Source organism: Symphodus melops, assembly GCF_947650265.1.
Source record: "Symphodus melops genome assembly, chromosome: 6".
In the NCBI taxonomy this organism is placed as follows: domain Eukaryota; kingdom Metazoa; phylum Chordata; class Actinopteri; order Labriformes; family Labridae; genus Symphodus; species Symphodus melops.
The window spans coordinates 24,512,901-24,801,258 of NC_136696.1; the positions used below are offsets into that span (position 1 = coordinate 24,512,901).

Here is a 288,358-nt window from a genome sequence, read left to right on the forward strand (position 1 = left end):
TCAATGCTATGATCAGAGTATCATTTGGAAAGATTATCCCCACTGTAAAAAGAAAACACAAAGTCGTATAAATAAATGTTGCACAATGAAGGTTTACAAGTTTACAGTTCTCTGTTTTATGCTTGGTATGTAGCGTTAAATAAAAACAGGGAAATGTGTTTTACTATTGCGAAACACCAATCCAGCTAAGAAACACTTTTTGATGAGCAACAGAAAGTGGGAACCGTGCCCTGCAGTCCTTGTTTTGCCCAGATTCACTCAGGCTTAGTGACTCACCAGAAGCCAAATATGGAAAGAATTCCCTGGAGTCGGCACAACCCCGGTCTCGGTTAAACCCTCTGTTGTTCGGTTTGGCCTTGTTTGTGGCGATTGGGGATTGTCCGGTAAAACACTGTTATTCTTCACCTACTGGCTCTGCTGGAAATGCCGTGACGGGCCGGACATATCTGGCATAGCTTCCTGCAAGAGGCTTTGTCAATGAGATTAGAAGAACACTGGAGAGAATCACAACACGAAGCGAGGAGGTTTTTCTGTCACACCGGAGGATCACACGCCCACATCCTGCCATCCTGTGAGGGACCAGATTTCTGTTTGTGTCCTCATTCTGAAAGTTTGATAGCTGTTTCAGAAATGTTGCATCTGCTCTTATATCTTGAATAAATCTCATTACATCCCCATATGAAGATTTATCCTCAAGATGTCAAGAAAAGGTCTTAAGGCGTTTTTTTATACCCTGCTTTAAGAGACAAATTTAAGCTGCGTGAGTCTATAATTTCATGTCAACATGGATCAAATGAGCACATGTTTGTTAGCTGGCAGTGTGTGGACATATAAAGGCGTTAAGTTGTTAAACACTAATATAGCTGCGAAGAGCAAACTCAAGCTAATTCACCTTAAGAACTGAGTGTAGACAAAAACAGAGAGATTTTGTGACCTTCAGGTCCAGATGTTATGTCATTTTCAGTCCATTATTATAGATTTCTGTTTATTTGGGTGCTTACCCTTGACTCTGGCTTCTCGACCCTGCGCTTGGTGTTTCCCTCCTTGTGTGTTGGCCCTGCCCTGATTGAACCCACCTGCGTGTCCCCTGATTGTTTGTGTATTTAATCCTTGTGTATTTAATCCCTGTGTTTTTCTCCCCCGTGTTGCCGTGTTACCTCAGCCTGGTATGCCTTTGTGATTGGATTTTCTGTATTAAATCAGACTGAATAAACACCTGCCTGATTTTGTCGCTGAATGCACCAAACAGCTCAAAGCTAATGCTAAATATCCGCTGTGTGTGTAGAGAAAACCAAGTAGCATAATTGGCCATAATATGTTAAGATTTTTCTGTGTGTTTATGTGTAGACAGGGCTGTGTGTTTTGGGCTTGTAATGTCACACTGTGCGCCGGTTTCTCCTCCGTTTGACGTCACTGACATCAACTGAGCCAGTTCAAAAGTTACTCTCAAGGTCAAGGTTTTTTTCTCTCTCACTGGGTAAAAAATTCGTCTTGTACTTTCCCAAGTCAACAGGAAAAAAAACAACTAATGCACCATCAAATCATTTTGAATGTTTCTTTTTATATATTTGAACACAAGTTTGTTCTTTAAAGGTATTGTTTTTGTGCACGTGTAACATTGTGGTCATTTTTTGGCTTACCATAATATGAAGCTAATGTTAGTAAGTAAGTAAGTAAGTAAGTAAGTAAATTTTATTTATATAGCACTTTTCGCAGGCAGGGGCCACAAAGTGCTTCACAAACAGGGTTAAAACATCACAAGCAATATACAGACATTACAAAGATCATAGCAGCCCTAAAAGAGGCTAATTAAAAGCCTGGACAAATAAAAACGTCTTCAGTTGACTCTTGAAAGTGTCAACTGAATCAATTGAGCGCAAGGATGATGGAAGTTCATTCCAGAGGCTCGGAGCAACGACCTGGAACAACCGGTCACCTCTAGTGCGAAAATGAACTCGAGGGACCTTCATCAGGTTCTGATCCATAGACCTCAGCGCTCGCACAGGGGCGTAAGGCTGGATCAGCTCACTAAGGTAAGAGGGAGCCTGACCATGTAGGGCTCTGAAGGCCAGAACCAGGATTTTAAACCTGAACCTAAAGGACACTGGCAGCCAGTGAAGGTCTTTCAGAATAGGGGATATGTGGGTCCTCCTATTTGTGCTGCAGAATTTTGAACTAATTGCAGTCTAGAGAGCTCTTTCTTGTTAAGACAAGAAAACAAACTGTAGCTAAATAGATCTGCCTCAAGAGCACAGAGAAACTAGAACAAGTTAGCAATCCTTTTACACAGCCCCACTATAAGTAAAATTAACATTAGATTGTCAAAGAATTAAATCTCGTAAACCAAAACAACGATTGCAGATTTAGATTTTTGATTTTATGTATTTCCTCTGTGAGCATGTTTTTCCTTCATAGTTTGCCTGTATTGGTAAAAAGTATGAAAAACGATTTACAGGTTTCCACTGATTTTAGGTCACAAAATCCAAGACCAAACATTGGCCTGAGTGTCTGAAGGACACTGAGAGACTTGTCCCACAGCTACTCCAGTGTTTTCTCTCTTTGTGTTTTGTGTCGCTATTATGCTGAAATTTGAATCGTCTCCTCCGGCATCAGTCATGTTTGCCCTGCTTCTCTTTAGCCATTCACTCTCTTTACAGCAGAGACCTGAATAGTGAATTGTTGCAGAGACTGTTGTGCTCCTTGTCAGCTCCTCCGATGACTTTTTGAAATGAAATCATCACTTTACTCACAAGAGCTCTTTCTCTGAATGTCAAGCCTTTGAATCTTGGTGGTTTCATATTCCTGATGAAGCCAAATGTTCGGCATTAGCAACTCATCAGGCTTCTTATCATCCATGTCTGAATTAACTCCTTTGTCACGAGTGTAAACAAACATTGTATGTCTCGTCTTGTTGTCAAGTGTCAGTCATCTCAAGTAAAAAGAAATGTTGAAAACTGTCCATCTGACTGAAATAAGTCTCTTTTTTTAGAGACAGACTTTACAAAACAGTTTTCATTTCATTTACGGCGATAAAAAAAAAAAAAATGTATTACAGTTACATCAGTATTTGTAAATTCAAAATGCTACAGATGACAGATTTTTTTCGTTTCTTTTTCAGAACACATAATTTGTTATTTACTGTCAGGACCTAAAGACAATTCCAACAAAAAACTTAAAAAGTGTATCTGGAGAAAATGACCTAACCTGCCTTTGAAGTGTGGAAAATACATTAGTTTTACCCACCGCTGCAAATTATTTGGAGAAACGCTACATTGTTTTTAGTCACCCTATCAATGCTAAAATTAGGTTTAATCTTAATAATTTAGCAAATTGGGTTTTCTGACATGTTGTGTTTTCAACCAACTACTACTGTAGTTGGCCTGCGGTTGAGAGTTATTGCACTTGTGGTGAAAACAAACCTTTACCAATACCTGTTAGAAGGTCTAAAAATCTGTTTGTAAGAATTGGATAGTAACCCTGACATATTTTTGACTTCACTGTGGAAAGATAGCTGGAGGCTGGTGGTGGTTTCTGCAGAATTCTTGCTGTTTACACATTTGTGATGTATTGTAACCAGGGGACAAGGATTTCAAGATCCTGCTTATTTTCCTTTTCAACGTTTTTTTTGTGTGTTCTGTGGAACGGGATCTACTCGTGCAGAGAGAACAAGAAAGAACAGTCTCTATAGAAATATCTGAGGTTGAACGGCCTAAACCAAGATCAAGTTCAAAACAACAACACGTCCACAAAGATAAGGAAACACAAACATGCAGCGTACAAGCAAGAAGGGGAAGCAGTTTGACAAGAGTAGTATAAATATACAATATGAGTAGCAGCGTGGGAAAGGTCCTTGTGGGAACTGGGCCTTGCTTTTTGTCAATGAGTTTCAGAGAAGCCCGGCTCTGACTCCAGTACAACCAACTTTTTGGTTCCCACCCAAACGTGTAGCTGAGCAGTGTCCCATCCACTTCTTCATTGTTCTCCAGTTTCCTCTCTGGTTTCTTTTCCCTTCCTATGATGTTTGCAGAGTTTGCCATGTTTCGTCTGAACGTGGCCCAGGCTGCGGTGACACTCTGGTTCCCACGATCCCTTGCCCTTCCTCCAGAGTTACTGCTTGCTCACGGCTCTGAACAGGAAGACAGTTCAACAAGGCCACGGAGAGTGTGCGCTAATTTCGGCAGAATATGTTGGGTTTCTATTGTCTTAAATGGGAATTACGTGAAAGACCATGCGTCTTTAACTTATGAGACATACAGCAGAGGAACTTATAAGGATGGAAAAATGGGGAAAAATCTCAACGACCAGTGAGAAGTCAGAGGTCATTGGCCTGAGAATTCTGTTGGCTCACAAAAATATAAACAAGATAGGAAAGAACATAAACAAAAAGTTTATTATTTCTATTTTTATTGAAAACTGTCATTGTGATCCTGATAGCACTTTGAGCATTTAGCTCAAAACATGCTAGCAGCTCTGTACATCCTCACAGCACTTCTAGCTTCCCATCGTCAGGTTCAAATGTTTCATTTGTTCAACAACAAAATTTGTGATATAACATAAAGCTCTACAAGGAGCCTTGTCAGCCTCAGCCTTCACTTTGTCTACTTATTAGCAAATGTTAGCATTAATAGAATTATACCTGATTTACATGCACATGCTGTTGGTAAACGTCCATTAGCATAGCTACAAGTACAAAGCATTAAATACAGTTCCACAAACAAGCATAGCTTTCAACTCAGAGGGAAAAAGAGTCATAATTAAGCCACTCACTGCTGGAAAATGGTGTTAAGTAAGTTTGTATTAATTGTTTCTGAACTCTTCTTAATTTAATGTGTACACTGCTTTTCCCTTCAGTATCTTAAGATTTAGTATGGTTAAGGTACTTTAATAACTTGTGTGTGCTTGCATGCATTTGATCTACAGCATAACGGATATGGAGAAAACCAAACTTTCCTTAACTATATGTTTTCCCTGTTTCAACTTTTCTTTAATTGTCCTGAAGCTTTTTAACTCCATCTTAACCTTATCTTCTCCTCATCGTCTCGTCATCGCAGCCTGAGGATTAAAATGACAGCGTAGTTAATAAGTAAAATCACAGGGGATATTAGATTTCGGCCTGCTCTCACAGACCAGGTGGCCTTCATGCTCTGTTCATTCAGTGCAGGGTACTCTGCTAATTAAAGTCACTCCCCTCCTGCCAGACTGGACGCATATTTTCGGGGGCATGATAAAGCCATAAAACCATGTCATGGCAACACTGTTAAGTGTATTGCTGCAGACTGTAAAAGTGCTGCTGCATTCCTACTCGCCTCATGTAGCTGGGTGACAGTGGCGGCTCTGGGTTATGCCGACTAGCTAATGGAGAAGGTTGTGTAAGAATTTTAAACATTTATCGTGCTGTAGTTCTTCATGCTGTTGACCTGGAGCCAGATTTTCAAAAATAGTTTTATATGTTTTAAAAGAAATGAGAAAATAACGCATGCATGAAAGCTCTAATCCAATATTTATGGCCACGCATATAGGAGGACAGACAGTGTTTTAACTTGCTATATTTACACTAAAAGTCGCCTCCCCTGTGGTCAATGTACAGGATGATGGGAGGAAATGGGACAGCAGGACTTGTATAATAAAAGTGCATAGCTGAAGACCAAGATGGGCATCTTTTGGAGACAGTAGCTCTGTTGAAACTAGAGGCATAGAGAGTCTGATATGAAGCCCACTGAGAGATTACCCAATTACACACTTCCTGCAGATTGTGATTCCAGCCAGGAAATAACAATAATCCTACAGCTCGAGTAATGCCACTGTTCTACAACACCACTGAATGAGAGCAAACAGATAAGTGGAAGTAACCACTAAAGTCTATTGTAGTGGTAACAGCGATGGCCTAAAAGGGAAATAAAAAAGTGCTGCTAACTTTGATGTTTACAAGAACACTTGTCAACTTTTAGTGGTTCAAAGTTACTTTGTAAAGTACTCAAAGGTACGAAGGCCATGTTAAAATCGATAATAACGTTTCTGTGTTAAAATGTTGGTGTCACTATTCAACTGTCGACCTTTGCTCCATGTCAATCCCCACTCAAACACTCCCAGGATCGTATAGGTGATCGCCTATAGGTGATGTCCCGTGTCCCATGTCCCTCCCATGGCATAGTCACAGCAGCCTTTTGCTTCATCCCCCTCTCTCTCCTACCAACATCTTCTCTCTCTCTTCAAATGTCCTATCTCATAAAGGCGAAATGAAACCATGACACCCCCTCTCGGTTCAAAAAACAACCACGAGGACAGGGTGTCGAGATTATTTTAAGTTCATTTTTTTGAGAAATTGGAGCTGCATGCCAATGGGATCCATTATCCCCTTCAAAGTCAGCCCTGGAGACAGCACACTGTGATCTGATCTGTAAAACAGCATCCATGATGTGACTTTCAAAAGAACATGCAAACATTCAAATTATCTGAAGAACAAAAGAAGAACAGCTTCTTCTTCCTGTGGACGCCTACACACTCAGCTCCATTGTTGACAAAGACCTCGCCCACAACAATCATTGTCATCATCATAACTTCCACTGACGATTTGGCAAAGGGGGATCGACTGTATCTAAACTCACAATTGTGGTTTTTTTCCCACACATTACAAGAATTCGGACTGGACTTGTTGTTTTTGTATGGAGTACATGTAAACAAAAAAAGTGAAATGATAGGAGTGTGACTCTGTGTTGAGATAACCTTGAAGAGTTGAAAAATGTCCTGCACACTTCCACACACAATCACACGTGCACACTCCCACACACACATGAAAGCGGATAGTCAACGCCACAAAACAAATGTCTTCTTCTTTTTCTTTTCTTCCCTTCACTTTGTGTCAGACATACAGTAAACCTGTAAGCAGGAAACCTGAAGAGGGCTGTTTTCTGAAGTTAGTGACCCAGTTCTGATGTTTCTCTTCTTTGTAACACATATGGTGATTTTTTTTTTTTTTTTTTACATCCAATGTATGCAAGGAGATATGATTGTTTTTATTTTTTAGCACAGAAAGATTTTTTTCCAAAATCTGAGCCAATCTGGACCATGCACCAACAGGCTGCACTGTGAGATCATACCTTACATGTATTTACTTTTCATTTCATGTCAAACCTTTGTTTATTCTTGAAAGAACGTTGAGGTGTCCAACATGTTGACGGTACTTCCATAATTTATGAATTTAGTTCAGTGGGACTCCAACACTTTGGACGTGTGAGAAGAAAAAGCAAACACAAAAACACAAACTCATACTTGAGTGCTACAGAGTAAAATTTGTTGGGAATGTTTCTCTAAACTTCACATACTGAAATAGCATGCACATGGATGAGACTAAGGCTTCCTCATAAAACTATTTTATTTGATTGAGCGTAACCTTTATAAGTACAGTAAATTGAATATCCTTCAGGCCAGATATTTTTCTCTTTGGCCCTTTTGTTCAAATCCTAACATCTGGTAATAACAGAAGAACATTCCTTAAGCAAAAAATGCTTGCTCTTATCCCCTGCTAGGCTCCAGCTGAATATTTCATCGTCAAAGCAGAGGTAGGGTGTACAGTGCTGTTCACACGATCTACCTTTTGTCTGTGGAGTGAGGAGCTCCGTGGACAAAACAAAATAGCAGGTCAGGGGGGTGTCGGTCTCAAACAGCATGGAGGCGACAGGTTGAAACACGAGACATGTTTTGCTTTTCAGCCGTCATCTCATGAGCGACTCTGTGACGCTGATCAGAGGGACAGTTTGTCCTAGAAAACTAAGATGCTCAGTGTTCACTTGAGCTTCAAATAGGCTCAGATTGCTGCAGCCACTAGCTGCTGCTAAATGTCTACAGCAAACTGCTGAACCAATAATTGGCTCTGTGCTTAAAAAAAAACACTGACTTGAACAAATGACAAAATGACTGCCATTTTTTAAGTTGTGTGAATGTAGAATTTCAAAGATTATCGTTTCAAACTTCCAGGTTACTGAGAAAATCAAATCATATGTTGGAATAAACAACAAATTGAACAAAGAAAATTCGATTTATACGTTGCCATTGTTAAATGTGTGAAAGCTTGTCATGTGTGAACATCAGCTCTCCATCAGCGTTTTCGACAGAAAGCAGTACAAATAGGTCAGTAGGGAAACAGCATCAGCACATTTCTTGGCATTATAAATAAGCAGGCCAAGAATGTGACCCAGGCCTCAGTATTTGTTTGCAGGCTCAGTGTGATAGAAATGAAAATCATCTCTCTCCTGGAGCAGAAGTAGGCCATTCGTCTACATCTCCCATTCATGTGTGAAATGTTAATGAGTTTGTTTAATACTGATGAATTAGAGCTGAATCACGTTTTTGTAAGACCATGCTCTCCTCAGAACCCTTCAGTCAGTCTATAACTATATAACCTATGATAAGTCGAACATGAAGCCTCACTAACATATACGTGTCTTTACAATATTGTTTCTTTCATTTGATTCTATTTTATTGTTTATAATATTATTTTGAAACATAGTTTAGAATAACACCGATATCCAGTGGATTAGGAAGATTAAATTAATCTAAAAAAATAATTGTTACTTTATGCAGGAAATGTAATTTATTTTAGGTTTTTATTTTTAAAAAATGCTGTTTGGAAGCTAAGCTTTACACGTGCCTTGAGCTCTTTGAGCTGCTGTTCCCAAAGCCCTTTCATGGAAGACATTCAGAAAGCATGTTAAAGCTCTGTTTGGTGTTTTCAGGTAATAGTTTTAATGACCACAGTAACTGTTCATTAAGCTGTAGTCAGCGTCCTACGTAAGCACAAGTGAGCAACCATGACGTCAGCCAAAACAGATATGACATTCACAAAAACTGAACAAAATAGACTGACCTCATGTTAGTCTAAAACCTAATGTAATATAACCAAAAAATTAAAAAATTAAAAAATACGAAACGTGGTTTGGGAATTTTGGCTATGTAACAAAGTTACAAAGTTACTTTGTCCGCAGCGGACAAAGCACGTGTTCAGGATTTCCACAATGTTCAACCTTTCAAAGCCTGATTAAACAGCTCAGATTTTACCAAACAAAATACACTAACCCTCACGTGCGCTCGGTTACAGGCATCCATCAATGGCAGAGGCACCGCTCATACTTATGTCAAACCTAAAAACAAGCCGCCGTCTAGTGACGTTGCTGCCTTATGAACTTAGTTACACAGTTTGTCCTAAAGGTACGATCCAAAATGTCGACTGAAACAACACCACAGCACAGTTTTCTTATAGTTACTGTTGGTTGGCCCCCGAAGAGAAGTAAGAGGTTAAATGCCTAGAAAGCAAGAGGATTAAGAGTAAGACAGAGCAAAGCGGGGATCACTTCGTCCCCCTCATTACGCCTCTGCGACATTCATGGAGAAGGCGAAACGTCCCAGGGGAGTAAATATCGCGGCTTAAAACGGCAGTCCAAATAGGGATGATGATCTCTGAGCTTAGTTACGGCACTTTTTTGTAACGCAGTATGAAAAGAGCTCGTACCAGAGTATCAAAGCTCTTTGTGAGATTTTGAATGAATATGTCCTCTGCATGACCTTTTCTCTCGAATAATCCAATCTCAAAATCCTCTAGTGTCTGATTTGTTTGTTTCGTTAAATTCTCATCCAACCTCATCTTCTCACTGCATCTTTAATCCTGGAAGTTAACCTGATCTTAACGTTTCGTGAGCAGATCACAAGCTGGAGACAAATTAGGAAAGGTCTGCTCAATCTCTGAATATACTTGTTCAGGATGAATTCCATTTTCAGTTCATATTTTAGAAGAAACAACATTTTAAATCACTCACTCTTGCCACTGTTGTCAACTTTAGACGACAGTGTCTCCCAGTCTGGGTTTCACTCACCGTTACATCAGGAGTGTACTGTTTCATGGTGGCTGGCAGGTGGCATGACCCCCATGTCCCCTGTTCACCCAGGCAAGCTAGCCTGCCAACATTTGTGCTGTGATGTGCCAAGATCAAGTAGCTGGGCTGCTATCTTGTTACTAATCGCATAATCTGTTTGGCATAGGGGCTCTTTTCCATTACTCCTTACATAACTGTTCGGACTCAAGCTAAGAATCAGGGCTCAAAGCGGACAACTGCCAAGGGCGGAAAGACAGTTTAAGAGGAGGAACAGGACTCTGTGATCACTTCCAAGAAGGAGCATTACGTTTGTTTTTGAAAATCTCTTTTCATAATTCATGTTGACCCCTACACAGTATTTTGCTACAACGGGTCAGAGATTACAACCAACAATTGAGCAGGACTCTGAAATCCTTTATGGCTGAAGTACAAAGCCAGTTAAAGTCAAATACTGTGGCTGTGGCTCAGTGGGTAGAGTCGTCGCCTCTTAAAAAGGAAGGTTGAGGGTCCGGTCCCCAGCTCCTGCGAGCAATGTGTCCTTGGGCAAGAAATTTAACCCAGAATTGCTCCCCCTGTCAGGGTGTATGCGGGTCGTTGCTCCTGTGGTCGACCGCTTGATGCGCTCATTGCCCCACGGCGACACACATGCCTTTTGTCCCTGTTGGAATCAGGAGGCAAGGTATAATATGAGAAGTTTCTGCAGCGACCCAAGATGGCGGCTATTATAATGAAAGTTTCTTGCCTTTATATATATATATATATATATATGCTACATGTAATTGGACATTTTTACAACAAACGAAGAATCACATCTGCTCATCTCGACTCCACATGGAAATCTAACGAAGGGGCTTACAGGAAAAAGTCTGATATAAGTTTGAGGTTAATACCGTAGCTGTTTGCATTCACACAGGCAACTCAACCCGAAAAGTGTTAGGGTGTTTCATGACTTTCGTGCATGGGAGAAAACACCATTTAACTGGCTATCAAACTGAGGTCTGTTTGCAGAACACATCAGTGAGGCAACTGGAGAGCTAATCCCTGAGTATAAAGAAAAGAACAGTGGGTCAAGCTCAGGGGAAAAGGAAATTCTCAATCAGTAGCATGTTATTTAAGGATACCAAACAATACAATCTCTAAACATACGTCACTAAAGACAGTAAATGTCTGTAGATTGGAGAAAAAAACCACAATACAATAAAATGACAAATACCAACTCAACTCAACTTTATTTATTTTTATTTTACACACAACACAGTTGATCCAAAGTGCTGAGTATGTTACATTACTGTCTCTGTTCATCTGCTGTTATCACCAACATAGCAGAAATGCCTTTACTTGTTCTGCACCTATTACTTCAAGTTGTTTGTTTTATTATTCAGCTATTATAGGAAGGGAACCCAATGTTGTTGTTATTCTGGCACTTACTCTCTGCTGTGCCGATAGAACAAAATAAAATATTACCGAATCCTTTGGTTCCTCATCTTTCTTGATTTGAACTATTAGTGACAAACCTTTGACTTGCTCTTGTCCATCATTGTGTTGGTATTATTGATAACACTGACTGTGGATTTTCTCTTTGTTGGAAAAATGAATTGTCTGGTTTTCATAACAACATGACCAAAAAAAAAAAAGACTACACATTATTTATTTGTTGATCCTTTTAGACAAATAAGAAAAGCCACATTTAGTCAGCTCCAAACATAAACTCATAGCAGAAAGGAAACTGAGACGCTTATAAAAAAAAATAAAAAATAAAAAAAAAGAAAGTTTCGAAAACTCTCAATTTAATTTATTTATTTGGGCGCTGCCCTAGCTCTACGTATCTTGTTTATGTTTATGTATGGAGGATTTTGTCCATATATTTCACTAAAGATAAAGACGCATCAAAGAAGAAAAAGTTTGTTTACTTCATCACAGTTTAACTTCCTGGTGTAGAGTTTACCCATGATGCTTTGCTGCAGCTCTATATAAACCCCGTGTTGCAGCTGCAGCAGCACAGTCTCTCTTCTGCAGAGCGGCGTGAAAGTAGAGCAGTTCATTCCTCTCTCTTCCGGAGAAAGTCGCTCGTGAAAGACTTTGCAGCGACAAGGTTTTCACCTTGACTTACGAATGGTGAACTTTTCCGTTGAGTTTTTACTGAATAGTAATTGTTTTAGTTGTCAAAAAGGAGCTAAAGACCCGTGTTTCCTCGAAGCTATCATGCTGAACACCGAGGAGAGGTAGGAGGATGCTCATTTTGTTCCGCAAACATTGAAAATAAATAGTTGATATGTGGATGACAGTTGAACAGCTGCTTGTTTCAGCAGGTGTAAAGCTACCTGGTAAAGACTGAGAAGCTTGTTGGCATAGTTTCAATTTACTTCTTCTTGTTTAGCTCATAGTAAATGTCAGTAAATAATGAATATTTGCGGACAAGACGGAAGTTACAGTCACTTTATTTCACTGTCTGCATGTAGAGTTGGATGCTGCAGACACTGAAAATACAAACTTAAAATGATAGTAAATGTACACAGGAGTAAAGCTTGCGGCTGGGTGTGAAGTCTTGCACAATAAGCAGGAAACCTGAAGGCTATTAATTTTCTTCCCGGAACGTTTCCCTTACTTTTTTTCATCCCTGTAAAAAATCTGGCTGAATTTACACTTTGACTGTTTTTTTTTTTTGTTTTTGTTTTTTTTAATGTTCTGGCAGTTTATACATTTAAATGTCGCATATCAGCGGGATAAATTCATCAATCATATCATTAATAGGCTAAACTTATTCTGGGTTTCTGTCATCTACTTCTTTTTTTTATTTTTTTTTACTATTGATGAATGTGTTATTATTTTACCAAATAATAAAAAAACAATGGCCGAAAGTTTACACTGTTAAGAGTCACAACTGTCAGAAACTTAAATTAAATGAGATTTTAACATTATTTGAATGATCTTCAAACAGAGGAAAGTTCATTTACGGTTATGGAGAAGGCCTAGGTGATTATGAAATGGCTGTTTTGATTAAGTGTTAGAAAATTGTATATTATTGTTTTAGCCATAAAGAAATAAATAAAAGGATTACTGGAGGAAAAAAAAAAACTCATTAGAAATAGGGCAGCAATGAGAAGGAGAAAGTTGATTGGGAGAAAAACTACACAAGACTCTTTCGTTAGCTAAAAATCCAGCATTATCATTAGTAGCAGCTCTCCTTACATTTCTATTTAGCGTTGGCTTTTTGTCTGCTACTGTACATGTTGTACTGAATGAGATGGCATCATACCATAATCCTGATTGCTCCAGAATTTGACCGTTTTCAGTTTCCAAACAGAATCACCCAATGACTTCTGCTGCTGATGTGTTTTTAAGTTGTACTCATGTTCCTCCTATTGCATCAGCACAGGAGTACTATGGGGAGATCTGGTGTTGTTGTCATATTATTATGTCTTGCATCAGGTGGTGTAGACCTAGAATAATATTGTTATGAGCACTTGCAAAGATGCATCGTTGTGTACGTGAGGTTTGTGGTTGTGACTCGCAGAGAGAGCGAGAGAGAGCTCCGCTGATGCCGTGTGCCAGAGCAGGGACTATATTAGCTCTCTGACTGTTATGGCTCTGTCAGCTGAAGGCATCAACTGGCCTACATTAGCCTTCTTACATAAGCAAACCCCTCCTCCCTTCCTGGTGCACTTCTCAAGCATCAATGAAAACTGTCGGTGTGTGTGAGAGAGGAGTGCAGGAGTGAATTCAGTCAGACTGAGCACCTCACGGTTTGCTGGGAAACTGTAGATTAGAGTGCAGGTGAATTTTCTGTAACGAAACCAAAACAATAACTGTGTCAAACGGCTTCAGCTGGCATGCCGAGTTGTCACCTCAGTTATTAAAGGTGACTTCAGGCGAGTCTGCAGGCACTTACTGTACCAGTCCTCAGAGGAAGGGACACTGTGTGCTGCATATTACATTTTAATTGTCCTCACATGATGAATATGATGACAATGAATAAGTAGCAAAGGCTGGGCGCAAGTCAGTGACCCATTTTCTGTAACAAAACCAAAACACTGTCAAAAAACTGCTTTAGCTGGCATGCTGAGTTGTCACCTCAGTTATTAAAGGTGACTTCAGGCGTGGCGCCATTCCTCAGAGGAACACTGTCTGCTGCATATGAAATCATAATAGTCATAATATGATGAAAATGACTACATATCAAAGGCTGGACGCCTTGAATTACAGTGTGGCAGACGATTAAATGCGGTGAACCAACGCTAGAACGCCACCACAGATGGTCGTGTGCCCGACTCGGCCTCTCTGCTGTCTGATGAATAGTTTGATCTCATTCCCCCTGTCATTGTTTTTAAAACAGGTAACAGACATGTTGGCTCAAAAGCAGCGTTTAGAAGACTCTTGAGTCTTCTAAACGCTGTGGCTTTTCTGTTGGGACTCATTCCTCTGTTAGTCATACTGTTATTTATCGTTCCCACAGACTTACTTAACTGTGCCTGTCTCTACAAGGCCGAATTGAACCAACGTGTACTTTCAAATGAACGACTGTAGACTAACCGCAGTTTGTTGGTTTCAGTTTTCATGTTACTACGACTTTATCGTAGAAGAATGCAACTCTCCCAAAGTGTTCCTCCAACGTTCTGACTTCTTTACCCTCCATCTCTTCATTCAAACATTCATTTAACCTTCATTTGAGCCTTGAATATCTTTGAGGTTTCCTCATGTAAGTGGTTTGCTGGCAAATTTGTCACGACCCTGAAATGTCCAGGGGAAAAAGAGTGTTAATCTATCTGTGTCTGAACATGGATTTTCCTGGAAAAACGCAGAATTTTCCTGCAACTTTTTCTTTATGATTGGTGCACAACATGTTTTTTTTTAAGACAACAGAGAGTGCTGGTGTTTGTAGTTCTACTGGTTCAGCTGGAAAGTTACAACAGCTGTTGGCTCGATTGGAAAACAAAACATCCGTATTACATTTTGTGTCAGAGGATGAACTCTATGACTGTTTTTTGTGATCAACTGTCTTTTACTCGTGCCCCACTATGAGGGGGTCATTAGTTTTCTTTATAGGAATGTCTCAACTATTTCATGAATTGTAAAAAAAAATGTTGGTTCCTCTCTGGAGGATTTGGACAAACTTAAAAGATAAATGAACGAAATTCACCTAATGTAGAAGAAATGAAGTTTATCCTCTGTCTACAATGAGTCAGAGTCCCGAGTCCCGCTGGCTGTGTTGTTGTTGGAGTCATGTTTACGTTGACACCGGGACGGCCGACTCCTCCCATGGCATATAAAAGCTGTTATAGTGACGGACTCGAGAAAAGAAGAATAACGTGCTGGCTTCTGATTTGAACGTCGCTTAAGTGTATTTAGATCACCGTCATTCTGTTTCAGTTCAAATGTGATGTGAGGCTACGAGCTAACTAAACATTAGCCTGCTAGCACAACCATCCCAATCACATTTAAGTACACACAGTAACATGCTACATGGCTAAACAATTCTGGGGGGGAGTCATCAAGTGAAATAAAAAATGTGAACATATGGAAATGATTCATGCTATTCTGTTGATGTGTGTTTTTTTAAATCGCTCAAAGTTATTTATAAAATAATCTGTTGACTCTTATCTGCATGAAGGCCTCTAGCATCAACTGAAATCTTCATGTGTTCTCCGTGTGATTGGTCAGTTTGCCTTCATGTACTCTGCTGAGCCAATATTGAGCCTGTTAACAAACAAAATGAGCGTTTGCACTGTGCCAACACTGTGTTGTAGACCGGTTCGGTTGTCCTCTTTGTGTCTGACGAGCTCAGCACTTCCACAGTTTGATTATGGATTTAACAGAGCTCCAACACTAAGTGTTTAACGCACGTGTCCCTTTCCTGTTTCTGTCTCGGCATCTTTTTCCGACTTGCTGCTCTGCCAAACATCCAGGGTTCACAAGAGGTCTGCTGTTCATTTCCTGCATAGCGCAACCTGATGTCTACAACTTCAAACATTTCACAACAGTTTTTCTTAAAGAGCGTCTAATAAGCTTATTTCTGTTTATAACCTGTCGTTAAACTGAAGGCTTTTTCCATGGTAAAGCCGATGATTATAGTGTTGGAAGTAGGTTTGTCTTTCAGTCTTCTTGGACAGCCGACCACAGCTCTTCCTGTTTTGGATGAGTATGTGTGTTTCTTGGCGGACGACCAAACCCTGCTTCAGCAGCGAGGGCTCAACCCCGACCGCGCATCCCCCGAAAACAATCCACCTGAATCAGTTCTCAAAACAACTCCCGACTAAGGAAGGGCAAACTGGAAGTGGAAGCGTCCATCCTTAGAAAGACACAAAAAAAACAAAACGCATTTGTCTCGCGCTCACCCGTCCTTGCAGGATGGGGCCGTGACGCACTTGGCATCTTTGAGCCTCCTTGCATCACACTATAATTAAATCCTTGTCAGCATATTAATACAGCCCAGACTTGTCAGAGTGCTTGGTGTTCATGTCAGTGCTCGAGTCTGACCCGCCCATCAAGACAAGCTTTTTTTAAAAATCCATAACCTATATTCTGTTTTAGCACTTGACCTATTGGGGGGGGGCTTAAAGGTCGCAACTCTCCAGCTAAAATGGCATCATGGGACGAGGGGGGGGGGAGCTGCTTGGAGTGTGGCTGAAATGTCAGAGGACTAAGTGTTGCCTTTCAAAACAAGCTGGCATTTGGTCAAGGACGGGCTCTTGTGTCTGCCTCTGAAAGGGAAGATGGAAAAAGAGAAGCAGGTCTTGACATCTTGGCGAGCGCGTTTATCTCTTCCTCCGTCTGCATCCTACCTGTTGTCCCCGATACCGTCTGTATCGAGCTTGTTTACGGGGGGATAAATCAACAGAAGTTCTTGGCTCTCAGACTGTTTTAATGAGCGTGTGTTCCTCGCTCTTTCGAAGCTTTAATAACCCGAGAGTTAACTGGTAACTTATTCCCGACGAACACTGCCTCTATTTTATTTAATCAGGTAATCAACCCGTTGAGCTCAAGCTTGCTCTCACATGGGTGACCTGGTCAAGAGGGCACCAGCACACGTCATATATACATGTATATGTTCCATGACTCCTCTTACTCAAAGATTAGACAAGCTGAGAGAATAAATGATGTTCAGCTAGAGCAGGACACGAGTCTTTACTTCTTATAGGAGCAAGAAAAAAAAAAGGTATCACTCGCTGACGAAACAGGGAGAAGGTGCGTGTGGTTGCTGCTGGGACATGAACACACATAATGAGCTTTGTTTTCCATTGCACAGTCTCTTGGCTGGAGACGCAGATCTGGTTGTCCAGGCTACCTGCAGAGAAGCTGTGGCACATGACTGATGATGATACATAGCTCACAAACAGGTCTGTCTCGCTGGTTCGGCTTCAGATTGTGAGCGGTTGTGAGGTGTCAGTGTTTTAAGGAACAAAGTGAGGGAAGCTGTTGAGGTTATGTACTCATGTAAAAGGCTCAGATCTTTCCGGAGAACAATCCCCAGCGCTCGTGTTCGGGCCCGTCCGGCCTTCGTCGGCCGGCTGCCATCACGTCTGGTCTGCGACGCTCGACTGTAACTCAAAACGTTTAAGATGCGTGTTCCCGAAAGCCTTCCAGGCTATTTGCGGAGGTGTTTACAGATCATGTGCTTGTTTATGATGCATGCCTTCCACCTCACGCACAACACGTCAGGGACTCTGTGAACGCTGTCGCAGCAGGATCGCCGTAAACAAACATTCTGTGATGGATTTTCAGCACGGACTATTCAATTAAACATTATTTAAATCTAGCTTCTTATTTTTTTTGTGTACATGGTTTCCACATCACATGCTCCTTCTTTATGTCACATGATGTGAGTTTGTTTGAATAGGCAGCAGTGTGTCCATATTATACATTTGCAAAACCAATTCTTTAAAGAGGACGTATTATCCCCCTGTGCTCTAAATCTGTGCTGTGCTTTGGTCAGAGGAGGTTTGTGACCCTGTAGAAACCAGCTCTGTCACAACGTTTTGGTGTGTGTGTCTCTTTAAATGAAATGACCACCCCTGAGTTTTCCAGGTAGACGTCACTGTTCTTTAGCAAGAATTAAAATGGCGGACCTGTGTAAACGTTTTGCTCGAGGCTGGCAGTGGAGTTGATGGGTGAAGATACCAGGGGAAGGGAAGTTTTGTTTTGTTTTTTTTAATTTTTTAATTTAATTTTTTTAATTTATTTTATTTTTTTAACCAGAATCCCACTGTGATGTCACAAGGAGATCAAATTTCAAAAAAAATTCTCTGTGTTGTAAGACTTATGCAGACCACAAACAAAGGACTGGATGCATTTATTTCACATTTTGTGGGTCGATGGAGCTTACCCAAACAAATGTTAAAAAACAGTCACAGTGGATTTCTCATAACATGTCCCCTTTAAATGAAACTGTGTTTAGTTCTAGTTAAACTCATCTTATACTCTTCTTTTCTTAGTGCGCCGCTGTGTTGATGCTATTGATCAGTTCTTATGTGCATGCTTGATACAGAAAAATAAACCAAGTCCATTGCCACAAAGCACATCTGACCGTGGTAACGTCACAGGGTTCATGTCTTTAGTTTAAAATGTTCTGCTGCAGCTGCAACAGAGGCTTTCACCTCTCATAATCAGAGCGTTTCCTGCACTAGCTGTTTTTATAGAGTTCAATGGAGGAAAATGAGCCTGGATAGGTCACTTCAGTGACTCTTTAAACAATGGATCGTCTATTAAATAGCTTAAGTTGCAGCCAACACCAACACTGTCCAAACAGTTTAGTTTGACAAGCTTGGCAGCGGGCATTTCAGGAAATCACAGTCCACACACTTTAGATTAGAGTCCTCTGTACTTCATACAACAGCAAGGAGTAAAAACGTCTCTGATAGACCTGATGATGTCTTCATTCCCCCCCCCCCCCCCGTAAGTTGCTGCAGATTGTGAGCGTTTGATTTGGAGGAAAGAGAGCTTAAAAAGCTTCTTTTTATTCAAGTCACATTGTTTTTTAGAAGATTGTTTAGAAAGTGAGACAGAATGTAAAATGATTGTAAAACTGTTCTAAAGTTGTGTTTGTGTTTCTGTCCTTGCCCCTCCAGTTCCTGGTTAGCGGGGTCTCGGCTGACCAGCTCCATCCCTCAGTCCCCAGGGCCTCTGTGGTGCTCCTGATGCCCCTCACCCACTACTGAAGATCCCGGGTGGGCGAGGGACGGTCAGGGATCACTCGCTCGGAGTGCTACTACACAAGGTAAGGGACTTCCTTTTTTTTAATTTTTTTTTAATTTTTTTTAAAGAAGCCGAATACTGACAAAACGACATCCCCAGCATATTGAAACCCACCTTATAGAAAGTACTGGTTTCCTGTTGGAGAGTGAAAACAGCCCACAGAGTCGAGTGGATGTTCATGCAAATATCATGCAAAAAAAAAAAAAAAATCTGCCCGAACTCCTGCAGATGTGATCTGTTCCTCTTTTAAACTGGGGCTTTAACATGTTATTAAAAGATATGCAGCATGTTTGTCCCAGATTGTTGTGTGTTGTGATGTCTCACTAAAGGTAATAATTGTGTAATGTGCTTCGCTCTGAGTCGTCTGACTTGTCCCTTCATTTATAAAGCTTAAAAAACCTTTAATCCATTCTCCGCACTCATCCTGTGCACCTGCTCTGGATTTGATGCATGAATTAATTAATTAATTCAGCACATTCCTCATTTAAATAAATATAAAGTAACAAGTTAGTTTGTTCATGCAGCGCTTCAAGAACACCAGACAGACCATCACAAACTACAATAATACAGTTTTGTGTGTGTGTGTGTGTGTGTGTAACCTGTCTGTGTGTGTGTGTGTGTGTGGACTTGTGCACGTGTGTCGAGTTATACCCCGGACATGTGACCGACTGTCCCCAGGGATTAGAGATTTAGGATCAGACGGATCAGTCCTAACTGTCATATTGACGTCCTCATCTGTCCTCGGCGTCGGCGTAACGTAGCTGCTTCCTCAGATGTGGGAACAAAGTTTGGCATACATTCACCGTGACAGTTTAGAAACTGTTGAAAGCACATGGAAACAGAGTGAAGTTTGTTTCTTCTCGCCTGCTTCAGTAGTAGCACATGTTTCTTTGAGATCAAGTGCAGCCACCGTATCCTGATGATTAGAAATCGTTACATCCATGAAGTGCTGCAGGGAGCCCAGTGAAGCAGCAAACAGAGAGGCTACACATTTATAATGTGGCCATCACCGCTGTTGACACAGAACTCGTGCTAAGCTGTCACATGCCCTCAGCACGAAATCATATGTTTGACAAATATCTGTCGAGAAATATTACATCAAGTTAATCAAGACAGAAGTTAGGCCACATAGCCAGTGTTATCTGCTGCAGACACCAGCCTCTGTGCTTCTACTTCTCCAAGACACTCAGAAGACTTTAACCACTTCCTCTTTGACCCATTTCACTTCTGCAAAAAGCTTTCAGTTGTTGCCTTTAATTTTTAAAAGGGCCCAGTGCTGCACTGGGTTTAGAAGAAGAAAATAAACGCATTAAAGTTTGAACCCGTAAACACTCTCTTCAAACACTTTACAGCAAAACAGCAATTAGTCGTGAATCTGCTTCTTTAAAATAGTTTTCTGATGATGGAGAAGTGTGTCTGTGTCGGGATGTGGAGAAAGAGACACAACTTGTATTAATAATTCAAACTCTTTCAGCCGTATTTTCGAAAGGGAAGGCGGACGAAAAGACAACCACTGGAAAAAAAACACCAAGACTTCCTAAAGAAATACTCAACAGCAGAACGTTTAAAAGAGGAAAAAAAAGCAGCCACACAAAAAGGCGCACTGATTTTAAAAGGTCAAAAAAAATTGATGGATGATAAACTACATTTCAGCCTGAGCGAGCTTTTTAAAAAAAAGATCTGTTAAATCAATCCTGTCATGTAGCTGTAGATCAAATGAGTTGCTCTTTAAACTGAATAGTCGCTCCTTTCTGTCTTTGCTTTGATTCAGGATGAAAAGTTAACGGTGACGCAGGGCGCCCCAGGGAGTGGAAACCCCTCTCTCCTCCGCTTCCACTACCAGCTAAGCGAGCGCCGCTCGGCCTTCTGGGATACAGCCCTATCAGGAGACAGCATTTTCCTGGAGATCCCCACCGGCTCGCTCATGGAGGGGAGCAAAGAAGGGTAAGACCCTTAACTTTATTTTCTGTTTGTAAACACATGAAGACAGATGCTCGTGGTATTTGTCCTGACACTGAATGTTGAAATGAAGACTTATTCATACAAGATGCTGCCGTGAGTTCACGGTCAAGTCTGTGCAAGGGGAGATTTTCAAATAGTCAACTATCAGGTTTTTAAACTCTGATAACTAAGCAACACAAATATAAATCTGTACTTTAAATCTCGGCTTATTTTCTGTCTGAACTTCCCAAAAAAAAACTGAGATTGTATCATTTCAAACGCGTCGAATCAAAGTATCGACCTTAGTTGAGAAAACTGAATACTCCGTTTCCAGAGCATCCTTTCAAAAACACCTCATGAAAGATTTATTAACCGGGTGGGTTTTTGTGTTTCATAACTCATGAAGCTCCGACTTCAACTCCTCTTACTACCTGAACTGTGTCCAAACAGAAATCCCCCCGTCCTCCGGAGAAACAGTGAAAGTGTGCATACCAACGTGTGTGTGCGCTAAATCCAAATAGATGTTGATAAGTTTCTGTCGTTGTGTCTGGAATCGATGTCATGCACAGAGCTCAATCTATTGTACAGGCAGCCAGCGCTGCAGCTGCTGTTCTTATGTAAAGTTGCAGCTCTTATGTAAAGGGGAAAAAAAAAAAAGTGTGCGTCATCACCTCTCTGCTCACTGGCTGACTCTCTCTCTCTCTCTCTTGCTCGTCCTCAGGCTAACGGCTCTGCTGGAGTTCACAGAGGAGAAGCTCAAAGTTAACTACGTGTTCCTGTGGTTCCATAAAAACAGAGAGGATCGATGTAAGTTCACCTTGGAGATGGTATCTCTTTTTTTCCTCAATCTTTTTATACTGATTTCATAACATGTTGTTGTGCAGCCAATCAATAGTACTGATTTATTTCCAAATATAGAGTGTTATGATGACTGGATGAGGCAGCTTTGTGGCCCCGGGGCCAAACGTTGTTCTGTTGACTGAACAGGCCTCTGCATGTGTTTAAGCACGAAGGCTGGGAGCGTCAGTTAACAGCTCTCTAAAAAGTTAAATGCGTCTAACAACACCTTTTTTAGCCTCACAGTTCAACATGTTGATCTTTCTCGTCTCTGCACAAACACAAATATTGAAAATTAAAATGTGGAGTTTCGTGAGAACTGCAGTCCTGAAAACCATCCTGCCTCTCTCGTTTCAGTGTGCATCATCAAGACGTTCCACTACATGGGCTTCGAGATGGTGAAGCCGGGAAACCCCATGGTACCTGCCCGGTCCGATCTTGCCTTCATGGTTTACTCTCTGGAGAACAGCAGCTCAGACGAGGAGTGACTGCCGCCAGGCCTCCTGACACCTCCCTCTCCCACCCTGACCCCCCCCCCCCCCCCCCCCCCCTTCCTCCCTCCCGCTCCAATAGACGCACACCTTCTGCCTCGACTCTCGCTCTGACAAAAACCCAGAAATCCCTCATCACTGACTGGGAGGTGTCACCTTGTTTCTTTTTTTTAAACAGACTTGTGGTTTAAGAGGGAGATATGAAGCGGTCGGATTTCCATATAATGCAAACCCCCCCCCCCCCACCACCACCTCCCACCTCCCACCTTTCTCGTCCCGGATGATAGCTGCAGATGGGAAGCGGTGTAGCTTCAACTGAGTCACCACATGAATCTTGTTTTATTTTATTTTCCTGCTTACTGATTGGTCTCTTTGTTACATTCTTTGTTTGTGCTGCCATCGACAAGACAAACAACCAGGAAGCATATCTCTTCTCTGACAGCTTCGAACTTTTATCAGAAAAGACTTTTTACTGGTTTGTAAAAACATGCTAGCAGTGCTGGTAGAGGTTTAAAAACTAAAGGTAAAGGGGGTTGTGGTTAGAATGACGTGTTGCTTCATGATATAGATAACGGGTGAAAACCTAAAAGCTTATCTAAACGTGTCTTTGCAGTCCTTCCTGATGTACATTAAGACATCATTCCAGCACATGTCAAACACTCTGCTGTTTTTCTTTTGTTTTTTTGCTCTTATCTGCCCAAACACCCATATCCAGCCTCTCCATTTGTGTCACAGCTTGAAAACAGCAGCCTGTATGTTGAATGTCTCAAGAAGGAAGCTGCAAAAAAAATGCTGAGTCAAACATCCTCTGTATCCCTCCTCTTCCTTCTCTGAGTAAGAATCATCCCGTCAAGCTGAAGATGTGAGTTACTGACGAGCTGGAAGAGGATAGCCTCGCTTGTTTTTTTGTTTTTTTTATTTTGCACAGTAACGAATGCTTACAGTGAATATTTTTAAAGAATCATAAGCTGCATAATTGTTGTTGTGAGATGATCTGATTGAAAGAGGAACTCCCCTTGTTGTTTCTTTTCTTTAAAATGTTAAAATGATGTCATTTTGATGATGGTGAAGCTTCAGCCCAACTTTGGACCTTTCATGTATGAAATTCAAACCAAGCTGGGGATCTTTCTGTGCAAAACAAGTGACTGATAGCTGAAGCCTTTGAAGGTTGTTAAACAGAATTAAAGGTTGTTCAAATGGTGTTTTATTGGCATCTTTTTAACTATTGGAATACAAAAATGATTTAGTCACTTACATAATCAGCCAGATTTGAACCAATCTGTCTTTTTCTTGCTATAGTCGGGTCGTTTGATCTGACACAGTGTCCTTGCTTGTCCCATAAAATACAAATGTTATTTTTAGAAAAAAATTGAGCTGTTTTGTATCATAGATAGATGAAATTCACGACTGCTATCTTGATTTTGAAAAAAAAAAAAAAAAAGAAGGATGAAGTTGAGAGGAAACGGTCTGGATTTGAAACAGTCAAATTTCTTTCTTCAGATGTAAATCAGATCTGAACAGTGCAAACTTCTGTTTAACAACCTTCTGGGTTTTTCCAAAGATCACTGAAACACCCTGTGACTGGAATAATGGTTCCACACGAGAGGCACAAACTGGGCTTTGTGAGGCTTCATTCAGCCCTGTAGAGTCATCAGTTTTATTCCCCCACGTCAGCTGAAAGCTCAATTAAAATCGGGGGCTTTTTGTGCCTAAAGAGGAGAGTGCAATGTTAATAAAAAAAGTTAAACTCCTAAGTCTTATTGAAGAATGTCTCCCAGTGTCCATATTTCACCCTGTGCTGATTCAGAACCTGTATGTGAGGAAACTCGACAGAGGGGTACAGCAGCAACAAACAGCCGCAGCTTTTCAGGTTATTGCCATATATGCAAAACGCGGGAGGAATCTTGTGCAGGTTTTATTTTTGGTTTTGTCGTTTTTAGAGCTATAACCAAAACGCCAAAGAATCAATGTCTGTAAACATTTTAAAGTCATTTATGCTTTTTTTTTTTTTCTTTTTTTTTTTGGAATTCAGCTGATTGAATCCCTAGTTTGGTATGTAAAGCAATATAAACCTACATTCCCCATGCCAGCCGTACTACCTGTTGCACCTCAGACAAACATGATAGTCGACTGTTCCATGTTGGTGTTGGGATGGGGTGGGTGCCGCCTTCTTCTTCTTCTGCATGTGTTCAGAACATACGAGTCTTCATTGCTACTGATTGAGCCCTGACTATGAGCTGTTAGGAAATGTCAATATATGAACTTTTTTCTCAGAGGTCTATTTTTATGTATGTATATTTCTCTAATGTTTACTGTGATAGTTTTAGGGATCTATTTTTTTGTTCTTAGTGACAATAGTGTTAGAGAACAGTCAATGACAATCCACACTTGTATACTTTGGAAATTTTTGTCTCAAGGGGAAAACAATAAAACTTGTTATCTAAACAGATGCTTTTTTGTTTGTTTTTTTGTTTTTGATAGATGATGGTTCAGAGGATGCACGTGTGCCTGTGTCATGTTTTTTTTTTTTTTTTTTTTAAATCTTTTAGATTATTATTATAGTAAACAAAGGTAAGAAAAGTGAGAAACCAAACTCGTGGCCTTGAAATAACTAAAGTTATACAAACAGACAAAATTAACATTGACAGGAGATAAGAAAAAATGGAATAGAGAAGTGCTAATATGTTTTTAGGAAATGAAAGTGATTTTTTTTATTTTTTTTATTTTTTTTGAAGGAACAGTAGTTGTGATGAGTTTTGTTTCAGCCGATCGCTGACTCAGCTGCTAATCTCCAACCAGCTCAGCTCAGAGCTCAGTACAGCTCACCTTGGCCTCACTCCAGGGACTGACTGAAACCTCCACAGTCAGTTGATCTAGAGATCTATTTCCAGTGTCCAGGCCAGCATGGACTCAGCTGGGCTATATCTGTGTCCCTAATAAAGCCTCCTTTAAAACCTCTGTTTTTTCCCTTCTGGAGAAAAAAGCTGCCAGAGTTCAGAGCGCTGACCTGCAGTTTTGTTGGCTTCAAGGTACAAAACTACAAAACACTGAATAACAGACACTAAACAGACTTTTATAAGACAACTTTATAGAAAAAACTTCTGCAGCAAGATCAAAAGGTCGTCATTGAGTTTTTAAAAACATGAACATTGTGTTTACACGAAGAGCTTCTGAGAGTTTGTGGATCCATTTCTATCCAGTGTCATATTTTAAATCCCACACTGTTTTCATTCTGTGATTCTTCTTCTCGACCTTTTCTGCTCAACATTATCATGAACAGTTAAATAGTGTTCACCTGGCAGCAGAACTGTGTAACCTGTTTGTAAAGAATTTCAGTGATTAAAACACGTCCTCTCCATTAAGGTAGTGCCGGTAGAGTGTGTGTGTGTGTGTGTGTGTGTGTGTGTGTGTGTGTGTGTGTGTGTGTGTGTGTGTGTGTGTGTGTGTGTGTGTGTGTGTGTGTGTGTGTGTGTGTGTGTGTGTGTGTGTGTGTGTGTGTGTGTGTGTGTGTGTGTGTGTGTGTGTGTGTGTGTGTGTGTGTGTGTGTGTGTGTGTGTGTGTGTGTGTGTGTGTGTGTGTGTGTGTGTGTGTGTGTGTGTGTGTGTGTGTGTGTGTGTGTGTGTGTGTGTGTGTGTGTGTGTGTGTGTGTGTGTGTGTGTGTGTGTGTGTGTGTGTGTGTGTGTGTGTGTGTGTGTGTGTGTGTGTGTGTGTGTGTGTGTGTGTGTGTTCAATGTGAATTCAGGAATTCAAGTTGTGTCTCTAATCCTCCTGACTGAAAGTCAGATAGTCCCCTCCTGGTCTTAATCTTACATTAATGTTACATAAACTCACCTCAGATTGAGGCTGATCTGCACTCACAGCACGATATTTCTCAGAACCTGCACATCTCTGTCCTGCCGTCTCAGTGTCCAGCGTCTGATGAGCAGAGTTAAAACCAGCCAGTCAATGGCTAATCCGCTTTTAAGAGACTTACTGTGCAGGAGTCCGAGGATCAGCGCTCCAGTGGAAACCTACTTTTCTCTCTTTCTGCTATTATCTCATCACGTCCCCACTAAACTAACGCTGAACACTAATCCATTACGTAGCTGTTCTGGAGCGCTCCGACACATTACATGATCTTTAGTAGAACATGGAGATGTTCTCATTTCCCATTTAAGAGCTCTTTAAAAGACCTTTTGTCCACGCTTTGTTACAAGCTACAGGAGTTCATTCTTGACCTCGGAAGCAGCTTTTTATAAAATAATCTCACTTTATGAGATACTATTCAGGTGCTTTCATGCTTATTACATCCTCGTCAGGAGATTGAGTATAACAATGATTGTTGCTGCTTTTAAGGACGTTTTAGACTAAAGGTGTGTCCTCGTCTTTAAAAGTCAAACTCGTCTGAAATCAACCAATCGTAATGAAGTTCTCTGACAGCTCTTTAAGACAAACATGTTTATCATTGCGTAACATAAGTGTCCTGTTTTATAACAGTATGAAGTAATACACGATTCATGCATAATACATAAAGACCATCTGCTCTTCGCTGAACCAGATTGAGCTCACACATTAGGGCCATAACGCCATATTGATTTCAACTGTTAATCCACAGAAATGTAATGGACTGGACTTGTCATAACTCCGAAACCTTTCTCATCTCATTATGTTTAAATTCATGTTTTCACCTTGAACAAAGTCAAGTGCTTTAAGCTTTAAAATAAAGACAACCGCACTGAAACAGAAAAACAGCTAATAAGAAATCAAGTGGTGGTCAACTGTATTTATTTTCAGGAACAAGCATACAAACTCAGTGTTTTTTTTACCATCTCACAAACAAGCTCACATTCATTCTCAAACACAAAACTCAAACAGTTGAAGGTCAGCGTCTCTACTTGTCCTTCTCTTTCTGCTCCTTGTCTTTCTTGTCTTTCTCGGCTTTGGCCTCCTCGGCTTCGTGCTTCTTGATCAGCTCCTCGACCTCCTTCTGCTTCAGCACTTTTATGCAGGTCTTGCCGTTTTCGCGGGTCAGGGTGGCGATTTCCACTGAAACACACAAAGACAGTCAGCCTCCGGTAAATCAGCTGCTGCAGAATTTTTAACTTGCAACTACTTTTAAAAGGCTTTGTATGCTTCATTTATATATACGGCAGAAGAGGACTGTTGGTGTAAGATATGGCGGCTGCTTGAACATGTTGGAACAGAGGAGTTCATCCTCTCCGCCTATTCCCTCTTTGTGACATCACAAAGGGCAGTAACCCCTCCCACTGCTAGGTGTTTGTTCTGCCTTTTGAGTCTTCCTTCTTGCCGTAAACAGGGATATGGTGCAAGAAAGCAGAACCACAGAACATACAAAAGGGGCGTGGCCAGACCCAACTCATTTAAAGCTACAGACACATAAACAGCCTGTTTTGAGCAGGGCTGAAATAGAGGGGTTTATTGGCATGATCAAATACAGGATCAGAGAGGACTTAGAGCAAGACACTTCACAGACGTGTTGGGAAGCTCTGAGATTTATTTAAACTGATTGAAAATAAGGATTATATGTGACTTTTAAGACAACATCCAATACAGGTGTTGTGTGTTTAAGTAGTTGAATGAATGCCTCTCAGTTGATTGAAGTATTCATGAGTGTTTGGCACAATAATTATGTATTATTTCCCAAATATTTCAAGGAAAACTTGTTCACCAAAAGCTGCCTGTTCTCATGTTGAGCGGGTAAAGAGCTATACAACTGTTTCATGCTGAGTCAGGACCACGTCCATGTGAGCAACATCTGCTCTCCTTGGAGCTGAGCTTTCTGTCTCCACTACGTTAAGCAGCTAGTCTCTATCTTTGAACGTCTTCCTTTTTCTGAGCAGGCAGTGACGCATGGATTTAAATCTGTGTTGTTTGTTCTTGCAGTTTAGCTGCCTCATGCTCCTCCAAACTGTGCTGGAAGAGCTGGAAGCTGTTAAATTGCTTTTTAGAGGCGAGGGAACCTTCAGAATCTGACGTTTCTCTGTGAGGTTTGTCTCTATGAGCCAGCTGCTTAAGTTCTCACACAGCAGAAATTCTAACAGATTTTTTTTGGGGGGGGGCTTGGGATGTCCGTCTTGTCTGTTGACTGCAAAAAAAAAAAACAACTTGGGGAAAAAAAACATTCTTGATCTCAAAGGAGATGGAAAGTGTGATTATAGAAGGAAGAATAATAGATGAAAAGTTTGAAAATGTTTAGTATCTGACTGAAATCAACACCTTTCTCTGCAGACAGCTTGCTGACGTCCATGGTTTTGTTGAGAACTTTGACGGCCAGGGCGAGAGCTGTGGAAAGCGTCATCTCTCCCTCCTTGAAGTCCTGCTTCAGCATGGACACGGCGGCCTATCGGGGTGCAATGTAAACAAAGAGACAAAGTTCAAACCATTCGGATTGTGACAAAGTCCTGAAAACACTGTCCTCCTTGTCAGTCGTGCAGAATCGTATCTGATCGCTTTTGTGAGGAGTGCATTTACGCCTCGATTTATCCACGTCTCTTGGGAGTCTGAGCTGAGCCCCTGAACGGCTCACGATGTGGGAAAGCACATGCTCACCGTTAGGACCAGGTGTGTGTTACCTCACTAGAGACCCGAAAAGTAAAAGCACATGCACTCAGGGTACTGTGTGGTTCCCTGGACAAAGAGCTCACACAATGCTCCGAAGCTGCTCTGGTAGTTACCCACAATTCTTTGTGTGCAGCCCTCTTGAGATCCACTCAGATTAGCAGAGCCATCATGATTCAGGACTTACACAATTAGTCGCCTCAAGAGTCAGCACTATGTAGGGCACAGCTTATGTTTTAACTGTGAGCCTGCGCTTCCTTTTGTAACTGCCGTGTTTTAAATGCACCTGCGCCCCCTGGTGTCAGTCTTTGGAACAGCAGGTTTTTATATCGGCACATCTGCACCGTGTTCAGGTCAACATATGAAGACTTTGGAATCCCTTTGAGACTCACAGCGCTGTTATTCCCGATGCAGGTGGCCTTCCAGCCTCCGTAGTTTCCACTGGGGTCGCTCTGGTAGAGCTGGAAGCCGTAGTGTTTATCCCAGCCCATGTAGAGCAGAGACACTCCAAACGGACGCTTTCCTGTGAGAACACACACAGACACACACTCCATGTCTGATTTGTCATAAAGTTCATACGATGTCAGACAGTCTTAGTTGACATTGTAGAGCGACTTTAAAGAGCATTTAGCATTAGGCAAACCCCTTTTCAGTTAAATGTATATTAGCTGTATTCTGAGTTAAATCCACTGAAGAGTAATTACATAAGCACTAAAGATTGAGATGCTATAATACATACATTTTTTTTAGTCAAAGTCTTAATAAGACGCTCAAAGAAAAATGTTGCTGTTCATTAAGCTCTCACTACTGTGAGCGGAAGTGATGCTACCTTATGATACCTCTGTATCCTCTCAATTCTGGAAATATGACAGCAGCAGGATAATCTGCACACGGCTCTTAAAGCCTTCTAGTTCATTCCCCATGAAATGCTTGTCTTAGTCCAAACACAAGTACAGAAACTAGCCGTCCTCGGTTAGCTATGGGAAAACGGTGAAACGACACTTTAAACACATGAGTACATTTTGAGCTGTCGATACAAAGACAAATAAAAAGCTTAAAGCCGGGCAAAATAGTTACAAAATAAATGAATTAAAAGGCAAAACGTATCCTTTTTTATAGATTATTATAGCTCGATGATCTTAAAACGTGTCTCATAGTGGTAGATTAAAAACGCAGAGTTGTGTTATGCTTGTTGGTACCTCCAAACTGGGTGTAGGCCTGTTTGATGTCACATAGAGCTGTGACCAGCTGCTCACAGGGGATTGGCTCCTGGTACTGTAGCAGATACCTGGAACAGCAACACAGATCAACAACTTTGTACTTGTATTTATATTTTCTCTTACTTGGATCATTTGTCTGCAGGAGACTTGATGAGACTGAGCTCACCTTTGCGCTATGAGCCTCAGCTCATTGGTCAGTACGTTTGCATCTGATGTGATTCCTGCCACACTGCACGCCATGTCCCTGCGAGGAAACAGGAGCATTTAGGATAGGATAACAACTGTTGATTGTCTCAGAACACACATAATTACTTCTAATTGTTTCAGGCAAAAATCAAAATGTTAAAAAAATGTAATGTAACCATTGAATGTTTGGACACTATCTAGGAAGTCCTTGACAATGCAATTACAGTAGTTACTTACTCATTCAGCTTGTATATTTTCTCAGAGAAGAACACTTCATCCAGCAGCTTGTGGATGTTCCTCCTCTCAGCGGCCAGCAGCACTCCATCATTAGCTAAAATTCCCAGGCAGGTGCCGGCGTGACCGATGGCTTCCATGGCATACTCCACCTGATACAGACGCCCTGCAAATGAAACAGAAACAGTGCTTAATATAAAGTATGAAGCATTTAAAGGCAACACATTTTTAAGCACCTTGACGCCTAAAACAGAGGGTCTCAAACTTTTCAAATCTGTTTTCGTGCCCTGGGACTCCACACTATAGGAGCCACTGGTCTAGAGCAGTTTGAAATGGTTTAGTTGGAAACATTATTCCAAGATTGAATCTGAACTAAAAGAGAAAACAAAGTGGCAGAAAACCCCCCCGTCATATTATTCAACCGGCCTTGTGAACGTAAACATCATTCAGAAAATTCTTCCTACCTTCAGGTGAGAAGATGGTCGTTCGTGAATCATATCGACGAGACTGAAAGGAGAAAGAAAACAGATTAAATCTAACTCATAACGAAGAGTTTTAACAAAAGGACTCGATGAAAACTGTTTTTACATGCGTATTATATCTGTGACTAGAACACGTAGTAAAGGACTTAGACTGCACAACAACATGTGAAAGCATAAACATACACTTATAGTAATGAATTGACCTACGGACAGGATTTGTTTTTAATTCAATTCAATTAAAAAAAACCTTCATTTGTCCCAGGGGGGCAATTCAAATCAACATTTCATCTCTGAGATAACTCACCATTTTGGAAACTTCAGTCAAAACCTGTGGGATTAAAAACAAACATGAAGTTCAGCTGACAGGCTTTAAAAAGACAAACAGGTTTGTTTTATCTGCTCGGATTGTGAAAGTGAAAGAGAGAAAACACCTCATCCAAAAGCTAGGAAGGTGAACCAGCTGGTGAAAGTTCTTTATACTGACTGTTTTTAGTAATATTTTATAACTGCTTCATGTCAGTCTCTTCATGTTTTCTGTTTTTTACATTGACGAAGATGAATCGACAGAATCTCACAGCCCGCTCGGTTTCAAGCTTTAACACGTCACTTCTCTGTTTTATGTATTTCTCACACATGCGATTTGAATATGAAAACAGATCATTTTAAACAATACATCGATTTAGGCTTTATTCGAGGAGAATAATATGCTTACCGCTTTTAGAGAGAGCTTTTTCTGTGAGGCGCGTGTCGATGGCGTCACATCAACGCTACGTCTTACGTCATTTAGCCACGCCTCTTTGTTGACGCTTTAATTTTTTTGGTGGGGGGATCTTTTTATTTCTTAACAAAAGCAACAATGACAAGTCATTAGTCGGTTTAATGCCAGAAGGTACACAATAATTACAAATTAAAATAAAAGGCTGTAAGGGAAAGGAGACGTGAAAATAGCTGGCACGTCTTCAACAAATTATATCGATTTTTTATTTGTTTCCTTAATTTTAAAAAGTCACCAACAGTAGCAGTCAGTGGTCTAATAAGAGGTGTGTAGACAAAGGACAAAGGTTTTTTTGGGACGCTTACAGCATGCTACAATTTTCTTTTAGCTTAGACTTCTCTCAACAATTATTATCAGCCAGTGCGCATATTTTAATAATCCTATTCTGTATTCGCGCAGCACGAAACATCACAACCAACAGCAATATGACCAGGTAATAAATGATTCTGTAGTCATTTAACTTAATATATCTGATGAAATGTATTCAACGTCCTTGATTGTGTGGCAAGTAAAGTAACTTTCAAACAAAAACGTTTAATATAATATCTGATTATTTTGGTTGCTCCTGAATGGAGAATCTTTGGAGGATCATTTGAATTGCAGTTTTCAGAGAAGGAAACAGATCCTCAGTAGCATTAGCTTGTATGGGTATTGATTTTAGATTAGGCTGAAATTTACATTGTGTAAAAATATTACTTCTGGGCAGTTTTAGTCGTATTTAGATTAAAAACAAAACAGCCAAATGGTGAGAGGACTGACTGACTGACTGACTGACTATCTATCTATCTGGGCTTTAACAATATTCTTAAATAGGTATAAACATAAAGACTTAAAGAGATAAAGACAGCCTAAGCTTGGATCGATGAATTATTATAAATTAACATAACTGATGTGCTAACGGGATACTTTAAGCGCATTTGCATGAAGCTTTGTATCATTAGAAACATGGTAGTAGTGTTGAATGGTCGTGAATCCGACCCTCATTTTGCCCTGAGACGAGAAAAATACGTTTTTCTTTGCCTGGAAGTTTTCTTCATGTGATGCAATATGGCGCTTTTTGCAGCATCACCTAGTGTCTAGAATTTGTTTGTTTTGTTTGCTCAGTCATAAAATCAATCAATTTATGAAGAAGACCCTCTTCCCCATACTACATAGTGGACTTCTAGGACATAAAATGTAATATTACAATGAAAAATAGCTGTGTGTTTCATAACTACATTTTCAGTATTAATGCAAAAACTGTTGATATTCACTCATATGTTCCGATATTGACAGCAACAAAGCTAGTCCGTCTCTATCATCTCAGATGTTTTATTGTTTGGTAAGGGTCAGTTATTTAAAAGACATTTAAGAAATTGCATTTATTGCTTACTGTACATCGTTTAAAGCAGACTCTAAGCTATGTCTGTTTACTCCTCAAAACCTTTTGAGCTGGAATCTTTGGTTTATTTGTTGTTTCAATTTGACAGTAGCAGCATTAATGTTGACATTGTCCTGACAAGAAACACTAACTTTATTCCAATCGTTTATCAGTTTGTATTGCCTGTTTTGTATATCATATTAAAGCACATTTTAGGCAGTTGTGTGTAGTCTACAGAATAATGAAGTGGCATTCTTAGTTGCACTGATATTATAAATCTTTAAAATGCAGAATTTAGTTCTTTTATTATCTATAGTGTATCTATTGTAAAGTGTGATAAATTGAAGTAACATGAAAGTTCTTTACAGTCGCCGTGACATCTGGCCTCGCCGCCGGCCCTCCATCGTGGCTGTGGGAGGCAGGCGGGTTCAACGAAGGTCGCCCCCCCCCAAAAAAACAGAGGGGTATCATCATTATTGCCATGATCATCCCTCGACTGGTTGACATCTTTTATCCAAGACAAATGCTCGATATATTTGTGGTGTCTCTGCTGCCAGCTCTTTACCGTGACATCTATTTAATATTCTTGTTTAAATTTGGTTAATTTGTTTGTGTGCTTTATTTTAATCTACTCAAAGGTTATTCTTTAGCAACTGATTTGAGTTATATTAACTCAACGTTTAACAAGGTTAGATGTAATTAATAATGTGTGCAATCTGCTGCCTCAATTTTATTGAGTAGTTAATGTGCATCTCTTTTTACAATGTAGCCTATAGCCTTTCTTTTTAGTCAGTCCGTGATAGACTGTTGCAGTGTAAATTCCCATCAAACACAATCACACCATTGTTTCTTTATATTTTTGATGGTTTACTGATAAAGAATGCAACATCAATGCTACATAATTTGCATCTATGATAATATAATATTAAGTTAAAAAAAAAAAAAAAAGATCTGTGCCTCAAGTTTAAAGCTTTAAAGTCTAATGCTTGTTTTTTTTTTAAACGAACATTTATGTTCCCGGCCCCCTATGGCCCGCTGATAGCGACAGGCGTGTTTCTGTGGTTATGTTTTTGTGTGTGTGTGTGTGTGTGTGTGTGTGTGTGTGTGTGTGTGTAATTTATCACTCTTACCACCAGAGGTCCCTCTCACCTTGAATGTGTCAACTTTCAGGCGCACCTGTTGGGTTTCTATCTTCTCACTCTGTTATCACTGACCTGACATGAGTCAGTTTTAGTGTGGAAGTCTTCTCATCACAAGGGACAGCATCAGGTCAACCTTCCCCCTCAGTGAGGCCAGCAGGCGCTTGGGGATCCTGGAACTTAATCTTCTCATCTTCACATCTTATATAAATGTTATGTTCAACAATATTTGTTCTCAAATGATTTTCCGGGAAAACTTCTGAATTACAGATAGATCTCAACTGAACCTGAGTCTGAGATCATGGTCTACCAGGTCACAAGGAAGGTAAGTATTGCTCATCCAGCACACTTCTATCATGAAGTAGAAGGACCAGCACTTTCTGTCCTGGGTTGAAGGTTCTCTGCCCGGCTGATTCGATGTACCACGACTTGTGTTGCGGCTGGGCCGGGTTTAGCTCTGTTTGACACTTCCTGGTTGAGAAATAGGAGTGCTGACAACACTGTGCAGCAACAGGTGACTAACAAGATATATGATATGTAACAATGAATAAAATATTTTAATGTAAATAAAGTTAATGTGTGTTTTTTTCTTTTGGTTGAAAATACAATGTTTGAAGTCATTTGTCAATGAGTAATTCTTAAGTTTTATCAGAAGTTATTCACATAAAGGACTCATTGCTAGTCATGCTAAGCTAACGATTAACACATGCCTCTCAAATTGTCAAAAAGTCAAGTCTCGAGTCATCAAAGTAGAATCTGAGTCCCAAAAACTGAGTGTCTGAACTATTCTAATATAGGCTTGACTTCTCCATTGAAGCACATCAGTTATTCATAATTAATCGCTCCAAGCTTAGTCTGTCTTTAACTCTGAGTCTCAATGTTTATACTGTACCTATTTAAGGATATGATATTGTTAAATCCTCGTGCCATATAATCGTCACATTAAAAATAAAAAAAATGAAAGTTTGAGAAATCACGTGACATGAATCAGGCAAAGCATCAGTGTAGAACAAACCTCTTTGTTTCTGGTCTGAGTTTTTCCTCACATAAAAACAGACGAGGATTGCGGCAGCTTACTTTGAGATTATCAAAAATAATCACATCCTCACATTGTTCTCTGAGGATTGGCGCAGGGAACTACAGAGCTGCAGCTGCAACACCTCAATAAACAACCCATAACACTAGGCTGTTTATTCAGAGTCGAGGAGTATATTGTGTTTTGATTCGTTTTGTTCGACGGCGTGTCCGCTGTGAAGCTGGCTCGCAGATCCTCTTGGATATTTCTGAAGACAGAGTTTATAGCTGCTTCACCATATTTATCTTTAAAAGGTTGTGACACAGGTCTCGCATTGTTCTCAAGTTTTAACATTGGACGTGAAAACAAAATCTCAAAGTTCTCAGGGGTAATCTCTTGAAGCAAATCCAGGCTACCCGCAGGATTACTGCCGAGTGATTGATGTGAAATATTCAATCTCCACTGGCATCAAACTGTTTGATTTCAGTAAAGTGGGTTGAAGTCGTAAAATCAGTATTTAGCTGCCAGAGCTGGAGCTTTACTACAAAGGGATTTTTATTGGCCTCAGTAAAACTTATATAGAGAATATAGAGAAATATAGAAGGATGTAAAGATAAGCCATCTTTCACAACAGGGGATGGTATCGATCTATAAATAAACAAAATAGTTAAGCTACTGTTTTGTATGTTGAAAATTAAGCAGCCTTTTATTTAGCTGCTTTACCATCAATCAGTATATAAACTCAACCAAACCGAATTTATCATGTTCATTAATCTATCTATATAATTCACTTGATAATTTCTTTATATTTATCAACGGTTTTTCCCCCTATATGCTTATTCAAATCACCTGAGACTGAATGGCTAGCTAACATAATTAAAATAACCCTCGGTAAACACGGTAGCATACTCATGAAGTACCTCCGATATTTACAAGACATCTTACAGTGACAAAGTAAGCTAGCAAACTTGTTAGCATATCACGCACATCAGTAACTCAACATTGAGTATATCAGGTTAGAAAACCTTTTTTCTATACTTTGTATACATGTGGATTTTCTTTTTTTTTGGTTTTAATTGGTCACTTTGTCACCAGACACTTAAATAAGAAACAAAAAGTTCTCCAATGACTCATTGCTGGGACAGGTAATAATCAGTGCGTCATCCCCGGTGAGATTCTCACGTCTCACACCTGATGAAGACTGTTTCCATTAGGCTACCATACAAAGTGTAAAATATAATTTGATTAAGTCGTCCTTCCGGACCTGCCAGAGCGTGTAATGCCAATCATTCATTACTGTTTGCAATATCACGTCTTTGTGATACTGTCTTCCACTAAAGCAAGAGGAATCAGTAACTAATTAGCATGACATGATAGCAAATCTATCCTGTTGAGTGCGAGCCTTTAAGCTAACTCAGTGACACTATACCAGACAGTGGATTTATTGTTAATATTTTATTTGCATCAATATCCAGATCCTTTTATGATGATATTCCTTATGAATGGTTTGATTAGCTTCAATAATGACATAGTGCCTAAAATTAACTGAGTACAATCCCTTTGGGACATTTAAAGGTAACTGACATTATGGAACGGTAGCCTCATACAGTGAAAACCCTTTAGTGCCTTTAGGCTAATTTTCCCTTACTCCAGGAGCAAAAACACGGGCTAACATAACACAGAAGGTTTTTTCTTACCATTGTAACTTTTGCTGCTTATAAAAGAGCTCATGATGGATTACACCAAGTCTTTGTGATGTAGAAATAAGTTACGTTTTTACCTGTTTTATTGTAAACATAATGAGTATGATCTTTTTACCTGCTCTTTTTTTATGTACTTCACTTTACTTTTTAGCAAGCTATCCAGCTGGGAATCACAAACAGCAAATGCTAAACGATCATACAGAATACTATTCAAGCAACACACTACGTAATACTAATCCAGGACAGTATCTGTTTGTCATTGTGTAGTAATGGTTTCCACCTTACTAAGAAAACTTTAGGCAATAACAACACCAATCGTAACATGTTGGTTCTATTTTTAGTTTCATTAGTCACAATGTTTGCCCAGCATCCTTATTATGTATAACGAGGAAACTGTGATACAAAGCAAAATTAGCTCTAAATGTTGAAATAGTGGGATATGTGAATCATAATTCATTTGAAATGAGACAGGTAACACGCAGTGTGTTATCTCAGGTGGGCTTGAGGCAGTTTGAAAGTTTCTCAATCCGGAGGATGAATGTTCCCATTTCCAAATAAAGGTATTTAATGTTGACGTGTTGATTGATGACCAAGTTGCTGTGTGTTTATGGTTGAATGATTTTAGCGGTGAATGTTGAAATGTTCGAACACCCACATGCACCTTAAACTCACCTGAACTATGGGTATTTTAAAATATGTTATGAAATGAGATGACATCCTTGGCCAATAACATTTGCCTTTGTATTTAACCTGCAGTTAGAAAACTTGTAGTAGTAATGAGTTGAGACAAGTTTAAAACTGAAGACCAAAAGTAGTAACAATAAGTCTCTTTAACAATATACGGTGATATTAATCTGCAGATATTACTCATTATATAGCCTCTTGTTACTTAACAAATTTAATTAATTTACATGAATCCCTGTAAACAACTTCATTCTCAATTTGCAGCTGTTATACAATCTTTGTAATTAACAAGGAGTAACACAATTAAAGAGAACCAATAGTGTCCAGCATTGCACAGAGAAATAGGCTATAAGGTTGTTTATTCACCTTGTTTTTATAAAAAGAAGGTTTTGATAATTGCACAAATAAATGATACCAAAATAAATAATACAGATTAGAAAATGAAATACATGAAAATAAATTGATGAACAAATATGTAACGTAACAGAGATAGTTTCTGAAACAAATACATGGCTGAACATACATTATGACAAATGACAGCTAATAGCTGCTCACATCATGGCCATGGTCAGTTGACCCAATACAACAGTGGGTATCCACCTACCTGTAAGTATGTGCCGCCACAGGCTGAGGGCTTATCTGGGGCTATTCGTAAATTTGACAGTACATTTATCCCAGGTGATATGGACCGACCAATTTTTTCTTTTTTCTTTTTTTTTTTACACGTGCTCTTATCTTACAGAAGAAAATGTCCAAATGTCACACAAAAATGCTAAGAGGCCCCTTTGTTGCCACTTTCATGTTTTTCATCCCTTCTCAGTTTTCTGGTTGACAGAGGAGTCGTGTCTCCCTTCTGGCTACACTCTCCACCATTTCAACCTTTTCCACTCCATTGTCTCCATCAGCCCATGTGAAGCTCCTGTCATTTTGGACACCAACACTGGCCTGAGTGTGCGAGTGAGGGCCCCTCGACACAGAGTTTGATTCCAGCTTTGAAGGCCGAAGGGAGGATTTCCTTTTCAAAATGTCTGGCTGGTAAATATGTCACCAGGCTGGAAACCGATCCTGTGAAAAACAGGTGGGATGTTTTAAAAGTCGCCACGAGGGTGTCTGCTATCCGTGTCTCTCGTCGCACACACTTGAAGATACACAGTGCCAATCTCCAGCAGAGCAGAGGTATTGTCTGTCAAGAGAAATCAGCCCTGGAGCACCTTATCTGAGATCTGTAAAAATCTTCCCTAATTCGATTTACTAAAGATTCACTGTGTGTGTTGTTTCTGGACTTAAAAAAAGATGTATTTCACCCAACACCCCAGAGGTGATAACAAAAATAAAACGGCACTGACCTTCCAACTGGCAGATCTGTTTTGACAAGGAGGTGCTGTGTGTAAGACGAGTATTGACTCAGAGGCACCTGGCTGTCAACACACGCCTCAAAGAGGGAAGAACCTGTTACTCACTTATATCATTAAGTGACAGATTTACAGCCCACTCATTCGTTTCTAAATTCACAGTGAATACTCACGTGATAAAATACATTCCCACACTTCAACTGAATGTTTGACACTTAGTTTTATAGTTTTTTTGTAACTGATAAATGAAGACAATGCTTGTAACAGTAACAGAAAGAGTATGCATGAATGAAGGTGTGAATGAATCTTTATTTTCAATATCTGGGGATCATAAATATCAAAACAAAATCAGTACCAATCCGTGATGCTGCCGTGATGTGTTCTTTTATTTGCCCGACGTAGGAAAGGTAATGAAGATGACAAAATGTCTCTTACGTCCATGAATACTGACTCCAAAATTCACAGCAATCCTCTGCATAGTTGTCAAATTGTTTCACTTGGGGGTCAGGGGTCTGTTCTAAATTTCACGACTGTAGCTCTTGGCATCCTGTCAAATGGACCAAAGTTGTGGCTACAGCCAAAAAAAGAAAGATATCTTCAACTTTCCTCTATAAAAACACAAGAGATGTAAGAGATGTAGCAAAGCAAGTCCATGGGTGAAATCAAACCCTCCAGGAATTATATCAGACTGTTTAAACTTAATTACATCTCTTGGTTACGACCTTTAACAGCAGTAATTCCACACAAGCAATTTTGTGCCGTTTGGAGTCCTGTACAATATTTTGAACCATCAGAGTACAAAGCAACATGTTTGTCCTCATGAACTGTTGAAAGTCTTTGTTTCAACACGTCAGTGGTTGTTATAGTGTTCTGACCTGTCTTGTGCCCAGGCAAAGCTAGATGGTAAATGAACTTGATCTTGTATATCCCTTCTCTAGATTTCTGACTGGTCAAAGAGCTTTTATAACAAGGTCACACCTACACATTCACATACTGATGGCAGAGGCAGCTATTTTAGCCGCCCCTGCCATCAGTATGTGAATGTGTTCATCAGAAGTAACTAATCCCCTTTATTCACATTCATGCACCATAGACGAAGCAGCAGGAGAAACTTGTACTTAAGTGTCTTGCTCAAGGACTCATCGGACATGTGGCTGCAGGAGCTGGGGATCGAGTATGAGAGACAACCGACTCTACCAACATCAGCCACAGCCGCCCCACCCAACTAAGACAACTGTACGAGACATACTGTATTCTTAATATGCTCCACACTGATTAACATTAAATAAACAGATGGACTAAATGGATAAGGAACACATTGAGACATATCTAGGTATAATAGCCTCTTTACAAGTATTCATTCAAGCTGATGTTTATGTACAGTATGGTATTCTTGTTCATGAAATAATTCTGAGAGCTACAACTAATTTATTTGAATAAAAATAGTGTTGGAGATAAAATAGCATTCACTTGTGAAAAAAGGTGCCCTTAGTTCCACTTTTATTCTCACATTTACACCCTGAATATGAATTAAAATTGAAGGAACACAGTGTTTCAGTTTTACCTAATGCATCTTTCAGTGTGTGTGCGTGCGTGCGCGCGCGCGCGCGCGTGTTTTGAGTAGGGGGTGTCCACATGTTTTGGCCACACCCCACACTCATGTCATGTGCCTGAGTGACACTGCCTGCAAATCAAAAGTATATTCTTAAAAAAATAAATAAAAAAGCCCCCATAAAAAATCAGAACTTTACCCAGCTGCCAGATCTTCACATGAAAACAATTAATAACATAATTTCACAGGAGGGTCCTCCCATCATCCCACCCACCTATATCACTGCTGTATAGCTCCCACCCTACGGCCCCGCGTTGACGCGCAATGCGAGTGCACGCGCGGTACGAGTGGCAGACGAGAGAGAAAAAGGAGAGCGAGCACAGCAGAGCAGATAGGAGCTGTGGGAAGAAGGAGACGTGACGGGAGGACTCAAAACAGAAGCTCTCAGGACTACGACAGAACACGGAGAGGAAAGTGGATCATATTTGCTGCGCATTTGGAGATTTTCGCGGCGGGATACGTGGTGCCGACTGTTACGTGCGCCAGCGTTTCCCTGCAGTAAAAGCAGCCGGAGTTTTGTGGACAGGAGCTGCACGGTTTGGCTGCTCTTCCTCGTCCGAAAGGAGGGTTTACGGCGCAGCACACTGAAGGCACAGAGAAGGAGGTAAGCCCCATTTTCACACATTAGGTTTACATTGTATTTAGCTGTCAGTGAACACACCAACACGGCTCAGAGTGAATGTCAAACCTCCGTGCTGCGGGTTGCTCGCTGTCTGTCAAATTAACATCAGCTGCAGTCTCCTGGTCTCCATTCAAATTCAACATCAGACCAAGCAACATGCCATATTATGACAGAACTAGATCGACATGGTCTAAAATACCCTCCAGCATCCCTGAACGCACTCAGGGCTCCAGGCTTGAAGGCTCCCAGGCCCCCCTCCCCTCTCCTCTCCTTCCTAACCTCTCTCCCCTCCATCGCCTCCTCCACCACCGACACTGCTGCTGCTGCCGCCGCCGCCTCTGATGAATGTCACGCTTTTTCTTACATAATGCAAAAAATGTGCAGTTACAGATGATGCCTGTTTGTGCTGGACGCCACATCTGGGCTGTAGCGTGCGTAAAGTGTGCGTGCGTGCGTGTTTGTGACAGTGTAGCAGAAGCTGCTAAACGTGACGCACTAAATGGATGAGACGCATCCACAGCGGTGATGCTTGGGTTTACTGTCGCAGAGGAAGGTTGAATCTCCAGGTGGTGGTGTAAAAGCGGCAGGGTTTTGCTTTTTGAGTCATATGTCGACCCTTCTGTACGTTTTGGAGGGTTGTGACATTTTTCGGGATGAGTGAGACTTCTTAGATCACTCTGATGCTGCCTGATGGGGCAGACTGGGGCTTTTTTCCCCACACAGCTGGACACAGGATGTTCAGCTGCTGTCTGGTTTAACAGTGGTGGTTTTTTTCAGTGGATTATTGTGAATATAGTTCTCTGTGGGGTATAAATGTTACTGTAGGATCTCCCGTTGATCACAACAATCCACCACAGACAAACAAACCACATGGAAAAAAAGGAATATAGAAGTGAAACTATAGTCCAGGGTGATTAATTGCTACGGTCTACGTCAAATCAGCATTTTAGATGCAGTCTATGCATTTAAACACGGTAACGAACGACTGAGGTAAAATAGAGCTTTAAATGCAAACTCAGCTGATGGCAGATTGTGAAATGTGAAGATTTGTCACATATTGGGATTTTTGTATGGATAAGGATTGTAAATCTGACATCATCACCCAGTTTAAATCCAAAACCCTGCATCAAACAGTGTATAGGGTTGTTATCCAAGCCTCTGTTGGAGCTGAAATGAGGTTGTTTCCAGCTTGTAAACAAGTTAAAACAGGCCTGCTTCACCTCAGACAGACCAGACCAGACCAGACCAGACCAGACCAGCAGTGCCCCCAAGGTCTGTGTCCACGAGTCCAACAGCTTCAAGAGGTGACCCACCCTCCTCCACCTCCGCCTCCGCGTCCTCTCCAGCTCTGAAGTGTTTAGCAACAACACTGAGGAGCCATGTGTGGACAGGTCAAGCCAGTGGCAATTTTTATTCAAATAAAAGCTACAGGGGAAGGACATAAAGCAATTATTGCAGGTGCATTATTTTTAAAGACAGGACAATGAGTTGTCCTCACTTCCTGTGGATCAGCAGTCGACCTGTCCTCCCCCGACACTGCTGCTGAAGTCAAGAGAATTCCCTCATTGCGTTGTCAACTTTGCTGACATTAACATTTCATTCGGCTTATTACGTAAGTGGCAAAGCTCTTGAGAGCAGGCCTGAAAACATTGCTTTGACAGCTCCAGCTGCCCAGCGAATGCACTTGTGGTGAACGCAGCGGAGCCGCTCCAAAGCTTCTCAGAAAGGCCTTGTTTTTAGATCTTTGACGGATGAAGACATCAAGGCGGAAGAAAAATTTTGGAGAATCGAGTCCCATTCTGGAGCAGTGCTTGTACACACTAATGACAAAACAAATACATTTGTACCTTTAGCATTAGTGACTCCCCTGTTGTTAATAAACTTCAACTGTATCCAGAAAGACAGGAATTATTGGAGAGAGATACTACAAAAGAGTGTTTACAAGTTAGCTCCCCTGTGCACTAGCTAGTTTTCAGAACTATAGGCTAATACTTAATGCTATACAATATGTTTTTTCTAGCCACTTAACTTGCTGTAAACTTGCCTAGTACTGGTGATAAAGAGGGGGTTTTCTCTATTACATTTCCTTGCTGTAGCCAGCTTTCAAAGGCATCGAGGCTAATTAATGCTATGGAAGATGTGTTTTTGTTCCTATTTGTCCCTGACTACACTAACACATGCTAAAAAAGAGCCTTTTTCAGAGTTTGCTGTGTTAGCTAGATTTCCAAATAGAAGCTAGCCGATCCTAGAAAAGAGTTGTTTACTTGCTCTCTACCTGGTTGTGGAGTTCACTTCAGATGTTGACCAACATCCTTTATGCTAAACACAATGTGTTTGTTAGAACTTAGTCAGACTTGTTTGATGTAATAGCCTCAGTTGCAATAGCCTGTCTCCTAGAAATTATGTTTTTATGGCACTAAATTGTTTCCCCAATGATGTTGTGGTGACAAATATAATCATAATTCATGTGACACTGGAGTCAATACACTGGGATGGATGGTGGGTGTACAAACAATAGTCGTCCTGGGTCACATCCTGCAAACGGCTGTTTGTGGTCAGGTGCTTTGGTGCTTTGGTTTAGCTTAGGAAAAAAAAATCATGGTTGCAGTTAAATGTTCCTGATTGTGTTTTTGTCTCTAGGACACAGGGGATTTTCTGTGTCCATGATCACCATTTTTTCCTTAGAAATGAAATATAGGCTCTAAGTTAAAATGAGTGAATTGTGACTTATATGTCTCTAGAAACACAACCTGAACACGTTTACCTATAAACATATCAGCATTAGATGTATGTGATAAATATTATAATGAACGTAGTATGGAGTAGAAAACATATTTAAGAGTTTAGATGAGATGACTGTTGAGGATTATTGATTTGTCCCAGATGCAGAAAATTGAGGTTATACTTGAAGTCAAACTGTACATCAAATATTGCCTTGTTGTTTGTTTGCCACTGTCTTATACAACCTCATCACTATATCCACCACGAGCTGTGGTGGTGATGTCTGCATTAGATCATAGTTAAGCTCATCAGCAGATATTAATCTACTGTAAATTCCCGACAACATTTCAGGCCACTAGCCCACTGACCTGCATTTGTTTTGTTTTTTCCGCCTGACTTGAAAGCTTTGAAAAGAAAAACAGTTTTTGTTTTGTAAAGCTTGTGTCACTGGATCCAAGCGTCCCTGCTCGAGTAGTCAGATCATGATCTGGTCTGTGGCTGCAACGCTCAAGGCTTTATGTAAAACAATACCATGAGGTCATTGATTCACATACCATGTCAGTCTAAACGCATCTCTAACCAGGTGTATTTATAGAGCCTTCCACAATGGTGGTGAGCTGGTGGTGGTGTGTGTGTGTGTCTGTTAGGCATCTTAAATAGCACGTGTCTTTGTCCTGACACAGAGAAGAGGACTGCAGAGAATGTACGACAGTGAAGGTGTCCCGTTTCAATAGTTGTAACTTGTATTATTAAGAGAAATTTACAGTTTTCCCTGTAGATTTTTTTTCTTTCTGTAAATCCATTCTGTTTGTAAAAATGCACTGATCCAGATATCCGTCTGATCCTGACTCTCATAGCTGGATCAGATACCATGACAATGGGGGCCATCATGGGCGTGTCTGTGTTGTTCAATTCTATCATGAATAATAACGCCTAACCCCAACCTCTCCACACAGAATGGTTGACTTCGAGGCTGGTTCTCGCCCAGGGATCACGGCTGTAGCCATGTTCATTGTTTCCCTCTCTCCGTCAGAGCGGCATCATTATTTGAAGTTTCATTACTATATTGCAATATGAACACGACTTTTCAAGTTATTGTTGTCCTCTCTGTAGCTGCTTTAACTATAGTTACACATTTCTCAGAATGCTCTCTAGCTTCTCCCTCTGGCTCAGCACGGTCTGGCTACGTTGAGCCGTGGGCTTTTTAAGTGTGCTTTCGGCGAGGTGAAGTGTTGTGGAGTGAGAGAAGAAAAAAGCCTCATATGCCTAAAATAGAAAGAGCCCGTCATGGGGCTGCAATGCATTTTAGACAATCGAGGCCACGATTGTTTTTGTAATTAGCATGTCTTCCTGTTTTTTTTTTCTTTTTCGTATGTGTCGGTTTTGAGTCATACATCAGTGCAGAATAGTAAGTTTTCATTTGCTCTGTTTTTTTGTTGGAGATCAAAATGTGACATTCAAAATAATCAAGCTCTCAAAATCTTGTTTTTAACTTGACACATCTGGTGATAGTTTACGAATGAAAAAACAAACAGTTAATCATTGTGACTTTTTAAAGTTTTTACTGTTTATCCAAAGACTCATATATCCTGTTCTTCTGAAGCTTCATTATAATGATGAAATGTGTGTGTGTGTGTGTGTGTGTATATATATATATATACACACACACGTTTATATATATATATAAACATTTGAAACCCACATGAGGCACACATTACACTCCTTTATTTCAATGAGCGACAGTTTTATTTTGACTAAATCAGAAATTCATCATCCTGCCACAGGACACAATCCCCACACAACTAATTGTTTATTAATCAGCAGCTGAAAATGGTCCCCAACACATCCACCAATTTACTCCTGTGTGCTTAAGACTGAATATATCCCGTAGCTGAAAGTAACTCAGCCAAGTTCCTAGCTTGTTTTTAAAGATTACGTTCCTTATAAGGAAATACTCTCAATGAATAAAACATAAAATAACATCAGCATGCTCCTTTAACTCTACTGTAGCTGCAGAGCAAGAAGCTTGGCATGTCATTATATATAAGTATAAGTAATGTAAGTTCACTTTATGAATAAGAAATGTAAACCCACAAACAACATCACTGCACCAGATGGGCAAAATGGAACCATCCTCTTTCTGTGTTTTAGGGATGTTGTTTGTGTGTGTCACTGTTTCTTATTTTGTCTGCTTCATTCTGAGTTGACATGCCTTCAACTGCTCATAACACACACACATGCATGCATTATTAAAAAAAACAATAACAACATCATTTCAACATCTGAAAAGGGTCCTGCATATTTCTTGAATGTCGCACACGTTCAGTGGGAGTGTGGCTGCTGACACATTTCTGCTGTTTATGCTGACAGTCGACACCACTTGTGACCTGCTAACCTCATGATGCTAACACGATGGCAGAAAGTGATTTTCAGTGTTACGCTGTGATAGACAGTCTTCAGCACCCATCAAATTGACCACAGCTTGAATTAGACGAGGATCATGTCATGCACGTCTATTTGCTCTTACTGAAAGAACTCAAGCGTGCGCAGGTTAATTCACAGACACATTCTCGTGAGGTTTAACATATTTTTAAAGAGATGGAAAAAAAGAAAATTGTGCAGAACAAGAAAAGCCAGCTGTCCCACGATATTAATGTCAATTGCACTTTTTTATCACCTCCTTCAAAGACGCTCCTGTAGAATAATATGTGATTGTTTGCAAGTTAGCAGAAGTCCTTTTGATTCCTACATGGCTCGGTTCTTAGCGGGGATCTGCTGTTTGTTATTCTTCCAGCTGTTCAAAGCTGGGCAGCTCTGTGAATTTCTACATCTATTATCGCAGCTCACATCTTTCTGTATTATTCATTGAACCTTGCACTAAAAAGCTGCTGCACCTTACAGCATAAACACCCTGTAAAGAAATTATTTCTCATTATGCATGCAGTGAATATCTTGGTTTTTGTTGTGGAAGTTTTCTATGACATGGAGAGTTGCAGTACTTGATGTTGCGTCCTGCAGCAGGCAGCAGCTGGTGCGGCCACAGATCAGTCCTCCTGGCACTGCCCGGGGCAAAGAGCAGCCAGCAGCACGGCCCGCAACGCTCCTCTCCGTCCTGCTTGGCTGATCACAGACAGAGTGACTGGAAGAGAGAGTATGACAGGAATGATTAGGAGAGGGAGAGCAGGCATTAGTACATGTTGAGGGATCCCCTTTAAATCAAACAGCCAACAGGCTCACTGCAGATTAAAGCTGTGCTTCTAGTTTTTTTTTTTAAACCACTCCTCACTTCTGTATAAAGTGTATCTGTGAGATGTTGATGAAATGTGCCTCTGGATTTTATAGTTTACATTATTTCTCAGTTATTATGTGGAACTCAATGAAGTACAGGTGCAGGTCAAAGGTTCAGTCAGTCAATAAGCCTAACTACATTAAAACAGCAGAGCTAGATTATCATACATACCACAATCTGAAGTTTATTTTATGGAGAATGCAGCTGAACAAATCAGTCTATGTGTGTATATATATATATATATATATATATATATATATATATATATATATATATATATTGGCTTACAGTGTTTTGTTTGATATCATTTTACATTTTCTTGTAATGTTGCCATGTTTCCAGGTTTAAGCAATTACCTTGATGAGCCCTTTTTGTTGTCATCCCTTTTTAGGACTGACAACAAAAAGGACTTAAATAAGACCAGAGCTTTAGGAAACTGGATCTGTTTTTATCTCCGTCTCCTCGTCAACTTCTGGGTGGTTTAGTGTTCAGAAAGCCCATCCACATGATCCACATGACCCCTGTCCGAGCTTTAAGCTGACAGTCATCTGCCTGTGTCTTTGATCACGTCCCTGAATCCCAAAAAGGCTGCGAGGTCACAGCTGACCCTGCACTTATAGAGGCCTACAGACTGAGGCGATGAAATGGGATTTCTCTGGAGGTGTGATTGAAAAAAAATACATCAGATTGATCACTTTATTTGCCAACTCTACTCTTTCTGGGGAGATTTGTTTTGAATTCTGGTGTAAGCATTAGAGGAGTGAAGCTATAAGGCAGAGTGTTAATGTCTCTCTGAGGATCCAATAAGCTCTTTATGATTGTAGTATGTGCTCGCTAAGAAATGTAAAACACGATGGACAAAGGGCAGAGACGAGGTTTGTGTTGTGATCAGTCAGTAAAAGAAAGTAAGTCTCCCATTGGATAATAAACGATCATTTAGAAGCTTTGACTTCTGCATACCTGTTGTCTCCATCTTTGTTGTCTTGAGCCAGAAGTGAAAATATTTGTGCGACATGGTCCTACTGGAGAGCAGCAAGGAGTGAGCAAATACTAAGTTATCAAAGTTCTACAGTTTTACATGCTGAACAGTAGTCTGTTTATGAGACTAAAGGAGCTACGACGGCATGTTTAGCAGACCGACCTCTCGTAGCTTAACATCTCCCGTTCAAGAGCTAGCATCATGTGAGAGCATTAAAAAGGTACTTTGGCCCCTCGTCAACAATCCTGCCTTCCATGTCTCATTCATCACTGATGAAAACTAGACTTGTAAATTGAGAATGCGAGCTAATAAGTGCTGTAATTGTGTTAGCCTGGGTGACAGCTAGCAGCTCTTTATGGCTACTCAAAGCAACCACACCTCTAATCGAGAATGAATGAATAAATTAGAATTTGAGACCTGAAGTGTTTTTGTACAAACCTATAATTATGCTGTTTATTTAGACATTTTAAAATAGCAGCTAATGGGGATCGACTCACTTTTCTGAATCTGCCTCAAGTGGTCATATGAGGAACTGCAGTTTTGGGCACTCCTGGAGGTTACTGCTTTGCCATGACCTTCCACATAAAGTGCCTCAGTGAATGCAGGTGGTCAATATTAGCTCTCAGTCTGTTTTTTCAGCTCTGTGCTGCTGCTGACACATGCATTGCTGCTCTCTCTGTGTAAGCAGCAGATTGATGGGGCTGCCGCTCAGATTGACAGATCTAGGCTCAGTCAGCCACTCTCCTCTAAAGCCAGCCAGACTCCACTGGTGAAAAAAAAAAAACGCCTGAGAGGGTAAATCAGGAGTAAGAAAAACTAATGCCCTCTGCAATTAGCAACGTGTCATTTTGGGGTTCAGAGGCAGCCGATAATGTCACATCTCAGTCTCAGTCTGTGGTGCAGATCTTAAACGTTTTTGACGGCGTGCTGCACATTCACGAGGCTGCGTTTCCCAGCGCTTGTGTCATATCCCTCTTAAAGCTGAATTACAGTATTTAATAACTGCTTGGTTCATATTTGTGCCGTCTGAGCTGTCAGTTAGTTTGTGCAAGCAGCGTCTGGTTTCAGTCACAGCGGACGGGCTGTGGGTTTGGAGCCAAATTGACGCCCTGCTGGAGAGCGCTGGCAGCCGACACACACGCCAGAGGAATTTAAATACATGCACAATACAACAGGCAGGCAGGACGAGCGTGTGACCCACTGTCTGTCGCTGATTTGTTGCAATATGCTGTTGGCACTGTGTGTTTGTGTGTGTTTGTGTGTGTGTGTGTGTGTGTGTGTGTGTGTGTGTGTGTGACACAGTCAGAGACAGTGTTGGCCAAAGCAGAACAAAGCCGTCTGAGACCAGGAGGACTTGGGTGTGGCTTTTAGTTTGATGAAGCACCAAATGAAGTCTGATCTCTTCGCTGTCCTTCGCAGTCTTCTCCTGCACTACATTGTTCAATTTGTAGGTGGATCAAATCTCAATTCTTCTTTTTTCAATATTTATTTTTGGGCTTTTTTGCCTTTTTTGTAGAGATCGGACAGAGTCAGAAATCAGGGAGAGAGAGAGAGAGAGAGAGAGAGAGAGTGGAATGACGTGCAAGAAAGGAGCCACAGGTCGGATTTGAACCCGGGAGGACTTTAGCGTCCGTACATTGGGAGTGCGCTATCACTATGCTCCAAACGCCGAAAACCTCAGTTCTTTAACAGTGCTGACTGTAGTGTGTCTGATGTTGTCTTTTTTAGCTTTGTCGTGTCTCAGTGAAATTCTTTTTTTATTTTGATGTTTTCCTGAATTTAGTCCCACATTTGGTTGTCATTTACTTTTTTAATTCTAAGTGGGGCTGAAAGAAATTGTAAAATGTAGCACTTACTCAAATAACATAAAATCAGATACTTTTTAAAATAATCCTTTTATTGTTTGTGACTGTTTTTTCAACAAAAATGCTCAACATTTGGTTGCAGTTTCATGGTTTTGAAGATTCCCCGTTAACATGAGTCACAGAAAAGTGAAACAAAAACAAAGTCCGCTCCAGAACATGTCACATTTATAAAGATGCTCCTCTGACTCGGGGATCCTTAAAGTTAGATTTTTTTATCTGCTTGTTCAGGTCGTATAATTTGAAACCTTGAGTTTATTCAATGGTCGTAAACATAAAGGACAGTTTCTTTGGTTGGAGACGTACTTCCAGCCTTTAAAGGCATCAACACACATTGCTTTGATAACCATACTGACGTCGTTGAATCTGTGTGAAGAGATGTCTGACTCTCTGTGTTCGTGTTCGTTGTATTTCCTTTTGTTCCCTTTCTGTTCTCCGTCTGTGTTCTTCTCTCTCTAAAAGCTTCGTCATTCTGCCAAGGTTGTCTGAAAGTTGCTCTGTCCTGCAGTCTGTCCTACTCTGGTGCAGAAGTCTAAACTGGGACGCTACAATACAGATTTAGCAGTTGGAAGGAGGCGGATCACTGGCTCAAAGTCACATGACGTGTCGAACGGACACTGCAGGTCCGGGTATCAGAGACGTGATGTCGCGTCTCGTTGTCTGTTTCGCTTCCTGTCCTGTGAAGAAGACGATGTGAGCTGTTATTATGACGACATTAAGAAAGATATTTAACTTTGTTTAAAATTCTCGAGATGACCGAGTGGATTCTTATTTGCAACGTTTTTGTATCTCATTGGATGTGGTTGTGTAGGAAGTGACATCAGACGAGCAATGACGATGCGGTTCGGACCCTGAACATGAAGTCGTACGTCATCAAACAGTTGTCATCTTCTTTGAGCTGTTAGCGTCGTCAGGCTGTGTTCACATCATTTTTGGCTTTTCCTCTTCGATGCTTCATTTATTATTTCGTCCTATTAAAGCCTCTCGAATGGGAGTTTGCTGCCTTCTTTTTTGTTGAATATTTAATATACTGTATATATAATATTTAATTGAACATCACCTGGATGAATAAACGTTGCACATCTCCCCCCCCACATCTTATTTTATTGACTAAATAAGTAGCATCCTGATTTAGCAAATAAGCTCCAGATTGATTAGTGTTAAAGATGAAGGAGCCCTGAGGCGCTCAGCGCATCATTATTGAGACCTTTTAGGATCTTCATTCCAGGATTTCTGTCTGACAATCTTTTTAACTGTTCAAAAAGGAGCTGTTGAAGTCAGCGGTGCTATTTTCCTTATGTATGACATTCTCCGTGGTTTTGCTGCCTTTACAGATTGCGTCTCGGAGCCACATCCTCTCGGCTCCGTGTCTGCTTGGAAAATAAACTATGTCAAATTTAAAAAAAAAAAACATGGCAGTAACAAGCAACAGAGCTGTGTTGGCAGCTGACAGTCAACAGACTGTTGTCATAGAAACAGGATGGATGCGCAGCGCTTTTTTTTTTTCTCAGCGCACAAATGGTTAATGCCATTGCTTTAGCGCTTTAATGCACAGTAAAGACGCTATGAAGGACACGCGTCATTTAAATACTCAACAAAAAAGGACTCCTAGCACCCACGATCGATGATCTTTTTTTTATGTTAATTTATGTTTTTGCAAACTGTAGATGATTATTATTTAAAGGAGCTCATATGACAAGTTGTAAGCTGATCATTTAATTGGCATAAAACATTTGTTAAACTATTTAAAGATAATGAGCATGATCAATTTCTCTAAACTGTGTATGTTTGTGTTCAGGGGCTAATCGTCGAGTAAAATTAGCTTTTTAAAAATTTTTATAGACATTTTGAGGACCAAAGTAAAAAGTGGATTCAAGCTCGATAGGATCTTCGGTGTGCCCTCGAGCAGCTGAGCATCCCTCAGAAGAAGTCTTTAAACTCTCCTCAGATACTCGTTACACATTTTCTGCTGTTTGGTAACATCGTCTCAGCTATTCTGTCTCCCGCCCCGCTGCTCTTCATCATCATTATACAAATAGGGAGCCCTCACAAACAGGATTTCTTGAGGGAATCAAAGCAGGGCTCTAAGTCCTCCCTCCTCTACTTCAGATCATTCATTAATTCACACTCTTTACTGGCTGCGAAGCCTCTTCAGCCTCCCCTGACAGGAGGCGGTTGCTAGGAGCCAGACTCTCTCTCTCTCTCGCTCTCTCTGTCGCTCTGCAATAAGAGCCGGACGATAACAATGAGGGTCACTCCTGATGAGCTACACTGAGATGTTTTTCTGTTTTTTTAATCAACTCTGAAGCGGGTTAGAAAGGTAAGGCAGACTCTTGTTGAATCATTGTTATTTTATTTTATTCTGCTCAGGTGTGGTCGTGTCTTTGGCGTACTCTGTTACTACCTCAGTGTTGTTTTTCTCTTTCTAATGGTCTTTAATTGATGGCTGTCTTTGTTGACACATGAAGAGATCAGTCCGGTGCAGTAGCACAAGATGAATCTTCGTAGAAGGATTTTTTTACAATCTGGCTTCATAGGAAGTTTAAAACATGGTTGAAGTTGTATTTCTTCCTGCTTGTCTACCGTCCAAACAACATGGCAGATATTTTAATGGTAGATATTCAGTTATTAAAGGTACTTTATTGTAAAACAAAAATGTAGAATTTGAAATTGTGTTTGTGACAAATTCAACCTCTTTGTTTATGTCACTGGTTCTCAACTGGTGGCAGCTTTCTGTGCACCCGGAGAGCTTTATCAGCATGTTTGTTTTGTTCCATTTCCTCTTCCAGTCGCTCGTTTTCTACTGTCTCAGGTCCAGAATGCAAAGATTTTCATGAAACAAATCTCAATGGTTTAAAAAAAATCACAACATTTGGGTCGTGATTGATCAAGAAGGAGTTGTTGATTGGTCCTGAGGCTCCAGCTCCTGTTGGATGAAGAAAAAAAGCAATTACTCGTTCTCATTCTCAGCTTTGAGGTAATTAACGGAGTGAATAAATGGCAGATTAATTGGTAATAAAAATAAATGTTGGCTGAAGCCCCAAAGCGATCACGTGGGCACAGAGCAGCCAGGATGATTTAATAATAAAATAAATAACCATCGAAGCTCTGAAATAAAATGTGTAAACAAACAGCGTCATAAAGGAGCAGTTCAGAGTTTTTGCAGTGCACCTTCGAATGATTCATTAGGAGCTACAGTTGTTGCCATGGAGACATGCTGAGTGTTTGTGTGTGTGTGTGTGTGTGTCTCCGTCAGGGAGTCACATCCTCTGTACAGATGTTGTGTTAATGAAAAGCTCTCCGTTTGCTCCACGCCACAGAAGCTCTGTGGAATAATAAAGCAGGAACAATGATGAGAGCTGCTCATGGAAAATGAGACGCCGAATGGAGCTCTCTGATTGGTCGGTGGTGAACGAAGGAAGGTGCATGATTGGCTTGTTGATTCAGAGTAGCTGAGATGTGGTTGGCTGTTGTCACAGAGCTGAAAAGCCTCACCAGGGAAAGTGTGTGTGAGAGAGGGTATGTGTTTGTGGGAATGGAGGGGTTGTGTATGGGTGACAGTTAAAGGGAGTGTGTGTGTGTGTGTGTGTGTGTGTGTGTGTGTGTCTGTGTGTGTCTGTGTGTGTGTAAGTGTGTAAAAAATTGTTTAGGTCAAGGTGAGCACAGTGGCGTTTAAAATATTCCGAGCAGGGTGTGAAAGCACGCCCGTTGTGGCTACAAAGGTGTGAAAGAAGACACACACACACACACACACACACACACACACACACTGATAAACACAACATCTGACCACGTTAGTTCATCAGAAGAGATAGGATCAGACTTTGCCGTCCCCTCTGAAATCATAAAGTGATCGACCGCTCATGAATATTTTCTGTCTGGCTCGATGTTCAAACAAAGCAGTCCGGGTAAGCAATTAAAAAAAACGGAACAATTTAGGATAATGATTAATGCACTGCTTTATTTAGCATTTAACATAAGATGTCATATTAAGAGAATTTCCTATGCGTTGTTCGTTGTTTAAATAAAGATAATTTCTGCACTAAAATGAGGATTGTGTCCTGACTCTATGGAGCATTAAATTATCTGATGACAGAGTGTCTTTATTTAAATGTTCAAACGACATCAAAACATATCAGTGAAGTAAATCCTCCTTTTTAGAAAAGATCCAAATGGATCAAATGTAGTCCTTTTATTTCATTTTTGTTTTTTTTTATATTGCGCAGGTGTATGTGTGACCTTTCTTTTGTTCATTTGTGTGTGTGTGTGTGTGTGTGTGTGTGTGCGCTTATATGAAATGCAATCTCATTAGTGCATCTGTAGGCTTGTGAAAATGAGCGACAACCTCCATCGTGCCCTTTTAATCTCCTTTGTCTCCCTCATCACCTCCCCACTATGACCCCCGCCCCCCCACAAAAAAAACAACAAAAAAACCCCCATAAAAACATGCACGACACAAAATCATTGAAATGGATTTGTTTATTTATTTATTTATTTTCAAATTGTGTCGTGTAGTTGATTTCTCCAGCACCATCAGCACACCTTTAGTCTCTTAAAAGCCCCAAAATCATACGAGAAAAAACCAAATGGCTGATTAGGTTTTCCTCTTTGTCAGACTTTGAGTGCAGAATCTCAACATCACACAAATGTTTGTGTTTTATTGGCTCCTTTGTTGGCAGACAGACATTTTTCTTTTCACTATCGGATCCTTAATTAAGGTCTGTATTCATTGCACTTGGGACTCCGTAAAGCCCTGTGCAGATCACTGAAGGAAATTTAAATCTCCCACATCTTCAGCGTGTCTCCGCCTGACTGACAGTAGATTAGGTGGTCGAGATGCAGGAGAGAGAGAGAGAGAGAGAGAGAGCAGAGCAGAGCAGAGCAGAACAGCTGCCGCCAGAGAGAAAACAATCAGCCAGTCGCACACTGGCCTGTAAGTGGATTTGGTGGCTGGAGGGAGGGAGGAGGGGGAGGGGAGACGACGTCTGTGCTTCATGCCTAGATCGCCTTGTGGACCCCGTGTGTGTGTGTGTGTGTGTGTGTGTGTGTGCGAGCATGATTATGTGCCTTTTGTTTTCTAGAACAGCGTGTGTATGTTGCCAGTTCTGTGTGTGGATTTGGTCGTGCCAGCAATGTGTTCCACGTGTGTGTGTGTGTGTGTGTGTGTGTGTGTGTGTGTGTGTGTGTGTGTGTGTGTGTGTGTGTGTGTGTGTGTGTGTGTGTGTGTGTGTGTGTGTGTGTGTGTGTGTGTGTGTGTGTGTGTGTGTGTGTGTGTGTGTGTGTGTGTGTGTGTGTGTGTGTGTGTGTGTGTGTGTGTGTGTGTGTGTGTGTGTGTGTGTGTGTGTGTGTGTGTGTGTGTGTGTGTGTGTGTGTGTGTGTGTGTGTGTGTGTGTGAAGATGAAATTTTAATGATCCATGTGCAGAAACTGGGTCGTTCCACCGACAAATTAATACGATACGGTAAAAAACAAAATACATTTTTTTTTTTTTTTTATCAGAAAAATGTCATCCATTTTCAGATTCAGCAGTTTGTTAAAAGAGAGTGTGGGCGAGTAATGACACTAATACTAGGATGCACTAATGTGCCATTACATTTGGTTAACCCAGCTGAAATTGTCGGATCTTTTTAGAGTTTTGGGTGTTGTTGAAATGTGATCAACATGCTTCTGCTCTTAAGTCCAGTCTATCGTTGATTTAAAGGGGCAGTTCTGCGGTCGCATACCTGTACACACGAGCCGTCATGTCGCTCCCGAACCTTTTGTTGGATTTTTGTTTGTTTTTGTGTTTTCATGATCTTAACTTTGCCCTGCTTAACATCATGATTGACTCGTGTACATTTTTTCTCAGTGTGAATCGTTTCTTTGCTCTTTCTCTTGTCTTTTTTCTCATGGGATCAATAAAGGATTATCTCATCCTACCTTATCTTAAGTCAGGGTTACAGAGTGACTGACTAGATATTAGTGCAGAAAATATTGTCAGGCTCTATTTCCTCTCTGTGGCTGCGATCAAGCAGCGAGCAGCAACTGTAAACTGTCGGGGTCTTTTGCACACACAGATCTGTTGTTCTGACGTTTCATCACATTTTCATCAGTCGTAGCTGCTGCAGCACACAGTGACACACACTGTGGCCGGATTCTTCTTTGTTGTTCGAGTGTGTGTGTGTGTGTATTTGCTAAACACAGAGAGGGCTTGTGGTCGGTCTTTAAAGGAAATGCAGAGAGCATGGAGTCACTCCACTTTCATTTGAGACAGTAAATCCACTTAGGTAAAGAAAACGCTCACGGACATCAAAGCTTATGGAGACATTCAAATGTTTTCTTGTCTTACTTTGTTTCTCAGTTGAGAGAAGTCCAGCTATTATATTATACTTTATAACTGTCAACCTGCTGTTTACATAACTCACTGCTTCTAAGCATGCATGCCAATTTAAACCTTCACTGGTCATTTTAACCCGCCACTTACTGCAAATCATTTCTTCACTGTCCTGCTGAGCTCACTCCATTATGTATAGCCCTCTGTATATATCCTGTTCTACTATTTTTGGAATTGTATTTATGTTACTATTTTATTCGTTTTTTGAGTTTTTTTGATTCTATACTGCTGCAACGCCCGAATATCCCCATTGGGGATCAATAAAGTAATATCCTATCCTATCTTAACCCCCACCCTCTTCAGGAGGGAATGTGTGAAAGAGGGCCTTTATAATGTATTTAACGTTCATGTCTGATAGTCTAATGACCTTTTCTCCAGCCGTGGCTTGTTCTCTATGAGCGCGCCGTTTCAGTGAGAGCGCCTTCCCGGTAAAGCAGACTTCCTCTCCATTACAGCTTCTCATCCAAACGTGATTTATTGATGAGGGTGTGATCGTCTTTCTTGTTCCCGGAGCGGATTCACACACGTCTTTTGTATAATTCATCAGTGCGTGGTCATGTGTGTAAAAATTCACCGAATCCGGCTATGTGTGTGTCTTTGTGTATCATTTCATTTTGCCTTTGAATGATGATGAAGCGTGTGTGTGTGTGTGTGTGTGTGTGTGTGTGTGTGACTGTCAGACCAACCCTGTATTTTTTTTAAAATGTGCCCTGAGGCTCGTCCTCGTGGGAGACACGTTGGTCTAATGGCTGCATTCTTGGGACTAAATGGAGTGTACCTAATCCACATCATTGATATCCCCACACACACACACACACACGCACACACATACACGCACACAGACACACACACACACACACTGGAACAGCCTCATGTCTTCCCTCAGGGCAGGGAGCAGACTGGCGGCTAAAGACACACCCTCAGTCGTCTATACAGAGCATCCTTCTTTTAAACATCACCCTGAGTGTTTGTGTGTCTGAATGCTACCGTCCAGATCAGACGTCACCGTCGGCCCTGACGTCTTATTCCTGCCTTTAAAAGGTATTTGAGGATCTCTGACATCATCCAGCGGGATTTGGCAAGCACAGCGCTGCTATTTGACGCCACTTTCCCTCTGTTTTTTCCCCCGAGCTGACCGAACACAGTCCTTTGGTCTGCAGACGACACAGGGGTTTTAAAAACATCCTCTGAGCTGTGTGGAGGGTCAGCCTGAGTCTGGAGTCTGGAGTCCAGACGCCGAGAGACACAGAGTGTAGATTTACTGCTGTGTTTCCTTTTTGTAATCCTGCTGGATTCAGCCCCTCTGTATGATGGTCATATCCAATCTGTGCAGGATTGGCCTGTGAGGGCAGAGCGGGGGTCTGAGTCAGGGATGTTGCTATGGTTACCTCAGGACCAGGGATAATCATTGGGGCCAGGCATCATGTTAAGAGAAAACGGGAGATTTTTTTTCCTACTTGTTTTCTATTGTTAAAATCGATCGAAAAAAACCCTCCAACCTGTCCATTATATTTTGAGCAATTTAGAACATTTACCCCCTGACCCTCGGCCTACATCCCACATGTCCCTCCCTATCTCGAGCTTTCATTGATGAAGGATTGGATTTATGGAGGATTAGGCATATCTGACAGTTTAATCTATTATATTTAATATATATATGTCACAATCTCATTGTGGAGCATTGAATGAGTTGGCTTTGATGTTTTCTGCAGAGCCGATTTTAGTCTGATAGATTCCAACAGATCTGTGCTGTGACGCTGCTGGGGCTTTGAGTGAGCCACTGTACCTGCACTACTCTTCTTGTTGAGGTTGGACCTGATTGATGACTCTGTTCGGAGTCATCTTTGTGTCCCATGTTCGCCCTCCAGGTGTCAACGCAGAACGCCAGCTCTGAAGCACAGCAGCATTTTTTTTCAATGATAGGAGGCAGTGGAGCGTTCAGTGCCAGGGGTCCGCTCCTGATAACGCCATCAGCTGGCCGCCGACAGAAGATGAGAATGATGCGCCACTCTTTACTGAGCTCCCTGAAACTATTGTTGTTCAGGATATACAGGTCATTACATTCATTTCAAGCACTGAATGTTTCCAAAATGACAGAGTAAAGGACAGTGGATTGATCCTCAAACAGGCTTGGACACTTTAAGAGCACAACAGCATCGGCCCAAATAATGTGTCAATAAGTCAATACACAGAAATCAATCAGCACCAGCTTAGATAGTTGGTCCAGTTTATAAATGGGTATATATACAGTGTATTGCTTTTCTATAATTAACTTCTTATTGCCTCAAACATGTCAACGTAGAAAGAACAACTTGTGCTTTAGGAACTTGAAGCTAAACATTTCTAATTATTGAACGACATTAATTGATCATTAATTGAGAAGTAATCTCATGTTAATGGAAAGGGCTGCTACTGATGATTTTACTTTCACTTTTTGTGTAAGTTGTTTTTCGATGGTACTAACACTAACGGGGTTAACAAACTTTGGGGACGAGAGAATCTCATGATCACTGTGCGCTCGAGTGTTGCTACGACGATGAAGTGCCAGTTTTGCCTTTTTATTGGAGGGAACGGCGGTGGAAATGTTGGGAGGAGAGAGGGGGGTGGATGATGAGGCCACATTCAGAACCACAGGGAGCATGCGACATAACCGCTAGGCTTTCCGACACCTCATAAAGCCTCGCTCCATGTTTCTCCTTCAAGTAAGACTCCTTTAAAACCGGCCTGTGTGCTTAAATGATAGGTTTGAACCAGTCATGCAGCCTGCAGAGCCCCGTCATTACCTGCCCATACACAGCAGCTTCTGCACGTGACGTTTGTCTCCTCAGCTTGTTTTTTTTTTTTGTCTTCCTCTGTCTGTCTGACCTGCTCGGAGCAACACGGCAGCAGAGACAACAATCCATCCTGTCAAGAGGGCATGTAGCTAATTAAGTCTGTCCCTCAGGTTTTCGCTCGGGTTTCTCATGAGCCGGGGTTCCAGGAGTGTTTGGCCAGAAAAAGTGAGAAAAGAGGATGTGCTGTGTCCGTCTTTCCAAACAGAACATCACGCGAAATGATTCACGCAGAGAGGAGGCGAGCAGAACGTTCGGAGCGCTGTGGCTCAAAACTGAGAGGTGGAAGTGAAAGTCGTGTTGTGTTTCACCAGAATGAAAAAGGGAACCTTGAAGCGTCTTCCTCTTTCCCTAATTGGAGACTCATTTCCTTTTTGGATTTCAGGGCAGGAGGGGAGGTGCCTTATTTTCGGGCAAATGAAAACTGAGAAGCAAGATAAAGCTCAACTGTTGAAAGAGAGAAGAGAAACCGAGGGATCCAATGATGTGAGAGGCTGCCAATGAATGTACGCAGCAGCATTGTTATTGTGTCCAGCCTGGTTATATTCGCTCAATCTCGAGGCCTGGTCCGTACAGTAGGTGTGGTCGAGACAAACAATGCAGGCTTTTCCTCCGAAAACAAATCAAAACGTCACACTGACATTTCTTGGAAACTGTGGCACTAGTTAGCCATGTACAGTAAACGGTTTCTCTAAATGAAACACCTCCTTTTCTCTTGTCAAACATGCTGTCTTGTGCACAGGGTCAAAGGTCAAGCCTGAGACGTTTTCCACCTCAGCATTGAGGCGCAGTGTTTACAGGCCTGTAAACAGAGCCTGTCAGAGCTCTGACATCTGGTCCAGCCACATTCTTCTTATTTTTGTCCAGTGATCTCAGGTTTTTTGGACGCCCCCCCCCCCCCCCCCCCTCTTTTACAAACATGAACTCTGCCTGAGGTTGGATTAAGGCCCAGACAATAATAATACTAAACATGGGGCTTAGAAATTCCTGCAGTCTCTCAGTGAATGCTTGGGATGGATCTCTCATTGAGCAGATTTCACCTGGGAACTGATTTTAATTATGTCTCTTCAGTCTCCACATTTTACATCAGCCTTAAGTGGATCGACTCCATTAAGGCTGAATCTGGTCAGTGGTTTGCTAAGTAGGCCGTCCTTGAGAAGATCGTAGACCTTCGTCTTTGCTCTTCCTCTGTCTGTCCTTGCTGACGACTTCGAACTTAATGGTTCCTCTTCCCATCACTCGAATGACGACATTTCTGAAACACCAGTGTAAGTACGGTTGGCATCATGACTCATTGTGACAGAAGCCCCCCCCCGACACCCCCCCGACACCCCCCCTCCCCAAACTTCTTGTCTGTTCTCATATGAAAAATGTGTGCTATATCTAATAATAATAATAATTTCAAGCCACCCATAGGTCACCTTAATAATCTGTAATACTGTAATACTAATGAAGTTATAATCAAAGAGAATAAAAGCCTGAGAAAAAAAACAAAACAGATTTAGATTCCTTGGCTTCTGCAGAGCTGCTGTCAGAGGCCGAGCACCAAATGTGGGCACAAACATGCCATTTAACATCCCCTCTGCTGATAGTCAAAAACCGTCTGACCTGAAAAACATGCCTTTTGTTGTACTTGTAGCACCCTTGTTTTGCTGCTCCTCACTTTTTCTTGCTGTGTAATGTGTCAGGACACTTCTTTAATGTCAAAATGTAGTCGTTGTCTGCAAAAGCTGTACCTGTCTCTTTGTAATTTACAGACACACATTCAAACTTCGTCACAATAGTGACCTGTTTTGTCTGTCCACATTATGCATGGCCACCTGTAAGAACAAAGCAGAAGTGGCAGGCCTGCAGGGAGGAAGTTTTTGGAGTCGGCAGTCGCTGTACCTGTCAAGCTGCTCGATCCACGTCTCTCTGTCTGACACAGAAACTTTAGCAAAACAGCCTCCAGAAAACATGTCGTGTAGTGCGCCAGGCTTTGCATCTGCATGGACGAGCGTAATCCCCCGCTCTCCATGCAAAAACATGCACACATCCTGCCGGTCGTGACATGTTTGCTTCTTCCTGGTCCAGCGCTGTGAGGGCCATTATTAGGGCCAGACTTGCTTTGCTTTGATCTTCCCAAAATGCAGCGGACTCACCAATCATTACAGCACAGAAATAATGCAGAGAGTGCCGTCGGTCTGCACGCACCGCTCGGCCCTGAGCGACGAGAAGTAATTGGAAAGCAATGAAAGCGAGTGAAAAATCTGCGTCAAACTGTGGGTTAAAAAAAAAGAGGATTACTTTCTGTGTGGGCATTTAATTGGTCCTGACATTTTTCATGTCAGACCTTTTCATGTACAGTTATAACCAGACAAGCAGATTAGAGCAATTTATGCTGGAGAAAGTATGCTTCATTGTACTGTAAATCCTGAATGCATGGTGGTTGGAGATTTAGGTCAAATAATCTAACCCTTTCTCTTCACATATGGAGCTCTGCAGCAGAAATATAAATCAGAGTTTATCTTGATATTGATTGGTTGAAAATGAAAAATGTGGACCTCTAATGCACGAAAACAGAGATGTGGATATTGATCGTTGTCCTGCAGAGACAAATCCTCGCACAGATCTGCAGGAACGGATGGGGATACTGTGGCGGAAAGTGAAGGATCAATGAGGGTGATGGAGTCATTAGTGACACCGTGACCTGCTGAGGTTTTGATTGTTTTGTACAGCAGTGTGTCTCAAAGGTAGGACTGTTGATGTCGGGACAGCTGATGGCACGTCCGTGGTTCTTTCTGTTGACATTTTCAGGTTTACCTCGCTCTGCGTCTTCAAGTGTGTCTGTTGTTCCTGCCCGCCCGATGAGCTCCCACTCTTGTCATTTTCCACGCTTCTGCGGTGTCCAGTAGTTACTCAGCAATAGCTCGCCTTCGTATGATCAGCTGACCGCACCTTCAGAGCCAAAGCTGTGGGTAGATCCTCTCTTTTTCTGGAGCGAAGCTGCTTAAAAGCAAACACACTGTGGGGTGTTTCTGTTGGCCTCGCTCCGACTGTAGAAGAGCAAAGTTAGGTTTGACTTTTTCCTTGGCTCAGACTCGCATCCTATTTCACAGCAACAGAAAGTAATGAGCACACGTTTTAAGTGCTGCTCATATGAAGATGCATATTTTTTTAATTATTAAAAAAAAGTTAGTCCTGAAAATAACTGCAAAACAAAGGTGCTCAGCTATGATTTCGACGTACTTACTTCAAGGTTAGTGTTTAACATTAACACTTTCGTTGATGAAATTTAGAGTCAAGAAAGATTCAACAAGCTGCACAGAAAACACAGGAGTCCCACATGGAGAGGATCCTATTCCTTCACTTCATGAATTCAATTACTCCGTAATCATAAATACAAAGACGATACGAGGATGTATTTTAGTTTTACGTTTTAAGATTTGTGGTTGCACTTTTGGACAAAGAGAGTCCGTGGTGAGAAACCAGTCGAGCTGCTTTAGTCACTGTGTTCTGAACAACATGGCTTCTTCACTCCATCAATAACTGTGATTTGGTTTTTTATGTGCAGCAACACTGATGCTAAGAAGGTGATACAGTGCTGCAGCTTAATGATTCAACATGCAGATGATCTGTGCTTCTTCTTTAAGAGTGATTTATCGCCCTCGTCCCATTAAAATGTAGATGTGACCTTTGTTTGATGTACAAATCAATAAGTGAGTTTTTTAACTTAAACTCCAGATGTGCTATCTATATCAATAAGTCACACGTTGTTTGGGTGTTAACATTAAATCAGATAATGCTCATGTAAAAAAAACCAACAACTGCCTGATAATAACAGACTCAGTCAGTCTGAGCCTCAGTTCGTGGTTGGTTACATTAAACATGAGGCAGAGAGACTGCAGGACACACCCAGCAGGAGAGGTCGACATTTTCTCTCTGCACACTCGCTCCGATCAATAAGTGCTCGCTGTTCATCACTTATAGAGTCATCAGGTCCCACAGGGGGTTTGTTAGCCGCACGCGGAGACAGGATAGAGTCAGAGAAAACTGGTTCACTCGAACATGTTGGCTGTTTACGTGATGCTGTGTATAAATGTGGAATTCATAGCAAAGACTTCAAATGGAGAGTAAATACGTCTACATTTTTGTTGTATTCAGCGGTGATAAGGTTTAGTATAACAGAGGTAGCATTGACATTTTGACAAGAGGTCATCATTTTTAATATAAAAACAAACAAAAATACAAAAAGGGGATAAAAACATTAAAAAGAAGAACAAGCTTTATATTTGTTAAATCAGGTCATTAGTTGTGCTTAACGGTCAACAGTTTAGCATCTTTTTTTAAATGCGTCTGTTTTGTTAAGGATTTGTCCGTTCTCCTTTCATGTGGAAAAACACAACTCATGCTGATTTCATTGCAGCTGGACCTGCAACTTGTTAAGCAGCTTAAAAGTATGACTTGATACAGAACAGATACAAAGGAGGGATGCTGTAAAAAAATAATTTGTTGATGTAAAGCAGTCCGAGGTTGTCAAATCCAGAGATAAGAAACAAAAAGCTTCTTCCGTTTACGACTGTAAGGCTGAAAAAGACGGCAGCACACACCAAAGAGAAACACAATAATATCACATTCACATGATGCTAGATTTAAAAGGCACTAATTGAATTCAGTTAGCCATGTAACCATGGCAACAGAGATGCTGAAATGATGTCTGATTGTTGTGGAAGGAGGAGGAGGTCTTTAATCAATACAGCTCCCAACTGCACAGTGGTCTTTTTCTGACAGTGAAGCTCCGTGTGTGTGTGTGTGTGTGTGTGTGTGTGTGTGTGTGTGTGTGTGTGTGTGTGTGTGTGTGTGTGTGTGTGTGTGTGTGTGTGTGTGTGTGTGTGTGTGTGTGTGTGTGTGTGTGTGTGTGTGTGTGTGTGTGTGTGTGTGTGTGTGTGTGTGTGTGTGTGTGTGTGTGTGTGTGTGTGTGTGTGTGTGTGTGTGTGTGTGTGTGTGTGTGTGTGTGTGTGTGTGTGTGTGTGTGTGTGTGTGTGTGTGTGTGTGTGTGTGTGTGTGTGTGTGTGTGTGTGTGTGTGTGTGTGTACCTACCAGTGCCAGGAGGAGGGTGGTGCAGGTCGAGGTGATGTCATCGTCCATTGGGTAAAGTGAGAGTGTAGACGCACACACACACACACACACACACACGCATCACTCACACACACACGCATCACTCACACACACACACACACACACACACACACGCTGTATTGGCCTTTTAAAGGGGCAGTGTGGTTGTGCGTTATGTGTGTGGTTGGGATGTAAAGACATCAAGAAACCACACACATGAAGTTTAAACTGCTCCCCCTCTTCTCTTCTTCTGCTTCCTTTTCCTCACGTTTATTTCCTTCTTCTATTTCTCTCCTTTCCTACTTTCCTCCCTCCCTGTCTTCTCCTTTCCCTTTTGTTTTATTTCTTCCAGCTTTTGTTTCTTTTCTATTCCCTTCTTCATGATCTCCATGTTTTCAAATGTCCTCACTTTCCTCTTGTATCTCATTGTTTCCTTATCTCATATTTTCTCTCACCTTCTCTTCTTACCTTCATAGTTTCCTTATCTCCTGTTTTCTACCACCATTTCTCATCTTCTTGTTTTCAAATCTCAACTCCTGTTCGTAACCTTGTTTTCATCTTTCCTCATACTCTCCCATCCTCTCTTACCTCCTTGTTTCCTCTTTTGGTGTCTTCTCTTATCTCCTCGGTTCCTTTTCTTAAATGTTTTTCCAATTTTCTCTTTACTCTTTGTTCCTTATTCAATTCAATCCCAAAAACGTTACTTGTCCCCGGAGGGAATTCAAAGGCACACATTTCCTTTTTCGTCTAATCTGATTTTTTTTTTTCTCTTTTAATCTAATAATTCCTCCTTTCTTCATGTTGTTGTTTCCTCTTTGGCTCTCTTCTCTCATCTCCTTGTATCCTTGTCTCCTTTGTTCCCTCCTCTTTTCTCCTTAATGCATTTTCCTCCCTGTCCTCATCTTATCCTTGTCATGTCCTTCAGTATTTTATAATGTCTTTTTAAACCATGAAATGACGAATGAGAGAAGACACCCGAGCTACAGAAGGGATGTTTTTGTAGCGAGCTGCATCCAAACATACTGTCGAGGGTATCAATAAAGTTTCACATTTTTATTTCAGATTCCAACTTGATGTTGATTTGTAACCAGTGTAATCATTTCATGATGTGATGTTCGTTTTGTACAACTTTTTTTTTTTTCTGTGGTCCAGAGGTTTAGCATTTAGCATCTTTGTCAGTGTAGAAATGTCTTGTATATGGATTTTACACACACACACACACACACACACACACACACACACACACACACACACACACAGTTCTGCTCTGAATGACTCGGCACTCTGTCTCGACGTGCAGAGTTTCTGGCAGATGTTTGTGTCTGTGTGGGCTCAGTTCCTGTGAGCACTGCTGATCGGCTGGAATTCAGGAAATCATACACACACATGCACACAGACACACACACACACACACACACACACACACACACAAGGCATTTACTATTTTAAGTTTTTTTAATACTTGAACTTTCCAGGGAAAGTAGCATGAACAGATTTTCTGTTTTCCAGTAACACTCAGTGTGTCACAGTCACACTCGGTCAGTTCAGAAGACGCTCAGTCTGAAGTGTGACGGGTTCACCGTGCCTCATACAAAACCACATCTTCAAGCCATGGCTGAGAGTGAAAGTGAGTCTGGTTCCTGTTTCAAAGGGAAAACACTTTTGTAGTCATATAGACTGATATCGGAGGAAATATCTGAGAAGTGAAGATAATGGTTAGACTTTCATAAAATCCCTCTTCAAAACACCCTCTACATAAGCACAGTCATATTTTGCATTTGGAGCCGAAGTCTGCGTTGTCGGTCTTTTGAGGTCAGGGGGACAATTGGTTCTAACGGTGGTGATTTAGTCTCCGTTGGGGCCCGAGGCAAAAAAAGAAAAAAAAATATTGTTGGTTTCCAACCAACGTTCAGCAAGGCAACGAGACTGAGCGCTGTCAGATGGAAGCACAGTTTCAGGCAGGTTTCTGTCATTGCATTCTCTGCCACTGCTTTGGGGCCCTCTACTGGTCTGGGGCCCCACGTAGGTGCCTGCCTTTGGCTTTTAACAAGCAGCACCACTGGGTAGTAACGTCCGTCTCGGCAGCAAAGATCCCTCAGTGTGTCACAGTGTGGATGAACTTTCACACAGAAACAAATGAGAGAAAAGTCCAGTTTGACAGTTGGACTCCCACACTTTCCAAATACCAGCTGCATGCAAATCCCCCCCCCCCCCCCCCACACACACACACACACACACTGTGGACGAGATGTGTGAGCTCAAGGTGTGGCAGTTGTCTGATCGGATGCTTCTGGGAGTGTGTAGGTGTGTAACTGTGTAACTACTGTAGTAGCAGCAGCAGCAGCCAGCGGTGAGCCGTACACCACAGGGAGTTTAAATATGCCTGTAATCCCTGAATGATCCTCTCTGATGACTGATCAGGGGAGGGAGTGTGTGTGGAGGTAGAAAAGAATTACTGTGAGTTAACCATGTCGTTCCCATTCTGCAAATTCAATTACTGTCAGTCATTTTCAGTACAAAGACGTAAACCTGTCTGAAGTGTGTAGATCGAGTGACTTTGTGGTAAAGTGTGTCCAGGAATGCTGCGCTTTGACTTTCTTGCTGTTAAACTGGTGACTGTGGGAGACGAGCGGGTGTTACTTTGCAGACCTGCACGCCTTGTTGAGCTTCTCGTCTGTATTAAACATCTTGGATGTGTGCCTGTCGCTGGAAGCTCTCTCGACACTTTTTATGTGAGCTTTATGACTCTGTCTCCTCTAATGCGTTTGTTCAAGACGCGCAGTTATTCAATGCATATGTTGCTGCACAGCTGTTGTAAAATATCACTTTTGTTATTCTCTTTGGGAGCCAAAGATCAGCTGGACGTTTATTGGTTTCAAGGATGAGAGACCATTCCTCTTCATTGATGCAAATAGCAAAGGAAGAAGGCCGAAGGCTTTTTTTTTTTTACTGTAGTGGAAAAAGTCACGAGACATAAAATGCAAAAATAAATCACCAGGTTGTTAGAGTCTCTGTTTAAACAAAAAATGGATCCAGGAACATTTAGGTTGCAGAAACTGGATTCTTTTTGCACTCTCCTGTTTGTTTCCACTGGTGTCGTATAGACTTCATGCATCCAATCGTTGAGTCGTTCCTGTACTGATACCAGTATCTGTGCTGGCCGCTGATAGGTAAATTCTGTTTTTCAAAATGTATAACACAGACTTTACATGTCAAGGGATTTACAGACAGCTGTGACATAGGTGACAGAGGTGTACAAGGTTTTCCAGTTTTTCCCTCGGCAAATCGTGACCTGATCGTAGTTCTCATGGATGTGGACGTTAATGAAGTAGAGTTTAGTGAGAAATACTTAACTCTACAAGCTGCGTTGTGTTAGCTCAACTTTGAAACACTACAGGCTTACGATACAGAATATAACGTCGGACAGCTTCAGGAGCCTTTTAGTGACGTCATCACTCATCACTGACAATCAGCAACCTCTGAGCCGTCTTTTAATACCAGAGTTCAAAAACCTTTTTTAGAGCTGCTCTTGAAGCCTTTTTAGAGGACTTTGGTCGCTCTTAATAATTAATGATGTGCGTTTGTCTGAAGGCTCAGCACTGCTTTGTCATGTGGTTATATTTGGGGATTGCACTGTTAGATGGATAAACAAAGACATGAAAGAAATGTCATCTTCAGTTGTGTTCATTTGTAATAATGAATTCAACAGTCATGACAAGATTTTTCATGACTCCTCTCTCTAGACTGAACTTCCTTCCTCTGACACGCTTTTTAAATATTCATGTCTATTCTGAAGGAGCTCTGTTTCCTAACGTTAGCGGTTCCTCTTCACCTGAGACTGAGCGATGGCCGTGTAAGGCGTTGACCTGGAGTTAAACCGGTCCAGCAGTCGAGTGACTGGCACGCTCTCATTGAGACGTCCACTATTCTCTCAGTCTCTCTGCATTTTACAGCACAAACAGATTCCTCCAACACGTCAGCAACTTATCTCAACACGCTGTCAGCACGTCACGTTCAACCGTGTCAAAACAAGACGTAAAAGACAATTAGCTCCCTCTTCTTCACCTTTTTTTTTTTTTTTTTTTTTTTGTTTCGACAGAATTCTCCTTCGCCTCATCTCGTCTCATCTCCTTCTTTCCTCTCTGTGCCTGACTTTGATCATTTTCAAGCCTCATCCGTCACCACCGAATCCCCCTCATGCATGTTTTTCTTGCTCTAAATGCTGAACAAACCAACATAAAGGTCATGTTTATCCATTGTGTGTAATAGCCATCCAGTTCCAGCTGAATGACCTCGATGCGTGCAGCTGTTCGAGGAAATGCCAGAAAAGTTTTTCCCGTCTTCCCAAAAAAAATCGTTCTCATCCAGTTTTGTTGCGCCGCACATGTGATCAGCTGGAATGTAACCTTGGCTCCTCGCTCTGACCTTTAACCACTAAACACCATCCATCAGCTCCCGCCCCTTTGTCCATCAGACCTCTCAGCCACTCCTGACGTCTCCTGCTGTCCACTTTGATGGGTCATAACGTCTCAGCAGACAGGCCACTGAAATCAGGCTAAAAGGTTAATGTTCTCCAAACACTTCCAGTGATGTCCTGCTCTTCTCCAGCGAAGGGGGTCTTGCTTTAACTTATGATAGGTGGGCGGTGGGGAGGGGGGGCAAAACAATACAAGCAAATGGAGAATTCATCTTACTGTATAGCCAGCTTGGGGGGGAAATCATCACCAAGAGTAGGGATTTAAAAGCCCTCCTATCCCTTAAACTGCTAATCCTTAATATCCTTTATTTGGTGACATCTGGGTTGTTTTTCAGTGGGATTTCCCACAGATCATTTGTGCGCCGGAGAGGATTATACTGTACTTTCTTTTTGTTTTTTAAATTAAAGTCAAGAATTTAAGAAAAAAGTGTCTGGAGAAAAAAAACGCAGCGTCCAGCTTATGTTTTCTGAGCGCTCCGCCTTTTTTTTGTGCGGCCGGTCCGAGCGCTCAAGATTAAAATCGCTCAACTTTTTTTTAGAAAGGCGCTGTTGATGTCACCGACACTCTGGAAATGGGGCCTTCGACTGTTAGTTCCTATATCAACTCTTGATATTTTCATGCACTTTTCACTCACAGCGGGAAATGATGTGTGTTGGAGATTGGAGGTGCTCTCACAACTACATTATTGGCTTGTTTAAGGTGAGCGAAGAGGGCGGCTGTGTGTGCTGAAGGAGGAGGTCCTCACTGCGATGTTTCCACAAGACTTGCACAACAGTGGAAAACAAAATACGGACAACTAAAACCAGCAGTCAAGAGTATAAATCAGAAAAATACAACGCTACCTCGCTGACAGTGAGCGTCTCAGGCTGTTACACACATCACACGTCTATCTGCAGTCTGGACCAATAGAAGCCTTCAGATGTTGTGTGTTCATTTGTTTTGTCTTTTACTTGTAAGAGTGCAGCCGACATTCAACAAAAGAACACCAGCGGACAGCACAAAGAGACTACTTCCTGTATATTTGCATTTCTGCATAATATACATGAACCTCTGACCTTTACCTATTTGAAAAGCTCATTAGTGTCCCAGTGAGTGGCTGTATCAGTCCCAGAGGACATGCTGTGTACTCTGTCTCATCTCTCTCTCTCTCTCTCTCTCTCTCTCTCTCTCTCTCTCTCTCTCTCTCTCTCTCTCTCCCTCTCCCTCCTCTGCCTTTTATCCCTCACAGTTCACCGCTTTGTTTCTCACAGACACCCAGCTGTCTCTTTCCTCCCTCTCTCTCTCTCTCTCTCTCTCTCTCGTCTGTCTGCTGGAGGTGGGCTGCTGCAGACTGCTGTAGGTGGTCAGGATCTCTCCAGACAGGCAGGAGGGAGAGAGAGGAGGCTCTGTCTGGGGCGCTCTAAAGGACAACTGGCTGGCTCATCCTCCACATTTTTCTCTTTTTTTCTTTAATCTATCAAGCAAATGCACTTAGCTGAGAGCAAAAATGTTTAAAATCAAACCAATATTAAATTTCGTAAAGCCTCAAAGGGCTTTGGAGAGATGTTTTTAATCATACTAACAACACAGTTAAGTCAGTAAAGGTTTTCACTAATAGTTGTTGAAGGATTTTTTATGTCCTACCTTTGGACAGTAAAAGGCCTCCCCAGTAAGGAGAGCTTCATACAGTATTTATACCAGTTTTCATCTCGATGTTGAATATCCAAAAACAACAGAAAACCAGCAAAGAAAAAGGGGACAAAGTGCGCTGACATGGAAAAGTAAGATGAATAAAGAGGGTTACAGCACACAGCGACTTTCTGGGATTAAGCCTTCTCGGTGGTGGTCTTGGTTTTGACCTACATTCAAACTGATTTCTTGTTCTTACATTTTTGGGTCGTGATCTCTCCTCCAGTGGCTTCACACTCAGGGATAGTGATGATTCATCTGTCCGGTGAACGACGTCAAAAAAAAAGTGTTGGCATCTGTTTTACTTCACAAACGTTATTAATGAAACAGAATAATAATGTAAAAAAAATTATGTTAACCCTTTATATAAAGTGTATTACCCTTTTAAATCAGTATGTATTACTTCATACTTGAAATTATGTTTAGAAGACTCTTGTAGTACACCTCTTTTTCTGTCTTTTAAAAAAACAGAGAGAGAGAGAGAGAGAGAGGTACTGTGTTCAGTATCAACAGGGAAGTGGTGAATTACACCATTGTGCTCTCATTACAGCCACTTTTGTGTGGAAGGTGGCAGCTGTTAATCTTGGCGCGCGGCTAGAGCCTTTGGATTATCACATGAGTATGCATGCACACACACACACACACACACACACACACACACACACACACACACACACACACACACACACACACACACACACACACACACACACACACACACACACACACACACACACACACACACAGAGACACCCTCACGCAGGGTTTGTGGCTCTGATAAGCTGGCAGGTAGCCTTTAACTTCATGAAGCAGCTACTGTTCCTCATTGTTTTGAATGTCTATCAGTTCTTGTCTCGCTCTCTTTGACTCGTCTCATGCTCTTCCTTTGTGGTGTTTGTGATAGTGGTTCCCTTTACGACACAGCACAGAAAGCCTATTGAGTCGCTCCACTCTGTCAGATGAAATCGCCATGACTCTACTGACCCTGTTGGGACTCGGTGTACTGGAAATGCCCGAGGCTCTGAGGACATGAACTGATGTTTGAAATGATGTCTTGTTGCTTTGCTTCCATATTTAACCTCCTCCATCTCCTCTCTTTCCTCCCCCAGTTGGGATGTCCTGAGTCAGTTCTGTGGGCCCAGAGAGCGGTGTGCAGATGGGACCTGCTGCGCCACCATGAGTTTACAAGATGGCGGCTGCAGCTACGCCAGCAGCGCCAACATGGCCACCGCTTGTGGCAGCATGCGGCGGCGCCTGGAGGACCAGGACTTCAGCCTGCGCGTCTATCCAGGAGCCCTGGCTGAGGGCACCATCTACTGCCCCGTCAACGCACGCAAAAACACCACAGCCGCTGAGGCCATCGAGTTCCTCATCCAGCGGTTATGCCTGGAGCGGACCAAATGCTACGTGCTAGCTGAGGTGAAGGAGTTTGGCGGGGAAGAATGGATCCTGAACCCCAACGACTGCCCCGTTCAGCGGATGTTGCTGTGGCCTCGCACTGCCCTGGAGAATCGCTCTGGCCTGGGCAGCGGCGAGGACTACCGCTTCCTCCTGCGGGAGAAGAACCTGGATGGATCTATTCATTATGGCGGCAGCCTACAGATGTGGCTGCGGGTGACTGAGGAGCGGCGGCGCATGGTGGAACGGGGTTTCCTCCCTCAGCCTGCAGGGAGTGACCCGCCGTCGGACCTCTGCGCTCTCCCGGAGCTTACAGAGCGCGCCCTATTGGAAAGCCTTCGCGCACGCTTCCGCCAGGAGAAGATCTACACTTACATTGGGAGTATTCTTATTGTGATTAACCCTTTCCAGTTCCTGCCAATCTACAATCCGAAATACGTCAAATTGTACGACAACCACACACTCGGGAAGCTGGAGCCTCACATTTACGCTGTGGCAGATGTGGCTTATCATGCTATGCTGCAGCGGCGGACGAACCAGTGCATAGTCATCTCTGGTGAGAGTGGGTCAGGGAAGACCCAGAGCACCAACTTCCTCATTCATCACCTGACTGCGCTCAGCCAGAAGGGATTCGCCAGCGGAGTGGAGCAGATCATCCTGGGAGCGGGGCCCGTGCTGGAGGTAAGGAAGTCACCTGACAAAATCCTGCTGTGTTGAACTAAAGTTCCTTCCTCAAAGTCTTGTATCTGTTCTTTAAGTTCTGTAGGTGGCTTGGAGTCGAAACAGTCAACTTAAATGACATTTTGTCATGTAAAAAGATCAGATTTCAATTTCCATTATTTCCGCCACTTACAAATCTTTGGTGACATGAATCGGAGGGATAATTGTTGATGATTCTTTTTCTGTGTTTTTTGTCGGCTGTTTGTGCTTTGAGTAAATGTACCTGATTTTTAAGACGACCTTCATAGAATCAGTTTTCCCTCTTTTACTGAAGGAACTTTCCCAGAAACCCAGAGACACTTTTTCTGACATCTAGCGATAGTTTCCTCCAGAGTAACTCCTGTATGAATTTACTTTCTGGTCTGTTGTTTCTCCTTTTTAAAAAGGTATAGGTGATGTGTTAATTTACCCTGAGACTTGGGCAGGTTACAAGTTCATTCTGAGGTGAAAGTTTGGTGATAGAGACGATGCCTACATGAGGAAGGTACAGAGTAATTACAACCCTATTTTGAAAATCATCAAATTCTTTTTTATTTTTATTTACATGTTATAGAAAATTAAAAAGTTTTTAGATTAAGTTTGTAAATGTCAACATTTATTTTATCGGTCAAGTGTTGAACCATAAGATGAAAGGTACTGCAGGAAAGTTAAGACTCATTCTATATGTAGTCAAGTAAAGACCTAGAAACACGTCACCATGAGAACAAGACGGGTTGCTGTGAAGCTATAATGACTCCTTGTGTCATGAATTTCATATTGTATGAAAAAGATCCTGTTCCTGTGGTCCCTGCTGTATGAAGCTAGGATTGTTTAGATACACTTGTCGGCTCAAAGAAAGCTGGAGGAGTCTCATATGGAGTGACTTAAAAACCCCAGCTGTAGAAAGGAAGTGACAAAAGCCCACTGAAATCTGCCGAGGAGTCAGCAGGTTACATCTCTGGTGCTGGAATGTCAGCTCATGAAACGAGGCATGAAAAGGATTAAAGACATATCTTTCGGAGACTGGAATCCCTCGACGTACAGAGAAAACCTATATTTAGCCCCAGCTTTAGCACATATGACTCTTATGTGTATTATTTGACCCAGAAACTGGGTTTTCTGCATTGCCCACTCTCTGTGTTGATGGAAAAAGAAAAGAAAACCTAATGGAATGTCACCTAATCCGCCTTGGATTATAGATCAATAAAGGATTATGGATTATGGAATTTCATTGGGAATTTCATGTTTTGGGAAGGTCTCCTGAAGGGCAACATGTGCTCTGCAGACTTATAGAAATGACTCAGTGAGCTCTGTGCCTCCCCATGGTTTGTTGTTTTCTGGCAGCCATTTTGTTTTGCACGCACACAGCTTCCTGTCAGGACGTATGGGGATGTCATGTCAACACACAGCTGTGCTTGTTGACACCATGTGCGCCCCATGTGGAGGCCTGTACAGTAAAACAGGGCTGTTGTACGGTCAGGTGGATATCTGTGCCATACATCCTAAACATCTCCTTTAAAACAACAAGGAATGTAAAACACATGTCAGAATTGATGAATGGTATTTCGCTGCTGTTAAACCTGGCCGTGTGTTCGGCTGCACATCTCTGCAGGTAATGATTTGACTGTGGTGACTGAATACCTGTCAGAGCTCAGGTGCCCGAGGCGACAGCGCTGGGCGGACTGTAAATGCTTGTTTTTGATAATAACACGGATAGAGGAACGTTTCTCTCGGAGGAACTGGATAGTGTGCTGTGGTGTTGGTGGCTTTGTGTGCTGTGTGTGCGAGCATGACCGTGTCCCGTGTTATCACTTCCCCATCAATCACCTGTCTGAGCGAGGTGTGAGAAACGAGGCGCTAGTTTGAATGTCACAGAGACAAACACGCAAAGGACACGAGGACTCCATCTCTCGGCTCTACTTTTGCTTTTTGTGTTGTTTCTTTCTTGTGATCTTCTTGATAATTTTCCTATTTTAGTGAACGAGCAAGTTTTTTATGGATAGCTTCATGCAAGAAACAAAGAATAGATTGTAAATGCCTATTAGCCTTCATTATTACATGACTACCTTTGCTAATATGTTATATCTATCTTTTGAAGCTGTTCAAATTCATAAAGGAACAGTTTGACATTTTATGATGATTGATTATTGATTACCTTAGAGCTAAAATTCGATTTAGATGAGAAGAGGAATACTAATGTCTAAACCTCTTAACATAAGGTAGCAGCTAGCTAGCCAGCCTGACAACATCAGAAAAAAAGCTAGCTTTGCTCTTTGTAAAGAAAAGTTGTTTCAGCATTATAATAATGATCATAATAATTTGCTGAATTTGTACAAGAAGACGTTGTATTAATTTCACACTAAATAACAGTTATAGCTCCTATAGCCAAGAAGAAAACCTGTCTAACTGTCATTTTTGCTTGGCTCAAACAAACAAGACATAACTTGATAATCAATGTTAGAAGAAGAATCAGAGTAAGGAGGCTGCACCAGTTCCAGGAGTCAGTCCAACTCAAAGGTGTGTCGGTAAGGACACAAGAACACAGATCTGGAGTTTCTTTACCGGTTTCAACTTTTTTTACACACACAGTCAAAACAGGATTAGTGAGGTAACAGATTGACGACAGTCAGAGAAGGGGGGGGATTTCCCACAAGAGCAGGTAGAGAAGAGGGATTTTCTAGAGGTGCTTGTGGGTGAATGTTGTGACCTTTTAAGAAATATTTGCCCTTTCCCCACATGTTTCTTATGCTAAGCTAATTTAACAGTAATCAACACTAAAAAAACGTGTGTTAATCTTCTGGCAAAAAAACCCAAGTAACACTTTATTTTAACGTAATACATGCATGATACACTAAATAAAAACACTCAAACTAACAACATTTCCCCCTTTTATTTCTCCAAACAGTATGATGTGTAGTCTGACCTTAAGAACAATGTAACTACAGATGCCAAAGCCACTAAGTCACACAATGAACTTGTCACTCACACAAATAGTTCACACGTCATGTCACTAACAGTTTTCCTGTGTTGGAGCTTTTCCAATGACAGCTGAACATGATGTCCATATTGAAGCACTGTTTGCATGACCAACAGCTGGATGGAGGGACATAATGTGCAGCTGTGAATGCTTCAGGGCCTGACGTGTTTCTTTTGAGAAGCAACTCTCTGGCGCTAAAAGTTTGCTGCCAGCCAAGAAACGAGGCATCTGAGTTCAGCCCACTGAATATTTTGGTTCCCTCAAGTTGTAATGCCAATTACAGAATGATTTACTTCGGTCAGATGTTGCCACTGCTTCACTGACGCTTTGTGAAAGTTTTGACTGGCTGCCTGAGGGCGAGTCAGGTTGAAAATATGAGCTCAGCAAGCCTAATAAGAAGGATTGTAAATGCATAAAGAAGTATTACAATTCTGGCAATTCTGTTGCTTTCTTGATGTGTTGAATAGTTTTTTCTTCCTGCAAAAAAGACGTAAGATGCAAACATGATTCCTCTTAATGCATCCCAACTCCAAAAATATTAACATGACATCAGATTCTGTATTTTTATGCAGAATATTTACCTTTTTCATTTACTGTTTCCACATAGTCTGAATCTGGCTTTTTCCCTACTGTTCTTTGACATTCAGTACATTTTGGTTCATTATAACACAAATGCAGTAGCCCACTTTAAATTGATCCACTTGGAACAATTCATATGCCACACATGACATGCAAATGGTTGAAAAGATTATACCTCGAACCAAAGACAAACATGTCAATATTAGACAAACAGAAAAAAATGGTCACTTTTGCAAAGGTGTTTTAAAATCCAGGGCAGTTTGTGATAGCTGTTGGCTTTAAAACTGTATTTATGACGACAAGCCAAGGACAGCAGACGTCCAGACTTGGACATCAGCAGGATGAAAGACAGTCTGAAGTCCAAAGGAAAACATTTCTCAGGATGAGCTATGTCTCTCTGGCAGGGGTTCATGTGGTTGGACGTTGATTTGAGAACTTTTGTGGAAGTGCCTGTAGACTGAGATAAGTCATTCTTGTTGGATTCACTTAAGAAGCTTACTGCTGACTGCATGAATGGGTGGAGGGAGGGGAACCTGCAGCCCTGTAAAATGTCGCTTTTTAAACCTCACTCTTAAATATTTCAAATCAATTTTATTAATTCTTTTGATTGACATATGAACATGATTTTTGAGCGCTCCACAGGGTGTGCTTTAAATCAAAATCCCAAAGGGGGGGGGGGGGGGTTGCATTCCTCCATTTTTCCCCTTATGAGTAAAATGGAAAAGTTTGATGCAGCCTCTGTTTCTCTCCCGCTGCTTCTTCACCCCTGCCTCACTCGACCTCTGGCTCCCGGTTCAGTCCTCTTGTGGGTGTTCCAGCTGTGCAGAGTGGCAATCAGCACGCAGCTTCACATCGTGTTACGGTGAAGTGCAAGGTCAACAGCATAAGAGAGAGGAGGCTATTTTAGTCCTCCTTGGAGTCTGTATGGAGGCCTGCTCAACAAAAAGCACGAGAAAATACCTCCACACTTCACCTAACTTAGCTAACCTGCTCAGAGCAGAATATGTAAAGACACTTGAGCTCAGACGCTTGTGGAGTTGTTTTATAGATCAAAAGAGACAACATCTTGTACCCATATTGGCAAATCAAGTCTGTCCTGCACAAAACTTCACACACACACACACACACACACACACACACCCTTCAACTACGAACTTGTGACTTCCCTCTTTTCCCCTCCACTGAAAGAAAACTGCTGTGTGCTGCTGTGACTGACTTTGCTCTCCTCCCAAGGACACAGTAGCATGTGTGTGCATGTGTGCTCTGCTGCTCTGCAGTGTGTCTGAATACTCCGCAGTGTGTGTGGCTTTGAAGGAGCAGCCCAACAGCCTCCTTGTTCATTCATTATTTTGCAGCACTCGGCTGCATTGAGAGCTTTATATTCTTGATTGACGCCCCTCAGTTCTCGATCGGGGACATCAGCAGCAGCAGCAGGGATCGGTCATATGACCTTTAGGCTACAGTGTGGGCTTTGTGACTGCTGTGTGACGCTTCTCAGAAACACAGCGGTGCAGCCACACGGTCAGCATGACATCATGCCGGCGGGATCATCTGCCAGCTCTCTATGCTCTGATGATCGCACGCTGGAATCATTTCTTGTCATGAAGAAGTCTTTAATATCACACCGCAGATGGTCAGTTGCTGCAGCAGTGTGTAATCCAAGCTGCGTTCAGAGGCAGGCGTCTGTGCAGATGTGACTGTACAGTAGGACAGCGCTGACGGGAAGATAGCTGGCAGACTGATGGGAAGGACTCGGCTTCTGTGGTTGCACATGATTGGTTCTCTGGTGGTTTACTGTGCTTTCAGACAAAGTTGCTCTTTTTTTTTTTGTCCCTGACTTTAACAATTAAACCTCTCGTTTCAGAGATTCAAGTACACTGAGGGGAAATGAGACTATTTTTCGAGTGTGTTTGCTGGTTGAAGAACAGACAAACAGAAATATTATAGTGCTGATGGACCCTAAAAGTTAAGCCTGGTTCACACGGCAGGATAATTACGCCGATTTTGGCTCCGATTCTCTCCTTCCGATAATCTTAAGGACGCCCCGATCATCATACAATAATCTTATAAGATCATCCTGCCGTGTGTGGTGTGTTCAGCCCGCTCTCATCTGGTCGGAAGAATGTCGGGACCGCTCCGATCTCAAATCGGAGATATTCAACATGTTGGATTGTTTTGGCCCGATCTCTCATCATCTGTGGTGTTTCCCCCGAGGAGAAAACTAGCACAAGCCTGTTGACTGTGACGCATAGCCAATCAGAAAGCGAGGTGACGTAGTAGCGAAAACACCGGTAGCAAAACAACAACTACTCACCTCCATATCAACATGTAGCAAGTACAGTTCATGCTCCCGTTGTCTCCACTCCTTTGACCGACGCCTCTTTTTAAAACGTGTTTTTCAGATAAAAACGGCACAAATGATTCCTGTTACATCCTCTTCGTCCGTTTGTTGACTCTGGAATCACGTTTGATCTCGAGAGGTTTTGCGAGATTTCCCGTCTGATCGGGGGACGTTCGCGAGTGAAATCGGTTGGTGCGTGGTGTGTTGATGTTGCCGTGTGGCCGCACACCACACACTGTACGACCAAAACTGTAAAACCTCCGATTATTTATCGCCATGTGTGTGGTCTCTCAAGTTTGGGAAATCGGCCAACAATTTTATAATCCTGCCGTGTGAACCGGCCTTTACCTGTCTATTTTCCAGTGATTAGAATACTGGTGAAATTGTTTATTTTTCTTATTGTTTTGTGAGAACCTCCAAGTATTGTTTTTGTGTTGCCATAGCGTTCTCAACTATGGAGCTCTGTTGTTGTGCAAACACGAGTGTTAGAAACATCAATGGTCTCATTCATTTTTCATTATCATGAGAATTGGCTCCATAGATTGTAGATTTATTTCAGTAGACCCGGCACGCGCAGTCCAGAATCATTCAGCATAGAATAACTACTCTGAGGATCTTAAGACAAGGAAACATGAAGACATTGTTTTTTTGTTCGACTTTATTCACACCACAATTCTGGACTGAATGTTCAGCGTGAATGTTCCTTGACGCCATGTTGGATGTTTCGGTAAAGAAGGGGAGGATATGTCTGGGAAGACAATACACATTTACAGACTTTCACTCGAAGCTATAAATCTGAACAAAACTTTGGCAGGTTCCTATAGAATATCCTGCTGTGCACGAGAAACATCCATTATTTACCTCCAGATAATATACTGCACACATGCAATGAACGGTTCTAAATCAAGATCATTTTGAAAGGTCGTGCAGCTGCTGATGGACACATTAGCTGCAGCTGGCTGCCAAAGACTTTCCAACTCTGAACCTGGCAACTAGCCTGCAGTGTGATGCTGGCATATGTCCCAGTAATTGCTTCAAAAACACGCACATTTTTAACAATTTTCATTTCTTTAATAATGTGTTCATTGTTGATGTTAGTCCATTTTCTGTGTGTTAGTGGTTGTAATTTGAGCAGTAATGGCAAAGCTCTGGCCTGCTTTAGAAAGGACTGTAGCTGAACTGTGCACTTGCATGAGAAGCGTACATCCGCTCCTCAAATCCTCCTCAAGTCCGTCTGAGTCTCCGAGACTGACCCCAGCTGTGTGGTGCTGTATCAGGAGGCTCCTGTGGGGCCGCATGGGGCCACATTACAGCCTGTCTTTGTTCCGATGGTGTGGCCAAAACCTGCCTGCCTGCTGCATTAGTAGCCATCAGGAACCACCCCCCACCACATCCCTACTTCTCTCTTCACCAGATGGTTCCAATCCAGATGTCCCCCCCCCCTGCTCTTAACCCCTTAGGGACAGATCCTGTCTCCCGTGGCTGATAGATGGCTCCAGGTAGTGCCTTGCCCCACTGGTTTTAGGAGTGTGTGTGTTCAAAGGTCTGTGTATCGTTAAGTGAGTTGGATGCTGCATAGGACCCTGATTCTGCACCACAGACCCTGAAATTGTAGATAACTACACACCTCAAAGCTTTTAAATCCCATGTAGTCTGAGATTAAAGCTGAATACTGCATCCTTTTTTCTTCAATGTCTGTGTGTTGAATGGGAGCTGCTTTTCTTGTGCGTTTCTGAGCCTGTGTCTGTTTGGTGCAAACGTGTGCAGAGAAGAAGCTCCTGTCAAAACGCGTTAGCAGTCAGCCCTACCTGCAACAGGGGGAATAGGAGACTTGCACCCACGACTGACTGTGTCCTTGCTCTTTAAATCACAATGAGACATCCAAAAGCTCTCTGCCGTCACAGCAGGTCCCTGAAGAAGGAGCACAGGCGGATTTTATTGCACAGCACTTTACACTGTTGGTCTGTGCATGAGGGAGCGCCTCCCTCAGTGAATGGTTACATCATTCACTTTTTGCAGCGGCTACACACATGGTTGTTTGAGGACAAGAAAAACTTGTCTGAAGTGGATTTAGTAAACCATAAGAATTTTTCCAATACAGATAGAAAAAAATGGGATGTTAGTATCATAGCATGCCCCAGCCAATGCACCGATCTGATACCATTATTAAATGTCTTATTTCTTCCACACAGCATTATTACACAACTTGAAAACTCTGCCATTAAAGGCAGGTTTTATGTAGTTAAATCATGTTTTCTGTGGGATTGCTGGATGACTCCTGTATAAACAAATGTTGTTCATAAAAGCATATTATGATTGTAAAAAGGTTCAAATATTGAATGTCATTGTCTGTTTCATAGCGCTAAAGAATAAACACTTTCAGGTAGTTGAGATGTTAGCAAGCAGCGCAGTGCTAGCTTCGCTCGTAAAGTCAAAGCTCGCTAAATGTCAGCAGCAAGTGTTTTTAACTGACAAATTAAAAGCTGAATTTTCAAAGTAAGTTCAACCAAACACAAAAACAGCAGAGAATCAGGGTTTATTGAAAGTTGGATTTTCGTAAACCTACTAGGCATGCTGCAGCTAACGTTAGCTCAGCTTGTTCCTAGCTTTGGTTGCTTCAGTGTACTGAACCTGGTTGTTTAATAATGATAGACATTGTATTACATCTGTGCATGATTTGTTGTTAATTTAACTGTACAATTATATTAAAGAGGTTCCGAGAAATGACTAATACTCAAGTCTATTGGAATAAGTATCATATAAACAGGACTCAGACGGAGGGAGTCTAATGTTGAAGAGGTATTATGGGTTAAAACATCCCACTCCTGTTTTCTCTCATTACCCCCTTTACATTGTGTTTCCAGAGTTCCTTTAAATCCCAGCTTTTCTCAATCAGCAGAGACAGAATGTGTCCCACTTTCGTTACATGAGGCTTAACAATGGCCGCTGCCTTCACCTCTGCGAGTCCTGTGCTGGCTAGCTATCGTGGCTGAGTGTTGGCTAATCACATAGCCCACCTCAGCCCCCCTATGTTCCTGTTAGCACTTCAGTCTCTATAATCCGTATCCTCTGGGCAGTGAACGCTCTTCAATAAGCACCAGAACATCTGTTCACTGGATTATCCCCATCTCCCCCTCACCGGGCCTTTCTCTGGAGCGTTCTTGCTTTCCTCTCTCAGGAAGCTCGGTACAGTGTGCATTTATCCCCGCAGACAGCTGGACACAGTGTGCTAAAAAGGCTGTGGTTGTATCGTTGACCTGGAGAGGGTTCAACATGGTGTCAGAAGCCAAAGTTTCTCCCCAGTGCAGCCTGTCTGTCTTAAATTCTTAATCTGTCACTTATTTAGGGTCAAATATGATTAATTTATTGCTCTGCAATGTTTTAAATGGTTCTCTCGTTTCTAAAAAGCTGTCTTTGAGCATGAAGTGAAGACATAGACTCATGTCCATCAGAGTTGCACAAAGACATTTGATTATACTGAATTCTAGTATGAAATTACAGTGGAGGATTATATAGTAGAGAGAATGGGGAGGAAGCAACTCAGGAGCTAAACCATGGCAGCCATTGAACTTAGTTTTTGTGTCCGTCATGCCCCTGTTCTCAACAGTTCTATTACAATATACAAGATGATGTCAGAGTCATAGCATCACTTACAATTTCTACATCTACTCCAGTTATTTAAAAGCATGTTGTTGCAAGTGTTGAATACTCGCGTTGTAAAATCAGCATTAAAATCAGCAAAATACTTTACAGTGCTTCTAAAAAAAATGGCGCTCAATTACTTACACAACATTCTTCGACAGTGTACTAAATTTTAATTAAACATTTTTGCTTGTCCAACCAAAATGAGAAAAACATGTTTTAACCTTAGACTAACATTTTGTTCCTATGGTTTCAACAAGGTCTACATATCATTTAAAAGAAGTCTGTTGTTTTAAGCCTTTAGTCAAAATATGGGAAATGGACCTGAGCTTGTGTAACACTTTTTTAGTCCTCTCAGAGAGCTTTAGCGCCACGGGTCACACCTACACATTCACACAGTAATGGCAGAGGATGCTAAGTGTCCATCAGTATCAACTCATCCCATCTATACACATTTATACACCGCTGACAGAGCAGTAGGAGTAACTTGGGGCTAAGTATCTTGCTCGAGGACACATAGGACATGTGGTTGCAGGAGCTGGAGATCAAATCCCTGACCTTACATTTGAGAGATGACCGACTCTAACACTGAGCCACAGCCGCCCTTAAAATAGCCTGTCTGTGATTACAGTCTGTCATAGTATCATACTATAAATTGTTTTCCTGTTGTGCTTTCTGATATATTTGCCTTTAATTTAATGTCAGTTCCATTTGATTTTCTCATGGTATGATTGATTGTTGTACCTGAAAACAAATGCAATATTTCTCTTTAGTCCATTTTAAATCACATTGGAGACCGTCATCACACCGTATTACTGATGTTGACTTGTCATTATCAGCCCGTGTGAATCGTCCATGTCTAAGTAAGCTGCAGTCAATTTTCATGATGACCAACCTTACAGCTGAACAAAAGCATGAAAAGTGTTTCTTTTCTGGCATTAATTATTGGTTCAGTTTAAAAATAACGGTGCTTTAATAATGCTTTTGGTGGTGATGTGTATCTCTTCTCTGTGAGTGTGAGAAGCTGTCACATTTCATCCATTCCTCATTTTTCTTTTTGTGCTGACTCCACTCCACGACTCCACCCACCAGATTTAGAGAATGGCTCGTCGTGACAGGAAATTGATCGTCTAAATGGGCCTGATTGAATCTGAGTCGTGCTCACAGAGTTTCACAGCTATCAGTGACGGATGAGATTGCAGACATTAGAAGGCGTAGTCGGACACGAGGCCATCTGGGAAGATTGGAGCAATCCAGCTAACTAGATCTGTGTTACCGATCTTGTCTATTTAAGCTGTTAACTGGTTGTCATCAATCAAAATTAATGTAATAAAGCTGAATTAATCCAAAGAGAAAGGGTCGTCTGCAGTAATTCGTCATCTTGTTTTTTAAGAATTGCATTTGTGTTCCTAGAAAGTTCCCACTGTTTAAATTTCCATCTGTTTTCTTTTTTTCCTAATTTGGTCTCAAACACAAAAACCAGCAGCATGTTTCTCATTACCTTTTCCCTCTATAGTCTGTGGTCGTGATTCACCCTTTGAAAAGTTATTTTAAGTTTCCTACCGAAACAAATTCAGTTTTGTTTGTTAGTTTCTGGGGAAGCTTTGCCTCAGACTAATTTAAGGCCTCGGAGCAGCATACGGTGCTACAAAGACAGTTTTAAGAAAATGATTTGAAGTGGATTTTAAAACAAATCTTTCTGAAAATATTCTCCTCAAACTTAAATTACAGAGCACTAAAAGGAAGCTGTTGAATTTTTAATCCTTAAATAATTAAAAAACAAAACAAAGACACCTCTTTCTATCATCAGTGTCCCTGAGATTTTGATCTGATTGGGTCTTTTTCCTCAGTGAGAAGAAGTTGAAGACACAACATGCCCTCATACCTTTAAGACTCTAAGTGACACCTGGACCCAACATCCTAAAACCTGATTGGCTATTACTCTGTCAGACACGAATTAAAACCATTGGACTGTGTTACAGCAGGTGCGAGTGACTTTCTTTTTATCTCGTAGTGGCACATTTCCTTTTAAGTATTTTAAATTGGGACTTATGACATAAATCACTTTTAGGTACTGATAGATCCCAAGTTTCTCCCTCTGCTTTGTCAACTTTGTCCATGTGTATAAATGGGATTAGTTTAAACTGATGACACTTTGCTTAGCAGCCTCTGCCATCAGGGTGTGAACGGGTAGGTGTAAAAGAACTTTGAGGAATCAGAAGACAAGAAAAGCACTTTACAAACTATAGTCCATTCACCATTACTCAACCTACAAGTTAGAAAGTAGCTCACATTCATAATAAAAACAACAAAACTTATTCTGTAGCTACAGAACACAAAGCTGGTTTCGTTAATGAAAGACGTGTGTAAAACCATCCATCCATTCTCAAAGTTATCATTAACCTTTTTTTGCTTCCCGTCCTAATTACCTTCGTAACTAGAGGTTAGTGCTGAGCGCTAAACAATAAGATAACGATGCACAAAGCTGCCTGCACAGATGACGGTCGTATTTTTGAAATAAAGTGCTGAGTATTGACACAGCCTGTATACAAAATAGCATCTGCAGGTTGCTGCGGTGCATAATTGCAATCATTGCTGTGCTTTTAGTGAAACTGCACTTTCAGCACAATGGGATCTGGTTCAGCTGTCGTACAAGTTGAGTTATATTTTTGTTTTTGGATAAACATGATGTCGTCAGCAGCGGTCTGTTTGCAGCCATCCCTGGTTTGCTGATGTCTTTGTTTGTGAAGATCTTTGGCCGTCTGTTTGTGTTCGGATCACTGAAAAGAGCTCCAGACAACAGAAGTCCTAATCACCGTCTTTGTACTTCTTCGCCAAACATAATGTTACACATGAAGCGTCATCCGTCAGGTTTCAACAGGTTTTCGAATGCACTCGCACAAAGCAGACCCCCACCCTCGCTCAGCCCCTCAGCATCCATGTGTAGTACTGTCACGTTCAGCCTCTGCGTTGAAAGCAGGGCAGTGTGTTGTGGGTAAATGAATGGTGCAGATGTGCTTGTGTGAAAGCGGTTTTGTGAATGAAAAAGGGGAGCGGGAGTGTGTGGGGGAGGTTTGAACAGGTTCTCAGACAGAGCCTTACAGGTGATGCTTTGGTTGGGTTTTTGTCTTTTGTATTGTACACACACCTGTTTGTGTGTGTTGGGCTTCATCTAGCTCTCTGGATACAAAGCTGCACTGTGTGTTCATGTACGCAGCACCCCTTCTTCTTCTTCTTCTTGCTCTTTTCTGCAGCATATTCATCATGTCCTTTGAAGTCTCTGTGTTTTCTCTTTGTCGTACTTCTGCTTTCATTAATCAATTATAGCTTTTCCTCTTTTTTTAAATATCTCCCGAGTCTCTTTTTGGTATTTTTGGCACACATGCATCCAGCAGCAAAATGAGACGCATGATTGACTTTAAGTTAACAAAATGAGACGCACGACAATTACTACCATTACTCCACACAAGTCGGATGTTTTTGTGTTCATCACATTCATAGGTCTCATCGTTGTTGAATTTTGTCCAAGTGGCAATCTGTGGTCTTAAAAACTTCAACTGCAAACCCCCCCCCCCAAAAAAAAAGTAATCTGTAGTTCTTTGAGTATCCAGTTGTTACTGGAGACAAAAACCAAGAAAAGCCAATTTGGACGCCCCACATTAACATGGGACCCAATGATAAACAGTTTAAGTTTAAAATTGTACAGGACTTAAAGGTTTTGTTTTTGTTTTTTTGGCTCCTTCAAAAGGCAAAATGTAGAAAACTTGTTGATGTGTTCTGGTGCTGTGGCTGGAATGATATTATTCTCACTGCGCCCTGTTTGATCAGGTCTGATCTATAGCCCGTACTCCTCCGCTGCAATGACCTGGTTTTCCCCATGGGGATCATTAATGTTTCATCTAATCTAATAGAGCATATAAGAGGGCAGATGACGGATGCTGCTGCTGCTGGTGCCGTAGACTCTGGTAATGTGGTGGTTTTGTTCATTGTGCAGCCATGCAGCTTCAGGAGTGTGCACATTAAATCACAGGAAAAGTTGTGCGGTCCATTCTGGTGAATAGATCAATGAGCTCAATTAGCTTTGTGTAGTCTGGAGAAAGATAATTAGAAAACTGGACTATAACTTTTTTTCAAAGATTTAATGTAGTTAGTTTAGGCTTTCATGCCTTTAATCAGGTCGGACTTTAAAACAAGGCAGTGAGAACCTTTGGATTAGACTGTTGATTTTCTGGTTTGGGCAGGTAAAGATAATCTGAGGCGAGATAATAAAATCTCCATAAGTCTGCAGATTAAAGAGATAATTCTCCAGAAATGAACCTGTCAACAGAATAGGAGCAGCAGGGCGGGGTTGGAGCTTAAAGAAGCCAATCCTGACTCCAAATAACCTCTTAGCAAACATCCGAGATGGAAAAAGAGACGGACAGTGGAAAAAGGAACAGGCCGCATGATGCACTCTCATTTCTGCTCGCTGCTGTAAAGTTGATTCAGCGTCACTTTGAAGTCAGAAACCTGGCCCAGTGTGTGTTTTGACCTTTTTGTTTTTTTTCCGTAAGGAGAAACTCGAACTTACCTGCTCTTTCTTCCATGTTCCAGAAGATTATCACAAATATGTGAATATAATACAAAAGAGAAAGTGGATTTGCTCTGCAGGTACACGGCGTACAACAAAGCAATGGGTGTCAAACTCACATTCGGTAGTGGGACTGTTTGTTCAAGTGAGACTGAAGAATTAGTTCTGTCAAATTCAATACAACCCAACGCAACTCAACTTCAACTTAGCAGCGATTGGTTTCACCTTTAAGGGGGCAGAAGAGAACAAGTGGATATACAGACTACGAGGGGATTTATTAAGGTTTTGATTTTCTTTGTATATTTAGTAAAATGCGCCATCCTGTTGAGTTGTTTGTTGAAAACTAAACCCCAGTTTTACTGTTTTATTATTAAAAAAAAAGAATGGGTTGCATGTGTCTGATGCTGAAGCACACTGCATGGATTCACCACCTCTGTGAATGTTGAAGGAAGAAGTAGGTCATTGGACTCTCGAATGAATACTTTCACTCTGTTTCACGGCCTCTCTATGTGCATGCATGTGCATGTACATGTATTTGCAGGAAAATGTAATCAACATGTTAGAACAGTAAAGAATAATGTGTCAAATTATAAACTCTCCGTCTGTAATGTAACAGCACTGATGTTACATCTGCTGTATCACTGCAGCCATTCGCTGTGTCTCTCCCCTGATACGCAGCCCTGCAGAGAGAAGATAAAAGCGCTCTGTTGCAGCGACCAGCCTCCCTGCCTTCATCTCCTCTCCGTCCCACCTACCCCCCCTCCACAGCACCGATGGCACATGGAGGGGGTGGGACAAAAAAAAAAAAAGCAAGGGGGAAGATGAGAGAGGAGGACGAGGGGAGGATGTGGGGGATGAGAGAAGAAGGATGAAATCGTCGCTTAAATAATACAGAGCGAGAGAGTCATTTTTCAAGCAGGCGGGCTCCCCCGTGTCCCAGTTTCTGCGGTTTAGTGAAATCGAGATGAAGCGGTTGTTGCCGACAGATTTGTCTCATCCTGAAAGCCATCTCCTCTCCAAAGTCTTCAGAAGTAAAGCAATGCAGCAGAAATGCACTTCTCCCAGCGTATTGACTCGAACCACCCCTTCAGCGACTTTGTAAACAAGCAGCATCAAGATGTGTGTCTGAGTGCCCTGAGAGCTCCGACTTCCGTAAAGACCCTTTTAAGGTGTTTAATAGGTCAGGTCTGCACCGTTTATTGCTTCCTCTCCACTTACAAAAAAAAACAACTACTCCTGCTTCATCTAAAGCTCTGCAGCTGTCTGTGGACCAGGATCAAGGAGGATGAGTGTCCTTTTAATGTCCCGTCATGCTCAGTGAGCAGGGTGTACAGGAACGTGCATGGCTGCCATTTAAGGTCATCTTAGAGCGTGTGAGGTTCAGCTGATGCTTACATTTATCCTCACACGTCCTTTCTCCACATTTTGAACCGTGACACTCACGTCTATATGATCTCAAGTGGACTGAACTGTGACATCAACAGCTGTGTTTGTTCAAAGTTTTCCGAGGCGAGGATAAGATGTGACAAAAAAAAAAAAAAAAGAGTTAATAGTTATTAGAGAAAGTGACTCTTTGTTTCCCTCTGAGACGAAATCGTCGTTTTGCGCTCGTGTAGATTGCGATGTGTAGAGAAGGAGGCACGGGCCTGTTCACACGCTCGAAAAATGCTCTTCAACATGCACCTTATCACATTCATGCCTGGTAACTGTGCAGAGATAGACATGGTTGATGAGATGCTGATATGACTGCTGCATCATCACAGTTTTTTAACAGCCGTGTGGATGAAGCTGAAGTTTCTCTAAACATTGATTGACAGTTGAAACAATTCAAACAAAAAAAAGATAGAATTGAAAAAAGACAAAATAGTCGTATTCAAAAAGGAGTAGGGTAACATGGGTTAACCTCGTGTTTGTTCTCTGCTCTGTGACTCAAAGTGTGTGTCTGCATTCGTCTTCTGGATTACATGCAGCGATCGCTCCAGTGGCCCGTTGAACTGTTCATGTCGCATTTTTGCGGCATCACTGGCTGCTGCCTGATGGTAAAAATAGATCGCGCCGCTTGTGTCGCAGAGTGAAGCATCGTCCGGGAGTCTGACACACGTCAGTTCAGAGGAGGAGGAGATAAGATAATAAAGCTTCAAAGTAGAGAGAGAGGAAGAAGTGAAGGCGGCCAAAAGAGGCAGAAAAAGAAAAGGAGGGACGGAGCGGCTTAATAAGAGGAAAACTTGAGAGGTGAAGATAGCAGAAGAAAGAATGAATGGTGGCTCAGTTTCCAGCTCGTTTTCAGACGGACAAAGAGTAAATGGAGCAATCTCGAAGTAGGACAGTGTCTCTCTTCTACTGCCCTCACCTCCATGCAATGCCCCCCCCCCCACCCCCCCTCCCGACAGGCAGAGATAAGGCGGGAGGAAATGCCATGCTCCTTTTTATTGAATTAGTTTGCCAAGTCCACTGTTTGTACAGAGCACTAATTGAACATCCTCTCGCTTCCTTCTCCTGGCACTTTGGTAACACAAAACCCCGTCCATGAGCGGAGAGATGAGACGGGACGATAAATCCACAAGAGCTGCCCTTTAACCTGCCGCTCTCTCAGTTCTAACCAGCGAGGTGACTCTCAGGTAAACCTGGACGTATTTATTTGTACTTGTGGATGATGTGAATTATGGTTTGGTCTCGAACATGGCCAAAGGTAGTGGGAACATTTGACCAACATATCTATGAATGTGACATGTTTTACTCCTTAATTTAAAAAGCATCTGAAGAGGGAGTCGGCTCCTCTCCAGAAACATTTGACCTAAATATGGAGCGCTGCAGGGCTTAAAGCTGCTGTGTCTCATGTCTAGTAAAATTGTCTTTGCAGCCACACGAGCTGCTTGGTTTTGTTATTTCTAACGTTCCTGGTGTCCACACTTCCTCGCCGCTGAGGTGGAGGTCGGAGCAGAGCGTGCATGAATGAGGACGCCGGTGGTTGTGGGGACGACACAGTCTGATGGTGGTCACTAGGCATTTTTTTTTATTTTTATAAAATCTATTCAAAAACGGGAACAATTGAAACTGGATGCGTTCTCGTCCATGATCAAAAACACCACGCCACACACTACCAACAAACATGTCTGTCTTTCACAGCAGACCTAAGATGTTGAGTCAGACATTAAACAATCTGATGCAACAGATTTCTTGCACAAGGAGCTTCAAAGTTATATATATTTTTTCATCCAGTCTGGGGTTGAAACCAGCAAACCAGCCATCCATGAACTGGATGGTTCCCATTAACGGAACATATTTTAACCACACCTGCAAGTACAAACTGTATGTTTGACCTTGAACCGAAAACTGAATTTATTATTTCCTTATCAGTCCTTTCTTAACCCACTTGGTGTTTCCCAGCCTGCTCCCTTATTTTAGAATGATCTTAAACATCAACTCCATGTTTTTTCTGGCTGCACATCAAGCTTGCTCTCCTCACTCAAACATATTAGTTCATGTCAGCAGCAGGCGGGGTGAGAAATGATTCTCAAAGAAATGGTATATGAAGAACATGGAGGCCCTACTAACTTCCTGTTAGATGCCCCAAACGTTCATCCAGCATCCATACGTGTCTTTTAAAACGAGCTCGGAGAGAAGAAGCTAATCGCTCTGCTGTTGGACGTCTGCAGACACAAATGAATGAAATTCAACCAGATATGCTGGAGTCATGTGATTTTGTGGTGAGAGCCTGATGTGAGCCCCTTGTTCTGGAAATGACGCTTCAGCCCACAGCCAAAGATAGAAAATGACTCTGCTCTTCTGTCTGCTGCAGAATTCTCTCCCTTTCATCATTTCTGACCTTTCAGACACAAACGTCCGCTCATGATTGATGAGCTACTCTCTGCCACTCTGTCTCTGTCTGCAGCAAACGCTCCTGCTGTGGCAGTTATGGTGCTTTTGCAAAAGTGCTTTATCATGTCGTGAATCATTTCACAGCGTTTTGTCCCTAAGTACCCTGCTAACACGTCCCTCTAAAAAACACTGCATTCAGTGAGACACCTTGTTGTGGACGTTTTTTTTTAAAGATGTCGCTTTTTAAGAGTATTTGTAAAACACAAACAAAGTCATGTGAGGAAAATTTCTTGACCTGACCTGAGAGACGGATCAAATTAATACCAATGGGATTTGTTTTGACAGATTTGAGGAGAACCAGGCCTTTTTAAATGGTTTGTCTTTATTGGTTAAACACGTTGGCGATCCTTCCATTGGACCAGAAGGTGTTTAAAAACAGTAATTCTTATTTTAACACGTTCTGTAGCGACGTCTGCAGTGCAAAGCTTTATGCTACCAGCACTTTGTCATCAAGCTAACAAGTATCATCAAGTACTCAATGATGTGGACAAAGTTTGGTAGTTTTCGATTGAATTACTTTGTTAGGTGCTGAAGGAAAGTAACAAGGTTTGAGTCAGGGTCATTATTTATTATTTGTTGAATAATTTAAGTCCACACTGCTGTTTTTTGTGCATGCCTGCTGTTTAATATTTATGCTCCTCTTACCTCATATCCATCCGACTACCATAAATATATGCTCCTTCCGTCTCATATCTAAGCTTCTACTATTAAACATCATGTTTCTAAACACAACTCACTTTCCCTTCACCATAATTGGCTGTGATTAATCGCGACATATTAACTCCTGTCCCGGAATATTTAAAACGGTTATGCAGCAGTTTTCATGAAAAGCTATCAATGCAATAATGTGTTACTTTAATTGGGCTTTCTTGATTGTAGTAGTTTTGTTTTCACAGTAATACACAGCAGCAGGCTCATGCTCTGTTTTAGCGCCGGGCTCAGCCCCGAGCTGTCCTGTGAAACAATCCTTCTTGTTGTTCTTTAAACGTCTAAAGTGCATGCAGTTCAATGTGACACATGAATTTTACATGTGACAAGTCTTCAGTTGTATATTTTATATTATAATGAGTAGTGCATGCAGACTGCACTGCTGACGAAGTAATAAAGAGGAGCAAGGAGCCGGCTGCAGCCTGTGGAGCTGAGTTAATGAAGTGAGTTTAAGAGTGGCGAGGCGGAGGAAAGAACCGATGAGAGGGAGGAAACGCCGCAGGTTGTAACCAGTGTTGGCTTCCCCTGCAAAAGCCCCCCAGTAAACAAAGCACTAGCACGAGCAAACAAGAAGCACACGGACAAGAAGTCTGAAGCATACTGCAGGGTTTCTCTTCATTGAATGCAGTGCAAAAAGTGCGTTTGTAAGCATGAGAACATTAAAATGTCTCAAGATGTTTTTCTTTTCTGTTGATGTAAACAAGTTCTTAAACTTTCTGTAAAATGACACGAAAACACATGAAATCATTTAGCCTATGAATGCAAACTCACGTGTTGTAATATTCTCCTTTTTACAAATGCACAGAGTCTCATACACACATGGAAACACAGGCATTAGTTTAACACATACACACACAAAGTCACGCCCTACACAACAACATCCAAACATGAACACACTGCAAAGACAAACACACACTTCAGACACTACAAACACACACGCTCCTCCCACCCAAATCCCTGAATTAATCATCTCTCACTGCTACAAACACCCACACACAACAACCACACACACATTAACGCACACTCTCTCTCTCTCACACACACACACACACACACACACACACACACACATAGAGGTCCAGCTCTCTCGAGGGATTAACACTTCAACACACTCAGTCGTGGGATTTTCCCACACAGCCTCACAGGCTGAGTTACATTTTCTGTCAGTCACACAGCGCTGCGTTACGGGCTCACCGCCAGCTACCAGCACACTCCCACAAACACTCGGGAATTGCCAAACACTGCAAAGCTGCGGTGCATTAGAGCGCTGGATCGAAGTGAAGGTGGTTTGGGGTCGATTAGTCGTCTCAATGTTTGTTGAAAGGTGTATATTTTTCTTTGGGGGCTGTTTTTTTTTTTTACAAGATGATTTGTTGCAGAGGTTGAAAAGCCGATTGCTAACAGCCAGGCAGAGGCACAAAAACATGAAGCTCGGGTATTTATGAAAGCCGGCTTGACTGATATAGACAATAGTAATTCACACATACACACACGTTCTGCTGCAAGTTGGTTTGATGCTGGTTTTGAAAAATAAAACTTATCACACAGACCTGTATCGGTGTGTCTCTCTGTAGGTTTGAATCCAGCTGTTTGAGCAGCAGTTTTTAATATTTGCACAAATAAAAGCCAGAAATAAAACAGCAAATAGTTGTCATGAATACCGTTATCAGCTTATTTACTGAAGAATAAGTCCAACATTTTTAAAAATGTGCTTCCTCGCACTGACTTAATAATTTATGTATGCTGTGAAGACCCTATTGGCTGCTAAACTAGGTAGCTACTTCCTGTATCCATTAGCTGCCTTTTCAACACACTGTCTCTGTATGGATGTGGACATGTGCCATGTGAGACATGGAAACCAAAATGTCTCTGTGACCTGCGCTGACATTTTGCACTGGTGACGTTATTTGGAGCCAAGACCTGAGCTGAAAGAATCGCTGAACAAAAAAACATCCATTAAAACTCACAGATAAAACAGCACAGATCCCTCGGAGGAGGCTGGGTGTATGGCCAACACTGAAGCAAGTCAGTTAAAGAAGCTGCAAAGTCTATGGCTTTATTAGGAGGGGGCTTTTTTTTTTCATCCATCTGTTAAACCAGTCGATGGTTCAGCATTACAGATAAATGTTTATCTCTACATGACGACGTCACACTCACCGTTTTGTATGTGTGCTGAGTTTCTTTCCAATTTGTCTTACAATTGTTGCAGGTTCATCCTGTTTATTCTGTGTCAGCGGCAGCCATCTTGCTTGTTTCAAAAATGTGCCAATGACACTACCTGTTTGGTTTTGATTGGTTCGACCTGAATAAGGCTTTAATCCATTTAAAGGGAAACCACAGCATCAACCAGAGTAACATCATAGCATTATTTTAGGATCTATGCTATATGTCTTAATATTAACCTAAATGGCTCCAGCTAAGTATCTAGCATACAGACAGTGACGTCTCTGAGTGTCAAACTATAGAAGAAGATCTATGCTAAATTCATTGAAGTTTCGAGCAAAACACATTTGTGTTAATCACTTGGCCTACGCTTCTGTAAATCTCGTTTGCAAATTGTGTGAATGAAAACGTCTCTCTCAACCTCTTCTTCCTGTTCTCGTCATTTTCCACCTCTGCATATTCCTTCTGTTCTCTTTTCCACCTTTTCGCTAACTTTGTTTGTCTTCTCTCCTCTACTTATTCCACCTCCACATGCCTCCCATATTTCTCTCTTCTTGTCCTCTCCTTTTTCCTCTCTCTTTCCCTCCCTTCTCCATCTCTCCACCACCTCGTCACTGGCGGTGGTAGAGGGCTTGTTGTCAGTCCTCTTGCTGTGGAAGGAGGCTTTTATTGGGCCTCTGTGTTCAGCTCTTCCTGAGGCCAATGGGATCCAGATGTGGCCCCGGCACTCCAGTGACAGCAACCATTTATGGAGAAAGAGAGAGAATGTGCTTCTGCTAATGTGTGTGCTTGGAGGGAGTGTGAGAAAGATGTGAGTTGTCTTCTTATCTCACTCCCTTCAACATGTGTGCAGATGTGTTTGTGGAAAAGCATAAAATACATTGAAGCATATGACGTACACAGAAAAACAGACAAGTTCACAAGTTTAAAATCAAAGTTACAAATGTAGACTTTTAGGGACCTTGTATCTGAGGACATGTTTGACATTCCTCATGTCTTCAAAGAGGCTGTTTGGGGTTTAAGTTGGTTTTATGGTTTCAAGAAATCAGGTTCAGCAGGGCGTCTTAATGCTCTGTGGTCTAGACGCATACAAATTCTCACATTTGGGACCTAAAGTACTTGCCACCCCTGTCTGCCTGTGTTTATTGGACAATAAAGACCGAAACAAAAAGTTAAAATCCAACTGAAACTTGAGACGTGCCATACTTTTCTGTCAGGAAATGAATGCTTTGATTTTGTTCAAACTTTTCCATTTAAAACTTTCAGTCAACATGCAAGTTCATGCATGTTTGTAATTACTAATATTAATGATGAACGTGACTGATTGACGGAATGAGGTTAAAGAGACGTAAATAAGAAGTTTGCATGTAACGTAATAGTTTTGCTCTCTTATAATCAATTTACAATGGACACTAACAGCTAAGCCTACGCAGTGAAAATAGCCTAAGTCAAATAACATTACCAACGGTAAAATCCTTCAGTCATGCTAATACCTCCCCTGGAGAAAACTGGAATGCATAACATTAGCAAACATTTTTTTTTCCTCTTTCCTTTTTTATGTCCCTGTATGTGTTTGTGGGGGTTTTTGTTGTTGAGCTGCTCTGCAGTGGTGTGTCCTTTCTTGTTTGTGTCAGTATGTGCGTGTATGTGTGTGAAAGGACTCGATGAAAGGATGACCCGGACAAGCCACAACAGACTAAGCTTAAGAGCTGCACATTCATGCCGGCACTTCCTGCATATGTACTGAAACATTGTTCCGCAGACTGCTATAAAGCTCCCTTTCGCCTTTTTATGGATGTTTCTGAAGTTACAGTATGCATAGAAACTATGCTGTCTTTGTCCTGTATGTTCTCTGTGGAAAGTGACGGTATTTCCCCCCGTAGCCAAGACACATTTCTACTTCTTTGTTTTCTACTGTTCTTTGTCTTATAAGCTTACATGGGGATTATTTGGTAATTTCCCATACTTTATATTTTTCTGATGTAATCCTAAACACTTCAATGTACTTTATTAATGCCTTTGGTGCAGAGTTTCTTACCATTGTAGAAATGCCCAGTTGTAGTGAAATCAAGTCACGTATAACCACATAGATTCAGAGAAGCCTTTTACATTTAACAGCCGTATCTGTTCGACTTCAATGCAGATCTTCACTCCAATGTCAACTGGTTTTTAAACCTCCTTGTGGTCAAATTGGACAATAAATACCGGGCTGTTTTACTCAACTAGATGATGACCAAGGTTTTTTCACGTTAAACACCATTCATTAGACTGTGACGTTGGCTGCATGCACTCACCACATGAAACAATCCTCCGTCTCAAGAGTGTGTCATCTAATAGCAAAACTATTAGCCAATAACTACACCCATGTGGAGAGCCATGTTGGTTCTTCAGAGAACTACAACCAAAGCAAGAGGACTCTGTAATAGATCAACATTAAATCAATAATTCTTTCTGTAAACAGTAGATTAGACATGAGAGATTAAACAAACCAGATATAATGTATTTATTGAAACAATAGATATTTTAAGTTAACTGTTTCTCCCTGTTTACAGGCTTTATTAAAAGCTGAGCTTCTGAACATTTTATGAAACAAGTAAAATCAGCATATTTTATAAATATCTAACCTTGGGCTTGAATTTGTTGAGTGCTGAAAACAACAGTTTTATTTGCATGTGAAGTGAGAAATTGTTACATTTGAAAGAGAGATTTGACTATGTGAAACTATCGATGTGGCTCGTAAACAACAGGAGACAATACATGGAAATCATTACATGTAAAGTGACTGTACTGAATGTTCAGGAGGTTTATGAGGTACATGTTAGAAGGTAACATTCACACAGGAAATAAGGTAATGGTCTTTTACAAAAGCCTGGAGGAAGGTGGGAAGTGCTTGATGAGCCTACGCACTCAATGTGTGCGTGCGTGCGTGCGTGCGTGTGTGTGTGTGTGTGTGTGTGTGTACTTTTACAACTGTCTTAATGGGCTCCTTCGTTTGATACGTTTGAAGCGAGGACCTTTTTGTAAAAAGAGGACATTTCGGTCAGTTCAAAGGCTCGGTTCGTTTTGATGTTTCAGACTGCTTCAAGTTCAGAATGAGGATTATGTAAAGGTTGGGGTGAAGAGGTGAGGGATCTGTTAAGCCGCCACATTATAAAAAGTACAAACATATGCTCAGGCCAATATAAGTTGAATATTTTCTTGAATTCTTGCATATTTTCAGCCAGTATCAAATTCTTTTTTTCTGCGTCATCCACGCTAACTCACTTCCTCTCTACACATGCTTGCTGTTACAAAGAGGCCCCTTCAGTATGACCTGTCACGTTACGTAACTACTCTCCTCCTCTGTCCTCACCCCCTATTCTCCTTCCCTTTATTTTCCTTTTTATTCCTAGAAATGAGGGCTTGTCTCGTGTCTGAAGTAAAGCCAGGAAAACAAACAGAGAAAGAGAGGAGAGAGAAAAGGAGAGGAGAGACAAAGAAGGTAGACGGAGAAAAAGGTTGAACAAAGAAGAACACATTTAAAAAACAGTCAAGGTGTTTGAGTTCCCAGATTGAATCCCTCACGTTGCCTTGGTTATTGTGCCTGTGTGTGTGTGTGTGTGTGTGTGTGTGTGTGTGTGTGTGTGTGTGTGTGTGTGTGTGTGTGTGTGTGTGTGTGTGTGTGTGTGTGTGTGTGTGAGGAATCCTCATTTTATGTGACAATCTGTTGATACAAATGCAGTTTTGTTCAGATTGTTCACATTTCCTACCATTTCTACATCTAGCTGAACATGGTAAGCAGGCCTGTGGTAATCTTCTCTTAGTGGAGTTCTTTGTGATCTATACTTGAGAACCACATTACGTCTTCACAACTTATTTTATTTTTCTTACTAGCGGACCTCCTAACAGGAGAAATAACACTCAGTGCACACATACAACGGCATCAATTTGATCTTTGACAACTTGTTATGGGCGTTTTTTTTGTTTTTTTTCTTATTCACATTTAATTAACTGAATGTAAACATGACAGAAATATGAATCAATCATTTCACAAATTGTCAAAAGCCTTCGAGCCTTACCAAAGCGGGCAGTTGCCGGTGACAGAGGAATAATGAACCTTTCTTCATCGCTCTTTATGCAGCAAATGGAGCATTAAAACCTCCGTTTACTGAATGACTCAACCTCCCAGCTGCCTGTGACAAACACCCGTTCATCCATAATGAAGGCTTTTGAACGTCCAGATGCACCTGATAAAGATTTACAAACACAGTGTGGAACCGGTCTCAGCTTAAAGGATGAGACTGAATTGAGCTGAACACACACACACACACACACACACACACACACACACACACACACACACACACACAAAACTGTTGTTTGTCCCGTCTTCAAAATGTTACAGCCAGCACAGCGCTGCACAAGCACCTGCTCTCCTCTCCTGCACGAGTGTTTGTTTTTAAGCCTGACCGCACACCTAGAGGACGAGCTGGTGCTGAAGCCGCTCCAAACCACACACACACGCACGCACGCACACACACACACACACACACACACACACACACACACACACACACACACACACACACACTGCAAGGCTGCACCTGCTAGTGGAGGAATGCAGTATGATGTCATCTCGCAGAAAGCTCCTCTCAATGTAAAGATAGTAAAGCCTAAAAAAACCTCCCACAGCCTTTGACATCATTCTGAAAGGTTATTTTCGAGGCATGTCTGCAGCTCCAGGTGCTGATGTTTAAAAAGCAGCAAAGAGGGAAAAAGAGGTGGTTTAATCAATTACATCTGTCTTATATCTGTTTCTTTCAATTTTTGCCTTGGATTAAAAAAAAAACTAGGAACATTTAAACGTTAGTTTTCTAGAGATGGCTGCTGTCTGAACTCGCCCACTTTCATCTTGTTTCAAAAGGATAATGTAAAGAACTTGCTCATGTATTACATTAGTATTAGAACAGTGTGAAACATCCTTCAATAACTCTGTACTCTTTCATGTAACTGTCGTTGTCTCTCTTACCCTGAAAACCCCGCTGTGACTGTCTCCTTCTGTATTTCATCACACTGTATGCTTCCAGGGCACAAAAACACTAAAAAGCAGACGTCTGCTCTAATTAGCAGCTCGAGGAGAAAAACTAAGCAGTTCAACTGTTGAACACGTCTCTCATTAGACGCCAGGGCAAGGAACACGCTGAAACCACCCCCACATTTCTCACTGAACAAATGAGAAATGTTCGAATGTTTTTTGTAGTGAAAACTCTTTATCAACCCTGACGGTCATGGGAAATATTTCTGTTTCTTGTATTGCTATTTTAGCCATGATTAAGCTGTCAGAATCACAGTTTGACATGTATCTCGGTTCATGCATGTTGCGTGTAACGTGCCGGCTTCTCCTGTCATGTAGCTGTTTAATGAGGCTGAAAATGGGGTTGGTGTGATGTTGAGCCTGTGTCTTAGTGACGGCATGCACTGCATCTGCTACAAAAACCTTTTTCAGTAAGTTGTTCCTTCAAAGAAGATGTGTGTATTAGTAATCTTGACTGACACACTGACTGCATGCAGGTTGTGTAGTTTTGCTGCTGCTGTCTGGATCCCCGCAGGCTCAATGCAAAGCGCCGCTTCCTGGTCTGGTTTCGTCACAGTAAATTGGGAAATGGAGGTTGAGCCCTTCTGCCCACCTGCTGGTTTTAAAGCAGAATTTACACGCAGCACAAAGGACCTGCTGTTTGGGACTGAACTGTCCAATCACAATACTGTCTCTGCACAAAGTAAAAAAAGTTTGTTTCTATATGCCAGCCCTGTGACTGTCGAACAGTCAATCACAGGCCATCTCGCTCAATGGCGACTGGGATCGGGCATATAAAGCAGTTTATATGTACTGTATCTATATGTTCAAATTGCTGTCACATTTTTTTTCCTACTACCTAGAGCTGCAAAATTAATTAAAAGCTTGTCAAAAATGTTTAAATCACAACTTAAATTCTGGTCTTTTTTTTAAGAAAGAGAAAGGTCGGATTCTCCTTTTTTTCAAGAGTTTTTTCAAAAGTGAATATTTCCTACTTTCCTCTTCTATGACAGTGACTTTTTTAAATGGTTAATTGTGGGCATTGATTTGGAAACACATTTTTGCAGACCTCATCAAGTAATAAAAAAAGGTGTAGAGATAATAATAATGATGGTTCGATGAAGCCGTACTTTTCATTGACTTAAGTGGTTACAATAGAAACTGGCAGAAATCATTAAAGGTTCAGCAACTTTCTTTCATGTCAGTTTTGGTTGTATCACATTTTATAAGGATATATTCAGTAATTAAATGTGAAATAATCTAATATTTCTGAACCTGGTAGAATTAACACAAAGGATACCAGAGGTTTTTTATCAAAATGTCAGCCTTAAAAAATGTCTCTGTATAGTATGACTAATTCAGCAGTCTAACAAAAACAATCCCCACATGAAGGTTTGTTTGTCTCTTTTTTATACTTTTTATATCCTTGAGGGTTGTTCATCTCACCTATATCATCACATCTTCTCCCTCTGACCTGAATGTTCTCACAAAATACTGAAAGAAAAAAAAAAAAAAAAACGTTCCAAAAAATCCTGCTGACAAAAGCAGTCACCATCACCCGGACATGAGCGCACTGCATCCAGCATCAATAATCAATAACCAGCATGCATGCCATGCAACACAGAAACTAGCTAATGGAAACTATAGCCCAGAGGTGACTTTAGCAGGTCTACACTTGTTTTCTACAAACTAGGTCACCAAATGGTTTTTGAGAGTGTTTAGGGAAACACTGCAGCTTCACTGGGGAACAAGAAGAAGAGAGGAAATGACAAAAAATAGAATAAAGCGTTTATTAGCTCAGGATGTGAGCTGATCTACTTTGGGAACAGTCCTGACATGCTAATTAAAAGACTTGTTCTCATTTGTTCCCCTTCCTCTCACAACTTAAAACGGTAATTCCTGTTCTGAATTAACAGCATCAACGCTTGCTTCCTCTAAGGCCGAAGAGCAAAGCCTTTCTGCAGCGGTGCAGGAAACAACTCGCTAACGAAATGTGACAGCGTGGAACAGCCCACGGGCGCTAACGCAGAGCACAGCCATAAGCATACATTAGCATACTCTCAGTATGGAGCCAAAGTTAGCATTCGGACTTAAAGATAACCACACACACAGTCACAGCAGGATTAAGCCTCAGGGTCAGCACATTTGCGTCAACATTAAATGTAGCATATGGTTGGCTAAGCGCTGTATCTTTGATTTGCTCAAATGGAGTGTTGAGCTGTTTCTCACACTCTTAAGTTTGTTATTTCTGGACTCCATATGGCACTACAGGTTACTCAGTGAAAGCTGGGGTTAATTCAGTTTGTATTGAATCAAGTTTAATTTCAAATTGAAATGACAATACGGCCTTTTCAAGTCTCTGGGAACAGCACGTGTCCAGTTTGTACTCGTTGTTCTGGGATGTTTCCTCAAGGCTACATGTTCTCTTTAGAGGGAACAAACATGAGGTCACAGTTTGTGATGCTTCTTCATGCCTGTTATTGATTTAGACTAAGATCAAACCAGATACAAGTATTGTGTGGAAAAAAAGTTAATGTTTAGTAATAGAAGAAAAAGATTTGTGCAAGATTGGGTAAATAACACGTCACCATTAATGTGTTGCCAGTCCTTTCTTAACATGTACGTATATGTGTGAAATACATGTCTATGTGAAATCAGTTTCTTGAATTTAACAGACTTTTAAAATACTCTAAAACAAATTTGGACCGAACCCCTGACTACATAATTTGCCATAATTTCTTCCAAACCCCTGTGCTGCACAACAACTTCAGGCAATGAACATCTGCTGCTGCACACCGTGGAAAAATACAAATTGGGCAAAAATATGACACTTGTTACTTTTTGAATTTGACCCTGTTTTACACACAGCCAACAATTATCTGCACGTAACCTACTCCGCTTGTCCGTCTGTATATGTTGGCACATGGCTGTTGCATGGGAAATAAAATAAATTACAAAAGGTGTGTTTTGTAATCTTTGTTGTCCAAGATTAATTGTACAAAAAAAGTGTTTTTTCTCCCACATTGCCTCATTTTGTTGGGTTCAGCCAGACCTTTCCTGCACAGGTGGAGCGCAAATCAAAGTGTGTGGCTAGCTCTTGGTTCTGTCAAGAACCCAACAACAATTTAGATATTTGAACCTTATAAGCACAGTATGTAAAATCTGCTGCCAGGGGGCTCGCAATCAAAACAATCACAATGATGTCGAGGCTGGCAGGGAATCATGGGAGTTTAACTTTTGACCCCTATTTTCATAGTTTCACATTTTTCTGGGACTGTGCAAGGCTGTGAGATTTCGTCTACAGTTGATTTAGTCATGAGAGTGGTGACTAGAAATACGAGGGATGATGAAACATATGTATTTATTTTTTAGCTTTATTTTTAGAGCTTTGTGTCTATATTAGGAGAAGACGATGGATAGAGTTGGAAAGTGGGAAGGGAGACGGAGAGAGACAGGGAATGACGTGGGAAAGCAGACTCAAACCCAGGCTGCCCGCTTCGAGGACTGCAGCCTCTGTTCATGCTGCACGCAAACTACCGTCGTCCCTCATGGATTCTTACACTTTTCTATTCAGCACCAAGAAAAGTGTTTCTTTTCAATAAACATTTTCTTCCAGTTTTCTCGTTTTCCGTTCAACTTTCTTATCGCTACGTCATACATGCACACACACACACACACACACACGCACACACACACACACGCACACAGACAGACACTGAGTAATCACCCATCACAGTGTGTGTTTTCCTGCGCTGAGGTCTCAGCAGGCATTGACCATGAGGCAGAGTTCAGCACTAAATCATCCTGACACTGGTGCCCTGCTCATGAATCTCTTTCATACAGACACACAACCTGCACACAGCATGCATCCACACATGACAAACATGCAAACTGTGCATACACTCTCCTGAACATGCAGTTTATATACATTCATTCTCTGTCTTCCCTCCGTGTGGCTCCTCTCAGCAGCACTTTGATTGTCAGTGATGGTTTCCATTAGAGCCGGCCTCATTTCAGTCAATCATTTCAGGCAGTGGATTTCTCTCTTGTAATAAAAAACATAAAGACAGAACTGGAAACATTTTGCCACAGATGGAGGCTCTTCGATCTAGAAATGATTGTGGATGAAAGCTCTGTCATTATCATGTAAATTGCAGTTATGATTTACATTTTGGATTGATGGCATGGAAGTTGATTTCTCTTGTCTCCAGGCCAAAACCCCGATAGGAAACTTGTCGGCTTAAAAGGCACAATCAAGTGAGGGAAAGGTAGAGGACACGACGGAGGCGGACAAACAAGAAAGAGAGATGTCGGTCGTATTTGTTGTTTTGTTTCTCTCTTCCTGCGGCTGCTGGGCTGTGATTGGCCGTTAGAATGTGTGTCAGCTCGGCAGCATTGGGGGGAGTTCTTTCTTTGAATGAATCATCACACAGATCAAAGCTTGATTCAGGAGCAGGATTTTACTTTTATTAACCGTGTTATTCCGGAGATGTAGTATCCAGCCAGCAGCCACAATCAATTATCTGACGCCCACGTCTCTCTCTCTCTCTGTCTTCTCCCCTCCCTCCTCCTTGTCCCCCTTCCCTGCTGGTTTTATTTAGTTACTCCTAAATAAAGATTGCATCAGCCTCTTATTTAGCTCCTGAGTCTTGACTGCTAAGAGGCTGAAATCTGAAAATAATTCTCCTCCAGAGCTTTTTTTTTATGCTCCCTTTTGTCCTTCATCATCCGTTCTATTTCCTCTCTTCCCCTTCTACTTCCTGTGTGTAGCTTTTTAATTTCTTTCAGTCTCCTTTTATAACATCATTTCTCATTTGTTTTTTTTAATCTTGTATCCTGTCCTCATTTCCTTTCATCTCCTCTTTTCCTTCACCCCTTCCTTTTTCCTTCAATCATCTGCTTCCCTTCTTTCCTCTCCTTGATCCCTATTTTATCTCATCTAACCTTTTTCATCTTTTTCAACATCTTTATTACACGTCTTTTTATTTAATTCTCTCTACTACATTTTCTTTCTTCTATTCTAGTCTTGTCTCTTTTATCCTAGTTCTTCTCTTCTCTTCTCTTCTCTTCTCTTCTCTTCTCTTCTCTTCTCTTCTCTTCTCTTCTCTTCTCTTCTCTTCTCTTCTCTTCTCTTCTCTTCTCTTCTCTTCTCTTCTCTTCTCTTCTCTTCTCTTCTCTTCTCTTCTCTTCTCTCTTTCCTCAACATGCTTTGGCTTTTTTCCTACTTCCCTCTTGTTTTGTTTTTTTCCCTCTCCTTGTCTTCTCTCCTCTCTTCTCCTTCCTTTGCTGTTTCCTTCCATCTCCAAAGCTCCTTGCCTCCTCTCCTCGTCATCCGTCCTTGTGTCCTCTTCCTTTTTCTTCTCCTCTCCCCTTCTTATTGTTTTTTCTTACTTGTTGTCCTTCCTATCCTTTTCCTTCTTTCCCACCCCTCCCCTCCTCTCCTCGCCTCGAACTAACCAGCTCCTGTGGGCCCATCAGCCTCCTAATGAGAACCTGAGTGAATCCTCCAGGGGCCTCTAATGATAAAGTCCCTGAGTGTGTTAGCGTGTGTGTTGGTGTTTGCCTGCAGACATCATGAGTGTGTGTGTGCGTGTTTTTTTTTCTTACTAAGCCTTAGGACGTCAGTTACAGCTCTGTGATTGGTGACTTTTTTCTCTTCTCATGATGGCATGTAAATTACATTCATTTTTGATATATTTTTAATACTTTATTTTTCTCTGTTGTGCTGTTTACTTCTATTTTTATAGTCACTTAAATGCACTAAAACAATGAGACAAATTCCTCGTTTTATGAGTTCACCTTTTTGGCTTTCAACCCTGATTCAGTTTGTGATCCTGCTTCAGTTTCTATCCTTAAATTCTGTTCATAAGGATGTAAGGACCAGGATGTAAACCCGTAAAGCTTTTTCTGTTTGCTCTTTTTTGATGCTTTTGAACACAGCATTTGCGAGAACGATTTAATGATGTTGTCTGTTTTTTCCCCCCACTGATTTAACTCTGTATATAAAGAAAACTAAACACACTCTGTACCTGTCGGCTGTCACCTGTCCGTCTACAAGATTCATTGACCTTAAACATGACACTCTGGTTTCTCTCCTCAGGCCTTTGGGAACGCTAAAACCGCCCACAACAACAACTCCAGCCGCTTCGGAAAGTTCATCCAGGTCAACTACCAGGAGAGTGGCACCGTCAGGGGGTGAGACACACACACACACACACACACACACACACACACACACACACACACCCCAGCAATAAATCACTTCACATTCCGAAATCTGAGTGCTTTCGTTGAATGACTTGTAAATATATATAGCGATTAATGAAGTCGTCACTTTTGTTATGGTTGAATGAATTAGTAAAAATGCTTTAAGTATCCCTCCGTTCGTTCATCACATCATAGAGATAATTCTGTGTGTCAGTGGAAATTAAAGGCACGTTCGTGAGCAATGAAGACATTTATTTCATTTAACCCTGATTGTAAATTAATGACATCTATTCACAGCTCGTATTTCCTCCTGTGAGAATCAGAATGAATACATGATCATGAGACATTTACTTTGACATGTTATTAAACATTTAATTAATTTGATAACTTGGTCTCTTTATATCGTTAAATTACACAAGTCAGATGAGCACTATGTACTGTGTACACGTTGTGTGACTTCTTCTCAGGTCACATCAATCAATCCACCAGTCTTTATTTGAACGGCACCAATCCATAACAAATGTTATCTGAAGACACTTCCACATCCTAATGTGTATAAAGTTACTCATAAATATTGAGTTTGAGAATATTGAGTTGTAACTAAAGTTATTATTGTTCACAGCTTGTTCTTATGTTTCCTGTCGTTCATTAACTCTTTCGATGTGTTTGTGTGTTTATCCATAGAGCGTATGTGGAGAAGTACCTGCTGGAGAAATCCCGCCTGGTGTATCAGGAGCACAATGAGAGGTGAGAGCAGAAACATGTACTGCATGGGTTTGTCTGTTTAACAGGCCTAATTGTATTATATGATGTACAATTCATTTAGCAGACACTTGTATTCTTTTTGTCTTTGAGCTTAGTGGAAATGACCCACTGAGGCTGGGTGAACCTGTGTGATATGACTTTACGTGAGTCGTATTGGTGTGAAGGTTTTTTATGTTTTATGTCACTTGAGCTTCAGCCAAAGCTGCATTATTGTCATAATATAACTTTTTGAAATTTTGAATGAAGACCGAGCTACTGCTGTCATTAATGCCCTGCAGCTTTATAATAAAAACAAACTGCCCAAAAAAAGAAATTAAAAATATAATACCATGTGCAGCAAACCCATGCACCATTTAGTATTTTCACATTTTATTCTGTTGCAATGATTTCCTTTTCATAGTTCACACAGTAGCTGATTGGTACCAGAGAGAGAGACTTAGGTTATCTGTCATGACATGACATATCCATATTCTTACTTCTTGAACAGATAAGATGTCAAATCCATATCTCTGCACTGACCGGCTTCTCGGTCTGAGACACTTAATACTAAAATAACCTTCATTTCCTCTGCATGCTGGGGAAATATCAGGTGTCCTTCTGAAAGAAGCCTCTGCTGAGTGACCACTGCTGACGATCAGGTTCCACTTTGATGCACACAGGATGTGATTCTGTCTCTTATTGGTCATAAAACAGCAAAATGATTTGAGAGATAAGTGTAGCAGCTTCACCGCCAATTCTCACTTCTTGCTTCATGTTCACACATATGTCAACACTGTTACTCATCTCAAACACATTGAACACACACACTCATGCACACACACACACACGCACACACACACACTCATGCACACACATGACCAAATGCTTCCTGCAGGTATTTCCACCTGCTCCAACATCTCTAAAATCATCTTTTCCCCCCATCAGACAGCACTCACTCTGCCGACAGGTAGATATAAAATCACTGACCCCACCAGTGTAAAGGAGCAGTGAGTGAAGAAAAAACAAAACAATATAAAACCATCCACGGGTCATCTAATCCCTTTAACCCTGAATGGCCCAGAGGTTTCTATTTCACCCTGCTGACAGGCCCTGGCGGCCATATTGATAGCGTGTAAACTGAAGACAGGACCTCCCAGCCGGCTCGAAGCTGCAGCAGAGAGGAGAACGCAGGCTGATGATAAACTGCAAAATACCTTAAATCTTAAAGCACGCCTCGTGACAGGTTGCCTCTGAACGACCCTGGAGTAAGAATAAGAAAACACCAGGAGTGAAGAAGCTGAGATTTGTACAGAGAGGCTGTCTGGTTCTATGACTCAGGACGTTGATGGGGTTGGTGACGGTCGATGTGAGGGGCTGCACTCAGCAACCTCGGATCAGTCTGAGAATATCAAATGTACGGGATTAGCTTGAAGCTTTTGTTGCTGTTGGTTATTCAAGATATGTATTATTTCATGGTTAGAAATGCAATCAGAATTTGTAATGTTTTTACAAAATCACCTCAAGACGATTAAATATAACTTTTGTTTTTGTAACTGGGTAATGACCATAGAATAAATGTTACCATGAAGTTTATCACGTCTTCACTCGGTAAGAGGCTACTAATAGTTCAATACCACACCTACATTATGGCCTCTGTTACAGTACCAAAGATCAAGTTAATTTAATCAAATCAAAGTTGAAACTCATATCAGAAGATTCACTCCAACAAAAACAGTATTCAGCAGCAAACATAAGCTACTTACAGGCAGGATTAATGGTATTTACATATTATGTCATGTAAAGAGTACCGTAAATTCCGGACTATAAGCCGCTACTTTTTTCTCACACTTCGAGCACTGCGGCTTCTACTCCGGTGCGGCTAATGCATGGATTTTTTATGGGGGACAATGAGCTTCTGCCGCAAAAACATTTGACTTCGTCACGTCGGATCTTAATATCAGTCATTTTGCGCTTCATGCACGCACCCTCATGATGGAAAACACACGGAGAAATACATATGATGTAGCTTTCAAGTTAAAGGCGATCGACCTGGCTGTCAAAGAAGCTAACAGAGCTGCTGCACGTTAAGATGACACTGACAGCGACAACAGAGACTGAGGAAGTGAGTAATGAAGTCATTCTGAGGCAGTGAATGGATGGACTTTTTCTTGTGAAATATATTACGGTCATCTTTTTCATCAGCCGTGTTACAGACACCGTCGGCTAGGCTTCGTATTGTAACGGTTCATGTTGTAAAGTCAGTAGTTGATAATGTGTTCATAATTCCGATTATGTGGAGAGTCAGTGAATGCACCAGCGAGAACGTGTCGAGTGGCTGTATGAGAGAACGCTGGGGGAGAGAGTTGGATTGTTACGGCAAGTTATGTGTGTTGCTCTCTGCTGTAAACGGCGTGGTCACGGCCGACAGTGATCGGGTTATTAAAAATTATTATTTGAACGCTCTCGTCGTCCTTTAACGTCCGTACGGACGCTACAGTATTTGCGGATGTTACCGGTAGCCTACGTCTGTGTAAATAGCTCTTGTTATAGCGTGGACACCTGCGGCTTATAATCAAGTGCGGCTTATATATGTACAAATACATTTATTTACTTATTTTTAGCCGGTGCGGCTTATATCCAGGTGCGCTCAATAGTACAGAATTTACGGTAGTAAAAAAGAGGTCAAGTACAATGAGACATTTGGTAGTACTACATCATAAGTTTGTTAATTATGTGCATCACAATGAAAAAAGCCCTTCCTGTTCTTTTGTAGCTGTTAAAAGTGGTGATTCTTAAGACAACATGAAAAACAATCTTTAAGAACACATGTTGATGGTGGGAGACATTTGTTTGTAACGTAGATGTTGCAAGTGATTTTTTATTTTTTTTTCCCTCTCTGCACTTTACACCAAAGTTTCCTCTCCAGGTGTTGTTTTTGTGCCTCAGAGATGGAAAGTCTGAACGTCCCATGTGATCAAGTGATCAATATGTTCCTGTGTGTGTTTCTGTAGGAACTATCATGTGTTTTACTACCTGTTGGCCGGAGCCAGTGAAGACGAGAGGAAGTCCTTCCACCTGCTTAAACCTGAGGAATACCACTACCTCAACCAGGTCCGCACGCACACACACACACACACACACACACACACACACACACACACACACACACACACATACACGCATACACACACACACACACACACACACACACACACACACATTTGTGAAAACCACAAAGTGTAAACCATTAGTGCTACATAAAAAAACTGTGTTTTAAAAAAAAAAGAGTTGTTGTGTGAAGACCAGCGTGACATTTCTACTTCACTGAGCTGCAAACAATTCAAAGTAAATATGTAATGCAAATAACCATTTCTCTCTCCACAAAGTCAAGACAGCTAAGGCTTCCTGTGGAGAGAGTGATGGAGACTCTGAAGATGATGGAAAAATCTCGGAGAGTCTCCGTTTGGATCGTGTGTGTGTGTGTGTGTGTGTGTGTTGGCGTGTTGGCGTGTTGGCAGCAGATGTGTGCGGTTCCCGCTGCTGTACGATGGGGGGGGCAACAGAATTTGTAATTTTTTTTGGTTTCCCCAAAAAAGTAACAGTTTTTTCCCCCTTCCCATCCCCTATAAAGCCCTGTTTCCATGGCAACAGCAACACAGTAGTAAATCTGCCGCTGGCTCGCTCTTGTGCGAAGGGTGCCGACAGTCGTGTGTGTTTTAGTACACACACACACACACACACACACACACACACACACACACACACACACACACACAGACACACACACAGACACACACACACAGTGTCATCGTCTCTCAGTTTTTATTTTCCCTGTTTGTCTTTCTTTGTGTCTGTCTGCTGTCTGTTTCTCAAAAGTGGGACATGACTCACTCAGTCTTGTTATCCAAACCGTTCCTGTCAAATCTTTACTTTTTGTCACATTGTAGAAAAAATGTGTCATTGTAAACATGTTTATTTTGTTACAAACCTACAAATAGTTGGATGTGATTTTTTTTTTTTTTTTAAATGTCTCTTTATTTATTCATTCAGGTATCATAACATACAATAATCATTAAGGAAGCAATTCTTTCTTGATGTGAACTTACAAACACACACACACACGCACACAGAGACACAAAACATACTAAAACACAACAACAACAACAACAACAACAACAACAACAACAACAAGGATAATGATAGGTTGTGATAGGTTTCCCCCCTTCCTTCCTACAAAGTACTCGTACTTTGAGAGCCTCAATTACGCATTAATACTTTTAACAGAGTAGAAAATTACAACGCTGGTTTTGTGTTTGGTATCAAAGAAGTTCAGTTATGTCACTCCTCCTGACTTCCTGAAGTTTTTTACCAAATGTTTAAGCGTGTGGGCTTTTTCTGAAATCTAATCCATCTGACTCCTCTCGCTCCTCCGGATGACGTCACACACTGTGTTCAGTTATTGCAGCTCTGGGGATGTGAGCGTCTGCTTGTGTATACGTGTGAAGATTATGTAATGTTTTCCTCACATATTTCACCGCATGTGTCCTCCTCCTGCGTCTGTTATTGTGTGTAATTCATTCTTCTTAACCCGCTCTGCTTCCAGATGACAAAGAAATCGCACAAACTGCACTGGGACAATTACTATGAGAGCGATCTGGTCAGTATCTCGTGGACGACGCCTTGTTTGTGTGCGTTTGTGCTCATGGGTGTGTCGTGGTGCTCTGGGTTTTTGGTGCTGTAGTTTTGGTCTTGTCTCCTCGCTGTCCACACACGCCTGCTTTCACTGAACCATGGCGGTGGCCTGAGCTGACCTCAGCTGGCCGTGCTCCACACACTGCTTCTAAAATGTTTTAAAGGGATACCTTATCATCTAATGACTTTCATTTGATATGATGAAGATAAACATGTTCTCTTAAAGTAGGGCTCAGGGATTTTGGTATCCAGTTTAAAGCTTTCAAATCAACTCAGGGGAAAACTTAAAGTAAGTTCAGACGAGTTTTTAATGAAATGAGACATCACATTTCTCCTCATGAAGGTATCCCTTTAATATTCCTTCTTTGGCTTTGGGTGCTTTGCTGTCTTAAGTTGCGTGACGCTGTCAAACATGGAACGTGCCATCTTTAAAGGGAAGGTTCAGGATTTTACTGTCACTCTTTATTTATTTATTTATTTTAAAGACAATTTCAACCAAAATCTTAAAAAGTATTTCTGGAGGAAATTACCAACCCTGCCTTTAAAGTTAATCAAGATCAGAGTAAATTTAGCGGCACACCAAGATTGTTCAGATTAAATCCAAACGGATACAAAACATTGGAGCCCATTAATCTGATCTTAAGCTCTCTGTTCCTGCTCTCGCAGCTCAACAGATGAGGAGCACCGTGGTGCACAGGTCCCCCACCCATCCTCAGATTTAATGTCATGTTTACATCAACACGTCTGTTTGTAATAAAGGCTGCATGAGTGGGAATGAGAAACATAGAGGCTTATCTCACTGAGCGAAAAAACCATGCCATGCTTAGAATTGAATTGAATTTGTTTATTTAACTGGCACAATGCCATTTGATGTAGTTTGAATACAGAGCATGAAACTGATGCTGCACAGAGAATTTAGAGCTATTGCTCATTTCCAACTCTCGTCCATGGTGTTGCCTTTGTAAGATCATCATATCCATGTTCTAACATTGGAAAATTATCTATAACTATAAATTATTTTTCTGCTGGATAAATAAAAAGTTGACTTAAAGGTATTATGGAAAAAAATAAACATGTTCTTATTGTGCGAACACAGGATTATAGCTGTCACAGCTGAAAGTGGAATATTTCCCGGAGCTGGTGATTGTGTTGTTGAAGAAAGAAAAGGATCAGATTTCATACAGAAAAACTTCGACCCTGAATATTGAACTGGGTCCAAATATAGAAAATCATATGTAACAAAACTTTCAAACTTAACAGTGAAAATGAAATTAGTTAGTGTTTTGTTAAATTAACTCAAGCCTTCTCTATCCACCAGTCCTCCCATGAAGAGCAGTTTAAGTAGAAGTGGTCACTTCCTGAAACTTCCCTCTAAGTGTATGTGGTCCATACTTTGTGTGTGTGTGTGTTTAAAGCTGCTGTGTGTGTCCAGCCTCCTCCTGATGTTTGGTCGGTGGGATGAGTTGTGTGTGATTCGAGGATTCAGTATCTTCTCTGAGAAGATGAAGTTACTTTGACAGTCCCTCAACATGAGACTGTGTAGCTCATGTTTTGGTCTTTCTATATTTCCTTCTTGACTTTGACTCTTCGTCCACCACTCGTCTTTTATCCTGGAAGGACTTTCTGAGGACACTCACTCTTTTTTCCACTGTGGGGCTTCTTTTTATTTTCTTAAAAGCACCACAAATCAGTCCTTTTGAGTTCAAATAATCCCCTCAGATATGCTTAAAAGTGCCTTAAAAATGCACACATACCTATTGGTGATACACAGTCATGTTAAAAAAACCCATTTGAAAATATAACCCTTTATTTTGAAATTCTTGGACCCTCCAGTTCCCAACCCAATCCCTAAAAATAGAGCTGCTGCAGTCAACTTTTTTTCTCAGCTCATGAATGTTGCACAGTAACACATGAGCTGTTGTTTGTTAAAGCTCAATGTTCACGTTCATAAAGAACTCAGAACGTTTAAATCTTCAGTGAACGCAGAGATGTTTCAAGCTGCTCCTCCACTTTTAGGAAAGCAAAGCCACAACACTCGTGGATACATCAACATCTTTTCAAGTCAGGTCTTGGAAAGGAGGCAAAAAACTTGAACCTCTAAACTTGTAGAACTATTCCCTTAACTCTCTCTCTCTGTACTCCAGATGCCGTCCTGCTCACATTTCTTTCCTTAGACAACCGTCCTCTCTCACTGTTTGCTGACACACCGTCTCTCTCAAGGGTCAGTCAATGACCTCATCTGACTGTGACCCCACCGTCTGAGGAGATGATGTCACTGTCTTTACAAACACACATGCATACATACACACACACACGCACACACGCATACACACCGACAGAAACCTCAGCAGCCCTTGACAGCTGTCTGAGTATCTGACCAACCCTTTGGGCCTATTTAACCCTTGACCTCTGCTGTTGGTTAACGTGCAGAGGGGGCACGCTCAGTAAATAGAGACGCCCAGCACTTTGAGCGCTGACAAGTGTCTGCAGCTTCCAGATGCAACATCTGGAGAAAATAGAAAATAAAACAAATGCGCATTTTAAATAGGAATCAAGTGTTTGACTGAAGATCCCAAAGACCAAACATGTCTGGATGTAGATGCAGAAATGCACATGTGCGATCAGGCTGTGTGTCTTTTGCCTTTCGTGGCTGTGGGTTTGTATTTTGTGCTTGTGTTGGTGTTTTTGGTTTTTCTGCGTGGGAACTCTAGTGATTGGTGGCATGCTGTTTTTGGTGAGTGGTTGCCTCGACAACACAAATAACAATTAAGTCCTGGTTAGTAAAGGGAAAAACTGCTTTCGGATGCAGCAAACTAATAACTGGATTTTTAAGTGATCTGTTTAAAAGCTGCCTGTGCTGCGTCAGCTCGGCCTCTAATTTATCTCAATTTAGTGTAACGCTGCACCAGAAGTGTTGCAACTGGCATGAAATAACATTTCCAAGTTGTAAAGTGAGAAAAAGATTCTTTGTTTAAAAAAAAAGAAAGAAAGTAGAACAGATTGATTCTTAATCATCTCCTCACTACACTCTGTTCTTTCTGTACCATTAGCTCCGGTTTGTTTCTTTGACCAGAGTATTCCCTCCAAGTGCACCAAATTGATCTCTTTATTTTCTCAACTTCCTTCGTCGTATCACATTGTGCTGCTTGGCTCTGAAGCCTAACAATTTGAAAAGTAGCTCATCGTAGCTCAACTGCTGCACAAGGAGCCTCAAAACCTCATTTTGTTGCAATTGGAGAAGTGCGCTGGAGGAAAACTCTTCCGATTGTCGTGCCGGCAGTTTCTGGTGAGTAGTGAGCCAGAGGAACAACAACAGAGAGGACCGTTAAATGTTCAAGTGTAGCAGAGGCTGGCTGTGGTGTGAGCTGTGTGCAGCTGAGAGAGGCTCTGTGCAGGAGACATGCTGACCGACAGGAGGGACAGAGACCTCCTGTCTTTACATTCACTCTGAGACAATTGTGTCTCCCTGTGAGATGTAACTGAGCTGGGTTTACTCAGCTATAAGTAACTCTGATGATCTTCTTGATTTTCTGAAAGCGCCACATGCTGTTTTAATGAATCACATTAAAGCATAAAGTACAGTCGCGTTGATTATTCACTGTCGGAGGACCATGGGTGTTTGACATAACTGATTTATGCTCCGACATGATGGTCGGCTCATTAAGTGTGAGGCCCTTGCTCTCTGCTGGAGCATCATTAGCAGGAAGGTGTATCCTCCAGTCACATCAATAGTGTTTTTGACTTATTAGTCTGACATCACATTTAAACCGAGCCACAATAACTGAAAGGTTGGCGGTTGGTTGGATTACTGACCGTTTGTGAGTCCAGTTTGGAGCGCTACACTGAAAGAGAGCGTGTGCATTTTTTATCATTTAATCAGCAAGCGAACTGAAGGAAAGACATTTGTGTTATTAAAATGTAATCCAATAAATACAGATGTAGATGGCTAATAGCTAGCATTTAGCTTATAATACACAGCTAGCCCTTCCACTCGGTGCATTAAGGGGAGGGATTCTTTCAGCTATTCATTTATCATTAGCCTGTTTATACTGAGATTCAGCCAAAAAGCATCGTTATGAAGCGGCGCCATCATTACGCCTTCGCTCTATTACATTAAAGTGTGTGCTTTTAAAGTATGCACTCACATGGACTCAGACCAATGTACACACACACACACACACACACAGTGTTGTTGTGCCCTGCCTGCTCTGATAGCAGTAAGCCTCCAAGGCTGAAACATCAGCGGTACAGCTTCTGTGTGTTTAGCTTTGATGGCGAGGATTAACAGGTGGAACAGTCTCCTCTCGGGCTCATATAAAAGGGGCTGCTTGAGGCTCTCGGCGCTCTCTCACTGCGTGCAGAGAGTGCCAGAGTTTGTTGACTTTTCCTTTTTTCTTTCCTCTACTCGTTCATCATGATCATTTCTGTGCAGTTTTTGTTAAATTTCAGAGCTCATGTTGACGTGTTATAACTCCGAGTTTAGGACTTGGGCCAACGTTGCTCTAATTGATATCTCGGCAGCTAATCTGCTTTCGATATCATGATGGGTTCTACAGATACAGTACATTATATTTTCAGGTGTGTTATTCTGTAAGAGCTCTGACACACCAACGTGAACGGTATAGGAAAGCCAACACAGTCCTTTAGCATCTGCAGGACACTTGTTAGGTAAAGACATCTGTTCACACACTGACAAAGCTTGGCTCTCTGTAACATCATTTTTATTTTCATTTTTTTACTTTAAGTCCAGTCTGAGTATCAGATGTTTATTTGTAACACTGATGTCTCTCTCTGTCTCGCTCTGTGTGTCTTTCCACCTGACACCAGCAGGACTGCTTCACGGTGGAGGGAGAGGACCTGAAACACGACTTTGAGCGGCTGCAGCTGGCGATGGAGATGGTCGGCTTCTTACCCACGACGCGAAAACAGTAAGAGCAGCTACAATAACCTAAACTGTTCTGCTGCACTGAATACAGAGCCTCAGCGCTGCATGTTAGAGTCAGGAGACTTTTAGGGTAGATTCATCACGTAGAAATACCTCCTGTTTGATGACTTATATATATAGACAAAGCAACTACTGATGGAAAAAACAAACACAAATGTTGTTTCTTTCTTTGTCAGAATCTTCTCCCTGCTGTCTGCAATCCTCCACCTGGGAAACATCCGCTACAAGAAGAAGACCTACAGGGACGACTCCATCGACATCTGCAACCCAGAGGTCCTGCCCATCGTCTCTGAGCTGCTGGAGGTGAGCGTCACGCGACGTTTTAAAGTGTCAAGCCATGAAGGTTTTATTGAACAATGCCTGGCAGAAACCACTTCTAATAAGAATTCACTTTCATAAGCCGACAGAAGAAAACACATCTGACGTGTCTGAGGGAAAAAACAGGGAACATTTTGTCTAGCTGACTTTATGCTGGAATACAATACTCTAAATAGTTTGAAGGATAATAAAAATGAAGAATTGGAGCGGGGGCTTTACCGCAGGGCTTGTTTATTCTCCCTGAATGCTTTCTTTGCCATTTTGTCTCCCAAAGTTATTCCATTTACATGCCCACTGGAGATACTTAAAACTCAATGGACTTGGTGAACTTTGAAGAACGAGCAGCATTCATCTGAGCAAATGACTTTTCCTTTCGCTCGGGAGGATTTCTTTTTTTTTTTCACGCAGCGTGAAATCATGAGTCCTCGTTGCCAGAGGTAAACTGCAACTTGTGGCTTTAGCGAAGAAAATCTTATGAAGGTGAGCTCTGTCAGTGCTGAGCACAGCTTGTGGTGACATCAGAAGTGAAGAGGTGCTTCGAGTCCTCGTAAGGCATCCGGAGCTTTTCACAAAGTCTTGTTTGTCTTTTGAGGCTATTTACAGACCTCTGGTGCTGCAGTGTAGGCAGCTTTCGCACTCAGAACAACACATGCTGATGTGCAAATACAATTACTTTATATTCTATTTTGCTAAAGACACGAAATATAACAAAACAGACGCACACTATTAAATATAAAAATGCCAAGAAAGTGGCGCAGATGGCCTCGCAGTGAGGTCGTGCCCCATGTGTGGAGGCTTTAATTTGAGCGGTCGAGTCGGTGGATCGATCTTCTCCTCCTGCAGCCGCTTGGCCGACGTGTCCTCGAGTAACACCAGCTGCTTCTTCGTCGGAGCATGAATGCGTACGAATGGGATTCCTCACTGCTGATGGTCACTTTATATGGCAGCCTGTGCCGTCAGTGTGTGAACGTGTAGGCGTGACCTGTGGCGTTAAAGCGCTTTGAGGAGATGACTAGAAAAGTCGTGCAATGTAAGCTCTTTATTAGGAGATCCAAGGCGATGATGTCCAATACTTTTGTACTGTTTTTAGAGAACCTTAATTTATATTTAAGTAACAAATAATCCACAATCAGATACAAGCTTCAGCAGATGTTTTTAAAGGATTATAGTGAATCTTTCATTCACAACTTTGTTCCCGGATTTTAACATGAAATATTTTAATCACTCTCCTTTGAGTATTTTGCATGTTGGCCTGTTAGCTGTTCACTTTTAATCCCTGCTTGCTCAGTAGTCTCCTGTTTGTTGTTTTGAGCACATTGGTTTGTCACCTTATTACATTCATTAACTGTGGAGGTAAAACGGCTTCCTGTGACAGACTCAAGCTGGTTCATTGTAACGTTAAAGCTCCTGTAAGAGGTTTTTGGCAGGTGTTGAAACAGCCTGAAATGAACATTGGTGCCTCTTTTTTATCACCAAACTAAAGTAGACATGCGGCCGCTTGTCCAGTGTGTCCTCGTGCCAGACCCTTCAATCAGGAGATCTGCTCTTTCTACGATGTCATAAAGAGCACCGGGCCGAAGATGTGTTATTTTTAAATATTCCACGGTAAACATTTTCTATAGATGATACATGTTACTGTTCAAAGACATCTGGGTTGATGTTTTTGTTCACTGCTTACACATGTACAGGACAAAGTCAACAAAGCTTTGTCTACAGAGGGCGTCCAACTCGACAGATTCCTCTTAAGAGCTTTAAAGTTGTGTTTTTATAGACTGACTTTCTTTTTAAGACTGCAGCAGAAAACAATTCTGACAAGCTGTTCATTTCAAGGCTTGATTTTTGCATCCTAAATTAAGTAAAAGTACAGTGATTGGTCAGATCAGCAGGTTCAAACTCCTCTATTAAGACTCTTTAAAGTCCATGTGATTATAAGGGAAACGTTTGTTGGCATGGGTTAATGCTCTAAGCAATGTTTACAAATGTATTCTTTTTGTGTGCATGTTTGCAGACCACACACACACACACACACACACACACACACACACACCTACACACACACTCGCAGAGCGGACTGCTCAAATGTCTTCATGCTGTTCTGGTTTACCCTTCGATTGATTGATGGTGGCACTTCCCCATCCCTCTCAGAGACCTCAACGATTAGCCGGATGTCCTTGTTGAGTCGCTGACAAAACAAAGTCTGCAGCACGCCGGAGACTTCTGTCAGCAACACAGCGGGGTTGTTATGACTGAGGAGAGCTCCGCTGAGGTTCTCCTCATACTGCCACACGGAGACTCCTCCACTCTCCAGAGGTTCAGAGAGGCAGGGACGTGAGCTCAGCCACATGTTGGCCACATGCCGCAGGGGTTTGTGTTTTAAGTTCAAGTTTATTTGCTTGTCTGTTAGTTGGTGCAGAGGCTGGGGGGTTATTTGTCTCCAGGGACGTATAAAACAGGCTTAAAGAGAATCAAAAGAAAGAAGGAAAATCAAAACAAGGTTAAACAAAAGAGCCGCATCAAAAGAGCGCGTTTGAGGGCATCTGAAGCTTCGACATGATGAACATCGTTAGAAAAGTACGTCATGGTTTTTACTTCAACAGGAATTAGAAGTAAAACAGCTAGATCCTATTTTGCTTATTTGTAAATTGACAGTAAGTGTTTTCAGACTCGAGGAATTTGTTATCGTATTTCTAGGAACTGTTGGAAGGCATGATCCGCAAGCATGAAAACATGATGTTGACAGATCGAAAGTCAGATTTATTTCTTGTACCAAAGTTCATCAAATAACAAACTTTAAAACATGATTAAGATCATATTAAATCACAACACGTGAATATTTGAAATACATGGACAAAATATGGTCAGGTGCAAACACACACACACACACACACACACACACACACACACTCTGAATGTGTGTGAGGAACCAGCTTCTCGTGAATGAATCGCTCCATCCTTGTACACAGGATGGGACTGTTCTCACTATAACCGTGCTGCACTGATTTCGAAACACTCAGGGAGCACTGATTGGCAGGCGTGCGGATTGATGATTGAATGGGAACAAAACTCGCGGGGACTTCCTGTTTCCCGTGGAGGTGGACCTGGAAGAGGAAGCAGAGCCTGTAGGAGCTGATGGACGGCTGACAGGCTTGATCCTCTGAGCTGTGGAGCTGAGTGATCGGACCTTACAAGAAACATTCCTGTGCTAAATGCTAATCGCTCCTGAGAGAGAGGCTTACTGTGAGAACAAATCCCACTAAAGCCCGAATTTATTGATTGTATTAATGCAAAAAACAGAACAAAATGTTTTCGAGACTGAAGGTGAAACAGTCCAAATGTTTTGTTCATTCATCAAAACCCGATGTAGATGAAAACACTGTGATAAAGCCAGGACAGGATTGAGACCTCACAGAGCATTTTAGTACATTTTGTAGAAATAATAAATATTTTCTCTTATTATTATGAATCTCACATGAAGGAGTTGTCTTACGACTAAAGTGATTAATGACGATTAAAACGATTATTGGTTAAAATAAGAAAAAAATTAATAATGCGCCTTGCTTTATTGAAAATCAAAACCGGTCGTCCTTTAAATTTTACAACTAAAGGCGTGGAGAGTGAAAACGACCTCTGACAACAGATTCTAAGCATTGATTTTTTTTTTTTTGCATTGTGTAATGTTTCTGTCAGTTGTGTTTTGGCTACAGATGTGAGAGTGTCTATACAGCTTTCTGTGTAAGAAATGTATTTACAGGAAAATGGGGTCAGTCCAATGTTGCAATGATCAGTAACACTTTTAAGAGCTGCCTGCTGAAGCTTTCTTCAAACATGATGTAAAGGCTGTCTGTATGATCTGTCTCAAAATGGAAGGCGATAGGTATTTAGAAATATAACATCAGAAGCTAATTATTTGCTATGGAAACAAAAGCGGGTCAATTTGAGAACAGAATCACTGACCCACAACCAATCGTGTGTACAAACGTGTGTGATTTCTGTGTTCTGGTTTGAGAGCTGCGATCAGAGACGGAGCAACAAGCCTGTTACCAGGCGACTAATACATGGAAATGTACCGGCTAAAGACCAATCACCAGACTGCAGAATAGGCTTTGCTCTCAGTCGAGGGATTATCAGGCAGTGTGAAATGAAGTCTGATTATGCCACCCCCCTGCCGACCCACTCCCACACACACACACACATCCCTCCTCCTCTGTTTATGTCAAGCCTCCACAAAGGAGACAGTTAACAAAACTAGATACATAATGGTATTAACCAGAACATTAACACCCTCTTCTTTGTACATGAAGACATCAGGCAGTCACACTCCGACATGCTGCCACAAGTTTACACACACACACACACACACACACACACACACACACACACACACACACACACACACACACACACATAGAAACACACACACATGCACACATGTGGTCTCAGGAGCAGCTGTTTGGTCCAATCCCATAATCCCCATAGATGGAGGAGATGTGTGCGGTGACATCTGCTTCTCCCAGTGTGGCCCTGTCATCACTGGTCCGTCTGAGGGCCCAAGTTTAAAATCAGTGAGGCCGGGTTGCGTGCAAAGCCATCACAGTTCATCCCGGATGTGTAAGCACAGACGGGAGCGTTAACGTGCTAATCTTGTCGTCTTGCTAGTTAAAAGCAACATGTTAGCTAAAATCTTAAGAGTAGGTAAGAGTGTCAGCTGGGATTGAGAGATTGGGATAATATCTTCTAGGTAATCCTGTTAGTGTAGTTTTTATTCACACATTGGTGAAGTGTAACATGATGTGTCGTAGAATTACTGGAAAAAAGCTTTTAGTGAATAAATAAATAAAGTAGTCAAACAAAAGCTGATGAACTGAGGTACTTTATCTCACTGATAAAGATATATTGTTGTACGGCAATAAACTGTCCAGTTACTCACTTAGTGCTTAAAGGGTTAAATATCACAGGAACTCTTCTTTCTATCTGCCTAGAATAAGGACATAAGGACATCTGGGCTCGACACAGATCCATACAATTTGCTTAAGAATGTAGTGAAGGCCTGGGGACATTCACGTGTCCTGATATCGTGCTTCCTGTCATTTATATGCAACTCATTTCAAAGCCAAAGAAGTACACATAAGACTGGTCCGATCAGTGATGGCTGTGAAGCTGAATAAATTGGGAGTGTAGTCGGGTTGCAGGGATCAAGTCTTTCTCCGAATTCCAGTCCTCCATTTTCTTTTCTTTTTCTTTAGCTCTTAGTACTGAACATGAACCAATGTCATGGGACATAATTGGACTTGAACATTGCTTCATGTTAAAGTTGCATTATCACATAACTTTTAAACCTTGAAACACAAATCAAGACTTTACAATTCTCAAAATAATTCCCCCTTTAGATCAGCGCTGCTTCATGAAAGCAATGTTAAGTTAAACATATTAAATCTGTTGTATACACGTTTACTGTAGGTCACAACATAATCAACACCTTCCTCCAACATCATGAAAGCCTGTCAGACCTCCTTTTCTCTAACCGCATTTGTATTTTTTTTCCCCTTTTAAGGTCAAAGAGGAGATGCTGCTTGAAGCGCTGACGACAAGGAAGACGGTGACAGTCGGAGAGAGACTCATCGTACCCTACAAACTGGCTGAGGTGACTTTTTCCATTAACCGCAACACCACATCAAAATTAAGACAGCGTACATGACCTTTTGTAGCGCGTTTAGCAAAAGCAGCATGCATTAAAGCTCAGCGATTTGCCCAATATTGAGGAAAGTTCACGTATTGTCTCCCTTTTGTGCCAAAGGTTGAAATCTCCTGTGTGAGGGCTGCAGTATGGGCGTTGCTTGAGTCAGTCTGCAGACGGCATATTAGAGTCAGCTGTAGGGGGGATTCTGTGTTTGTGTTTGTATGCTTTGCAGCTCGTCTGGGGAGTTTGTTGTGGCACTTCCCCAGCCCACTCCCCCCCCCCCCTTTTTTTTTTTCTATGGCTCTTTTGATGGGGGTCTCTTCCTCTGCAACTTCCGGTTTCCTGTCGAGTCAAGACACAGGGCGACTTAACCCTGTCCTCACAGCCCTCACAGCCCTCTGCACTCACCTCCAGCTTCCTCAGCTGACCTACATTCGCTCGGCTGTCCATGATTGAGCGTGTGAATATTAATATTCAGCGGTTTTAGAGATGAATTCGGTCCAGCTCTCTGCTCGTGTCTGCAGGGCCTTTTCTCTGAAACGCTACACATGGATCGTCTGTCAGCCCCCCTCGTATAATCTGAGGGTTAGTTTAGCCCAACAATGGTTGCTCCCACTCGCATGCACACACTCACACACACACACACACACACACACACACACACACACACACACACACACACACACACACACACACACACACACACACCCCATCCCTCCAGTCATGTGGTCTAGTCTCAGGAATGTGCAACCTCTACTGGAATATACAGAACAGAGGCCAAAAAAACAGATCCTGAGTCTGTCTGTTTGTCCCTGTCTATATTTTTCTCCTTTAGTCACAGGTTTTATTATATATTCATGCTCTTAGACTAACAAGAAACCTCTCTGCATCTTCCAGTCCCCATGTCACTGAAGTTCCCTCTGGTCTGTCGCTGACGGTCTTATCAGGTGCAAACCTTTGAGAAGGACTAAGAGAGAGAGAGGCAGTGACTTTTCTAACTCTGAAAGTGCCCTTTGAAAAAAATAGAAAAATAAATTCCCAGATATTTGCTATAAGACAATAAAGAGTAATCATCAGCTGTTGATTCATAATCATGTCCGTCTGCACATTTATGTGTATCTCAGGTTAGCTAACACGGGTGGTTGAAAGACCTACATTGAACAATAGCTGCCTGAAGCATCTTTAAATAACACAGGTGAAAGTAGTGATAGTTAGTGGAGACAGTGAATTTTAAATTTGGAACAAAATCGATAAGCTGATGATAATTATCTGTGGCTGTGTTACAATGCACTACGACGGATTCTTCCATAGGAATCGTCTTTTGAACCATTACTTGTACACAAACACCCATTGGGTGAACCTAAGGTTTGAACACTGCTCACATCTCGTTCTAGATCTCCCTCATGTGCCATAAGACATTCAAAGTGTGACATTAATAGACTGGGACGTGTCTTGTCTTGGCGGCCGTCATGATGAGCCACCATGACAGACACAAAATGTTGATTGCTGCCGAGGAAACACTGACTGTTACGTCAAAGCTGCTGCTGAAAGCTGTCGTACTGTTGCTGTTTGCGCTGCTGTGATGAAAACGGCTCGGATACATTGTCAGTAAAGATATTCTCCTCCTCAGGTCGGTGTCGCCCGTTCGTCTTGACTACGTTCTAGTTAGAGTTTATTTTCACGGGAGGAGAGGGAAAGAGGGGTAGCAAAGAGAACTCCCACGATTCCCCGCCAACATCTCTGTCATCTTTTTGTTATTGTTTTGATTAAACGCCCCCTGGTGGTGGAGTTTACATGATATGGGTTAAGAGTCAAGTGTTATCTGCTGTTTGATAGCAGCTGCTTTGACACGAAGAGATACTAAGGCTACACAATGATCTGTCTAACCACTAACCTTCACTTTAACCATCGCAACAGTATTTTAAATCCTGTCCCTCACCCAAACCATCATTTAACTTAATCCTCAAAGGAGGTAAAAGTACAGTCCTGCAGCCTGAAGAAGTTAAGAGGAGCCGAATCTTCCCTTTATACATCTAACAATCAAACTGATCATAGTAAAGATAGGCGTATCAGATACTAACACAAACGCATTGCATTGTAAGTAAAGCCCAGCCCTCACCGGACCGAGGGCCGTGGGAGCGAGCGAGCTCAGGCCACCTGTGGAATCCATAACACGCCTGTTTTTATACAAAGGAAACGTAGGAAAAAAAAGAACCTGGCAAAAGTTTCTGCTTCTTCTCAGAAATGATTTCTTCCTACTTGGATGAAAAAGGTTGAGAAAGTGTGTTGGGCCGCAGTCCCGTCCACCCACAGATGAGATGGGGAGATTTTGGCGAGGAGTCTGACCTCTCCAGCTGAAGAGTAGAGTTTGGCTTCGCTCCACCTTCAACCACTAAGATCTCTAAATTGACTGGACGCGTTGCTGCTGGTTGAGTCAGGTGGAATGCACATTTTGGATTCTTGGTTTTGGTTCCAGATTCATAATGAGATTCAAACTCACTCAGTTTGTAAGTAGGGAAAATTGGCGAGCTGTAAGGAGGTCAGAATGTGAAGCAGTGTTTGTTGATGTCTTTCAGATTTACTCAAAGACACTGAAGAGCTTCTGTGACTCAGATTTTTATTGAACTACAGTGCATTTTAGGGCGTTTTATTTTGGCATTTTTGTCAATGTTCCCTTATTTTGTCTGATCGTTACGTATCCCACAAGCCCAATTATTACAAAAAACCCTTAAAAAAAGCCGTATTTGGAATCAATGCCCTCCATGTCGATGTACAAAGCAATCTCTTAAGAAAGGATTAAAACATAACTTTTACCATTGCAAGCCGGCCTTAAGAACAGCTCTTTGGCTATGAGGCTTTGGTACTTGTAGAAATAACCTCTGTGGTTTAACTCAGGTTGAGACACAGCGTTTATTTCAGGTCTGGCCTAAAGAACTGAGAACTACATAAGAATGTGTGCATTTTGTTTTGCTCTCTGACGTTCACATTTCTGATGTGGTTTTAGATAACCTGACTTCACCTGACACTTTGTTCTTCCTGTTTGAAGACAGACACGAGAAAAAGGAAATGAGCGATCAGAAGTTCATTCATTGCTTTACATTCATGCAAAAGGTTCTGCTTCTCATTACAGGCTGGCGAGGCCACATAGTGAGAGTGTAGAGTCATCGCCTCTTCAATGTAGCACATATATACACATATAAACATGCAGGTATGTGTAAGCTAATAGAAAAACAACTTCATAAAACAGATTCAAAACATATGCAGCTTGACATATTGTGGTGAAACACACACACATACACACACACACACACACACACACACACACACACACACACACACACACACACACACACACACACACACACACACGCACACAAAACATCCTGCAGCTAGGAAGCTAGCGGGCCACGTGCAGTGAGAGCTCATGCTGGTGTTTTACACCTCCTGTGGTTTCAGAAGAAAGACGAGAAGAAATGGAAGAAAGCGAGAAACAACGTCACCTCGGCATAATTTTGTGATCACAACCACCAGCAAAGACCTGACCGAACAACCAGGACCATAAAAAGTCTCTGATAAAGTCCCACTAATTATTTTGTCAGTTTTCGTGGGTGGCCCTCCAGTTAAACATTTTCAACCCATTTGCTTCCAGCCGTGTTCCTCGCTCGTTCTTAACTGGTGCCATTGTGGTGAATAATTAAATTACTTGGCAAACACGGAGACATTGCTCGCTCAGTGAGCTTGTCAAATGTTCGCACATCACATCAGCTTATCCCCCAAGTCCCCTGCCGGTGCATTTAGAGTCTTGATTCTTCATCAAATGGTTTATTATTCATAACAATCTTGCATAACATTGTGGGAGCAGCGACGTCACAGGCGTGCTCGCTAAAAATATCCCCCAAAAAAATCAATAATGCAGCAGTGAAGAGGCAGCTTTTAAAATGCAGGTTCTGCTTCATCACGGATGCTGGCTGCATGTGGTAGCGTTTTAAAGAGTCCTTGATCAGGTTCACAGTGTCCCATTAAAAACCTCTGACTGGAGGGACTATTTTCTTTATTGTTGTTACTGACTTCAGACACTTAGGCTAGGTTAATTAAGCGTTCAAGTTCTGGTAGAGTGAGTCTGTGTACTTTTTTTGTTTCAGGAAACTTTGTGGAGAAAATCTGTCTAAATGTTTGAGTTGTTTACTGTTATGTTGCTCCCCTCTGAAGTGAGGTCGATACACGGTGTTGACTTCCCTAAAAGCAAAGTTAGGGGCCTTCATCATGATGTTAAAAAGTTTTGCTTGCAATGCAAAGCTAGCTCTCCTTTTCTACAGTCTATGCAAAGCTAATACATCCTGGCTTTTATATCTCATAGCCCTACAGATATCAATAGATCGATAGTTTTATTTGGAGCATGTTGTCGAAATAAAAGTCGATGTGAAGCAATTTAAATCATGAAAAGTAAACAAACTGCATGAAATGTTTCACAAACAATCCATGTTGTTGAAAAGTAGAAGACTGAGGTTTAGATTTACGTCTCTTATTTATATCAAACTGGTATCAAGAACGCGAATAAGCTGTTGTGTCAAAATGTCTGCTGAAGTATCTTAGAGGGGCCTTCCTTAGCAAGTTCAGTCAGTTTTTCTGTTGATCGTTGTTGTTCTAATCTAAGCCATTAAAGTCACATAGTTGAAGAAAAAAAATGGTCCATCTCAGTTTCTAAGATGTATGATGAAGCATTTAGGAAAAAGCTACCTTGCTGCTTTTAAAAGATTTTATTCAACGTGTCATTCAGCTGAGCCAACATCTGTGTTTGATTTTCTCAGCTACAAAATCAGAACATAACAAGGCTCTTAGATGAGTCAACTTTTATTTTGAATTAAGATTAGGTTTGTTGGTTGAAATAGTTGAATGTCTCTCGGGTTTGAAGGCATGTTAGGTTTGTGCACAAAACAGGAGCCCCATTTGATGCTGTCAATCATTTTAAACCATGACCCATGTTCATCTGTTAACATGGAGGAGGCGGGGCTTGTGACCGATACTGCAACAAGTCAGACGCTTTTATACAGTCTATGTCCAGATCTGTACAAACCAGTTTGGACTAAGCAGTGCGCAGATTTTTATTACTTTCTTCCACATGAAACAATACAAACAAAATTAATAAAGGGTGGCAGAGTTTCAATGGTTGCGTAAGAGTTCTCTTAATTTAATACTTGTGGGCCACCGCGGCAACACTTCCACTGTCAAATAAAAATGTCTGAAAGGGATAAAACACATTTAGTGGACTCCTGTTTCAGATTTTTTATAAACCAGATGTTTGTGATCAGGAGGAAACTGACGTGGTCTGTGTTTTAATCTGTGTGTTATGTGTAGGCGGGCACAGTGAGGGACTCCATGGCCAAGTCACTGTACAGCGCGTTGTTTGACTGGATTGTGTTCAGGACCAACCACGCTCTCTTAAACAACAAGGACCTGGAGGACACTTCAAAGGTAGGAATGAAACACTCACACAAACGCTCGGAGGATTAGAGACCCACCAACAATTTTTGTCTTCAGAATTTTCGGTAGAGTTTAATGTTTTTCCAAGATCTGCCGACCACATGAACTACCATATTATCTCTGAACACTGTGGAGGATTGGGGAGGATGTACGGATTGGTTGCTAACCTTCGTATGCTAATTGGAAGCTAATGACCAGCAAATCAAATGCTCATCCAGTAGGGTGCTAGATAAGATACATTACCGGAGAATGCATGTTTTCCCATTTCCAATCAGAAGCTCATTAGACACACTTATTGACCATAATTAAACGGAAGCCAATTTCCTGTGAAATAAATAAATCTGTCTTACACCGTAACAAGTTTCTCTACAATTGGATGTAGACGCTAGCAGAGTTATATCTGTGCAAATCTGTCAATATTAATGTATTATGTAAGTCGACATCTTTGGTCTCCTGCAACACCGCCCCTATGCTTGTCAACAAATGCACATTGTCTGTGAGGAGGAGTAAAGTGGAGCCCGTTCAACAGCCTTTGTTTTACAACCGTGCAATTGCACCAAACTGGATTCCTGCTTATTGTTGCTCTAAGTGGAAACTTGTTTATTATAATAATTTACTCTGGATTGAACTCACTTTAAGAGTGCATATACAATCCCTTTGTCCTGTTCTCGTCTTCCTTTTGTTCTTTGTGTCTTTCTTCATTTGTCTGACTCATGCTCCTCATCCTGCTGCTGCCTGTCCGTCAAACACATCTGTCTGTCTCTCTGTTTGGTATCGTGCTTTTTCCTGGCTCCGTCTGATCCCAGATGAGGGAAGCAGTGCGATATGAAAAAAAAATCACATTCCACTTTGAGTGTGTGTGTGTGTGTGTATCTATCTGTGTGTGAAAATTTGTGTTAAGGTGGCAGCTGGCAAGTCAAACCCTTTGGGGCATCTTAGGGATTAGGAAACAGATCATTGTGTGTGTGTGTGTGTGTGTGTGTGTGTGTGTGTGTGTGTGTGTGTGTGTGTGTGTGTGTGTGTGTGTGTGTGTGTGTGTGTGTGTGTGTGTGTGTGTGTGTGTGTGTGTGTGTGTGTGTGTGTGTGTGTGTGTGTGTGTGTGTGTGTGTGTGTGTGTGTGTGTGTGTGTGTGTGTGTGTGTGTGTGTGTATGTGTTGCTGTGTGTGCCAAGAACATTTGGGCAGATGGCATCAAGTTCCCCTCAGCTCAGTTTACCCCCTGTGGTCCTCTGTTGTACCATTGCAGTGTGTGTGCGTGTGTGCGTGTGCGCTTGCCTTGGCACTGACATCATCTCTGTGTGTTAGCTCTCCCTCGGTACCCTCGGGGGGTCGATGAGGTTGCACTTTCTGTCAAGGTCATTGTTCTTGTGTGCAGATAACAGTTTATATAAGCAGCGTGCGCTCTCGTATGTTTTAGTAGAAGATATAAAAATAAAAAAGTGCCCTTCCGAGGGAAATAAAACACTGCTCGATCAGATTAAATTAAATTGGAAACAGCTTTTACAGTCCATTTCATAATTAAAGGCCTTCAGTGAGAGAGCGCCTCCTTCAGATGGTGCAGATTAATGATTCATGATTATATGAATCGTCCTCGACACTCAGGAGGGCAGCCGGGTTGCCAAAGATGAAAAGAACAGGGAAACAAAGCAAATGTGATGAAAACATCTCTAAAAATAAAGATGATCAACAATCATATGTTTTTACTGATGTTTACAGTGTTTCTAAGGGATATGTTTTCATCTCTCTTTTTTCAGATAACTGACCTCATAATTGCGTGACGTAGAATAATAAGTCTGGTTTTGTTGTCTAGATTCTGTCCATAGGAGTGCTGGACATCTTTGGATTTGAGGATTATGAGAACAACAGCTTCGAGCAGTTCTGCATCAACTTTGCCAACGAGCGGCTTCAGCACTACTTCAACAAACACATCTTCAAATTAGAGCAGGTAAAGTCTGATTTATTATGGGGTTTTTCTCTCCTCTTTGTGTCTCTATCGCCTTCTTGTTGCCATCAGAACAATGACTGTTGTGCTGCTGCTGCTTATCTTTTACTTTCACTATGACAAAGTGAGCAACACCCAAACATTCATTTTGATCCACTACACGGTACGTTTGGTTTATCACACAGACGTCACATGATTGTGGCTGTTTCACATTCCTCAAAAGTGCCTTTCTGCTTTCGATTGATTCAACTGATTGAGGGAAGATTGTACTCCTCAGTGTGACTTTGCAGTTTTCCCTCATACGTCAAATGTGTTAAAAAAATGTATGACTTCATGTTCAGAACACAGAGTTTGACACACAGAGAGAGAGGAGATGGGATATTTTTTTAATACTGTTTCTGTCTTTTATAGATTTTTTTTTGCTTTGATTCAATTTGATCTGTAGCATTTTCTACTCAACTGAACACACTTTTGGTGGAGGAACAGAAGAGTTCTTCAAAGATGTAACTGGAGGAAAATGGAGGGATTGTCGAATCTATAGTGATCTATGAATAAAAAAAGCAGTGTGTTAACATGAAAAGTGAACAAACAGTCTTGTCAGATAAGTTAAAAAACATCTTTAAAGTATTAATAGTGACAACAAATAAAATGTTGGTAGTTTCTTTCATGCAGTAAAACTTTAATATTAATATAACTCTTAGCTGAAGCCAACAGATGTTTAGCTTAGCCTAGCTTATCTTAGGACTCAGCCTAAGAAGGACCTGGCTTTTGTAGCCTGCATATACCGCTCAGGAGTCCTTGTTTGTGTCACCCATTGTCCTAGTCCTTTCACATTTATTTCTAATTGCCACCTTCTGTCACCATAGCAACCACAACGGCTACACTGTAGCAAGTTAACATAAGTAGCTAGTATTGTTAGCTCCTTCTAATTAAAACCATTAACTTGCATTTATTTCGTTTTTCAAATCATATTAATATACAGCTCGAAAATTATGCGAGAGGAGGAACACAAATGGAGAGGGATTCTTTTTTGGGCAGATAATGAGGCTCAATTAGTCGGAGTCTTTCACTGTAGCTGTCAGCTCTCATCTCCCTCACACTGAACTGTGATTGGCTGTGGCAACTTAGCAGGCAGGCCAATCACTGCCGGCTGAACGAGGAGCGAAACACAGTGGGGAGGAAAAAAAAGAGCAGTGTTTCAGTATACGAGCTCAATAATGTCCCTTCACTCTCAATGAAGATCAGACAGTGCCGACGCACTAATGGTTCTCTTATCTGTTTCTGACAGTTAGCCCTCAGGCCCTATGCAAACACACACAAACACACATACACACACACAGCAGGATGTAACATGTTCTAACAAACCAGTTGTGTTATTGTCAATGAGAAATAGACAGTAACGCTCTCTGGAGCTTTATCTTTTATCTATATTTTCTGCTGCTGAAGCTGATTGACAAACAAGATCAAAGCTAAAATAACTGTCTCCAAAACTAAAGACAGGGAAAAAAAACCTTTTTAAAGGAAATTTTTTACACACTTTCACCATCAATTATGTCAGTCCCACAACTGTGGATGTAGAAGTTCAAAAACACTCTGCCCAGCTTTAGCATGGACATCCAACATCGCAACATCATATGTATGCATTTAAATATGGATCAGCTTTAAACAGCAGATCAAACTTTCAAGACATAAAACATCATTTATTTGTGTTTCTCTCTTCTCCTTTTAGCTAGCTTAAATTTGTATTTGTACAAAACATCAATGTATGACCAAGTGGCAACCTCAGGTGTTGAAAAATGAAGCCAGTGCGGAAGTGCAAAACCCTGCAGTTCCTCAAGTGTCTGCTTAAGGCTGACTCCAGGAGACCCAGAAGTCACACAGACATGACCGGCAAAAGAAGCTTTTTTTATAGCATGAAGGAAAACGTCTACAGCCTGGTTCAAGAACATGAAATAGGATCTGTAAAAATGCAAACAAGCTTTACTTGTTAAAGTAATTCAATCTATACATTTCCACAAAACAGTGTGCAAATGTGTTTTTGTCAACACTACCTTCCGTACGTTATTGTCGTTAAGTTGTTTGTGCCGTCAGTCATTCTGCAGCAGGTGATCCTGCTGTTGGATTCTGTCACTGCACCGTTTGTTCTTGTGTTTTGTTCGACGAATAAGTGCTGAAAGTGCTGCTGAGGCGTTCACCCTCACAGGACAGTGTGTGATATTTTTTCAGCAGGGTTCACATTTATTATCCTTTAATCACGGGGGTCCTCTGAACCCACGGCTCCGAGCCTCTCCTCAGTTTATTTGACAGGACAACAGTTAGTGGATGAGGCGCTGAGCTCCGAGGCCCCTCTGAGGCAGGTTGGTACAGCTTCCTGAAGGAGGGCTGCCAGATCTCCTCTGATTTGTGTTTGTTTGAATAAAGTTGTGAAGTTCACACCACGGGTCCCCTTTACCCTCAGTTTGACGTCACTAGTGGAGAAAGTTCTCCACACATTGCTTGTTATGATGAGTTGGATCTTAAACTGCTGTCACTTATTTACATTAGGAAGATTTCATGGCTTACATATTGCACCAAACTACAGTTCTTATTACCATACTGGCAAATTTTCAATATTTGCTGTGAGTTCATGTCAAGGTACTTTATCGTTTAATCCAACTCTGTTCCTCTGCTTGCTTAAAAATCTCTTTTACAGATTTTGCATTTTTGTCATTTTTAACACAGCAAAGGTCTCATTCTCAAGACAGACTTGTCCAACTTCTCTAAAGGAGATTTTCTTGGCCTCTTTTTTTTTTTTTCTTGACTGATCCCACTGATTCAATTTGTTCATTATTCCCATAACCAGAATCCAGCTCATTCCTTAACTTTTATTTTTCTTTTGGTGAGTCATGCTGGGGCACAGCTGCCCTCCTTTCCATCTGGACCACAAAAAGCAGAAGAGAAAACCTCAGCACAGCAAGCATGTCTTCTTTATTTATTTGTCAGTTCTGTCTCTGTGCTTTTAAAACCACCCATGATTTCACCACCGCTCCTCCTGTCTGCTCAGTAAAAACACGCTGCTGTCATAACAGGAGAGACGGGCGCTGAGGGAGGGAGTGTAAGAAGAAATAGAGAGATACAGAAGATGTTCACACAGACCTCACCTCTACAACCAGGCCCTGGGCTTAACACAATTCAGTGTGGTTGGAAACTGTGTTAGCCAGCAGCAAAGAGACACAGCAAGGGCTAATAGGTGCAGAGAAAGTCACAAGTTCAGAGCCAATTGAATCGACCACAACTGCATTGTTCCCTTTCTGCAGCGCAGCAGGAGGCTTATTTATGGCTTTTTATTGCTCACATATCGGTTTTGCTATAAGCTTGTTACATTGAGGGTTTATTCTCTTTTCCAGTGTTTGATACAGGATACACAAATGGGTGCGTGTTTTGTGAATAAACCAGTTATTAGGACAAACAAATGTAAGTTCAATTAACTTACGTTGTTAGGTTACGCTTTATTTTGAGTCAAAACAGGAAATGTGTTCTATTAAGGATTAAGTTTCATCTTCTTTACATCAATTAGACCCACATTTATTGTTAGCTTTAAGGAAGGGCAGTACTAAAAGAAATAGTCATGTCTTTTAATACTGCAGTGTAGAAATTGCCCTTTTCAAAATGATTCAATATAATAAGAATTACTGATTCATTTTTTCGTTCTTTTTTTTTTTTGCAGCTGATTAATCCACATTTATTAATTGCATTTATTTGTTTAACGCATTTTGTATCTGTCTGAATCTACACATTAACCTTGCTAAAAAGTGGAGCCCAGCAGAATATTTAGTCTTGCAGGCGTCATTGTTAACAGTGAAAAATAATCCCATCAAGTTTCTTTTTTAAATGTTTTCGAGCCTCTATTTGAAGGTCAGGAAGGTGGGTAGAGTCAGAAATTGGGATGAGAGAGTGGGGAACGATATGCAGGAAAGGAGCCACAGTTTAGATCCAAACCTGGGCCGCCTGATGTAATGGCTCCGGTCTCCATACAGTACATGGGCTGTGCACACTAACCACTAGGCCACTGTGGCGCCCCACATTCATCAGGTTTTAAAGCTACTGTACAATCAGCATGTCTTGGATACAGATCTACTTTCCAAAGGGGAAAGTTTACTTCACTTTCCTTTGACCTTCCATCTGCCGCAGTGTTTGGATTTCAAGTGTTCCCTCTCTGTAAACTCTGCTCGTCAGCCCGCAGAGTCCAGAGTACTTCAGCTCTATTGAAGGACCTTTAGTTACACCCATTTGTCATTCTTTATTATGACTGTGATGAAAACTGCTCGGGACAAGTTTAAACATCATGTATCAGGACCCCAGAAATCTGGTTTTAAGTACCAAAAATACAGAGTTCAGCGAGGTTAAAGTCATGAGTAATATGTGTTCAGAGCAGGACTGTAAATAACAACTGTTTTCATTATCAGTAGATCAATGAAGAAAATAATAATGTTGAACAGAGAGTGTCACAAAACTTTTAAAAATGCCCATTAAAGACAACTTAAAGACTTTACTGTAATAAAGCACGCTGGAAAGCATTAAATCTTTACATTTTAGAAGCTGGTGTTATCAAACGTTCTTCAAAACAGGATGAGTTGCCTTTTTTTAAAGCTTTTTTGCGTATTAAAGAAATCGTCTGATGACATGTTAAACAGCTCTTAGTCCCCCAGCAGCTGTTTGTGCTTGCTGACGTGTGAGCTCTCGGCTCACAATCTTTTGTCCGTTTCGGCGTTTACTCAACCCGTAACTGAAGCCTTTTCTTCACAGTCACAGCTTTGCTCGGGGAGGCTGTTTACCTCATGTGTGAATGTGTGTGTTTGTAATAAAATGGCTGATGAGTGTTTGTGTGTCTGTGTTTATCTGCCTCTCTGAGTCAACACATGTGTTTATGAACCTGCTCACAGACACAACAAAGTTCACCAGATGATCTGACTCAAGTCATCAGCCAGCGCTCGGCTTGATGAGATTAAAACAAAAGCACACGCACACAACTTTTTTTTTCACAACTTGGCTTGATCCGGTGCAACCTCTGAAAGAAGCCAAACACTCCACATGTTGTGAACGCCTCGTAAGTGATTCAGCAGACTAAAAAAAGAAGACAGGGCAGATGTGTTGCTGATGGTTAAAAAAATCTCTCCAGTGCTGCTTTGGATTTGTGTCAAATGTCCCATTATAGTAATTAAAGCGCATGTGCTCAAACTGACTGTCCAAATATTTTACATTCTTTCCTTTTTTCCTCATAATGATCGTTTAAAAAGTCACTCTCATAACATAAGGAAACCAGCATGTCAGTGTGGAGACATAATACATCCCCACAAAAGCAAATGAGGACAGTATGAAACATAATATACACTACTCTGTATGCCATGCATTCAGAAACATTGGTTCCTTTACCTTTGAACTGCAGTCCACACAATCAAGATGGTGCTCCCCTTTGTGCAGCATGAAACACCAAGTTAATCTTTAAAAGTGTTTTGTGTTGTTGTTTTGTATTTACAGAAGTATCAATGTATTTCTGTCCTGCGCCTGTGCAAAAGGCATTTATTGTATTTGTCACAGTGTACATTTGTAATTTTAAGTTTTGAAAACCCTTTGTGGCTGAATGATTAAGCACATGCTGTTAGTTCCAGCTATCAACCTTATTTGCATGCCATACCCGTTTTTCATGCAAGTGTTGTTTCTGCCTCTTATTTATCCAAAAGGAGGAAAAATCCCCCACAAAAAAAGGATGGTATGTGAGAGGGTTGACATTTTTAGACCACTAAGAAATTTCTCCCTTCCTTTCTTACACAATGGCAGAAAATCATACAAGTACAAAGGCTGAATGTGTGACATGTTACACATAAATGGAGAGGAAATCCCTTGCATCTGAAAATGACTCTCTCAGCTATGACCAAACTACAGTGTGCTACCATTAGCATGCTAACTCAGCAATGCAGCTCCAGTTGTTTTAGTTTCATGCTGGTGCTCAAGGGTGACATCTACTGGATCAAAAGTGGCATATTCTCCCTTTAGTGATGCAAAAGTAGTTAATACTCTCCTTAGGACCCAGATCCTAAATATATTCAACAAAAAACATGTCTGAATTCAAACTACTTACAGAGAAAAATAGGCTGATACAGACATACTGCAATTAAACAATTTATTTTTTTCACGAGATCACAGTTTTGGTACAACATGAAAGTTGTAGTCAAACTGATGTCTCAGTTTTAATCTTCAGGCCTCGAAGTCGTTTTCCTAGCCACCTGAAAAATCTTTGGACTCTGGTCTTCTTGCCCTTCTTCTGTTTAATGTTTGGGTCATTCTGCGCTGTGTCATGAAGAGCTGGTTCACTGAAAGGCATGACATTGTCCCCCAGCACTGAGGTAGTGACTGTGGCTTCTGCTGGCAGGGTACCATGAGATGATGGGTTCAGCCCCACAGCAGAGTCTCGCTCTCGACATGCTAACTTTTCTTCTGGTATAGCCTGGCTGACTTTTAGCTCTACCTGAACAGCAACAATGGTAGGAGCTTCATCAGCAGGAGTTACAGGTAAATATGGCACCGTAGCAGGTTTGGGTTCTTGGCTAGGCTGCCATTTCAAAACCTCACCCTCCACATCTGGGGCCAACATAGTGTCTTTAACTGGCAAGGTGAAGGTAGGTTTTGGAGCTTGCTCATCAGCCGAGTCTGGTTCACTGCAAAGCTTTTCATCCATAATTTCATCCTCCAGGACTGACGCTTCAGTTGGCAGGGTTAGGGGACAAGAAATCATCTTATTTGCTTGTTCATCCGTGCATATGTTTGCAGAAGGTTCAGTGTTAACCACATCAGCCAAAGCTGGTTCCTCACTAGGCTGGACATGCATCACGTTACTCTCCAGGACTGAAGCAAGGACAGTAGCTTCAGCTGGCAGGGTTACAGATGGTGCTGGAGACTGCACAACAACAGATTCTGGTTCACTTCTGGGCTCTTCATCTCTAACGTCTTCCTCCAGGACTGAAGCAATATCTAATGGCTCAGCTGGCAGCGTTATAGGTGATGAAGGGCTTAGTATAGTCGGGCAGTTCAATACTGGACTCTGAACAGAAGTGTTGGCGGAGTGTTCATCAGCAGGTATGTCCATTTGCGCTTGAGGCTCAAAGAGTCCACAGATGTGCTCTACTACAACATCAGTGATGGTCTTCAACAACTCTGCTTCAAAGTAGTTCTTCTTCTTCTTCAGTGTGTCTTGAGAGTACATCTCTCTTACCTTTCCTGTGACAGAGAGTACCATGTTGTCTCTCATGGATCGGGAAAAGGAGATTTCTTGTTGCTTGGTAGACAGAGCAGTGGACACACGATCAAGAACAGCCTTCGTGACTCCAACAGCCATTTTACTTAGCTGCTGGGAAGGCATTTCCCGGGAGGTGGTTCTTGGAGGGACCCATAAGTCTTGCAGGACTTTGGGAACGACATCCATCACCACCCCTTGTGGGCACAACTGTTTGAAGTTGGGACCCTCATGTCGCTGTTTTGACAGGATCCTGCAATAATCATGCGCCTGGCTGATGATCCTGGGATGCCTAAAGGAGGATGGCATCTTCTCTGATGAATTGATCAATCTTCTTGCCTCAAACTCAACGTCTCTCATCTGGAAGCTGGTATTCACCTCCCACACCAGCTTTAGGAGAGGCTTTATTTCCACATCATCAAAATCCTCCATCTCAAAGTTGCAGAGATGCACTCTGATAGACTTCTTACTCTCTATCAGAAGAAGGTCAGTCAGGTCCTCAACAGACATCTCGGCTGGGAGCTCGTTCTTCTGCTGAAGACGTAAAAATTCAGCCACCATTGCAATCTTGACTTTATAGGACTGGCTGTGCCAGCAGATCTGCAATGTGCTTTCGTAAATTGGAGTGTCGAACAGCACCCTAATGGGTCTGTAAACTCCTCGACTTCCTTCAATGAACTCCATGGAAACTCAAATGAAGGAAGTATCAAAAACAGAAGAATGTAATCCTGAAATGCACGGACAAAAAACACTATGAAAACGGTTTAACTCGAACAGACTCAAAAGTACTCCAACTAGCTCAATCTCCAAACACAACTGAGAAGGCTGGTTGAAGGCAGAGAGGATATAAACATTTTCCTGTGAGGTCACAATGAGGAAAAGGTTCCAGAACCCAACGATGGAAAACTTGTTGTTTTTTTCAAACTCTTGTTGCTATGACGCTGCAATTAAGATAAACGGAAGCTAGACATGTTGTCTGGTACAATATATCTTATTAGAATTCTCATTTATTGACCATTAAAATGGAAATGTCTTATTATATGCAACTGCAACATGACCACACACAATTAAAAAAAAAAATTGTAAACAATGTTTACCCCTTAGGGTTTATGGATTCCTGCAGTGTGCGAGCCATCTGTGTCTTTGTTTTGAGTAACATTGTACCGTTTGCAATAAACCCTTTTAGAGTTGATGTCATAGGATTAGCTGAAGGCTGAACAAAGCTAAAATAGAAGAAAACACATATAGCAACCACAGGTTAGTAGGCAATACAGGAGTCTTATAATGTTGTCTTGTTGTGTGCAAGGGTAGAAGAGGAAGTAATATCAGTAACTTCAAACTCAAATTCCTGTAAATACTCTTGTGAAAATACTGTTTGTTAAGTTTTATGTATTCTAAAGGCCCATCTCGCTACATGCATTGCAAAATATCCCTATACATGTGTCCCTATACAAATAAACACACCAAGATATCTTTACAAATCCTTGCAAGATTGGAGGGACATTCATGGATGAATGGTTATTAGTGCTTTGTGGATTAAAGGTTGTATTTTGTTGACTCCACTTATCCCGTTTTCGCATTTTTACACTTTTGTTGGTTTAAAAAATAAATACTTTATGGTTTTCGCTACTTATTGCTCCTCCTGTCTCTGATATTCCATCTTTTCTTTCTTCTCTGAAGCTCTTTAAACCCTCGTTTTTCACATTGCTGCACATAGTGTGCTTGCTTTTGGTTTCATGTCGGCATCAGACCACAATCAACCCTCAAAGACAGCTTGGTCCATTACAGTCACAGAATATTTAATATATTTATATATTTAATATTTAATTCTGAACCTCTTTTAGGGTTTTTACGAGGTTGTAGATCATGTTTTCAACACTTTGTCAAATGTGACTTCCTTTTAGCTTTGCTTTAATGCCAACGTCGCCTTAGAAATACCATTTAAAGAAAAGAAAAATCAGTGTTGCGCTTATGTACAATACTGAGCACATTTATGTTCCTCAGAGGAGCAGTTTATCAGCATTACACCAAAAGTACTTTATGTTTCCAAGAGCTCATTGTTTGCCCTGCAATGCCCTACTGGTAAAGAAGAACACAAATGGATGTTTGTTGTTTCCTTATGATACACATTGCATCATCCTAAGACCTTAAAAGCTGCTGTTTAAGTAGCATGCTCAAATGTACAGTATACAGACGGGTAGATACACCATATAGACAAGAATATTTGATCTCCTTTTAATCCGTTTGTGTCAGCACTCATCCCAGCTGGAAAAGGTTTGTTACTGGTCCCTCCCTTAGAGGTATTAAAGTGACATGGGTCATAAAACTTGATCCTCATCGGCCCCAGGGGGGCGTACTGTAGATGTTAAGTTTGGTTTAACTGAGAACCGACAAGATGGCAGAAGTAATGAGGATTCAGATTCCAGCACTTCGAAGAATGCAAAGCGAGGAGGTGCTCCAGGAACTAGATGATGCATTGAAACCACATTTACCACATTTATGTATTGAAAACACAAGAACATCATGTCATGTTTAAACTGTTTCTTTGATTATTTGGTTTTTAATCCTGGAGTCGTTCACTGTTGACTCTTAACTTATAATGATCACGGTGTCTTTCTGTAAAGTTTAAGGCAAGTTGTTCCTCTCAAGTCTCTCAGCGATGAAACAAGTGATTAAAGGCTTATTCTGCTGGAGGGATCCTGATAAAGTCCTCATGAGAGACCCACATTGATCCCATGTAGCTTCTCGGTTACAAACAAAAGATTTCCTGTAAAGTGTCGAGTCAGTCTTTTTCAGGTGAAGCGTTAAAAGAGTCAATGAGTCAACAAAAAATCCTTTTTTTTTTCTGCAACAGCTTTGACAGAACGTCATTTTCCCTGCAAGTATGTATTGACAAGAAGTCCATGTTTCCCCCCCCTGCAGGAGGAGTACAGGGCAGAGGGCATCACCTGGCACAACATCGAATACATCGACAACAGCGGCTGCATCAACCTCATCAGCAAGAAACCCACGGCGCTGTTCCACCTGCTGGACGAGGAGTGCAAGTATGTATTTAATTGTAGTATACATTATTGATGCCCTGCTCAGCCTGTACAAAGCTGCCTTTTACACATGTTGAATCACAGAGACAAACTGCTCCCTCTGCAGACTGTTGGCTCATTAGCCTGATGAATAACAACTCTGGGACTCCTATCAGGGCTTAACTGAGGCATAGAGGCGTTTTTATCCCTCCTGCTAACATCTCTGGATCCTATTTGGAATATTTTTTTACTTTGCAGTCTTGTTGTGAAACCTTCTCCTGCTGCAGGTCAGCGTTCTACCTTCCCCTCCATAAATCAAATCCATCGTGTCCCGCCCCCCTGGCGTAAAAACACATCAGGCGGTACACACACAGCCATATTTATCAATGTTAGCTGTCATCTTACGTGCCACTTAGCCTGGCTGCTTCATCTGGATCTAATAACACCTGGAGTGTATATATTTGTGTGTGTGTGTGTGTGTACATTATATATCTATATTGTGCGCTTGCACAGAAGGGGTGCCACTTTGGGAGAATTAGGGTCAAAGGGGGATTTCTAAAGAAAAAAACAAGGGGGGACAGGTTGTCTCCTGGGGGTTTCTGCTGCCACAGGAAGGGCCTTCATGCTAAATGATTACACTGAGGGAGAGAAAGACGCTTAGAGATCCCATCATTCACAGTCGCAGAGAGCTGGCAGGGCTGTGGGGCCTCTGGAGAAGTGGATTAGGTTACGGCAGGATCAGGGGCGAGCGTGGGGGTTCATTTCTACAGTAAAGGCATCAAGCTTTAAGACCCCTGCAGATACACTCCAGCCAGGAGAGTGTGTGCGTCACAAGTGTGTACAGGAGAGTTTAAGATACCCTACAGGGGTGTTGATCTGGCCCACCTTAGGTAAGATGGGGATGGGTGAAATTTCCACAAGGCAAAGGTGAAAACAACAAGGAAGAATGTGAAAAAAGAGCCGTCATACATTTGGTTAAATTTGAGCCGTAACATTAAGTTTGTGACAGTTTTCATCCCTGAGGGAGAGGGGGAAAGGAATTCGATACACTGCATATTTTCCTTAGATTTTGTCAGTTAACAGCTGCTACTGTGGCGTTACCTTGTACAGGAAAGTAAAAGCCAGCAAAATACTTGATAAGTTGTTTGTGTATTAAAGAGGTAGATAGGTTGTTTTGAAGTTTGGTTGTTGAAGACTGGCTTTCAGCCTTTCTCCTTTGAGCCCCCCGCAGCCTCTTTTTCATCGAAGAAAAGCCGAGATAGAAGGAGGACATTAGTCGTTTGAGATACGCTTCTCTTGAAATCTTTAATAAAGCTTAAGTAACATCTTCCCGTTCTCTGACAATGCAGAGGTAGTGCAGTGATGGTGCCACATAAACTTATCATGTGCTGGGAGCAGTGACATTTCTTCAGTCTGTGCCCAGAATCAATCGGGGGAACCTCCCACCAGCGTTTATCACCATTATGTCGGCCATTTTCTCAACGCTTACTCCTCTTCTCTCCCGTTTCTTATTTCTCTCCTTTTGACGGATAATTCATTTTCCATTTTTTTTGTTAACTTTCAGTTACAAACTTTTCACGGCAACAATGCACGCAACACTTAAATCTTCACACACAGGGCCAATAAAGTGAGTGCTGTCAGAAGGGGGGCCTCCTGTCATTGCAAAATTAGCACATTTTGGGCCTCTGCTTTGGTTTGATTTGAGGCCTCAAGCCGTTGCCTTCCTTGCCTGTTGACTCTGACTGGAATCATTTTTTCGTCAGTGCGAGGGTACGCATGACTGCCAACAAGGTCTCTACACCTCGTATCATCATATCACTTAAATGAGCTACTTTTGAGAATCTCTGACCTGAAAACTAGTGTCAGTGTACCTGTTCACTAGAACATTTTCAGAGCCGTCAGAAACCCTTCTCAATCTGATCTTTTTTTACAGACAAACACTTACGTGATCTTGCACCTGACAGACACCTCCCACTCTTAGTATCTCATCCCGCCTCCCTAAAAAATTAACTAACTATCCCTTCAAGCCGCTTTTCTATTGTTATAAGATGAAATGCTTTTCTTTGACACAAATGACTGAGTCTTACTGTAAGTCTTATGTTCAGTCTCTCTTATGTTTTTAACCTTCTCCTACTGTTACTCCTAGTTTCCCTCAGGCTTCCAATCAGACCTTGCTGGACAAGTTCAAGCGTCAGCATGAAGGAAACAGCTACATCGAGTTCCCCGCCGTCATGGAGCCCGCCTTCATCATCAGACACTACGCTGGGAAAGTCAAGTACGGAGTCAAGGTGAGAGACTCCTGTGTGTCGCTAAATTGACCGTGTACGTGGAATAAGTGTGATCATTTTGTTTGGACCTAAGTGAACTGTAGCAAAAGCCATAAAAAGGCTTGTTTTTATACGTGCATTTTATTGACACATTTTCTTAGTTATTAAAAAAAAAAAACTCTTTGAAGTGATTCAAAGCTTCACATTTCTATCGGCCTGTTAACACCAACAAGGTTTTCAGCCTGTTTGCGTCGTTCTGCTCAGAGAACAATTGGTGGAATCTGATCCGAACGCTTTAATAACTCAAGCTGGGGTTCCATTAGGCGTCTTTACGAGCACCAGGAGATAAACGATGACAGACTGTTGTCCAGCTGGCTCTCATGCTTTGGAACGTAGCTAAGCTAAACAAAATAAAGAAGAAGCAAAACAGAGTTTGGATAGCTGCTCGTTCAGATGCTTTATCACTCGTTGTTCTTTAGTTTGAATTTTTTGTGCATGCGCCAAATCGTCAGTGACTGGAAACAGATTTGGATTCAGAAACTTGTTTTCTGTGTAAGACAGTTTGTTGCATCCAAATTAAATCTCCTTTTAGAGACTGAATAAAAAAAAAAGATTTTCTGAGCCGGATGCTATTTTTTAAAGATGCATTAATCTACCATGTGGTTGGCTTGATTCTCCATCCACACATGACACTTTCCCGTTCGGGGTCGTGGTGGTCTACAGCTGTCATAGGCGAGAGGGGGGTTCACCCTGGACTGTTTTTTAGTCAATCTACACACAATAAAGAGTCACTGATTAACCTGATGAGCAAGTCTTTGGACTGTGGGAGGAAGCCGGAGTACCTGGAGAGAACGCATGAAAACTTCACTCCTCTCGACAGGGATTTGAATCAGGAACCTTCTCAGCAGCAATAACCACTGCACCACCATGCAACACTCTCACTCTGCAGGAGACCTTCTCGTTGTTCCATCAAATTAGGAATATTTTTTACAGCTATATCAGATTCTGTGTTTGTCTCCCAGCTGAGCTCAGATAAGAAGCACATGTTCTGGAGCGGAGCAAGCGTATTGTTGTTTGACTGTATAATATAAATCTGTAACTGTTAGTTATTCTGGATGTTGAAAACGATCCCGTCATCTGCTGAGAGCCAGAGAGTTGTTTGGCGTGAAATGTGCTGAGAGAGCCACGGGCGTGAAATGTCTGTGATGTGGCCTCAGCAATAAAAACACAGCTGACTCTTATCAGAGAGAGAGAGAGAGAGAGAGAGAAGGGTTTATAGTTCATGTGTCTGTTGTCTTAGCAAAACGTCAGACACAACATTTAATGACTTACAGACTGATAAAACATAAGAAATGGAGTTTAACTTTCACTTTGGTGTGTGTTTGCACCTCATTTCATTTCATTTAACGGACGTCGTTTTCACCCAGAACATTTAGTTTTCATGTTCCTGATTGGATAAAGTTAAAGTCACTGAAACGTCCCCAGTCTGCCCCAAACAGAAAACACTGCAAAGTTTGGTTTGGTGTGTTAGAATGGATTTTACTGCAGGACTCTGTCCATGAAACAAACCTTCAGTATGTCTGATTTTCCAGTTAATACATCAATAATTCATGTTTGTGTTCATGTTTTGTTGTGTTGTTTTTATTCTTCTGTAAGGTGACCTTGAGTGTCATGAAAGGCGCCCATGAATAAAAATAAATGTATTTATAAGCACATTCAGAAAACAAACGTAACGCTGAGGTTATTCAGCGTCAGAAGTCTGATAGAAGAGAAAAGCACAAAACTGTACACCCTCTTTATGCTAAGCTAGGCTAGGCTAACAATCTGCTGACAGATTTGACAACGGTTCTGATTTTTTTGTCGAAATCTCACTTTAGTTGTGGAGTGAGAATGTTTTCTATTCCTTGCCTTTGAGAAAGACATGATGAGTGTGTGTGTGTGTGTGTGTGTGTGTGTGTTTGATACAAACTAATGTTCGCTCGTGTTTCTCTCCTTCATTCAGGACTTCAGGGAGAAAAACACTGACCACATGCGTCCGGACGTCGTGGCTTTGCTCAAGAGCAGCAAGAACGCCTTTATCTGCGGCCTGATGGGAATCGACCCTGTGGCCACTTTCCGCTGGGCCGTGCTGCGAGCTTACTTCAGAGCCCTGGTGGCTTTCAGGGAGGCCGGCCGCAGACACACACACAAAAAAACTGGTGAGTATTTAAAAAAAAAAAAAAAAGTGCAAATGACAATTTGATCCAGCTTGTTTCTCTCTGAACCCGTCTAAAATGCAAAAAAAAAAAAAGCCAGTTTGTCAAAATGAGTCTTCAGACGTGGTGTTGTAATGTTTCTCTGCATGAATCTGAACATATTACCTGATGAACTTCACGCCTTCACTCTACTGAAACATATTCATTCGTTAGTTTAAAGGTGTGAAGTGTTTTATGTCGATGGCTTGAGTTTGGTATCTCTCTGTGTGTTTCAGGGAACGACGCCGCTGTTCCCTGTTCTGTAGTCAAAACTGTCGACAGCTTCAGTTTCCTTCATCACCCGGTTCACCAGAGGAGCCTGGAGATCCTTCAAAGATGCAAAGACGAGAAATACAGTAAGTCACGAAGCCCTGGCGTGTCCACACTGAAGCATGATTGTCTCTCCCCGTCCCAGCCCCCGCTGGCCTGCACTCACACTGCTGAGCACGTTTACCTCTCACACAGAACGTCATAATATCTGCACATGTATGAAGCATGCTTAGTTTTCAACAGGCAGGCTCCAAAATATAGTACATTTCAAGGCATGGTAGAGTCCAACCTGCACGTCACAGAACAACGTAGAGACATTTTAGTCAGATACAGGCGCAACATGCCCGTGCATGACCTGTACCACCCTGAAGAACACTTCCTTCAACCGTGCCAGGGCCGAGGATGGGAGAGCTCACACTTGTCAAACAAACTGGACTTTGAGAGCCAAGCGTCCTTAGGCACCGTACTGAATGGCTAGTGTGAGAGCGTCCCACAATTTGTTTAGGAAATCCTTCTTATTTTTCTGGATTATATTAACTCTTTTAGGAACTGTGCTAATACGTTTGACTTCCATTACATTTATTATATTCTCGGTGAAACTCACCCCTGACCTATTTGAAATCTGCTCCCCGTTAATGTGGTTAATATGGAGGCCTGGATTCTGTCGATAAAGGTCTGTTGAAGTGAGGTGAACTGAAGCGAGAAGAGCTTTCATTTCCATTTCATTTTTTAAAACCCTTTTCTGAGCTCAATCCAATCAAGAAAATCAATTCCAGCCTGTGGTGGACAAAGCGCTCTGTGGTCAGGTTGAGAATAATGGATCTGGTATGATTATTTGCCTCAGTGAGCTGCTTCTATTAGAGTTGTTAATAAGACATGGAGATCAGATATATGTGGGTCATTGTGAGCTCTGGTCGGACTCGGTCACAGCAGCAGAGCTCATAGACGGCATGTTTCCCACGCACGAGCGATCGCACCAATCAATGAGCTCCGTGTGGAGCTGCAGGGTTTAATGAGTCTCTGCACGTCCTTTACCACACACTTAGCTTCTGATGTGCTTTATACATCGGCCCAGGTGTGTCTTAATGTGGCTTCATGTGCGCTAACACGAGGGTGTGTGTGTGTGTGTGTGTGTGTGTGTGTCATGTGTCATTATGCTTTAACGCAGCTCTTTGCTTTATAGAATAACTCCAGAGGGATTTCACAGCTGCCAGCACTGAAATTGATTTCAAGGGAAATTTCTTTGAGAATTCCCCAAAGAATTTCCTCTGTTAAAGGGAAAGTCCGCTGATTTTACACATTTACATCAGCGTGATATGGCTGGATCCCAAACTTTCAACTCTACACTCACAGACTTTGAGGCCTAGTCCTAGTGTGCTCGCTTAGTGTTTTCTCACTGTTGAAATGTCAAGTTGAGATGTGGACCTACAATGCAAAATGACATACTGTACTCTCCATGAGTCAGCATTTCTGCAGACTTTCCCATAGGACTTAATCAAAGTTGGTGTTTAAATAAAGAAGATATTTACAGGAGCTGGTCAGCACATGTACGATATGTCATCAGAGCCATGCTGACTGTTTCCTCTTGTTTCTGCTCGGCTAAGCTAAGTAGCTTCTGGCTGACTCCTGGTATCTTTATATGAACCAGTTCTGTGAAATAAGTCACGCCACTGTATAATCAGTGAGTTCAGGCTTTTACAAGAGAAAACCACAAATGTAAACTGGAGCTCATTAGCTGCTTGTTTCCTTATATAATGTCTCCATAGGCATTTATTGTTCCTGTGCCAAAACCACTAATGCACACAAACACACAAAGCACTGATAATTAAAACATTCAGGTCTCACGAAGTTTAGGTTTTTTTATTTGTGGGTGGAGATAAATATTTTGCTGAGAATTCCTATAAGGGATGTTCAAGGTGAAGTCTCCTTCTCTTTCATCTGTTTCCTCTCCCCGTCTTTTCTTCTCTCCTCTCCTTCCATCTCCTTGTGCCATCCAGGTATCACTCGCAAAAATCCTCGCACTCCTCTGTCAGATCTTCAAGGCACCAACGCCCTGAATGAAAAGGCCAGCTGGTGAGCACGACACGACACAAATATATTTTGAATAAGGTGATAGGGATTTGGTCAAGCACACTCCCTCCCTTGAAATCTCTCACCTCTTTGTCTCTCTCTCTCGCTCTCTCTCGCGCTCTCTCTCTCTCTCTCTCTCTCTCTCTCTCTCTCTCTCTCTCTCTCTCTCTCTCTCTCTCTCTCCCTCCCTCCTTCTCCGCAGGGATGGCTTTGGTGTTGGCTGTAACGGTCGCAGGTCTGGTCGTCTGTCTTCGTCAGGAAGTCCCGCCCTGGAAGAAGAAGGGATCTTCATCCACTCGACCAGCAGCAAACTTCTGGAGAGAGCTCAGGGCATACTAATGTGAGCCTCACACACACATCAACATCTGCACACACACACACGTGATTCTGTTTTTGTACCACTGGTATTTCTTTAATCGACTTGTCCAGAAACTATTGACCTCAATCTGTTGATCTGAGCCGATAAACTTTGAGATCAGGACAACTGTTGTGCGTAAGGATCAAATAAAATATCCCACTATTGTTCGTTGTCTATCAGCTGATGACAATGTAAATGCACACAAGCAACTGTCTTTGCAGCCAATGCAAAATGCATTTCACTTTTATCAGGATATTGTTTTGTAGCTAAAGGCTGAGCTTATTCGCACATTTAAAGTAAAATAATGTAAGGGAATTTTTCATACCTACCCTTCATATGGAGTCTCCTGTCAAGTGCATCAGTTTTACATTTAAATAGGTAACAAACCGAAGGTGTGTATGTTCTTTCTTAACGGGTGCTGTGGATATCCTCCACTATAAAATCTGAAAATGATCATTCTCACTTGCAGGAGAAACAAAAACTGCAAAATCAAGCCCACACTTCCCAAGGTAAGACACAGAAGTATGACACCTTCATGCACACCTCAAAGAGCTCGAGAAGAGAGTAGACATAGACCTCACAGAGTGTGCTCCTGTTCATTTCAGCACTTGCTGGATGTGAAGTCTCTGCGCTACCTGAGCAGTGTGACGCTTCATGACCGCATCACCAAGTCTCTGCTTCACCTGCACAAGAAGAAGAAGCCACCCAGCATCAGTGCACAGTTTCAGGTCAGTGCTGCCGTCGCCCTCTGCTGGAAGATCAGCGAATTACAACAACACAAGTGACTCAGCAGCAAATATTATAAACGGGGGTTAAAGTATTTTCTATTCAAGGAGACACTGAGGATGTGTATTTAGAAGATGTACTTACACGTTTATATTTAAATGATATTTTATTAAAAACACATCATGAGCTGAATAAAGGCACATTTTGAATAAGATGCTTTTTAAAAGCACGTTTGTTATTTGCCACTGAAATTCAGTGAAGTGGAAGTAAAGTAACCTAAAATAGAAATTCTCATTTTAGTTCAAAAACTTCTTTCCACAAACTCTTTTTTTCTACAAATTCTTGAGGATGTGATGTCATAGTTTGTTGTGTGTGTCGTCAGGCGTCCCTCAACAAGCTGATGGAGACTCTCGATCAGTCAGAGCCGTACTTCGTCAAATGCATTCGCTCCAACGCTGAGAAGGTAACTCCTGCTCCAGGAGCAGTCACCTCTGAAACTCTGCTTCTCTTCATCACTTAAGGATGACTTCATTTTCATTCACACCTTCTTTCTCTCTCTCTCTCTCTCTCTCTCTCTCTCTCCCTCTCCCTCTCTCTCTCTCTCTCTCTCCTCTCTCTCTCTCTCTCTCTCTCTCTCTCTCTCTCTCTCTCTCTCTCTCTCTCTCTCTCTCTCTCTCTCTCTCTCTCTCTCTCTCTCTCTCTCTCTCTCTCTCTCTCTCTCTCTCTTTCTCTCTCTCTCTCTCTCTCTCTCTGGTGCTCAGCTCCCGCTGCGTTTCAACGACAGCCTGGTGCTCAGGCAGCTCAGATACACAGGAATGCTGGAAACCGTCCGGATCCGACAATCAGGATACAGCATCAAGTACACCTTCCAGGTAACCCTCCCTAACATGTAGCTCTGACAACAATGCTGTGTAGGTGTAGCTGTGTTTTGAGTTCAAAGCTGTTTTTTTGTTTTTTTTCAGGACTTTGTGCATCACTTTCATGTGCTGCTGCCTCGAGGCACGAATCCAACCAAGTCAGGCATCAGGGAGTTTTTCAGACAGATCCACCTGCCTCCTGCGGGGTATCAAGTGGGAAACACCATGGTACGGATACTGGGAACGTACTTGTTGTTTATTAACTGTAGGACTTAACTTAAAGTAACATTTGCACATGTATGATGAAGGTGTTCCTGCGAGAGGCGGAGCGTCAGCGTCTTCAGACATCCCTCCACCAGGAAGTCCTACGGCGAATCGTCACGCTGCAGCGCCGCTTCAGGGCTGTCCTGGAGAGGAAGCACTTCGTCGACATGAAAAGAGCCACCTGCGTCATCCAGGTGAGACGATGTGGAGGCAAAACGAGGCCTGAGAAGTTTTCATGTTCAGTCAACCCCTGTGTTCCTCTACATCTGACTGGTAATGCATCGTGGATCAATTTAACTATCATGGCTTTTCAGGGTTATCCATCCTCCATTACAGCTTCTTAGCCTCTTGACTGTTTCACTATTATGTGGTTAATAGAGGTGTGTTTACTCCACGGTGATGTAAACGCAGCCTCTCAGACATGAACAGCTTTAATGTCTCAGCAAGAATTTTCCACTGATCATCCTATCGACTGCTGCTTGTTCTCTGGGATGTGACATGTTGTCTTCTCGAGAGATTTTCTTCCATTCCAAAATGAGAAAAAGTTTTTAAAAAAAATCAATCAATTGAAAACATAAAAAGGATTTGTCTTAACCTACAGGTGCACAATTGTGAATTTCCCGAAACCACATGCATCTATAAAGGAGTTAAAAAACCTACATTTAACATCTTAAACAATCAAATCTCACCAACATTATATCTCTTTGTAGTCAAACTATTGACTCCTCATCCAGGGCCAGGCCAGCTTAACAATCATTTAAAAGAACATGTTTAGGACTCTTTAATCTCTCTGTGGAGAACAAGAAGGACAGAAAGAGGAAAAACAATGAAGGGTCTGACGCTGCATTCAGTCGGCTGTGTGTATGTTGTGTCTGGAGGAGTCCTCGGAGGGGAGCTGTCCAAATCTTTGTCAGGCGGAGAGAAAACAAACCCAGTCAGTCTAGAAACAGTGACAACAGTGGCAACTTCCAATAGATACAGTAAACTCAAACACTCAAATCTACCTGGGTGTGTCTGTAATTATTTCTGATCAGAAATATCTCGTTACACTTAATAAGTGACTTTCATCTGACGCGTCGAGATAAACATTTATTTCATGATATTGCTTGAAAAAACGAAGCCTGAAGGAGTCAGGAGGAGAGTCAAAGTGGCTGCCAAGGAAGCAAACACAAGTGTCTAAAAATGCGTCAGGGAGGGATGTGCTGTCTGAAATCTTCAAATATGACAAGTAAAAGTGAAAATCAGTTAACTGGCATGGAAATATAAAAGGTCATTAGCAGCGGGTATTCCCACCTTCCTTTAATCCTCAAACACATTTTTCCTCTTCCTTTTCTGTGACTCTGCAGAGATGGTGGCGATTTTGCCTCCTCAAAGAGTCCTCCATGGACTCGAGTTATGAGGAGGGCGCCGTGGTGTGTCTGCAGGCGGCCTGGAGGAGCTACAGGCAGCGCAGGAGGTTCCTGCAGTGGAGGGACTCCGTCCTCATCATACAGAGGAGCTGGAGGTGCTGCAGGCATCGCAGAGCTCTGGCGGCTGTAACAGTTCAAGCCACCTGGAGAGGATTCAGGGAGAGGAGGAGATACTGTTGCGTGTACAGGACGGTGACACAGCTGCAGGCGGTGGGCAGAGGATACCTGGCTCGACTCAGGTGAGCCACAGAGTCCAACCACGAGGGGGGAGTTTGACTAGATGAGGAATGAATTTAATAGTTTACATTTATATATCAAGATTGTAATCATGTATCATTTTGTTCATCATACTAACAAAAGCTCCAAAATCAGTAAATGTGTAGAAACACAGTGGATCATTTTATGGCTACAGAGCAAGATCATACCTTCAGAATTTTGTAAAAGCTCCAAAAAAAAAAAGAAAAGAAAATTATTGGACTGATATCAGATGACCAAACACTCCAATTACACGCTGTGTCTGAGTTTCCATTCACACTGATAAAGGTCAGTCCTGTTTTCATTATTATTCCTGCTGCCAAACAAAAGATTACAAGTGCAGGTGTAAGTCTAAATCTGTAGAAAATAACTTGTTTAAACCAAGTTGTGCAGAATAATATTTTTTTGTGTGGAAATGTTGGTAATAACCCTTTTGCATTATTCACTGGTAATGTCTTCAGGTTCAGGGAACTGAAGGAGCAGCATGAACGACTCAGTCAACAGAGTCCTCCAGCAGAGATGGATGAAGGAACCATGGAGGACCTCACGTCGTCGATACAGGAGGTTTGTGTCCAGGACATCTCGGTAGAACTCCCCGAAGACTCTCAACCCGTCCTGTTTGACGTGGGAGAGACGGAGAAAGAGGAGGACTCCGAGCGAAGCAGAGGAACAGACGAGACGAGTCATAAGAACCGATCAAAACGAGAGAGCCGACGGATGAGAGAGCTGGAGCAGGCTCAGTTCAGCTTGGAACTCCTCAAGGTCCGAACCGTCAGCATGGGAGGTCCCGTGCTGGAACGAGACGAGTCATAAGAACCGATCAAAACGAGAGAGCCGACGGATGAGAGAGCTGGAGCAGGCTCAGTTCAGCTTGGAACTCCTCAAGGTCCGAACCGTCAGCATGGGAGGTCCCGTGCTGGAGGACTTGGTCCCAGACAACAGACACTCCCCCCGAGGGTCTCCAGCCAGTCACGGAAGTTTCGAGCTGCTCAATGTGGAAGACATGGAGACTGAAGGCTCGGCAGGCTTTGGTTCCCAGACGACTGCACCTCAAGAGCAACCCCAAACTCAGAATATTCAGATCAGCGCGGGGCTCAGAGATTCCAACTTTAACGAGAAGCCTGCCATGGAGTACCAAGACAAGGAGCCAAGGGCCACGTTTTATATCTCATCTGACCAAAGTCCAGTTCATGAATCCAAATTTGAAAGCCCAAACAAATCCTGCAAAGACAGAAGGGAGTCCACATCGCGGAGGCCTGTGGTGGTGTTGATCAGTATGCAGAAGGAGAGTCCTGTGGAGGAGGGGGAGCTGCTGGCAGCCCAAACCCTGGAAAAAGCTCTGGAGACTGAAGCAGCATCATCCTGTTCAAAAATAACACCCGTCGCAGGCCCGGAGGTGTCGTCAAAGGTGGAAAAACCTCATGGGATCTCTACCAAGGCGAAGAAAGGTGCATCAGAGAAAGTCAGATCTTCAGTGGCATCTACAGACGTAGTAACAAGGATTAGCTCCTCAGAGGTGGACGTCCAGTTCGCCCTGGGACCAAAAGACGGCGTCCCGGCTGTTCTACCAAAGCAGCAGGAGAGGAAGGCGTCCAGGCCGGCGAAGGAGTCTCCCAGTCCCGTCCTGGAAACCAAACCTCCGAAAGCTCAGAAGAAGAGCTCAGCCCAAACTGTGATTGTGAACATGGTGGAGAAACCCTCCAACTCGGTGTTTTCCCCGCCCAGACGCAAACTGCCCTTCTCCAAGTAAGTGACTCGCTGTACTAAAAGTTCAGGTGGCTGTATGTGCACCAAAACATGATTAAAAGAAACAGTAAAATGAAGAATATGATAAAAGTGCTCAAGGATCCCTCAATCAGAGCATATAGGAGATGGAAGTCTTAGCCAATAAGAGAGGAAATTCTAATTTTCATAGAGCTATAGTAATAGACCCACCATACACACATGGACATGAATTACATGTCACAGTGATGGCTTGAACATGAAAGAGTTCTTGAGCAGTTAGGGTTTTGGTGACTTGCTGAAGGGTCCGCCAACTCTCCAGTTCCCAACCCAAGTCCCTACAGGCTGATCTAAAAAGCTCCAGAAAGAATTCTTTGCTGGTATTGGTAAAGGGTTGTCTTCAAAGAATTTCCACTAAGAAAAACTGGATCAATAAGCATGATGGACGTGTTAATGTGACTGATTGTGGATAAATTTTACCCATTTTAAAAGCGGTGAATGAAGGCTCGTGTGAAATGTGTTTATGTTATTTTTTAGGGCTGATGCCTGACTTGGTTTATCACTGCTGAAAGTGATTTGGGCTTTTTAGAAAGCTCTTAATGTCTGTTTATTTTTGTGATGCAGGTCAGATAAAGATTTGGTGAACCAGGAAAGATCTCTGGCCATGTTTAGAGACGACTCCAAAACACCAGGCTCCAGAAACAGAGAGGTGAGACACACACACACACACACACACACACACACACACACACACACACACACACACACACACACACGTGCGCAGACGCTGCATGCACCTTGTTTTAATTTTGATGTGGAGGTTTGCGTTGTACACAAGCTCATCGTAGCAGTTTAAATTGTACTCCTTTGTATTGACTACAATGTTCATCATTTAGTATTGTGGGTACTAAAAACTGCAGAATCAGATCAGACGCTCACAAATACAAAAACTTTGATTCTCTCTGCGCTGACAAATACAGAGAATATAAACATACAGAATTAAAACCAGTAAAGGTTCAGTACAAAATGGCACAGGTTCAGCTGATGGACATGAAAAAAAGCTGCAGAAATATAGAACTGAGTTGTTTTAAAGACATTTTTCAATTAGAATGTAAATTGCTTTACACAAAGGTCATATGTTTTCTTATTTGCATAAACAGATTTCTTTGTTTCATGAACATCTGTTTGACTGTTTTTAATTGTTGCTGAAAATGGAAATAAATGATTCTTTATTTGGTTTGGTTTTGCACAAGATTCGGTTTAGTGCAGCTTCAGCCTTCCCTCATGGATTTGAACAAGCACACACACACACACACACACACACACACACACACACACACACACACACACACACACAGATGTTAGCGGCTGACCTTATGTTCCTGTGGTTACCTGGAAGCAGGTGGGTCGCCCCGGCCCCAAAAAGAAAGCCCGAATGTCCCGGACGCGCTCCGACTTTCTCACCCGCTGTAACTCTGAGGGGGCAACCCAGTCTGACGACGACGATGAATACTACGTCCCCGCCCACTCCCACACGCTGCCCCCCTCCCTGACTCCCTCACGTGCACACCCTGAGGCCGACTGTCACAGTGACTCCGAGATGGTAAAACACCTGATCTCCGGAGGTCCCTTGGCCTCCAAGCAACAAACTGTTTCCTGTACGCTCTCAGGCCGCCTCCCCCCTCCATCCTCCTCTGAGGTGAACAAGGCTAAAGGGGGAGGAGCCTCTAACACTTCTAACCCACACTATCGTCGTTCTGTTGACCTCTTTTGGACTGTCTGCCCGCTGAGCTGCAGTCCAATGTTTCTTCGCCTCACTCTAAGAGACGCAGTCACCTCCGCTGGTCTGAACGAACAAATGCACGTTAACTCAGCTTTTTATGATCTCTTCATGCAGGGATATTAATGTATTTTGGAGTTTAATCTAGTATCTTTACTGTAGTGATACCATGATAGACTCAGAACATGTTTTGTGCACATTTATTGCTGCCTTTGTTAAAAAATAACACAATTTTTCGGCACAACACGAGGTAAAATATCATTTTGGTTTTGTCAACCTTCAGGATTTACATATTGTATGATCAAATGTAGTGTTGATCAAGTCATCAGATTGATTTGAGCAGTAAGAAGAAAACTTCTCACTTTTATTCTTCTTGAAGGTAAATATAAAGATTCAAACTCCAAATGTGTGAAGGTATCCCTGTATACTATCTACTCCTTCTTTGACAAGAATGAGATTTTCTCAAGATCTCTTATCTACCGACGTGTCCTGAAAAACGCCCCGCCTCGCGTTCTGCTGCACGCCGTCGTCTGCTGCTGCTGCCACCGCCGCTGCATGCTGGAATAAAAAAAAACAAAAAAACAAGATGAGAAACGTCTCACTAACAACATAACAGGATCTGAGGAGCATGACTTTCCATCTCTCAGTATCTCGACTGTCTAGAATAGTGACTTCACTCATTCTCTTCAGACTGCAGACAGGTGGAGCACCTGAAGATGAATACTAACCTTGATAAACAGTCACTACGCTGATGGATTCACAAAGCTTTTCTCTCTGATTGACATGATGTGTCTTTAGTCTGTAGACGTAGAGAAACTAAACTGTCTAAACAACAAACATTTCTGGTGACAAAAAAAAAACACGTCTTGCAGACGCATATTGAAAGAAATGTTTGATGTATTGTTCTAAACTGTTTCTTCACGTATGTTCAGGGTTCTCACAAAGACCAGAAGAAGATCCATAAGACCATGTCGTCAGGAGACCTGGGCAAGGTGGAGGTGCTCAGGAAAACGTCCAGTCAGGATGGAGGGTAAGATTAATACAAAGTGTCTTTTTTTTTTTTTTTTTTTTTTTTTTTACAAAGAAAATGATCACATATATAAGTTCATGTCTTTACGTTGGGATAACATAACATATGTTTTCATAATTTCATTTTTTTCAAAAATGTTCTCTTCATATTGAAGTGTTATACATTTGTGCATCCTCTGATGAAGTGATCGTTAATGAACCTGTTGTGTTTCTGATTTAGGATAATGAGAGGAAAGATGAGATTCTGGAGTAAATCGAAGCACAGTGAGAAGAAACTGTCGAGAGAGAAGCAGGCGAGCAGGAGCGAAGCTGGAGAGACGCATGGTAAAAAAAAAATTTAAAAAAAAAGATGTGTGCTGTATTAAGACAATTCAGTGTAAATGTCCAGAGACAGACGCATACAACACAAAGAGTATTCAAATCCCCCTTCTCCATCTTTGTGTTCCTCCTCCCCAGAAGGCCCCTCTCCTCCTCACAGCCCTGACTTGGAGGCGGCTCCTCCTCGGGAGGTCAGGGACAGTAAGGAGAACAAGGAACCGTCTCCGAAGATGAGGAGACGTCGCAGCCTGAAGATCGGAAGCATCACTCTTGAGCCGGCTCAGTGGCAAAACGACGCGCTGCACATACTGACGTCTGCACACGACTACCGCAGCATGAACGACTTCCTCATGAAGAAGGTGAGGGCACGCCTGTCTCTGGATACACTCAGCAGGAATAAACACAAACACAAACACACACACACACACACACACACTTACGATTTCTTTTACGAAGTCTCTTTAAAGCAAATGTTTGTTTTTATAAAATGTCAGACTGAACTTGATGAATCACATCTAGTAGAATCTGATTTGTAAACACTTCTATTAAACTTTAACACTGAGTTTCTCCAGAGCGCTCACCATGACTCGATGGTATGATATTACTGTGATCAGTTACAAAATCGTGCATAATATTTATGTTGTCTGCAATTAAATATTACAATGCAGCGCCATCTTCTTGAAAAATAATTAGTTGTGAGGCGTAAGTCCTCGAGACTGTGCGGCTCAGACTTGATTACGACCTGTGGCTCCTTTCCCACATGTTGTTCCTCACTTTCTCTCTCCCTGGTTTCTCACTCTATCCACTGTCCTGTCTCTGAAAAAAGGCATACAATGCCTAAAAAAAAATAGCCTAGTGGTTTTGTAGTGCGACCCATGTACAGAGGCATGAGTCCTCTGTGCTGCACCATGGGTTTAATCCCACCTCAGCCCTATACTGCATGTCGTACCCCACTTTCTGTTCGCCCAACATTTCCTCTCTCTCTTCACCTGTCCTATCCAATAAAGGCAAAAATGATCTAAAAAAAATCTTTCCAATTATTTTCATGATTATTGGTTGTTCATCATCCTCATTTGTTGACATGACTTCTTGAGCTGAGCTGACGTTGACTTGAACGGCATTTTATCCCTCCAGATTGCCGACCTCGAGTCTGTAGATGGAAAGAATGACACCATGGTGGACGTCGTCTTCAAGAAGGCGCTGAAGGAGTTCAGGATCAACATCTTCAACTCCTATTCCACGGCTCTGGCAGTAAGTCCTCGCTGCTGTTTCCCGTTATCTTCTTCTCCACTCTGCTTAAAGCAGCAGAAATTCTCTGCTGAGCTGTTCACCAGCAGGGCGGACGTCAGCCTCTGCACACCACATGAGGATGACTTTGTCATTGGGAACACAAAGAGCGCTGACCATTCTGACAAATCTCTTTTCTCCCAACCACAAGATGGATGACGGGAAGAGTATCCGTTACAAGGATCTGTACGCGCTGTTCGAGCACATCCTGGAGAAGTCGATGCGTCTGGAGCAGAGGGACTGGAGCGAGTCCCCGGTGAAGGTGTGGGTCAACACCTTCAAGGTGTTCCTGGACGAGTTCATGACCGAATACAAGCCCATGGAAGGAACGATCGGCAGGGTGAGAAAGTTAAAGTCACAACAGCACCATGAATTCAAAGATAATAGACAGTATTGTGTGAATTGTCGGCTGCAGATTACCAGGAGCTGTTTGTAACTGGTTTGTTTTTTCTCCTAAAGGCTCCTAAACGTGAACGCAAGAAGTCGAGGAAGAAAGAAACTGACATTGTGAGTATTACGTTTAAAACACATCAGTTAAGTGAAGCTTATTTATTGGGCTGAATTGACTGGTGACTCTGCTGCCCCCTGCAGGTGGAAGAACACAACGGCCACATCTTTAAGTCCACACAGTACAGCATCCCCACATACTGCGAGTTCTGCTCCTCTCTCATCTGGATGATGGACCGAGCCTGCGTCTGCAAACGTGAGGACGGGACACACATAAACACACACACACACACACGCACACACACACACACAAACGTAACTAATATATAAGGAGTCAGTTTGATTTCATCCACTTGTCTGTTCAACCTTTTGCACCACAAAAATAACAACAAATAAATGTTTATTTTACTTTACTGCACTGAAGAAAAAAACATTATAGAACAATTACAAGCACTATGTAATGATCATATGGTAAAATCTACTTGGACCGACATTATTAATAATAATTGGCACAATGTAACATACAGTAGATCAATAGATAGAAGAGGTGACATCAATGTTTGTCAGACGAACGTAACGAGGTGGGCCGGGAATTCCAAAGGATCAGTGCTGTGGCCTCAAACACCACAAGTCTTAAAATGTGTCTCTGGGACAGACAGCAGGTGGAGGGTGTTTGACCTTAGCCAACGACCCAGAGGGGCCCTGCTGATGTTAAACATGAAAAACAGACAAACAATTAAAGTTGTCCAAGTTGTCCAAGCAAAAATGTAGGGAGTTGAGTTTGGAACTGGAGGGTCGCTGGTTCAAATCCCGGTGGTGCCAGTTGGCTTACATCTTCTCCAGTACTAAAAATGCACCCACAAAGAAAGCAGCATGAAGATCTGTCTAATATGAAACACAGACATACAGCAGTATCCAATGTGCTAATGTTCTTCTAACTCACTTACCCACAGGCACTCACGCCTGTGTGCTAAGTTTTTATTTCCACCCACACAGCACATTACACCCCATCCCACACACACATTCACGTTACACTCTAATACTCACAAACTCGCACACTTCCACAGCCTCCCTGAGTGTCCGAAAAATTGGATTAAACATCGGGCACCTTTCATAAATCCATCTTCGATCTAGTTACTGTCTCCATCACTCTCAGAGCGCAGCAGACATCACATCCGACTCTCTCCCGCCGCCGCCTCGACGTTCACCCGAGTCTGCGAGGTCGTGTCCTAACGCAGCTGCCGGTGTTGTTGCTGCAGTCGTGTAAACGCCGGAGCATCAGTGTGACTGTGTTGTTCTGTGTTGTTGCAGTGTGTCGCTACGCCTGCCACAGGAAGTGCTGCTCCAAGATGACTACCAAGTGCAGCAAAAAGGTAGGAGGAGATGTTTTTGTCTGTTCTGAAAACGGGAAAAAAAATTGATTATTTCATTAGGAATTAAAGATATCCTGTATCAGGATGCTGTAATATCACACGGACAACAAAGAATATAAATCACTGAAATGGTAGGATAATATCATGTTTTTGTTACCGTATCATTTTGATTTGAGCAAATCAAGACATTATTAGGTGTGAATAATGTAAACATCTTATAATTCCTTATTAATATTGCCAACATAAATGTAAGAGAAGAAGACGAGAGCACTAAAAGAAAAGAAAAAAAACTCCAATGAGGACCAGATTTCACGCTGTCTGCCAAACAGAGTCGACCAAACACTTCAAATCTGTGCGCATGTGAATGTGTGTGTCCATGTTGTGTGAGTGTGTGTAACTCAGAGTGTTTGTGGAGTGACTGGAAGTGTTGGGTTGAGCCCCTGAAAGGCGTCGCATGTTTTTGTGTAAGGTATAGAGAGGATTATTAGCAGGACAAAGCCCTGTTTTTTTCCATTAATCCTCCATTACTCCACCCATGATTATTATGGTACAATAGATTACATAGCTTTAGTCTTTTTGGCTAAACTGAAAATGTTTTGTTACTGCTGCATGTTTAGTATAGACTGGACTCTACTCGCCTCCCTCTGCCTCATTTGTAGTTTTTCTGACTATAAAAGTTTTAGCTAGCACCCTGTGCCTAGTTATTTCTTGTTCATGTCGCAACTACAGCAAGGACTACTCAGAGGTTTAGGTCCAACACGATCATTTGGATTGGTACAGTATGCCCTGAAGCTATCAGTGGCTAATATTAGCAAATGTATGGTTAATAAATATGTTGTATGCCAGCATGAACGTAACATGTTTGTGTTTTTGTTTTCTTAAACCAGTACGATCCGGAGCTGTCGTCTCGGCAGTTTGGCGTGGAGTTGTCCCGTCTGACCAGCGAGGAGCGAACTGTGCCCCAGCTGGTGGAGAAACTCATCAACTACATCGAGATGCATGGACTCTACACAGAGGGCATCTACAGGAAGTCCGGCTCCACCAATAAGATCAAAGAACTCCGACAGGGGCTGGACACAGGTGAGATTTACACACAGGTGTTTCACACATCAGTTTATCTGTGTTACTCCTCCTTACAACGGGGCCCTTGTGTTTGGTTTCTGATATTTTTACCGACCGGTTTACCTGAAAATCAGTGTTTCTGATAAGTCTCTTTTTTGACCTTTAACACTACGAATAAATATTGTCAGAGAAAGAGGAAAAATGAGGGGAATGAATTATCCTGAGCCTGGTATCTCTGTTTCAGATGTGGACAGCGTGAACCTAGACGACTACAACATCCACGTCATCGCAAGTGTTCTCAAACAGTGGCTCCGTGACCTGCCCAGCCCTCTCATGACGTTTGAGCTGTACGAGGAGTTCCTCAGGGCCATGGGTGAGCTCATAATTAACCCCCTTCACTGGCTCGGTTCGGCTCCTCCAGCTGAGAGTCATTTCAAAGAGGTGAAGTGTGACTCAGCCTGATGGCGTGCACTTGTTTGTTTTTTTTTCTTTTCAGGTCAGCCAGACAAGCGGGAGGTGATCCGAGGAGTGTATTCTGTGATCGACCAGCTCAGCAGGACGCACCTCAGTACACTGGAACGCCTCATCTTCCATCTGGTCAGGTGAGGGTTGAGAAAATAATCAACACACAGCCTCAAGCAGGACAACCCGTGTCTGGTTGGGTTTTGAAGTAGATCTTAAGAATATGTAGGAGTTTTTTTGCAGTCACATGGCAACCTGCGTGTTGTTTTTGTTAAGAATGGTTTTCATAGTCTGAGACAGAATCAACATCAGGATTAAAAGGATTATTTTTATGGTGTGTTTCAGGATTGCCTTGCAGGAAGATACCAACAGGATGTCAGCCAACGCCCTCGCGATTGTGTTTGCCCCCTGCATCCTCCGCTGCCCAGACACCATCGACCCACTGCAGAGCGTCCAAGACATCAGCAAGACCACAGCGTACGTCCACTGACCTGAGAGATCTCCTTCAAATTAAAGGAAATAGAAACTGCAAAAAGAATGCTACAACCTCCTACACTGTTAAATTTGTGAATTAGAATTGTATAAACTTCACTGTATTGTGTTGCTCTTGTTTTTACTCAAGTCACATAATTTTTTTATTTTTAGGTGTGTGGAGCTGATCATCAACGAACAGATGAGCAAGTACAGAGCTCGTCTGAAGGACATCAGCAGTCTAGAGTTTGCCGAAAGCAAAGCCAAGAGCAGACTGACCCACATCAGGAAGTCCATGGTGAGAGCTATCAAATAGCAGAGCCGTTGCTCCTGAGGCTCCTGTGTCAAGCTTACTTATTCTTAAATCTTAGCATCAACAATCCTAATTGTGTGACACTGACATGGATGTTTTTCTATTCGTTCCTTTTCACTCATCATTGAAATTGTGACACTACAATGTTTCAGCTCTGTGAGCAGCTGGCATGGTTTCCACACAGCCATGACAGGAGTTCATTCCTCTGTGTCTTCTTAACATCTCTCATCAACAGGTTTTGCTGTGTTTTTGTAGCACAAGCAAAAAGCTGACAAAAGCACACACTACAGGGGGTATGCTTGTTAGGATGCACACATTTGAGTCATTAATAAACCGAATTGCTTTTAGCAATGTTGACTAATAGCTTCTTATTATTCACGCATGATTTCTATCTTCTAACTTTCATACCCAATACTCCAAAATATAAATATAATACAGGATTATTACTAGGCATTAAATACCATTAATAAAACTGAACAGAAAAACTACAGATAGACGGAAAAAAATCAAAAAATAGAGAAGACTAAATGCGCAACCTTAATTTTAAATAATCTAGCATTAAAGATTTTACTGTTCTCCCTCAGGACTATTGTGTTAAATTGTCAGTCAGCAGACATTAATCAGACTTGGTGCAGACTTTTTGTGATAACCAATCCTTCCTAATTCTTCCAGCTGTTGGCCTATCCAAAAATACAAAGTGATTTAGGTTTCAATTATTCAAAATATGTTTTACAGTAATTCAAAACGTGGCAAGACATTACAACATATGTTTTTAAAAACTATCGTATGATGAAAAAGTCTTACTTAATGATTAAATCCTAAAACCTTCAATCTTTCAAATGTAATTTAAGATTTAATCTAATTGACTGCATTTGCCTTGCAAATCAGCAGATCCAGACTTACTTGACAACCTTCACCAAACCTTAACCTTAATCTGTCCTTCCTTCCTTCCTTCCTTCCTCCCCCCTTCTAGAAACCAGTACTAATTGCTGTTAGGTTTATGAGCATAACCCGCACTGCCACCCCGGTATGTATGCCCCTACCACTCCATGTGCCAGCCCACCTCCACCAGTCCTGTCCTCCTGTCCATCCGTCCTTCTAAACTGTCCAATCATACTGTCCCAAAACTCGTCAGTTCTGTCTGTCCGCTAATTTAGCTGACATTTTGTTTGTGTATTTGCTATTGAATGTTAGTTGAAAAGTGTCAAAGAATTAATCTAGGACCATGTGATTTTCTTTTTTGAGTTGTTTTAGTCTACAAATGAAACAGGGTGATATGGTATTAGTATGGAACAAAGAAGTGGCTTTGTGTGGACTTTGTTAATCAAAATTTTGCCTTTTCAAAACTTAAATTGGACTTAACTAGCCTCGGCCCTAAATGTGGGGATGAAGTAGTTCATAATGAAATAACGTGCAGAGATTAATTATAACAGCAGCTAACATGTTGCTGGATGCTAAGTGAACTTTCAAATTCCACCTTGAGCTTATGAAATAAGATAAAAAGCTACTCGGAGATGTTTTCTAAGCTAGCTTGGAGCTGCTAGCTTTTTTAGCTTCAAAACGAGCAAGCTTTTGCAGTTGATGACTTCAGAAAGATTAAGTTTATAACGTTGCTTAGTTGTTTGTATCAGAAAAGTTAAATTGTGTTATTTCCTTGGGTTTCCTTTTGCAGAAATCATACCAAGCTAAGAGCCTAGCTTGTTGCTATGAGCATCCCTGTGTTATTATTCACAACGCTGCTATCAAGCTAGCTGTCTTTGTAGTTTCTGGTGGAAAAAGACTATTTTTTTAATTTTAAATTTGTCACAGGCTATACAATTAGGCAAGTTGTTTATCGCTCGACAGTTTAACAGATTCTCCAACTATGTTTTTGTCTTTGCATTCTTGTTTTTTTGCGCTTTGAGAAAGCAGTATTCTCAATTTGCTTTACTGACTGCTTTTTGTTTTGTGTTTTTTGTTCTGCAAATTATTAACATGCAGCCTAACACAGCTAAACTTAAGGTAACCTAACTGTGCGTGTTTGTGTAGCAGATAGAGTAATTTTGTGTAGCTTATGTCTGTGTTGATAATCTGCAAATTTCATAGTTTCTTAGCAGTGGTGTTGTGAGCTATGATCAAAACATCCTCTGTTTAGTTTGTGTGTGTTCAAAACATCCAACTGTGTCTAGCAAACAAGATGTGTGTGCTGTCACAATCAACAAAAAGACCTGAAAAAACTTTGCTCTCCTATTTTTGATGTGAATCCACAGAGCAAAAGTCGTGTTCGACAGAGCAGCACCCACACACCCTCTCCTCCACTCAGCCCGAAGGTGCCCTCTTTGGTGGAGGTTGACACTGCAGGAGGAGGAGGAGGAGGAGGAGGGGGCGAGGATGCAGCAGAGGCTGGGCTAAACGAGCAGCAGCAACAGGCGATTCAACAGGAGGAGCGAATCCTTAGCGAGCAGATCGAGAGTCTTCAGAAAGAGAAGTATGTTGTCGCTGTTGCTTAAATGTTCAAATGTCATAAGAAGTGCCTGCTTCTTGTATAGTCTGTACACAAGCTACCAAAACAATGTAAGAAGCATTTAACTATGTGGACATTAGTGGAGTACATGCAAAAAATGATTTGTGTTGTTTTATCAAACTTTTATAGGTGCTTCAACTAGTTTTAGCTTGCCAAAACTATTCCATTTATTTTAGCTGAGGCATCAGTCCATAATGGGGACACAAAAACTACTTTTCCAGCCTCAGCTTCGTTCAAAAAGCAATAAAACACCTCAGGACACATAAACAAAGTATGCACTACATCATTTATCAGGAGTAAATCACTTTAGCCTTTGCACATTTAAAGGCTTGCTTAAAAGAACTACAAGGGGCAAAAAAAAAGAAAACTAACCTAATAATAAATAAATAGGCCTGTAACCAGTCATTTGTTGTTTCTTTTTGTGCGTGTGTGTGCAGGGAGGAGCTGACGTATGAGATGCTGATCTTGGAGCCTCGGGCGTCAGACGATGAAACTCCTGAATCTGAAGCGTCCATCGGCACAGCAGACAGCTCGGAGAACATCACCATGGAAATGGAGGGAGCCACCTCGGACCCCTTCGGTATGTGTGTGATTTGTTGTCTGCTACGAGGTACTCGCCTCTTACATCAGTGTTGCATCTACATACTTTAACGAAGGTAATTTCCACAGCTGATGTGTTCAATGTGTTGTATTTAACACTGCTGCTGTCTGTCTCCACAGAGCATGGCACTTTTCACTCCAGAAAGTCAGAGGGGAAAAGCAGAAGAGCTCTGCGCCGTCAGCCTGACTCCCAGGATTCTGCAGACTCCACCTCCACCCTTTCCTCTTCCTACCACCCCTCCTCCTCTCTCTCCTCCAATGCCTCTGGTTCTCCTTCCCCTCACTATCGCTTCCGCTCCTCCTCTTCAGGGCCCCTTCTCACCTCCTGTGGTCTGGGGGCCCCACTGGCGGAGGCAGAGGGAAGCCTAAGAGCAGGTAAGACCCGCCACAGGCTCCGACTCAGCCGCAGCTCACCACGCGAGCCCTCAGGGAGCCACAGGAGGGAGTCGGACTACGGCTCGGGGCCTCAGCAGCTGGTTTTGTACGGCAGCAACGAATTCATGGTGTGAAGACGAGGAGGGAAGGAAAATCCAGCTGCCACCTGAGATGAACGAGAAGGAGAGGAGGGAGAGTCCGGGGTGTAAAGAGGCTGGTCATGGGGTGAGGTTTGGTCCCCTCCTCGGTGTCCGCCCCCGCTCCTTTCCTGTTTCAAAAGAAGCGAAGACACAGAGGGAAACAAAAAGTGACAACTAATGTGAACACAGTGAACTGAAAAGATGTGGTCGGCCATGTTTGCTGTCCTTCTGATCTCAGTGCTGTTAGACCCCTGCTGGAGTCCAGGGGGTCGGCTGGGGGAGAGAGAAGAAGAAGAAGAAGAAGAAAAAGACGAGTGATGAGAAGCTTAGAAACCCCCACACCTGCAAAGCCAAATTTTATCGTGCCCCAATCGTTCTTTTCTAGCATGTGGGCAGCCACCCAGAAGAAATGTAGCCATACTGACTGAACTGGCGGACATTTTTGTCTGTAACCAGCGCCAAGCTAAGTCTGCTTTTTCACGTTTACACGGGACACACCAGCCAAGAGGCTGCATGCTACTCCATCACATTTTTCCTATGTCAGTTTGAAGAGACTGTACAGAAATATGTTACATCTGTATGTTACATTATTATTATTATTATAATTATTAATATTATTACGTTACAGAGGAAAAGAGTGTACATAGAAAGAAAAGTCCAGTGCTGCTCCTGGGTCGTTCATTGCTGAGTCATCTCTATTTCCTTATCTCTGTTATGCAAAGTGAAGTGTCTGGAATTCGGTTCCACTTTTGTTCCTGTGTTTTTTTTGTTTCTTTCTTTTTGGACCAGTTTCTTTTTCTCTTTTCCTACTTCACAATGAACAGAGCCAGTTGTACCTTAAAAAAAATAAGAGAAGGAGAAACTGTGGATGTGCACTCACAGTGCTGCGTGTCGTCTGGTGTCACATTTACTTGACCTAAGGAGTCAGAGTCAATCAGCCATAAGTGTATTGTATCAGTTTTTTTTCCCTGCAAGTTTTTTTTTCTTTTTTTATCCAGAAACATCAGTGTTACTACATCAGGACTTGAATTTTTTTTAAATATAAATATATATATTATTGCTGTATTATAGGTGTTGTTATTGATATCAAAGATGTCATGTTTTTGCTGTCAACTTTATTTCATGGTTTATTTTTGCTCAGATGAAAGCCATTATATTCCTTCCTGTCTTTTTTGTGTGTGTGCGTGTGCACTCATGCGTGTGCATGTCTGAATGAATGGGTGAGTCAATCCTGCCACTGTATCAACGCCCACTTTGTGCATGTGTTGGACCCTCTACACACACACACACACACACACACACACACACACACACACTCATTACAGTTTCCTCCTGAAACCTGTTTGTCTTGTAAAGGTGAAAAAGTCTCTTCAGTCATCAAGTGGCACTAAAACAAACTCGACATTCGTCTGAGTTGTATTGCACCTGTTGGGAAACTCATGCACTCACAAACCGTCCATGATGTCCTCTGAGCCATACAGACCACTCCTCCTCCTCCTCTTCTTCTTCTTCTTTGTCTTAATTAATTATGACAATTGAAGATAGCTGACTTCTTTCCCTCTGTCTTTTTCTCCTCCTCCGTCTTGTTCTGCTTTGCTTCCTCTTTCTTTTCTACTTCTTCTTTTTCACCATAATAGCAGCTCTTCCATCATCTCTTTCTCTCCCACCTCTGGCTGTGAAAAGTAGCATTTAATCTACCTGTTAATAAGACAAAAACAAGTAGCAATTTATTCATACCGTCCGTGTGTTTCTGCATATACTTAATCTCTCTGTCCATACATTATCCAAACAGCCAGTGTAATATTCACTTCAATGGCAACGATGTCTCAACACTCAAAGCTATGCTTTTTGCATCTGTGGTCAGATCCTTTTGGCCAATCTTTACTGTAATCTCACAATCAGTGTTAATCTACTTTTTCCTTGCAGCTAGGAGTCTCAGTAAAAGGCTGCTGATCTCAGTTTTCATGCAGGTCTGGAAACTTGCCCAGTGTTGTCTCTTTACAGCAGAAACTATATTCCTGTTAAGAAAAGAAGAACAGTTTCAGAGGCGAGCTGAAAGGACAAAAGTGATTCCAGGTCAAACATCTTCACGCTGGTTTTGGATGGGATGGTCTTCGTACATGGTCTGACAGTCCACATGGCAAAAAATATATTAAAAAAAAAAAAGGAATAAAAAAAAAAGTGAATGTACCCATCACTGGAAGGCATGCTCTGCTTTTCTGGTTGTTTTTGTTCCTCTTTTATACACAGTGTATGTACTATTTATGATCATGCTTTTGGGGTGTACATTGGTTAAAAAGAATCTGTTATAAAAGGTGTTATAAAAGGATATATTATCCTGTGTACGGTTCATTATCTACTATTAAACATGGCAACGTTTTAACAGGCCACACTCAGCCTGTCATGTTTGTGCTACAAAGCAGAAAAAAAAGTGTCTTGTGTGTCTCTTTGTGTGCACCACTCTGGACACGATTATGTAAAAGGTGCAATTTGTGTTATATTTCTTTTTTTTAATGATACAAACATGTCTATGGTTGTGAGAAAAAAAAGACTATGGGGAAAATTCATCTGCTTATTAAAAAAGCAAAACTGCAGCCAAACACAAGTGAGTGGAAGTCTTTCTTTTTTATATAAATGTTATTTTTGTTATTTTTTATTTTCTAACATTGTTCAGTTTCTTTAAAGGTCACACTACTTAAAGCACACTTTGTCATGTTTTTTTGTAGTCTGTCTTCGGGGAACCAAAGAAACAGAAACAGAAGACTTGTAAACCCCCATACAATACAGTCTATACAGAACGTTCATGAACATTTAAAATAAATAGGTCATGTCTTTGATATTTCTATACATTTCATTAGACCGTGTTTGGTCTTCAATGTCACTTAAAAGCAGGGTTGGTAATTGCCTCCAGATACACTTCTTAAGACTTTGTTTGAAACTGTCTCCTGGTCCTAACAGAAATCAATAATTCATGTGCTCTGAAAAAGTAACGAAAAAAATCAATCTACATCAGTTGTAAGCCCGTAAAAACTTCCAATTTATTGTTTACTTACCGCTGAATGAGACACGTGTAGACACAGTTTATACACGACACACGAGATAAGCTTAGGTCCATTTCTGGAGTAGAGCTTGTGGGTGTAAGTGAGGTGCATGGCTTTTGAGGGAGTATATATTAACAGCCATCTAAAATATCTCTTTACATTTGTCAAAAGCCACAAACACCTGACAAGTTCAGAGAAATATTTTATTCCAAGATGTTTTTGGCAAAAAAATAAGTTAAAAAAAAAATCGGCAGTGGCATCCAGGTCATGGATCAGGGTCCAAAGTTTCAACAAAGTTTTAAGTGTTTACTTTTACAGTCGCTGCTGTAATGAGGGGGGAAAAAGAAATGACAGTGAATACAGGGCTTTTCTTTACATGCTTAATTGTATGTAAGTTCAGAGGAACAGTGTTTAGGAGAGGAAGCTAGGAAGAGGAAGTGAAGAAAACAAGTAAAATAAATATATATATTTTCTGCAAATGTAGATGAAGTAAAGAGTGCTGCACACTTCTCCAAATTGATGCAGTAAAAGTAAAAAGAAGAATAGAATGGAAATATTCAAGCAAAGTTGACACTTTAGGAAATGTACTTTTGGATCATTACATGAGCCACAGTGCATTGCAGCTCTCCCCATAATGCATTGCAGCTCTCCCCATAATGCATTGCAGCTCTAAGAATATCCAGTTTTTGAGCTCGTCTGACAACCAACCAACAAGCGGTGTAGAAATGAAAATAACCAAACTGTTATGTGTTGTATAAGTCGAATGAACCCTCAGTAATGCTATGATATGTTTTATCCAACGGCTTGGTGCTGAAATTTGTTTTAATGAAGCCACGTGACCTGTAGTTTTGCATATTTCTCATGGCAGGCTATAATGTTTGCAGTTGTAGTTGGTAGAGCATATGAAAGCAGTCCGCTCAGGATGATGATAGTTTGAAAGTTGACTGTTACCAAGATACCCTAATACACAGAGTCGCTGTGATTGGCTGTTAAGGTGAAAGCTATTCCCGATTGGTTGTTTCATTCATACCTGAAAATTTGGAGAAAAAAAATCTAAATAAAAAGGAGGTATTCAGATAATGCACATCTATATTAAGAAATATTTTTTATATGATAGTCTAAATCATATACCATAAAAAGATGTGTGATTTTAATTAAAATAGTATTGAAACATTTTACAAAAGCTACTTTAGCTTTAATAAGCATTGCTCTTTTTTTGCTTATTTACCTGTTTATAGTTTTTATTTGTGGAACATATCTTTGATCTACTTTATTAAATCTTGAATTTGTTTTATTTTGAAACATAGGCCTGCCTAGAATAAGTTTTATTCTAGTGAGTTGTTTACGCGACAGTTGCCATAACAAAAGCCTGTTTTTCCTTTTTTCTGTCACTTCCTGTCATCCACCGGGTGAAAAGTGAAAGTAAACGAACAGAGAGGAAGATTCCACCTTCAGAGGAAAACAAACAACAACACACACAACTGTTGTGTTGTGCGTTTGTGAGCCTGCTATTGGACGAGCAGAACGGGTTGAACTGGAAGAAATTGAAGGGAAGGAGAAAAGAAACCTCGTCGAGTTTCTCTTCTACTAAAATGAAAGTGTGTGAGTGTGAGTGTGAGTTAGGTTTTGTAATGCAGCGGCAGTGATTCACCTGTGGCTCCCTCCCCTGAGGACGAGCTGGATCAGAGGTTATAACAGCTGATTCTGCGGGACTGACTTCACATGAGATCTGTCACAGAAACGATCTGCTGATTTAACTTCCCTATGTCCACGGTGAGTTCGCACTTTAGGTTGTTTTTGCTTACTTATATTAATAACTCTGTTTAATTAACTTTTTTTTTTAAATCTTAGATGTTCTTTAAGGTCAGTACGACTACAGCTGATTTTTTAAAAATACTTCTCTCTCTAAATCTCGCAGATGTCTGACTTCAAAACCATCGTTTTCTTTGACTTGGAGACCACTGGATTAGGTAAGAGTCACTTTATATTTTTAATATTTTGAGTTTTTCTGCTTTTCAATATGTTATTAGTTATAATGTAATTAATGAAGTTCGTTTTTTTTTTTAAATGGACAAACATTTTTTTCAAAAAACATTATCAGTTGATAATTATATAATATAATAATTATTAATTATTTTGGAATTTATATTTAAATGCCAATAAATTTGGTTGAAAAAAGTGAAGAATTAAAAGCCAAATGGGGCACAAAAAGCCACAAAGTGATGTCTAAAAAAAAGCCAAATTATGAAGATTTTTTTTTTCAGATTGGGGTAAAAACAAGAAATTTGAGGCCATAATAATAATAATAATTTTGTTTTGTTGTGTTGTTACTGTTTGATTTGGTATCATGTTAAGCACTTTGCGATATATATCTTTGTATGAAAAGTGCTATACTATACTATACTATTTGATTGATTGATTGATCTATTGATTGATTCATAAACTTTTTCACCATTTTCTGAAAAATGTTTTGGGTATTCAGAACACAGTTAACAGATTAACCAGGAACAAATGCTACTCTGAGTTGCAGTCAAATTGCATCATTGACCTTAAAGTCTAAAATACATGGGCTAGTATCCTTAATGGAATTCTTTCTGCCACTTCTCATCTATTTAATTACAGAGATTTGTTTTTGAATATTATAATATTTCAATATAAAGTAAAATAAGTTGTAAATATGTGTAGTTCAAACATTGCCCTGACACATGACACCATTTTGTGGACTATCAACCATTTAGTATTTATTTCTTCATAAAAGTGTCCTAACTGTTCCTTCTTTGGTTGCCATAGCTACACCTGTTATCTTAGGTGTTCACGACCTGATACTATTTTTATCAGTTCAATGCGAAGACTCCGGCTGTCAGCAGGCGTCAGGTGGAGTCTGGATGTTGATTGGGAGAAACAGACTTGTGTTTCATTTTCTATTCTCTCGCTCTCTACTCTCACGTGCACATGTGACTCCTTTATCATCACTTCCAGTTCTCCAGAAATAAAAGCTCACGGTTTAGAAAGAAAAAGGGCGGAGCCGTTTTGTACAATTGTAATTACACAACTGAGTTCACTTCTGCGCCCGACCGCAAACCAGCAACTGAGACTTCCTGATAATGCCTCAGCTATTACATGACAGAATAAAGCGGAAGTTTCATCATAAAGCTTCCTTTACAGCTCCTCTCATACAAATTCAATTCACAGAACTTCTGTGTGATTGAACACAGCCGTCATATAATCCTGCAGCACATCACCAACATTAATGACAAAGTATTTAAATTCGTCCCTGTGTAGCTGTCTGATGAGCATTACATCTGGTGTTTTCACACAGGCACAAAACTCCAGAAAATGTCTGGACAATTTTAAAAAGTGAGCTGCTTGTGTGAATGCGAGTGGCAGGATTTTAGACCCACGGCTGTTGTAACTTGATAGATTGATAGATTTCCTGTCCACCCCCTAGTATAACTTCCGCAAGCTGTCAGGGTGAGCTGATGTGTGAAGGCAACAGGAAATATTCACAGCTGAATCTGTGACATCTCTATCTTGAGATCAGTGAGCCGTGCAGGGAAAGACGCACTTTCGAGAAATGTTCAGGGCTGCATGTTTGAAAACAGCGACGGACAGCTGTTCATTTATAGTCATTCAGCTTCATTTATTTATCTTTACGCCCTTTAACCCGTTCATCTCTTTTCTACTTTCAGACACTACTGTGTGTGACATCATCCAGTTATCAGCCGTCTGTGGGGAGAAGGTCTTTGATGCCTACATTGTCCCCCACCGCGAGCTCACCGAGAGCGCCCGGAACGTCACAGGCTTCACCGTCATTGATGGCGCCCTGTTCCTCAAAGGGAAACCTGTGAACACCATCCCTCTGGACGAGGCTCTGACCTCCTTCATCGCCTTTCTCCGCTCCTTCCGCCAGCCCGTGCTGCTGGCAGCGCACAGTGCACGCCGCTTTGACGCGCCTGTGCTCATGAGAGTGTTGCGACAGAGCTCCCTGCGGAAGGAGTTCCTGGAGGTGGTGTCGGGGTTTCTTGACACCTTCCTGCTGAGCAAGAATACCTCTTATGGTTTGTCCAGTAATTCTCAGGTGAATTTGGTCAAACACTACCTCGGAAAGACCTACGACGCCCACAACGCTGTGGAAGACGCCCGGATGCTGCAGGAGCTGTACAACAATTGGAACCCTCAAAGACGGACTGTCATGAGATTTGTTTACAACGCGTCATTCTCATTTTAACAAAGCTACAGAAATCAGTCTCACCACAATGACCAAAATATTGTAGTAATGGTAAAAAAAAAAAAGAAATACGGGCCTGTATCATTTTTATTCTGTGAAATGATTTATGATGTTGTTTAGCTTTTTTCGCTTTTTCTTAACTTACACTATCTTGTCTCTTCTTCACAACACTTTGTCCTTCTGGTGAATCGTGCACTTTTTTAAAACAAAAATCAATAAACATATAATTATTCTAACCAACTTGTTGCTTTTTTTTTTTGAAGGTTTATTTTTGGGCTCTGTGTGGTTTTATTTGAGAGATAGGACAGTACAGTGTATCAGAAATCTGGGACAGAGAGAGAGGTCAGATTCAAACTGGGACCACCTGCTTGGAGGACCATGGCCTTTGTACCGTACATGCAGCAGACACACACTAACCACTACACTACCAGCGCCTCTTTTTTTTTTTTTAACCTAAGATAATGTTGCACTAATTTTCAACAACCAAACAAAAACCAAAAAAAAATGGTCCCATGATTATCCTCCAAGTGACTCTTGGTTGTTGGTAATGGAGTCTACCTTCACTTTTACAAACAAACTAAAAGGAGTTTAGGAATTTATTTAAAAAAAGGGAAAGAATGGCTCACTTTAAAAACAAGTAAAATGCTTTTGAAAATATAAAAAAATAATCAATTTCAATAAACAAAATACAATCTTCTTCCATCTTGGTTTTTAGTAGTGTTGTTGGATGTTACTCCTGATGGGGGCAGCATCGTGCGTAGGAAGCGTTCGGTTCACATTTCAGAGAAGAAGAAACGTTTCCTTACTTGCTCCCTTCTTCCACACAGCTCGGAGTACTTACCTTGAACCCAGGTGTGAACCACGGACAGAAAGTCAACATGGGATAGAAAGGACTCCGGTCATGTGCTTTAGTCTGTGTTTGTTTGGTCGACTTTCCTCTTCATTAGTTTTATTTAAATAAAAGTTGAGACAGTGGCGGGATGCAAAACTCCGAATCATCTGAAGAGAGTCAAAAGTCTCTGGTTTTCTTTGACTTGGAGACAACTGGACTGGGTAAGAACATCACCTGTTCATCTGCTCTGTGCTGTTTGACACTAAAGATAATAATAATTTAATTTCAACTAACTCACTGCGGGTCCTGAAAACTAAAATCAGCATTGATTTGCCTTTACTGATAACTGTGTGAAGAAGAGGCCTCCATCTTTCTGCTTATGAAATAACAGGAGCCTATAAAAGCAAATTAATGTAGCCCAAAAAAACTTTCTGTTTTTAATTGAGAAAAAAAGACTCTACTGTAGTTTGAAATGAACATCCATTGAATAAAACATCTTTAACTTTAAAGGTGCCCTATGTAGTTTTGATAGAGAAGTTTACATGTCTTAATAAGAAGATACAAACAGTCCTCAGAGGAAAAGCTGGTCCTTGTAACACTGTTTGAAGACAAAATGCTCAGTGATGCTGAAGGAGCCACAGCAGTGAAACTGAAACTCTCCTGGTCGCTTTCAGCTCCAGGGACCCTTTTTTTCCCCTTTTGAATAAAGTTTGTGTATTTAGTTCAGAAAGTTTAGAATTGTTTCACTTCTCCAACTTTCAATATTCAGTACCAAACCTACATAGTGCACCTTTCATCAAAACATCAAGGGGACATTAGAAGACTGTTTTATTGCCTCCTGTCTGTGCTGATGGATCTATCCAAACTGTCTACAATAAAAGGAAAATATCATTTAATTTACACTGTCAGCCCCTTTACATTTTACATGTTTTCATTTCAGTTTTCATGCTCCACGTATTTAATTAACCATGTGACTTATGACATCACAGTTATATCAACGTCAGCGTGTGTTCATTTGATGAGTTTGTTTTTTTAGGGTTTAATTTGATTAATCTGAGTTGAAATCAGCACACCTTGGTGTAACGCGATGATCATTTCATTTAAGTTGTGTTTTAAATCGTGCATCAAAGTAACTGACTTTGTAACATTTAAGAATGGGCAAACTGAATCACACATTTCCTTGTTGTCTCAATGTTTTTGATATGATTGTTGCTTAACCAAGTGAAGTTCTACATTTGCTGCTTAAAGGTTCAGTGTCAGTATCTGCTAAAAGAAAAAAACCCACATGAAGTGAAGTCTTTTCTCTGCATGTTTTTTTTTTTTTTTTTTTACCAGATCAGAGTTGTGAAATCGTCCAGCTGGCCGCGGTGAGCGGAGGTCACTCACTCAACCTCTACGTGGTCCCTCGCTGTCGGATGCAGCGAGGAGCGGCCAAAGTCACGGGCTTCAGGATTCGCAGACACAGACTGTACCTCCATCGCCAGCTCGTCCTCACCAACTCCCTGAGAGAGGTCCTCGTCTCCTTCATAGCTTTCCTGCGAATGCTCGGACGCCCTCTCGTCGTCGGCCACAACATCCGCCGCTTTGACTGTCGCCTGCTGGCTCGAGCTCTGGACGAACTTGACCTCCGCGCAGAGTTTGAGTCTTCGGTCTCGGGCTGCGTCGACACTCTGACGCTGGCTCGGGAGATGCTGAAGGACCGCAACCTCCAGAGTTTCCGACAGGAGAACCTGGTCAGGGAGTTACTGGGTGTGGACTACAAGGCCCATGATGCTTTGGAGGATGTGCGGGCATTACAGGCTCTGTACAGTGTGCTTCAGCCCACACCGGAGTTGATCTATAAGCACAGATTTACTCTGGACACCATGCAGAACAAACCTGCTGTTATTAAAGCTGCTAAATCTAAAGTGGCCTGTAATCCTCCACAACAGCGCCCTCTGTGGGAGCACTTCAGACAGACAGTGAAGCTCACAGGAGACAACGCAGAGGAGCGTGAGGAGGAACTTAAAGGATGACAAAACTTTTTCTACATCAGTGAAGAACAATGAGATAATCCTCTAATCCTCTTTAGTGACGCAAAGAGAACCAAAATGAACAAATGTGCAAATAGATTATTCCAGTTTGTTGAAGGTTGTAAGAGGTGAGACAATGCACACGGTTCCACCTGAATGCGACGCTCTCTTTAGGCTGTGATGGTCTTCAGCTGTTTCAGGCATCCTTGGCTTTGGATTTCTGAGGTTTACGATCTGCGCGCTGAAGTGTCGACTCTGCAAAAACACACGCGCACTTTACAGGAAGATGAGGACGAGGTTGTGGACATCTGGGTCTGTAGCAGCTGTATCTTGTGGTTCATCAGAGGGAACCTTTGCTCTCTGTTGGTTCATCAGCATAATGAGCACGTCTTTGTAAAAAGCCAACTTTTAAACGTCTGTTGATGACATGCTGAAAAGTGAAGCTGTCAGCACTGTTTGTTACTGAGAACGTTTTCACTTCTTCTGAGTTCCCTTCAAGTTGTAAGTGAGCTCTACTGATGTGTTTTTGAAGTTCATAAATGTGTTAATAAATAATGTGCATTTGGTAAATGTGTCCAGAACGATGAGACGTAATCTCTGATGAACGCTCGAGAAACATGAAGAGTTAAACTTCCAGTTGGGATTGGAGAATTCATCTGCATGATAAATAGTGATGGTTAATCTGTTAAAATGAAAATGTAGATAAAATATGAACATTAATTATTGTCCAGAAATTAATTAATAATAAATTAATTTATTAAAACACAATTCCATCTTTTGCTGGTGTTTCATGCAGCAGATAGCTAATCAGTTAAAAGAGAATATTATTTGAAACCTCCTCTTTGTGTAATTTCACAACAAATGGCAGAGACAGAGTCAGTAACAGAACGAGTCTTTATTAAACCAGTTTCTACATACACACCTTCTCTGCAGACTCAGGCTACATAATCAACAAACTCAAAAACATGACACCATGTGGTCATTGTGGAAGTATTCCTCCCAAAGGTTAAACTAAGGTTCAAACACTGTGGCCTTCAGGTCAGTGTGCACAGGAAGGACACGAGTTAAAGAGAAACAAAAAAAAAGGTGCAAAGTCTTGGAAGAACAGCGTTCAAATAAAGTATGACGACAAACAAGATCAGTAACAAGGGTGTGATAATCAAGAGAGATTTTAAAGTGACCTCATGGAGATGAAGTTGCTGAATGAAACATTTATGAATTATGCATACAAAAAAAAATAAAAAAATACTGACGTAGGATGATTGTTTACTCGTTCCAAAAAATGCAGCTTATTCCAGATCTAACTCGTGTCTTGTATCTGTTAATAATCTTCCATTCAAGCAGTCTTTACAACAACAAACATAAAGGTTTGAGTGCATCTATAGAAGCATATTGAGAGACCTTCACCACGGTACGTTAATAACAAAGGAAACAGAGCATCACCAGGGTTGGTTCATTTCACCAAAGTCACAGGTCAAACTGCAGAATTATTTTCCAAATGTACTGTATAAATACTTTCCTTTCCCAACATTGGAATCAAGACTACATATAAAAGCTGTTAGAACAGGGAGATCCACGTCACACGTTACAAACGGACCCTGGTATAAACTGGACCAAAATAACACGAGTTCAACATGTCGGAAGGTGGTGACCAAAGAAGATCTCAAAGTGGAGACAAACCACCAACCTCATGATGTCCTAATGTACAAAGTCAGACCTTAGAATACAGAGCGTCTTCATTTCTGTCACTATCGACCAATCAATACAAACAATAAAACATGCAAAAATCTGAAAAATGTGGCTCCAAGTAGTCAGAAATGCAGACGTGTTAACTCCTACAATACTATAAAATCGAATGCAGCATTTAGTCACACGACTGTACAGGACGTGAACGTTGCAGAGAGGTTTCGCAACGAGCAGCAGTGGTGCTGTTTCAAAGAGCTGTTCCGATACGTCGCCTTCTGTTTCCAGTATCATAACCTGAGTATTGGCTGATACTCAGTGCCAAACAAGTTAAACAGCTAATCACTCACCCTGTATTCTTACAGTTTGTTTTAATATTGCTGTACCTGTTTCCTGACCTAAAGGAATCAACGCCGAGCCCCTGTGAACAGGCCTCAGTCAGCACTAATCCTTCTGTGATTGATGAAGTGTGCAAACAAAAAAGATTTTAATTTAGTTTTTCAGTTTAAAGTATTATTACATTATTATTAAGAGCCCGAAGGATAAATCATCAAGCCGATGTGTCGACTAATTTTATTATTCGATTTATTCACTAGTCAAATATCATTTCATTTGACTTTCATTGTATTGCATTAGCAATTCACTATCACCAGCAGAGGGCGCCATGTGGATAACAACAAGCTTCCTCACTGTCATGTATGCACAGCTACTTTCCAGTTGAGTGACCATCTTGACTTTGTTCTATATCTTTGTGTTGCTGCTTTGGAGCGGGAGACGCTCGTCGTTTTTAAAGAGCTGTTGGATCTGTGCCTCGACTTGTAAACCTGCAGAATCAGCACTCCAGGCTGCGTCAGGATCATCTCTTACACTGTGGCTGGTACCGGAACAACTCTTTGTTTTCAGGCATATAGAAGTGAACGTTTTCTAAAGATACATTCCTGGATCTAATGTTGGCGTGCTGAATGGGATGAAGATAGTTAGTGGTCTTTCTTTGTTTGCTCTTGTTTTGTGTTTCTTATGGATTTCTACGACTGTTCCCTCCTTTGAGCAGAAGTTTCCAGACTGTAAACATGCGCTGGTAACAGTTCAATGCAGTAACACTCTCCAGCTCCAGTGTTACTGCTCTGAGTCAAACATGCACAGGCATCTCAGCATTACACTATATTATGTTCTCAACAAAGAATGAATGTAACCCAGAGGTGGGTTTTTAAGAGTTCAAGCTAAACTCACGTGATTAAACTGGAAGTTGCACCCTGCAGAGAGACAACTGCTGGCGAATATATCAGACATGCTCAGTGATGCTGCAGCTGCACGAAGCAGCGAGTGGTGGTAAAGTGCACCAGTGTAAACGTTTCCCCCACCCTGCTGCAGTGCAGTCTGACTTCATCACCGTTGTAATTATCATCGTGTGGCGGTTAAAAATGTGTATTAGGAATAGAAGGGAAAATGTCGACAACACTGAAGAGAAACCTCTCAAGTAGAAATATTTATAAATCTCTGGGTGATTTCCAGGCATCAGAGGATGGAGGGATTTTTGTGATGATTTTGGGGGGAAAAAACTCAAAGAAAATGTTTGCTAGTTCATCTGGAGCGTACGATCATATCCCGCGTGTCTTCATCAAAAGGGTTTGGTTTTAACTTTACTTTCTTTAGGTTTCATCTGAAGATGTTTAGCTGCTCAACAGATGAAGATACTTGAAGTTTCTCTACCAAAGAGAGAGAAATGAACTATTTAAGTTTCTTAATCCTTCATCATGAGCCGTATAAAAATGGCATGATCTGAAAAGTGTCGTTAACTTTGATGTTTCTTTTCAGTGTTGTGACAATATTTGTGTTATTAGTACATACCCAGCACCTACGGATTAGGAAGGATGAACTCTTCCTCCATGTGTTTACAAGATGTTAGTGCACAACTACAGGTAGAAAAGTTAAAACCAGTTCAAATCCAGTGGAGATGAAAAACGGCTTCTTTTTAAAAGCTAAGGGTAGGTGGGGTTTGGGATTGAGGGGGAGCAGCGGGCACAGACGGGCATCAACACTCTGTGTCTTCAACCTCCAGTGTGCTACCTTTCACACGGAGCGACGCGATCGTTTGGCTCGCTCCGTAACACAAAGTGGATCTGGCCGAGTCACACCGGAGGGAAGCAGCACACAGGTGGCTGGAGGCTTTTTTCACCCTCGCTCCCAGCTACAGGAGGCAGCAGGCCCTGAACATGTTCATCCCCGACTGGGACGTGATGTGCAGGGCGACGCTCTCGTTAGCTGAGACAAACAGGACGGTGCCGCGTCTCAGCGTGACGTCAGAGAGGGCGGCGGCAGACGTTGCCGTGGCGTCCCCGTCAATGACCAGGAGGATGCTGGCGCTGTCGACGGGGGCAACGGTGTACTGCTTCACTGAGGCCGGGACCTGAGGGACAGGATGTGTGCATCGTGACTGTAACACACGCCTCTTTAGCACGAGTTTACGTGAGGACAAGTTGATGTTGGGTGACTTTATAAACTGGAAATTAACTGAATATTTATGCTGCTGTTAAGGTTAAACTCCACAGGAACTTTACAAACTTTTAAAGAGGTGGAAATGTTTCTCATTGTTTATTGATTATCATGTTGTAAGGAGTAAGGGTTTTCCTACCTGTATCCTCATGACCGTGAAGTCTGGCACCGGGGGGTCGTACAGGGACACGAAGGGGTCCGAGGCATCTTGTACACACGGGAAGATTTTAGAGCTGGCGGGAGCCGGGGTGTAGCTCAACATCTCACACAGCGTGTTCACGTCGATGTACTTCGGTGTGAGGCCGGCTCTCACGGTGTTGTCTGAGCAGGCCATGCACTCGATGCAGTCTGGGTTGTTTTTTTTTTTTTTTTTTTTAGAAAAAAAAGAGGGAAGAACTTTTAGATGACAAGTACTGGACAAGCAGAGTGGGCGACTCGCTCTTCTATAAAGCTCCTGTTAAGGAACTTTAAGTTGTTTTGGCAACCCGAGTACAAGCAGCACCTGGTTTCTCTGAGTTGATTCGTGTCCTGTACATATGTAAGAAGTGTTGATTTAAATCTCAACCTGCTTCCTCTCGTCAATTGCATCATTCATCAAGAATGTTTGCTGTGAAAATATGTTTTCAAAGCAATGTGCAGTTCAGCACTTCCTCTCACAGTGGTTCAGATATTTACTTCAGTCGGTCTGACAGAGGCAACAGTGTGAATATCAGTATGAGTAAGCTCCTCACAGGGGCTTGAAGTCATCAAATCCATCCTCAGATAGAAACACAATGTGAAATGAAATCAGTGTTGGATCCTAGATGCATCACAGGAGTTATTTCTCCTCCTTTTCACTTTTCCAGGTGTTGATTTCCCAGAATGACCTCTAACAATCGGGGTATAAATCAATCAACAGGACCATCGAATAAAACAATGTCAGCTTATCCTTCAGTACTTTCCCACTGAGCATCTCTCATGTCACAGCACAGGAGGATCACCGGAGTTTGGACAAAGTGTAAAAGTTCCATCTTACCTCCATAAATGTATGCGTGAGGCTCGTTGGCTCCCAGGAACATGGCCTGTCCAGGATCCAATATCAAGTAGTTGAGGAAGTAAATGGAGAAGCAGCCGATGTCCCCGGGGTACTGGGAGTGGAGGCGGAGCAAGAGCTCGCCATGACTGCTCGACGTGTCCTTCCCTGCCGCACCTGCATGGACCCCAAACAGCCAGGCGGGATCGTGTGTGAGTAAGACACCCTGCAGTCGTTCCATGTGACGTCTTTAGCTTCACAGCCTCCTTCTGTGTGTGTGTGTGTGTGTGTGTGTGTGTGAGATTTCTGGTGGTAGATTTAAAAAAAAAAAAAAAAAAAAAGGAACTGGCTCTGTCTCTGAGATGAAGGAGCCCACTGACCCGTCTGTACCTGGTGGTTCAACTGTTCCTCACATTTCAAAAAGAACCCGTTTCATTCTTTCCTGGGATCTTTTGGCACTTCATGACTTTAAAAAGGTCTTCAAACCCTCTTCATTTCTTTACTGCCAAATAAATGTCCCCACTTTGACAGGACGCTGTTGTTGTATGTTAACCTGTAAGTCGTGGTTTCTCTTTGGTGAACTTGTACTTTAAAAAGTTCCACAACTTAAGAGAAGGGTTTTATTGTTTTTTTTTACAAACTGGTGGATATCTGTTTTAACACCCCTTATGTAAGAGGCCAGTTTGTAAACTATGATGACATTAAGGATTGTTTCAACACATTGAGAAACCCCCCCCCCCCCCCCCCCCGGAGTGTTACAGACTTAAGCGTGCAACAAAGAAAGGCTTCACTTCTACACCAACCTCTTCTAATGATTTGACCCCTTGACTGCTCTCTAGTTTTGATTCATGAAAAAAAAAAAAAAAAGGGAATTGAACTTTCTTTCCTTTCTTAGGAACATATTCCTGACACCCCTCAGCCTCCTTACCCTCCTCAGTGACTCTCTTGACCAGCATGTTGAGCTGATCTACGAACACCTTCTTCTCGCAGTTCATCATCCTTGTGAAGCACTTCTTCAGCACTTGGCTCGTTTCAGCTGCATTTCCCATGCTGCCTTGCAGCTCCTCTGCCGCCTCACTGCCCACCAGAGCACGAAACTCCGGGACAACTGATGGACACACACACACGCACACACACGCACGCACACGCACACGCGCACACACACACACACACACACACATACACACACACACACACACACACGCACACACACACACACACACACACACACACACGCAGGTCTGAATGTTTCTTTTGGAAAACATACCCTTACCCTTTAAAGGAAAGCCCTTAGTATAAGATTCAGTGCTCAACACAATAAACCACATCGTTGTTTCTTTTAATCTCCATTAACTGTCTAAGATCAATCCAAAATCCACTAATGTCCCCATGAGACTTACATTTAAGGAATCCTAGGATCTCCTCCACTGGTCTGAAGCCACAGAGGCCCTGGAAGCGAGTAAGCGCGATGGCCATCTCTGGCTTGTGGTTATTGTCTGGATAGTGCTCCGGAAACTGAGCATGGAGACGAGCCGCTAACTCCTGACCAAACCACGAGCAATGGAAAAGAGAGAGGGTTTAGAAAGACAAACATCAAACAGTTTGATGCGTTGAGAAAAAAAAAACATGTCCAGTCATTTCCCTCTTGGCAGTAATGATTGCTGCGTGGGTGCATGTGTACTCACTCTGTTAGGGTGGGCCTGTATGGACAGAGCCGTATTGACAGACAGGACTTTGAAAAGGAAGGGCAGCTGACCATGGAAGGTGTCTTTGACCTTGGAGCCCAGGCAGGCGGGGAAGTGGGCGATCCACTGGCCCAGCGTGGTCTGTGCGATCCTGTTGTCTTTAATCTGGGCATCACCTTTCGGGTGGGCACCCATCCACAGCTGGAAAACACGGCAGAGAGGACTTTGAAGGACTGAATGACACTCAGGGCACATGAAAAAAAACCAGGAGCTAAAACTCTGAGTTAACAAAAAATAAATGTTGAAAAGTTAATGAACATGAACCAATGATCAGTTCGGCCTCCTTTATTCTCTGGCAACAAAAAGTCTGCTGTCAGACATTTACATTTGATCTTTCATCTAAAGTGTGTTTTTCTTTAGAACAAGGGAGGAATCCTCACCAACACACTCAGTAAATGCCTCTGACTAACAGGGTTACTACCTGAAATGTAAATGAAGGATATCGTCTTTGAAGGACTCATACTTGCTGGTGGACAAACATCTGCAGCTACAGGGCTTAAAGTGTTTAACCAGTAACCTTTAAATAAAGAACAGCTTTTTAAGTGAGCCTATATTCCTGCAAAACAACACACACACACACACACACACACACACACACACACGTTTTACACTTTTTATTTCTGCAAGATCGTCCCAATCATCTCACCTAACGTTAACAACAACGAGAGCAGAGGTCGACCAACATGTCACTGTCGCGGTCAGCGATGAAGTCGCATGCCGTCATGTAGGATTCAATGTCTCCAGCACCCTCTGAAGATAAGCACGACCAAACTGTGACATGTGACATTAATGTGGCTCGCTGTGTGTGAAAATGTCACCACTGCCATAACTGGAAGTGATGACCTTCACGACAAACCCTGCAGACCTGCTGGAGCTAAATAAGGAACGGCTCGTGAAAGGCCTGAAGAGAACGAGGCACTCTGCCAACAAACTTAGGTACAACGCCGCACTTTATGCCCTGAATAATCTAAAAATAAGGCACGGGCTGATGCTGCGTTGTACTGGAGAGCACAGGTTCTAGATCTTAAAGATTAAACAATGCAGACATCGACTGTCACCGACACAATACCTGCCTCTCAAGTGTGGTCCTCTTTATCATCACTTACCCATGACTTTAATGTTTTTACTGTTTTTTTCCCCCCTCCTGGTTATTGTGGTCCAATTTGGACCAAACTTAGAAACACAATGTGTCTCTGTAGTCGTGTAACAGAACACATTTTTAAAAAAGCACATCCACTGTCTAAACAGCTCAGTTCTGATTGAAGTTGGTGCACACAGAGATACACATTTCTAAATCAACCATTGCTCTATTCATCAAGAGGATGAATGTTTCTGTCAACTTATTATTTGAGCTGTGGATGAGGCTTGAAATCATCTTGTAGCAAACTAGAATTAGTCAAAAAAAAAACATGTTATTGCTTTTAAACGTGTTGCGTTTCCAGTTTCTTGCAGCAACCTCCAGTAGACAAAACACACTCTGAGTGGGAGTAGTGGGGTGTAAATGTCTGCTTCAAGGAACAGTCTTATTATTGGTTTGGCTGTAATGACTTTACCTCTGCATAGGGCTTGCCAGGCTCGACGAGAGCGAGTGGGTCTCCCCCTATAACCAGTTTGGCCACCTCGCTGTCCTGACCAACCTTCCCCCATGCGTAGTTTTGCACAGCACAGGTAAGTGGAAACACTGAGGAGGAAAAAAATTGTTTCAATTCTTAAAAGAAAAAGTGAATACTGACTAAATCCTATACATTTGAATGCCTCCAAAACCTTTGAACTGAAAAAAAAAAAGAGGCATGGTATTCCTCACACAGGCACACACTCTGTCTGGGCATGTGTGTTTAACAATGTTTGTGTCAATACACATTACATTATCAAAATATTACCCAATAGTATCATGGGACAGAAAAAAAGGAGAAAGCACACTCTGTTCTTAACACTGTGTTTAATGTTGTGGATTTGAATAAACTAAGCAGGCTATACACAGTGTTGTAGTGCAGGGTTTACCTTGGACTACAGAGTATACTCACTTATATTTCAGTCTCCCACAGGATATACTTCCACTTCTAAATCTCCTCTTATTCACATCATTGTTTGACATTCATTCAGTCGTATGCATTAATTTTTTTTCTTGGATGGTGGCGCGATGACCCTCCCTTGTCCCTACTCTGTCTCTAATGAATTAATACATACTGACTAAGTATGCAAGAGTAGTCTAAAATTTGCGGTTTATAACAAGAAGTCCTCTGCTGGACAGACACTTTGGGGGGGAAGATAAGAGTAGACCCACTTCTTCTTTATGCACCACCAGGCTTTAACAGTAGTAGTTAACACAAACACCAGTATATTAAGCTGCATGACAAAGGCGTGGCATATTTTGACAGGGATAAATAATCAAATATAGCCAGCCTGGATACAAACCAGCATAAAAAAAAACAAGTAAAGCAGGGGGGGGGCAGATTCCTCTGGGGATACATTATTTGGCAGAACACCGGCCAGCTGACGATGCAGCGTTCATTGACAGAAACGCACACAGTAAGCAGGATTACAGTCGAGCCTGCACACCGGCTTTCAATAAAATGTTGCTTCACTTAGCTTCCGACTGTACATACTACAAACGCTCGTCAAGACAGCCAAATATGTGTGATGTCAATTAATTGCCCATTGTTAACAACAAGCGCTGATTTGAACCCCTTACAACAAACAAAACGCCGGCTAAATTAACAACATGGATGCTGCTCCCCAAAACTCGGTCCTTTCTTCACTATAATCTGTTTCCGCTGTGACTAAGCTGCACCACTTTGTAGCTCTGTTTTCTACATCTGAAACAGATCACTTTAAACAAATAACGCGAACAGGAGAGCTCACTTACCTCTTACTTCCTCCATGGCTGCAACGTCGGCTGTCAGAGCCGATGGTGACGTCACGACTCGACGAGCAGCTTCCTAGTTTTTTTTTCTTTTTTCACGGTCTAGATATCTATGATTAAAATACGCAAATATATTAATTATATAATAGAGATTATCTTTTATTACAGCTAACTTCCACATATATATATCTCACAAGCTTCTTTAAAAAAACGCGTAGTCCATATATTATATTATATTATTATTTCTAATATTTCCCCACTGCATTCCCATTATTGCCATTTATACACAGATAGGGGTGAAGTCTTACACAGATGCAAACTATGACTTTCCAGCCTTGATTATGGTGGAGTTGGAGGTTTGTTGAAGTAAAATTGATCTACATCTTCTGTAAAGCAACATAATTAGATCCTCCCTGAATCAGATGCACTGTTTGTCAATAGGCAACGCAGACAACTGCTTGGGGCCCCAGACCAGTAGGGCCCATTTATGTGCACGCATTATTGCTGTGACAACCAAATTTGCCAACGAAAGTCACAGGAAAAAAAGGGGAAAAGGAATAAGCGTCAGGACATTGGCAGACATTATAGTGATAAATGTGGGTTGAAGGGCCCCCAATTATTGTTTTGCCTTGGGGCCCCAGCAGACTTAAGTATCTCGTTATATTTTTTAATGCAAGTTTTCATAGACTTAAAAAAAAAACTCCCTGGGGAAACTGTCTCATAGACTAAACCGTTGTGTGTTAATTTCACATAATTGTAAATTGCGGCCCCCGCTGTGTGTTATATAGCCTATGATTAATTAAGAAAATACATTCAAGGGTTTTATTCCTTATAACTTGAAAGGCCTAGTTGTCATCGCTTAGCAAACACACTATACCCCTTAAATATTTATTTTTATTAAAACTGATCAAGTATCAGGCCTATGCCATTAACAAATCAGCCACAGGGGCGCGCTTTCCTCCGCGAACTACAACACGTCACGGCCCAGGTGGTGAAGTGCGCATGCGCCGTAAACTTCATTCGCGGAAGTGCTCGTGTGGTGACAACTGTTAACGACAGCGGAGAGTTTGCTGTTTATTCCCCGTTTCAGAGAGGACCAAACACCGCGCAGTCATTGCAAAATGTCGGGATATGATAGCAACCCATTCGCAGAGCCTGTTGTAGACAACCCTTTCAATGTAAGTCTGCTGGTTTTTTTAGTTGCACTTTCGGGGTTTTGGTGCTGATATAAAATTCGTTATAAAAAAGCCAACACGCCAGGAAACTAGTTGGGTGGATGTGGGGGAGGGATATTTTCTTGCTCTCCTGAAAGCCATTCGGCAAATACAGCATGATTGGCAGGTGTACAGCCAATCAGCAGTCTTGTTTGAGAAAGGGGCGGGGTTTCCTGCAGGCTTAGTTGCAGGAAGTTAAACTGTAGCCAACCAGGAATGTGTGTCAGCTCCTTTTAAGCTACTTTGTAACTGTTTTCTTTTCTTCTTCAGATTGATTTGTTTTATTATTTGCACTTTATACTATGTTTGACTTAATTTAGAGTCGTGTAATATCTTATAGATTACACAAAAACCCTAAATTTCAGGCCCCTTGACCTCCCTATGTGCTGCTAGTTTACACTTCAAACAGACTTTGTAAGCTAAAGGATGCAGCCTGGAAGTCTCTTCACTCACAGATCCCTGTATAGCTCAGATGTGATTGTGTCTGACATGTATTAAAGTATAGATAACTTCTCTCTGATAACAGTTAGGATGATGTCTGGTGTTGGAAGTAGGCCACCTCACATTTAGCTGCCTGCGAGCTAAAGTGGCTGACCTACAGATGAAAGTGTTTCTTTGTGCGCATTCATTCCTGCCGTCTAATTTTAAAGATCAATGGGTTGTGTTTTTATAGTTTTTGTGTTTTTCTAACATGTATTGCGGACTTTCTAAAAAGGAGAAAGTTGCATTATGTGCATTATTGCTGACCGTGTTTTTTATTTTTATTTTGAATCTTGTGCTTTCATCAAGTTTTTGGGACTTGCTCGAAATAAAATGAACAGACACAGAGGCAGAAAAATACTTTAACTTCCTGATTTCCAAAGCACCAAAACAATCCTTGTCTTAAATGTGTTTTACTTCAAATAAAAGCGACTATATATCTTTGCACAATCTTCCCTATAGCTGTGAAATTGCTGCTGATTATGGCACATTTTAGGCCTTTCTACGGCGTGGCTTCACCATCATATAAAGAAATAACACGACAGAACTACCGATTATCCTCTGTCCTTTTGTTGGAGACCCCAGCTAACTCCAGAATAAATCTATATATTTTTCTTTGTTTTGTATTGTTTGTTGCTGAGTAAAGCCATAAACACATGGGCGTATACTTTCCACAGAGGAAGTCATTAAGTTGAACATCTTTATCTTTCGTACAAATCAGCTTCATTTAGCAAGAAAGTTACTGTAGTTTCTGTCATACACGTGACCTTTTTAGTCACAAGGACCTTCCTCGCTCGCTAACTGGGGGAGGATGTCTACAGGCAACGAAAACATCGATTTAAACGCTTTAAAGAGTGTGCAGAGTTTGTGATATGTGACGAGCAGCTGGATGGGAGTGCCTTTCATCACCGTGGAGGAGCAGACACAAAAGGTCGAGGTGTTCAGTTTGTTTAAGTCTGTAAACAGTTGGAAAGGTTCATCTCTCAGTCGTCAGAAGGTTCACACACTGTAAAGCATTTGTATCAGGCTAAAGTCAGACGTGAAAACAGACTGAAGGTGACATTACATCATGAAGTTTCTGTCACATTGTGCTCAGAGTCGCTCGTCATTGTATCAGGTGCACAACAGCAGTGACGTCAGTGCAGAGCTCACCTGACCTCTGTTTGTTTGCTGGGTGTGGAAGTGGCTGAATCAATAACCTAGCAGCATCTGGAATATGTTGTCTATGCATGTAGAGCAGCACTATCACACCACTGTGATCATAGAAGCACGGACTGTGAGATTTAAATGGCTGATAATCAAATGAAGCGACGCTGGGGAAACAAAAGTACATCCTTTTAACCCTTAAAGATAAACATGTCGTCCTTCTGGTAATTCTCTAGTGAACGATATTGCTCTTCTCATCTCTGGAGAGCTGTGACGTTCGATATGAGGAGGTGACTACCGGTAAATATCAGATTGCACTTCTGAAGTTGCTTAATCAGCCACACCTCAGCGCTTATCACCGTAAGAACCGTTTCCTCTTATGAACACGCTACGTCTGATTAGCGTGCTGTTTTGATCCAGTAATAATTTGACCACACTCTCAGGTTCAGGCTTTATGCACTTTCCACCTGATCAGCATGGATGCAGACGTGCTGTAGAAGACGTTGCTGTCCTCCACACCCCGTCACTTTACACCTCGTGTCGTCTTGTTCTGGCCTGTCCCAGTTCAGTCCTCATTTCAGGGAGGCTTAGTGGTTTGGGTCATCAGTTTGGTCAGAGCTTGAATTGAAATCCATTTCTGTTTGTAATGTGTCATCACGAGCTGACTCACTAGATCTTTTTCCTGCTCTTACACTGTGATACAAGCTAAACACATGTATTGTATTATGTGCAGACATGTTTTCAGACATTTCTTCTGTTGTTTCGAATCTCCTTTGAGAAGATGTTTTTGAAAGAATCACCAATTTTAAGTCTGTAATAAACAAATAATCCAAAAGGAGGTGTTAAAATGAGTTTTATGAAGTCACTTTGTCGTAATGAAGGAGTGAAGCGCAGCCTCGTATCCTGTTTCCTGCTGAGAGTGACGACAGGTGTGTCAACGCAGATAAGAAGAAGAGAGGAGGGTCACAGTTTAGTCACACGGTCAGAGAGTGACGTGTTGGTTTGACGTGTTTTTTTTTTTACACCTGGGGAAAAAAAGAAATTGACCCAGATTATAGAAAAAATACAAAAGACTAGACCTACGATAACGTTAAGTTGAGTTGACCGTCAGAAGAGTAAAAAAAAAAAAAAAATCCCACTTGAGAAGCTTGAACCAGAAAACAATCCGAGTGTTATTTTTACAAAGGAGTTAAAAAGGTTGTGAATAGTTCAGACAGGTGACCTGTGTGCACTTAAACCATCCTCACAACTTCCAAAAAAAGACAACATAGTTTAGTTTGGCATCACATCTTCCACGTCTACTTTTTATACACACACACACACACACACACACACACTTTTTTTCCACACTTTATTTGTATTGCAGACTTTGACTATCAGAGAATTTGAAACATGCTCGGAGGAATTCAGCCTCCCTCTTACTCTGAGGACGTCAGAGGAAAGAGAGGCGTGTTACACCGATCCCAGCAAAGGTTCATCTGATATCATTCATTTCATTATTACTGTAGAAAATGTGCAGTTAAGAACCTCCAAATGTTTACTGTAGAATGATAGAAAAGGGCGTCAGAACATTCATCATCTCTTGTCTCCGTCCTAACTCGCTGCTTCGTCGCAGGTTTCCTCAACAAAAGTGGGGATGTCAATCGTAGCGAAAGTGCTTCGTAATTACTGCTTGAAAGTCTAAGAGTTTAAAAAGTCAGGAAGGCGTCGCGCCTCTTTCAGGTCAAAGGATCGCTTGGATTACGTCTGGGAATGTTTTGGAAAGTCCGAGCTTTGTAGAATCCGATTTGAGTTTCTCTGTCAGACTTACACTTCTAAGGCCCGACAGACCGGCCTCCAACACACGAGAGAAAAAGGATTTCCTTGTCTTTGTTCGGATCTTTTAGTCCATTAATGTTCACCCAGGCTGACCTCTTCTTAGACACAAGTGTTTCCTGGGTAATCATTAATCCAGACTTGTACAGGTGAAGCAGCAGTAGGATAGTGTCTTGGTCGAGGCAGCAGTGCAGCCGATTGGCTGGTCTGCTTTCTGGAGGGTTTGTATTGATTTTACCTTCAGTGTTTGAGAAAATGAAAATGTGTAAGAAGTGAAGAGTTGGAGCCAAGTTGAATCTGTAGGATCTGTTTATTGACTTTGTCATGAATGGTGTTATCTTATCCGTGCTGATTTGAGTTTGATTATTAATGAGTGCGGAGTGGTTGGAGCGGGAGGATGCTGCGTATCAACACCTTCTGCAGGACCAATCAGGTCGGATGAAGTATTAGTCATCTGTGTTCTCAGCTATGGAGCTCTACAGTGTGTTGGCGTTTCGGACCGCATGGTGACACACTGACTCTTCCTCACCTTTTGTACAGTAATCCTCGATCCTTCACTTTCACGTGTGGATCGTAGAAAATGAACAAATGAAAATGAAAGGGAGCTGTCGCGTCTCATCGGTCGCTTCAGACAAACCCCTGTCCTGTAGATCCTGCAGGGAAGGTTTGCTCTTTCATGCCCGTCTAAAGGCTGCTCTAATGACTTTAAAGCACACCTCGACTTAATCCAGCCGCTGTGACCTCTCCGTGACCAGAGACATCACGTCCTAACAAAGTCAGAATCTAATGAAGGTCGAGCTCTTTGAATTGGATTCAGAACTCTCAGTTGATCCGATTTATGCGGATGGACTGTAGCTGTTGTGATCGTGTGACCTGTAATGATGATTGATGCCTGTTTGGTTGTTTTGCAGGATCCTTCAGTCACCCAGGCGACCAACTCCAGTGTAACCCCGGTCGACCAGTACAACCCTTTCCCCAAAGTAAGAGCCCTGAAACATGCCTTACCTCCTTTTGTCTCTTCCTCTCTGTGGTTATCTTTTGGTTGTACTTTGTCTCGTGTTCTCATCCATCTTCATTTCCTCACAGTCGCTCACAAATTTTTTTTCTTCCTCTTGTTTTTTTTTTTTTTTTTCAGGAGGGTCTCGCCGCTCAAACCACTCCGTCTGTCCCCTCTCCTTACCAGCCCGCTGTGTTACAGCCATCTACAGAGCCCAGTCCACAGGTGAGTCTCTCTGTCCCTCTCTCTCTCTCTCTCTCTCTCTCTCTCTCTCTCTCTGATTGCTGTTGTCAGTATCGTGTATACAGCAGCTTGGTGCAGCTTTATGCTCCTGTTAGCTACAAAAACACGTATGATACTTGTGAAATCACACGATATCCGTACGGACAGTAGAAGTAGTAGAAGTCCTAACCTCAGTGTTAAATATTAGTAGTTATAAAATAGTACATAAAAAGTGTCGTTAGTGAAAATATCGAGGGTCTTACTGCCTCACCTGTTGGTCACTGTCGCTGTCTTTGGAGCCGGTCGTTAAACAAACATTTGTTTCTGAAACAGTCAAACTGCCGGCTGTCTGTCAGATATCTGAAGACACAATGTTCAGCAGTGCTGCCTCCCTCAGGGCGCTCGACTGCACTTTAAGAGTTGTTCACTTAGACATGAGACACAGACGAGAGAGCCCAACAACATTTCACATGGCCTGCTAAGTCGCTCGTGTTCCTCATGCAGACTTGATATCTAATCCTGACTGGACGGCTAAAGAGCAAGTGGTCTGTACTCGCCCCAGTATTCGTTACTTAAGGTCGTTGGGTGGCTACACAAACATGGACTCAGTTTGTACAATATTATCATGAGCTCCTCCTTGTTGGCCCGGTAACCTCCATGAATATTCAGATCACCCGTGTGCTTTGTTTTTCTGCCAAGTAAGACATCAAATCTGAATATGTATTTTCTGCTTTACAAACAGTACTGTGACCTTTAAAAAAAATTAAAACCTTAACCCTTGTCAACACCTGTGTAACGTTCAGAGTTGTCTATTTGTTAATGATCATGCAGGCTTGTATGTCCAATCATTTTTGACCTGCAGAATCTTTACGGTCCTGTCGCATCTCTTAATGTTGAACCTCAGAGAGTCGCCGAGTTGTCTCCGCTCTTTGTCACCAACAATAACGATGCATTCCTGCACTTTCACTGTGTTTGTTGAGTGTTTCCAACTCTCTGCTTGCAGGCGACTGCTGCTGCGGCTCAGGCCAATCTGCTGAGGCAGCAGGATGAGCTGGAGAGAAAAGCTGCCGAGCTGGACCGCAGAGAGCAGGCGCTGCAGACTCGAGGCTCCTCAGGTCATTAAAGATGAAAAACACACACACTCTCTCTCCTCTGCAGCACGAGCAGAAGCTGCACAACTTCCTGAGACTGGAAAAACAAGATGCAATGTGTGCGTTATGTTTCAGAGAGTGGAATATCAAACGTATTTGCACACAGGCAGAGAAAATTGTTGTGATTGGTTAAAATCTTTTCTACAGCTGCTCATGCATGCACTTAATAAAAGCATGATTGTCAAATATTATAGCAGAATATTAAACTCTTGATTCATCTTGTCATTATATTTAAATGGGCGTGTCATGATTTGATTCAGAATCAATTCTCGATTCAATGATTCTGGATGACTGATTGAAAGTCTATTTTTGAACGAGTCCATACTTCAGGATCTACTCCAGTCATCTGTGAGGCTTCACCATTTGACTTTCTACAGAGCTAAAGAGCTAGCCTTAGCATTAAGCAGGGAGTGACTGATGAGACAAAAAAATGTTTTGGAAGTTATGGATCTGGATTTTTACATAAATCCATTGTTTGTCTGTTGTATACTCTTTTGTTAATTTTGACCTGATTTGAAGTGTGAAACATTTCAGAACAACAGGTCCAGCACGTCTTCCTTCCTAACAGGTTTCGATGTTGTCTTTCGTACATGCAGGTAAAGAGAACAACTGGCCTCCACTTCCAAAGAGCTTCCCCATCAAGCCATGTTTCTATCAGGACTTCTCCGAGGACATCCCCCCCGAGTGTCAGAGAGTCTGCAAGATGCTGTACTACCTCTGGATGTGTAAGTTACTGAAAGGGACAGATTGGGGTTTTGTTGTTGTTTGTTGTTACCCTGCGATTAGAGCTCAAACCTATTGACCTTCTGACATTGACGTCAGTTCTTAGGTCAGAGCGTCTGACCTAAATAAAGTATCTGATGATGTGGGAGGACTGACTCTACCTGTAGTGATGTACAGCCTCGTTTCTGTGCTGTACTCCGACCAGTTCCTCAATGAAGAGGCCGAGCTGCCCCGGCATCTCTTATGGCTTACACACCTTTTATTAAAATTCATCACTTTCTGTTATTATTGACAGGAACCTCATGCACAACAGTAACACAAGTTAAAAAAAAAAAAAAAAAAACTTCAACTAGTGGAGACGGTAGCCCAGAGGTTAGTGTGCATAGTCCTCGTTCCGGGCTGCCCAGGTTTGAATCCGACTTACGGCTCCTTTCTCAATCCCTCGCTCTCTTCCTGATTTCCAACTCTATCCACTATCTCTAAAAAACAGAACTATCCCTTTAACAAAGGTCGTGAGCATGCGTACATCAGGGCTTGAATATAAAGAGAAATGTGAAGATGATCCAGTTTTTCCAACAGTTGGTGTGTTTGTACGAGCTCTATCATGGTTGTCACTCGTCTCTCTCCAATCTTCCTTCAGTCAACTGCGTGACTCTGTTCCTGAACCTGTTGGCGTGTTTGGCTTTCTTCATCACTGATGCGAGTCACGGCGTTGACTTCGGCCTCTCCATCCTCTGGCTCATCCTCTTCACTCCCTGCTCCTTCCTCTGCTGGTACCGGCCCGTCTACAAGGCCTTCAGGTGAGTCTCCTTTCATTGAGGACGTTGTCTAGCTTGACCACCTGTTCCTAACTTCCTTCATTCACTTTACTTTGATAAGTGTGATGCTAATTAAATGTGTTCGTGGTGCTCTTCTTCATCATGTGCCGGTCTTCTCGTTCACGTGTTGTCTCCTTCAGTTCCTTTGTTGACCAGAGTTTGATTTCTTGTTTTCAGGACGGACAGCTCCTTCAGCTTCTTCTTCTTCTTCTTTGTGTTTTTCTGCCAAGTTGTGATCTTCATCATCCAGTCTGTAGGCATCCCCAACTGGGGCAACAGGTGAGTGGAGCACTGAGCGTTTCATTCGGACATTTGGACGGATAATGTAATGAAGGGCAAATAGTTTAGATTGTATAGGATTACTGAGAAGTCATTTCAGACTTGGTGCATGAGGGGGCGGCGGGAGCGGGAGCGGTTTCCCTACTTACACAGAGAAGAGTCGGAGTTACAGTTGGGTCTCGATGTGATTCCGGGAATAAATTCAGGGAGATGAGAGAAAGTGGTTCCAGGTTTTGGAATATCTAAGTAGAGCCTTTGAGTGACTTGTCTGAAAATTTTCAAAACTGATACAACGCTCGTGAACAGGATGCATCGGGGTTTCTCTGCATTCAGTCAAATCAGCTGTCCCGCATCTTTTTCTCTTTCTCTGTAATCTTTCATCTCTTCTGACTGAAACTTTTCACCCTTCAGCTTCTACTCTGCCGCCGCTTTGTCTGCTGGTGACGCTGTAAGTTTCTGCTTCTCACTGCCTCCGCTCCGTTCTTCAACTCTCTCCGTCTCTCGTGTCTTTGTTACGTCCAGCTGACACACAGATGTTGAGACATGTCTGATGTGGATGGTTGTCTGTAGTAATCTATACAACAGCTCCGTAAATGTTGAATCAGGGGCGCAGATGGCCAAGCAGGCACGTACGGAGGGTGGAGTCCTCCAGAGGTTCAAGTCCACTCTCTCTCCCTGGTGTCTCATTCTGTCCACCGTGTCCAATCAAGACAAAAACAACTCTTTAACAAATAAATAAATGTTCAATAAAGGGCGGACATCTTGGTTGCTTTGGGAAACGCCTTGATGGCGCTTGAACAGATGAGTGGGTTGACTTGGCCTGTCCTGAATCGGGCTGGATGGAAATGTAAGCAGCCTTTGAGTGATTATTTAACGGAAGTTGAAAAAGACTCTTTGATTTCCAAACGGCACCATCCAGAATGACCCTCGTGCTAATGGCTCTTTATTACCCTCCCTTCACTTCGCTTAATGATTCCTCTCATGTCATCACGCCACTTTGCATGAAGTCAAAACAGTCAGTAAATGGACTCCTTCCTGTTCCGTAGCTCTTCAAATGCAAATCAGAAAGCAGGTTAATTTTAACCTATGTACAAGGTAATGACGTGAAAATCCAACCACACTTTATTTCATTTGATCTGTACTGCATGCTTTTACATTGAAATAAAACCACATTTCTCGGTGTGAATGTGAAGGAAGCTGTTTTTCAGAAGGTAAAGCCCGCCTCTTCTTCTTGGCCTTTCACCCTGTCTCTTTAACATATCCCAGCTCTTACCCTGCCAGCTAAATGTTTCATGCTGGGTGATCAATGTAGTTTTTAAGACGCCTTAAAAACAACAACAACAACTTACAGACATTTGTTTGCTCCAGTGGCTGGATCACTGCCTTCACTAGTTTCCGTATCAACCAAGCCGTGGGAGGCATCATGATCATCGTGGCCATCCTCTTCACCATGTGCGCCGTGCTGTCCGTCATCCTGCTCAAGATGGTCAGTATTTATGACCTTTTCTTTTATTTATTGGATAACTGTTGTGACCTTTTGTTTGTCAAAAAATGAATAAACATCATAGACGTTGAATTCCTTTTTGGGTATCATTTCTCATTTCTGTGTATACTTTCTAAATCTGAAACCATCAATACGTTTCTGAAAATCTTCACCCCTGAAGGAGTTTTCCAAACAGTACATGTTAACTACCATATTTCTCATCTTTCTCTATTAGGTCCATCAAATGTACCGCCGGACCGGGGCCAGTTTCCAGAAGGCCCAGCAGGAGTTCTCACAGGGCGTCTTCACCAGTAAAACCTTCCAGACAGCAGCAGCCGGAGCAGCGTCCACTGCAGCCCAGGGAGCGTTCCAGGGAAACAACTAGTTATCAACGGAGCGACGCTGAACTCCATTTAACAGGTCAAGGTCTATATGTCGTCAGGTCCGAATCATAAAGGAAAACAAAGCTTGATGAATCAGGAAGGGGAGAGTCATAGTGAGTCAGCAGACAGCAGCCTCGAATAACCTCATGATGTATAGACTTTGAGCTGGGGAAGGCTACGTTGCTAGCCTCCCTCCTTTCACCCCCTTAAACGATGCACGTGGAGTTCCCACGGTAACGTGCAGAGCCGCTCCACCGGGCTCTGTGTGGCGCTTCTGCAGTGAGACGAGTGCATTCTGGGCGGCGAGAGTGTGAATGAAGTTGACTGACTGCTCCTTCAGTGTGTCCTTGCTTTTGTATATTTTTGTGTGCACTTTTTGGCATTGCTCTTCAGTGTAAAATGTGACTGTGCAGATGTGTGTGTGTGTGTGTGTGTGTGTGTGTGTGTGTGTATGTGTGTGTGTACATGCATGCTGATCACATGTAAGAATGTGGCGCCCGTCTTTGTTCACCTCTGACTGTGGATTCTGATTCTGTAATATAAATGAGATTAAGTGTTTCTGTTTGTCATTGATTGGCATTTTCTTCTGTCTCAGATGCCTTTCTCTTTGTTGTTGAACATATTTTGGCAAAAGAAAAAAAAATCATCTGATAGGAAGGAGAGTAACTGTAACTGTGTTTGTTTTAATCCAATCACTCTGGCCTTCCAATCGTGGATTTAACTGTTACTGTTGCTGATGATTTAAACTTTTGTTTAATTATGCAATCAGAAAAAAATACCCACAATTCCCAGACCAGCCTGCCCTAAAATCACTGACAGACAATACTGTGTTGACACTTTTTAAAAACCTGTGCCTTCAAACTCTTTGCTAAAAAAAATGTAATTTCAAAAATTTGAATTTTCTTTTGGAGATTTTACTTTTTTTGTTTCAATGTATAACATGATGGTTTCTACATTCTCTCAACATTTCCTGTCTCTCTTCAGATGTCTTTTCCAATCAAGGCCCAACAAAAATAACGTACATACAGAGCACAGGGAGAATATCAGATGTCACTTCAGGACAGTTTTTTTTCCCTGGTCAAAGGAATTAACAATTGAAAGCTACAATTGAAAGCATCTTTTAACAACGTGCTTAATAAATGCCTTGTACAGGAGTTCTATCTGAAGAAAGCATCACTGCCTTCTGCTGAAAGAAAACACTTCACACAGTTTAACAAGCTTTTACTTTCAACAGAAGTTAAACAAATGGTACTGGTTAATTTTTAATGAAGAAAATCTCTAACAATATTTAGCATGTTTGATTCTTTAAAAATTAAAATGTCCATTGTCACATTTCAAGGTGATAAATGTGGATTCACAGGTATGACAGGAGAAATATCAACTGAATCCCACGTCTGAACCCCATGTGTACGTGTTTGATTATTTCTGCTGAGTCGTGTGAAGCTGCCATGACAGAAACCCACATTTGAAGGGAACCAGTTTCCTGCATGGAGCTTTCCTTCCTCCTCTCTGAGTCGACCAACAGCCTTTAAATTATTTGATGTATATTCTCTGTGGTTTCTCATATCAGAAAAAAAGTGCGTATTTGTGTTTATTTGATTTTTTTTTTTTTTTTTTTAACATCAGCTTGAATGTAAAATGTTCGCATCAATTGCAAGCTCACGATAAGTTGTGATGATGTTGCAACCAGCAGTGGCCTCATTTAAAGATTTGAGCTTACATCCATTGTACTCAGTCTCATACATGATTTTTAAGAAGTCAGACATCTCTGAATGCATTGTTATGGGAGATCATAAGCCAATGTCTTTTGTATTTCAATGATGAATATAGCATCTAATAAAATGCTTTGCTTTCATTTAATGCTGTTGTTTTTTCTCTTTTCAAAATCCTGCTTTCATTAGGATATTTATGTATGCAGATCAGGATGCTCCTCTGGAGTCATGTATTAGTTGATTGAACTGAATATTTAAATCAGACTAACACTTCCTCTGAGGATAAGGACACTTTTAGATGACAGCTCAAACTGATCATGATATATTGAAGTTAAGGGGAGTCACATATTGTACAGTCATTGTCTTTATGAGCAGTGAAACCGTCCAGAAGGGGTTCACGTCGTCTGCTAGTTAAAAAAGGTCGAATTTGTTTGCCCAGTGTGGCTAACGTTAGCAGTGCTAGCGCCACCTGTGTTCAGTCCCAGAAGGTAAGGTCCATATGTCTGGACTAAATGTGGTTTCTCTGGGTGAAAGGCCTACATACACATTTATTTCAGTTTTGTTAAAAAACAAAACAGCCAAACTGTGCTGCTTCTACGAGATTTCCCTTTGTCAACTGTGCTTGTTAGTAGAGAATTAACCAGAGGAACAGCCCCAGATAGTGGCGGTTGTCCGTGTTAAAGCTTAGACGCAACATTTAACTGACATTGAGGGCCAATATTTTTTTCTTTTGAAGCGATGAGTAACTCCTATACCGATTAGCAAGTGACTGTGTTCAAAATTTATGAAGTCTACTGTCTTGTCTTTTCTTGTCATTTAAATTATTATTTTTGAGAAACGTTCATGTCCATCTTGGCAGCAAATAAGGACCAAGCAATGCTTCTAAAAATCTTCATTTCTATGAAAAAAATGCTTCTCCCCCCCCCCCTGGTTTGGGGTTGCAGGGGGCTGAAGCAGATCCCAGCTGTCATTGGTCGAGAGGCAGGGTTACACCCTGGACTGTTTGCCAGTCAATCACAGGGCTGACATGTAGAGACAGACAACCAATCTGACCTCAAAGTGTAGAATCATTCTTTTCCTTAATTTAGTCTCTGTTTAAATACATCATTGAATTTTTTAATGTTCATTTTGTTTTTCTCCAAAGTGAATCATCTACCGGCTACATAACTTCACAAATATTTTTTGTTGCGTAAGATGGCCTCACATCCATTGACTTTGTTTCTTTCTAAGTTTTCCTGAGGTGTTGTTTTGCTGAGGTGTTACAGAGATGAAATTCCTGCCAGAACATTTATAATCAATCAAACAAAGGCTTGGTAAATCAGAGCCACATACTCAACAACTGCTCAAGGCCCTTTTCTCATCTTTGATAGTCCTGTCAGTTTCTCTTTCCTTTTCTGTTTTTAAGCAGGACAGAGGAGACAGAGGAGTGGAGAGGATGACCTTTGTGACCGCTCTGTGTCTGCAGTGACCCAGGCAGTCTGTGGGGTATCTGCAATGGAACCCAAACTGCTGCTTTCACTATCTCTCTGTCCGTCATTGGGCCTGTGTTTTCCTTCCTCCAGGCTCTATCTGTCACTCTATCTGCAGCTCGGAATAACAGCAACCACCTCCCACCAGACACGAGCAAAAACAACTGGGTCAGACAGGCCCATGACCGGGGCAGACCAAAGAACTTGTTTAGACTCTTCTCTACAGTAAGAGGCAGACCCACATATATTCTTACTGTAGTCTTAACAGGGGGTAACATGATACAATATACGTTCCCTACATTTATGTCATAGCTGCCACCTTGAGGATTTAATTATTGACACTGAGAGTCAAATTGGCAGTGAATTCTGTTCAGAGCATTTTTGTAAATAAATGATCGATATGCAGCACCAGCGATTTGATAATTGAATTACACGAGTCAGGATGACGATATGTATCAATAATTGATCTCGCCTCTCACCTCCATAAATGCCTCCTTTTAAAAAGTTTGACCTCGGATTAGAGGAGAGATTTTCTACCTCACCTGGCATGGTAACACCTCAGGATCCCATGGAGGGCAGGAGTCTGTTGCTGAAGAGACGAGTTTTGAACAAGATGAAGGCTCCGTAAAAAATCTGTCTTTTGTATACAGAGCTAGGGAGTTGATCCTTGTGGATTAATGTATGCTGTACCAACTCTTGGGTTTCCCATTAATGCAGCCTCAGTGGGGCTTTTCTTAACGTTTTTTAAGATGTCATCTCACATCCCTAAGCCTTTTTCTATGGCGTAAAAACCATGAAATAGAAGCAGAGCAGGTTTTCTGAAAGAACTTTACCAACTTCCATGTGCATAGAGAATGAAAAGGCTTATCTTTCTTCTTTTTTTATAGATGTATTTATGGTCTTTTGCGCTTATTTTGAGAGGTCAATGGATTGCAACATCAAAAATCAGAGTTGGAGAATTTAAAGAACAACTTTACAGACAGGTGCGTTTCAGCTTTTGACCTTCATCCCTGTCATGTGATGTAGGAAATACCATCGCAAAACTTCAAATACGGTTTAATTCTGCAGTGTTTGGGGATGAGTACAACTCTTCACTTTGAGAGACGAGGATGTTAAAGCCAGTTTTAAAATACACTATACAAATGTGTTATCACCTCAGACGCCCAGCAGATGGTGCCATATTTTACATACAGTTTTCTTGAGACTGTGGCATGCAGACCAAATGATGTCACCTGCTACATGTTTAAAAAAAACCTCACAAAAAGGAGGATAGCTCCTGGATCAAAAGAGAAAAGATAAAAGATTTAGAAAATAAAAAATAAACGCATGATCAGGGACAATGTACAAATTTTAGCTTTTTTTTCTCCTTCTCCAAACAGATTCTTAAAAAGATAATGTTTTTGTTGTTGTTTTTCTTTTTGTGTTCTTTCCAATAGAAACATGTAGCACATTCAGTCAGGTCTGACACACAAACACTCACCTACACAAATGTGACAACGCTTACATCATCCACTAACTTTCTCGTGATTTGGGAGCCTCGTTGCTCACCACTAGAGGGCAGCATGACTGTGATGTTGGTCGTCTGTGAAGTGAAGTGCTGACTCACTGTCAAAAACCTGCAGCGAAAGAAGAACAGTATGAGGCATCCTCCTCATGCTGCTAATGTTGGATGTTACACTGTTTATTTTTACTCTTTTCATGGTGTATCCCTCAGAAATACAGCTCATTCGAGCTGGTAGTAATTATAGTGAAGAGGAAAAAGCATCACAGACATTATTTATTTACCATTTGACTGTTTTTCTTATTTAAATTCAAGAGGAAGACACGTTGTTTATAACATGACCCCTTTAATCAGCCTGTTTGAGTAGCCGTTATGAAAGAGATTGTAATACAAAACAAGACATGAAAATCAGATTTTAATAAGAAGATGGGTGAAATGAGTGTTATTTATTACCATCTGCATGATTGTAAACTGTTTCACTGGAACAGATCTGACAGAGTAAGTGCTTCCACTGCAGCAGCTCTCACCTGCATGTGTTAAATCAGTGATCATTACAATGAAATAATGGTTCAGGCTGAATCACGAGGCCTCACAGAAGTCGATGTGGACTGTGTTATCATCCTCTCAGTATGGCGCTGACAGTTTGTGCTGAGACGCCCTCTGCTAAACTGTGAAAAGTGCAGAGCTCAAGGTTAACCAGGAGGGAAACTGAATAAGGAACAATCCTCTCCGAACAAAAAGAAAAGGCTCCTCTGTGTTCTCTTTCTCTGCATTTATCATTGTGGCCCGATAGGTGTGTGTGTGTGTGTGTGTGTTTGAGCTTTGGAGAAACCGTGTTTTAATCTCATACAGATTATTTTAATAAGTCCCCCACATTCACTGCTCAAAACCGACTGAATTCAAACATCATCTGAATCCTAAAAGGAGATGGAGAGTGCCTGAGTGACGTCTCAAAGGGTCTAATCCTGTTTTACTTATTAATCCAGTAAAACTGTTTGCACAATGTCTTCCATGAAATATCTTTTTCCATGTGTCACTGTGGTTCTTTCTATTCTCTTAAAGTGTAATGATCAACTGTTGCACTTTAATGTGTCCCTCGAGCTGTCTCATTCAGCTTTCATTAGTTTCCAACAAATAAGCACCTGATCAACAGTCATGCCTTTATGATTGGTTAATGTCATCAGACCTACATATGATACCTGAATTTATTGAACCAAACTTGAGTAATTTCTCTGCAAACCCAGTCAAGGGCCCGTCTCATTTTACTTTCTGAGTGTTGGTTTCAAATTAATGTTTTGTTCCTTACGAAAACATGACTGTTGTGAATGATTCAATGAACCCTGCAGGAGGGGACGCTGAGTATCTGAATGTCTCTGTTTCAATTATTCACATTTGAATAAAGTCAAATATGCAATTAGTTTCATGTGTCTTAGCTAATAGAGTCCCACAGAACACACTGGCAATGAAACCAACCTTTACAACTTGATGATTAAGCTGAAAGAAAATGTATTGCTTGAGCTGTATCAGTTTTCTGTGAGCCTGATACTTGGGATGCAAAGCAAAAATAGTATTCTTTAAAGGAATTTTTATAATTAACCTGTAGACATTTTGCTCAATGAACTGCAAACTGTATGTACAGTATATATTTATTAATTCAAACGTTGAGCCAATTTTATTTCTCTGCACATTAGCAGACTAAGACAACACCTGTGTTTCTTAAGAGAGGACTGTATTGTGGGTTGTTTGCAGTTTGAACTTGGCCAGGCTAAAAAAAAAATATTTGAGTTTGAGAATTTATTCTACAGCACACAATTTAACCATAGTTTAGCCCTTGTTAATCCCCAAAATTAAGTTATTTTAGGAGATGTGTCCTCTAAAAGCAAACCCCTAATAAGCGTACCAAAATGAGGCTGAGTTAATATAGTTAAAAGTATGTACATTAATGATTATTAAAATAATTATTATCCTATTTTTGCTGAAGTTTAGTTTGGTTTAGTTTAGTTGTGTTGACAACACAGGTGATTAATCACAGACATCTGATGAACCTAAGAGCTACAGAATATTCAGAGTATTAAAGCAGAGATCATAAAAATGGACGATGCTTCCTTACCCCTATTTTGAAAGCTCAAAAGGAAACTCTTTTCGTTCCCTGTGTAGATGGAAGTTGTAGTTACCTCCTGTCTTCACCTCACTGCCTTCTCCCCTCCCTCACCTCTCAGCACCCCCTGTTCTCACCCTCCATCCCCCCCACCACCACCACCACCAGCCTCACCCCACCCCATCAGGCTCGTCCTCGTCCTCACACCGGTAGTTGTCATGGCGATGGAGTCGGCCTCGGCGTCCGCACCAGGGGTTGTTGCCATGGAGATCCCGGCGCGAGGTGCGCTCCCGGTTGTGGAGGAGGACGAGGGCTTCAGCGCGTCGCCACCGGGGTCCGAGGAGCGACTACGGTTCCGGCGAGGTGGAGGGAGACGGCGGCGAGGAGTACCGTTCAACCGGAGCGGGTACTACATGCTGATAGTGATCGGGGAGATCGGCACGGAGCACCAGCTGGACGCCGCCAGAGCGCAGATAGAGCGGGGTGAGTGATGGAGGAACCTCTGCTATGAGTCTGTGGTTGTTATCTGTCTGGAAGTTGTGTGCAGCTTTTAGAGGGACGTCGTGGAAAATCATGTTTTAAACCTGGAGATGCATGTTTTGACGCAATGGATTAAGTAGTATTCGGAGGCAGTGGCTGTTACTGCAGCACTGCACCATGGGACACACCACGCATTTCCCTTTCCCACTGTGAACTCTATGACTGTAACATTTCAGAGTCAGTATAGCTGCAGCAGGGGTCTTTCACTTTTACAGAGCAGTGTTTTGGCATGCAGCCTCCCTCTCACTTTACCCAAAACACTGTACTCTATTTCAAGACTAATGATGAATGCATGAATTAATTATTTAACAGACATTAACAGACCAGACTTATCAGTGTGGCTGAGTAAATTAAGCAAAGCATTCATTTAAAGCATGCATAATGAATATGTGGCTGTCGGTGTTGCAACAGTGTGTTTTGGATTCTCTGCACATCATGGATGAGCTGTCATACATATACCCTCAAACCTGTAAACAAACACAATCTGCAGCCTGTGCTCAGCATCTTCTCTCATATTAAAACACATTGCTTTTTGCTCCCAGTAGGACTCTTATTTTTTGACACTCACAGGCATAATTACTCAGCAGAGTATCCTAGCTCAGAGCCTGCTCCTCCTTCCGAGTAGCTGCAGTCATTTCTGTCAGCGAGGGTTGTCTAAAGTTTAGGGATAGAGAGGGATTTGTGGGGCGGTTGTGAAAGATGCTGCTGTGTGTACACTCGTACAGTATGCCAGTCAGCAATTTTTCTGCTGTGCTGCTGCCACTCTAAGCTGTTCTCAGTCCAGATGATCAATCGCACTTTTAGATGCAAGTCCGGTGCCAAATCAAACCCCCCCCCCCCCCCCCCCGTGACCTGCTCATACGCCACAAGGGACTTGACTGCTCTGCTGCTCTGGTCTGTGCTCAGTATCTCACACCCTCAGCTCATTGCAGCATTGATTCTTCAGCCCAGGTTTGTGTTTGAAGTGTGACTCAGTGTGACTCACTCTAAATGACTCTCATTACATTTGAGCTCAGCTGCAGCCGGGCCATATTGTAGGCCTGCAACAAGTCATCCTCAATGCAATGTTGTCGCAAACAAAACAAGGGCTAAATACTTTTAATGGGAAAAAACTTGACTTAAAAAACTAGCCCAATGGGACATCTATAATCACTTATTTTTCGTCAAGATAAGGCTTAAAATGTGCTGATAAATTATTAAGTTATTGCAGTTTAAAAACACTGATAAATGCCCCTCACAATTCTCTTTTCCTCAAAACAAAACTGATTCCCATAACTCTGGCAACTTATAAACTCAAACACAGAAATGTCTAGAATAGAGTAGCTTAAAAATTTTCAACTTTAAACCTACATTTTTCATTTTATTGACACGATGTATTGATCGTTTCTGTTTGGTCCATCTGGGGCGTGTCCAGAGTAGGAGGAGTGGGAACTGCAGTGTCATCCACAATACAAAACAAACAGAAAGTGGTACATGACTCACAATATAATAATACAAGAAAATCATAACGATGTCTGATGAGGTATGAATACAGGCTCCTTAAATATGAAGAATTAATGTATGTATTTACTGTAGTTTGGTGTTTGTTTCACCTGTTATCCTGCTTTTTTGAACAATTAGTATCCGTGCACATTGCCCTCATTCGTGTCATAAGCTCCCCCTATGGAGACCGGGGACGCAGGGTTTCACATTGGGAGGGAAATCTGTTTATAGAGCAAAATTTTAATGAAAAGGGCGCTATGCTCCAAAGCATACAGAAAACTTCCTTTGATACTAAATGGTTTCTGCTCCTTCCACAATGATTGTTTTTAAGAGTTCATTCTCACCAGTCGAAGGTTCATGGGTCTCTTATGTTATTCCTATTGGCTGTGACACAGAAAACCCTGAATGCACATGTGATTACTTTTGGATGTTTTTATCATTTTAAACCCAGGGCCAACCTGAACCAAACGACTCTGAGAGCTGAGGCCTTAATCTATGCTATGACCAGATTTATGAATCTATGTCTGTCTGACAGGTCTGTAGTATTTCTCTTCCTCCCTGTGTTCATCATTTTTCGTAGTTATCCCCCTTTTCAAGTTATTTCTACAACATTTGATTCGAGCATGATTTTCATGCGTTTATGTTGATTGATATACATTTCTGGTCTTTTTATATGCACAGAATTAGGGGCCCTGTTTCTGCAATGTGTATTATTTCAGAGCTGTCGGTCTTTGTACCTCTTCAAAGCCCCAGTACTTTATATTGTTCCTGGAAAAGAGAATTAGCTCTGAAACATTACAGACACGCCCTGAGCTTGTGATCTGGTGTTTCTTCCTGAGGTGCAGAAAACTGTCAGGCCCCTAACACCTTTTAAGTTTACCAGATCAGCAACCTGCAGGCAGTGAAAGAGAAAATTAGTATGACTGTGTTTCTGGCAGTAAGCTTAGAGAGAGAGAGAGAGATAGAGCACTCTCGCTCGCTCATCTCATGCTCCAGCCCTGAATTCAGACTTTTTACTGTATAACTCTTTGATCAGTACTGTAACTCTTCCCCTTCATAATGGCTCCTGTAGGTGTTCTGCAGCCTTAAGCAGCCATATAGATTTTGGCTGCAAACCAAGATGGATATTCTGAAATATTTTACCTCCCTCAAGAGATTATTCATGCCATGTTTGTATTGAAATTATTATTAAAAATTCATCTCTCTTCCACCATTGAGACACCGGCCCCTCGTAGGTTCAGAGAGTGGCTGTAGAATCTTTGTAGTTTGGCCCTTTAGAGAGCACAATGGTGGTCATTTTGAATTATTATAATAAAATATAGTGGATATTTTAAATGTGTGCTGACCTTGTCAAGCTGTCACAGAAACGTCCAGAACAAGCTCTGTTGTTCATCCAGAAAGTCAGATTTATGCAAAACGTTGGCTTACATTTTTAGAGTCCAGTGTTACTGACATGAGTTACATTGAAATGTTTAATGTTGAAAAAGAATGTAGGTGGTCCGGATAAGATGCCCTGATGAAACAGAATCCTAGGAATTGACTTGCTTTAGGAGCCAACCTCATGTGGCCACTCAGGGAACTGCACTTTTTTCACTTGAGTGCTGACTCGATAATGTAGCCCTAAAAGTTGCTTTACTGTTCAGGTAATTTATGTGAGTGAATTATGTTATGTGCTTGATTGTGTTGTATCTAGCTGTACGTTGCTCGTCACTGCCCCCTAAAGCTGGAGAACAGAAAAAAGTCACAGCTGTTTAAATTGGTTGTTTTCTCCATAAAAGGTTAAAAACAGATGCAGTTAAAACATTCCTCACAAGAGATGCTTTTTGGGTACCATCGCACAATAATGTGCAGCACACAGCCTCCTCCTCCAGCGTTCGTTAGGAGCATCAGCCACCGTCTCACACTCAGTGGATAAAAAGTTCCCAAGAAGGCCATCATTTCCTCTGCACACTAATATCCAAGTGCAGTTTAGCCCATGACTTTTGAGCAGAAAGCGGCAACTACAGTTAAAAGGTCAAAAGAGGTCTTAAATCCGCATTAACTCAATCTAATCAGGCCGGTAGGAGGATGAGCTTAACTGGCTTATTTGACCCGGTCATTGCTAAATCAAGTCCTTTTGCTCAGTGTAGATTCACATGTCGGTTTATCATTTTTATTAGATAATTCAAGCCTTTGTCAGACAATGAAAAGGAAACCAACCACAGCCAGGTACACCTGTCTGTATTTGACTGTATTCAAGAGTTTGTGAATGTGATGTCAACCAGCAGTGAATGGTTTGTAAAGGACTAATTCAGATGCAAACTATTCAAGTTTGTCCCCGATGGAGAGCGATGAGATGTTATAATACATCCAGTATTGTTGATAACTGTCACTGATTAAAAGTAAAGTTGTGAAAAGAAATACAGTACACACTATCACAAAATCATTTTGTGTAACATGTCTGGAAACAGGAACGTATACCCTCCAATTTCAGAAACTATTCTCTCAAATGCTTAAAGGCATAACACGCAACACTGATTATCGATAGGGACAACATAGGGTATTACATTTTTTAAATGTAATTGTAAATGCTCTTTTTAATTAATTGTGAAATTTCAATTGTAAATTGTGAAATTTCACATTTTAACTGCATGTTTGAAACTCCATTACGTTGCATTTAAAAATAAATGAATTCAATGAATTCATTTCATATCTTTAATCATTGTGATCAACAAGTTAAAGCTGACAGCCCTAAAGAAATCAAACATACCCTCCGTGTAACTGTGGAGTAATGACTTCCTAAAGGGAGAGTGAAGTCAAACTCCCTCTGGACCTGTTGATCTCGGCTCCTTATGTTTCATTCAGATATTCAAGCTAATGTCATACATAACTTTTTGTAAAACATGAATCGTATCTTTTGTCTAAAAACATCCAGTTTCTTTCTGAGCCATGTTTTACTTCTCCTCTGACTTGTTGACTTGTTGACTGATGGCTTTAAGAGGAACAGATTAAGACACACACACACATATGAAGACTTCCTTGAGTCCCATAATCCTGTCTGTCTTTTTCAGATGTTATCAATCTTTTAACAGTGAGGACTACGCTGAGAAGGCATCAACATCACAGCAGGAGGTTATGACTCTAATTTGTGTGGTAGTGCAAAGAAAGATGTCTCCCAATGAATGCTAACGAAAAGGTTGATAACAGTGACACAGCGTTTCTTAGAACAGGCTGCAGTCTGCTGCCAGGGAACATTTTCTCCTCAGCTGAGGGCAGAGCAAGGTCTTTAAAGTCTGTTTTTGTGAAAGAGGAGATTCTGGCACAAGGGTAAGGATTTGAAAAAATTAGAATAATCTAATTTCTTGCACCAGTCCAACAAATCCACAAGTGGATAAGATGAGAGAGGTGTGTGCTCTGGTTTCTATCCGGCTGGATGAGATCTGACAAGTTCTCTCTGAAGTTTGACTCACTGCGGCTCTGCAGGATCTGATAAAGCTGCTGTGTGTGTGTGTGGTGTGTGTGTGTGTGTGTGTGTGTGTGTGTGTGTGTGTGTGTGTGTGTGTGTGTGTGTGTGTGCGTGTGTGCGTGCGTGTGTGTGTGTGTGAGAGAGAGAGAGATCAGTTCATTACAGTCATTTCAACCGATCCAATGAACTTTAATTAGTTTCTTTGTTATGAGGGCTTATGTTTATGAGAGGGCATTTTAAAGATGTTGTATAAGACTATAAAATAATAATACTGTAAACTATTGAAGATGAAGTTCTATATTTTTAACCGTTTAAATGTCACCTCCGTCTGTTTTTTCTAAGCAACCATTTTTAGAAAGTCATTTCACGCTTTTTGGAAAAAGTTGGTGGAATACTTAAAATGACCAGCAGGGGGAAACCTGAAGCTGTACTAATTGCTGTTCTGAATTAAACTGTGTGAAAGATGTTTGGAGACTCAACAGAGACTCACCAAACTTTGCTTGTTCCTTTGACCTCTACTGATCATTTTAGTGTCTCTACGTTTGATGCTTTTGTTTTTCCATTCTTTAACTCGGCTGTTTTGAATTAAAACAAACAAACAAACACCTGAGCTACCTCTGCAGGAACAAATGGCGCCGACAAAGTTAGACACTAACATGTAACCATGAGGGAATATTTAGCAGCAAATGAACCAGATGTCTTCAGTGAAGTAGGTGGAGACCAAAGAAGAGCTAAAAGGAGAGTTTCATGTTTAATGTAGACACTATCTCAAACACGATTTTTTGACCCAACGACAGATAGTTTTTGTGCTTTACTAAATGCATGTTTGACAAGGATGTTCAGACTTTCCACATGATTCATGAATTATTATAAATGATTTTAATGGCCTTACTAAATGAGTGATGAGATGATAAAAACGGTTTTATTTGTCATTAAAGTCTTCATTAAAGATAACGTACATCTTCCTGTTAATCAAAATTTAAAAAATAATCAAAATGTTGTCTGTTGACTCATCCTGCACTTACAAAATGTTTGACCACCTCGAATGCTTTGTCGAAGCTAACGATCCAGTCAAATTGATCCCAACATTATGTCCCGCCTTCTGTCATGTGATTGGTTGCATCCCGTTTACGATGGAAATATCACCCTTCAAGAGAAGCTAGGCTTTTTTTTTTTGCTCCTCATATTTTGAGCTAATTTTAAGAACAGTAGCTCTTTACTTTTCAACTCACAAGCCACTTTGTTGAGGCTTCAGCTCCCCACCTAGTATTCCTCGGCCTGAAGCGAAAGACTGCAGTATTTGTTATTTATTGGCGTAAAACTTTTTTTCAAACTTTGTCATGATCCTAATCAAAAGTAGGCAGTGTTTACTGTTGAAGTATCAAACGGGGCCTGTGGTAGTGTGAATGGATGGTTTTAGGATGAAGTAGAAACTCTTAAACAGGGATGCTTAATAGTTCTGAGTCAGGATGATCTTTGCAGTAAGTAACACTGATAAGAGAAATTCATGCTGCGCTGTCGGTCTCAGGACTCTTTTGAATGCAAGAACACTTTCTGCTCGCTGACCTTCCCTGCAGCTTAAACAGTTGGAAACTGAGCTGAAGGGAGAAGGTGAGAGCGAGGCGAGATGCTGCAGTATCATCTGCTTAAAGGTTCCCTCAAGTTTACAAAAAAAGAGCAAGGAATTTTACCAGCTTGCATGCTAAAGTCTGTCTGCCTCAGGTTCTTCTCATGTCTCAGTTTCATTATTATCAGTCTCGTCCTGCTTCCTCATGTTGAGCTAAAACAATCTTTGTGTTTCTTCCTGGCAGGAATTCGATCCTGGGACATCGACCTCAAGTGCTGCGACCTTGATCAGCAGCTGCAGCTGTTCATATCTCGTCACTCCGCCCACTTCTCCTCCGAGGTCAGAGGTCAGTGTGATGTGCTGCTCTTTGAGCCGATGGACCAGTGATGAGTACAACTAGTGCCTCTTACAAGATTCAACACACTGAGAGTCTTTATTGAAGGCATTTGGACAACACCATTACTAAAATGCTCCATGAATGCGAAACAACTTAGGACTCGCTGTTCCTGACCATAGCATGCTGATGGAGTGGTCAAAAGGCTCCAGCAACACTTCCATTTTATTAACAAATAAAACCAAATTTCTCATCTCATTTGTTAACAAAGATGATCTTCATTCTGCCTGTGTTGCTGCAGCGTTTTGACTTCTTCGAGCCTTTCACTTCTTGTTCAGCTTGATTGTCGGTGAAGTTGATTTTTATTTTCTAGATTTTTAAATGCAGATTGTCAGAAGGTTAGTTGCAATCGTTCGGTGTTGCCAATGCAGAAATATTTCTGATGCTGAGAGTTGAAGACATAAATACTTTAACATGGTTGATGGCTCGCAATATTTGACCAAAATGCTGAATATACATATGTTATATGAAAGCAGCAAATCAGTATCACACCAATATTATGGAACGGGGTGACATATGATCTTTTTTGTCCTTTAATGCTAGTTTACGATCCGGTACACTTAGTCGTCCCCTTGGGTACGTTTGACTTAAAGTGCTGCCAAACGTTCAACAGCTTCCTCTAATTTATTGATCTTTTATTGAACATTTCTAAATGCAGAAGTATTCTCTTTGTTTCTGTTTGTATGTTTGCTGCCTGTGTGTCGATGATAACTGCTTTGGCTGAAGAAAATGTCTATTTTCATGAAAAAAAATAAAAATAATTATATATATATATATATATAGACAGACAGACAGACAGACAGACAGACAGACAGACAGACAGACAGACAGACAGACAGACAGACAGACAGACAGACAGACAGACAGACAGACAGACAGATAGATAGATAGATAGATAGATAGATAGATAGATAGATAGATAGATAGATAGATAGATAGATAGATAGATAGACCGTCTGGAGAAAATGACCATGGACTTGATTCCACAGTTGTAAAAGTAGAAAATACCTTCTGCCTAAAACAATATTTCTATCACTTGTCCATCTGTCTTCTGCTCTGTTCATTTTAATGCAAAAGTCCCCAATTTCCCACTTGTCACTTTTCATCTTCAGTACCTGTGACAGTATCTGACCAAGTAATCACAATTCTTCTCACTTTATTTTGCACCCTCAAAAACCATCGCAGGCAGTCTGCTTTAAAAAGTGTCCAAAGGCTGACTTGATATTCTGTACTGATTGAGTCTGTTTTGAACTGAGCAGATGTAAGGATATACAAGTCAGCATTATGTATTAAGCATATGTGACAATTTCATTACGGATACATCAATATAACTTCTTTTTTTTACAATGTTTGATTGACAGAATTGGGTTTAGTGGACATTTAATCCCTCTGCACTGCATCAAAGCTGAACTCTGTGTATAATCACCATGGTGACTGTTCAGGGAAGTGTGGACCTGCAGTATGTGTGTGTGTGTGTCTGTGTGTGTGTGTGTGTGTCTGGGCCTGTCTCATGTGTCTATGTGATTACAGTATTCTTTGGCCCAGAACCCATTTTTAAAAAAACAACAGATGCTGAATAAGGGATTATTTCAATCATATGCCAGGTAAGGGCCTGATGGGATCAAACACACATAAATGTATAAGCACACGCACACACTCACACACACACACACACACACAATGAACATGCAGGACATCCACAGAAAAGCTTATAACTGCACTGCTGGCAGATGCTGGTGAGCAGCAGCCGTCAGCAGAAAATGACACCGAACTTAAGTTCCACAGTTGTAAAAGTAGAAAATACCTTCGGAGAAAAACAGACTGAGTCTTGTGAAACTAAAAACAATATTTCTATCATTTGTCCATCTGTCTCCCAGTCTGTTCGTGCTTACAAAGAAACACTCCTCCTCTCGTGTGAACCAAAGTGAGTCACCTTCATTTGTGCTCACAACTGTTGTTTATTGATAAAACTGATGGAACTGCTCCGCCTGCGACAACATTTGAGCTCTGAACACGGGGATGGAAACATACTTATCATTTTTATTTTCTCCTCCTCACCTCAGGGGACAATCACATGATAAGTATGTGGACATGTTGTGGGTTCAATGGTCTGTGTTCATTCATATTGCCTTGTATGAGGCTGTATTGATTCCTCAGCCTGGTGGCACAGTGTACGTTGACCTCTGAATCCTGCTGACGTGACGCTGAGTCCCCGCAGCATGTCTGTGTATCTTGAGACAGTACTGTCAGAGTTCTGGATGTCCTTCAGTTATTCAGTTGTATCAAATCTTGTTAACTTGATGTGGTTTGTTGCGATGAGTCTTCTCAGTCAGAGTGAAGTTCACACCTTTTCCATGTTCTTAAAGTTGGGTGATATAAACATCCCGTACATCCGTACAACTGGCTGTTCACCTGTGACGCCTTATCCAAAGTTTGTATGTTGTTTTTGTCATGCTAAAAAACAAAAACAAATTGAACACAAAACCCAAGTACAGAAGGCAGAAAGGTTGCAGACAAATTATACAGTCTTCATTTTTCATGATTTAAAACAGAAATCAAACTTACGCTCTAACGCTTACTTTATAATGAAAAACAGAAAGCGAGATATTAAGAGATATGATACAGAAAAAGATAAGTAATTTTGAAAATGACTGAAACTTTATGTGTCCTGAGATATATTCATAATTAAGACCTTTCGACTCGTGCAGCGAGGAACATCCTGAATATTAATCAGGTATTCTCCCTCTTTAAAGATGTCATTTTCTCATATTTCGGTCTTTCTACAGAAAGGTTATTCATGTGAAGCTGTATTTCCAAGTTTCATGAAGCAGTCTCGACAGACTATTATCCCCTAACATCTGCAACGAGACATGTTTGCAAGGAGCACATGACGACATATTGCCACTTTGTTTTGTCTAAGCACCGGTTTGGACCAGGTCTGCGTGGACACAGCCAGGGAATAACCAGGTAGATAATCTGGGAATCTCCTGTATACAATTTTGGTAACCCTCAAGTCCCGAACAGCAGGGGCACGACCGGAGAGCATGAAGTCAGGTACTCTGTGATGTCTGACATTCCCAGCTGTCTGAGGTGTCTTAACACCAGCGTGATGTAACGTGAAAGTGTCCATTAGACATCTGAAGACTTTAAATTGGAGGAGTCATACTTTTTTATCCCTTGACAGCTTTCTATTATTCTGCTAGATCCTCTTTCATTCTGACTTATCAAAAGAAGGGTTTAAATATTTCTTTAGGATATTCTGGCTGTCTTAAATGTGTTATATAATATAACATTTGCCAACATAAGCTGCTGGTCCAGATCAAGTTAGACTGCCGAGGCAACTTTTCTGTGAACATTGGAGTGCTTATATTGTAAGGAAATAGCATGAAGGAGCAAAATGTAAAGTGGTGTTCTTCACAGTTACTGCAGTTTATAGCACACATACACAAGATGGTTGAAAAGTAACACTTATCTTCGTTCACTGATGAGGAAGATCATTGGAAAAGCCTCTTCCCTTTAAGCAGTGTGAGGTCGTCCAGACCTGAGGACCAGGGATGGAGGCAGTGAGTATTGATTTTTTTCCGTATAGCGCACCATGCAGATCGATAACACTTCAAAAGAGAGCGATCCGATGGCTCAGGTGCAGAAATAGACCAGGGGATCACATTTCTTTCAGTGGACAGAAAAAAAAAAAAACTTCCATTGTGGGAAAACAGCAGTGTCACTTCTGTCTCCTGTCCACTCTTATCCAATCCTATATCCGCTCTCCTCTCAGCTGAGAAGAGATGATAAGGTAGTGTGTGTGTGTGTGTGTGTGTGTTGGGGGGGGGGGGATTATCGGTGCACTGATAAAGTCAGGGTAAATAAAGAGTATTGATCATGATCTACTCTCAACTAGCTGAGCTGCTCTCAGGAAGGATATGTACATTTTTCAGTTTAACTGAATAAAATGCGAAACAAAACACTCCTCCATTACTCGTTTTTGTTGTAACCACAGAAACAACTGAATTATGACTGAAGTCTCAAATTCAGAGTTTTAGGCTCATTTGCATAAAAAAACATTTCATTTAAAACATTTAAATAACTTTGCTGTAACAATAAGACAACGTTAATAAAGAGACTGCAGTATTTAAAGACGACAAAGCGGCTGTAAACAGTTCAACGTGATCGTAAGGTAGACCATAAAGTAAGGCTGTGCAGGCCAGTCTGATTCTACCTCCTCACTCTGAATGTGCACACTTTGGACCAGACCAGATGAAGATCAAGCTATCAGCTTGTGGATGCCTTTTTGGATTCAGCAGTGATATGTACACAGGTATTGTGTAACACTTAAAGAACAAATTTTCACTTCAAGTCAGAAATTTCAAATCTGCTGTTTAAGGTGTCTGAAAATCAAGGGGGCTGTCGATTCCCCCTAAAAATGTCACTTTGAGTTCCTTTAAGGACAAACTGCGTGCCCCTCTTTGAGGGAGAGACCCCTTCCCTTCTGGCAAAGTCAATTCACAGCTGAGTGGGTCTCTCTGTTAATCTGAGAGCCTCAAGGTACTCCCTAATTACCACAGGCTGAGAATGATTTAAAAGGGCTTTTATCCTGGTCTACAGTGAAGGAAACGTTTCAAACAGGTACTTGCTTGCTCCAGAGTTGGACTCACTTCACCTGTGTACATCAGGGCAGAATTTCCTCAGACGATCGAATCACACAGAAGCAAAAAGATTCCTATTTGCTCAGGTCAGCAGAGAGTTCACCAGATGACCCCTGATGGTGACCACAGAACTCAATCTGTGTCGCAGGCTTCCCGTGGGTCGGGTCGGCTTAATAGAGAGTGCTAGGAAAGTGTAACATTTCACCTGTCCTTGGGTTGAGTTTCTTTTTGCGCTCCTCTACCTGCCGACGATTTGTTTAAGGTGTCTGAGAGTACAGGGTACAGTGGCTGATTTGATGTTATTTCATGGTTACCTTTTCTATTCCTGATGATTTGCTCCTCTTTGCACTGAATGTCCTTCGTGTTCAATTAGTCCAAATCGAACATTTCTCTGATAAATCGATCACAACTTGACGCTGATGTTTCCTGCTGCACCAACTACTTTCCATTTATGAAGGCTTTCGTCTCCCATGTCAGGCCGCAGGACTCTCAAAGTGCTGCAGACCGACAAGGTCACCTGGCCACAACAAAGCGAGGTTAATTAATTCATGGTCTCTATGAGTTCCTGCTTTCCATCTTCACTTGTTAAGCAACATGAGCGTTTCAATCTCAGCTTTACGGAGTGCAAGGAAAAAGTCAGAATTTGACCTTTTAAGCGTAATTATTATTCAAAAGAACACAACAGTGTGTTCAAACCAGAACCACAATAGTTTAATTAAATCCTAAGATCTCAGACTAAACTAGTTTTTATTAAGCAATGTACTTGTGTAGAATAAAAAAATATGTTTCTTTTAATGTTGTAATAGAAAAGCACAAGGTCACATCAGTGAAGTTATTCAGGTTTATACTAAAGGTGAGATTACATCGTGCTTTTTTATTCTTCCTTTTAACTCTCATATTCTACACTAGGAGTTTTATACTACAAACAATGGCGATTCTAAAGTCAGTCGTGTCCCGAGGCAACACGAATCGGGGACCCAACCAGCTACCATCTTGTCAGCCAGTGTCCTGATGCTCTTCCTCTTTCTTTTTTTCACTCCCAGACCGATAAATTCTCTTCATTTTCCTTCAGTGACTGTCACTGAGGAACTCTGGTTTTCACAGCAGTGATATATGAGATGCTCAGCAGGGTTAGCTGCTGTCAGATGGGGCCCCACAAGGGAGGTTTCCTACCGTCATTTTAATTCACCTTCATACTGATAATCTTAGCATTTTAATCCACCTAACAATATAAGGATATATAGCAACACTGCTAGAAAAAGTTCAGAATTGTTCCCAACTTTTAATCTCTTCCAATGACTAAATGTTTTTTCTTGTTGTGTGTGGCAAAGCTAAAAGAAGAACCGATTTAAAGTGGACCTGATGTCCAGTTTAAGAAAAGCACTGCTGTCTGTCTAATTGTAACAAAACAAAAGATCTGGTCTTTTGGTCTAATAATGTGGGCCTTGTACTGTAAATTCATGGTAATTAATGTTCTCTGGTTCTAACAAAAATTAAAGGTTACATTTGTGAATCATTTCCTCTTCAGAACAAAAAAATGCAAAACCAAGATGATTAATGCTGAAGCTATTGGACATTAATATTCTTTCAAAGATTTACAAATATCTTGAGGAATTTGTAAAATTCTCCTTAAAGTTTTCATGGTGATCACTTTCATTTGAATAGGCACATTTAGAGGGATGACATTGCTGTTTAGTGCAGCAGCCTTATAGTTACACACACACAACACCACTCTGTCCTTTTCAAAGCCAACTGAGTTCACTTTGGTCCAATCAGGTTCACAGTTTAAACATTAAATATGTCAGAGACTAAATACAGGCATCAATATAAGCTGTCATAGATATACTCTGTGCTTTCGGAGCATCCCTCTATAACAGATACTACACAGCAGCCCCTAGTGGTCAAACGGTGTATTGCAGTGATGACCTGACATTTTCAGAAAAAGAAACGCACAACTGAAGCCGAACCTGACATGCAGCACGTAGGAGCCTTTGAAGCTCAGCCCGTCACTTTATATATAAAATGCACACACAAGCCTGCACACACAGACACACACACATTGGCTGCCTACACAAATACCCAGGTGAGGACAGGTGAGATAGGCCATGGATTAGTGTAAGCGATTTACTCTGATTAACCCTCCCACACTTAACTCTCAAAGGTGTGTGTGTGTGTGTGTGTGGATGCTCAGACTAGTATTTGTGGAGTTTTATTTTTATTTCCTATTCTTGAGAATAAGAGGTCTCAGTTTGTTTTTTTGTATTTTTTTTTAAATAGCTTCTATGGTGAAGGTTGGCATAGATGGGCTGTTTTACAAAGAAATATCAAAAGATCATTATTTGAAAAAATATCCCAAATGTGTAAAACGTTTGAATATTCTTTCTGTTCTAGATTTACATTTTTATAGTCTTTGATATCTTTGCTGTGCAGGGTTTGGTTTAGAGATGCACCGATTGGGAAACTCATGGCTGATGCGTCGCATCTTTTGGTGTGAAACTGACACAATGCCACCATTTTATGTCACATTCAATCATGAAAACAAGTCAGACATTGATGCCTGAAGTAAATATAAGCCTGGGCTATTAATTCTTAAAAGTTTTACGGTATTTGTCTGTACAGAGAGCTTTGATGTCATACACACGCTGGTAAAGAGAGCTCTTTAAGTACAGCACTTACAGTGCTCTGTACTGTAGAGGTTGTACATGTCAGCTTGTCAATGCAGGTATTTCTCAAAGATTGATGTAAACCATATACTACAAAGCAGCACTGAGAAGACTAAGTAAGAATAAAGCAGCAGCGGGTTTATGGGAAACAGGCTCTGATGTCCCAGCGGTCCAGAGATCTTTGAAGTACGAAGTGAAACATCACGTCTCTCTCTTCTTTCTTACTCTCTGTCTCTCTCACTCTCATTCAGGGAGGTGTGGGCGGAGAGAGAGGAAAAAGTAAAAAGAATCAGTGGGAATGAACTCGATGTAATCATTACGAGTGGATCCTCCCTCCCACACACACTAAAACACACGCACACGCACACAGAGGTTGAACTGAGTAAGATGGCTTAGTCAGGCAGGGAGCTCGTGAAAGAGATAGACATCGAGTCACTAATAAGAGGCTTTCTAGAATGATCCGCAGTGTGGAGGTGGTTTTATAATTACAATAGCTAAGATTGGACTTTTTTAGCTACTCTGTGTGCTTCTGCAACCTTCGGAAAAGAAAAAAAAAACACATGCACACAATAGATTAATTATTAGAGGGGATTTAGTTTGCAAGTAAAATGACAACAGGTTTCAGCTTTATGTGAATAATTTAAAAAATCCCTCATACAATTGACTTTCTGTTGCGTGTTTATCTGCAACACAGCGTTATCATTCAGGAAAATGGTTTTAAATTCCCCGGGAATACTAAGCGTACTTCATCCCGATGAGTTTCCCCTTAGACGTGTGTGTTCCGCATTTATGGAAAGACACACACTCTCCCAGGAGAGTGCTATCTCCATGGCATCGCGTGACGTGGATGCTGTAGAGGTGAGATTTGGCCCGGGGGTGGCACAAACTGATTAAAGATTCACATTCAATGTTGAAGCCAATTTGCTCCGATGCCTGGGGAATGAACCTTTTTGTGCCTGTTGCTGTTGCCATGCCTGAGTGGGATGACACTTGGATGAATCCCTTGAGATGAAAGGGTTAAAGAGGTTCTGTGTCCTTTATCGAGAGGTCAAAGGATGGAGTGGCAGGTGGAGGACAGACAGGACAGTGTGTCCTTCTGTTGAAATTCAGCATTATTTGTTCTGTCTTGTTAAATCATTGGTTGTAGTTCAGTTCGACAATAGGGTTATATGTTTAGAATGATGACAAACAATGAACTTTACTGACTGAGTTTAACCACAATTTGAACCTTCAACTTTTTTGGGGGGGAAGGTCAGTGATGTTACTGAAGAAAAAAATGTTTTTTGAGCCTCAAATACTTGACTTTAAGTTCACATTATGCAAAATACAAAATGTTTTACGAGTAGTATGTCCCTAGTCTTACTTTATTAGAAAAGTCCATCCTCTTCGTCTTTTACTTGCTCCACTTTTCAGAAAATGTTTGCTAAAAAAAGTTTGGTTTGGAGACATCATTTGTGACATCACAAAGGGAAGTAACTCCTCCCCCAGATGGGTGACACTCCCACAGCTATATGTTTATTCTGTTTTCTTAAGGCTTTTCCCCAAGCCTTATAAGTCTCCTTTTTGGCCTGTACATTTTATATTCCTGTTTATATTTCATGTGTTTTAATGTGGATCCCAGGAAGAATAGTTGAGCTTTAGGGAACAGACAATGAGTATCCCAACAAATAAACCATATCAGAGAGACAGCTCACTTGCATTTAGAGCTAAGAAACAGCCTGTTCCGAGCAGGGCTCAAATAGAGGGGATTATGGGCATGCTACAGGATCAGAGTGGATTTTTGGCGACAAACTTCACAGACATTCTTTGAGACCTCTGTGACTTCTTTCAACTTGTTTAAAAGGAGGAGAACTTGAGCCCTTTGAAGCTTCTGTGAAGATCACAATAATCATTTAAATCTTGATTATCTTGTCCTCATGATCATGGTAAGCTAACATCGTACAGTAAGCTAGCATCGTATTTGAACTTTGAACTTGATTATTTGCTTAGCCCTAACGTTGTTCTGTTGTACACAGAAACACATTATTGAGGTTTAGAGCTAGCTGAACTTACTGTACGAGCAGGGACCGGCACACCCTGCTGCATCAGTGTAGGGCGTGATGAAGGAAGAGATGCTTCATGAAAGAGAAGGCTAGCAGCAGGTTTGTTGTGCTCAAACTGGCTGCTGGTGAACGTACTTAAAGAAGTAGGAAAGTACGTTTTGAAAAATGTTTTCAGAATCTAAGAAAATTGATAAATGCAATCTTGACTTGAATCGATTTTTTCCAACGCCTCTGGTTTGGTACGGTTTTCATAGATATAAGCCATGTAACGGGGGGAGTATAGACCTGGATCAGAGAGTTTAGCTAAGGAGAAGCCATTTAAACATTTACGTCTGGACTGTAGTTTATTACGTAGCATTTTTTTAGCTAGGTGCACCGCATGCAAAAATGTGAATTTTGGATACATGCTAATCATCTGTTACTGCTTAACTTGTGCTAACGTATTAGCATTGAGATTGTCATCATTACTTATAATACTTAATTTATGAATTCATTTTAGGGTCACAAAGTCCAAAGAATAGAGAATAGATCACTTTTTTGTCACGTTCATTGGCTGAAGACTACATCACATTAGAAAGTAGCAGCTGTTTTTTTTTTTAATTCCCAAATCTCACCTGTCTGCTTTCTGTAATGCTTATCTGAAAATGAAAATAAAACCCCTCCTTGCTCTCCTGTAAGCCGTCATTGCTGTTAGTTCTTGAACTCACTTCATCATTCAGGGCTTAAAGGAATATTTTTACACCTAAAACCATAAAAACTGATGGATGTGTCTGATATTTTTAGAGAATCCCTTCGATCTAGTTTCTGTCTCTGACACTCGTTGTCTGATTGCTTCCAGACCGCAGCAATATTTGATCTGAACTTTAGAAACATCTATTAATTGCTTGTAAGGTCGCTGACCCAAGATTGTATTTCAGTCATAGGAAAAGGTACTTAGCATTTTCAAAATGTCAGAGTGAAGGTCTAAATCACTAACTTGAGAATTATGCAGGTTAAGCAGCTGTGATCACATCCAATGTTTTCTCAGTCTCATCCTTTTTCAGTTGTTCAATCAAGGTTTTCTGACCTGTTGCTGCAGTTGTTTGTAAAGTGAGATTGAGCTATCCACCCACTGTTTTATGTTTTGTTTTTTTTATTGTGCAGACAGAAGAAAAGCTGTGAGGGGGAGAGAGACGGGAAATTATGATCTGACAGGATTTGATCTGAAAGGCTCGGCTGTGTCTCCTCTCTGCTCTTGTGATAAATAAAAAGTTGGATCTCTTATAACCACCCGTCAGTGACAAAACGTCATTTATACCCACCACATTTTCAGAATGTAAAGTATAGCTTTACAGAAAAAGCAAACTAGCTTCAATAAATGAGGTTGGATTGCTCTGTGGAGTCTTCTTACATGAGGAAACTGATCCAGGAATCTCAATCTAAAGTAGGTTAAAATGTATTTTTGTTGTCGTGACGAAATTTCCTCACAGCGTTATTTTCTGTAACAGAGTGAATCACAGAAAATGTTCCGTAAATGATACAGATGGCAAACAGGTGGGAGTGGTTGGATATCATTAACCTATCAGAAAGAATATTTTCTTTAATTGTTTCTTGTTACTGAACCACACTGTACTTTACTGTATGGCTCAAAGTCCTGGAGATGAGGCAGTCGAGACATGTTACTTCATTCACTGAACGTCTGTTAATGAAAGTTGTTTGAGAGTGGGGTTACATTTCTGTTTCATATTTTAGTAGTTCTACACTTTGGGAGCATTGCATTGACATGGTCCTCACAACCTAATATTTTAATTCATACATACAATTATTATTATATATCCAACTTCAAAATGTGCATCAACGTCCATCTGGAGACCACAGGAATATGAAGCCTATGTAGGCCACAGGATTCCCCCTGAAGGAGCTGGAAAACATTGCTGAGGAGAGACATCTCTGGGGTTGACAGTTTCTGAAGCCACACAGCAGGGAGCAAAGCAAACTGAACTTCACTGTGTGTCATGTTTATGGTCCTATTGTTCTTTCCTATTCCCATCTCCAATCACCTCCTGCTTCTGGAATGTTTCTTTCTGTGTCAATACCTGTGTCGGTCTCCTAAATTAAAGCGAGAAGACAACATGTTCATCACTGTTAAGCTCGGCCAGATTGCCTTGAAGGAATCGATTGAACACAGCAGAATTTATGGTCAGGCGAGCTGAGATCTCTTTTCCCCAGTGACAGGAAACTGTGTTGGCCAGACATTTGAGTTCCTGAGCTCAGCCTCCTCTTGTTTTTTTCCCTCTCATATGGACCTGCATAGTAATTATTCACATAAAAATCAACATTACTCTCCTCAATTCTGCACTTTTTCCAATTGCATTATTGCTGTTTTTTATTAAGTCCCAAATGACTTCTTAAACAAAGTAATCTAGCTTGTTGGAAACCCTAGGTAAGCATATTTTATTGAATGTTGGGCCTTGTTTTTTTTTTTTCTCCCAATCAATATTCAGCTACTTCAGTTCTCAGCTATCGTTCTGGAAAATCAGTTTTAGTCTTTTTATGCAGTGGATAGTCAGGAAACAGGAGAGAGAGAGGGGCTAATGACATGCAGGAAAGGAGCCTCAGGTCGGATTCAAACCCAGGCCACCTGCCTCTCTACTTAGAGCTCTCACTTAAACTGCAAGGCCCCCGGAAAATCAGTTTTGAAAAGAAGCATTTCTCATATAAATAATTCAGTAATTTTCATTGTTTCCCGCCTAAGTTTATTTTTTACGGACTGAGTCTCTTTAATTTATCACTGACTCGAGAGAATGCACTTCGCATGATTTTGGGAAAACAGGAATATCATTTTACCATAATAACATCTTAGTTATTAATGTCTTCATTAACAGCTTCATTTTTCACTCTTCATGTGAAATGTCTTCTGCGCTATCGTAAGCCATTAAAGTGCTTTATCTGCATACATTAAGATTTCATTGAATCAGTCGCATGAAGGGCGGGGATCACTTTCCTCATCTGTTTCTCCGATCTACTGTGTGTGAATGCTGGGCAATTACTATGCAAGTGCAAACAGCTGTGTGTTTCTTATTCACTTCTAACTTGGGAATCGTTATCGTAATTACCATATATTTTCAAAGTGTAAAAAAGCGTTGTCATGTCTACACTAGAGGATTATGGCCACTGGAGAAACACATTTGAGCTGTGGCAATGTTTCCTCCCAGCTGTGTTTCATTTTTATATAACTCAAGGTAACCGCCGTTTTAATTCTGCTGTGTAACCGAGTCCTGACCCTCAATGTGACACAGCACTTCTGTTGTCTCACCTTGTCGCAGCGGGAAAGGGAGATGTGTGTGTGGGTGTGTGTCATTACTTTCTCTGGGACTGTTAGGAGAAGTGAGAAGAGGTCATCAATCTCAGCGGGATTTCGCGACGCGCTCATTCGAGCCAAGGTCACAGAGATTCACTTCATGGGCAAGTCGACCTCTTTAAACACAACAACTAATAATGACACACACACTCGCAGCGCAATATGCTCAGCTACTGTCAGCTATCGTTAAAATGGCATCAGAGGAGCTGTCCCTTTCTATTTCACTGACCCTGAGCTGAACCAAAGAGGAAAGACCATTTGTGCTTAGTCGGCTCCTTTCCTTCCACCTCCCTGCACATCTACGTGTCGTCGGCTTTCTAGTAAAACCTTCCCCTGCGCCCAGAGGCAGTGAGTGGGGTGAAGAGTTTAAACTACTCAAAGTTCACCGTACCACTGGCTTCCACTGGTTAGTGAAACATTAATATTTCATGCTTTTATAGTATTCTTGTAGTCGAGAAGTTTTTTTTTTGTCTTCATTCAGAACTCCTTCCCAAGCCAAGAATTCAAATGCTAATAGTGAAGCTAAATGCTAACTTGTGTTTTGCCTCATATCAGATGACTGCAAACATAAAAACCCTTTCACTCATGCACTGTGTCCTGTAAACTGGGTTAGCTACATGTGTGAACGACCAGACTCATTTTAAATCCCAGATTTATTGTCCTTGTCATGTATGAACCAAGGGCCTTTTTAAATGGGTGATGAAGTTCTTGGCTTCTTTGGTTATATTACTGAATAACAACAGGACAATTACATGAGATAAAATAACATTAAGTGAAAGTTAAACACATCTTTCCTTGTCTTCCTTCTTATAATCTTCATCTTTTCTTCTACACTCATTTTGGCTGCCAGGTTGCCCCCTATAGACAAACGGCAGGCACCCATAGCATTTAATTACTATTCGGCCTATGCCACGGCCCTTGGTATGACTTTGTGTTTGTAAAAACTGCCACAGACTTGAATATGTCATTTTGTCTGCACAGCATTTCCACCTTTGAAAACAAATGTGTGAACATTTGATAGAGATATAATAGTGCGAGATTCTGGACGCTTTTGCTTCGTTTACTTCAGTTTGAAGATATTAAAGAAGATTCTTTATTTCATCGTGGACGAGCAATGCAGGGGAATTTCTAGAACAGTGAACTGAAACAGAATCGGATCAAATAAAATCTTCATCACAAGGCCTCTGGGAGTTTTTCTTAAATGTTCCAGCAGACGCTGTACGTACTCGAGTGAATCTACATCTGTGTTCTGTTCACTAATGCTAATCCAATAGTGCTTAAAGGACAGCGTCATCATAGACGGTAATCTGTCTCTCTCTGTTCATAAGTCTAACTCTCCACATGTGGGAGGAACTTCTATCCTAACACTTAATTTCTACCTGAATAAAAATGATGAAGGAGTAGTTTTCTACCTTGATTAAAGACCGGTGAGGACGGCTAATCTGGAGTGAGAGACGACATCTAGAAGAAGTTTTTCAGGTAAAGCATTTCTAATATTTGCTCGACTTTGAAAATACAAAAATGAGTGCTTCAGACTTTCTTGTTTTCCTACCAAGCCAGTGCAAAGCCAATATGGCACTTCACTGGCTTGTCTGATCTTGAAGGGACATGAGAAGGACCTTATAAATGAACACAATAAATACAGGTAGTGTGAACCGTGATGTGTTCCAGCTGTTCGCTGCTGTAAGAATCGACAAAATGCATATTAAAGCAAAGTATAAGCGGGGTCTTACAGAGAGAGAGAGCAAGCGAGAAGGGGGGCACCCTTCCAAAATGTCTCATTGCATCATACATTATTGAGGCAGCTGTTGAATCATGCAAAGCTGTGATATTGATCCCAGGGCTTGCTGTTCACTGCAGTCTGGGGGAGAGAGAGGAAGTGAGTGAGAGTCAAGATGAGGATGGAATAAGTAAGGAAAAGGAACATTTTTTAAACGGGAAAAGAAATAGATGCCAAGAACTGGACTGGTGAGCGAGCGAGAGAGAGAGAGAGAAAGAGAGAGAGAGAGAGAGAAGGGTGGTGAGGTGAAAAGAAGAAATCCTGACAAGAGTCAGGAGGAAAAAAAATCCCTTGTGAACAAAAGAGAAAGATGAAGTATCACTGAGACGCCTGTGTGGTGTGTGGCTCTGAATGAATCCTGCATTCATGACTTCATCTCCAAGCTTCATGCATAATTGTTATAAAAATAGCTCCTATGATAAAGACACTACATCAGATGTAAGACGACTTTACTTTCAGAGACCAGAAAAATGGAAATGTTTCCGGATATGATTCCACATTATGGGACGAGGACTTTTGTCCTCGTCCCATACTACATATTGCACTACATATTGTTTGAGCTAAACAATATGTAGTGCTGCCAGGGCAGAGCATCAGACCCCGACAGAGATGAGTCTCTTTATTCTATGCCTCATTTAAGTGTTACACCTTTAAACATGTCATCAAACATATACAGTCTTTAAATACAGGTATGAAGTTTTTTGCTTTATTGCTGTTTTTTAAAGGTTTATAAACGATAACATTTAGACCTTCATGTTCTTACATTATATGTTTTACATTATGTAATAACTAAGTCAACACTTCCAGGTGGAGTATTCAGGAGGACAAAGTGCAGACTCACTCTGGTATTATTTTATGATGATCTATATCTCTTTTCTGACTCCCAGCTGCTGATGAGACTGATTTGACCAAAAGCCAAAACCCTGCTACAGTAGAGTTACGGAAGCAGATGTGCAGTGATCATTAATCAACGTTTCAAATGCTGTCTGTGTAAAAGAGTAAAACAGATGTCATGAAACAGAAGACTTGTAGATCAAGTCAGGGATTTCCACAACACCAATTTTCATTTTTATATTTTGGTCCCCAAAGTAACACATGAAAGCTAACATTAGCTATGCTGTAAGCTCCTTCTTATTTTTTTTTACAATATACTTTATTAATCCCAGAGGGGGAAATTCTGATTCACACTCTGTTATTGTAGAAACACGTTTCTCACACACAGGCCTGAATCACACACAAGCAGGACCTGTGGACATGCATTAATGGAGAGATGTCAAAGTGTGGCGGCTGCCCCCTGAGCTGGTGGGGGTTTGGTGCCTTGCTCAAGGGCACCTCAGCAGTGCTTGAGAGGTGGTCTGGCACTCCAGCTAGCAGACCAACTGTCATATTTTGGTCCGCATCGGGACTTGAACCGGCAACCCTTCGGTTTGTGCATCAGAGACCACTGACAATAATAGTGGATGGCAAATAGACCTGGACTTGTATCTTCCTTTTCTTGTCTTCTAACTGCTCAAAGCACTTTTCACTACATGTCACATTAACCCATTCACATCACACTCACGTGATGGCAGAGCCTGCTACGTAAACAACCATCCCTCAGTGCTGACATTCATACACATTCACTTGGAGTTAAGTGGTTTTTCCAAGGACACTTAAACATGTGACTGCAGGAGCTGGGGATTGAACCCCTGTCCTTCCGGTTGAGAGATGACCGCATAGTAAAATCTGTTCTATTGGCCATAAAATCCATTGTTATTTAGTCTCTAGTCTTCCGTCACTGCAAGTTATCTTTAAAAATAAATTGATTCATTACTCTGTCCAGCTCCAAGTCTGTGGTAACGTTTAAGCATTTATATTTTGGATTTTGTAAGCAGTGCTTCAGCAGACTATTTTAAAGCTTCAGGAAGGAGCTTGCACGTTGTGTTTTGATTTTGGTGACTCTTGTGGACAAAAAGGGAAAATAAATATCTCCGCTGATTTTGTCCCAAATCACAGTGTGTCTTTGGCTCTTACATGCGGGGGAGAAAAGCATATGAAATAACTTAAATAAATGTTCAGTCTTCTCTCTGATGGTCTTTTTTTCTTCAGTTAATTTCAGTGTGTTTCAATAGCAGCTAAAAACTCCTCACAGGAGCTTTAACCATGAACTATGACTCAGCTCTGAAATGTCATCAGCTTTTAGTACGACCCATAAAACTCTGATTGCTTTGGTTGTTTCTCCAGCAACCATTCATGAGAGCTAGACCTGTTTGCATCACCTCACACAGTTTTAAGATGTGGGTGGGGAACAGTCTAGCATTACTGTGGCATTATTCCTCTCCACATATGACTAACATATTTAGTTGCCAAGCGCAGAGAGAAAAATCTTTTTTCTCTTAATGAAGCTGCAACCTCGTCTATTCAGAGAGCTGCCAGATTCTCTCGTCGCGCCTGATTGGCTGTTTTAGGTTAGGAGGCGGACCAAGAGAGTCAAGAGGTGTAGTCACAACAACTACTGAATGGGCCCTGCCGATCTGATAATCTGATCAAGTTTAAATACAGTAACAAAGGAGGTAATAGGATAGATCTGTCGTGCCAGTGAGTGTGTGTGTGTGATCAGAGGATTGTTAAAATGTCAGTTGCAAAAGAAGCCGGTTAGAGCGGTGTTCTAGTGGCATCACATAAACCTTAATAAAAATACACATAACGTCTCATAATGACCAACATCAAAAAGGGCAAACCCACAATCCTCTTTACTAGAGTGTAAACACGTCATCACCATTTCCTTTATGATAAATGGCACGGGTGGACGGAGCAATACAAAATTAGAGAGAAACTTTGAGGAACGTGACACTTAGTCAACAAGTACTGTAAATAAGAACTTCTTGGTATTGTTGGTGGACGTCATGCAGAGTGTAATTGTCAGCATTAAGATTAAACCTGAGCTCTAGCTCTCACCGCTGATCTGTTTTTTTGCCTTGTCTCTTAAAATGTGGTACTAAATGCTCAAATGTAGAGAAAAAAAACACACTGCAGGCACAAATATTATCATGTGTTATTGTTTTTGATGTCATGACAAAGCCAACAACCTCAAGATGCTGCAGTATGAACCTGCTCTCCACTTTGAAGGATTTGGAGAAGATTTTGTGACCTGCCTGCATTGATTTACTCTAATTTAGCCACAAGAGCATTAGTGAAGTTTCAGTTCATCCCAAAGCTGCTGGACGGGGTTGAGGTCAGGACTCTTTTCAAATCCATCAAGTTCTGGCACACCAGGAAAAACCTTTCACTATAGATTAGTGATTACACTAATATGGTCAAACTGAACCACCAATACAGTTTGAATGGAACTGTTGAGCAATTTATGAAGATACATGATATGATTGTTATTAAAAGCTGGGTATCTTCCAAATCTCCCACTTACTATTGGTAGGCTTATTATGGTAGGCTATAAGAACATCTGAGCTGCTCATGACCCTTTTAACAGAACAGAATCAGTTGCAAGTGTCTTAAAGATTATGTTTCTGAAATACATAATTAATTGATATGAAGTTAACCGATTGAGTGTAGGCCTAAATACCACTCATGAAAATGGCTTTCATTATCATGAGTGGTATTTAATAGGCTATTTCTTATGCTAGAGAAAAAGGCATACAGTCTGTGATCGTTTTTGAAGTAGCTTAAGGCTGCTTACTAACTTGTTATGGATATTGCCATGGTGTCACTGGCTGATGTGTTTTAATGGAGCTCTGTGAGATCTGGTGCATAACACCTCTCACTCTGTGACACACATACACAGCCCAGATCTGCTTATAAAAGACAGTCCACCCACCCTCCCACACCGCCCCGGTACTGAATGAGTTACTGCTGGTGCAGTGTGTGAGCCTGGTGCGCCCCTCCCTGGTTGGACTTCTCAGCGCTGCCCGGCAGTCTGCAGACGGATGTTGCCGCATCTCGGCGAGCTGCGTTCCGCCACCAGGCTGCGTTCCCTTCCAAATGTGCCAAATCTCCTCCTCTGTGCTCCTGTCTCCGCCCGGCGCGCATACTCACACACTCAATCACATAGAAACACACACACATGCACCGCCGACGCTCCTCGCCGGTTCTAGAAACGCAACTCTCCGGTAAAGTGGCTCTTCGTTCATCACGGTACGTAAACTGTTTCTGAAATACCCCAACTCATGTTTGATGTTTGTTATTCTGCCTGGCTGGCTCGGAGTTGTTTGCGACTGCAGTTTTTTTTCTCACTTGAGTGGGATGCTGTGGATCGACTGCTGCGTATTTTTTGCCTGTTTTTTTAGTCCCTGCTCTGATTTTTCTCTCTCCTTTCCGCAAAGACCTGACGTTTTCCCTCCAATGTCTGCGTTTTTTATCCGGTTTATTTTGCACAAGATCATCCAAACATCCAGAACGAAACATTTACTTTCCTGCGCAGCGTTTTTGGTGGTGGTGCGTAAGCGGATCAATGTCTGGGAGAAATAAGGGCATGAGACAGCATTAACTCCTTAAACAATCAGTCCTCTTAAATGTACCTTGACATAAGAAGAGGCATGTCAGGTTCAGCCAGGGGATTTCAGCGACTCCTTACTTTATCCACAGTAAAGAGATTATTTCAGGCTATGAAGCAGTGTGGGCTCATTTAACCCATTTCTCCGTGAAGTAATGCGGAAAATTATCAAAAATATCAATTGATAGATCGATAGATACTTTATTGATCCCGAGGGAAATTCATTAACAAATGTATAGAAGCTAAAGCGGAGCTTACTCAGTCATAGACCTACTTTTATTTTCCACAGGTAAGAAGGTTATAAAAAAAAAAACTCACATAAAAGATTTAAGGTTTTCAGGATGATACATTGGATAACGAAATTGTCCAGCAGCTAGAGGACACAGGTTTGATCCCCTAAATTAAGCCTGTTTCTGCCAGTCACTGTGAGTTACTGTGGCTAATAACATGCTGGTGATGCAGATGAACTCAATGCCCCCTACAGGTGTTGAAAAAATGAATCTGCTCCCTTCAGATCTGGAACCCCAAAAAAAAAAACCCAGCCCATCTCATGCTCTTTGTGTGCTGTGGTTTCCAGTTTGCATGCTGGTAAGGTAATGGGATGAAATCAGTCCTTGGGCTGTGGTTCAGAGAAGGACAAATGACCGTGTAGGATCAAACCAGAGCGCACAGAGAAAGGAAGGATGTGTAGGTATGTGTTTTGAACAACCATCATTCCTACTCCAAAATAGATAACTGTGTTTTTATGATGATTCATTCATGCCGAGGATGTTGCCAATGCAGTGTAACCGTTCTCAACTGTGTTTTAATGTATGTGTATGTTTGTGTGGTAGTCTGTGAGCTAGATGGATGACAAGAAAAAGCTGTTATATTATTATGTTAGTTTTCGTCCTGTGTTATTGAGTCACTTCTCTGGGCTAAATGGTTCCAGTGACTCAGCAAAGGTGGTTTGATACAGTGTGTGTGTGTGTATGTGTGTGTGTGTGTGTGTGTGTGCCACATCAAGCGTCTGTCTGCGTGCACAATTATTTAGGCTCTGTGATACAAACTGAGATTGTCTGCATGCATGGCCATGCCCCCATAATTACTTTGCTGCATACTAATCCAGACTTCAATTTTGAGTTAAAATGGAGCCATCAACCTCTTTAATCAGATTTCCTCTCATGTGCAACTAAGAGATTTGTTAGTCAAAGATGCTGCATATTAGCCAGTTACAAAAAAAAAAAAAAGAAAAAAATTGAAGTAGGCTACTTGACATGTCAAGTCATTTCTGAGTATGCTTTGAGCATGTCTTTCGGTAAGTTGACTGATGGTGATATTTCCTTGAACAAAGGCAAAAGCACAAGGAGCGAACCTTGTAACAATGAGCCCCGGTAAGAACCAGAAGGCACAAGAGGGCCCGAAGGCTTGCCTCCGCTCAAGCTCTGTGCCTGTAACTAGATGACCAAAAGTTAGTTTGAGACACCAAAGTCTGCTTTAGATACTATTGAGGGACAGTACTGAGACTATATGTCCACGCTTTAAACAGTGATGTAAGTATGTGCAAAAATGATTGACTGTTGCGATTAGTTTCATTAGTCGGGGCATTTTAGTCTGCAGTTGTTGAAAACCCCCATTGAAGATTGAAAGACTGGGAGCCTCAAAAATAAATGAAAAATGACGGAGTGATTTAAAATGTGCACTGACAAAGCTTGTTGTTGTTTTGATGACAGCCAACAGTCCCAGGTTTTAGCCATGCTTTCCTTTGCCAAGCTATAGCACTCTCTGGCTTACAGTAATGCGATGCTAACAGCGCAGCTAACATTGCTGAGTCACTGTTTGATAATTAAAGCTGCCCATTGTCCAGCAGCCATTACATTGTGTAAATGTGAAACACAGAAATAGTTTAATTCCCTGTAGCAATGACACCGCGAGCTTTAAAAACAGTTCCTGCTAAAGTTCCTCTGAGGAAGCTTACTAATAACAAGCAGTTAGCAGAGCTGCTGAGCTTGTTTGTTAATCAACAGTTAGTAGCTGCAGTGAGAGTGCTGACTCACTTTTTGACATTTGCGTCTTTCGATTCACTCCTCACATCCCACACTGACTCTACATTAATGCAAGGGGCCTACGTGACCTATAAGTGCTGTGTGTGGACTGTAAAGAAATACAAGGTAGTAGATAGTTTGTCAGATCAAAAATCTTGTATTCATTTCTACCCATTTTCTTTTGAAGCGAGTCGCCTACCTTCTGACGCAAGATAGATGTCCAGCATTTAGACCTGACTTTTATGATCCAACAGAAAAGTCAATATTAATAAATCCTCTCGGGCGTCTTTGATAGTGCTAAAATAATGTTCAAGTAAAAGATCTGCTTTTTGATCGGCCTGGAGGGAGTGCTCGTGCTGGTGTAGTTTTACACTCTGTGGAGCTTTAGACATTGACTAGTGTTCCAGTTAATTGAGCAGCCGCAGCATAAAGGTTAGAACATATTTTAAAGAAACCCCAGTGGAGAAAAGCAAATAAATAAATGAACGGCTGTTATACTTCATCAACATCTACTGCTCATGTGCAGCTGAACCGGGCAGCGTAAGCTGATGTTTGCAGTTTAAATGACAGGGCTCCTCCTTTTATTTTTATTTCACTATGTTAATATGTTAATTGTCTTTTCTTTTGACAAACATGCAGAAACTTTAAAAAGCCATCATCTGTTTCAGAAGACAACCTAAGGGAAGAATGAATCCATGAAATATTGAAACCAAACTCTTACACACTGCGGATATTGATCATGTGCGCTTCGTCATTAGACAACAAGTTAACTCAACAAGTATTGGTTGCCTTGGATTTCAATTTTTGGCTTCCAAACAGACGTCCACATTGTTTTATTTTTAGGAGTAAAATATCAAAGTATCCTGACCGCCCATACTCTCTACACAAGAAACCTAGGGTCAGGGTCAGACAGAAAACTGAATTTAGGGAGCTGGTTGTCATGTCCATCAGGTGTTTGATGACATGTAGGTTGACCAGTTGAAACAGTACAGACTGAGGCTACAATCAACATTTAATCCACTTGTGACGTTTATTGTACAATAAGCCCTCGGTGACGTCATCAGATTGCTTGTTTTGTCTGACCAAAAGTCCAAAACCCAAACACATTCTGTTTACAATCACGTGAGGCAAAGAATTAAGGGGAAATCCTACCAATGTCGAAGCTGTGTTACGTAACAACTTTGGGACCTATTATTGTTTTTCAATCGACCAGAAGATTAATCATTTAAGCCCTTTAGACCATACTCCGAAACAACACAGTTCAATACTTTTTAGAAAACTGGCAGGTACCTCCGTCAGGTGATCTTGCTTCATCTTGTTATTCTTACAACAACAGTTCAAGCACAATGGGGCTTATTGCAGTTTTTAAAACGTGTAACTTGCAGTGCACAATATCAAATCACTTACACTACAACTGAAGGTGCTTACTTGTTAATCTGTGAGGATTTAGGATTGCAATGTAGACAATGCACGGCGCTAGGTCTTGGATTAGCAGCTGGCCAGCTTAACACGGCGCAACAGAGGTTAGCATCTTGGGAAAATGTATCACATGGCAGATCAGGCACCTTCTTTAGATCAAGTTCATTGATTGAAATCAAAGCCATAGACACTAGCAGACTTTCGTTCAAAGCACACAGACAGTCATCCCATTTAGTAACTGTAAGTGGTTGAAACACTGACCATTATAAAACACTCCGAAGCCCTGATGCCTCTCCCAAGACCTCTTAGCAGGGCCAAGATGCAGACCTGTGCGATTGTTGACATCCTTCATTAGATCGTCTTATTAAAGTATTAGCCTTATTATGTCAGTGGTTTAATGCTCAAATGGGGACATTAGATGGTTGTCCAATTAGTGGCCAGTTTGATTATGTAAATTCAGTTGGGGACAGATCTTAAAAGTCGGCTTCAACCAGTTGGACTTTGAAAGGTCCTCTTGCATTAGGGTGTTATAAAAAATGGCATTTTGGTGTAAGAGTTAACATTTCAGCATGTAGCAAAGTCCAATTATAAGCTTTTCAGCTTGAGGGCTCTAATTCACTACTATTACTACTACTACTATGGGTTTCCATGATGTCAAAATGTTAAACTGCAGTACAGTTCTCCATCAAATCCATTGATACCTGGTTTGATACCTTAGTGATTTATTGATTTTATTTGTTGGGTTTTTGTGCCTTTATTGGCGAGATAGTGGATAAAGTCAGAAATCAGGAAGACAGAGACTGTGGAGAAGGACCTGGGAGAGCTACAGGTCTGTATTGAACCGGGGCCATAGCCTCCATACATTGGGCACGTGCACTAACCCCACAACACCGGAGCCAGGATTAATAATGTTAATAATGACAAACTATTGCAGCCAAACTCCTGCACACTGGTTACATTGCAGTAAAGCAGTATTTAATGTGATTGACAGTAATGTCATCAATATATTCAGTAATGGCGTAAATAAAACGAGATCTCGAGAAAATAGAGTTAAATAAGATGTATGGATGTATGTTCACTGAGGGCTTAGAGTTGATACAATGAACCATTAAAATAAGAGTTTAGATTATTTAAACAGATGGTATTGAAAAGTATTGACTTAAAAAGCATTTAAACAACCATACTTCTACTATCACCTTCACCTAATACGAACTCGTTGTGACATTTTCTCATTTACTCACACCTGTCTCTAAAGGTACAACATCCACTTGCCTTTATCAGCTATCCACAGGAAGCTGACTGCAGCTGTTAGGGAGGCAGTTATCTTTCAGTAAAGTCGTGGCTTTGAGGCAGACTTCCATCGAATGCAAGTTTTTTTTTTTTTGGACAGACACTGAGCCTCTACCTGCTCAGTTCAGATAAGAGCACAAGCTAAATGCTGCAAAGGTAGTTCAGAAACACAGGGAGTGTGTTGCATTGTTGGATGGACACAGAGAACATTATAAAGCCAATGCAGAGAACTGGCATGACTCCGCTGCTGGCTTGTTTTCCTGAGACAACCTGTCTGCATATTGGATTAGTCTCAGTTGAAAATGAACTTTATTGTCTCTTCCAACAATCGCTAGCAAAGTAAATTACAGGCTTCTTAAAGGTTATTTTTAGTTTAGGTATATTTACTTAACAGTCAAAAGTAAGTACACTTTTACAATATATGCCTATACAGTATACTTCTCTTATATGCATGTCATCATATCCATTTCAGTGAAGTTATTTATATAGAATCAGATCACATTGAAAATAAGTCCAGACAAGATAAGTCATATATATATATATATATATATATATATATATATGCAACACAAATGCTTTTTATTAACATTTCTACTGTATGATATATTACTGGATAAACAGTCACTTAACTATTACTACCCTACTGTGTGTATGCCACAATAATGAGTTAACCAATCAGGATGCGTGCAGCTCTTGGGTCAGCAGTTTAAGTTGTTCTGTCCACCCTTCCCTGCCCAGAAAAATTAGCGAGTGGTCGCTCGAAGCGCTGCAGTTTTTTTGCACCTCTGCATTGGGTTCACTATTTCCACATCAGAGCTTCTTGCTTGGCGAAAACTCACAGATCGTGCAGTTATATAAGGCTCATTAGTTTAGTTTATTTGACTGGAGCCATCTGCAACACTACTGTTGAGCCAGAGTTAGCGATATAGCTAATTTACACCTGTTGTTCTATCCTGGGCAGGAAGCTCTAAACAACAACACTAAATTAATTTATATAAACAGGTCAAAACATTGCTAAATTCCTAAACAGAATATCAAATTAAAAACAAATATTACAAAAGGATCTTATTATAATTATCTTCTACCAATAAGTACACTGTGTGCACTGTACTGTCTGTTTAAGGCACTAAATATTGCAATATGATCATTAGTTTGCAAATTAAAGTTTATAACTTGTTTTAGTTAAAACTATGTCTTCCAGGCTTTTTGCCTGTTATTGGGTCACCTCACTTTTAAGAGCAGCTGACCTGCCTTCAATTCTTAACATGTTTTATGGAGAGTGTTGTAGTGTCCCATTTTTCAATGCTGTGTCAGGGGAAACACCGAGTACTGCACTCATTTTTTGGGGGCATGAAATTTGCTGTTAACAAGCAGAACATCATTATAAAACATTAGCTTCCACTTACAAATATTTGGTTCTGACTTCTGTAAAGCCTCATTGGTCGAACCCCTGTGTTTGTCTCAGCAACATTGTTGTTGTAAGTGCGGCACAATTTGTTTCCGTATCTTTAATCCTGCTTCCCGATGATATGTACGGTGAAAAAGCACTCGTTACATAAACAAAACTGGAGCATTAATCAGCATCGCGGCGCCATAAAACATGGAGATCTGTATATAATTCAGATTCTGCTAACCTCGGGTTGATTCACTGAGACAAAGGAGGAGTACAGAAGGAACGGATACCGAGTCTCAGGACTCGTCGATAACAATAGGGAGAAAAGAGGGGAGGTTCTGGCTCGGAGAATGCAGCAGTGAGCAGCCTTTGCAGTGTTTCGCACCTCCCTGTTTGCTTTCGCCAGCTCTCCCTGCTGCTGAAGCCTCTGTGTGTGTGTGTGTGTGTGTGTGTGTGAGAGATAGTAAATGTACAGATATGCAGAAAATAGCCATGCTGTGTTTGTATTATATTTAGGTAAAAGGGAGATTGTTTCGAGTTTTTGCACAGACCAATGCGACGCACCCTGTCACCCCTCCCTCGGCTCCCTGCAGACCCCCTGCTGAGATAAGACTCCCTGTTATTCTCAAGAAAACATAGTCTCGAGGTGCAGAAGCTATTCAGCCCCAGTCTCTATCTCTCGATTCAGTTTCTATCTCTGCTTCGTTCTGCTTGACGAGCTCTGTTCTTCTTCTTTCTATGCGGTAACGCTTCCTCAGACTTTTACATCGTAAAAATCTAATTTTTATTATTCACTCTTATTATTCACTGGTGCAGCCATGCGAGCCGCTTTCTTTAGTGCTTAAACATGCAGCCTATAACCGATAGATCAGAATCAAACAACACACACAGGCTGATAATCCGAATGTCTCTTTTATCTGGAGTTTAGAGACAGATATGTAAACTGAAAGAGATTAAGGAAGATCACTATGAGGCTATTTGAGACAGAGAGCAAAGACGCAAAAAAAACAACAACAACAGAGATTTAAAAGTGTCAATGACAAAGCAGAAAAAATTTGAAAAATCTCTCACAGAATGAAGAAAGGAATAGTTTCTGAATAATCTCTGGACTTAAGGATAGAATGACAAATGTATTGAACAGAAGCAGAACAAACAGAGACAAAGAGAGACAGTAGTCACACTGCAGACAGAGATTTCTTGCTGATGGCAGCCATATTGGACCGGAGCGTGGAGGTGAAGCCTCCCCGGTCGATCCCCTTCCAACCATCAGAGGGGAAGAGCTGCAGTAAACATTGATCCCTCCATCAGGAGTCAGTCCCAGAGGCCCCGACCTCCATCCCTCTGTCCACTCTGATCTGCTGACAGAGACGCCACCGAGTATCGGATGCGCCGACACACCCAGACTCTGAGGGGGTGGACCCTTCCTGTGGATAGCAATGTTTAATGCATCTTACCAGGAAAATCGACCCAAACAACAAACCTTTTTCCATTTGTTGAAAGCTCCTCGCAACAAAGCCTGCATTTCTGCCTAGATTCTGTTGTTGATTAGATTTATTTTTGGTGTTGTTATAATAGTAAATTTTCTGTCACTTTGACATATCATTTCAAATACAACAGAAGCAATTATTTTTGGTTAACACAAGCTTGGAACTCGTCGGCACGCCTGAGGGGGATGAATGCCTCTGGCAGGGATGGCCAGCTCTCCAGGGTTTCTGGTGTAGCCAGCAGTAGTGATAAAGAACTTTGAGCCGTGACTTTCTTTGCTTTTCTTCTTTTTTTTTCCTGACTAGAAACTTCAGAAGAAACAATGGAGTCAAAGTTAAAAGAGAGGTGTAGGAGACGGGTGTTGGCTGCAGTCAGCTGCATATGTCTGCTTATAGACATTGATTAGAGCTAAATTGTTGTCACATTGAAAGGACAACACTCACTGTTCAAACAAATGTTGACTTCCCTCCTGGACTTTGTGAAGGGCCCTGAATTTCTTAGGGCTCTAAAATGATCACATGATTATTACCCCACTACATCCAATGAGCAACCTTATACCTAACTATCTTTAACCTGTATCAGTGATTGTGCCTTCAAGTTGAGTATTTTATTTATTATTTTGTCTTCTTTTCCGTCTTTCTTTTCTTTACTCTTAGGTTAATTGTATGTGTGTCTTAGTAATAAAGGTCAAATAAAAAATGTTGTCACATTATATAGACCTAATGTTGTGTGTTTTAGCTCCTTTGACTTTCCACATAGACTGTTGTCCTGCATACAGCTCATGGCCTTTGAAAAGCTGGTAGATGACAATGCTTGGACTTGAAATGTAAACCTGGACACTTCTGACATAGAGTCTGTATTTTTATATTGAATCTATAGAGATGTTGTTTCTTAATGTCCCCCATGTGTTTGTAATAACATCGTAATCACATGGCTTATAGCATGGCAGGAAACACAAGTGGTCAGCTTCTAACAGAAGTTTTGAACATCCTGAGATTAACCAAGCTAAACTCACTTGGCCTTATTTTATTTCTTTATGAAAAACATGACGACAGTGACCACTTTCCATGGCGAAGACAGACGTTGACCAGCTTGTCATGGAAATGAGTCTTTTTACATTTAACAGTTTTGTCTGAGCTTTTGTCTCTGTGATATAAAAGTGTGTATCCCCTGTACTTTGAGGCTCCGACCAAGGTCGAGATGTCCGTTTCAGATCAACACACAGTCTGGCCTCGTATTAAAGGAGAATTAAAGAGCCGTGGCTTTTTGGAAGACTGTTTTCTTGTTTTAGAGAAAGTCAACCCTTTGAGGTTACTTTTATCTCCACATATCTGGACTGTGTTTGCGTTGGTTCAAGGCACCACAGATAAACGTTGCACTGTTGCTGCTGTTCATCCAGCTGCTGCAGTTAAAGTGAACACAGGCAGGGAGCAGTCATTAGACAAAACGTGCACGAGAAAAACCTTGTGTCTGTAAAAAATTACGAAGCTTAACCTGAGGACCTGCTTCTTGCTGAACATAGCAGGTTTGCTCTGAAACCAGGCGATGCAAATGAGGATGAGGACGGTAACTAATGAGGAGCCGCAGCATAGTAACCCGTCCTTCATGTAACCCTGCAGTCATGTGGATTCACTTCTCTCCGGTTGTTATGTTGGATCATTTTTATTGTATTTTTTTCACCAAAGTCTGAGTAGCTTAAGCCTCGTTGAGTATTTTGAATGTGTTTTTGCCAGAGAGAGTGAGTTAACATTTTCAAATATTAAGTTCCTTATTTTCCAGCATAATCATTCTAATCCTCATGTAGACCTTTGAACCTAAAAAAGGGACAATAGAATACGAGACGTCCACCATGCAAGGCCGTGTGAAGTTAAGTTGATCTTCCTTGATTTTTCTTCTTCTTTGATACCACGGATACATTGCTCTGCAGCCACTTAGTCAGAATATATCTGTTCATTTTGGACTGGTGTATGGTCAAAGTCACCTTCAGTCCAAAGCTGTGTATCTATGTGGCTGTTGTTTCTAATAAGCTGTTGTTACCAAACGGCCAGTCAGTGACTCGAACCAGCACGTTGGCAGTTTTAAAACCCACGTTAAGCTGAAAGTAAATCCCTGAGGACCGATGCCTCTCGCTCAGCAGCCGCCATAGAAAAAAAGCTCCAAACAAATAGCAGTCTATCTGCAGCCAATTTAACAGGCTGTGACTTCTGAACAGCAACTCCCCCCCCCACTCCCCACTACTCTAATTTTCCTCTCCTCAATCTTGAAAATGTCTCTTGAGTTGTCTCTTTGTCAGGAGAGGATAGCCTCCTCCTTCCCTCTTCCATCGCTGTGGATTTTCCCACCTTGAGGGATTGAATATCTTGTCATTGTGTGAGGGGAAGGTCACACTGACACTTATTTTTCATAGCTGTCGTTTCACTCGCCTGTGTGTGTCTGACCCTGAGACCCTGTCTTGTGTCCGTCAACCATGATGAATGAGACGTCCCCGTTCGTCAACATATTGCTGACAACCAGTTTAAAATCATTGTAGATCTCTCCTGACACCGCAAGACCTCAGCTATGAAAACAAGGAGTGTCCTTTAAAAAGCGTGTCGGGATAGGGAACGTGGTGATGCAGAAAAAAATCTGTCAGCGCTCTCTATTGAAAAATAGGCTATAAGAAAGTTTGCAGCGCGCACCGCTTATTCAGTGTTTGAGCAAAATTGTGGGAGAATTTTTCACGAGCTTTACAGGGAGCAAGTCCTCTGTGTCCCTGTGTTGTGTTGTCATCTTTCAATACTTTAAACCAAGACACAAAGGAGGACATCAGTATTATTTCTCCTTATTTGTCGATGAAAAAAAATGTTTCTTTTCATGCAGGTCTCACTTGCATAAACCAGAGGGACAAAGGGTCTAAATTACATTTGGAAAACACGATTTAAACCCTCAAACAGTCTTTGATTAGGAGGTCACTTTGCGTCAGTACAGGAACTTTGGGGCAGTGGACTGCAGGAGTTAAACTTCTGATTGGTCCGTTACATTTCAGCATTATATGTCAGGCATCAGTTATTTATGATTCCAACTTCTGCAGTCTGAGCAGATTTGTTTTTAAATGTATAAAATGTGATGATGTTTGTCCTCTGCGGGCTTCCGTAGACACGTATGAAAGTCGGACATAGTAGTAGGACACAGCTAAAAGAGATAAAACATACCCCCCCAAAAAATAGTTATTATATTGATAAGATATACAAACTATGCCAGACAGGCTTATTAATGACAAACAATGCAGACACATGACTTTGTTCTACATACAGTCTGAAGACAAAGGCCCATTACTGCAGGTATTTATACCCTCAGACAGAGAGCGTAGATGTTTGTGCTGGCCTGAAAAAGATGCTCTGACACATTTAAGTGTGATGTTTTGTGATGTTTTGGCAGCAGGAACTAGTGTGTGTGTGTGTGAGTGTGTGTAGTGTTTAAACTGCTTTCAGTGCCTCTTTAGGCCCTCAGACGGGGGGAGGAGGGGGAGTTGCAGGGGGTAAAAGTGATGTCATGGCTGGCACGCTGTGGACTGGACTCTAAGAGACGGTGACTCTTTGCCAATTTTCCCCCGCTGGCCTTTCCTCAGCAGCGCTCAGTGCCTCTCATTCTCTGCTGTGCTCAGGGTGGTCAGTCTGACTGTCCGTCTGTTTGTTTGTTGTCTTGCTGTCGCTCAGAACAGGCGACACTGCAGCACACATGTTCAGGATATTTTCATTGATATTTTTCACACATGTTTTGTTTAGACATCAGTGTTGAAATTCAAAATAAAAGCATGAAACATGTTGTTATAGATGTATATACATTCATGGATTTGTAGTTTTAGCTGGAAAAAAATACACATATTCATATATTCTCATATAAACTAAAAATGACCATTATTGGTCAAAATATTGACTGGTATGTTTCATAGTGTGTTTAAGTTTGGATCCCAGAAGGATGAGCTGTGTGTTAGGACCATAGACTGTAAATATGACTTATTTATGAGGACACAGTATCCTATCACATAATCTGTTCCACCTGGACCACACTTCACTAAACATCCATAAATTCTACCCTTTCCATTATAACTACATTTCAATTGTTCAGGAATTTCTACTGCATTACTTAAATAACGTTTTTGTGGCTTAAAATAATAGAAATGCATTTTTAAAAGGCTTGTTGTCAACAGTCATGTTCAAAACAACAATGTTGCAGCATTACTGGCTCTCTGAGGTTGATATACAAAAGGGATATTTGTGGTATGAAATCAAATGTCATAAAATGTATTCCTGTGTAATCTTCTGAGATAATATACTTAATACTTTATATGCTGATCAGTAATAATAATGGGCTTTTAATCAGTCCACACATGACGTGGCCAACTTAGCATTGCATTAACTGTTTTTTTTTAAAATTCCTATGGGTCTTTAGTTTGAAAATATACAAACATAAATACTTTATTTTTATTGCATGAAAACGTTACATTCGGTTATTAAAGAATGACGTAATTTCAGGAGAATGTTATGGACAGGATAATTCTAAGACACTATTCACATGAGTGCATTTGTGCAGGTGCCAGTGGGGTGTGTGTATGTGTAAGTGTGTGTGTGTGTGTGTATGTGTGTGTGTGTGTGTGTGTGTGTGTGTGGTGAGAGCTGTTGTACATCACCATGGCAGTCTGCAGCAACAAAGACTGAATGACAGACTTGCAAAAGGAGCTCAGAGGCCCTTTAAGGAGCAGACTGGGATAGCTTCTGTTTTAGAAGCTGAACTATCTGTGACTGTGTCCTTAAAATACTCTGATACAAACACTAAAAAATCCTTCTTCTTCTTCTTCTTCTTCTTCTTGTTTGGGAAACATGCTAATACTACAGCTGTGTACTAAGGTGAAAAGTTCCCCTCAAAGTTCGAGAAGCACTTTGCCATCAGTCTGCCCAAATTATTTTCTCTCATGTGTTTATACATGTAGTAATGACTCATGTGCTGTCAATGAGTCTCTTCAGAAAACAATTTTATTTTATAAAGGTTTTCAAGTAAATGGTTTGATAGTGAAAGAAAATTGAGTTTTAAGGTACATGTAACAACAATATGAAATCTTTCCACCTTCAAAGGCCAATTTAATAGTACTATAAAGCTCAACAGTGACCGCCCACTTTTTCCTGCAGCTGTGGAAGTACATTTTCCCATTCAAATCCTCCATTGATTTAAAAAAAAAAAAAAAAAAAAAAAAACTTTAATCAAGAGATTGAAGCCATTTCAAGATAAAAAAAAAATCATGTCACACTCAGGTAGCTCGTGGTACTTTGGATGGTTATGAGGTGCAGGTTTATGACTCACAGTTTGACTGAAGCCTAGCAATTTAACCCAAGTTACCACCATGCTGGCAGAGATAACAAAACATCTATACCAGTAGTAAGAATCCAACAGGAAGATAAGCTCTGATAAATCTTCCCCCTGATGGTTCTGTGTGCTCGTGTAATCTGTGGCTGACAACAGAGACTGAACATATTACATTAAGATAAGGTAAACTTGAAGTGATTCCTGTCGGGATATTTACAGAGATTGGGTTCATAATCTCTCATATTAACAACATTTTATTCCTGATTCTAAGGGACATCACAGCGTAGGATCTACTGCTTCACATATGAAAGTTAAGAGAAATATGTTAAATGGAGTTCTTCCTTTTTCGCCTCATTTTTAACTTAGCTTAACATTGTTTGTAAGGTTTCCATTGGCCTTAAATGGTTAGACAAACATGTCTATCTTATTATTATCATTAGTCTGTTTGGTATTTAGATCAGCTCATATGTTGCATTATTTTTAAAGGTCACATGTTGTACAAAATACACTTCTATACGTTTTTTCTAACACTAATATGTCTCCAGTCTTTCTACAAAACCCCCAATTAAGAGAAAAATCCATCCTCTCTATTCCTTGTCTGCTTTACTTTTTAGAAAATGTTTGCTCAAACAGGCCATTTGGAGATTTTTCCTTTGTGACATCACAAAGGGTAGTAACCCCTCCCCCTGATGGGTGACACTACTTCATCAAAATGTTTGCTCTTTCCTCTGAGTCTGCCTTCTCACTGCAAAACTGCCAGACTACAAACACAGCTCATTTACATTTAAAGCTACAGACACAGAAACAGCCTGTTTGCAACAGGACTGAAATATAGGGGTTTATAGACATGATCAAATACCATGTTCTGAACTGTGAGGAGAAACCTATGAAATCAACAAATCTCATCCCATTGATCAAGTTTGAAACAATACCTATCAGTTCTTTAGACTTACACCTGCTGACTGAACAGATGCTTTAACTCAATCAGTGCTGCCAAATCACTGGACCAGGATTAGCAACTAAGAACTAAGACTCTGGCTTCCTGCTGTTGACAGTGATTGTGGTCCACAGGGCTACTTTGTGTCCTGGGGGAGGCGGTTACTTCTTGGTAAAAGTCCTTCTAAAGTTAAAATAATCTACACCTGGTGAGTTAAATCTAGTGGCTGTGATAGTTATAATAAGACTGGTAAGTATTTATTTACAGTAAACAGCAGTTAGTGAAGGTGACATACATAGTTCACTTGGACTAGATTCAATATTAAACAGCATGACCTTATCAGCTATAATTAATCAGTCTATTTGTGTATTTTCAGTTTATTTGTAGCCTGACTCTGAGTACTATCAACCAATTAGTTACAGACAGATGACAGATATGGGTGTATGCTAAAAAGAAGTCTGTATACAGTAGAAAGCAGGAGAAGGACTAACACAATCTGCTGTAAGTGCATCCTGGGTCACATCCACTGAAATCTAAAGGAGATTTACTGGTTAAGATAAACAGGTATCTATGTGAAAGTGTGACTGACAATGTGGTCGAAGTCAAAAAAATGTCAATCGCAACAAATCTTCTTAATGCTGTTTCAGGCCAAGCTAATGTTTTTTTTCTGAAATTACCAACCAAACCATTCAGCAAATAATCGCTGAAAAATATTTTTCTGCTGCTCTTAAGGACAGAGCTGAAAAGCTTGAACGTTTACTTTTTACAAATCTATATCACGGTTGTCTTACATGGTAAATTAATGACCTGTTGATTTCCAGTAAATCACAAATGAATCTGTTTATTTGGGCTCATATCACTTACGTAAACCAGAGTGAAGCCTCTGTGTGATTTACTATTTACACTTTACTGAGACTCACCAGAGACAGATGAACAGGTGCTACTACAGAAGATAATGATCTGAATAAAGAACACGTTTATTATCGTAGTAAGGTAATAGCCTATGGGTTCAGAGATTGTGGATTGGGTTATTGTGGAATTGATAAACATATGAACAGAAAATCCACAAGTCGTTTTTGATGTTAGTAAAATAGAGCTCTGCACGCTGATGAAGTGATTAAGACAGAAAGATGGTTAAACTTTAAGATCTCATCCTAGACTTCACTGATGGGTTAAGATTTTATGCAAGGATTGCACGCTCCTCGCGGGAGAATGGGAATACAACTTCTGTGCTCCAGTATTTTGCATTCACACGTAAAATGCTGTGTTGGCATATTATGCAAAGACCAGCGTCTTTAATTTTCCAGCCAACTTCACTGCACTTTGTCTAAACTCAGGCAATGATTTGAGTCTGATGGAAAAAAAACAGTTCACATTACGCAAATGAGATTAAGGAGAGCATGATAACTTTTCAATGTTGGCTTCAATCAAACTCATTAGATCCTATGTATATATGGAGATGAAGCCTGAGGCATCAGATCAGCTTCATTAACTCCTTTATTATCCAACTGAATTTCTCTCAACAAAAACAAAGCTCGAGCTGAAGCTTTATGATGTTTGGTCAACCTTAGTAATACAGCAGACTATTGCTGTTATATTAATGTTTGTGTGTAAAGGGCGAGCATTAACAGTACTCAATACTTTTAACATTTTCCACCTTGTGGAAAATAAACTACTTCTATTTACATATTGAGACAAAATGGTTTGGTTAAAGAAGTTTGGTGGCCTTTAGGCCAACTTGTTTTTGTATCTTTGTTTTGAGTTTGAGATGCTGCTACTGTAGCAGTTTCCAACTAAAATATTTACCTTCAACAAAGAAAGCCAAGCCAAAGGCTTTACCCACCAGCTCCAGGAATTAAAAAATATATATCTACTGATCTGGATCTACAAAGACTGTGTTAGGTGTGATTATGTGACCCACACCAAGCACAGGCAAAGATGGTCCTTAGATAAACATGATCATCCTTCAGCTCGCAGTCAGTGACTTTGAATCAGTCCCGTTAGATGCTGTGAACATGTTTGGTTTGGTGTTCTCAATCTGCGGAGGATGTCGGCTTCTGGATTTGGTTTGGAGTTGTTGTCTGTTTACTGACATGGTGATGCTCAACCCTCACTTCAGTTTTTCCCTGAAGTGTTTGTCTTGTCACTGAACTAGCAGCGACGTAAGGGTGTGAAATGTTTTGTGATACGTGCTAAATCCTTGAGATATGAAAACTCTGCTTGGTGTCACAAAAGCTCAGCCACATACGGGAGCCCTACAGGGACACTTCTGTTCGTCCTACTCATACTGTCTGAATCTCATCATCATCCACTTCTTTTCACTTAAATTTGGATTTTTATTTTATTTTTTAAGTACAATGTTCTCTTGTTAAAAAACAACAACTCCCTATCAAAAATTAAGATCAGTTAAGTTTGAATGATTTCTTTATTTGTTTCCTTTCTACTCAGAGAAATGAAAATAATCCAACACAGACATGAACATCTTTGCATTAAGTAAACAATCAATATTTTCATTGTGATTAAATGTTGTACCTTTTAGCATTCTGTGGCGCTAAGCTACTAGTGGAGCTACGTCAATAGATGGCACCATGTTTTTATCCTTGAAGTTTAGTTTGAGCAGTGCTTCTGCCTGTAACCGAACTCCTACTTTCCTTTTTTCTAGGATTCTTTTTTCTTCATGTATGATAAATAAGTAGCTGTGTAACCGGGCTTTGTAAGGGGGATGTGTAGTTTGTAACCAAAAGAAGAAGATTGTGAAAACCAACATGTGGTTGTGTAGAGTCTTGCCAAACGACACATCAGACATGTGGCTGCAGGAGCTGGGGATTGAACCCCCAACCTTCTAGTTAAGAGACAACGGACTCGGCCACTAATCCACAGCCATCCCATACATCTGGTGTTTAAGCATGCATGACTGCATGTTGAGGAACTGACTAAATAATCGCTGTAGCTGCCCGCTCTGTGTTTTTCATGTCTTTGTAGGCTGAACAAACTGCATTACAGCAATGTTGAATGCTTTGACCTTGTTTCATGAGTGTGTTGCTTTTTAGCACAATACCATCCACCCTCATACTCATTGGTTTTATATTTAGAACAGGAAGCAGAACCTTCTGTCTGGTGTTACATCACAATTCTGACTTTTTACGTTTGAAAGAGGAGCTGGCCTTGGTGCTGATTCACATTCAGCTCCAACTCACCACCATCTTGTTCAAATAAGATACAAAAGACAGATTGTTATGGTGTAGTGACATAGCTAGTGATTAAAAACGTAAAGTTTGTTCTCTGTATTGCTTGATCAGAGCAGAACAACTTCCAGAGCTCGAGAACACAGTTACTAAACAGAGTCTTCTTTGAAGGAGCTCCTGCTTGAAATGTTTTACCTGTCATCTTTTTGTTCTTCACACGCTCTCACCATCCCTCATACCACCTTAAATGTAGAACATGCTATCTGGAGCAGTGCAGTGGCTGGGCCTCGGTCGATCAGTGCTCCGTTTTAGCCGCCTTTAAACAGAGCGTTCTCGTTTGGGGAGTTCAGATGTGGATATTTATATCAAACAGGTCAGCTGAGAAAAGAAATGAGCAGAAACGCTGAGCTCCGTCTGACAAATGACCTTCGTCCTCCGGGGCGTTGATGTTGCGAACAGAGTCATGTCAGGACGAAGAGGCGGAGTGAAGAGTTGACTTCTTAAGATATCTTTGTTTGCAGACATAAACAGAGATCGTGTCATCTGGCGTCCTCTCTGCCATGAGGGTTATTTGGAACATGGAAAATGGAACATGGAGATATGTCATCCAATAACGCAGGAAGCACAGCTGGATAACAGACTACTTCCTGTCTCATTAGACTGCTGGAAGTTTTAGAAATGTACTTTTTTTTTCTTACCAGACAGAAAATACAGGTCGAGCTTCAGATAAAACACATTCATCCTAGTTTACAGAAAAAAAGGTCTTAAGGCTACACATGATCCCTTTAACTTCTCTGAAATGAAATTTTCTGAGAAATTTGTATTTTTCAGTCCCACATACATCGTCCTGTCAGTCACTGAAGCAAAGTGAATAAAAATAGTTTGCGATTATTGTTCTGCCTGAAGTTGTAAAAAAAAAGGGTTCCAAGACAGATATACAAGATGTTTTAGGAAAATAATTAGCCTTAAAAAAATTCTTTTCAAATGGGAAAAATTTCAATTCAATTTTAAAGTGCAAATTCTGATAAATCTAAAAAAGTCTAGAGACTCTTTTCGAAGAAATATCAGAGCCCAACAAACATATTACTCTTGCTAGGCTCGACCGATATGGGATTTTCGGTGCTAATATCAGTAATTGCATAATTAGGCTTCATCAGGGACATGGCTGACCTCTTTGTATGTTTCATGCAGATGGGTCAGTTAAGTTGAGCATTTTCTAAATGGCAGCTGTCATTGTCTTCATATTGGCTCGCAAGAATCCTATGAGTGACATCACTGACACATGCACTGACACTGACAAATCCAAAAATATATTAATTATTTAACCCATTTATCCCATTATTGGGAATATAATTCTTTATTCTGTTTCCACTTATCCTGATGTTTTTGAAGCGCTGCATTAAAGGTTTTGAATTCACTGACACATTTTAAATTTCCACAAAATTGAGTTTCTTCTCTTTGAATCCCGTAGTCAGTTTTGGCCTCTGTGGACTCGATGAACCGCAGAAATGTGTCACAATCAGATGCTAATGGCATGCTAATGATATGCGAGACTTTGATGTTTTTAAGTCACAGGCACTTTAATAAGCTGGAGAACCAACTGATATGATAAGAAGCTTCGAACATTTAAGATTGATTCAGCAGGCTGTAAACCCTGAGCAATAATGACATGCAAAATTACAAATTATTAGCCAATGTGAACATTTTCAGACACCTCTGTTTTTCAACGAGTAGTGCATGAGATTCTCAAAATGCCTTTTGGCTGCAAGTCACTGATGCTGTCTCTCTGTCTCTGCTGCCTGTGATGCCAGGGGGATGAATAGACAAGGGCAACTTGGCTGAACATCGCACTCTTCAAAAGGCCTGTTTAAACAAACACATTTAAGCTGAGAAACAGACGCTGAGCTGCCCGAGGAGGCTTTAACTTCACACTGTTTCTATCTCTGTGGATGCAATGAGACGCTGTGGGCTGACTCCCATCACTGGGGTTGTTGTTTTCCACAAACAGATCCGTTATTTATTGCTATTTAAGAGTACGGGGTAAAGGACGGGTTTGATGATAGATGGTGGCAAAAACACCTTTACCTTTCCTCTGTTCTGCTGCTGTAGACTTTCCTTAAACTATGTCTACTTTTAACTTCTCTTTAAAACATAAGTATTACATTTCTATTTTCACATCATCATGGGTTCTAGGAGGATACACACTCAAAAAAACCTGTTTGTGTGTGAATAATGTAGGAGGTGGAGACGTCTTTAATCAAGGCGTGTCTGAGGCTCTGCACAGAGAAGTCGATCCCCACCTTGACACAAGTCATTGAAAACACCATCAGTCTCTCTCGAGTGACAGCTCTGTTAAGTCTGAGCACATTCATCATTTCTGTTAGTGAGGAACCTGTCAAAGCTGGTACATAAATTTGACATTTAAATGGCACATAAAGATAGCTATGTGTAATGTGAGCTTGTTAAGCAAAGTTATGATACCAAGAATTTTAGAGTTTCTTTTGTCTTTTGGTGTCTATGTTTTTCTGCGTTCATTTTTTTAAACTTCATTTTATGTTTGGCAACTTTCTTTTGCTGGCACTCGGTTTATGTTTCGTTTTCATCAACTGGCAGTGATTGTAACCTTAGCAATGAAGTAGCTTATAGCTACCATGAGTTCAGCTCAGTCCATGGTAGAAGAAAAAAACTCTTTAAAATAAAATGAAACATTAGGAGGACAGACTTCATGAGCAAGTGTTATCAATGTTCGTGAAAGTAATTTCACTGCCAGCAGGGGGAGATAAAAAATTTTACTCTGCTGGTTTTTGGGAGATCACTGTTTCGATGGATTTTTTGATGAAAAAGTACAATAACATTTTTTCATTGTACTTTTGTACACATGTTGTGATAAACTCACTGTATTGGTACCAGACAAACAGAGAAATAAACTTAGCAACTAGCAGGTCTACAGAGTACAAAGACAACAATGGAGAGAGACAAACAGAGCTAAAAGGAAATCAGAAATAGACTCCAAATAATACAACCTGGAAGCATGTGGTATCTTCTGTCGTCCATAATATCTTTAGGCGACCACATTGTGTTAGCTGCTTTAAGTGTGCAAACATATCAATTGTCTCATTTTGGTTTGTTTCTGAAGGAATACGAGTTTTTATGGAGACCTGCGATAAGTTCAAGTTTTCCATGTCTTTTTATGAATATGTTGGACTGGATGCTGGATGTGTCATGAAGGCACAGTGGAATGTGTAAGGTACCCTGTCCCTAATAGTAACACAAACACAGGATGTGATAAAAACACCCACAACTGACAAAGAAGCAACTCTTTTTTTCAACACCGTCGTCTTCGCCAAAAGATCCTGAAAAAGTGATAAAACATAACGTCAAAATGTAAACATTCATCTCTCCTCAGTAGGAGGGATGAATCACTCCGCTCTCTAACCTTCACCTTCAAACAGCCTGAAATCCTCGGTTGACTTTTTAGTTTACACATCCGGTGTTCTCTCAGCTCAGACTATTATTAACAGACTGTTAACACTCAGCCAGGGCAATCAGACCGTCTTTTATCAGAAGTTCAGGTCAAAACAGGGACACATCGAGGAGGTGGAGGATCACACTGCTTTCACAAAAAGAAACTAAACAAATACTTCTGCCTACATTACAAACTTTTATACAAGCCATAGGATGTTTTTTAGAAAATGCCCCAATGATTGTGTCTTTAGAAACTTTAATTTGCCTTTTTTTTTTAACTTAGAAGTCAAATAATCTATAGTGTCTGAAGTGCTTAAAATATCTGAAACAAGAGATGGGACTAATCTGATCAAGTATCGACATCTGGTCCATTATTGATGGGCACCAATCCAAGTCACAGATCAAGAAGGATTGTTGGGCACATAAAACATTCTCAGCTCATCAGACTGACCTGTAAAAAGTGTCCACAAATCGTCTCCATGACAACGTTCAGATGAGATGGAACAGCTCCTTCTGCTGTTTTTACGATCAGAGGAAAAATTCATACACTTCAGTTTGAAAGATTTAATTTGAAAACCTGACAGTAGTTGCTGCTTCCTGTTTGTATGTGAAACCAGCACAATGCAATGCTTGGTTTCAGTTGTGCTTCTAAAAAATGTAATATACAGTGTAAGACAGTAACTGGTTTGATGTTACAATTACAGTCTATAGGAAGAAACTCTTCCTGGTTGTTTTTTTTTTGTAAAAGGCTTCAAGGTGCCTGCAAGAGGGGAGACATTGTTTTAAGTTGTGTCTATGTTGTGATGGGTTAAAGTAGTGATGTTTACCGCCTGTTCCTGGGTAAAAATGACATTTTAAACTGTCTCTGTTCTTGTTAATTAGCTGTTTCTTGCTGTTACAGTGAACATGATTGGAGCAGCCTATAGTAGCACTGACAGTCCCTTCAGACGTTCTGCATTGTTAAATGTTCTCTGGACCCGCGAGAGAAAGAGCAGTGTTTCATACCGACTTAGAGTGCCTTTGTTGTAGTAGTATCATGTTGTGCCAGTCTGCAGTGTCAGCGAGCATTCATCCTGCAGGCAGCCATCAGCAGCAGCAGCAGCTAATGCATTCTCTCCACGTCTCTTGTCTTTCACCTGGGAAAAGCACATCAGCAGGTCAAAAGGACGTGCTGTCTCCCTGGGCTTCAGTCTTCTGGAGGTGGATTTACAGATTCAGGCAGCTGTTCTGCTGTCTGTAGCGTTGATGTTGCCTCAGAGTTGTGCATTTTCTCTCCTCGACATCGAAAGTATCAAAGCAAACTTGCAAATCATCGCTCACCCTCGCAGCTTAGTCATGGTGCTGTGAAACTGAACGCGTCTGTGGGCAGATCTGCTGAAGTGTTAGAACTCTTCCTGATTGCAGCAGCAGCATGTTTGTTTGAACAGTGGAATTGGTATCATCCGGTATCATCGTTCTCCGACCATCAACAAAATAATCTCCTCATCATCACCTCTCATGCTCAATGCAGGGGTCAGTGAAATAGAAATGTAATTTTAATCTCGAAGGAGGTCCTGCACTGTCTGCAAGGGAGGAAAAAACATATGGCCGTCAGTGTGTTGCTACATCAACAAATCCTCCAGTTTGCCTCAAGCATCCAATCTGGATGTTTTGTGGATTTTATCCTTCAAACCAGATTCATGAAATGTCCCCTCGTGTTGTGTTTTTTTGTCGTAAAATCTACTTAAATTGTTAATGTGTTCACTTTTTCTTAGCATCCATGGGACTATTTCATTTTTATTCTTGCACTATCGCTAAATTGGACCTTCTTGCTTCTCAATTACTGAATTTATGTGCCACTTGTCCTATTATCTGCTCAGCTATCGTCAGAGCTCTCAAACAGAAGCCAAAGTGGGGTTCAGTCCATCTCTCTGGTCCATCTTTATGTTGGTACCAGAATTAGCGTAGAATTAGCTTTCTTATCAAGTTGATTTATGAATCTGAGCTCTCGATGATCCTTCTTTTTATGTTCATGTTGTCAGTCCTCCATACATCACAGTAACTGAAAACTGGAAATCATTGACATCAGAGGTTTTCATTGAAAACACTTGTTGACAGCCCTGATCCTCCAAAAAAAACCAGCAGCGCTGCAAACTCAGGGGATTCAGTGAAGATCCTGTAGGATGGCAGAGCCACCGAGTTCTTTCTATTATTAGACCTCTCTAATATTAGAGGCTGCATCTGTGCTGTAACAGAGGGGAATTATAAGCTTAACATCTCCCCTTTATGGAATTAACAGCTGATGCATAATTATGATGAATATGCATAAAGGACATATGGAAGTGTGTTCAACACTTTGTGACATGTTCTTTGTTTTTGTGTCTGCCAATTTCAATGGACTTTGTCTTTAATATTCATGGCCTGATGTGTTATAAAATCCAACTCTTTTAAGCAGCAAAACACCAGTTAAAGTGAAATGTAAAATCCACTTCTATCTCTAAGTTAGAAGGTAACTATAGGTCTCTACTAAGCCAATGCATTGTCCAAGGTTTTATATTAAACTCTACCCAGCAGACATCGATGACCTGTTTCCTTTTCTATCTTCTGTCCTTGCATTGATGCACATGTGGGTCGCCGGTCTCTACAGTGATCACCTCATATAGGATGCAGACACACGTATTGTAAATCTCTCTGAGGTTTTCTCCATCAGGTCAGCATGGCTGTGGTCCAGCAAGATGTCCTCAGGCTAGACGGCTAAATGTCTGGTTACCTTGTTAACTTCACTCATCCTATAGAGGTTGATGAATTGAATCCTTGACTTAACTCTTAAATAATAAAAGATTAACTTCATGTTTACATTCTTCCCCTTCAGGACAAAGAACTCTGCACCACAGGAGTGATGTCCTAGAGACCGTGGTGCTGGTCAATCCTTCAGGAGACACTGTCTTATCTGAGGTAAATTGAATTTACTTTACAATAGTACCCAGCTGGTTGAATGTATGCTTTCACTTCATCAGGTTGTATAACAAAGAATACCACCCTCCGGGGCCTTCAGTGTTTCTTTATGTATGTGCTGAGTTCAATGTTTTTCATGACCAAAAAAGGCAATAAAACCAAAAAAATAATCATAAAAAGATACGTATTGTTGTTTTTTAATGCTGAATTTTATAGTTAATATGCTGCTTGTTTCTGAGAGCACTGCTCTCAAACAGCTCAATTTCCTTTATTTTTTACAACTTTGCGAGAAAGAAGGATTCAAAAATGGGGACATTAGGATTTCAATCAGGATATCTGATGAAACTAAAACATGTTATAAGGCATTCAGTGTCCAAATCTGAATATCAGTTTTCATTCCTAGATAAGTATGCTATAAAGTATAACAATCTATTGATATTTGTGTCTGTTAGATTTCTCTATAGTTTATGGAGAAAGATATTTCATAAATCGTGTTACATTGACACAATTAAAGCCCATGTTTCCTTGCCAATGACTCAGGTATTTCTCTCTTTGTCCTGGTAGTGTTGTCTCTCCTTTAACCGTCCTCTGCCCCACCGTTCTCTCTCTCTCTCTCTCTCTCTCTCTCTCTCTCTCCCTCTCTCTCTCCCTCTCTCTCTCCCTCTCTTGGTTTGTTCCAGATCCAGTCTCTGGTAACAGACTCAGCAGGACACAAGCTCCTGGTCTTGAGTGGTCAGAGCTCAGATCACGGTGGCCTTCTCCTTCAAACTGGGGTTTTCACCTACCAGACCTTTTCGCGTGTCTTTGCTGATCCTGGGGTGAGTCAGTTTTACCACTAGCAGCAATTAGTTTAAAAAAAAAAAGTACTGTGTTTAAATTAACTTGATGCAAACAGACAGTTTCAAGCTTTGAATGTGTTTTTGTTTTTAACAGCAAGAGTTACATTTGAACAAGTATAATCCAACTACACAAACCCATGTACAATGAAAACTACATTTAATATGTACAGTATATGCAGGACTTTCTTACTGATGTATATGGGTGTGTCTCTCTGACAGGTCAGTGAATTATTGGGTACAGCAGCCCCCAAGCAGCAGGCTACACTTACCGTGTCCTGCCGCGGGGAGGTGGGCTGGAGCTCCCTGGGACAACATCAGATCCTGCGGGAGTTCCTGGAATACAGACTAAACCCTGACCCTGTTCTCCCCAAGATGGAGGGCGTCACTGAGTTCACAGAGTACATCTCTGAGACAGTCGACGTCCCCTCGCCTTTTGACCTTTTAGAGCCTCCCACCTCTGGAGGCTTCCTGAAACTGTCCAAGCCATGTTGCTACATCTTTCCTGGCGGTCGAGGAGACTCTGCTCTCTTCGCCGTGAACGGATTCAACATCTTAGTGGATGGAGGCTCTGAACGGAAATCCTGCTTCTGGAAGCTGGTCCGTCACTTGGATCGCATTGACTCAATTCTGCTTACACACATCGGTGCTGACAATCTCCCAGGTATCAATGGGCTGCTTCAGAGGAAACTAGCAGAACAAGAGGAGGAACAATCTCAAGACTCTACAAACTATAATGAATGGATGAAGAACCTGATCTCTCCAGAACTAGGTGTGGTATTTTTCAACGTGCCAGAAAAGCTACGTATGCCAGAATCTAATCTCAAAGTGAAACGCAGCATTGAAGAGGCCTCCCTGACTTTGCAGTACCTTAACAAACTAGGAATCAAACCTGAGCCTCTCTTTCGAGTGGTCAGCAACACCATTGAACCCATTACTTTGTTCCACAAGATGGGAGTGGGCAGGTTAGACATGTATATTCTCAACCCTGTCAAAGATAGCAAAGAAATGCAATTCTTAATGCAGAAGTGGGCTGGCAACAGCAAGGCCAAAACTGGTATTGTGCTGCCAAATGGGAAGGAAGGAGAAATATCTGTCCCCTACCTAACATCAGTCACAGCCCTCGTTGTCTGGCTCCCTGCCTGCCCTACAGAAAAGATCATCAGAGTGCTTTTCCCTGGAAATGCACCACAAAACAAGATCCTAGAGGGGCTAGAAAAATTAAAGCACCTTGACTACTTGCGCTATCCTGTAGCCACACAGAAGGACATCGCCTCAGGAGCTCCTCCCTCTGTTGTAAAACAAACCAAATTAAAGCAAAGGACAGATAGCAAAGAGAGTCTCAGGTCGTCTCCGAAGACCACTGCAAAGGCCACAAAGAAAGAAAGTGAAGGACAGGATGATGTGTCAGCTGCCACAGAGGCAAAGAGTGACTCTGTGAAGGAAAATATATCAGAGAAGACTGAGGAGAAAAAGCCAACTAAGACTATCAAATCTAAAACTGATGTGCCAGAGAAGAAAAAGCTCCTGAAAGAAAAAACCTTAAAGAAGCACTCCAAGGAAAGGGTGTCAAAGATAGATGAGAAAAAGGATAAGGAGAAGAAAGAGATCAAGAGAGTAAAGAAGGATGACTCTGCTAAAAAAGATGAAAAGAAAGATGCTAAGTCCAAAGAGGACAAAAAGAAGGACACATCCAAACCTGAGCTGAGGAAAATTACAAAGCCTGACCTCAAACCTCTCACACCTGAAGTCAGAAAGACATTACATAAAGCTAAAGTATCAAGCAAAGCCAAGACGGGAAAAGTCAAAACTGCAAAGGCTGAACCTGCTCAGCCGAAGAAAGAAGAGCCAAAACCTGAAACGATTCAACCAGTCGAAAATGGAGCTGTGGAGGGCATATCTACTTCCTCGACTCCTGAAGACCTCTCCAAGGAGTTTGAAAAACTAAAGCAAGAAGACGCTGTAGCTGTAGCAACGCAGCCGTCTGACAGTACTGAGGTTTCACTTGAACCAACTTCACAAAGCCTTACCGAAGAGAAGCAGGAAGCACAAGAAACCACATCTGAAATCCCACCGGGGGCAGAGTCTCCAGAAAAGGAGGCAGCAGCCCCAGAAGTAGAAGCCGAATCTGAAGAAAAAGAGAAAGAGTCAACTCAAGAAAAAGAAGAAGAGTCTCAAAAGTTTGAGGATGAAGGAGCAGCATCCCAGGATGAGGAAGAGAAAGAAGAAGAGGCCCCAGCTGCTGAGAAGAAAATAGAAAAGGAGGAAGAGGAAGATATGGGAATTGGTGAAGAGGAAGATGAATCAAAATGGAAGGACAGCCAAGATGAAGGCCTTGACAGGAAGCATGAGATAGAAGAAATGGAGAAATCAGAATCTCTTGCAACAAAGTTTTTGACAAAAGAGGAGCTGGAAGAGGAGGAGGAGGCCGTTGAGAAAGCTGAATTGGAGGAGGTAGAAGATTTAGACGTGATAGCAGACGAAGAGATCAAAGTCAAACCTGAAGATGCCGCTGAAGAACAAATGGAACCTGGACTTCTGACTGCAGCCAAAGAAGAAGAAGAAGAAGAAGAAGAAGAAGGCTACCTGTCACATATTGGAGGAGCCACAGCTCCCATAACCTCAGTAGCTCAAGGAGCTGCCGCAGCGGAACCTATCTCCTACATCCAAGACGAGACCATTCCTGGCTACTCTGAGACCGAGCAGACCATCTCTGACGAGGAGATTCATGAGGAGGCAGAAGAAAGGATACCACACCTTCAATATGATGTTGGTGCTTACGACATATCTGTTCCGGATCAGACTGGATCATTTGTGAACATTCACGGCATGAGGGAAATGCAAGCTGCTGCCATGACAGAGAAAGGCTTTATCCCAGGTGTGCAGGAGCAGGTATCAGTGTTCACTAACATCATTACAGCTCCTCTAGCAGAAGAAGAGCATGTGTCTTCTGCGACGTCCATCACAGAGTACGACAAAATATCCTCCTTCCCGACTTCTATCGCTGAAGACCAACCTGTGGCGTCTGCCGTGGCACCTACAGCTGAAGAACCACCGAAGAGCCCGGCTGCTGCGTTGACCCCATCTGACCAATCCAAAGAGCAGCCACTCTCTGCAGGAACTCTTTCACCACCCTCTTTAGAGGATGACAAACAGTCTAAGTCTCCATCAGATGACTTACAGCTTCCTATTGCTGAAGTTAAGGTGGCTGCAAAAGCTCCAGGTGCTCAGGATGAGGAGGAGGAGGAGGAGGAGGAAGAAGAGGAGGAAGAGGATCAAACTCCTAATGTTGACATGTCACTTGAAAAACTCCAACAGGGCTATGCGTCTCTACAGGGTAAAGAGGAGAATATTGAAACCCTGACTGGCTCAGCGCCTCCAGTTTCCACATCTGTGCAAGACAGTAAACAAATCCATCTACCAGTTGAAGAGGAGAATAAAGATGCAGTTGCACCTAAAGACATTTCTTCTGTTGTACCTACTAGACCTTTTGGATCTGACTCTGTAACTTCAGAGAGTGAAGAGCGCTGCTTCAGTCCGGATGATGTCACTGTGAAAATGGCCTCCCCGCCACAGTCGGGACCACAGAGTGCAGCTCACTCTCCGCTCCGTCAGTCACCAGTGGAAGACAAGACCAAGGTCTCGCAAGAGGAGCTCCCCGACGTAGCCGACGAAACTGAAGACAAAACAACAAAGACAGACGAAGCAGAAACTGAGGTGCTACAAGATGACAGCAAACAGAACGCAGAGCAGCAGCAAGTAGCAGATTCAACATCTTCTGATGCAGCAGTTGACATCAAAGAGGTTTCAGCCACGAAGGAACCAGAGAAAGACTCCTCATCAGAGGTGAAAGGTGAGAGCAAACAGGCAGACACAGTCTCCATTGTTGGAACATCTTCACCCGAGGTTCAGTCACTCGTGTCAGAGAAGGATTCCCTCCTGTCATCAGGACAAAGTGATGAAGTGGTCGACAAAGGGCTCATAGACATAGAACCTAAAGTGCCTCTTCAAGGTAAATTTCCAAAAGGGGATGATGATGATGATAACAAGAAAGGTGATGATGACGACAAACATGATGATAAATCTGCTGTTAAAACCATCAGTGCGGAACAGGAGAAAGAAAAAGACGACACTTCTGATGCCATAAAAATCCAAGATGAGCAGAAGCTTGAATCTGTTATCCAGGAACACATTTCTGTTAAGTCTACCGTGGAGGAGAAAGTAGAGAAGGAAGCCGTAAAGGATGAAATCTCTAAAATGACACCTTTCAAAGATGAACAAATTGATAAGGAAATAGTCATTAAGGATGAGCAGGCAGTGCCTGAAAGTCCTGAAATCAAAACCACTAAAGGCGCAGAGAGTGAAGTCGTTGCTTCTGACGCAAAACAAATCGAAGATGACCAGAAGCAGAAAGAGGTAAAAGAAGACTTTGACCTGAAGACCAAAGACGAGGTCAAGGAGGCAGAGGTTCAAAAGACTGAGGTGTGTGATGGTAAGACTGAAAAAGAGGAAGAGAAGAAAGATACAGAAAAGAGTGGTGCTGTTGATATTATCTCTCTCAAAACTGAGGAGAAAGAGATGGAAAAAGTCCAAACAACAGATACTGAGCCTGTTAAAGACGATATAAAGAAAGAGACAAAGAAGGACGATATTACTGTAATGGATCCTACAAAAGATGGGAAGAAAGAGACGGAAACATCTGATATCAAAGTATGCGACGTAAAGAAAGAGGACCATGAGACGGTAAAGATAGATGCTTTAACAGATACGCCAATCGAAGAGGAGGAGATGGAAGACATCTCTACCGCTAAACTCATCAAAGAGGAAGACATCATTAGTAAGGTTGATGTGTCTGCTGCAACCACTACAGAGGAAAGGACAGATGGGATTGATGCAATCTCAAGCCCCACCAAGACTGAGGAAATGGAAGCAACAGTGGGTAAAGATGAGAGTATTTCTGCCAAGCAATCCATCGAGCAAGAAAGACAGAAACAAGATGATAGCGCTGACGCCAAACTCTCCAAGGATCAGGAAAAAGAGGGTGATGCTTATACCTTTGAACCGACAACAGAGGAAGTAAAGAAGCATGACACGAGTAAAGATGACGCTGCTGATGTAAAAATAACGAAGGCAGAAGAAAAAGATCAATTCCCAAGTATGGAAGATACGTCTGCTGTTAAACCAACTGCTGGAGAAGAAAAAGAACAAGCTGAAAGTAAAGAAGACACAGTCGTGATGAAACTTAGCAAAGAAGAGGAGAAAGAAGGACCCCTAAGTACGGAAGATACTTCCAAACCAGCAGTTGGAGAAGACAAAGAACAGGAGGAAAGTAAAGGGGATACTACGCCTTTAAAACTCAGCAGAATGGAGGAAGAGCATGTGTCTGTACCCAAAGATGTCACACTAACAACGGTAGAAGCAAAAGACACCCTTGAAGAGTCTTTAAAATCTGTCATGGAGGATGACAAGGGGCAAGAGACGATCAAAGATGAGGACGTCAAAATCACCAAGATGGAGGAAGAGGATGTGATAATGAGGGAAGATATTTCTGCTGTCGAGATATCTGAGGATAAAATGAGCCCAAAGGATGACACTGTCGTCGCCAAACCCTCCATGGAAGAGGAAAAGGAGAAAGAACTCAGTAAAGATATTACTGCTGTTGAAACAACGATAGCAGGAAAGGAAAAAATGGTGGATAAAGAGGAAACCACAACTGTCAAACCACCCAAGGAGAAGGATGCGTCTATTCAGGATAATAGTGAAGAAACTAAAACGATCGAGGTCGAAACAGATACAGTGACAGTTAAGGAAGATATCAAACCTACAAGGGAAGAGGAAAGCAAAGAGAAGGCCAGTGAAGAACCTCCTGCTGCTCAGGGTGAGAAGGAACAGATGAAGGATGAAAAGTCAGATGTAAAGCTCATAAAAGATGAGACAAAAGATGAAATATGTGAGAAAGAAATTAAAGTCAAAGAGGAACCTCTGGAAACAGGGACAAAAATACATGCTATCTCTGATTCGGGGTCTGTAAAGGAGCAGAAGGAAAAAGATACAGAGGACACTTCTGTTGAAACCATGAAGGATGACAAAGAGGAGGAAAAAAGTGGCACTCCCGTCGAACAAGAGACTAAAGAGGAGACGAAGGGTGATATCTCCGAACACAAACCATCTCTGGAGGATATGAAGGATAAAGATTCTGAAAAGGCTGACGAAGAAAAGGAGAAAGAAGCAGACTTAAATGTTCCATCTGAAGTGGAAAATACAAAAGCAGACATGAAAGTAGTCCAGCAGGGCAGTTGTGAAGCTGAATCCATCAAACAGAAGACGGAGGAGATGCATCCTCTAACATTTAGCACCGAAGCTGAGCAAAAAGGGAAAGATGATCTTTCACAGTCTGAATCTAAATCAGGTGATAAAAAAGAGGTAGATCTTCCCCCGCTTCAGACCTCAAAGGACAAGGAAACTAAAAAGGATGACATTTGCGACATTAGTGATAAACATATACAGGAAGAAACCTCTGATATGCTTACATCATCTCAGAAAGAGGAAGACACTTTTGGAGCCACATCAATAAAAATGCAGCCAGACATTTCTTCAAGTACATCGAGTGAGACCCTGAAACCCGTGAAAGGTGACATTTGTGTTTCTCCCAGCCAAATGCAGAAAGAGGAAAAAGATCAAGATGAGGAAGGAAAGGTCCTTATAAGTCGAGAAGAGAAAACAGAGAAGGAAAAAGATGATGCGCATGTTGCTGAACTGAGCAAAGAACAGAAAATGGAAAAGGAGCAAGAAAAAGACTACACCTACGAAGACGTCAAGGATGAAAAGACGATGAAAGAAAAGGATGCTGCCGATGTGACAACAGATGAGATCACTGAAAAGGAAAAGTGTGACTCCTCTGATGCAGACCACACAAAAGAGGAGAAATGGGAGAGGGAGGAGCTGCAGGAGAAAGAGATGGACAAAGTAGTGAAACAGCCTGCTCAGGCAGCAGCAGAAGAAGAAGCAGCAACAGCATCAAAGTCAGATTACAAACCTGCATTTGTGCTCCAGTCCTCTGATGAAGACAGGGAAGATGAAGACGAGGAGGACATTTGTATGGGAGGAGCCGGCTCCAGACCTCTATCTGTGGAGATTAAAAAAACAGAACAAGACATTTCCTCTGCAGGTCTAACCTCTTCCCAAACACCACAGACAAGTGACCAAACTAAACCACCAGTCATGCAGAAGATCACAGTTATAATACCAACACTTACAATGCAGGAACCCTCCATAGATGAAGAAATCAAAGAAGAATCCAGACGCTCACCTGAAGCAGGCAAAGATGTGAAAACAGAAATCACACCTGCACCTCTCGCCAAGCCAGAGCCCTGCTTTGATATTGTCACATCAAAAGAGGAGGCGTCCTCTGTTCCAAAACAAGAAACAGCCTCTGATATTCCCGCGGGTAAAGCGCAACCAATGTCGCACTCAACTGAGAAAAAGCCTGTGTTGTCAACAGTATCAAGCAGTGACAGTCAACAGAGGAGCAGCACACTTTCAAGCATTGAGAGCCAGTCCAGCGTGGAGGAAACCCCACAGCAAGAGAAACAGATACCAAGCTCATTTGCCAGTGCTACGGAAAAGACAAAACTAGATGAGAAACCAGAAAAGGAAGCCGAGAGGGAGTCGGAAGGAGAGCGAGAGATGGCTTCTCCAGGATTATCAAAACCTTGCTCTTATTTCGTGTTGGACAAACATTCTCCGGATGCCAGCCAGGCTGTCGTTACAAAATCTGACACTGGAAAAATGGAGAGCGTTGAAAAGTTGACCTCAGAGAAGGAAACTGCCAGTGAAAGCCTTCAAGATGAAAAGCAGACATTCGGCGCATCCAAGTATGATCCTTATGAGAAGCCCATTCCAAAAGATCACGACTTGGACTCCAGAGAAGAAAGTGAAGCAACTTTAGGTTTTGATCAAGCCTCCGATATTGGCATCGATGACAACAGAAGAACAAGCCTGGCAGAGGCTGGAGCAGCCATGTTCCTCCTGGATGATCAGTACAAAGAAGAACCTCTGTCCTTCAGTAGAGTTGACTACAGTGCTGCGTCCCTCACAGAGAGTGAAAGAAGCAGCCACCACAGCCCAAGTGCCTCACCCAAACATGAAGATAGAGAAAAGGGCCAGGAAGAGGAGAGTGAGAGAGAAGAAAGACCAGAAACACATTATGCTGACAAGAAGTTTTCATCCATGGACACCCAGGATAACAAACTGTCACAAGCCGCTGAATCGTACTCTTTTAGTCCCAAAGAGGACAAACCAGAGAAAACACAAAAAGAGAAAGAGGATATGATGGAGGGTGCTGCAGCATCTTCTCAAACAGCTGTAACAGAAGACAGTGATTCTGTTTCTATCTGTGCTGCTGTACAACCAGCAGGCACGTCATTAACACGAGAATCAGCTTCTTCATCATGGAGTCAATCAGATCTCAGTACCCAAGTTTCAGCTCCTCCTGCAGCCTTTGGAGAAATAACAGTTAAGAGATCAGAAAAGGAGAAAGAGAAATCTGCTGAGTCACTCAAAGACAAAAAGGAGTCCTCTGATGATGAAAGAGAGGGATCTGCATCAGGTCGGCATTCACCTGCAGAAAAAGACATTTTACCTCCCAAAGTGTCACCTTTGAAGACAGAGGAATCTTCAAGCGTCTCAAGGAGTGTATCTGCGGCCACATATTCAGGACAAGTAATAGATGATAATGTTTTGGCATCTGACAATAGCCAAGTTAGCAGCTCTGCCACTTCTAAATTAGACATAGACTTCCCTGACAGTAAAGAGGTCCTGATAGAAAAAAGGTTACTCGTCGAAGGAGAGGATTTCAATGTTGATGATGATGACGAAGATGAGGAGGAAGACGAGGAGGAAGAGGAGGTGTGTAGCGATGTTGACATGGAAAAAGGTGCCAGAGAACAGTCTGAAAAAGAGATGTGCAGACGCGGATCTGATGATAGTGCTACGCTGGCAGAGGTAACTAAGAGCTCTCTGTTGCCTGACTCAAGCTGCCATGAGGAGGAGACAATCTGTAAACCAATACCTGATGAAGCCTCGGCTTCTAAAGTCACAGACAAGCAGGACCTCAGCAAGACCGCACCCTCTCCTGAACCAAAACAACTCAAAGATGATAGTGCAGGTTTTGGTGCAGCCTCGTCCAAACCTCCTGAGACAAAAAGCGAAGATGTGAGTAAAACGACGCTGTCATCAGACCTAAGTGCACGCAAAACAGACGAAAGCTGTTTAACTAAATCAGATGCCACAGAGCTTCCGGAAACAGAGAAAGCAGAGGACACAGACACAAAGCTGTTGTCTCCTGTGCCTGATACAAAGAGAAGGTTGTCGTCAGCAAAGGACTTGACCGCCTCTGAAGTACTAGAGTCACAAAAAGCTGATGAAGACAAACCGTCTCAATCGCCAAGCTTTTTGACAAAGGACTCTTCTCAAACAATGCCCATAAGCAGCTTTGCAGGAATCTCTTTGGCACCTGACAATACAGAGTCTAAACCCACAGTTACATCTGGTTCCCCTTCTCCACTGGGAAGTAGCTATGCAGATATTGGACCAAGCAGATCTGAAGGTTCCTCTGAGCCTGTAAGCAATGAAAAGAGTCAAGCAGGGTCAAAGGAGGAGACCCTTGTACTTTCAGATGCTTCCCATCTACCCCAACATAGAGATGATAAACCCCTCAGTCAAAAGGACTTAAACAAAGAAGGTCAAGCAGAAAGGCAGACGATAGATATAACTGCAACACATGAGGGAACTACCTCCGCTTGCACTTACACCACCTTGACATACTCAACCTCAACGTTCTCCTCTACGTCGTACAGTTTCTCATCCTCAGCTTCAACGTCTTCCCCTATGAGCCAACACTCTGGAGACAAGGCTCAAACTTACACAACACTGTCACGCTCTGAAGTGTCTCTTGCAAAAGAGGAGTCGTCATCCAGGACAGAGCAGTCAAGCTCCTGCTTTGGAGGTTTTCAGAGAGATGAGTACATGGAGGTGACAAAACCTGCAACAAAAGAGTCTTTTCCACGCCAATTTGATGAGACCAAATCCTTATCTCCAGGCTTGCCTACCACTGCCAAGCAGGCTGATGATCATGAGAGTGCTCGAAAGCCTGAACAAGAGACAAAGTCAAGCACAGATAGTTTTTATATGATAGGGACCAAAACTGCAGCATCCTCTGCAGTACCATCTGCACAAAGTATGGCACCAGTAAAGGCATCAGAGAGTGTCTCCACATCAGAGACTTGCTTTGATGTGTCCCCCCTCCAAAAGGCTGACTCCTCTGGGGTGTGCCCAGGGTTAGTACAAGATAAGCCTGAAACATTTGAAATTGAAGACAGCACCCTACCATGTCGTATTGAATGTGAAAAAATCAAAGTGGCTGAGCAAAAAGAGACCGTATGGTCTACAACTGAGTCAAATCTGGTGGAGAGTGCCACTCTCTCCACAGAGAAGACCATTACCATCACCGCAACGACTGTGGTGTCCAAACCAACTCAAGAGACAGTCGCAGTTACTTCAAGTTATGACAGTGAAGCTAGCAAATCCTTATGTGCCACAACAGACTTGTCCAAAACAGAGGAAGCTCAAGAGGAAATGGAGAAAGCTAAGGTGGACAAAGAGGAAAATACAAAAGGTACTATTAAACCGTTTGAGGAAGATGCAAAGGGATCACAAAAGGAAGAAAAGACAGAGACAACCAAGGATGAAGTCAAGCACAAATTGGACGAAACAATGTGTAAAGACAGCATAGAGCAGATGACGGCCCCATCTGATCCAAATATGTGCAAAAAAGGAGAAGACGGTCAAAAAGGAGCGGCTGAAAAGGTGGAGGAGAAAAGTTTGTTGGACAAGCCACCAGAGAGATTAGAGGTGAGGAGAAAGAGCAGCATATCTGATTGGGAGCTTATACAGAGGCCTGGTGAATACCCAAGTGCTCCTCCTCCAGGTTATGGTGATGATGATGATGATGAGGAGGAGGAGGAGGAGGAAGAGGTGGAGGAGGAAGCAATGGAGTGGGTAACCAGTGCCCACAGTGCCTCTGTGTCATCCTCAAAAGATACCTGTCAAACAGAAACTTCTAGCAAAAGATCTGTAAAAGCTGATCGTCCCTCTGACTTGAACACTGGAGCCACCTCGTCTTCTGCCTCCCATGCTAGTTTCTCCTCCTGCGAATATAAACATCGCAAGGGAGAACTGTCACCTTCATTTATCAACCCGAGCCCTCACCTGGTCTCCAGTGATGAGGGCGAGGAGGATGAACACAGTGACCGCTCCCAAGATGGGGACGAGGATGATCAGGAGCAACACTCAGTGAAGAGGAGGTCGCACAAGCAGAGGCGCCCACATCCTCAGAGTCAGCATGGAGACTCTGGACCAGGACCAAATCAGATGCCCGGCGGCTTGTCTTCTGGCTTGGCTGTGACATTAGCTGGAGAGGAAACACCCCCAACATCAGTGAGTGAGTCGTTGCCTACACAGTCTGACTCTGACGTGCCGCCAGAAACCGAGGAGTGTCCGTCAATAACAGCCGAAGGAAATCTGGACTCTGACGAAGATGCTGAACATCTGCCAGTAGACAAATTATCTGCAACTGGAGCTTCAGGAGGTCACCGTCCTCCCTCGCCAAGGTCCACTCAGAAGACTCATGATCCCCTCCCCACTCTGATGAAGGATCCCCATCCCCATCCTCCCCATCCAGATGTGTGCATGGTAGATCCAGAGGCTCTTCTCAATGACCACAGCAGCACGGAGAAACTTCTTAAAAAGGAGCACAAGACCACAAAGGGCCTCAGGAAGAAACCCAAGTCAGCTTCCCCAGCCCGCAAAAATGAAGTCAGGAAGAGGTCCTATACTCCAGTGAAGCAGACTTCCAAGGAATCTGCGTCTCCCCGATCAGCCTCCCTGAGGAGGAGGGACACTGATAGAAGCTCCAGGGTGAAGATGTCTGAAACCCACAGTGCAAGGAGTGAGACGGGAGTTAAAGGCTTGGTCAATGGTGTCAAGAGCAGTTCAGGTATGTTAAAGCTCTTCATACTCAGCAGCTCAAGATGAATTGACTTTTGAAACAATCTTTGGGTGATACTGTCTTCAGATGAGATTAAATCAGATAACAAAATCAATTGCACTTGTGCTCCCTATGAACAGGCAATTAGTAGAGAAGATATTTAAAGTAACCTCTATAAACCATCACCTTGACTCCCACCAGGAGAAAAGACATTTCTCATCAAAGCCTTTATCACAAAACAAAAGTTACTGGACCAAATCTGCAACTGTGTTACCACCTTAATGCTCGCCTGTGTGAAAGTGAGGTTGGGACATGAAACAGATTGTGGTTGTTAAAAAAATGTGCAGCAAGCGGGCATAATGGAATAGAAAACAGCAGCACATTAAAATGATGGATCTGCAGAAGAAAGGTGTGTGAAAGGTGCTATTATTCTCTGTGGACATATTTTCTAAAAAGTTCCTTTTTGTTCATTTCCAGTCAACAATTCTCAGAAAGCGAGCTCAGCCGTCCCTGCTGGACCACCAGTCTATGTGGACTTGGCCTATGTACCAAACCACTGCAGTGCAAAGAATGTGGACCAGGAATTCTTCAAAAGAGTGAGAGCCGCTTACTACGTGGTGAGCGGGAATGACCCGAGCAGTGGAGAACCCAGTCGTGGAGTCCTGGATGCCCTGCTGGAAGGCAAAGCTCAGTGGGGCTCCAATTTACAGGTACAGTATACCTACTATCTTCATCAGTCTGTCTTTACAGTCATGTGTCATACTGAGTGTCCTCAAGTTTACCCTACAATCATACACACAGTGAAAACACTCTGACTGTAGATGTTTTTTGGTCATTTCCGAGGGGCAAACACTTTTCTTGAATCTAATTGGGCATATTGTTGAACAATGAAATCAACTCATGAACCAGATCCAGAAGCAGTCTCAGCCACGTCCTTGGCCGAGCTCGCTGAAATTACTCAACCATAAGAGGCCTGGTGTGAATGAGGTTCTGAGAAACTGAAGGCTCTGGACATTGTTTGGCTGCCTTGTCTTTTTTTTTTTTTTTTTTTTTTTTTTTTAGTAAGAGGTTGCAGAAGGATGTGACCTATTTCTTGTTTTATCAAATCCTTCCTGGTAAAGTTTATTCCGGGAAACTCAAGTGATGGCTTGGACAGGTAGTCGAACCTTAGACACAATAGGAACATTGCAGGTTCTGTCCAGGTCATTGGACAGTGGATCATGATGTAACCATTACCTGACATGACCAGCATATTAAAACCAGGGTCACAGGCAGTCGGCATTCACCTCATCAGACATGTAGAGGAGATCATAGGGGTTTGTTCATGTGTATGTCTTTTGAGCGTTTTGCCAATGGTCATTTCCCTCTGGGGTCCTGTAGGTTGTAGAGACAGATTCTGATGTACGTACTGTAGGCTACTCCTCAGGTTCTTATATAACCAAATTAAGACAATTATCTGTGACCTGTGTACAAAGTCTGTTCGTAGTTGATGTGGTGCTGTTGGCTCAATAGAAATGTTCTCTTCCTGTATCTCAGGGTCTTGTTCATGTGTAATGGTTACATGTAAATGGGTTATGCAATGGATGTTCAGATTGGTGTATATTCAGTAGCTATAAAGGAACTGTAGATCAAGCTGAGGCAGAAGGCAATGCTCTTCAATTACTAGTCAACCTAACCTCACCTATTGTCATGAGCTTTGGGTAATGTCCTGAGGATCGAGTTGCAAAGGTTGCAAAGACTAGCGGCCTTAATGAGATTCCTCAGCATGGTGTCAGGGATGAGTCTTTGAGAATGTGCAAAGGTGATCCAAGTAGAGCCACTGCTCCTTCGCACGGGAAGGAGCCAAGTGCGACAGAGTCCTCTTTTGAGCATTCCTTTCATGGTTTTCTGGGCATGCTCAAGGGATTACACATCGTATCTGGCCTGGTTATGCCAAGGGATGCCCAGGAGGAGGTGGGAAGGGTTTCAGGAAAAAGTAGACTTCTGAAATAAGTTGCTCATCCTGCTGCTACTTCAGCTGGGCCCTGTTTAAGCTAAATGGACAATGGATGGATGATTTAAAGCTGCAAATACTTTCTTGGACTGTAAAAAAAAAAGTCCAGGATCTAGTTCACATGTGAGGAACATGGATTGGTACAGGTTGACATTGCCTAATGGTTGGTTCTAAACCAGTTAGCTCATTAAGTCTTAATAATGACATTGGCAATGGTGGTTTCAACTGAATAGACATCATTTAAGACTGTAAATCCCTGTAAGAGAAATTCTTATAGGAATAAACACTTGTTCTGTTAGGACATTATAATCATAGGCATAAGACCACAGTTTTTTTTAATAAATCAAAGAAGACAAGAAGTCATTCATTTAACAAGCGTTACAGATACTCGAAGGTTCTGACCACTCAAAGTGCTTTTACACCACATGTCACATTTACACACTGATGCAGTGGTTGCCGTCAGAAGTAACTAATCCCAGCAGGAGAAATTCAGAGTTAAGTGTCTTACCCAGGAGCTGGAGATCGAACCCTTGAGAGACGACGACTCCACCAACACAGCCACAGTCGCCCTTGTCATCAGAGCCGAGCCACTTTTTCCGTGATCTCTAGTCTTTGCATGAATGTAACATCTTCTTATGCAAACTCCCAGCTGAAGCTTCATATTTCAAACTCAGAAATGACAGCTTGATGAATCCTCCTCTCATCTTACTTCCTGTAAAATCTCATAGCCATCAAGGTCATGGTAATTCAAAGTTTATTCCACAAAGTAAATGGGCCCTACCCTAAGCCTAAATGGACTACGCTAACCCAAGGCCATTTGACTTTTGGATTAAACTTTGAATCTCACCCTACTCTTTGCCAGCGAGTAAAAACAGTGAACTGATCAATAATTTTTTTATTGTGTTACATTGTCTCCCCAACAGGTGACTCTTATCCCGACCCACGACAGTGAGGTGACCCGGGAATGGTACCAGCAGACCCACGAGAAGCAGCAGGACCTGAACATCATGGTTCTGGCCTCTAGCAGCACCGTAGTCATGCAGGATGAGTCCTTCCCCGCCTGCAAGATAGAATTTTGAGCTTCAGGCGCCATGCTCTGCTCTCCTACTCTCGTCCCATCCTCCCACTCCTTATCATCCATCCTCACTGGAGGTAGAGCGAGTGGACAGCACTCTCTGCTTCTTCAAAGCTTCTCGCTCACTCATGGTATCACTCCAATGCATTTGCTGCAACCCCTTCAAATCACTAGATTATGTTAGCTGAAATCAAAGTCAGAAGTCTGGGTTGGTGCTCTGCGTGATATTGTGGGGTTATCTTAAGTAATAAACTACTTTGACGTTTGTTATAGCTGAGTACACTGTTTGCCCTCACACATCTCTTATTCTAGCACCGGTTGTGCTCAATCAAAAAATGTTAAAAGCTTTTTTTGCCGCACATCTAACAAATACCCATCGTTATCCTAAAATTACCACAAACTACAGATTAGTCAAGTGTTGGTCTGAAAATGTTGCCTTCAATCAAATCAATTTTAAATGTAACATTTCCAAAAGTGGCAAACTTCTTGTTCAAATGTTCAAAAACAAGTGCCAAACACGGTTAAAAAAAAAATCAGATTGTCTCTGAAATGAATCAGAGACCGTTGACTTCATACAGTGTTTTCTAAGAGTAGAACTGTGTTCCATGTGTTTCTTCATTTGAAGCTTCTGTCCATGCACATGGCAAACCCCATCGGTTGCAGCTCTGCTCATACAACAGTAGTTTTGGACATAACTCAACAGAGACATAAATTGATGTTATGTAAAAGAAACAACGTTCCCTCTTGTCATTTTGTGATGAAGTTTTAGGGGATGCCTGAAGTTGCTACTGTTTGAAATCTCTCTCTTTCGGCTTTTACAGCTTTGCTGGTGCATGATGCTTGCAATTTAGCTCAGACTGTCCGAACTGCGTAGGGTAAATCGTTTCTTTAGCCAGCCTTTGAGTGTGGAATGCAGATTAGTGCAGATAGGTTACTACACCGTTTGGCTGTCTATGCTCAAGTGAATTCAATAGGCGCCAGGCAAAGGGACGATGTTTGCACAGTAGTCATATCTCTGCTGGATGTAACGGTTCCTCTTTAAGTCCTTATCCCAGTCTTTGTTGGTTATATGTACTCCTGTATACAAACATATAGGGTCAATGTTTCGACATCAATGCGATTTGTTGAAAGATTAATTATTTTGTGACGATGCAGCAAATAATGATCCTGAGGTGAATTTTGAAGGTTTTATTTTCCATCATTTCTTCTTGTTCAGCTACATTTTACCGTCTGTTGGTATCATAAAGCGATGAGAAAAAACAAACAAGCATTGACCTGTGACAAATGTAGCAACGGAAGAGTGTCTGCTTGTTCCCTGAGAGGAACATTAACATCCGTTTGAAATGCAATATTTATATTTATTGATGGGCTTGTTTTTCAGGATAGAAATATATATATATATCTATATCTATATATATATATATATATATATATATATATATATATATATATATAGGGAGTGTGTAATAGGAGGCTTCTCTCACGTGCCTTTAGCTTGTGGTTTTGTAGAGGGAGATATTTGAAGGACATGTCAGCCATTTTGAAGCAAAGCCAGGGTAAATGAAGAAAACCAAATGTAATCATAAAGAGAGGACCGGTCGATATAAAACACTCAAAAACCTTTGTCCACAGGATACTCTGAAATAGTCCAAACTACACAATACAAACTTCTAATATGCTCACAAAGCAAAGCGCTGTAACCCAATAAAGCACTAATGTCACATTCTGAAACGCCACTTTCAAACCAACATGAATGTCTTCGAGCAAAGTATTGAACCAAATAGGAATGTACTTTTAGGAGGTGTGAGAGTTGAAGAGTTGGCTTTTTGTGTGACAATGACACGGATAGAAGTAGCAGAGAATAACTTCTACAAAATAAAGTATACAGAAATATAAACGATCTTTAGCAGACGACCCTCCCTACTGAGCTCACTGTTGAGCAAGAGACAACGTCTCACTATGAAGCGATTACGTAATCTTAATCCCAGAGCCGTATTTATAGAACAAGCATGAACGTGAATGTTTAGGATTGTACGCGGAGCATTTATAAAGTAGGTATGTCTCGAGTACTTTTTGTGTTTGTTATTTTACAATGAATGCTCACAGAGTAGCTGTTTTTGAGACCTAGCATGGATTGGAGAGTGAGTTTCACGTGGGTGAAGTGTGAGAGGTCTTTTTCTTAGAGAGACTGGAGAGAAGCTCACGTGTGACGTTTATACATATGGCCAAGTTATATTTATATCTGTCACATTTTAATTCTGGAGGAAGACATTTTTATGTGTAATACATACAGGTTTAATTTTCTCCTTTATTGTGCTGAGAATCAAATGCAATTTTCTTTATTATAATTCATTTTGATCAAAATAAGAGAAAACATATCTGCAAAGATTTTTCCATCGAAAGGTGGATATTTTTGTTTCACTCGTTTGTTTTGTTTGTCTTTGAGGCTGAGGGCAGGCGAGGCGGACATTGGGATTTTTTTAAAAGCATTCTGTTTGAGGATTCAATGACAAGATGTCGCCAACTTCAACATGATCATCATGGTCAGCCTGTGCTAACCAACCCCCCCCCCCCCTTCTCTCAAAACGCTAACACTACTTTAAACGGGATGTTTCAAAGCCTCAATATTCAAAAATTCACAAGTGGCCACAGAATGTAATTATTTTTCTAAACATTATATATCCCCATGATGTACCGTTTAAAAGGCGGACATCGATTTTTTTTTTTTTTATTCCACTGTGAAGAGTCTGATGCAGGGTGTTTATTACACAGCTGGGAACGCACAAGTTATACACACACATACACACGCAGAACTTCGTCTGAAGGGAGTTTATTAAGTCAAGGCCAGAACACAACATGCACACGATCAAATTGACTCCCTTGTAAACTGTTTACGAGAGGTTTTTTTTCCAACCCTTCTTCAATGCTGTCTGGAAATATGTCCAAAAAGACGGAGGAGCTTTTTCAATGTATGGATCTGATTTTGTGGATGGTCTGATGTGTTATATACAGTCTTTGAATCATGTTTTTTAAGTTGGCAGATTCCAAATAACTGGCCTTGAGCTATATAAATATATTTTTGTCAAGGCATCAGTAGAGCGCTGCGAGTTGCTCGATGTTGAACTGTCTGACTATACACGAGCTGAATGCACTATACAGGAGATCTATTTTTCTGAATGTAGAGTTGGTACAACTATGCGAACGCTGCTGGATCAAAACACGTGACAAATAAAATAAAATAAACAAACCTAGTCAGATCTAAATCATAGGGAGCACATAGAGCGAGCGGATACTGATCTCTGTTTTGACAAATTGTCGTTTCAGTTACAGTCGTATCCTGAAGGACGAGATAAGTCTGACTTATATTGAGTCCCATAACAAACATCCGAACAGTAACACACAGAAAAAGTACAAACTGCAGCTGCAACTTTTCCTGAAAATGACTTGAAACACATGCAGACTCAAAAAAACCATCAGTAAAACGTAACTAAAGCTACACGTACAGTACATGTCTGTACGCTACACAGAAATGTAAATATAACGCTCTGGAAAGGAACAAACCGGAAAGATACAAACAAACGATCCTTCTTCTCGTGACACCTGTTCATTCTCTCTGATTTTAGTGACAGTGCCAGGAGCTGAGAAAACGACACATAACGCAGACAAGATACAGAACGGGAAAAAAAAAAAAAATGTGCATCTTTCAGCTCCATTCCATCGCCATAGCTGCATTGAAATGACGATATCATTTGGTCACGATATGGTGTCATCTGTCCATCTAATCTATCTGCATGTGATTTATTTAGTTATAATACTGAATGTAATTGTTTAACATGAAAATAATACTAAAAGATACACTGCTATTTTAAAGAGATATATTTGAAAAAAAAAAGAAGCTAATTGTCTTAACTGGTACTGAAATGACCTACAGTAATATAATACTGGGCTGCGCTTTTATTTTTTGCCCTATTAACATGTTGTTAAGAAGACGCTGTATTTGTAGTTCTGTTCATCCTCTCGCTCTCTCTCTCTCTCTCTCTCTTTTGCATTGTAATAATCTTAGTTCTGTTTTTCTTCCTCAGTGCAATATTCAATATCTCTCTGTCTCTTTAAATCTAACTGATAAAAAACTAGAACTACTGCAAATTCATTGTAAAAGGGAAACAGCCTGGTGATCATCAATTAAAGTTCATTCAAATCTGAATATGTGCTGTGGGTGTCTTCTTGTCTCTTAAAGGTTTTTTTTTTTTTTTTACAGCGATCAAAACAACTCCAATAGAGCTGCAATGACCAATCGATTAGTCAGTTAACTACCAAATATTATCCAATCAATTGTGTCAGTAATATTTCATGGAAATGTGTCAAACGTGGACCGGTTACAGTTTCGGAAGTATAAGGAAAAGTTCAATTAAAAACGCCCAACAGGGTCGATGGTACATAGGCAGCCTGTGTTCTCAGGTGCTTTCAATAATCCCCCTTGTTCCCTATCCCTCCTTCTGCGTCTTATCCAATCTCCCCGTCCCTTTTCTTCAAGCCCAGTGCAGTTTCAGCCGATGGCTGTTTCGTCCTGAGCCTGGATTTGATAAGGATTTATGTCTGTTATTTTTCCTCTTGCTAAATGTTACTGAATGAATAAATCCCAAATCACTGATGTTTAAACTTTAACTGCTTTAGTTTTAGTGAATAACAACATTCAACTCAGGGACACGTGAATAAATCCTTTAATGAAACAAAAGGTGGAGGAGTTGAGTCATCTGTTTCAGTGCTGTAGAAAACAGACCGGGTCAGTTTGCTGATGGGCTTTGATTTGTCGGCTGGAACGATGAAAATGACTTGGCACCTCAGTGGCTCAGTGCAGTCCTTATACCTTACCTGTTGGGGGAAGGGGGGCCTTAACTCAGCAGTAAAGGATGCAAACCTAAACCTGATGCTTAAACACACTCATTTGTTTCAGGCAGTGATGACTCAGCCTGTAATTGACCCTTGTCTTATCATGTTTAATCTTTATGGTTCTAAAAGTCGAAGGAGAGTAAAAAAAAAGAAGATAAATCAAGCCCACACATTGCTACTTCACTGCCACCTCACCAAGCAAAACAGTCCCTTTCCTCCATTCCAAGCTGCCCCCTTAGTTACCATGGCAATATGTTGGGACTCTATCTCCCCTCTCCTCCTTCTGGTGGCGTCTAGAGGACAGGCTGAGAGTGTGGAGGTGGTACTCCAGGTCCTTACAGGACACCTTTCTGCCTTCCTTACAGTCTTTTGATGAAGTCTCGATGAGGGTAATTCTCTCTTCAGCAAGGCTAATAGTTAATCACTACTTTTGTTTTTCCTTCCCACACCATTTGCCACGTGTGCAGTCAGCTGTCAGCCGGGACACTGAACAGTCTGGCGGTAGATGAGGGTTAGAGACACAGTGACTTTGTACAATTACATAAGTAAATACATTTATGAGGGAGATTTGAGGAATATTTAGAGGAAGAGCAAATAGACTTTTATACCCCAGTGGGTATTTTCATCCATTTCATAAGCATACAGGCTCAGTGGACTGCAAATACTACCTGGACAGAGCAGCAAAATCCAGTGCATCATTATAATTTAGATGTAATTCAACAAAGTCTCAGTTTTTGAGGAATATTTAACATTATTTAAATTGAAACATCTGAAAATGATCAAATACAACAAGGAATGTTTTTTCTTTATTATTCTGTGGAGGAAGCTGGAGTATCTGCAGAGAACCCACGTATGCCGGAGGAGAACATGCAAACTCCCAACAGAGAGGCTCTTGTGCAACCAGGATTCGAACCAGGCACCTTCTTGAGTAAGGCAACAGCGCTAACCTCTGTACGAACACACTGTGAAACAAAACATGCTTTTTATCCTCTACAATGTATAACACTACTAAGTGGCTATCCACAATAAAGCACACATGCATAAACACCAAAACAGGTTTGAATAAAGTTGTCAAACTGTTCACCTGACAGCCGAGGAAGGTGCAGACGAGGGATCTGCTCCTGCTCTTTATCTCAGCCGGGGTTAAAGCTTCATTGGACCACTTACAGCACCAGATCTTTCTTTATATTTTTAAGTTGGCCAAATTTAAGGAGGTCCACATTTCACTCACATTTATGCATGCTCTTAAAAAAAAAAAATACAACACAATTTTTGATTTGATTAGATTATAAGGGGACACTGATTCTGTACTGGCACAATAAACTTACCTGTGTCCCCAGTTTCCCTAAATTAGCTTCACAGCATCAAATACAAACATTTCGTTTTCTTGTTTTTTGGGGGGCTAGCTTACACTCTGATCCAAAATGCCGTCCACAGAATCCAATTATTTTGGCTTTAAATACTTAAGAGATGAATTTACAGGTGCATGAATATATGTCAACAAGCACTTATGTTACAGATTTAAAAAACAGCATATACGTATGAAGTGTTTTACACCCACGCTTATGAATAGTTGTACAGACTGTTGACAAAATATTTGACACACTCATCTTTATTTTTCAGATTGCTTTTTGTCTTTACTGTTCAAACTGTCCCAAATAGATGAGCTGAAAACATCATTGTCCCCTGGGTCGTCCCCTGAGACACTTAGTAAGACATTACTACACTTTGTAATTAATCACATCTCATGAGACAAGATGTAACTTCTTTCTCTGAATTAAACTTCAGCTACTGTCATGAGAACAATTTATCAAAAGAGGATAAAACTCGCTAGCAGTCAATCGGTGATCATCTTTTGTTGCTGTGAATGAAAGGAGTGTGTGTGTGTGTGTGTGTGTGTGTGTGTGTGTGTGTGTGTGTGTGTGTGTGAGAGAAATAAAGCCTGAGAAGACTTGTCATGCAGAAAGCAGGGATGACATCACTTTTTGGCTTCCGGTGAGTCTGCAATGTCTGTCTGAGTCCTCCTCCCCCCCTCCTCTTCATTCACTCAGCGTCTCTTAGGGGGAGTCAAATACATCTGGGGGCGTCACCATGGCAACACATGGCAGCAATAGGAGGGAGACATGAGTCATCACTATTCTCAAAAGGCATTGTGGAGAGGAGGAGAGAGCAGAGGAAAAGGTGAAGAGAGAGAAAAATGGAATGAAGTAAAGAAGACAAGAAAGAAGGAAAGATGAGAGGAGGAGAAACTAGGAGAGAAAAGTAAGAATAAAAAGGACATCAAAAATGGGAAGGAGACGAAAGGAAACCAGAGGGTGAACAACACGAGGAGACAAGGAGGAAAAAAAAACAAGATAGAGAGAGGAGAGGAAACAAGAGGATGACCTGAAGGAAGGAAGGAGAAAGGAGAGAAAAGGAAAAATAACATAAGGACAAGACAAGAATATAGATAAGGGGAGGAGAAAAGGACAAAAGGAGATGAATCACACAGAGAGAGGAAAGGACACAAGGAGAAGAAAGTACATTTTGTAAGGAGAAGGAAAGTTTCAGGCTGAGGAAAAAAGGAGAAGATAGGAAAGGAGATTAGGGAGTAGGGAAGAAAAGAGGAAAGAAACAAAGAAATAAGAAAGATGATGAAGGGGATAATAAACACGGGTAGGAGAAAGGGGAAAAGAAACTATAGAAGACAGGAAAGTAGACAAGGAAAGGAAAGGATAGAAATGGGTACGAGTAGAGAAGAGGAGACATGGAGGTGCAGTAAACGAGGATAAGAGTGGAGGAAATGATATAAAGAGTGAAGGGGAAAAGACAAGGAGATTGGATTTGAAACAAAGGAGATATACGATAAAAAACGATCAAATAAATCAGGTAAAGGTAACAAGGACAGGATAGGAATGAGATCAGGGTAGGACAAAAAGAGAGGAATCTAGTAGACATAAAAGGAGATAAGGACAGGAAGGGAAGATAGGAAGAACGATACGGAGAGAGGAGGTATCAAGAGGACAGACTGAAACAAGGAGACAAGTGAAGGATACAAGGAAAGCAGAGGATAAGGTTAAGGATAAGTGAAAACTGATGAGCAGAGAGGGAAGCTCAAAAGAGTGGAGAAGGGAAGAAGAAGAAGGTAAGTAGAGGAAAAGGGGTGAGGTAAGGAGACATGAAAGGAGGGAAGGAATGTAGGACATTGAAGGAAAAGAAAAAGAGACAGTGAGGGTGAGAGTGTGTTGGCAGAGCAGTGACACAGAGCTTTGTTTATGGAGCAATAACAGAGACACACACACACACACACACACACACACACACACACACACACACACACACACACACACACACACACACACACACACACACACACACACACACACACACACACACACACACACACACACACACACACACACACACACACACACACACACACACACACACACACACACACACACACACACACACACACACACACACACACACACACACACACACACACACACACACACACACACACACCTTTCATTCACAGCAACACTCAACACTCGTCATGGTAAAATTAATATCACTTTTATTGGCCTCCCTCCCGCTCTGTACATCACAGAAATATGTTTTTACACCGTCTAAACGTCAAATTTGTTCTCCAGCCGCCAAAACTTATCACACACATTCCTCTCCTCGTCGTCTTTGGCTGACATTAAACAGCACATTAAATAATCACATAAATGCATAACTAAGATCAACTACATCCACACTCCTTTAGACTAAATCTAAAACTCTTTTCATGATAACTGAACTGGAAGAAATTTTGTGCAATGTTGTTCTACAGCAGGAGTTTGCAGAGTTTTTTTTTAAATTGAATTAATTAATTATTCTTTTATTTATTTTTTGGAGAGGGGGGTTGTCAGTTCATTTTCAATTCTAACACCTTCAAAGGAGTCTATTCATTTCTCCAATTTATTCTCTGGTGTTGCAAACAAAAAAAACAGTCTGAACAGAATGGTCCCAAAGCTGTACTCAGATAAAACTCTTTGCATGGGACCGTTACACATCAGAATAACAAAAAAGTATTTTATTGAAAATGAATTGACCCCCTATTCAGTCACATGTTCATGGTATCTTTTTTTCATCGATTCATGATGAAGTCACCTGAGAAAAAAAAAATCTTTTACAACAACCATCAAAGTTAGACCGCTTTAACATCAATGTTAAACCGCTTTAACGTCAAAGTCAGACTTTAACAATACAAGTCGGACTGCTTTAACATCGAAGTACAGCTTGTTTGATGTGACAGATGACAATAAAGAGAATTCTGTCCCAACAGAGAAAAAAATCGTCAGGCAGTCATCAAAAGTACATTCATAACTTTTACTAAAACAGTGGTTCCTCCCTTTTATTCTAATATAAAACTATAATCTTTACACTTGAACTCCCCTCAGAATTTGTAAACCCCGCCCACTAATCAAAAAGTCATAAAAATACAGCAGGAGACGTTCCTTGTCTGAAATACTATTAGAAGTCATTTGAAGACACATTCACAGATAATTGTTCATGTTTAACAGCAGGCCCTCATTTAACAGACTAACATGATACACAACATGTTTAAAAGACAACTCCAAATGAAGTCTTGTTATTTTGGTTTTACGACGTAAACTAAACATTGTGCGAATACCATTATTAACATTGTGTAGTCACGCGACACCGACATGATGTGACATCACATTAAAATAACAACCCACTGTAATCTCTGTAATGCTAACGGTGGCATAACTATGTCGTCATGTGGAGTTAATGTTCACCATACGCCTTTTGCTTTTTGGTTATAAATTAGATTCAAGTTTAAAAAAATAGATCAGTTCTGGGTTTGCCTTGTGGCTACTCTGTGTGCTCCCTTGCACAGAGGCTGTGGTTCTAAAAGTGGACGGCCCAGGTTCGAATCCGACCTGTGGCTCCTTTTTACTGCACGCCATTCCCTACTTTCGCTCTCTTCCCCAAACGTTGACTCCATTCACTGTCATGTCTGTAAGTAAAGTCCCCAAAGTAAACCTTAAAAAATGCTGGTTTGTACATTTCACATTTGTCATATTTTAAAGGATAAAAAAAAAAGAAAAGACGTACAGAATTTAGTCTTGAGTACATCATCGTGAAGGGGGAAAAAAATAAAAAAATACAAATACACATATACACACACACAGACATGTTGGTATTTGCTTTTTAACCAAGACTTAAAGGAGACGATTGACACAACTCTCTGTTTAATATGAAGGGATATTCAGAAGCCTGCTAGCTTAGCTTAGCACAAACAAAGACAAACACAGGAAGAGCTAGCCTGTCTTTGCTGTCCAATGATAACAAGTACAACCTGCCTAAAGTACAAGTTAAAAACACAGAAACACAGATTTCACATTAAAAGAAAGGACTCTGGCAAGACTTCACTTTTTTGTATATGTTTTGAAACAGATAAACTAAATTAGATTGTGTTCCTGTAAATTAAGATTTTTTTCAACAAACAGAACCAGGCTAGTTGTCTTTGTCCTAATTTAAATTAAGGTAACAGGCTTCAAAAAAATCTCTTCCATGAAGCTTTAACTTTCAGCAAACATGACGCTGAAACATAAAAAACCAACCATGAAAGCAAAGATGGTCAAATGTCACTCAATTCAACTAGAATTTTTAAAAAGTAACTTTTTCCCCCACAGTGGAGCCACAGCACAAAAAGGAAGAAAAGTACATGAAAACCAAATGAGAGCTGACACTTTGACTAACAGTGTGATATATTTCAGCAGTATATGTCTGAGATCAGGATTGAGACAGCTGGTGTTTGACATACGGTATTTTGTGAAACAGCATTTGGGCTGAAAAAGAAAAGAAAAACAGCAGGCACTGATGTTGTATGAGCGTAGGCAGCATCTGCATTAAACTAGAGGCACAACTGGTGTGAATGTGGGCTGAACGCACTGTGGCTCAGCCCTGGCTAGATAGTGAACATGTCACAGTGAAGTGGAGAGCGTTAAACTGTCAAAGTATTTTCCTTGTTTTCTTGTTGATCAGGTTTGTGGAGTTGTAGCTGCTGTGCTCCAGAGGAGTCAATGCACAGTTTCAGTGGTTTTATTGGAGTCTGAGCGTTTCATAACATCCGAGGCAGCGAGGCCTCTCCCTCCTGTATCAAAATCTCCCCACCAGGTTTTTTTTTTTTTTTTTTCTCGGTGAATGTGAGCAGGAGGAAAAGAGGAATCGAAGCAGGGAGAGACCGACAAACCAAAGTCTTCAGATGAAGCCCTGGAATACCCAGAAATCTTTGTGTTTTTTCTGACTGGCCGTCTACTCACTGAAGCTGAAGTTGAGGCCGGAGCTCTCTGTGATCGGAGAGGAGGGGCCTGCACTGGACACGGCACTTGATGGGATGCTTCCATCTTTAAAGAAACAAAAACAACAACCAGACAATTCAGACCATTGACTCTATTTTACAAACTGTTCTAGTCTCAACCTTAAAAAAAAAAAAAAGATCATATAAAAGCTTTTGAAAACTCTCTTATTGCCTAATTAAAGCAATAATCACTGGACTCCTGCAGCACTACGTGTATGTGTTATTAGTATTTGTTACTTCGAGTGCGTCATCAGGAGGGACATACAGTGAAAAGACGAAGAGGCTCAGGGTGATCTGGTACATAAAAAGCGTCATCCTCTCACTGCTTCATCCTCTGTTGCCATGGAGAACTTCACAAAACTCTTCTTTTTTTTTTTCTTTTTAGGGGGTTCATAAATCAAGCCACATGTACGCAGTATTTTAAGCCGAGGTTAAGATCACTTACAAAAGATTTAAAGAGATTCTCACAATTCATTCATCCATAAACGTATTCATATTTCAGGACGAATGAAAAAGAAGAATTTTAGGCTGTTCCTTATTTTCAGAAATACACATTGCATTACGAGGATGCAAAAAAATGACATCAAACACTGACAAAATATTAAATCAGAAGGTTAGCGCGTCTCTAAACACCAGAAACGGGTTGTTGTTCTTTTTTTTCTTTTCTTTTCAAAAGAGATCACTTAATCGAGCACACTTTTGTCTCTATTGTTCGAAGAAAACTGGATAGGATCACCCTGATCTCGGTATAGACTTTTAAAGCGCAATATGTTACGCTGACACCTAGTGTTCAAAACTGGTAATGCATTCTAAATTCAAAACAATAGAGAGAGCCGTCTCCCTCCGCACCGTCCGAGGAGTCGATTTGGATGCAGGTTGTCATGTCATGGACACTGAAGCTTCAGCGTTTAGCCAGCTCTGCATCACTCTTGTAACCTTTCTGCATTCTAACATCTCTCCATCAAGAGTCTCCAATATTGATCCTAGTTTGAGAATGTTTCTGCTTGTGGAGCTTTTTAGAAAATGCAGAGGCCTCCGCTGTCGGGTAGAATCAGGTATATCTGAACCATTTAGTGTGCCTGCCTCCATCGCTGCAAAACCTGTTGGTTTGCCGTTTGCCTGGCAAACTGAGGGGAGAGCAAAGCAGCCACTTGGGGGATCCTAAAACCAAGTAATTCAATCCTGCTGGAATAACAAAGAATCAACAATACAGTCCAGGTTTATTTTCTACCATGGAGACTTTGTGACTTCACAAAGTTACAGATCTCCTTATATGGACAAATTACCTAGGCACAGAGCAAGAGGGTTTTGGACGGTGGCCAATTAGTAGAAAGTGGACTTCTAGGGGCCTTAAAGAGACAGTACCCTGAAAGACTGCTGTAAGAAAATATATATATTTTTTTTATTGTAGCTCATTCAGAGATACTACTGAGGTTTCAAACAGTGAAAACATTAGCATAATACAGTAATTGTATGCCAATTAGAGGGAAGAAATAATGCTTGTTTTTCCTGTAGAGAGCCTTCAACTGTGTCATTGTTGTTTGATTTGAGCTACATAGCCCAGCTGTCCAGTAACTACAGCCAATAGGATAACAAAGAGTGCCACGCCACCAGCAAAACAAGTGTCATATTCATCCAGCTGTATAACCTCTAGCACCTCATAATGGAGAGAACGCTGCGTGATAAACAAAGCTAAATGAGTTATCGGCTGTTCCAGGAAACCAGATCTGGAGCAGGTATTGACAGGAGAGAGGAAAAGAGAAAGTCCCATAATAAAACGGAACGAGGAAAAAGCAACACTCGGTGCCAACAATGTAAATAAAGTAGAAATGAAAGTGTTGGGTGCAAAAGAGAGAACTGGATGCTTCGGATAGATAAATGAAACACCTCATCTCCTCGGGGGAGATAAGGACAAACAGAAAGAAGAGTGTTCAAACTGACGGTCTGATTTGATCTCAAGTGTTATATTTGATCCTACAGGACAGCTGACATTCTCATTCTGCTGCTATGAAGCTTTTCTGACATGTGTTAAGGCTATTCTATAAGAAAGCAGATAAATATTCCCATTTTACACAACGCTCTTACCACAGAACCTTAAAATGACCATGTGGGTGGTAAACGGAGCACTAGTAAAACTGTTAAATGGTCACTGATACATTTATTTTAAAGAACGTAAGGTTTGTATCGTATTTTAATTATTAAGGCGACGATTCATACTCAGCCCTGTGGACGGTCAGATGAACAATCCTGTGATGGGAAATTCCATTTTTACACCCAGACATGCTGCACACGCGCACAAACAGGATCCTGGACATGCACTAATGGAGAGGTGCAAGTGAGGAGGCGAGCGCTCCTGAGCTGGGAGGAGGAGGGCGGCTCAAGGGCACCTCAGCAGTCCTCAGAAGGTGAACTGGCACCTCTCCAACCACCACACCGATTTCCAGATTTGGTCCACCCTGGGACTTGAACCAGCGACCCTTCCTAACCCAAGCTCCTACAGACTGAGATACTATCGCTCCTGGTTTTAATCAGAAACTGGAATGTTTCTTCTTATTTATGAATATTAATGAAGGAACAAATGAAGGACTTTGACTGTTCAGCTTACAGAACCAGCACACCGATAGCTCATATTTTCAAATGACTGACTGTACAAACATGAAACCCTAACCCTAACCAAAGCCTTTCTACCTTCTAAGCCTGTTGAAGTGCTTCCCCAAAAAATGTGTTACGCTCCACGTTTGATCTTCATTACTTGAGCCACTCTACTTTCTCCAACATTTGTAAACGCAATAACCGAGCAGAACGTTTCGTCTTGTTTTTTTATACAAAAAAAAAAAAGATAAATACAACAAATTCTCAAAAATGGAACGAGTCATTAATGCTCTAATTCTGAGCTTGGTTCAAGGACACAAACCCATCAGCTTATGTAAGACTCAATATGTGACCTGTGTGTTATGATGCACTCAGCAGATGTGGCCTGATAGACGGTCATTTATCTGCAGTGACCCGATGCTAGCAGATGCTATCAGTTACATGAAGGGCGGCTGAAGGTGTAGAGGGTGTGCGTTCTTTATCCGTGTCCTGGTTTTGCTGAGCGTGCGCGTTCTTCTGCGTCTCATTCACACAGTTCCTCTTTTTTAGTTTCTCCAGTTGACTGCCAGTCCATCTGTAGTGTCTCTGCAGGACGTCTGAGGATTAAAGAGCCTTGTTCAGGCCAGAATCAGAAACTGATCCGCAGCCAAGCAGTGACTGCAGCATATGTAAGACACATTGAGTGTTTTGACCACTCAGAGAGATTGCACTCTATGATGCATATGTGGATTTGACACACCATAATGTGCTTTTAAAGCCAGTATTACTAATATTTCTTTTTATCTATTTACAAAATCTGAACTGATCCCTTAAACACCTGCACATTAGATCCACATACTGTATCTGTGACCGGCTGATAGGCTATCCTTTTATCGTTGACAATGTTGGAGATCTAAATCTCCAGCCTCAAAGACCTTCAAATCTGCACCAGATGAGATTAGAGTAAGACTAAATATTGCATAAGGTGGTTAAAATCAATGAAGTTCAAAGCAGCACTCACGCCACAGAGGCCGGCTGGGTGGCCGCAGAGATGTTTCAGATCCAGACGAGGACAGCGGCTGCTGAGGGCTGTACAGAGACGTCTGGCTCTGAGAGTCAAACAGGCTGGAGAGGGCTGCAGCAAAGAAAGAAAAAAAAAAAAAAAAAAAACACCCAATAACATGAAGATGACTTTTATAATGTCAGACACTGAATGTACTTCAGATCAATGTCACTCATCAAAGAGGAATGATTGATTGATTTAAACTGCAATCATCTCTACGCCTCACATGGATACAAAGCAAAGATTACATTCCAGTTTAAAATCCCCAGAAACACCTCCACCAATAAAACTGACTCAATCCTGAAACCCTCACTACCATGGTGAGTGTGAGTGAGGTCTAACCTGAGAGTGAGGATCTTGTAGTGTCGATTAAATTACAATAAAAACAGTACAATAACAGAAAAACACAGGTAAAGGTAAATACAAAGCCTACATCACAAATGTTTAAAGGAAGTTATACCAAACTTACAGTTTACTTGTCTCAACTAGCCAGGGTTCAAAAAAAAAAAGAAGAAAAAAGATTCTCTTTAAATTCAAGATTTAAAATAAAATCTGTTAAACGACCTTCACCTGCAAATTTCATTCATCTGAAAGCCTTGAAATGTATTTTTCTACCCCAGACATCGCTTATTCACCTTTTAAAGAACTACACGTAGAGAAATATGACACTGGTTAGCCATGCAGATGTACCTCTCATGGTCTTGGCATGGGCCTCGCTGCTGCTCTCGCACACCGTGTTGAGGAACTCATCCACCTGCTTCAGGGAGAGCGAGTTGTGCAGCGTCTCCAGCGGATAGATGGATGGCACCATGGAGCAGCCTTCAAACCCTGCAGCACAGACGGGAGGGGACAGAAACACAGCACATGGTACCACTTCTCCATCACACGGGAAACGAGTCGGAGCAGGAGTGACTCGACCTCTCTGTGCATGTTTGCAAATTCTCCCAAAAGGAATTCGGAAAAATCAGGCCCCAAAAACGTGGCGGACTTTTCTCTATTCCTGAACGAGCTTCAGAGCGTTTGAGGCGATGTCGGGTGTGAGTGGCTGCTGGTACAGGTTACCTGCTGTCAGGCTTCAGGACTGAAAAAAGGTGACGGGAACACCATCAAAGTAAGGCTGCTGGGACTTTATGTTCTTCTTGTGTTAGCAACACCACAGAGACAAAAACGAGTTCCTCTGCTTTACATGTATAAAGGATAAAGGACAAAGGATAATCTTTATTGATCCCCTTGATATATGATAAATATATATATATATATTATTATATATATGTATATATGACTTGGATCAATTAACTCTGATGTAAACAAAAGATGACCTTTCATTGTAGGTGATTGTTAAACTTACAAGTGAAGCACATGATTTGTATAATTAATGATCTGTTATACATCAACGTGTTCCCTGGATGGTTGATTTCCTCATGAAAGAGAGACGAGTACGTGAGGGGATTTATTCAGTTCTCGTAGAAAAATCGACACAATCCTTTACATGGTGCAGCTAAAAACAGAGACATAACATACGATGTGTTTCACCAGTTACCATGGGGAGAAAATATGCATCCACTTTATTAATCAAAATCCTCAACATGTGATAAACGCATATCCCCGAATCAGAGTTTTTCATCATCCAGTTCACCACTGGAGGAAACAACGACGCCAACATCCCCAGCAGCATAGATAGAAAAAGAAAGCAGGCTACAAAAACCTGGACGAAGAGTTATTGAGCAAGAATAAAGAGATGTACATGATAAGGTGGGCGACGTATTTATGATAACTCCTTAAAGGAACAGAGTCAATGAAGTCATGATGTTCAACCATGTGATCGCACCTCCACTTTCAAGCTTGAAGGACAACTCAAGGTGACTGCAGAACGAACAGATCCAGCTCTCAATCCAACGTATTGTTCCTTTAAAAGTGCAGAGTGCACTCATTACATTTTAACAACTTGAGCGAGCAGGAGAAGGAACATGCTGAAGCACTTAACGGTTTTGTATTGTTGATTTTCTAGGGAGGCAAAACGAGCGCCCCAGTGTTGTAAAATGGACATGAACACCTGCTCAAGTTGGAACAAAAACTCGGAAAGGAATTAGATGCCTGGCATCAGAATCAGAAGAAGTTTAGTTAATCTAAAACTCGAAATCTAACTTTTTCTTCAAATAAAACTTGTAACAGAGACATCTCACTGATCTTCATCGCATTAACAGTTTTTTTTTTTCTTTCAACACGACTTTCCAAACTAAAATCATGTGAACACACTAAAGTCGGAAGAACAACTTCCCAACTCAGAAACTTAAAATCCATATTTCAGTCAGACACAAAACTCACTGTATTCACATTTACAGTGACTTCTTTCCAACATATAAGGAGTGTGTTTTCCTACAGACTGTTACCTGATGTTTCGAGGTCAGCTGAAAAGTATTTTCCCGTCATAAAATCACTGACAGAAATGTGGGTGCAAACAATCACGATCTCTAAACACAAACACACCGATGCCATGGCATGCAAACCAGTGCAAAACAATGCAGCCACACACACACACAAAGCACCATGTCCACAAGAAAGTGACACCATATAAAAAATGTAAAAAAAAGGGAAATGGATGGAGCGTCCTGTGCATCCACATCCCCAGAGCATGCTGCTCAGCCTTGCTTTTCTCCATGATTAATGTGCTGCGACTTCAGCCACTCCCTTAAACAACTCGTCCGACACAACGACACCGAACAAACTGCAGTCAGCATTTACTCTACACAAACCACTCAAGGCCCTGAGGGGCTGAAACATAAATTTCCCCTGCTGATCATTCTCTCAGATCCGTTTGAGCAGAGTTATTCTGTGTTAGTGATTCACATGGGATCAATCATGTGCAGCTCATAAACCACAAATATGTCAGCTAAGCTCTGGATTGTTTGAAGGTTAGCCATGTTGAAAACATGGTCTCAGTGAATTCCTCCACTGATTTCTGAAGAGGCCTTATAAAGTGCAATGATGGCGGTAGATGACTAATTACCTGCTAATGAAGAAGAACGCAAAGGGGCGGAGCTAAGGCAGGCTGAGTAAATATCTATCTAACTCGATATCTAGCTAGCATACATGTAAGGATTCAAACCACACAAATGAAGCCGACAGTTTAAGGTCTGTAACAGGATTTAGAAAACAGCTACAACTGGCCCACCTGTCATCAAATCAGCCACGCCCCTTATTTCGCCTAATTATGCATAACTTGTGCTAGCCTTAATATATTATGGAAACAGGCGGAGTATGAGAACATTCACCCAGCACATTTTTTATAATTGAAAACTTAAGCTACACAGATTGAAATAAAATTGATTGAAATGAAACTTGAATCTGGTGACCCAGGTTCAAGTTCTCCCCACTCCATCCGCTGTCCTGTCTCTCAAATAAAGGCACAAAAAGCCCCCTGAAATTAAAAAAAAAGAAGAAAAAAAAAAGGAGTATTTTAAAAAAGGGACCGAATTGGGATTTTTTTTTTTTTTTTAAGCCAAAATCAGGTGGGCACTGAAGGAACTGCAGTTTTTTACACTTCCACATTGGCTTCTTCCTTTAACACTGGAGGTTGCTTCTTGGGGAAAATGAAACTTTTCCTTCTGTTTTTTATCATGACGTTTCTTCGTATACATTAAGACAATTAAGTGATGTATACAAGAACAAAACTGCACAGCCAGAACACATTACAACACATACAGTTGCTGTTTGGGGCTGGATTTTATGATCCACCATCAAACCTTATGCAAACTGGATGCTGGCCAAATCAGCTTTATTCGTTAGACAAAGTACGATGGCTTTAAAACATTACAGCCCTTCGTAGCCAAACCCCACCCCCCCCAAAAAAAACAAACAAACAAAAAAAAAACAACCCTGTTTGGTGTAAACTGATAATACAAAGCCTCAGGAGGAAAGTGTTTAGGTGGCTCAGCAGACTCTGAACTCACTCTTTACATTTCTTAACTGACACTAATCCTCACCTCCAACTGTTCTCCGTTTCTTTTTTCCCGTCACTGCGCTCCAAAGCACGAGTGGTTTAAAAATGACATAAGATGGCATTTATTGCTTCTTCCTCCGCCCTATCTCTGCTGCAGCCTCTTCACATGGATATCAAATTCAGCTCACACACCAGATGCAGCAGGAGCTGAAAACACGGATGCTTCACTGCACCACTCACTCAACCATTGACCAACACACCTGAACACAAAGACAGCGGGATGGGAAAGAGAAGACAACAATATTTAAAAAATCGAGAATAACAAAGACACATAAAAGTCACAATGACCTGGCCAAAAATATTTTGATACACTTGCAGCAAAGTGAAAAACTCTCTATCTTACCACAGACTAATTTCTGCTTAAGCAGAAGGATAATTGCGCAGGTCGGTTAAGGTGACATTTGTGCCAAGACGTGCTCATGAAACGCTTTACTTAATCACCAGTTCATGAACAAGATACCACTTAATAAGCCAATTCAAATGAAGACGGAGACTACGAGCCAAATCTTTCAGCAGACGCTCCAGTATCTGCCTCTCAGTGAGGAAACATATTTCTGGAGGCTCGAGGGAGACAGCAGTGCCCAGTCGTGACCCTCCTGGTGTGAGGGCTAAATTGGTGCCATCATCATCCGACTCTTTTCTACAGATCTCGTTACTGAACAAAAGTCAAGTCTGAAGGCACTCTGCCTGTACACGGTGCTCAGAATGGAGCGCGCACACGATGCAGTGAGACGAGCATTAAACCCTCCAACAGAAGAGTCAGCTTAGCTGCACGTACAGCAGTTAGTCCTTGTGCAGATATGCTTCAATAGAAATGGTATAAAAGTGATTAGAGCTTGATCGCTACATTAGTTTTTATTTTTTTTAATGTCCAGATAAAGCGCAGCACACGTTGATAAACGTGCTGTTTATTGTAGGTTTGGTTTGTCAACAGAAAATGTTAACTTTTATTAGTATCAATAATAATAATAATAATAAAAAAAAAAGTTAAACTGCTACATAGAATCAGCCATTACCATTGCTAGCATGTCCAATATTTTTAAATATAAGGCATTTTAAATAGGACCAAGATTAAAAAATTTTTTTTTTTTTTAAAAAGTGTTTTTATTTTGGGCCTTTTTTTTTTTGCTTTTATTGAATAGGACAGCTGATAAAACGCAGGAAATGTTGGGTTGAGAGAGAGTGGGATGACATGCATCAAAGGGTCGAGGTCAGGTACAAACCAGTGGCCTCTGTGATGAAGACTACCGCTTCTGAAAAGAACACACAAGACATGACTGCCAGCCTATCCAGCCTCTTCAGTCAGGTTGGTAACAAAAAAGCTGCAACAAGCAAAAGAGAGACGAGAACTGTCTGCACAACTTCATGAGCAACGGGCGGGAGTTGGCTACAAATTTTGGTGATTAAAAACAAGGAATAACACAGTATTTGACAACTAGGACTTGTATTTTCTTTGCCATGGTAACATGCATCAAAATCGTTAGATTTTTACTAACTCATGTCATAGTATAAAAATCTGGTATTATGGCCTTTTTAATTAGAACCAATGTTGTGCGACGGTTCCGTCAATAGACCTCAAAACCTGTTCTATCAAAATCTGTCTCAGAATTTAAGCTCCAAACATTTTCTGTTCCACTAGTAAATATCCATCTGATGGAAGTTGAAGGTGACCTGCAGTCTCACTGTGAGTTTAAGCTAGCAGGAGAAAAAAAAGGTACATTTCCTGCTTTTCAAAGCCAGTGTTAGCACCCTCCAGCAGACGTGCAAAGAAAAAAAAGGGCTTTTCCATTGGACATGAAACAGAGCAGCGCTGGAATATGGCTGACAGAATACAGGATGAAAGCTCAGGCAACAGGAGGCGAGTCGGGTCTACAGAGCCTGACCGTGCAGGGATTCTGGCAGCTCCTGACCAGACATCAGCCAGGTCTTGAGGAGGCGGAGGTGGTAGGGACAGTGGCGCAGGTGGTGGGCAGTGACCCCGTCCACAGCCAGAGGGGCAAACCCCGGCAGGGCTGGCTCAGCGGGAAGAAGCCAACCTGGCAGCTGGACTACGCAGAGCTCATCTGAGGTCTCTGAGAGACGAGAGACAGAGCAGGAAAGACAGGAAGAAAAAAGAACAGTGGAGCAGCAGTAGGAGGACGAGGAGTGATAGGAGCGGAGCAGAGAGAGCTCTATGGCTTCAGGACACTGAGCCCGTTGTCTGTACAGAAAGGGCATTTTGTTTGGATCTTTCATTAAATCAAAGCAGGTATCTTCCTCTGTGAATTTCCGGCCTTAACACGTCAGTATGAGTCACCCTCAACAACCAAATCATCACAATCCTTCTTTTTCCATTTCAAAGCACACAGTGTTCTCAGAAAAGACAAGCAGGGGTTAAATGAAGGCCAAAGTGTTCAATCACAGCCAATAATCTATGAGCACATGTGTTTACTTCATGTTTACATGGACGGGGCGGCCTTGCGTATCAAGCTGTTTAAGTGAAGGACGAGAGAAAAAAAACAGAATATCATACTCACTGATTCGTTCGATGTCACAGAGGAGTGTTTAGATCTTGGTCATTCTTTGTCAATTCATGAGCAACATGAAGCTACAAAAGTGTGCTAACATTAGCCTGCTAACACAGCAATGCAAGACGCTGGCAATCACCTCGAGCCGATTGTGTTTAATGTCTCTTAATATATATATAAAATATATAAAAACTATCTCTCAAAAACGGTAAATAGCATTTCAGATTCACGGGCACCAAACCATCGGCAGGCTCGACTGACTACATGACGGCCATGAAGCCCAAAGACTCCTTCTGATAAATGTGAGCC

At 41.5% G+C, this 288,358-nt stretch overlaps 9 protein-coding genes across 15 annotated transcripts in view; 6 read left to right on the forward strand and 3 right to left on the reverse strand.

Moving 5' to 3' along the window:
- Nucleotides 1–11,828: 11,828 nt before the first annotated feature.
- Nucleotides 11,829–24,773, forward strand: oaz2a (ornithine decarboxylase antizyme 2a). Its single transcript, XM_079345481.1, is given in 6 exon segments — nt 11,829–12,088; nt 18,929–18,995; nt 18,997–19,077; nt 20,827–20,999; nt 21,718–21,803; nt 22,191–24,773. Coding segments are annotated over 6 exon segments (648 nt in total). The 5' UTR covers nt 11,829–11,978; the 3' UTR covers nt 22,322–24,773.
- Nucleotides 24,774–27,071: 2,298 nt separating this feature from the next.
- psma4 (proteasome 20S subunit alpha 4) lies at nt 27,072–31,371 on the reverse strand. Its single transcript, XM_079346335.1, has 8 exons — nt 31,309–31,371; nt 30,987–31,029; nt 30,526–30,688; nt 30,269–30,346; nt 30,082–30,170; nt 29,275–29,405; nt 28,541–28,664; nt 27,072–27,349 (listed from the first exon to the last, which is right to left on the reverse strand). Exons 1-8 carry the CDS (start codon nt 31,309–31,311, stop codon nt 27,195–27,197), a joined length of 786 nt encoding a protein of 261 aa, XP_079202461.1. The 5' UTR covers nt 31,312–31,371; the 3' UTR covers nt 27,072–27,194.
- A 9,744-nt stretch (nt 31,372–41,115) lies between these two features.
- LOC306825275 (unconventional myosin-IXAa-like) lies at nt 41,116–166,064 on the forward strand. Its single transcript, XM_079345908.1, has 46 exons — nt 41,116–41,248; nt 71,673–72,642; nt 104,673–104,767; nt 105,464–105,526; nt 108,535–108,634; nt 110,127–110,180; nt 115,043–115,143; nt 115,337–115,463; nt 121,030–121,119; nt 126,511–126,627; nt 128,446–128,580; nt 138,770–138,891; nt 141,014–141,155; nt 143,137–143,332; nt 143,605–143,724; nt 145,636–145,711; nt 145,911–146,048; nt 146,536–146,575; nt 146,672–146,794; nt 147,175–147,255; nt 147,554–147,664; nt 147,755–147,877; nt 147,958–148,107; nt 149,260–149,561; nt 150,039–150,339; nt 150,464–151,323; nt 151,924–152,008; nt 152,702–152,902; nt 154,012–154,109; nt 154,329–154,432; nt 154,565–154,785; nt 155,561–155,677; nt 155,865–156,053; nt 156,173–156,220; nt 156,305–156,416; nt 157,472–157,533; nt 158,421–158,613; nt 158,840–158,968; nt 159,092–159,197; nt 159,403–159,534; nt 159,703–159,826; nt 160,815–160,868; nt 161,822–161,842; nt 162,091–162,308; nt 162,782–162,924; nt 163,065–166,064. The coding sequence occupies exons 2-46, from the start codon at nt 71,740–71,742 to the stop codon at nt 163,451–163,453; spliced, it is 7,416 nt and encodes a 2,471-aa protein (XP_079202034.1). The 5' UTR covers nt 41,116–41,248; nt 71,673–71,739; the 3' UTR covers nt 163,454–166,064.
- Nucleotides 166,065–167,856: 1,792 nt separating this feature from the next.
- LOC306825687 (DNA polymerase III PolC-type-like) lies at nt 167,857–170,797 on the forward strand. The gene is made up of 3 exons (XM_079346578.1): nt 167,857–168,273; nt 168,419–168,470; nt 170,190–170,797. The coding sequence occupies exons 1-3, from the start codon at nt 168,265–168,267 to the stop codon at nt 170,726–170,728; spliced, it is 600 nt and encodes a 199-aa protein (XP_079202704.1). The 5' UTR covers nt 167,857–168,264; the 3' UTR covers nt 170,729–170,797.
- A 731-nt stretch (nt 170,798–171,528) lies between these two features.
- LOC306825522 (uncharacterized protein) lies at nt 171,529–174,011 on the forward strand. The gene is made up of 2 exons (XM_079346317.1): nt 171,529–171,781; nt 172,896–174,011. The coding sequence occupies exons 1-2, from the start codon at nt 171,709–171,711 to the stop codon at nt 173,573–173,575; spliced, it is 753 nt and encodes a 250-aa protein (XP_079202443.1). The 5' UTR covers nt 171,529–171,708; the 3' UTR covers nt 173,576–174,011.
- A 437-nt stretch (nt 174,012–174,448) lies between these two features.
- mpi (mannose phosphate isomerase) lies at nt 174,449–183,443 on the reverse strand. The gene is made up of 8 exons (XM_079346318.1): nt 183,372–183,443; nt 182,059–182,186; nt 180,446–180,646; nt 180,161–180,302; nt 179,689–179,868; nt 178,764–178,937; nt 177,888–178,096; nt 174,449–177,662 (listed from the first exon to the last, which is right to left on the reverse strand). The coding sequence occupies exons 1-8, from the start codon at nt 183,385–183,387 to the stop codon at nt 177,444–177,446; spliced, it is 1,269 nt and encodes a 422-aa protein (XP_079202444.1). The 5' UTR covers nt 183,388–183,443; the 3' UTR covers nt 174,449–177,443.
- Nucleotides 183,444–184,364: 921 nt separating this feature from the next.
- scamp2 (secretory carrier membrane protein 2) lies at nt 184,365–195,934 on the forward strand. Its single transcript, XM_079345220.1, has 9 exons — nt 184,365–184,546; nt 188,935–189,003; nt 189,159–189,245; nt 190,246–190,357; nt 190,990–191,118; nt 191,757–191,916; nt 192,112–192,213; nt 193,582–193,699; nt 193,932–195,934. The coding sequence occupies exons 1-9, from the start codon at nt 184,490–184,492 to the stop codon at nt 194,079–194,081; spliced, it is 984 nt and encodes a 327-aa protein (XP_079201346.1). The 5' UTR covers nt 184,365–184,489; the 3' UTR covers nt 194,082–195,934.
- A 2,722-nt stretch (nt 195,935–198,656) lies between these two features.
- Nucleotides 198,657–270,867, forward strand: map1ab (microtubule-associated protein 1Ab). Of its 2 annotated transcripts, XM_079346654.1 has the most exons (8): nt 198,657–198,875; nt 200,909–201,342; nt 208,138–208,239; nt 250,631–250,713; nt 251,394–251,531; nt 251,772–263,604; nt 264,073–264,305; nt 266,512–270,867. In XM_079346654.1, exons 2-8 carry the CDS (start codon nt 200,919–200,921, stop codon nt 266,665–266,667), a joined length of 12,969 nt encoding a protein of 4,322 aa, XP_079202780.1. In that variant the 5' UTR covers nt 198,657–198,875; nt 200,909–200,918; the 3' UTR covers nt 266,668–270,867. The 2 variants fall into 2 exon arrangements, with proteins under 2 accessions (XP_079202780.1, XP_079202781.1); XM_079346655.1 differs by lacking the exon at nt 198,657–198,875 and having other exon boundaries at nt 200,904–201,342.
- Nucleotides 270,868–275,089: 4,222 nt separating this feature from the next.
- Nucleotides 275,090–288,358, reverse strand: part of ppip5k1b (diphosphoinositol pentakisphosphate kinase 1b) — a 53,324-nt gene continuing 40,055 nt past the window's right edge. For all 6 annotated transcript variants that reach the window (XM_079345904.1, XM_079345905.1, XM_079345901.1 and 3 more), the window contains 3 exons: nt 282,233–282,370; nt 281,501–281,614; nt 275,090–277,954 (listed from right to left, as the gene is read on the reverse strand). In XM_079345904.1, coding sequence (XP_079202030.1) covers nt 277,863–277,954; nt 281,501–281,614; nt 282,233–282,370 — 344 coding nt within the window. In that variant the 3' untranslated portion in view covers nt 275,090–277,862. The remainder of the gene's footprint in view (nt 277,955–281,500; nt 281,615–282,232; nt 282,371–288,358) is intronic.

Bases quoted from the DNA above. Each gene is read 5' to 3' on its own strand.
- psma4 (XM_079346335.1), bottom strand. The intron at 30,689-30,986 runs GTAGGAAGAATT...TTTCATTTGCAG, and splicing joins GACCATCTTCTCACCTGAAG to GGCGTCTGTATCAGGTGGAG. The intron at 30,171-30,268 runs GTGAGCTCAGTC...TTGCTGTTCCAG, and splicing joins CTGAGGCTCATAGCGCAAAG to GTATCTGCTACAGTACCAGG.
- LOC306825275 (XM_079345908.1), top strand. From the start codon at position 71,740: ATGAGTTTACAAGATGGCGGCTGCAGCTACGCCAGCAGCGCCAACATG. The intron at 156,054-156,172 runs GTGAGAAAGTTA...TTTCTCCTAAAG, and splicing joins TGGAAGGAACGATCGGCAGG to GCTCCTAAACGTGAACGCAA. The intron at 159,535-159,702 runs GTACGTCCACTG...TTTTATTTTTAG, and splicing joins GACATCAGCAAGACCACAGC to GTGTGTGGAGCTGATCATCA.
- LOC306825687 (XM_079346578.1), top strand. The intron at 168,471-170,189 runs GTAAGAGTCACT...TTCTACTTTCAG, and splicing joins CTTGGAGACCACTGGATTAG to ACACTACTGTGTGTGACATC.
- LOC306825522 (XM_079346317.1), top strand. From the start codon at position 171,709: ATGCAAAACTCCGAATCATCTGAAGAGAGTCAAAAGTCTCTGGTTTTC. The intron at 171,782-172,895 runs GTAAGAACATCA...TTTTTTTACCAG, and splicing joins CTTGGAGACAACTGGACTGG to ATCAGAGTTGTGAAATCGTC.
- mpi (XM_079346318.1), bottom strand. The intron at 180,647-182,058 runs GTAAAGTCATTA...CGTGTTTTCCAG, and splicing joins CTGGCAAGCCCTATGCAGAG to CTGTGGATGGGTGCCCACCC. The intron at 178,097-178,763 runs GTAAGATGGAAC...AAAACAACCCAG, and splicing joins TCACGCATACATTTATGGAG to ACTGCATCGAGTGCATGGCC.
- scamp2 (XM_079345220.1), top strand. From the start codon at position 184,490: ATGTCGGGATATGATAGCAACCCATTCGCAGAGCCTGTTGTAGACAAC. The intron at 189,004-189,158 runs GTAAGAGCCCTG...TTTTTTTTTCAG, and splicing joins AGTACAACCCTTTCCCCAAA to GAGGGTCTCGCCGCTCAAAC. The intron at 191,119-191,756 runs GTAAGTTACTGA...ATCTTCCTTCAG, and splicing joins GCTGTACTACCTCTGGATGT to TCAACTGCGTGACTCTGTTC.
- map1ab (XM_079346654.1), top strand. From the start codon at position 200,919: ATGGAAGTTGTAGTTACCTCCTGTCTTCACCTCACTGCCTTCTCCCCT. The intron at 251,532-251,771 runs GTGAGTCAGTTT...TCTCTCTGACAG, and splicing joins GTGTCTTTGCTGATCCTGGG to GTCAGTGAATTATTGGGTAC. The intron at 264,306-266,511 runs GTACAGTATACC...TCTCCCCAACAG, and splicing joins AGTGGGGCTCCAATTTACAG to GTGACTCTTATCCCGACCCA.